This window comes from Phalacrocorax carbo, chromosome 21 (assembly GCF_963921805.1).
Source record: "Phalacrocorax carbo chromosome 21, bPhaCar2.1, whole genome shotgun sequence".
Taxonomy (NCBI): Eukaryota; Metazoa; Chordata; class Aves; order Suliformes; family Phalacrocoracidae; genus Phalacrocorax; species Phalacrocorax carbo.
In genome coordinates, this window is record NC_087533.1 from 4186908 (window position 1) to 4448164 (window position 261257).

The 261257-nt window shown below is 43.7% G+C and overlaps 4 protein-coding genes and 2 long non-coding RNA genes across 13 annotated transcripts; 4 read left to right on the forward strand and 2 right to left on the reverse strand.

Moving 5' to 3' along the window:
* The first annotated feature begins 2271 nt into the window (after positions 1-2271).
* LOC135316688 (uncharacterized) lies at positions 2272-3967 on the forward strand. The gene is made up of 4 exons (XR_010375929.1): positions 2272-2418; positions 2595-2819; positions 3325-3451; positions 3785-3967. It is a non-coding gene; the product is annotated as an uncharacterized LOC135316688 (long non-coding RNA).
* Positions 3968-6926: 2959 nt separating this feature from the next.
* On the forward strand, positions 6927-15848 carry LOC135316686 (uncharacterized). Its single transcript, XM_064470935.1, has 12 exons — positions 6927-7046; positions 7380-7512; positions 7998-8150; positions 8543-8669; positions 9823-9985; positions 10368-10450; positions 11167-11378; positions 11557-11698; positions 12065-12252; positions 12349-12427; positions 12934-13065; positions 13860-15848. Exons 7-12 carry the CDS (start codon positions 11274-11276, stop codon positions 13901-13903), a joined length of 690 nt encoding a protein of 229 aa, XP_064327005.1. The 5' UTR covers positions 6927-7046; positions 7380-7512; positions 7998-8150; positions 8543-8669; positions 9823-9985; positions 10368-10450; positions 11167-11273; the 3' UTR covers positions 13904-15848.
* A 16798-nt stretch (positions 15849-32646) lies between these two features.
* Positions 32647-53364, reverse strand: ATP12A (ATPase H+/K+ transporting non-gastric alpha2 subunit). The gene is made up of 23 exons (XM_009507978.2): positions 53130-53364; positions 51033-51179; positions 49526-49585; positions 48430-48633; positions 47732-47845; positions 47440-47574; positions 46774-46891; positions 45853-46121; positions 44808-45006; positions 44204-44313; positions 43323-43457; positions 42852-43044; positions 42207-42382; positions 41024-41160; positions 40156-40306; positions 37951-38119; positions 37102-37256; positions 36370-36493; positions 35884-36029; positions 35101-35234; positions 34075-34176; positions 33354-33445; positions 32647-33172 (listed from the first exon to the last, which is right to left on the reverse strand). The coding sequence occupies exons 1-23, from the start codon at positions 53136-53138 to the stop codon at positions 33144-33146; spliced, it is 3108 nt and encodes a 1035-aa protein (XP_009506273.1). The 5' UTR covers positions 53139-53364; the 3' UTR covers positions 32647-33143.
* Positions 53365-70234: 16870 nt separating this feature from the next.
* SCN3B (sodium voltage-gated channel beta subunit 3) lies at positions 70235-88883 on the forward strand. Of its 4 annotated transcripts, none has more exons than XM_064470933.1 (8): positions 70235-70402; positions 72245-72406; positions 74569-74929; positions 82176-82339; positions 83915-84140; positions 85178-85316; positions 85920-86016; positions 86521-88883. In XM_064470933.1, exons 3-7 carry the CDS (start codon positions 74671-74673, stop codon positions 85981-85983), a joined length of 852 nt encoding a protein of 283 aa, XP_064327003.1. In that variant the 5' UTR covers positions 70235-70402; positions 72245-72406; positions 74569-74670; the 3' UTR covers positions 85984-86016; positions 86521-88883. The 4 variants fall into 4 exon arrangements, 3 of the variants coding, with proteins under 3 accessions (XP_064327003.1, XP_064327004.1, XP_009512663.1); XM_064470934.1 differs by having other exon boundaries at positions 70254-70309; XR_010375927.1 differs by lacking the exons at positions 70235-70402; positions 72245-72406; positions 74569-74929 and adding an exon at positions 79906-80601 and having other exon boundaries at positions 86521-87185; positions 87271-88883.
* A 7-nt stretch (positions 88884-88890) lies between these two features.
* GRAMD1B (GRAM domain containing 1B) lies at positions 88891-192486 on the reverse strand. 5 transcript variants are annotated; one of them, XM_064470931.1, is made up of 20 exons: positions 192110-192486; positions 179480-179557; positions 128430-128640; positions 121094-121114; positions 112642-112726; positions 111655-111758; positions 111404-111499; positions 110856-110936; positions 108603-108718; positions 107957-108113; positions 107069-107258; positions 106550-106693; positions 105762-105880; positions 104194-104336; positions 103448-103551; positions 102825-103028; positions 102508-102598; positions 99979-100086; positions 96808-96925; positions 88891-96108 (listed from the first exon to the last, which is right to left on the reverse strand). In XM_064470931.1, exons 1-20 carry the CDS (start codon positions 192469-192471, stop codon positions 96019-96021), a joined length of 2622 nt encoding a protein of 873 aa, XP_064327001.1. In that variant the 5' UTR covers positions 192472-192486; the 3' UTR covers positions 88891-96018. The 5 variants fall into 5 exon arrangements, with proteins under 5 accessions (XP_064327001.1, XP_064326997.1, XP_064327000.1 ...); XM_064470927.1 differs by lacking the exons at positions 179480-179557; positions 192110-192486 and adding an exon at positions 156073-156176; XM_064470930.1 differs by lacking the exons at positions 179480-179557; positions 192110-192486 and adding an exon at positions 137426-137578.
* Positions 95476-101971, forward strand: LOC135316687 (uncharacterized). The gene is made up of 4 exons (XR_010375928.1): positions 95476-95561; positions 96023-96150; positions 96564-96724; positions 101732-101971. It is a non-coding gene; the product is annotated as an uncharacterized LOC135316687 (long non-coding RNA).
* Positions 192487-261257: the final 68771 nt, after the last annotated feature.

Here is a 261257-nt window from a genome sequence, read left to right on the forward strand (position 1 = left end):
CCCTAGGCTTTGGTAATTCTGGGATTCACCCTTTATAGACCCTAAGTTTGCCACCATCTCCACGCAATCCTCTTCCTTCTCTGTCGTTGCCAGGGTCACTTCTGCCGGTCAGGAGCAGCCCACCCAACGCCATGCCCTGCTGGGGAGTACCAGCTGGCCAGGGGTTCCGCATCCTGCATTCCATGCCAGAGAGGATTCTACTGCCAGGAGCCGGTGGCAGGAGACCCCAAGCGCTGCCCACCACATTCTTACTGTCCTACAGGTACACCGGAACTTGCATACCAGCTATGGCAAGGATTCAAGTGTTGTGTGCTTCCCTGTGATCCCAGAGTTGTACAAACCTGATGCGTGTCTTCCTGTAGGCCGGGTGATGAGGAGGTGGCAATGAGCAAATGTAGCGTAGCTGCCGCCTTGCTTTCTGGGAGTAATTTGTTGTTCTCTGATATGGTTCTAGAGTCTCATCAGATCACAGCAGTCATCCTAGGGTTTTCTATTGCCTCTGCGGTCTCCCTTTCAGGCACACGGGTTCCTCTCACATGTCCTGAAGGCACCTTCACTCCTGCAAATATGACTGGCCTCTGGAATGAGAAGGAATGCCTGCCTTGTTTACCTGGTCACTACTGCAGGTTATGATTCATTTCAGTCTAGCATTTTTTCTCTTTATCTTAAGCAGTTTGGCATCCTTGTTTTGTGCTAAGTCGATGCTAAGTTCCTCCCAGCTTCTCCACCACATCTCTCTTATTCAAAGAAAAGAAATATAAGCTTAGATACAGCTTTCTGGTACAGAGGTGTCAGATCTGTGAGTTTTGGGAGGCATCTCAAAGCAGTCTGATGTCATTGTCATGACACAAAGAAGCATCTGAAAGAGATAGTAGGTAGCGTTTGTGAAAATGTGGAAATAATCCAGAAAGTCCAGCCTAGTGGAAAGCCATCCTCAATTTCATCTAAAGCAATTCGCCCATGTTCATGGACTTTGAACTCAAGGGTGCCTGGCTCACTCTAGTAATATGCATGTTTTTATAAGTGGAAAAAATGGGTCTATTTTCTCTCTCATATCAGTGTAAGAAGTTTGTATTATTTGTTTGCAGACTTTGCAGAGTTCATAGCACCAATACTTGCTCTGCTTCTGCACCAAATCGTTAGCAGTAGGCCATGTATAAATTCTTACTGTCCTCTCTGCTCCAGGCGTGGACAGCTGGAGGGGAAGTGTGCTGCTGGGTATTTCTGCCTTGCTGGGAGCTCTCAATCTACTCCTCAGGGCCACAGCTTTTCCTGGCGCTTGCTGTCTGGGTGTCACTGGGGCCAGGTGTGTGCAGGGTTGTGTCCTGCAGGTAAGTGAGAGAATCTTGGTAGTATTTAAAATACAGAACATTGACTTGCTTCTAACCAACTGGAGAGCATCTGTTATCTTGCATAATGTATTGTGATCCCTCCCCTGAAGTTGTCATTGCTCATTGGTTTCCTCTGTTTTTACATCTCTTGAACAAAGGTGTGCCTGACCAAAAAGTCTACCTTAAATTTATGGTGCTAGACTGCTAGTCCAGAAATAATTTGAAGGCTATTGGTTTGGCTCTCTATATGCACAGCAGCATCCTAAGAGCTGCATAGATGTTTACAGTAGGAGGCTCTTGCTGAGTCGTTTTTGCCATCAGAGGGATTTTCATATTTTACTTTCATCTCTTTCCCATTCATTTCTCTAGGTTTCTACTGCCTGGAGGGATCTGACGTACCTATACCATGTCCTGCCAATACTAATAGACACGTTCCAGGAGCTGCAAAGAGAGAAGACTGCCTGCCCTGTCCACCAGGCCACTGGTGCAAAGCAGGTTGGAACTCAGGGGTTAAACAGTGAGGGGAGGGAATAGGAGTTGCTTTTCAAGAGAGTTGCATGTATCCCTGAGTCTGGTGAGGCTAGCTTTGATACCAGATACTGCCTTGTGGAACAGTCCCTGCAGTAGGACAGGCTGTCTCTAGTGATGAGTTCCAGTGTCTGCAGAGGAGACATTTAACACTGTTCATATAATGTGCTGTTCCAGCAAACATTAGAAATGTAGGAGAGCCTGAGATCACAACGAGTCTCCAAACATCTCTGTGTGCCATCTGTTAGAAGAGGGGCTTGGATTGTGGAGGTGGATTGTACACATATATGCAGCAGTTTAGGAAGGGAGGACACAGAAGAAAGGTGTTCCAATCACACTGAAAAGATGACTCCTTAAAGCCCTGCTTTCTGCTTGTTAGGGGATTCAGAGGCCCATCCATGTCCATCAGGACACTATTGCTTGGGAGGCAATGGCAGCGACCACAGCAGTCTCCTGGCACCTCAGAAATGCCCTCCGCAAACTTACCGCAAGCACCCAGGAGCTCAGAGCCTGACAGATTGCCAGCCATGTCCTCCGGGCTACCACTGCCCTTTGTCAGGTAAGTGCCAGGTGAAAGCCAGCATATTCCCACCTCTAGAGACAATTACAAAACTCCCTAAGATGAGATAGGGAAAGGGAGAGGTAATTCATGTTCACAGTGAGCTAAGACCCCTTCTCTAAAACCCCTCCTGGCCATTCAGCCTCCCTTTCTTCATTCCTTTCTCTTCCTAACAGGTCTGACCACGTTTGAGGATTATCCGTGCCCTCCTGGATACTGGTGTCCTGGTAAAGGGGATGCTTTCCTTTGTCCAGCTGGCACTTCCAGGATCCAGCCTGCTGCAAAATCTCTGGAAGATTGTGATCCCTGCTCACCTGGATACTATTGCCCAGATCCAGCACAGACAGGGCTGCCTAACACCCAAGGAGTACCTTGTAAACCTGGCTATGAATGTCCAGCAGGTGACACGACCGTGCTCCTTTGTTTTCTTTATTTCCAGCCATTTCTGAGTCTAGATGGCTGAACAGAGCACAGCAGGCGCAGCCATAGCATTTAGCAGTCCCATTCTTGCAGCAGCCCTCCTAGGAGGGACTGGCTTTAGAAGTGCATTTATTACCCTGAAGCCTTTTCCTGGCTTTTGGCGTTTGAATTCCTGTCTGCTGTTTCCCTGTCCTCCCTTCCTGTTCTGGTGTAGCCAAGATTCCTCAAGGAAGTGGTTTGGGCCTAGAAAAGGAGCAGATATCCTTCATCATCCAGGGCTGGGCATTCAGGCATTGACATTTCATCCTAAATAGCAAACTGGTTCCCAACAAATCTGTGCCCTTTTGTGAGCAATAGTAAAAGTGCAGTGTTTATGGACAGCGACATGTGATAAAGCCCCCTTGCTCACTGTTTCCCCAACACAGGCTCTCCTGTTCTCGGAATGTCATACAATCAATCACCATTTCCTGTTTTTTTTTCCATCAGGCTCAGTAAATCCAAAGCCTTGCAGGGCTGGCTCGTACTGTGGCGCTCACACAGCCAAGCCTTCCGTGTGCCCTGCTGGGTATTACTGTCCCGAAGGATCGTCGACGTACAATGGCCCTGAGCAGCTGTGAGTACCTAGCGTGTTTGGTGCAGCCAGCTTTAAGTTTCTAAAAACTCTGAATATTGTGAAATGTGCCTGTGATAAAACCTGAGTTAATGCTTCAACCATGGTCTATGTGCATTGTGCAAAAGCAAAAGCGTCTTTGCAATTACAGTTATGGATTTGGTGACTGCTAAGACTGAAGAGGGTGTTTTATGATTTCTGCTAGTTAGCTTGAGTCTGGAATCAGATGAGAACCATTTTTAATTTTGCCCTCAGTTTGCACTGGTGGTTGAATCCAGAAATCGAAATATTTTCAGAGGCTTTTCTTCCCTCTTCCTGCCTTGTTTTGCCTTCCAGGTGTGTGTTCCCCTACTACTGTCCCCCAGGCAGTGCTCATCCGCTGCCTTGTGAAGGAGGATACATGGCACTCAGCTTGCCTGGTCCAAGGGGTTCATTTGAGAGATTCTGCAGCATCTGCGATGCAGGCACCTATCGTAGTGACTCGCTCATCGCGGCACCCTGTCAGCCCTGCCCAGCAGGCTTCATCTGCCCACAAGGTAAGTGGAGCTGCCATGGACAAGTGGGGCAAGAAAAATGGCTTTAATTGTAACTGGGAAGTTTTAAGTTCAGTGTGGATGAAGCTCTCCATCCTCTTCAGTTATAAATCCCTGCTGTGGGCTGTCATGTTAGTTTGTGGAACATGTGTTGTGGTAGGTTGTTATGAGAGTTTAGAGAAATGGGTCAAGAGCGGTTTGCATATTGATGTCCTGTCTCTCAGGGGATGACCTCTCAGGCCCTTGTGAGCCCTGTTTTCTCCAATTTTGTGCCTTGGCTGAGAGGCCCGGAGTTAACATATTACCAGAAGTAGAAGAGTGAACCTAGAGGTTCAAAGTTTGCTTGGAACCTGCTGGGTTAGGACGCGGAAGGAGTAGCTTTATGAGCATTTGAAAGGCTCTGATGGCTGGGATCCTAGGTTAAGTTCACTGATGTGTTAGCTCCTGCTGGATAGTGTGGAGATCATGCCTACCCACTCTTGCCCCCGAATTTGTGCAGTGAAATAGCTCGGACAAAGAAATAAAGATTTATATTTAAATATAAATACATTGGAAAATGTTGAATGTTGATTAACTTTATATATACTTACATGTGCATCTATATTTTTTTTTGTATTTATATACTTACATATAGGTGTGTGTATATGTATCACTGGAATAAATAGGTGATCTCTACCTATCTCTTAGCACTTGCTTGGGTCCTTAAGCAGTGTCTGTGTCTGAGATAGCTACCACTTTCTCTAGGCAGTGAGAGCTACCGCAAGAAGCCCTGCCCCAGTGGCCATTACTGCCCTCCCCTGGCATCTGCCCCTCTGCCCTGTCCCCCGGGGACCTACGGGAGCCGCAACTTTGCAAAGCGTATAGAGGATTGCCAGGCCTGTCCTGCTGGCACCTTCAATCACCTTCCTGCTCAGGCCGCCTGCTTCCCCTGTGGCAGCTCTTCTTCCTCTCAGGCTGGTGAGTTGCTGTTTCTGACTGAAACTTTCACCTCTGTTAAGAGAAAGACTAAAAAGGAAATCACCTAGAAATGTGATTCCCCCACATGGTTTCACAATGGACCATGAGCCCTGGGATCCTCATGATGTGCGTGTTACCAATGCCCAGCTGCTCTTCCTCTGTCCCTCCCAGAAGGATTCAATTTTCAAAGCTGTGCTAGTGAACTATATCCCCTACCCTGATTACCACTCTAAATCCAACCTCTTCTCTAAGGTGCTACCAGCTGTACCTGCCATGGGCTGAACCGGGCTTTCCAGCAGTCAGATGCCTCCTGTATCTGCCGGGCGGGCTATGTTTACTATGATGAGAGAGGCAAGAAAGACCCTGACAGCAACAGCGATCAGGACTGCCGGCCTCAGGTAAAATTTGGCTTCAGAATAAAGTTGTTGCGTGACATGCAGGAGAGGGAGGGTGATCCAGTGCTTTTGGCCCCATCTCAGGGGGCATGCGTGTGTGCAATCTGAGCTGGGTTCTCTGCGCTGCTGCAGAAACAAACAACTCCTTTAGCTGTTTTGTTTGAGACCCTTGACCCTTCCTTGTAGGATAATGGCACTTGTTGTCTTCACCAGAATCTGTGAGGCTAAATTCATAAGGGCTGGAGGCAGATGGATACTTCCATGCTATGGCAACGGGGAGCAGTGCAGTGTCTCAGATAGGTGACAGATGCAGGAATTTAAGCCTCTGTCCTGTTACTGTGGGGTTCTTCATCAGACCTTCTTGAGGAATTTGAATGGGAAGTGAAATTGTGATCTATCTTCTATGCTTTCCAAGTTGTCTTTTAACAGCCCTTGTTGGATTACCTTTATGTTGAATGTCAGCGGCGTGGGTGGGAGAGGATGAGAATTTTAGGGATGCTGCATCTCAGTTGAACTCCTAGAGCTTGTCTGGTTTTACACATTGGATGAGTGTTGTTCTTCCAGGTGGATGAGCTCTGTGGTCCTGGAGAGGTCCGTCTAGCAGCTACACGCCAGTGCGTTTTTCCTGAGCGATATGACTGCTCTCCTTCTTGTGGGCCTGCAGGTGGAGAGATTAATGCAGAGCTGGGCATGTAAGTCTCAGCCCAGCCTCTCATTAAGAAGCACTTCACAATTAGTTCTGACTGGCTGAGTTACTGATCTCATGAGGTCATTCCAGGGCAGGGCTGCGGGAGGTGTTTTTAGAAACTTTCCATTGCTGGAGTTCCTTTCTGTGGAGATACTTGGCCTTCAGTTGTCATTCACTGGCCTCATTCCTCTACCTGGAAAGTACGCCTGTGTTTTCAGCATTACCTAGTGATTTTGTGTGCCAGGGTGGAGACACCAGAATGAACGCTGAATGACAAGGTGAGGGTGGACAGAGCCCACATTTTCTGAGGTGTATCATTTCCACGTACCTCAAGTTGAGCCCCCCTAAAGTGGAATCTGATAGATTTAGACCAGAGTTGAGGAAATTGATCCTCAACCCCCACTGCCTTTAATGCTAGCTAAAACACTGAAGCTAATTCTTGTCATATGTTACTGCGTTTTTTTCTTTTTGTGAATGAACTTCTGTGTTGCAAAATTGCCTCCTGACACAGATTGCCCAGAAATCTAGTGCGTTAAAATTATACTCTGTTGCTTTCAACCATTTTCTTAAAGCAGAAGTTTAGGGAGGGTTGCATAATGCTGTGTCACAGGACTGAAGTTGATATCAATTCAACTGAATATCAAATGAAGTTGAATCAAGAGGCCTGTTAAGAGAGTGGGGTACCATGTTTTGGCCTTGCACATGCACTGAATAGCAGACACGATACTGGATGAGATGGACTGGACTTTGCTCTGTCCTGTTTCCCATGGCTGTAGAGTGAGCCCACTCACTGGGTAGATTGTAAGATACTGGGGCTAGCCTGACCCCTCAGTATGTTGTAGCTGTTTGCTCAGGGACTGTAAGTAATCAAGACCTTTTGCCTGCTTTATAGATGTCACTGCAAGCAGTATGTCTCTGCCGAGGAGCTCTGTGACCAACTGTGTTTGCTGAGAGCCCCCCAGATCTCCTTGGGATTTGGCATCAATAGAGAGCTGCTTCTGAGGATGAATGAACGAGAAGTGAGGGTAAGTATGGAGTGGGGGACTGCTTTCTCAGCATACAGGACTGGAGAGAGCCCTGACACATTATTATTAGGTAAAGGGCCTCCTGAGGGTGAGGTTACAGAAGGGTATGAAGCTGTGAGCAGAGAGGAAGAGGAGAGGCTCGGTATGTCTCCCTACCCAAAGTACGGATCAGGCAGGAGGTTGGTGCAATACTGAGAAATGACGGTTCCTGAACAGTGGGGAAAAAGCCTCACTAGAGCAGTCTTGCGCAGCTGAGGGTCAGATTGACCACAAACCAGGGTCTGAGGCCAGGGTTGACTGTATCAGTGATCAGTGTCCTCTGCTTTTCAACAGGAAGTGGCAAATGTTCTGGGCCCGGATGAACATGTGCAGAAAAGCCAGCGGGTGCATTTTGTCCTGTTTAGTCCCGGCGGAGTGCTAGGTTTCATTGTCTCCAGCACAGATGTTCTGGATGCATTTCTCACAGGTAAGGCATGAGAGCCCCTGAGAGTGAACCTAAGCTCCTGCCGGACTAAGCCATTCATTTCTTTTCCAGTTGGCACAGCAACTGGATGGCAGGTTGGCACAGAGGGAATTTACTGTCAGGGGCTCCAAAATATTTACAATGTAGGGAGAGATCTCATTCTACCTGGGAGTAAACAATGGGGACCCGCACTGGCTGCACAGTGACCTCCCTGGGAACGGTTCAAATAAAGATTTTAGGATGATTTTGGCCTCCAAGGAATAGACGGAAACTCCATTTGGAGGCAAATCTGTTGGCAAGTGCACGCTGGTTCCCGATTCCAGTTGCTCCTTGTTTATGGTAATGTGACTGAAAACGGAATTTGGCCTCGTGAGCTGTAATTGCCCACAGGTACAAAATAAATTGATTTTCATTACTACGGGTTAGGTGTTTTCACATGCTCCTCGTTTCACAGAATTTATTCTGGCTTGTTCTGTTGCCCATGGCAGGAGATTTTATATTAGATCCGGTGCTGCAGAAAGGTCATCGAGTTCAGAGGACTTCCTCCAAAGATATCCACGCCTTGCCGCTTGTTCCTAACCCAGTTGCATGTTTGGAAGCAGGAGACACGATCCTTTTCCAGCTTAGCATCAATTCCCACAGTGAGTGTTGTTCGGGACTGTGTCCTCTTTGCAGATACGTGTCTAGACCCTTTTAGAGCAATGACTCCACATTTGGTAGTACTGCATGTGTGAGCACATTCCTTCACCTCCCTGTCTCTCTTGCCTTCAGGGGATTCCAGAACTTTAGGCTCTGCTAGTGACGTGCATGGTGGTTTTTACTTTTTGACTACATTCCTGTAGAATAGAGAGAAATTCATTCCTCTGTTAGAAAGCGTAAGTCTTTGTTGGGCAGTAATGCACACCTCAGTTAAATGAGTTGACACTGCGTGGCCTATAAAAGAAATGCAGTTACATAGTTCTTTGCCAGACCAGCGTCAGCTATCTGAACTGAAGTGGTCAGAGTTGCTGACACTCTGCTGAACTGTTCCCAGATCGTGTATCCAGCCATTACCCTGTTTATCAGAAGCAGCATCTATATAACAGCAACCCACGCTGGGATTTTGGACCCTTCCGAAGGCTAGACCACCTCATCCAGGAGACTCACCTCAACATCTCCTGGTAATATCTGGTGTGATTAATAGTGCATGCGTCATGTGCAGGACTTGAGAGCGAGTCCTTCATGGGATCAGTAGGTCCTTCGCAGTGAGCAGTATATAAAAACATCAGTTTAGGGTGTTGAAGTCTGTGTATTTAATCATCATCACAGCTGGAGCCTAAAGGCAGCTTGGATCAACCAGTGTCTTCCTTACTCCTCCCTTTTAGGTTTGCCCATGTTTTCCTAGAGTCTGGGACATATGTTTTCAGGGATAGGACCATTCAGGAACACTTCCTGATTGTGACTGTGAATGAAGCAAATGTGGGCTGTGACCCCAGAAATGTGTCCTTCCAGCCCTCTTCTCTGTTCCAGCTGGCCAGACATGGGGTTTTGAAGCAACAAGATCTGAACTTAGCTCCTAACTGGGCTGCTATTGCAGGTACAGCCAAAGCACTGCGATACGTACCTTGATGCATAGCCATGACCTTTCTTGTACCTCTTCAGGTGTGTTTAAACAAGCTCTTCTTTTCTTTTAATACCATCAAACCACTGGCTCTGTCAGCTTTAATCCCTTTCTCCTGTGCAGTTTCCCATCCCAAAGTTCACTGCTCTCTGGCCAAGAACCTGCCTGTATAGGAGCTGAAGTGGGGAGAGAGGGAAGGAGCAGTTGTGTTTCCCCCCACACCCTGCTTGAAGAATTCAAGTAATTGAGGGCTTTGTTTTCCTTGGCTTGAAAGCAGGAAGTGCCAGTGTATTTCTGTGATAAACTAAACTGAAATTAAATGCACCATTTAGAAGTTCACTAAAGGCTAAGGACAGAGCAGTTAAGGTCTTTCCGCAAAGCCATACCTCTGTGTAAGTGCTGTGCACATACCAGTCCCTTATCCATCAGTGAGAGAACAGTAAAGCAATAGAAATGAAAATGTGACTTGTAAGCATGATCCTTGGTTCTGTCACCTTCAGCTACCAGTGCTGGAAACATCTTGCCTCCTTGCCTGCATGCACCAGATCAGCAAGGGGAGAAGCAGAAGCCCGTGTAATGAACACGAAAGTTGCTAAATGTTGGCTTTGTGTGGGAGGGAGAGTATTTAGTAAAGTGTAAAGGAGCGACTGGGCTATTGATACACCCTGCTTCCTGCGTTTCTCACTCCTTGCCATCCCTCTTGGCTTCCCCAGCGGTCCTCTTTGTTCTGGGCTTCCTAATTGTGGTGCTGACAACCCTGGCTATAGTGCTTCAGCCTGCTGTCCCCATCATTAGTCCCCTGAAGAGCTGGAAGCCACGATGGAGGAGCCTGGGTGAGCCACACATCCCACCAGAGTACATTCTCCTTAAAGACAGGTAAACCCCCTTTGCATGGTAGTTATCAGGAGCTCAGACCTTGATAGTATAAAAGCATGTCCTGTGCAATTATGGAGTGTCTCACTCCCCAGTGCTGGACTTTTTGCTAGCTTTACGCTGAGTTTCCAGCTGCACAGGGAGTTTCTTGGTATTACCCAGGAGTTCCAGCTCTCTTCTAGGGTGGTGTATAACAGCTCTGTCCCGTCTTCTGCACAGAGTATTATTGCCTGAATTACCTGGCCTAGACTTCCCCTGCATGTTTTGGCTTCCAAGCTAGACAAGAAACCTATCCTTCTGCTTGAGCTAGGCTGGTGATACTGTAGTCTTTGATTTTACTGAGAAGAACGACATGCTCTTCACCCTCTTCTGTCATTCCCTCTAGCCTTCAGTTCTATCAGACAGTTGGTCCTCGTGGCTCTGGAGAAGACACTGGCTTTGGAGAGAAAGGAGCTGTGCATAATGCAGGTGAAGTGCTGTGCCAACCCCAGGTGTTCTCCCGTAGGCTCCTTCCCACTTACTCCCTGTTCGATTGTCTTCTGTTAACTGTCTGGTATTAATTTTGATACCTACTCGCCGAGAAGTTTGTGCGTACGCATGAGGTCACAAGGCACTTTGGTTGCTGTGAACTCCGAGGAGTGTAACCCCCTGTCATTGGAATGGGGTAGTGTTTTCTTTCTTAGGAGTTAGGAGGGTGAGTGGCCAGCTCTGAAAAGTCTTTGAAAACAACAGAAGGTTCAAATGACTAGTGAAGAATATTAAGACCTTTAAAAGTGTTTCCTTGGGTTATCCTGTTGGTCGTTTTATTCTCTGAAGGTGCATGACTCATGGGCCTTTTTTGCCTTCTGGGGATGAGCTCATCTTGGGAATTTCAGGATATTCAGAGGGTACAGCAAGGCCAGAGCCCAGCAGATGGCACCCTCTAGTGATGCTGAGAACAGCTTACAGAGAAGTAGCACCCTGACAGTTTACTGGGCAAGTTAGGAGTTAACAGTAACGCTCTGTCATCTTCCCCCTCACTAAGGAAGGAGACCACCTCTTGCATCTCTTGCCTCATCCATTTTCCTTGTTCACAGTACATAGAATGCTGTTGCCTCCTATGGACAGGCAGTGCCCCTTCTGGGAAATAAATTGGAACAGCCTTGCGGCTGTTGATTAAGTGTGAGACCTGCCTTGTGTTTCAGAAAATGGTTTTGCGCTGAGGGTTCTGGAGGATTTCAGTGTTCGCACCCTGTATGATAAGCTGGAAGATCAGAATTTGCACCTGGCATCTCAGCTGGCAAAGCACAGGATGGATGTGTTGGTGTTTTACAACGGAATCAGCCAGCAGATACAAAGTCTCATGGTCAGTGTGAAGGAACAATTGAGGGAAGGGAGTCTTGGAACGGTGAAATTTGTAAGATAAATGGTTCCCCTGAAGCGGCAGTTTACGGAGGGATAGGTCTTACGCCTTTTGGTACCTTATTTTGGCATAAAATAGTTACACCAATCTCCGTCTTGATATGAGAGGCAGAATGTGGAATGGGTGGATTGTGACACTTGCAGAATATAATAGTGCTGCTTTCTGTTAACAGGACATGGCACAAGCGCTGGACTCCGAGGGCCTGAAAGTCTTTGCCAGGCAAGGGATTTGTGGGCATAGACCTGCAGAGAGCGGCTGGGCAGCAGTGGGGGTTGAACAATGTGATGAGCACTGTAGCAACAACTTCGAAGCAGGTGAGAGAACCAGAGTGCAGAGCAAAAGAGAAGCAGAGTGTAAGGGTAGCATCAGTGGACCAGTTTAAAAAAAGGCATGGCTCATATATATGGGAAGAGAATCCCACAAGATCGTGTCTTCCAGTCTTGTGATTCTGTGAGAGATGACAGCCTGTCTTCATGTGAGTTCAATGAGAAGACAGGTCTGTCAGCTTAGGAATGGGTAAGCACAGAGTTATTTGGAAATGTTACAGCAGGAGGCATCTTGGAGCCATCTCGTGGGATTTCCAAAGCAAGGTTCCTGCTCTTGGTTTTGCTTTCAAAATAATTATAGTTCTTCATGCAGTTCTGTAGAAGTCCATTTAAATTGCTTGTTGGCTTCATTAGGTGCTCCATGGCAAGAGGCAACGGAGTTAATGAAAGCTCTGGAAATGTTGCTTGGGAACGCTCTGTACAAGAAAGTAGCTGTGAAGCGAGAGATGGAGCAGAAGGTCCGGGGACAGGATGCTGTGGCAGTTGTACCCTCACTGGAGAGCCTGGCCAGTGAAAGTAAATCAGAAATAGTTGAAGGGCAGGTGAGTTGCAGGTGTCTGTCGTTGGGCCATCTCATCTTTCTGCTAGTTTTTCTACTTGCCCATTTCTTTAACTCTTGGGCCCTTTTTATTCCACAGGATCATGAGCTGCCTCAGCAACGTGAGCTCTTCGGTAGGAAAGGTGCTTTTTTCAGCTTCCCTGGACGTGAAGAACATGGTAGGGGTAGTGATTTAGTTGTCACTTGGGTACTTTTGGCACATGGGTACTTTTCAGAGATCACAGAAGTCATCTGATTTAGTGAAGTTTAGTTTAAGAGAGGGTATGTATGTTTGCTAACAGAGCAAATATAGAATTACTTTTTCCCATTTATGCTATTTCTTACTTTCACATAGATTTTTTTTTTTCTGAGGTGGACAACTGAAATTTCTCCGGTTTGGCAGAGCCACTTCTGCCTCCTTAATTCCTTTATGAGATGGAAATCAAGGAACTTCCATCCTCACAGACCCTTTTCACCTATGTGACCACAAGAGACTGGGTGTCATTATACTAATTAAATGCTAATATGGGGAGGTCAGGAAAATTCTATACCCTCACAGCCTCTGGGTAGGCATTCTCTGTGCTCAATACAGTATTTCCTTGCGCCGACGTGTCTGTTGCAGTCATCCAGCCATGAAGAGCCTCTTCGTCCTTTAGGCTTAAAAGTGTCCTCTTGTTTTCTTCAGGTTTAGATCTCCAGTTGGATTATCTGACTGAGCTGGAGGACCTGATAGCAGCTTCCCCCCTTGCTAAGACTCCATGTGAGATGAAGCAAGCTTTGGTGAACCTGCAGCAACATTCAGACCTTGTTAATCCAGGTAACAAATCTTAGCCTGTATTGCAGTTTCTGCTTCTCTATAGTGGCTAGGATAGAAGATTACAGAATGGGGAGAGAAAAGTTGTCTCTCATCCTTAGTGCCTTAATAAACGCACACACAACTGTCTGCTGTTGAGCTCGCAGGTCATTAAAAAGAAGTCACCGGAAGGTCAATAAGCAGACCAAAATGCTTGACTAATTCACATATGTAGACTTGTTTCCTTCTTTATCTCAGCAGGTACTTACACAAACAGGATTTCTGTTTCTTTTGAATTAATTTGTTAGAGATTTTCTGTTCACCATAAAAGATTTCTGGGGAAAATGTTATAACACAGCCAAGATCCGTGATCTTAGGGAACAATTTACCAGCAAGAGAATGAGGCGGCTGGTTCTCTTCATGTACACTGGTTTGTAGCAGTAAATAAACAAAGAGTTAAAATAAGCAGGAAGTCTTCTGAACGGAATGTTTTCCTCAAGCTGTTGCTGAATCTTTAGACTGTAATGCTTAGAGTTTGAAATAATTAATGGTGTGGTTTTGGTGTAATTAGGGGTGGATCATTTGCATTATTTTGAAATTCATAATACTGTGAGCTTTGTAAAGGCCTGAATATGCCATCAGTGTGCACTGTGCAGCTTGCCACATACTCTAGAGTCACTGAGTCAGTGAATAGTGCTGGCAGTAGATCCCGTCCTGGTTTTTTGCCCATTGGACTAGGCTGCCTCAGTGGTGGCATAGCAGGCCCTCGATGCTGTCCACTGAACTTGCACTCTGCTTGTTTTGAATTTCTGTAACAGACAACAAACATCAAACAAGTGTGGGGAGCTCAGCCCTCTTCTGAGCTGCTGGGCCACAACGAGGGATGAAGTTCTGCTGCTGGAAATAAAGAGGAACTGCATTGCTCAGAGGATTTAAGACTGAACTATTTCATCTTCTTCGAAGTAAAATAGCTACCAGCTCATTTCCTTGAGAAACCCGGCTTATCCTTGGCAATGGCTGAAGGCGGATTATGGGAGAGTGTCTGCAGACAGAGCTGCAGTACCTGAAGTATCAGGATAGATATGTATTTAGTTAGAGGTGAACTTGGTCAAACACGTGATGAATAATCTATGTCCTGTTTGCTTAACCTGGTTGAAATACTTTCACACTTGCCTTGGATTATCAATAATTTGTAGGCTTGAAAAGGAAGCTGAGGTTCTTAACATTGCTCAGTAATTTTATAGTTTTCATTAAGTCAATAAAGCAGAAAATGTGTGAGGCCACAGGTGGCGGAAGAGCCCCTACTTATCAATGCATTCTGTATAGCTTTTACGATCTCTGATATGAAGGATATTTGTGAGGGTTTTTCAAGTATAGTTTAGAGCCCTACTTCTAACCCTTGCCCAGCATCTCTACATTGCCTGTGCATGTTCTCAGTATAGTTATGTTGATCTCAGTAAGGTCTGCTGGCGGACACCTTGAAGGTCTCCAGAGATGGGATATTTTTTTTTTTAGCAAAGAGCACACTTAAACTGGTCCTTGTGGTGGTGACTGTAGGGATCGCTGTAGCTGCTGGTGTTCAGTGGTCTGGGAGCCTTATATTAAACTGAAAATATCCTTCCTATCATTCTTATTCTTTTGGCCTGCCTGTGTGATGCCAAGAGAGCCCGGCTGTGAAGTGGGCTTTGCTTCCATGGAACAGGAGCAGAATCAGAACACCTGCCCCATCTCTTTCTGTGCAATATTCCTTAGCTCCAGGTGAAGTACAGCAGTGTAAAATTTCTTGACTGTGAGGCCACACAGTACCTTGGCAACCCCCACAGGTAGGCTTCAGCCAACTGTTTCCGACAGCAAAGCCTATTTTCTTCTCATTGCAATATTTACTGAATTGCTTATGTGTGAAGATGTTTTTGAAGCCACTCCTTCCTGCTTCCTAGACACAAATCTGTGTTTACCTCTGCCTTTGCATAACCATAGCGGGTAGTAGAGAGGGCAAGACTTCAGTGCGCAGGAGCCAAGACAGAAATTCTCAGTGTTGCTTCCGCTAACTGGTGTCTCCGGTGGATCCAGAGGAACTGCAAGGTCTTTTGCCCTCATCTACTCATTTTGGTGCTTCCACATTTTCTGAGCTTGCTTCCAAAACCAAAAGGTCTGTTTTGGTTTCTTTGCAACCGCAACCTGGGAGAATTTCGGTACTTACTGATGCTTTGAAGGGACCTCCAGAAAATGGGAAGATTTTAGGAAGCAGCACAGACCCACAGGCAAACACTACAAAACACCTGTAGCTCACTCTCTGTGATTGCCTGTTCTAGAATACAGTAGTGAAAAAACTGTCATTGCTCTCCTTATTGCTTTCTTCTTTAGGTTATCAGCAGATATGTTTATAACAGTACTGCATAGAGGTAAGCATCTTCAGTGATTGCTGCCTCTAATATCCACAGGGAAACATAGTACCCAGACAGGTGATAAAGTTATCTCAATGACTTACGGTTCCAGGTTATATTTGTAAAAGACAGGGTGGGAAGGCAGTAGTAAATAAAAGTTGTTACGTTTTTCATTGTAAAAATTATCCAGTGAAAACAATTTTTTGTTTTATATCAAAACAAAGATACGCATATGGAATTTTGCTAGAAGTTTTGTTTTCCCCACAGTGGTTTTCTTAACAAGTACTCTTCAGTTATAGGTAAACATTTCTGAGTTTCAAAATGTTTTGGATCTTTTTTTCCCCCGCAAAACCAAAGCATATCAATGAAAAGACCAGAGTTTCACACAGTATTTCTTTTCCTGCTCTGTTAATGGTTCCTTGGAAAGGAAAGAACAAATAAAAAGAGGAGTGGTGCAACCATAGGTTTTGTTCTACTTCTGAAGTATTTACTGTTGATAGCTCTTTTTCTAGTGGTCTCTGGAATCTTCTGGAAGCCCAGCGGTGCCATTTCTCCCGAGACTGCTGATAAGAGTGATCGAGTGCACGGTCACTTAATTTGGAGAAGGGTCACAGGGCTGGTTTTTTGGTTTTTTTTCTTTGGTTTCTTTGACCTATGCCTCTCTTAACAGAAAACAAAAGGGCCCTTTTCAACATTCAGTGTAAAGTTCAGCTTCTCTTGGAGAGCATCAAATGCTGCTGTGGCTGTGAGAAGGAAGGTATGGTTGAGTTCCCTGAAAAGGAACCTCTTTGGTTTACGTCTGTGTGTGGCTCCAAGTTCTGAAATGAGCTGGGTGGCTTCTGCTGTTGTCAAGCCTCCTGGTACAAAGCCAGATAATGTTTCTGACGGTGTTTGTTGCCATTACTGAGGCTGCCCTTGGCTGTGCTCATTATCAGGTTAATCCTTGCCTCTTATACATACACAGCTAGATACAGTGCTTTTAAATGCTGTTAGAAGAAAAGGTCCAATGAGGATTTCATTACTATGCCAACACAACGAAATGTGCTAACGACCCAGATGTACTGGCAGATTCTTTGCAGATTTTCACACTCAGTCCTTGAATACAGTCATGTTTATTAAGCCTGTCAAGTTGCCACTGATGAACATAACCATAACGGCTATCCGCTGAGTTCTCCTAGACCGTAGCAAGTGCAGTCTGTTATGAGCCAGCTTATCCCACAGCAAAAGAGGTTTGTACCACGTTGTGCGACCCATTTTTTGCCTTGACTAAAAGCATATGCACCAATGTAACTTGGCTGACTGTTCGCTAGGAAGAGTGGCGGATAATTATTTTGAGATAGTCCTGAATCATAGCACTCAACTAAAATGCGCCCAGACTTTGGGCTGTTCTTCAGATGTGCATTACCTTTGCATAGCTGAGACGTGCCTTGAGTTTAATTGCCATAGCTCTTAGCAGCTTCCTGCCCTTGAACCCTACCTTAGACTTCTGTGTGTTGCAGGTGAAGTTGAATTGGTAGATGCGAATGGCCAGGTGAAGAATTTGCTCGAGACCACCAAGCATTGCAGCTTCTGAGTGAGAGGGAGTTTTGTGTACTGCTCAGTCACACGTATGTAAATTTGTAAATCTCGGTATTAGAGATGCTTGTATTTTCCTTTGTAGCTAAATAAATACCCACACAGAGGTGAAAGTTGAAAGTTAGAGGATTTTTGTTCTGGATTCCCAGCCTGAGCCCCTGAGCATCCTTAGCTCTGCTCAGAGGTTATAGGATCTAATGATGTTGAACACTTAATGAAGAGAGAGCTAAGATACCAGAAATTAGACAATGAAATTAAGGCTGCTTTTGAAAATGGTCTAGTGGAAGTCAGGATTGCCCTCATTTAAGACAGAGGTGTCTGCCTGATAGTCCCGGTTCTACCTCCAGGAAATGTTCCTTTGAAAGTTTCTGGTTTTAATTCCGTGCTTTTATCCCTCACAGGACGTGAAGGTTCCCAAGAAGCTGTCTTTACACCACTGCTGAAAGATCACAGCATTGTCACTCCAAATTTCCTGGGTAGGTAGCCTGAAGTAGATATTTCTATAATCTTGTTCTCAAACATGAGAGGAGAGAATATCGTATTAGTTGTGCTCCTAGGGGAGGAATAAAAGCCTGAAGTAAAGAAGGTTTTTAAGTTGCAGTCAAAATGGGAAATCTTTATTTCCAGGACTAAAAAACTTTAACCAAAGAAGAAAATGCTTGTAATATCTTCCTATTGTGCGTGAAGTACTGGGTTAGTTGTAGATGACATGGTGTGCACCGCGGAAGTGCAAGAATTACATTTGATCTTCTCTTATTGGCTACGTGTTCTCCTCTCTGCAGCTAAACTGATGAAGTGGGAAGATTTGAAAGTGTCACCCACCAGAGTGAAATCCAGAAGATACAGCAAATAAGCAGTCTTTCTTTTGGAAGTTCCAGACACAGGAGGTGAGCCCCTGGCGTGTATGAAGTTAGTACTCACAGTTTATTTGTGTCCCGAGCACCTATCTGTGAGTGTGTTGTGTTTCTACAGCAGGTAAAAGGAGTCATTCACCACAGGGCAACAAGAATAAAAATGTGGCTTCCTGTTCCAAAGGGACTGGGAAACTGTAATAATGGCAAGTCAAAAGGGTTTCTTGGTACTGAGTTCTGGATGCTTCTTGCTTGTAGGTTTATTCCTTGATGAAACACTTAATTTGTTGGGTTGTTTCCAGAAGCCTGAAATAGTAAATGCCTCATTTCTGTGAGAAAAGAATAGTCTCACTGAGCTAGCTCATCAGTGAATCAGTCTGAAGCCAGGTGCGTGCTTAATAACTTCTGCCAAATGAAGCCTTGATCCTCACAGACATTGGGCTTGTTTGGTGAATCACAGAAATTGGCATAAGGACAAGCTGCAGCCCCCGGCTGGTTTGTCTTTAACTCAGTGGTTAAACTAAAGACTCAGTTTCTGGAATTGCTGAAGTATTCAATTAACAAGTCCACAGTACTTTTATCTCAACTTTTACCTGACCAGCTTCTAGAAATAACTTTATAACTCCTCAGGTGGGTCATAGCTCCATGGGATGGACCCTGTCCCATCTTTCACATACCTGTTGAATCAGCAATCCTGCTGATTTGCTGTGCTGAGTACTTGTATATGTGCAGCACAACAAGAAACATATTAAAACCGCATATAAAAATTTAGATAATCTTGTAAAAGCTATAGACGAACCTTTCTTTTTCAAGGTTCCTCTTAAAAGGAAAAAAAAAAAGGTTGTAAAACCTAATCAGTGAGAACATACCTTTTCTCTGTACAACACCCAGTGGTACATTGATCTCGGATAAATTCACGAACAATTTTCAAGTTGCAACACTTGGTTTTATGCAACACTTCTGTTGCTGAAAATATTTCAAATTAAACAAAAAGATCTCCAAAATGTATTTTTTAACACCAGCCCCCAAATAAGAAAAGGGCTTTTGGGAGTCTCCAGTAAGATCCCCTACATGGTGGTGATCACACAGTGAAACTCACCTGTGTTTGTTTACCTCAGAACTATATGACAAGTCAGACTATATTCAAGTCTTCATGTCATGGGAAGGGAGTATCCATATTTACTACAAGGAACCGATGCTGCTCAGAGGAGGGTCTCACAAGTCACCCAGCAATTGAAATTCCTACTCCTGGCTTTGGAAGTAAAAACAGCAGCTGATTTCTATTAAATTCAAGGAGGAAATCTGTGGTTATGGAGACACGGTATTCCTCTGCTTCAAGTCCATTCAGTATAAAACCTGTTCTCTGTGTGTCATTTGTTCTGACATACTTTAATACATACTCGGAATCCAGCAGGTACATCTTTTTTCAGTGGGATTTGTGGATGTACTATGACATGTAATACTTGATACACGATGATACAGGAACAGTCACTATTGATCGTGGTACTGACTCACTGCGTTGTGGATTGCAGTTGCAAAAGGGGTGAAGCAATGGAGCTGCAAAATGAGATTGTGCTGATACTAGGGAATTGCAAAAGTGGTGTCTGCTTTGGGTTTGTGGAGATCTAAAATTTGTTGGGACGCAGCATGTTTGTAAAGATAGCATCAGAAATAACAGTTACTTCAGTGGGAAGTTAGTTTTCTCTTGAGCTTACGGAATTCAGTCTAGCAAGAAGCCTGAGAAAATGAAAGTCGGATGAAGGGAATAGTTACCCCTGTTAGCTTTTCCTAGGAGAGAAAACAATAACCCTGAAAGAGTAGCAGATAGACAAGATGACTTCAAATATTAAGCAGGACAAACTCTTGACTTAAAGTAAGTCAGGTATACGATCCGGTCATTAGAAGAACTGGAAGAAACTTGAACTGAGGAAGAGGAAACTTGGTTTTCCTTGCTACCTTTTACTGACTGACAGTATCGGACCCTGAAAAAGAGAGACTGGGAAAATTCACTTACATCTACCAAAAGCAATAGGCATTGATTCCCAATCTCCCCCTCACCCATCTGTCAGCCAGTGTAAGTTCTCAGAAATCAAAGCCCAAAATAGCAGAAAGTATGCACTTTCCTCAGAGAAATCTGCTGCAGCCCATCGCTCCTACACCTTCAAGCAACAAAGCAAATGAATCTGTATTTTGTAGTTCCAAACTCCTACCAAGCGTACACCTGTGGTATTCCCATTGGGAGAAAAGCTGTTATTAACCCTATTTCTTAAGGCAAATTTGCCAAGCCAAACAGAGATAAAGTGACAAATGTGGCATTGAAAAAGCTGGTGGTTTCCAGGTGCCCAGCTCTTAATAAATTCTACTGGAGAGCCATTGTGCTAGGTCTGACAGGTTGGCCTTTGTAAATGGTGCCATGGGAGGTGGTAGCTGATAACTGGGTTATGTTCAACAAGGAAGTCAACACGCCGTATAGGTCAAAGGTCTCTTCCAATGCTGGATGTTGAGGCCTGTCACTTTTTGGCCGGTGTGAGAAATGGTGTTTTTAAGAATAGCTTGCCTGGAGCACCAAGCTCTTTAGGATCCACAGGCTGAGCAATACTGCAGTGTTGGAAGGCAGGAAGGGTGAATTACCAGAGTCCTATGTGTAGATCCTGGGCTAACAGCTCTTTGGAAAAGGGCCAGGTAATGGATACACTCACAAATGATACCAAGGGAGAGATCAGAGGAAAAGTGGATATTCATGGTTTGGATTTACATTACAATGCTGTCGCAGAAGTTAGAAATTGGAAGTATAAAAGGACACGGTCGTCTGTTATTACATGCTGCTGTGAAGTTGGATTTACCCCACTTAATGTGAAATTTCAATATATTATGCGGTCAGGACTTGGAAGGGGTGGGGGAGGTTGGTCTTGTCAGGGAAGCCAGAGTTAATTTTTTCTCTCCTAGCAAAAGTAGTGTTCTACACAAAGTGAACAGTCCTTGAACTCTCTCCTGGAGAAATAAATTTAAGATGTAAATGTTATTTGATCCATAGTAAGTCCATCAGCAAATGTCCCTCATCAATGATTTACCACCCTAAGGACTTTCCCTGCAGTGTATTTACCTGTGCTTTGTAGGTCAGCAGTGACTAAGAACGACAAAGACTTTGTAGTGTTATAAATCCTTCGCTTACCTTGGCTTCTCCACCCTCTCTCAGCAAACTGTAGTTCCAAAACTCTCAGCTAACCTCAGAAAGGAAGTATTTGCGCAGCAGATACACTCCTCTTGGGTTTTATTTTTTTTGTGGGGGTTTTTCTTCCTGCCACATTCACCTTCTGGACTGGGAGGAAATTTGAGACTGGGTTGTGTAGGTCCTGGACTCAAGGAGAAACTCACCTTGTAGAAGAGTTTAATCTCAGCAACAAGCAAGCTGGATCCAGCTGTGATCTGAACATGAGGCTGTGCAGCCAAGCGGCTCCTTCCCCTTCGAGTTACTGTTCGTACTTTGTTCGGTAGTGCCGAGGGGGAGCGGGGGGCAGCTCTCTTGCACCCCAGTTGACCTGCCCTGGTGGGTGCCCTGTAAAGAAAGCTCAGTTACAGCTGGAAACTGGGAGGAGATTTGTCTTGGGAACATTCTGTCTGTTCAGGATGTAATGACCTTTCCTCCAAAGTAGCTCATACCTGGCTATTCCAGACGGAAATATGGAGTAGTACAAGCCTAATGTAGCACAGCTGACTTGAGCTCCCTGGGAATTTAAAGTAAAATTCATTTCAGCCACAATGAAGAGAAGAGATTGGTTCTAGCCAGGGCTGTGCTGAACCCAGCATGGCAAAGGAGCGGAGAGAGTTAAGAGTGAGAAAGCCCTACATGTTTCCCAGAATGACTGACCCGGGCGCATGAAATTAAATAGCAATACAACAGCATTGTGCTCCTGACCTCACATGAGGACTTGCATACGTAAATAGGGAACTTGCTACAAGTAGCTGCTTTCTCCTGTTCTGCTGGTAAATGATCTGGGGTAAATCTGTTAATGTTTGTTCTTTGGGAGTCTTGAACCTTGGTGGAAAATGGGGAGCTGTGGTTGGTTGGACTATTAGCATAGGTTTATGCCCTCCTTTCTCCAGAACTGTTTTTTACGTAAATGGAGTCAGCTGACAGCATTACATCAGGTTGCTTCTCCAAATCTTGGAGGAATTCAGGCCTCTGATTCTAGAAAGCATGTGGACCTCCTTAGATGAAAGGCCTAGTGCAGAGGAGTACTATAAATTAGCAGTCTTCCTATCAGCACATCCAATGAATATTTCTTTGTGTGACAGTACGTTAACTTTCAAAACTAATAAAAAAGCTGGTTTTGAGCCCTTTCAGATCACAGGCATCTTATTTATGTACCGGGAAGAAACAGATCAATTTTCCTGGGATAAAAATCCCTGCCTGGACTTCAGTTATTGTCTGTTACAATCCCATAGCAAATTACATTTGAAATGTACTTTGCCCTTAAGTCATTCTTCGGGAGTGACTTTATTTTGGGGGAGGAACAACACCCAAAACAAACTCTGCAAGGGGAAAATAGAACATCTTTGTAGATAGGAGTTTTGGTTTATTAGGGACAGTGAAGATGGTCAAAGTGATCAAATTAGATCCAAGGGAAGTTACTAAATTGCTGCAATGGTGGAACTGGCACCTTGAGACCAGAATAATCTGAGAGAATGTCCCTGCACTGTCTTTTTCTGGGCTGTCTCAGTATTCTGTTGTTTAAAGTAATAACCTGACCTTCCTGCTAGCACTTTTTTTGACCAAGTGAGTTTGCAAAAGCTTTCGCTGTCTCCAAGTTGTTTCCTGCAAGGTTTGTTGTGAGCTTTGTGATCTATTGCTGTGTACCTCTCGGCCTAGTTCTGCATGGCTGCTTCTTCCTCCCAGGAAGGTAGCAGGACCAATCTCAAAATCAAACAGGTGCAAAGCACTGCAGGCTTTGACAACTGTGAGTGGTCTCTGAACTTTAAATCTCCCCCTTCCCCGACTCTCTGGCACCACGTTTGCCCCCAGGAGAAGTAAAAGTAGTTTTGTCAGGCTATTGGGTTTTCTGCTTTGGGGGAATTCCCTACACTTTGTCTTCTGGATGTTATCTACTCTTTTACTGAACATACTCTGATTTTTTATTTGTGCAGAACTACTGATACACGGCTGAGCTGTTTCACATAGTCCATCCATTCAGCACACCTTTGCTTTCCTCCCTCTGTCCATCCTTCTCCCCGTCCTTATTGTTGCTGTGACTCTAAGTGCATTTCCAACGTTGTTTAGGATTCATAGATCAGGACTATTCCTATTTAAGTGCATGCTCATTGATTTGCAGACCACTCAGACTGCCAGGCAAGTCACCAAGATTTTGACTTAATGCCTGGAAAACTGGCCTAGAGTCCAGGTGAGATATGCCAGGAATTCTACCAGAAGTAAGTTTACTCACGTGATAAATTATACTGTTCATGGGATTTTCATCAGCAGTGAACCCTTCAGAGAAATTACAGAAGGATAACTCAGTTTTTTCCTTTCTTTCATTTTCTTCCATCTCCCCATGGTTCACATCACTTACCACGTGTTCATGTCTCCCTTCTTTGTTCTATGTTTTCCTAATTCAGTTCTGCTTTTCATCTTCTTCTTGTAGTTATCTTAATTTCTGAGGGATTCTTTCTGGCATTTAAAATCTGTGAATCATTAGCGTCAGTTCGGTGTGATAAAACTGATGTTCCATATTCTCTCCCAAAGCCTCTGACTTAACAGAGGAGGCAGACAGTTAAGTGTCACAGGCTTACCTGAGACATTTTGCTTTGTTTACTTCCCCGCTTAGTGCGCAAAGTCTTCATCTTCATGTCCGCCAGCTTCTGTGAAGGATTTTTCTGTGCTGCTGGAACCTCTGCTGACTCAGCCTGTGTGGCAGGAGGGACCAGAGAGATGTCGTTGCCTGGGGCAGCAATGGTACATGGAGGTGAGAGGATCTGCTGGTACCAGCAGAGAAGAGAGAGCGCAATCTATTTGTGCATGCAGTCTCTCCTCCTTTCCTGCTGGTACCAGTGCATTCTCCTTGCGCAGGTTCAGGCTGGTGCCAGCATTTTCACTTCTTTCTTGTTTTGCACAAAATATTTTGGTTTTCTACATAGTTAAAACAAAGGTCAGGCCAGTTCTTACAGCTGAGAGACACCTGTTATTGGGAGCCTTTTCAAAGGCGTGGCTTTGAGCTGGGTCCCCTTTCTGCCCCTGTTGCAGGGGAGCCTTTCAGTATGCTGTTGACCAGTGTATTATCAAGACCAGCCTCACATAATGCAGACTTACCAGAAGGCCAATGTATCTAGGGAAAAGAGGAGCTAAGTGAGAGGTTCCTGAGGAAGAGTGAGAAGTTTCTTATCTAGAAAATTAATTCTTGTTTGGAAGTGTATTTTCCTTTCAGCCAGGGACTACCTAGGTGTTCAGATCTTTTCACAAAGATAGATATGGTGTATTTTCTTCCTGTGCAATCACTTGTGTAGCAGCCTGATACTGTAAACCATTTGTTCAAGACAGACAAGCAGGTATTGTGCTCATGCAAGATTTTCAAAACTCTGATGTGCAATTTTTTTTTGCCACCAAACTGCAGGTCTGTGGTAGACCTTGACAGTTTTCAGGTGTCTTCTTGAGTTCAAAGAACAGCATATGGCGATGCTTCGTGCAAGGCCAAACAGAGATTCCAGAGGGAAGTGGCCTAGAAAGTGTTAGTGCTGCCTATGAAAGAAAGTTGGAATAGTTTCTGAGTACATAAAGCAAACTGTTGTACTGGTCTAAATAAGGCCAGCAGCAGAGGTTACTGCAGCAGTGTAGGAAGCAATGTGTGTGGGTATCAGCTGCTCCACTGGAAAGCCAGGGCTAGAATAGTGAAGCGCAGTCTTACAGGGCTTCAGACCTGACAAACTGACAGCGTAGGAATTTCTGCATAAAAGGCGAGGCTTGTACAGAACAATGTGGTTTTTCTTGTAGTTTCTTAGTTGTATAGCCCAAAAAGTTGTCCGTTTTCTAGTTTTATGAGAGCGGTGGCTGGAGAAGTATGGAGACTATGTAGGGCTGGAACAGTGGGACAGAACAGAAAGGCTGAATGGCTGAAGAATGCATAGGTTGGAGAAGTAAATGATGCAATCACTTCCAATATTTTTATTGTCGAGATAGTTTCAGGTTAGGGCATTTCTTGCCAGCTGACAGTAGGTGACTGATAAAATACCTTTTGCTTTTCCCATTGAGATTGGAACGAGCTTGGACCAAATGGTTATTAATCTAACAGTGAGGTTCCACTACAATGTACAAAAGGGCCAGTAACAGACTCTTTTTTTGGAGGTGAAATTTGCAGGAACAGAGGCTTAGCAATAGTAGAGTTGCATTTGAAGCTTCAAAGCTGTGCTATTTCTATCATAGTTGTTATAAAATCACTCTTTTTCTTCATGTTTAAAAAAGCATAGATTCAACCAATCAAAAAGATCTGTTAAGTTGAACATACTTCAGGTACCATGGCAGCACCTGGGTTTATTGACTTCCAGGGGAGAGATTTCATAGTCGTCAAACCCACTTCATTTGGCAGAGAAATATGTTCCCATTTTTACAGTTTTTTATCTTTTCTGCCTGTCCTACACCTAAGTGCATGTTTCTTGTCCTGAAGAATATTTATCACATTCATTTTACAAGCTCTTGGGAACAGAGAAAAGCAGCTACTTCACGGCTCTAAGTCTTACTGGTGCACATACTCTGGTTTTGTGCTTGCGGGGCTGTTTGCCTGCAGGGAGTTAAACACATCTCTCCCCTCCCCCAGAACTGGAGGCTGCATTTGCTTATTGCCTATTTCTTCAGCATTTGCACATCTTGCTGCCTTCTTACTGCTGATTGGGAACGGGCTTTGGTGTATCTTTGTGCTGGATATCGTGCTTCGGTTAATAACCTAGACATCGTAAAACATAAATTTCAGTGTTTATACTCCTAAAAAGTGTATTTATTCAGCAAAACGCACCGCTGAGAAACGTGCCCGCGCCGGGGGGTGCGCGGGAGTGCAGAGGTGGTACACGCAGGTGCCTCCCAGGCTGCGGTGGCCCTGGGCGGGCAGGGCAGCCCACCCTCAGGAGCGGCTGTGCGCCCTCTCGCTGGCGGGCACTGCGCGGGGCTGGGGTCCAGGCACGTGCAGCGCCCCTGGATGGATTCGCTTGCGCTGTGCGTCTGAGTAGGAAAGGGATGTTGGGTCGTGCTGCTGAAGGTGCGCCTTTTGGGCTGAGGTGGTGGTAAGTCAGGCAGCACTTGGGGGGCTTGGGGAGGACCAGTGGCAGAGCCTCCCTGTGGTGAGCTGAGGCTGCACCTCACCTCAGGGAGGGCTCGGTGAGGCCGGCTGCGCCTGTGGTCCCTGTGAGCTTTGGGGCCCTTCTTTCGCCGCCTGCCCGTGACCACAGGGAGAAGTGGAGCACGAGTTGTCTCACCCATGACTAACGACAGCCGTGGGCAGCCACCAGCCAGCTGTACCTGCAGTGATGCTGGAGTCAGGATATTTTCTTTGGAAGAGCTGTTGCTTTGCCAGGCTCCCCGAGGCACAAGTAGCCTCAAGCGCAGCTCCTGGAGGTAGGGTACCTTGCTGTCTTTAAACCTTTAGCAGTTATGCTTTCAAGCTCGCTCTCACAGAGGTCTTGCTATCATTCTGTTTTTCAAGAAATAGAACAATGCTTTCTCTCATTTGTTTCAGGTCTTCGCTTGAAATTTCTATGAAACAGGACAGAAGGAATTAGTCTTCTAGTCTTTTCAGATAGAAACATTGCTTGTTGCAATTAATTTTCCAATTAAAGTGGCACTAGTTGAAAACATAGCGGTGTTTCAGAGTATGATGTTAAATAAAATACATAGTTCTAGACTTTTGGGGGGGTTTGCTGCTTTGCTACACGGGTCTGCCAGAAAATTTGTGTTTGTTCTTAAATCCAGCACACTGTGTTGCTCTGACTGGGCTAGCGGGCTTTCTGCTTGAAATTCCTAGCAGCACCAAACCAGCTAAAGTTGATTCCAGTTGAGCTTTGTTTCCTAAATAGCATGCTTTGTAATGTGAGCATTTAAATGATGCCAAATGAGCTTTGAAGATAGCATCTCACAGCTAACAAATGGTAGCTCATGTTGCTGTGGTGATTATGGTTAGTCTGGAGAATCTGCTGTGTAGATCTAGCATTTCTGTATTTATTGGGTTTTTGTTTATGGCCTCAAATTTCGCACCTTTAAATTAAAACTCTTCTTTCAGCTTAAAAATAAACTTCACAATGTGGAGTAGAAGAAAACTCAATTATAGTCTGAGCAAGAAATTGAGTGTCATTAAGAATGCAAACTACATTGTGCTTTCTGGTGCTGTTACCTGGAATTAGATGGATTGAGTGATTATGGGGTGTGCAGTGCTGCCAGAAAATGACTGTTCCCAGGGGGTCTTTCACACAGGTGGGTCTGGACTAGTTTTTCAGCCATTGTAAAATAATGTTTTGGAAAAAGTTCATGAACTGACCTGGTTAAAGCAGGTGTAATAAGGCATGACTTGGGAGAAGGTGTTTTTCATCTGTGAAAATCTCTCGTATCATAAGAGATCAGTGCAGCCACCTTCACAGTGCCTGAGAGTTTTTGTGAGAGGATGGGGTTGGAACAAATCATTGGGGTCTCTGTAAGTCAGGATGCCCTAGGCTGTGTAACACTAATGAAATTTCTGAGACTCTGTCAAGGCCCGAGAGCGGCACCACAAGCATGCTCTTAAGTGCAGCGTTGCCTCTCTCCTTATGGCTTACATGTGTGTTTACGTGAATGTACTTTGCCACATCACAGAGCTACAGTAAGGCCCTGGAGAACTTGTTAACCTCATGAGCAGCCAGCCCGGAGTTCTTTGTGTGGTGGTGCACCAGCGTGGTGTCTTGCATTACAAGAATAAATGGACTGTGGGTTGGGTGTGTTTTTCTAGCATTGTTGTGATCATTTCTATTTTCACTAAGCGATGACGCTGTAGTGAGAACAGTAGTGGGCTGCAGATATTGGCAGAAGATTAACTTCTGTGTTTTCTTTTCTCTTCTAGTGGAGATACACCTGGGCCAGCAGTGTCATGCTGCCTGCTGAAGAGGTTCCTTGCACTAGAGGCGGTGCCGCCAGAGAAGGTAATGAAAACAATTTTCACTGTATAATTTGGCTACAGTTTTTGTTTCAAAATGTGAACCCTGCCTATGAGTTGGACCCCACCTTACAGGAATACACGTCTTCACGGTATCCCTCCAGTCTTCACTGAAATCTCAACATCGCAAGTTGAAATTCCAAACAGTTCTTCAGCTCTTGCATCATATTATGTGGTTAAAAAAGTAATACTGAGAATTCCCAGTTGTTAATGATTTTAAGAGGGGATGAGTTCCCTACACAAGGTCTGCAGAACTGATTTACAGGGCGGGGAATGTGCTCTACAAGTAGTCATCACTGAAAAGTCTATGTACTACACTTAAACACTACATGTGTCTTCTGCTACTGCCAAAATCAGTTTTGTATTTGAGTATAAAGGAAAATTCAGACCTGCCACACACAAAAACTTTAGCTCTTATGCAGTTATGTTATCAGGTAGGTATTATCATTCGTTACTGTCTTGAAGCTTGACTAATTGCTCGTAACTCTGAATTGTTCAAAATCTGCGTGTTAGGAAGTATAATATAAAATCCCACCATCTAACTCTAATATGAAGTCCTGTATGAATGAATTTTTAAGCCACATACTAACAGGGCCAAGAGACAGAGAAACTAGTGCAGTTTGCCTGAGTACATCGCTTTTAACATACTGTGTTGCACTGCAGCTTTTGCCATGCTTGAACTCTCCCTTTCTGCTTTACTGCAGAGGAGCACTTTGCCTTAAGCCAGCCCTCCCTTCCCATCGTGCTTACCTCTTGACCAGAATGCAGGAACTGTGTAGTAACGTAGCAGGTGAAAGGGGAAAGGTGGTGGGGTTTTTTGGAGGTGGGAGGGGGAGATAGTGAGAGCTAGTTTAAACTAGAGAGGACTGTGCAAAGAAGCTGTTGTTAAAAGGAAGCAGAAGGAGGTAAAGGAAAGCTGTGAAGTTCAGCGTAATCGCTAGGGACATCTGACCTGTCTAGTCTGGCTGAGGCTGGAGCAAGAAAGCAGAGTTTTGTGTTAAAGAAATATTTCTCAGTTTATGAGCTAAGAAAATTAACTCTTGGCATACAAGCAACAAAGCTGTAGGCAGAAAAGAAACAGACTGCTTGAAGGTATATTAGCAGTTCAAAACCTGCTTTTCCCCATTGCGTATCTTTGAGTTGTTGATGCTCACTTGGCTGAGGGAGAGCAATGTTTATTCCTTTTCAGGCTGCAGAACTGACTAAAGGGATTTACAAGTAAGAAGTGTGTGGAGGAATTGCATTTTCTTTTTGTTTTAGTATTTAGCACAGGAGTATTTCTCATGGTCCATAGCTTTGGTTCCTACATGTTTTCTCACCCCTGAAATGATAATAGTAGTAATGATGGTATGCATGGAGTAGTAAGAAACCTATGCAAGGTTGAAGGTTCCTTGTGGTAAAGACCATGCAAGGCTAAATGAAATAGTCCTGACCAGGAAAGTAAATTACCTTCCTTCCCAGCTATAATATAAAGATCCTGCCAGCTCAGTTTTTAAAATTCTGGATTAGAGTATGAGTATCCTGTCAAGATTTGGAATTTAACTGTATGTCTGTAACATTTTTGATTTGGGAGGTACTAGAACGTGATGACATCATGCCATGCTATAGTGAAGATCTTTAACCTGCTTACAAATGGGATACTAACCAGATTAAATGGAATAAATGATGCAGGAGTAAGTATAAGAATTGATGTGTGATATTGCCACTGAAAAACCCATTATGAGATTGGAGGGAGGAGGCCTCCGTGTGTGCTTGAGTTGCTTAAGTTCGCAACTGGGTTGTACCAGCCTCTTTGCACTTTTCCTTGTGAGTAGTCTCTAACGCTGATGGGTACAGCAACGTGCTCTGAGTTTACTGGGTTAAAAGAGGCCTGTGTTTGAGGACAGTTCCACATTCGCTTGCATCAGATACCATAACCTCATGCCTTAGATGTCAGCAGAGGATGTTATACTGGACTGGGAGGTCCTACCTGCTGTTTCCCTGCACATGCTGTTAGGCAATGACCTGTCTTTTTTCATGTAGTAATTCCCAGCCTTTCTTCTAACAAACATTATGCATGCCAGTGAGCGAATGTGGGATTCATTCTTTCCACGCCTATGGCTTCTTTGTGCATTTTGCCTCAATGTTTTCGAGATCTTTTGTAATACTGGAAAGTCTCTTAGATTTAGAAATAGTTAATCTGTCTTTAGGCGTTCATGGGCTTTGCCCTTCTTGGAAATGTTAATCTTCTGATTTCTTAACTTGTCTTTTCAGTTGCTTTGCAAACCTGATTTGGACTTTCTGCTCAGGCATTGATACAGTAAAACAGATTGCAGAGTGTACATCTCGTCCTGTCAGCCAAAATGTTGGTGTGACGGAGTCACAGGCAGCCAAGCTATGGAGCTGTTAGGTTGCATACTACTCTTAACTTCTGAAGAGGGCTTTGAACTAAAGCAGCATATGAAATGCACAGGAGCATTTGTTGGGAACTCTTGTTAAAAGCAAAACAGACCCTACAGGTACAAGAGCTGGTTTTGAGTTTTTTTCTCCAGACTATCAGCTACATCTTTTTTTATTTGCTGCTACTGATCATCTAGGTGGATTTTTTTCCCTAAAATTATTGTACATACAGGAAATCTGATGCCGCAATTCCTCCCCACTCAATTTTGCAGAGGGGACATGGAGACATACGTTTGCTGGTTTCCCAGATATTCCTATGACAGAATTCTTTTGCTCTTCTCTCAGGAGCATATGTTGATGCTAAAATGGATGCATTACATCCATCTTTTAAGTTTTCCTCTCAAAACTTTTTATTTTTTCCCCTCTGCTGTTGAGTTTTTTCCAGCTTATATTACTTTGTTTCCTCCTGATTTCTCTGTTTGACTCTTCTTCGGGCCAAGGATACCCATGTGTCAAAGTTATCTCCGATACTGGGGATGATGCATTTGTCAGACAAACACTAAATGGTTTGTGATGTGGCAACAGAAGAATGTTCCTGGAAAAATAACGAAGAAGCCAGATTAGCTTCCAGTGTTATGGTTGTAACACTGTCATTTGGCCTTGAAACCCTGGAAAACTCATTTTCTGTAGCTCGGTGGTTTTGTCAGTCTCTTGCTTTATTGGGAGATTCTGAGATTCTGTGTATACAATTTAATGAGTTTATTTTTGTTTTGCATTAGCAGCAAAATCAAGTGTCGACTGTGAATGTAGTCAGAGGTGCTGAGGCACTCCAAGTAACAGAGGCCAGAAACAAGCCTGTAGTCCAGGCAGGCAGTGTTTGGAGCTAGTACTCTCCTATTCTTTCAGAGTGATGTGTTTATGAGGTGAATAACTATCAGGAATTAAAGCACAACAAGAGAAATTTCTTCTTGTAAGAATTCGCTGTAGGTTTGGTCTTCAGCCAGCGGAATGAAACAGATTCTTTACTCTTAGGTGGTTTTGCAGAGCAACCACTGTATTTCTCAGTGCTTTTCTGTATTCTATGAGTGAACAACCTGTCCGGTTTTCTTTCCCACAAGTTTTGTCAAGAAGATATATTTTGTTGCTGAAGTAAAACAAACATAGCTATATTCTTGCCTGGTTCTGTGCAGTAACTGCCCCCACATAGTGCAAAAACTGCTCTCCCCCCTCGTTCTTTCCTCTTCCCGTCTATATTTGAACATGTCATTTTCACTAAGTGCTGCGAGTCTATAGATGGTGGAAAGCGGGTTATGTTGCTCACCCATATAGCTTCCTCATATTTTTCCTGCCTTTTAAGCAGAAGACAAAACATATCAGTCCTGACTGCTGAGAATGATAAGGTGTTGAAATGAGTCAGCTTGGCACCTCACAAACTTGTTGTTGGTGTGTTACTGGGCTGCGTTCCCAAGTGATAAGCAGCGTGTGTATATCTGGAATTTGGACTCACCATTGTTCATATGTTTATTTTTTGTCGCTCTTCCTTTATAATTCCCCCTCTTCACGTCTATGTGTGAAAAGCACTGATATCCAGTATAACTGATACTCAGCGTAATACCCAGCCAGGTGTTGAGAGGAGCTTTGAGAAGGGAGGCTTACAAAATGCAAAGTAGCTTCTAGCACATAAGGGTGAGGACTTTTGGGAACAGGCAGGCTTTAGCCTGGAAAACACTCTTTTTTCCCTTCCCTTCTTCTCTTTGTTTCTTTCACATTGGTTTCTCTTGATGTTTGCTGCAATAGGAGCTCTCTTCCTGACCCAGTTTCTTCTCTAAAGCTTGTGTAGACTTGTATTTAAATGTGAGATATCAACATGTATTATTTATTGTTTGCTTTAAAACTGGTAAAGCCTTTGTCTAAACAAGATGTGGTACCTACTGGTTCTTGCTAAGATGAACATATTAAAGATCTGAATTTCAGCTGTACCTCTCTAATGCCTACTAACGTCTATTTTGCCGTAGAGTTTGCAGCCTTTGGAAAATAAGTATTGAATTTAGTACCTCAAAGTGTTCAAATCGACTGGTTGTGCCTTGGCTTTCATAATGCGTTTATCAAAACCAAACAGGTATTTGAAGTATGTTAATGGGGGCAAAAAAAGCAGGTGTGCGCTTCTTTCCTCTTTGACCTGGCAGAGGTTAGGTCTTTTCCTGTTCCTCTCGGTTTCTCTTAGTCTTTATAAGAAAATAAGATGGAGAAGTGTTTTCTGGAAAAAAGTTTTATTATCAAATTATTCCTATACATCATTTTTACCCTTGGTAAGGTAACACGGACATATGTATACATTCGCTTGGAATTCAGTTCCACCAAAAAAAGAAAATCAGCAAACAACACCTTTAGTGCAAATTAATGCCTTAGATCATATGGAATTTCTGTCTTGGGTTTTTTTTGCCCCCCTTTATGCATGTTTTCCTCTTGGAATGCTCTCCGAGCTCATCTTTGAATGAGGGAAAGTTGTGCTTGTTCCAAAAATAGGTAGCATTTCGATTTCTAGACAAGTGTCACCTTTTTACAGTACAGTGGGAGGTAATTTATCAACCTCTAAAGTCCTTGTTTCTTCATGAAATTCATGAAATTTCTTCACCCCTTCATGGGGCGAACCCATGCTTGATATTGCACAGACAGGACATTAAAGCAGCAGAGGCTGTGTCAGGTGAGGAAGAAGCTCTCCACAAGGAGGAAGACGACCAGTGATAAGGACTGTTTCAATAATACATGTTCTTGTCCCACCAGCCTGCAGTAGGAGAAGAGAGGTGGGAAAAAAAACGTTATTTTTTCCTCAGAAAAGGAAAGTAATCATTGGGAACAAATGGTCCCTTTATAAGCAGTCCACCTGTCAGTGGCAGCTAAGGTAGGTGTATGAGAGGGGAGGAGACACCTTACATTAAAATACTGAACCAGAAACATCTACTTACTTCCTGGGTACCTCCTGATAAACAGTTTGCGGACTTCATCGTAGACCCATATCAAAATGGCAAACGGTACAGCCACAAACCAGTACTGAAACCTGGCAGTGGGAGAAGACGTTCTCGTTCAGAAACATCTAAACACTCAGCTGAATTTCTGGGGTCCCTGTCTATGCTTATTTGATGTCACTGAAAGAGAATCTGGCCTTTTTGGCTTTTTTTTTAAATTTATTTTAATTTAAACACTCAAAACAGTTAGGAATAAGATGATGTGCACGTAAGCCTCCCAGTTTGAAGCAGTTACTGAATTAATTGATTCCAGATACTATTCAGAAGGAAGTGTTACCTGGTGGTATTGCAGTCTCTGAAGATGGCAGAGAAATGGAACATTTCTGACAGCAGTACATTTAAAATAAAAGTTGCTTGCCCAAAACTAAGTAAAAATTTGGGGATCCTGGAAAAATTGTTAGAATGTTTGTTCTACAGAAGTAGGTTTCTAGATACTCAGTAGTAAATCTAGTAGTAAAAATAGTGCTTTTTTTTGTGGAAAATATGAAAATAATGCCCTTTTAGGTCAAGAAATTGTCTGCCCTGTTCTTCATAATGAATATTCTTAAATATTTATCCTTAAATTGTGCTGCATGGGCATTGTGCTCCCATTTGTCTGTTTCTGGCAGAAGGTCTGTTCATATGCAGTGGGCAAGGGAAGTACGCTAGCATCAAAACTCACCTCAGCGGTGTGAAGTTCAGGGCTGTAACATGTCCAAGTCCATAGGTAAGAATCAGAGCGATTCCTATCTGGGAAAATATACCTACCCAGATGACCTTGTTCCTACAAGAAATCCAAAGAGGAAGGGTTACGTGCCTCTGACCATGCATAAAACCCTGATGCACAGCATAATGCAAAGGCTGTGCCTCTTCCAGAGTTGTCGTGCTCTGGTAGCTGGCTTGAATGATCTGCATTAGACAATGAGCGCTGCAGACACAGCAGCAAGCGACAAGGGGTAGATTCTGTAGCACTACATACACCCCTTTCTTTCTGGCAGCATTCGTGACCTACCTAGATTAAAGCAAGCTTTAGGTAGACATGATTAGTCATGTCTTCTGCTTGCACTATGAATGTGTGCATTGTGATTCAAATGTAAGTCTAAGAAGGAAATATACTTAGGTGTAGGCTCTGCACCTGCAGATAAAGAAAGGAAAACAATTTGCTTTCCTATCAGAAATACCCTGACTAAATGCCAGGTTTAAAGCCCCCGTCCTAATAGATATTGTCAACTCCCTGGCTTCCAAGGGATTGAAGGGTGCAGAGTATTTTGCAGAGGGCAGCCAGCGCTATCTTAGGGAGTTTTGATCAGCTGGTGTCTCCTCAGAGGCTAAAGTTATCTTGGAAAAGTCCCATTGTGCTATCTATTGATAACTACATAAAGAATGTAAGAAAATAATCTGGAGAGGAAACTCACTTTTTTAGTAGTAAACATTTTAATGAATGGAGAGCTAGTTTTAAACTGATGCATTTTCAGAGTAACAGTACGTTGTCTGTCTTTAAAGAAAACCTCTACTGTGAAGTAGGAAAGAGGGGGAGGGAGGTGCAATAAAATGTTTGTCTGAGATTTGTGATTGCTTGGAGTCAGATTTAGTCTTCATTCGAAGACTGAATGTGAGTGGACTAAATCACTGAGCTAACCTTCTTCTCAGATTAGCAATGGGCTAATTTATCCTCTTACGTGTCAGCTAAAGAATCTGCAAAACTTACCTGAAAAGACCCTGCTGGAAAATGGAATTTCTTCGTGTTTTCCTGATGATCAAATCAGCAACTTGCTGAATTGTGATGCTGACAAAAAAGGCAGTATAGCCAGTCCACTGTAGGTACGTCCTCTGGTATTTAGTCTGCAAAGCGAAGGGAAAATCAAGTAGCGTTAGATCAGACACTCCTATTCTGTGCGAGCAACTTGCAAACCTTGACAGTAGGACTTCAGCTACTAAGGTGTAAATGCAGAGTTATTCCAGGCTTAGACACACAATGATCAGATTTTGGCCAGTTGTTCTAGTCCGCTATTTACTGTGAATGAGTCATGAGGCTGAAGCACGAGCTTGGTGTAAGGAGGTATTTACATTGTTTTATTAATGGCTTCTGTGTCTTATGATTTCTGCAGAGTGAGTGAGGGGGAGTGAAGAGTGAAAGGGGGAGAGAGAGTCTGCAAAGTATTTTACAGTAGTGCTGTTCAGAAGCAGGGCTGAGAGATTATGTATTGGTCTAAACATAAAGCCCAGAGAAGAAGGCGCATCTCCAGAGGCTTTGAATCAGAAGGAGGCAAACTGTACAAGAAGGGATGAAAGAATGGAGCTTGAATGAAAGAGCTGGGTGGCAGGAAGCTCTAAAGAGCCTATCTTGAGGGACCATTAGGTGACAACTAATTATTTTTGCATTTAATTCTCTCTCTCTCTTCCCCATACCCTTTATTTTGGAGGAGAGTACAGAATTTTTAAGAAACTTTTGAGTGAGAGACAGTGCAACGTTGTTTTAGTGCTTCTTTACCCATTCCTGTCCATATGAATCCTCAAAGTCATTAATGGCGTTGTTTTCCCAGTTGACTCGCACGCCAAGCAGCGTGGAAGGGAGGAAACCTTGTTCAGCATACACAGTGAAGTAGGTTACAAAGGCTCCCACTGACTGCATGATACCTGCAAAATCAAAGTGGTAGAAATGAGGAAGAAGCAAAACTTAGGAACACTGGGGAACGCGCTAGACAATATCAGTGTTGATCTACCTCCAATGGCATGAAACTTGCAACGAGTTTGAAGGTGGTTTTAGAGCTCTGAGTACTCTAAGATTCTTGACCTCTGTAGGTAAAAAGCTGTTGCATTGTTGAATAATGAATAACAGAAGGGAGTTAGTAAGTTTGCCTAGGAAGGCAGAGGAAGGAGTTGAGTTTCAGCTCCCCCTTTTCTAAAAAATGAAGCAACTTGACTCTTGTCTTGGTTTGCTGATACAAGACAGAGTTTCACAGAAAGGTCAACCTACCAATCTGCAGATAGGAGTATACGGCGAGCTGCTCATTCACCAGCCTGTCTTTCTTTTTGTTACGAGGTCTCCTGTTCATAATATCGCTTTCAGCTTTTTCGTAGGCTAATGCAACAGAGGGGATCTACAACAGAAATAAACAGTCAGAGTCTTGGTGGCAACATCTGTCTCTTTCTCAGGTGCTTATCAGAAAAGTTTAGTTCTCAAGTGGTTCTGTTGGCATACCCTGCCTTTTCGGTATGCACAGAGCAAATGAAAGAAGGATCTGCGTAGCATCCTCTTGACACGTCTAGAGGATTTCAGGAAAGTCTGAAACTGTTTCATAGGTCTGATATGACAGTACAAAGGGCTAGAGGATACTGAAAACATTAAAGGGTCTTTCAGATCCCTTGGGCTGGGCTCTGTGATGAAATGTCTGGTATTTATCTGCTGTAGTAACTCCAGCAATCTGTACGATCTCTTGATTGAAACACTTTGCACACTGCTGAGTTTTGCTTGTCAGCATGAATCAGAAGTCTTTCCTTTCTGCCCTCCCTCTGCAGGTTTTTCTTCTGCTCTTCGTTCTCTATACCTGGCTGCTCTTAATCTAGCCTTCTACTTTTTCACTAGCTTGTTATTCAGCTGCAGGGCAAGGCACTAAATCTTTCAGCGTTCTGCGGATCCCTTCACACCCAACCCCTCTCACTTGTCATGATATTTCAGCAGAAAATAACTTAAAAGACCCCAACTTACAATGTCTGTGCCCAGGTCAATGAATAGGATGGTGATAGTGCCAATGGGCATTGGAATGCTGGCAATAATGTAGATGAGAAAGGGACAGAGCTCAGCAATATTCTTAGTCAGGGTGTAGGCAATTGTTTTCTTTAGGTTGTCAAAGATCAGGCGGCCTGGTGGAAAAGGAAACACTTCTGTAAAAGCTAATTGTCAACAGTGTTTTCCAGAAAAACATTCAATTTTTAACTAAATTAAGTTACTGCTTACGTCTACTTTCCTCATATGTTTCCTCATGCATTTTGTGGTTTGTTTTATTTTTAAACTATGAACCTACCTTCCCTTAGAGCCTTCTGAAAATTCAAGTGAAAATAAAGTATGTCTTTCAATGAGAAAGAATGAGGGAAAAGTCCCGTTCAACAATATGCTGTCGTTTTACTGGAAACCACAAGCTCTTTACGGTGAAAGAAGGGTGGAATGTGTGTTACTGACATAGGTGGAGCACAGTGAAGGTGATGTGTGAGCAAGTAATAGAGTGAAATGTAGAGAAAATTTGTATCTTCATAAGGCTCAGAACTGCATGGGAACAAGGTGGGAAGTGCTTTTGTCTGGAGCTTGAACAAACAGCGATAGCAGACTGATGCTGTGAGTGAGAGGGGGATGATTTCCTTGTCGTCTGTTTGCCATGTGTCTATAAATGGAACTAATTCCCAGGTTTTCCAAATACCAAAATCACCTTTCCAAATCCAGAAAGAAAAAGGGGTTGGGGGTGGCTGTGAGTGTGGGAGGGAAGGATCAAGAAGACCTGCCTGTGCTGTGTGGCTGTCAGCAGCTTTCAGCTAAGAAAGTGGATAGCAATGTTGTTTTTACCTTCCTCCACTCCTGTGACAATAGAGGCAAAGTTATCATCCAGCAGTACCATATCAGCCGCGTTTTTAGCTGCATCGGAACCAGCAATACCCATAGCAATTCCAATATCTGCTTTTTTAAGAGCAGGGGAGTCATTGACTCCATCTCCAGTCACGGCAACAACTGCTCCCTGAAACACACAAAAGGATCCAGATGTGGCTTTCTTTGAGGCGATGGTGCTCTCTCTAGGGCATAAGGGTGCTGCTATCCCTAAGGACTGTCTGCTTTCAGCACACTCCCTTTCTTCAAACCTCTAGAAGAAAGATGCCGATAGGAAGTTCTGAATCCTCTTCGTACCCACATAAAACATGTGATCGAAAAGACAATAGGTAGGATTAATAGAGCAACCTCAGACGTTTGTGTGACAGATGTCTGTATCTGAGTTTGTCATCTCGACTCCCTTCATAGTAGAGAGAAGCGGGAAATTCAGGGATATGTTTTACTACATCCTAAAGAGTACACATCTAAATCAGATGCACTTAAAATGCAACTAATCCGGTAATTTCTTTTTGTGGAAAATAAGAGGACTTAAAAATTTGGATCTCTCTCTCTATATATATGGTCTATCCCTCTCTGAGTTAGGCCCAGGCTCATCTCGTGGCATCTGTGGAAGATTCACTTGGCACATGTTCTGTCCTTGTGCTTTTTTTTTAAGTGCTTATAGAATCAGTTTTCATCTTAATTGTAAATTATGTGACTGTTTAGTGAGAGACCATTCTCATCGTGTCCTAACAGCTTCTGGTTATTGGCCATCTATGCTAGAATTGCTCTTATAATCCAAAAGATGGAAAATTGATTATTCAACTGAGCTTCTTTGTTATCTTCCAATGAAACTATCTACTGCAGCTAAAGGTCCTGTTCTCGTGGATGCAAAAGTTCCTGGCTTGATAGCAGCACAGAGTGTTCCGAGTGGGGGAGAAGCCTGACAAACTGATTAATACAAATACTGAATGTCCTGTCCCTGTGAGGATTTAGCACAGTGTCACTACCTATAAATAATGCCGTGTACAGAAGGGCTTATAAGCTCTAAGTACTAAACATAGCCTGTAGACTGGCTAGCTTGAGTTGAGGGGGGGAAGGGTGTTCCTTTTCATCCTTTAGAGAGCCAAATCTACTGGGAGTGCGGGTCTCTAAGCAGTGCAGAAGACTTTTACCCCCCTGTCTGCCAAAGGCCATTCAAAAAGAAAATAAAAGAGATTAAACTGAAATATTGCATACTTTTGTGGGTTTGGTTTGGTGTTTTACTCTCCTGAAAGCAGTTCAGGCTTACGCCCAAAGAGCTGATAATGCTGATTGGAAAGCTTATGTCTGGCATAATTACAAAAATAAACTAACGTCTTGTGCCACATCTCCTTCTGTGCAAAGTTCAGGCACAGCAGCAGTGTGGCTTTCAATTCACAGCAACTACTTGGAAGATGTCATATCTGAGGGGAGGATCTTTTGATGACAATTTGCATCATTTATAGAGCTCTGTACATGTCACTTGTTTTCCTTCTGGCTCTTGTGCCCGGCTGCACTCCATGCTCCTTTGTGTAGTATTGCCTATGGATGGGACAAACTCTCCTGAAATCCTGCTTTCTCTGGGTTGTTTTACAGTCTTTGAAAGTAACATAGATAAGGCTTGGTCCTACATAAATCATGCTACGACATTTTGCAGGATTCATACCTTATTTCACTTCTAAACGTTCCTGTGGGCGGGAAGTACATAGGTCTAAATGGCCACAAGAGATAAGATGGGAGGATGTGGTAACAAGTCACTTTCATCCGGGTTTAAAGAATTTGTGAGGGAAGGCTCCTTCCCAAACAGTGTACAGACTCTGCCCAGGAGGCTTTATGTGCAGCACAGCAGCAGCTTCTCAGAATTATATGCAAAAGAGAGACCCTCCATACAGCTCCAAGCTAATCAAACTTAGGAAGAGCTCATCCTGTGAACAGGAGTTCGGAGCTTGTAACAGGAATTTGAGTAGCTTGGATCCTGTCCAGCCAGTGTTTGTGGCAGTCTGTTAGAGAATGTTCTTCTACAGTGAAAAGAGTATAAACGGAGCTGAGAGAGCATTGGAAATTGGCTTCCACCCTCTCACCTCAGGGACGGTATCTGTGGAGAGCTACTGCCTCATGAATGCCCTATAGCATACCTGTGTATAACCTTTTGCACCTCTTACTCACCTGCCTTTGGCAGCCTTCAACTATAACCAGTTTCTGTTGGGGTGACGTCCGAGCAAAGACTATCTCTGAGTGGTTACACAAGATGTCATCCAGCTGCTGCAAGGTCATATCCTTCAGCTCCATCCCATTAACTACTGCTGCTGTGGCTTCTCTGTAAGAGGCATGGGAAAGCTGGGTACGTTTTCAAATCAAAAGGCTTAGATAAAAATAGTGCACTTATAGAATGTATGAGGCTTGATAGTATGGAAAGCAGCAAAGTGAGTTAATTTCAGAAGCATTAGTTGTTAATCAGCAGGTGTTGAATGAAAGCCTCTGCAGAAATGCAGAGTGAATTGCACTTACCTAGATACAGAGGGGGGTAATTGAAGCTTCCTCCTGAGCAGCCACAACAGCAGAAAATGCATTTTAAAGAGGGCTCTGAGTGGGAGGGTGGGACAGTGGAGGAGGAAGACATCCTTTTCGTAAAGAGCTTTTATCTTTGTCTTACAATTTTTTTTTCCACATTTAATGGGTGAAAGAGGAATTTGGACTGATGGTCCTTAGGTTGTATGATTCTGAATTTTGCTTTTCATATGTGTGTGTTTTGTCAAAGGGGCAGTGACAGCAAAGTTCAACGTGATCGGCAGAGTATAACTTGCTAGGTTTTTTTTCAAGGGCCAGTGAAGATGAAAGCCACTGACCCAGACACACAGTTATTTAGGTAGAGGTGACACGTTGGATGGACACAATGGCTGGGAGCGTGTCAGGAAACAGAAAAACAAGAAGCAGCCGCGATGGAGAAATAGGCTACAGAAACATTATGGAGGGAGAAGGCGTACCTTTCAGAAAATGAGCCCATAGGTATTCCTTGTTCTCTGTTTGCTCTTACCGTCTATCAACTTGCTCAACAGGAATGTTGAGGCGCTTAGCGATATCTTCCACAGTCTCGCTGGTGGCTGAAATGATGCCTACGCTCTTGGCAATGGCCTTAGCCGTGATCGGATGATCGCCAGTGACCATGATAACCTGAGGAAGGGACAAACACTCAGCGTGAGTGACAAATGTGTGTGCAATGGCTGGATGAGATAAGGTGAAATATCTATTGTTGTAAGATCAGGAAGCAGTTTAGAATCGGAACTTGGAAAGCTGTGCTATGTACATAACACCGACAGAATGCGAGTGTTACTTAATTAGCTCTGAACTGGCATCAGGTCCCTGCCTCTTGTTATTGGTGCTATTTTATCAGGGCTGTAAAGGAAGAACTTGTCACAAGTAGCAAGGTTAGAATAATACAGAATAAAGAAGCCTTTTATATAAGACTTCATATTAGGTATACTCAAAGGTAAAAGTTCGTTAGAATGTTGCATCTTAAAATGGATCCTTGTGACTGAGGTGTCCTGACAGGCAAGACACAGGTTGTTTTCTTGGTTTTCTTGAAGAAAAGTTGCTAGTTGCCGGATCTGTCTTCAGGCTACAGAAAATTTCATCAGGGCTGGGACTTGGGATTCATCTCATCTGAGATCAGTAATTCTAAATAGTGATTTTCCTTTCTTTAGCTGGTTTGCCTCTCTGCCTTGAGCTGCAACTTTACTTGTGGGTCCCCGGGAGTGAAATTAGGAGAATTATTGCTCCAGGTTCAGCATGAAGAGTTTGGAAATTAGCAATTCCTATGCATAAAAGTTCATAACAGGTGTAGCCCTGTGTCCTAATGCCTTCTCAAGAATTGTTTCTATTACCTTAGGCTGTAATTCTAGCAAGTAATTCTAGCTGGTGTGGTTCCTGTGTTGTAGAAATGGATCTGATGAGACAGTATCTGAGCTTTGCCAGATTAGGATTTCCAGTTTGGGGGTTCTGTGCACTTCCTATAGTCTGATTCCCACAAAAAACTATTTTGCCTCTTGGGGCTCTCAAATAGTTTCTCTAAGTTACAATTGTAGAATGGTATTAATGAGCATTTAGACTTTTGGTAGTTGTTGCTAGAAAGATACTTAATGTGGTGGAAGATCTTAAAAGTTATATTATCATGAGTCTTTCTGTAGAATCACTGTATTTTTCCATTGTAAAATCCCTACCTTGATCCCAGCACTGCGGCATTTTGAGACAGCATCTGGCACTGTGGAACGAGGTGGGTCAATCATAGATAAGAGCCCAACAAAGCACAGGTTGGAGGTTGGGAAATTCATGGAATCTGTGTCGAATGGGTAGGTGTCTGGAAACTCGTTTTCAGGCAGGTACAAATGACAGAAACCTGAAAAGAAACTTAATTTGATGTAACATACAGGAAATAGGACAGCTGGTTATATAGCATCAGGCTTTGTTCTTGTCCTCAGAACTCCAGTGCGTTTAACCATTAACTTTTCACAGAGGATTTTTTAGCCTTTGCATCCAAGTTCATATAGAATCAGTGTTTCACGTGGCAAAGGTAGTGATACTGCCAGCGGGGAAGAGTGTTTTCCTTTATGGGTTTTATGGGATGACTTACAGGTTTTTTTGGCTGTGGGGTGCGGCAGATCAAGAGCAGTGCAGAGATGCCCTCATCCCTGCCACAGAGACCTTACAGCACACCAGTGTGGTTTTAACACTGCTTAGGAGGCTGTACACTCCCCTTTTTGCCCTCCACTGCAAGAGGCATGAAGTCCATACACACAGGATTATACCAAGATTTAAAACCCCGTTTTACACCACCGTCCTCCGATAGTCCCTCTGGTTGGACTCACCCAGCACTCTCTCTCCCATGCCCCCCAGCTCCATGTATGCTGTTTGGAAAGCTTCTGCCTTTTCGCTGTCCAGTGGTTCTTCTTTGCCGTTGATCATGATGGTGCTACATCTCTCCAAAATCCTTTCCGGGGCACCTTTCATCACCAGGAGAAAGCGTTTGTCGTCGGTATCATCAGTCTCATGAATGGAGAGCTGTGGGCCACAAATATGAAATGATTTGAAAGAGCATACGTGATTGTCTTTCGTTTCTGGTTTCGATCACTTTGCATGGAAGTAATGTTTCTTCTTTTCCATAAGGATATCATATATTCTATCAAATGGAGCGAACTACATTTATTATAGCTCACATTTCCTCTGGCACTGAGTTACCTCATTAAGACTTTGAGGTCACAAATAGTTGCGTTAGACCCAGTGATAGAAACGGTTGAATTTGGAAACAGGCTGGCATAATTTCCACAAATGAAACACACCTGGAATTTGTTGGTAGAGTTGAAAGGAATTTCAGCCACTTTCTTGTTCCGTGCTCTAATATTCATGACGTCACCCAAAATTACTTCTGCAAATTTTAGCAGAGCTGTTTCAGAGGCATCACCTACCACAACTCTCTGTGTGCACAAAAGAAGAGACAGTTCATAGCACACATACTTCTGTGCTTCCATCAGGAGTGCTAGCACGCTTTTGTAACGTGTTGTATGCTTCAGCAGCAATGAATCTACATTGCCACATCCAGGTTGTCCAGGAAAATTATTACAGTAAAAATCTGGGACATCTGTTTTGCACTTGCTGCTATAACTGAGCTACAGCAAAGAGATGAAATTAGCATTTGATTCTGTGAAAGCGCAAGATTTGCGATCACTTTCAGGTTTGCGTGGAAGCTTTGCAATGCAGTTCCAGGGTAGGAGCAGGCATTTATGGGGGAGCTAACTGATGCACAAAATCAAGTGACCTTGGGGAAGGCATTCATGGAGTATACAGTAGGAATCGGGAATTTCTTCTGGCAGTCTAGTCACCAGAATTTAATTCCTTCAGCAGTCATCTGTAAAGATGTTAATTAAGGCATATTTATCTTTTCTGTCTTGCTATATTAAAGTAATAGTGTAGTAATTACTAGTGTAGAGATTCTTGGTACCTGAATTGTCTTTTTCCTTATAGGGACAGTTGCTCTTGGCTTTGTGGGTTTTTTGCCCTGTCTTAAACTTTTTGCGAGTGTATAACAGCAGTGCTACTGTAAATAGTAACTTAGAAGATTGCCGTGGCAAAATGAATGAGATTACTAAAGCCAAACAAAAAACCCTTATATGTATTGTTCTTTCAGAGGAAGAGAAATAAGCTGATGTGACGTAGGCAGTACCTTCATTATTGGGAGATTTTCCTGTCCCGGTCTGAATTCTGCCCGGTTGCAGAGTGTTACAATTTTTGATAATGCTGTCCATGTCGGAGAACTTTGATCAAAAGGCTGGGCTGAGAGGAAGCAAAATAAATATTGCATCACTTAGCATATTACGTGATGGTACTAGAAGCTTAAGTTTGAAACCACAGGACTGAATTATTTGCAGAAGGAAACTCCTCTTTTGAGAGGTTCTGCTACAGAAACACATCTTGACACAAACCGTTACATCTCTCAGTTAGCAGTTCTGGCAAAGTTGCTTAGATGATCTTTGGCTGTGTATTTCCCTACTAAGTTTACTGTCGGCCAAAGGATCTGGATTAGAACATCCTCCAGGCTTACTTTCTGTGAGCAGAGTTCAAATATGAATTCTTTTTTTCACATCTGTACGTGGCTAAGAAGGGACTCCCCTGTGGCACATGACACTTCTATGTGGAAGCAAAACATGTCTGTCTTACCTATCAAAAGATATTCCCATCGACATCAGTCTGACAGCTGGTAGGTGTGAAACACCACCAGCTTGATCCAAATAGTTGCCCCTTCCCGCATCCCCCATGGCCATATTTACTTGTTTGATCTTCACTGGTGTCAGCTGAGTAGATCTGATTATCAAACCAGAGGTGAGCAACAGTCATCCTGTTTTGGGTGAGGGTCCCTGTCTTGTCGGAACAGATGATGGAGGTGGAACCGAGCGTTTCTACAGCTTCCAAGTTCTTCACCAAACAGTTCTTCTTCGCCATCCGCTTGGCTGTCAGAGACAGACTTACCTGGCAGAAGTAACAAAGTTCAGCTCGCCGTTAGTGAGGTACAGTTACAGAATGATGCAATGAGGTTACATATTTCTGCTAGGCTTTTTGTGTTTATTTTTTCAAGGGTGAGAACATTTAAAAAAATTTATCTTTTGACCGCAGTCCATTTTTTTTTCTAATAGCATCGTTAAGATGAGAGTTTTGGCTGTAACTAGCACAAGTACATTTGCTGCTGAGAGGACCCTGCTTTCCTGCTGATAGAAAGAAGAATGTCATATCAGTTAAGAGGCTGTTTGAGATAGAAGAACCTACAATGGGCGGGGGAGCTCCTAATCACCACCTTAATGAATCCCAAAATGATTCTCTTAATTATTGCAGTACTGCTGGTTGTTCATTGTTGGTGTACTTTAGGGCTAAGAGTGCATAGCAGGTATGCTGCTTCGCAGCCAGGGGTTTTAGTGATGTTTTATATGTGTTAGTTAAATGGCATTTTCATGCGACTTTTAGGGTACAATATCCTCATTTCCAAATAGGAACAGGTTGTGGGGAAATGACTTACATCATTCTACTGGTTAGCAACTGAGGGAGAGCGGTACTTGAAGAACTTTATTTCAAACTAGATTTGTGCTGAAGCTTTTAAGAATAATGGCTCGGTTATGCCAGAATTCCTAAATGAAATGTTTGTCCTTTCAGTTTCATGGAAAAAACCCCACCCCTATTTCAAACTCAGCTCAGCCAAGTCACTTAATGGATAATCTGTTCTTCACTGGTTAGTGTTGCACTGTAATGAATTTGATGAGTGATGGATTGTGGTAATGACTGAAGAACTACCGTGGCAGGCAGTGAATCCAAGCGTAGACTCACCGTTACTGTGGCTAGCAGTCCCTCTGGCACATTTGCCACAATGATGCCAATGAGAAAGATGATGGAGTCGAGAATCTTGTATCGCAAAGAAACAGAGATAATGAAGAAGAGAACGCCGATGGAAATGGCCACTCCTGCCACCAGGTAGACAAAATGTTCTATCTCAATAGCAATGGGTGTTTTCTCGTTGCCTACTCCAGATGCAAGAGAGGCAATCCGCCCGATGACAGTGCGATCCCCAGTGTTGATTACGATGCCAGTAGCAGTGCCTGAAAAGAAATATAAGACTGTCAGCTCCAGAAGAGGCTAATCCTGTCTTCTGTACCCAGTACTGATTGACAAAGACCCTTCTCAGCCTTAATGTGACCAAGATTTCACCCCAGAATTACATTCTTCCCCTTAGAAATCTTACAGCTCTGTCAGCAGAGAGAAAGAAAGATGTAAGCTATTTTCATTAAATAGTCTTTTTTGATTGCATTGCAGTAGGAATGTAATACTATCCTGGGCACTGTACAGTCTCGGAGCAGATATTCTGTTAGGTATGACACACCTTGAGAATAGGAGCAACACCTTTATGTGTGCAAAGCCCTTAAACAGAATCATCCACAAAGCACTTAGAGGCATCTGCAACTTGACATTCCTAATGATGGTGATGGGAAGGCCACAAGGAAACTGCAATTGATTGATTGTTGCACCCGTAACCAAGCTGGGTATTAAAACAAGTGTCTCACTGGTTGATACTAAGTATGACCAGCCCAGTGCTTAAGGCTTTATTTTGGCGTGCTTGGGACAATAGTTTCTTGTGAGCAACTAAACCTTTCTGAAATGCCTTGAAGCAGAATCATTTAAAATGAGTTAGCAGTATTACGTAGCACCCTGTCAGGTGGCACTTTTGGAGCCCTCCTCTCTGTCTGTACACACCTTCCACACAGGTGGTGGAGTAGAATGCAATGTTCCTCGTCTCCAAGGGGTTCTCATGGGTAAAGTCACAGGAACGGGACTGTGGTTCTGATTCCCCTGTGAGTGAGGAATTGTCCACCTTCAATGAAACGGAGACATGCCCATATTAAAGTTAGTAACATGCAGTTATGCCTAGCCCAGAAGGTGAGGTGGCAGCACATTTAATAATTGGTGACAGGGCCATAATCTCTCAGTGCCTTTTCCCCGAGAGAGTTGCCATTGTCACTGAGAGAATCTATTTCTGTGGGAATTCAGTTCAGTCGATGTTGTGTGTCTGTCAGTGCGATTTTCAGGAGCAGCCTGAACGAAAGGATGGTTTGAAGATCTGCCTCAGGGTCTATGGAAACTCCTAATACTGTATTGGTATTTCTGTCCCTGTCCTGGAAAAGAGCATTGCTAGAACACAGGGTGGACCTAATGGCTTCTTTTAACATTCAGGGAGTGGAGATGTTAGTCCTAGGTGAGCTGAGAATCACACTATGGCTTCTGTACCCTATGATTTAATTAAGTTATGTCGAATTAAAGCTCTAATAACTCATATTGGGTATGCAGAAATTCTTTATATGTAGTAGAAGTCTCTAAACCATGCTTGTCTGTTTTCCCTGTGTTCTGCAAAGTACTGTTTACCTTACAACCCTGAGTAAAGATCAGACGAATGTCCGCTGGGATCCTATCTCCGCCCTTTATTTCCACAATGTCTCCAACCACCAGCTGGTCTGCCGGCAGTTCCTTCTTTTCTGCATCTCTGATGACAAGAGCATGCTGAAAGGCAGAAGCGTGACAAAAATTAGCCTTGTACCATGTTCTAAACCTCCTACCAAGAGGTAAATTCAAATTGGGCTTATTGTGTTTCTGTCATTTTGAGGTGCATTATTAGAAAGAACTTCCATCTCAAATGAAGTGCCTTGGTTACTCTCACCTGTGGAATCATTTTACTGAAGCTTGCCATGATGTTTGTGCTTTTAGCTTCTTGATAGTAAGCGAAGATCCCAGTGAGGATGACCACGAGTGCTAGGACTACTCCAAGGTAGAGCTAATCAATAAAAGGCATAATCCAGTTAAATTAAGACAACTGTTCAGCAATTCCTCTGCTAGAACAAATCGTAGTTCCATATTGTTTCAGGGGACTTAAAATGGGGTATTGGGTAGGTTAAAAGACAGTTTAAGAAAAGAACTTTCAAGTTTTGCCCTGCTAATGGTCAAGTAAAGCTTTCTGAGTATGAAAAGGGCTTTTAATACCAAGTTCCCATCTGTCTAAAAGCCTTCTCTGAATTAACCTGACACAAACCCAAACAAATCATATTCCTAGCACAGGGTAACTCATGGGGAATCAGAGTCAAAGACTCCGGAGTACTTTGTGAACTTCAGGATTGCACTTATGAGTACTCAAGGATTACGATTGTGAGTAGTGATTATAAAACCTTTGGATAGGCGCTCTTAGACAGAAGTGGTATGTCAGGTATTTGAGCATTTATCAGAAATGTTTAGTAGCAGAGGGAGAGTCCTGAAAGAATAAAAGGCCTCCTCGTAGTTACTGAATAACTGTGAAGTAATATTTAAATTACTTTAGATTGTCAAAGGGTCAAATACTCACTTTGTGGTTATCCAAATACTTACATTGTCAAAGGGTGATTCAGCTCCCTGAGCAAGCTGAATGCCAAATGAAATCCAGGAGAAGACAGCTCCTATCCATAAGAGGATAGAAAACCCTCCTACCATCTGCTTGAGTAACTTAACGATTTCAGGAGTGGCTTTGGGAGGAGTGAGTGAGTTGGGGCCATCCCGAGCCAGTATCTCTGCTGCTCTGGAACTAGAGAGACCCTGCAAAAGCAAATGATGTGTTTAAAATGAAGTCACAGAAAACAGATTTTTGTCTCTACTCAGAACAAGATTCGCATGCTGTTTTCTCCTTGAACGTTGTTTGTGTCCCAGTAGCCTGCATCTTTGATTTCCAAACTTTCTGATTTCAGGTCAGCTGCTATTAGTTATCTGCTCTGAAGAAACAGGTATTTCTTTACTGGAGCACTGAATGTGGGGCTCTGTCTTTAGGAGATTTCATTCTGTTGGTTATCTGTCAGGTACATCTGCACTCAGTGTTTGGAAAGTTGGGGAAAAACAGACATCAGTTCTTTTGCTGCTGTTTCTGCATTTCCACTAAGATGTTTTGTAGTTCATGGGTTCCTTGAAATTCTTGGCTGTACTCTGGCCATGTTGCAGTGCTTTGATGTTCAAATGTTAGGTGTCAAAGGGGAACTTAGGTGCATCGTTTCTCAAATACAGTATTTCCTTCAAGGTAAATTAATTTCCAGTGCGCACTCTTGCTATAAATTGTTACAGACACTGCCAGTGAAAAATGAATTGTAGCGAAATTGAAATATCAGATTAAAACTTTGGAAAAGCTGAGGTCCTGGTGCAGACTTTAAGCTCACATTTTATGTAGGGATTTTGCTTTCAAAACCATAGATCAGACTTCTTCAGACTTGAGAGAAACTCCAGTCTAAATCCAGGTCAATGCTGCATGTTGACTTGCTGGTTTAAGCTTTATTGGGAGTTTAGTGCATGAAACTCATGCATGCGTGCATCCACATGTACATCTATATGTGAGTCTGTTGATTTGAATGTTTCCTACCGCTCCTGGGAATCTTTGGGTAAGTCAGAGGCAAAGTAAGGCAACTGATTCAGGCAGTTTCTTAATGGTGCCCTATAGACTTACTTTATCGATGCTTGTACCATACTTTTCCTCCAATTCCGAAGTGCTGAGTTTGTGGTCATCCTGGATTCCAAAAGAAAGAGAAAATAATAGAGAGCAGAATGTCAGACCATTGAAATTTTCATTCCAGGATCTGGAGAATGCTGAAACAGCCTGGATCTGGGACCATGGATGCAGTTGCTAATATGACATCCCACTTTCATGAACAGACAATATACAATTTGCATATTGATAGGCAAAATATCTTCCAATGGAAGATGGTATTTTCTTTTGATTTTGAGAGTACTTTTGTAAATAGCTCCCTCCCCCAGCAAATCTGTCGTAACAACAGAATGGTGTTTTCATGTTAATACTGCTTGCCACAAATACCTGTTCTTCTTTTAGATAAATAGTTCCTCTTTACATGCTACAGGACTCAAGCATTCAGTACCATAGGCAATTTGTTGATAGAAGAAAGGGTGTGGTGTGACAGCAGTTTTGGCACTTGATTGACAAAGTAGGGTATGTGAAATAATTCACCGTCGTCTTGTAGAAAGAAGCAGCAGGATCTAACCACAGTTAAACAGGGTGTGGGAGAGGGAAATCTCAAAGCTCTTCTTTCCCTGCAGTGACACCTCTGTGGTATCATTGACCTAATTATATCTTGTGCCAAACTGAGATTTAGAAGCCAAGAATTTGAGAGATCTCACAATTGTTTTCTCAGAATGATTCATTAGTACTTGGATGAGTCAATTAACTTGTCTGTGCTTTGGTTTCTCTTTAGAAACATGAGAGTAATGTTACATCCTCTGGTGGCAAAGATAAGATACATCGAGAATTTTTTTAGCTGGTACTGAATAGATCTTGGAAACATGAGGGGTAAACTTGATGGCCCATTTTGGGGTTTCCTTACCTTTGAAATACCATCTAGCCCATAAAGAGCCTCTCCTTTGAGTTGCTCTCAAAGCAATTCAGAAAAGAGGTCAGTGTAATTACCTTCATTTTTCAGATTGGGAAACTGAAACCTATAGAGAGGCAGCAGCTTTTCCAAGATCAGCCAGGAGGTCAGTTGCAAGCCAGAAGTAAAATGCAGGTTTCTTGAGCTTAGTGAGCTGTCCTTGAAGCACAGTGCAGTTAGTTTGGGGAGGGGGGAGTGGGAGTGGGTGTGTGGAAGGAACTGTGCTTAAAACTGAGGCATGCATTTAGATCTACTAGAAATCTCTGGAACAAAATGCTGTGCTTCTACCTTTCCCTCTATTTTCTGGCTAACTCTGCAAGTGGAGTTCAGAGGAAATATCGATTGCAGCTATTCCATCTGGGGAATAACTCCTCTTTGGGGAGATAACGTTCTGTACCATTGGTGTCTTAATTAAGCTAGAATCATTCTTTCATTATAGGTGTTAATCCTGCAAAACCTTTTTTTCTGGCACACTTCAGGAGCCAGTGAGGAAGCGAATCCTTCCTTCACTAGACTTCACTCAGTGGGTAGAGGCTGTCCTGCCAGCTGTAATGCGAGCTTAGCAACACTCACCAGCTCCAGTTCTTTCTTAAGGTCTTCTGACTTCTGTTTTTTCTTGTTGCCTTTCAAGTCTTTGTACTTCTCCCCTTCATCTCCAATATCTGTTTTCTCTAGATCTTTTGTCCCATAGATCTCAACCGAGTAAACATCTGACTTTTTCTGTAAAAAAAATAAGGTTTTGTCATTGTTGTGAACATGTGCTGGGACTTGAAGGAAGCAGTAAAAAAAAAACCACAAACAAGTCAAACTCTGACAAATCTACTTTTTTTAGACAAGCTACAGATTGCTACTGTCTCTTTCTCCTGGCAACTGAGAGTGCTAATTCCTGTCTTGTCCTGAGGTCAGAACATGTTAGAGTAATCATGGTCAGGTCTCCACTAGGTGTAAATTACAGTGATTCTTTGAGATGTGCAGCAGTTGTAGTAGTTTATGGTCTAACACAAAGTGCAGGAATACTGCCTAGCATCTCAGCGTGGCTACTGAAAACCACTGAGTCATTTATCAGCTCCAAGAAGAGATCAGTGTAAAAGCAAAAGATTTTTAAAAGGAAAGGGGAGGGGAAAAATATTAATTGAGAACTTGCCTGTTCCTGGAGCTTTTTAGATACATGACTTCAAGATTTACTTTTCTTTCTTAATTAAAATAAACATTTATACAATTATATTAACAGATTTACACTCCATCATGTAGGGAGAAATGCAGGCAAACACCATACTGGTAACCAAGGAGAAGCAAGTCTGTCTTTTCACCTAGAGCTCGGCACTGACAGGGAGATAGCAAACTCTTCACTCATTTTTGCCGATCTAGAATCAGGTACTGGGAAGATGCTGAACCTCTGACAATGTTTTGCTTTTATTAATAACCTGGGGGTTGTGCTGTTTCCTAACTTGAAGTTAATACTGTAGTCTGAAGGGCAAACTTCCTGTGTTGCTAATTTACCAGCTTCTATAATCATAATTTTCCATATCCTAATTATTTGTAAACTACATGCCATGCCTTGGAAGAACTATTGGTTGACCCCATTTCAGAGGCTTCCTTGCAGATTAACCATCAGAGCTTCATGAGAGTCATACCAGATCTTATCTGATGGTGCGCTTTACTAGTGGGAGAGATGAGCTTGTAGGCTGCAGCTGCTCTTGTCTGTCTAATGAATGCATACACACTCTGCAGGGCATGTGTCAGTGTTTGGACTCCTGCAGAGGTGATATTTCAGATGTGTTGAGGGTAGACATCTTAATTACTTACAGAGAGAGCTCAAGTAATGGAAACAACAAGAAAAAAAAAAAGGATTGGGACATCTTATGACTTAATACTCTCTGGAACCGAGAAGTGGCATCTTATCCTCAGATGCCCTTTAATTAGAGGAATGTTGAAGTCTTGACATTTTATCTTGAGGAAGGGAAAAGCTAAGAGCTGGTGAGTAGCTTGTGGACTGAAAAGTCTGAAATCCTTTTCCCAAAGCACTTGAATTTGCTTGGTGATATGTATCCCAGATAAAGGACTTGTCTGTTACAAGAAGTTCTATTTTTTCTACCTTGCCAAAGATTCACAATCTGATTCATCTATTGGGATTTTTCCGTCACCTTCCTCCTCCTCCTCTCTTTAGCTATCCCACCCAAAAATCTGTTCAGCTTTTCAAATCCCCTTAAAGTAGAGAGACCAGGAGGGAAAGAAAACGGCTATCTATTGTGAGAGTTCAGCAGATGAAGGAGAATAATAAAGAAAACTAATGAAGTTAGTAAAATCTATTGATCGCTTCTATGCATGATCTATGTTTAACCTTTAATCTGCAAATTTTCATAAAATCTCAAATTTTGGCATTTTCAAAAGGGATAATGTTCATGCAACTGTTGATTGTCAAACTAGCCAGTCCTAGAATTCTTCCCTATCCAATCTGATCTGTTTCCTTTTTAGAATTAGAGGTGCATACCTGTCTACAGTGAAAATTTTAGTCATTACACTGGATGCCCAGCAACACCTAGTATTAGTTCAGTTTTTCACTTAGCTTGTATTTATAATATACATATGTATATTAAAACTTAAATTAATGCTTGTTCTTAAGAAGAAACACATATGCAGTAGTGTCAATTCTGTGAACAGTGTACTCACCTTTACCATCTTGGTGAGTTTATTCCTTTCCTGATGGAGAGAAACAGCCAAGCTAAAGTCTCTGGATGAAAAGCAAAAGCCCAACTGGAGAATGAAGTGGCTCAGAGCAGTTTTGGCTATTGGAGTGCAAAAGCTCACAGAGGTTGTAGTTCCCTCTCAGCTGGCAAGCAGATGTTAGCTGGAATCCTGCTTGCACTTTGGCATCCTTCAGGCAGGACGAGTTTGTTGTCCAAAGCCTGTGGAGAAGGAGTGCTGTTTGCTAGTGCTTTATAAATCAGCATCTTGTGCTGCCACTCCACCCCTCCCCTTCCAGGTCCAGCCCATCTTCTGTTTCACCTGTAGTAGGTGGAAAAATACCACAGTAATGGGCATGTGGGTTTCAGGTCAGATAGTTTCTAATTATTCCTTTGTACTGTTTGCTCACCACTAGGGAACAGGAGTATTATTCAGCTTGCTAGAAGCAAAGAGTTTCCTTCTTGGACTTTCCAGCACTGGACTCCCCTTATGATTTCCAGCTGTCATGGCAACATATGGTGCGTTGGGATGCACAGATTAAGTCTGCGTGTGTTTTGTCTTGCTTGTTTGCCTGCCTGGGTCCCTAAAAGTCAGATCCCTGCCCTGTTTAGGTACTAATAGGACTTTAGTGGAGCAGTGCTCCTTCAAGCCTCTTAGCTTGGACTTCACTCTTAATTCTTGCATTAAATTTGTTGTGGTTTTAACCTTCATGCTTAGCTGAAAAAAGCACTTCCCAGTGCATTTTCAGCAAGAGCATTTACCTGAACAGCTTATTTAAATTGTTTGTCTTGCACCAATTACCAGCTTCCGTACAGGAGTGATAATGAAATGTATGACACTTTTGATACCTGGCATATCTCATCGCTTAGAAGTAAAGTTAACTTTTCTTCACCTCTGAAATTTAACTGAGAAAAACTAAGTCAAATATGGTGAAAGATTTTTCTGTAATTTAACATTATTTGGGGGAAGACGGTCTTTCATCTGACTGACTGAACTGGTCCCACTGAACAACATAGCGTTTCAGCTGTTGGTCTTTGACATTATATAATTCATGAGCTTCAAATTGCATCATCTGAGATGCTGTGAGGTACCACAGTCGCTAGCAGATGACTCAAACTGTGGTGAGAGATACAACATGCTAATGGAGATAACTAACCTTGACCGTTTAAAGCCATCTGTATGAGCTTTAGTGTAGAGAAGACAATCAAAAAACATCCTTTACTACTTCAACAGCATGAAAAAATTTGTGTTGAAATCACGGACAGGTGATTCGAGTATCATACCTCATTACACATTGCTTATAATAAAAAGTGAAGCTGTTTCCATTTCTCAGTTTATGTATATTGGTCTTTTTCCGTGGCATTCTTTAATCCTAGAATGTTACGCAAGATACAGAAATTATCCTGAAGGGTTTCACGTTTAGTTTGTGCTGTTTGTTGTATTGAGGACTGGATTGTGTCCTGGGGCTTGAATATAAAACCTTTTCATATGTGTATAAGTATTGGCGATTTCCCAATAACTGTAATACCCAAGAGCAGTAATATATTGACTGTATCCAGTGAATGTCTTACTCATTACAGAGATTGATCTCTCTATTGCTGGAGAAGATACTAGAGCAAGAAGATGAAGAGGTGCAGTGAGCATATTTGATGTCAAACTGGGGCTGGAAGTGGTGGGATATGTCAAAGGAAACACGGACTTGGAAGCAGGGAATGGCCTTCCAGGAATGCAGCTGTGTTATCCATCAGGTCTGTCGGTAAAGACGGTGGGCTGAAAAGTGTGAAAGCAGGGCTAGCGTACTTTGTCTTGTTCATTTACAATTTTTAACTGGGAACTACGATTTCTGATCCAGTGGCGAGGAATAGCTGGTAGATGGAAAACCAGAATGCGTATCATTATATACTGCTATTCACAGATCCGTAAAAAAGCCTGCCCTGTACTTTTCAGTAATGGTTTGTGATTTAGAATGTTATCTGGGTCACTTGGGCAGTTTTTCCATTTGTCTTCTATAAATCATGAATACTTTTGCCTGGGGACAAACGTTAGAAATGCAAATTAGAAAAGTGTTTGGCAGCGAAGTACCCCATACACCCCGGCCAACATGCAATATTTACACTGACGTATCTGTCATCTTAAGTGTATGCTTTGTGGCAAATTAATTAAACTGGGAATGCCCTGTAGATAGTACCATAGCTTAACAATATCTACAAAGTATTGAGCCAGGTTTGCTGCTGACAAACGATCTGTATTGAGCTGCCAAGTTCAAAGAGCAAAATCGATGGTTTAAAAGTTCTGTGGTGGAAATTTCATTAATTTTGTCCACTGAAGGGATTGTTTTCCTGGGAGTCACAAAGTAAAGGTGAGAAGCACTGTAAAAATTCAAATCTCTTGTTCCCCATGAACCAACATACTGTGGTTGGACAGCATAATATCCTGCTGCTGGGAGGAGTTACCCTTGTTAACAGTAGTTGCTTGCCACTGATCTTGTGTTTTGTCATTTGGCCCTGCGGAAAGAGTAGCCGGAATAGAGCCCATGTGAGAACCCGGGCCGTGGTTCTGGCCAAGTGCTTGTGCACAACTGAATCCTGCCAGGGGAGCACTTGTGCCTTGGTTTGGCAAGACGTGGCATATATAGAGAGGAATATACTTGGGTCTGTGCCAGAGAGCTGTCACATGGTTCTAGTGTGTCTCAACATCTGTAGCTGAGCCCTGTTTGGAAGGTAAAATGAGTGAATGTTGTTCCAATTTCTAAATGTCAGTCAGAAAAATAATGTGCCCCTCCTGAATTATTATGTCTATTGCACTTCTTCACCAGAATTAAAGACACATTTTGATCCTATTCTAAGTTCCTATGTCTGTATGCAAGTCCTGTAAAAAGACAGCCAGGAAAAGGCTTTGCTGTTATTTAACGCACAGAGACCCCATCTCTTAACCTGTAGTGCAAGAAGACTGCAGGGTGCTGATACCTGTGCTCAGTTTCTCAAAGTCGTTCAGGTTGTGAAGCAAAGGCGTACATGTTTGTAAGGCTTTTGGAGCAAGGAGAATGGAATGCATTCGCCTGCGTTATTTATATGCCTCCTATCTTGTATGAAGTGGGACCTGCATTAGCAAAAGTGGCAGCATGAGCTTTAGAAATACCTGAAGACGCAGGAGTGGGTGGTAGATCTATACTTGAATTTGCTTTTACAAAGCGTGGTGCAGGCTTGCTGTTTTTCCTCAGGGAGAGCCAGCAGAGGGAGCACAGCAGCCTCTGTGCTTGGCGCTTTCCTTGTTCATTCATTGCTTTCGCACCAGCAAAAATAAGGTTTGAGAGAGCAGAATGTGTGTCTGTCCTGGTGTCCTAGCACAGGCCTATCCCAGTGATAAAGTGTAGTGGTTTGGTTTTCTTCCTTTGAGGCCAAGCGTAAAACAAAACCTGAACTTGGCGTGATAGTTTTGTGGTGCTGAAATCATCTTTCAAAGGTGGGGTGGCACTGCAGTTGAGCTAGGCCTGCGCTGGCAGTATGTACACGAGCTGTATGATTTCCTTGTGCTTCTTTATCTCTGCTGGCATCACCAGCAGAGATAAAGAAGTCATTATCCTGCTCTACTCAGCGCTTGTCAGGCCACACCTGGAGTACTGTGTGCAGTTCTGGTCCCCGCTATACAAAAAGGATGTGGCCAGGCTGGAAGGGGTCCAGAGAAAGGCCACCAAGATGATCACAGGACTGGGAAGCTGCCATGAGAGGATAGGCTGGGAGAGCTGGGTTTGTTCAGCCTTGAGAAAAGGAGGCTCAGAGGGGATCTCATCACCGTGTACCAGTACTTAAGGGGTAGCTACAAAGAAGATGGAGACTCCCTTTTTACACGGAGTCCCATGGAGAGGACATGGGGGGATGGACACAAGTTGCTCTTGGGGAGATTCTGATTAGACGCCAGAGGGAAATTTTTCACAGTGAGGACAGTCACCACTCGAATAATCTCCCCAGGGAAGGGGTTGGCTCGGCCACGTTGGACACCTTCAAGAGTCGGCTGGACAGGGTGCTGGGCCATCTTGTCTAGGCTGTGCTCTTCCCAGAAAGGTTGGACTAGATGATCCCTGAGGTCCCTTCCAGCCTGGGATTCTGGGATTCTGTGGGATTCTGTGATTCAAATAGCCTTTAAAACACGGCTTTGCAGCCAGCTGTCTCCAGTAGCAGCCAACCTGTTAGTGAAGGTAAGTAGAAGGGGCTGAGAATGTTTTCTGGGTCCATCCCTTAGCAAAAGTGGGAAGTCTTGAGGATTCCTTGTTTCCTTCATCAGCGGAGAGGAGAAAATCTCCTCCCTGCAAAAGAGGGAAAAGCTATTGCTAAACCTTACCTGTTTTTTCTTCTAAATGTAGCCCAAAGATGTTAAACCGTAGTTCACAGACCACAAGTGATGAACCAAGCACTTGGGTAGAGCTCTCAGGAGCCAAATTAAAACAAAAGCTTAGGCGGTATTTTGACACGGGTAATTTAGGCATTGGTTGTAAACCACTCCTTGTCTGAGTGCCTACAGCATTCACCGTTCCGTGATCGGGGAATTGCACGTTCTGGTTTACGTATTACTGTACAGAGTTCATGGGAAGCTATATTTCTGTGCTTTTTTCTTGTTAACCAGAGGTAAGTAGGAAATTATGAAGAGGGATAGGCTTAATTCCCAGCTTTTAAGGTGGCATTTTAAATTGTGAACTATAGCGTGCCTCACTAAAAGTACCACGCTGACTTGATATCCGTAGGCACTTGGCAGCGTCAGTGGAGCTGTAGTCTGTTTCAGTGGAACTTTTATCTTGATTTTACAAAAGAATTTGGCCTATATACTGTCAAGGTGACTTTTGTGTATCCACAAGGAGATAACATGGGTGAAATATATCATTTCATACATATATATTTTAATATATCATTTATTTCTTAACATTAGCTGAAGACGAGCTAGTTAAGCATAGGGGAAGTGACTGGTCTTTTCATCTGTAGTCCTTGTTTACAGAGCTTCTACTTAGATTTCTGCAATAATACAGTCACTTGTATTCTGTCATTTTCTGATGTGGAGAACTGCTCATTCAAACCATTTTCATATGGGTATTCAAGAGGCCGTGACTGTCTCTAATATATCTAAAGTAATCCTGGGTTACTGGAAATAGTGAGATAGAGAGGTGTGTCTGTCAGGGCATACTATCAACTGCTGAGCTAGCTGCTCCCTGCCTAAAGGCAGTTCAATAAGATAAGAAGTAAAACTTGCACGTTTTGGGGGGGTGGGGGAGTGGGGAGGAATATTACTTAGAAGCCATCTTTTGATGACATTTTCTGTCTCTGAGGAAGAAAACAGAAGCCACGAGCAAGACACAGTATCTAGGACTATTCTTCTTGGTATTTCATCCTCCTCCTTCATAGTGCTATTACTATGAACCATTACTGAATTCATATTGAACGTGGTATAAAAACAGTACAGAAAATTGATCTTCTTCCTCTTTGCAACTTCCTGGGGCTGTGCAAAGCTACAGGCAGGACTGGAAGTTGGTATGATAACACAGCATAACTTCTTTAAATGTGGTGATATTTCCAGCATTTCATTCGCAATCATAAATGATTTATAGGAATTTGTAAATTTTAGCCGTTCTTTCAAGCAGCTGCTGTCTTGATGCTTTCATTGTTCCCAGGCAAAACAGTACATTTTTCCTTTTAAAATGTTATCTGATGTGCTGGTTAATGTGCCAAACCAGTGCACCTAGAACTTGCAGAGCCAACCTGTAGTTCGCAGTCTGAATCTGCTCCTCTGGAGCAACATACCCAACCTCATTCCTGACAGACATCACAGCCTGTCAGGTGTCAGAGGCAAGCTAACTCTTCAGGATGGAGACAGGATGAAAAGAGCACAGTTAAGAGGGATGCGAGTATGGGCTTATGTGTAGCTAAAGCTGGACACATGGGAAGAGAAAATGGTAGTAGTGCAGAGGTACATTTACCCCAAACCACCTATGCAAATCTAGGGGAGGAGGCTTTGGGGTAGGCTTGCTTGTAAAATACACGGCATGTGTGCTATATGTTTGTAAGTAATGCTGTCTAGAAACAGCAGCCTGTGGTCAGCAAAGGTTTCCACAGGCAGCCCTGGAAGGGTGTTGTCCATTAATTGTCAAAACTCACTTTGAATGGGCAAGAATTATTCCCTAATTTCACATGGAAACAATAGAAGCGTTATTTGGCAAAGATGCTCTTTGATTAGAAAATTTTGGTCCTGTAGCTTTTGGGGTTTTTTGTGATGAAAAGCAGGTCATTGCGCTAATGCGGCTGCACAAGTAATTGGCAACAGATGCAGTGGGACTAGATGTTGACTAGCAAGGTAATTCTTGCTGGAAGATGGCTGAGGTGCCACAGCCAGATGTTTGCTGTCTGGGTGACCTCTATTGGAAACTGATTAAAAATGAGTCAGTTGAATGTGGGTCGTTCAAACAGATTATCCTTTTTTTACCCTGTGATGTCCTTGCATTGCTGCCATGTCACCCAAGAGTTCTGCTAACTGAAAATGACAGTTCGTGAGCGTAGAAGTGGTGAGTGTTTCAGCTGAGAATGCCAAGATGCTGGCTCACAGCTTGCAACAGCTGCTAGCAGAGCAAGTCAGGATCTTTAGTCACAGCTTGCAAAGCCGAAGGCTGAGACTGACAAAGTGATGGCTCATGGTTTACAGGAGCTGACAGCCAGCGACCACTGCTCTGGTACAGATTGACCTCTCTGTTTGGTATTCCCATCTAAAACAGTACTAGCAGATTTGCAGGCAGGAAGCAAAGTTTAAATGGGCAATAGTTGAAAAGGATATTGAACACTGTGGGCTTCAGTGGCTTAGTGGAAGAAAAGCCATGATTAAAAATGACTGGTTTTAAACTATTTTTTCATTTTGCCTTTGCGCTTTTGCATTCCCAGAAAAGTGGGTGGATTTTATAGAGCTGATACCAGAACAGGCAAGGTGGTAAGCGTCTGTTGAAGCATTTAATAGAGAACGCTGTGTCCCTTTCTTCTTTCTTTTTTCCTTTTTTTTTTTTTAATTTACATGCAATACCATTGCAGTGGAATTCTGTTGGCTGCTTTAAAAGGTGGGGAGGAAGGGACAGCATTCTCTATTTATTTCTCATACCTTTTGAGATGTTTCAGAGAATCTGTATGTATTTAATATTCATTTGTATTTCCTTCTGAAACTGTTCTCTAGCAACAGTTGTCGTATTTCTGTCCTTGAGTAAAATTCAGGGCAGGCTTCTGGGGTGAGAGAAAATGGCCTTGAAATAGTTCAGGGTATTACACAACTGGTATGTTTGAGCTGTGATATGAAGTTGCAAACAGCATTTTACCTGTGGAATTTGAAAATCATATGGGTTTGTACGCAGCCCAGAGCAGTGTACAGACCTTACATTCGGCTGTGTACAGAAAATACTTAGGGTCAAGAAAAACTTGTTTCGTATCTGTCAAAGCCACGTGAAGAGGCTTGGCCGAGGCTCCGTGCCCTCACCGCCAGTGCCTCTGCTTTGCTCTCACACCATCCTTTGTGCTTGTAACGCAGCATCTCACTTCGGAGTCACACAGGCAGTCTGAGATGTTGCAGGTGGAAGCTGAGCAATTTGAAAGGTAAATTGCAGAACGAGAGAAAGTGCCGGTGCCGTGACGTAGGGCCTTTGCATGATGAGCATAAGAAAACCAGGGCCGATTCTCACCAGTTTCTAAAAGCCCAGCTATTTTGGTTGTGTGCTGCTAACCTAAGTTACTTGCGCTTCTGCCATAATACAGAAACCACAATGAAAGGTTTACGTGCAGAGCAGCGGCCTTGAAGGGAGCAATGGCCATAAAGAGGAAGGAGCCTTTGCTCTCTCTTCAGCGCCTTCCACGAAGCTGGCGTGAGTTGTGGCTCTGCCTCTGCCTGCACCATTGCCATCGCCTCCCCGTAGGCCAGCGCTGAGTGTGTCCCTGTGTGTGGGCAGGGTTTCACCTTGTGCTTGCAGTCTTGGGCAGTGAATGCTGTAGGAGAATCCAGCCCTACCTTTCACCTCTTTACCTCTGGGGAAAATGCCCTTGACTTTGATTTACATTGGACATTGTTTGACTGCTGCTGAGAACCAGTCCAACCGCTCGTTTGATGCAGATTAGAATAAAGTCAGTTAAGTAAGAAATATAGAAAGTTATAGGATTGGGGCTTGGCTAGCAACGAATGCATTAGTTCTCACAGTCTGTTTGACTTTGGAAATGGCTCGGGATAGCACAGTTAATGGTTTGAAAAGCCATTCTATCCACAAATAATGCGAAGTTCTGTTAGATGCAAGATGTACTTAAGTGGTTTGTAGCCTTGTTTTAGTGAAGTGTATGTATCTAACAGTTCTGAAACATTATCTTAAACAGAAAATGTTAGTCAAGCCTAGTATTTTCCCTGTAGTTCTTCTCCTTTTATAAGTCATGTCTGTGGTATCTGTTTTTATTGTGCTCAGTTTGAGGAGGTCACGGAAGCAGGCCCTTTTAGTATCATACTTAAAGGCATTTGTAAAATGCCCCTAGTTAGTGAGTAGAAACACCTCTGTGTTAGGGTTGGGGTTTTTCCATCAGTAGATCTAATAATAATTGGCAGAGGAGGTCAGGAGCATCATCTCCACTTTACAGCTGGGGAAATTGAGTCACGATGAGGCAGTGACTCGTACAAGATCAACCAGTACATCTGGGGTCCTAGCTGAGTATCGCGTCAGCTTGGTACGGTGCCACAGCTCCCAACTAAGTGGTTTTGCCTATTCTGCTTTCTGACTGCCACCTCCAGCACTGATGGCATAGGGCGGACTCACAGCATTGTTGGGCAAGGTGGTGCAGAGAGGACCACTGTTTGCTGGGGGCGTCAGTCTGTTCCAGGGCTTTTACAGCTGGTGGTGCCCACAACCTGAGTGCTTCCGTAGTAAAATCAAAAGCAGCAGTAAGGTCCCAATGAAAGGATGAGACCTGCATTTTCTGCTTGCCTGATCTGTGTGTGTCCCTTCCCAATATAATTTGCTTGATAGCTGCAAAACATAATAAGATTTCCTAGTACAAAATTGCCTAGGATGGGATACAGCTCATCTAATTTAACTCTGAGGCTACACTAGTACTCGGGTTGTCTTTATAGCCAAAAGGAAGAAAGAAGCACCTCCAGACAGCAATTCGTCTCACTCGTGTTAGGCGTATACGAGATAATAATTACCCTGTAGAGGCATGCTGTTCTCTGCGTGAATAAAGGAGCAGCCTGGAAGAATGCTTCAGATTCAATACCTGGCTTTTAGGGAAGATGAATTGTGTCCTTGGGAAAAAATGCATTTAGATGAGTCCAGGTGACATGGTTTAAATATTAAAACATTTCCCAAGCTTACACCGTTTGGGTTTGGCGTTTGTGTACACACAGGTCTGAACAAGTCACAGATATGAGCACGTGTAGTCCTTGGGCTTCCTTTTAGCACATTTTGCTAGGTGTTGAGCTTCAGTTGGTCCAACTGATTTGCCATGGAGAAATAACTTGCTGTTAATGCTAGTTTTCACCAAAAGAGGACCTTGCAAGTCCCGTCAAGTTTTGCTTCAGGAGTCAATTACTTTGAATGTGGCTGGGGTGAGGTGATTTGTGGAAAAGCTAACTATGCATCAAACCCATGGTCAGTGTGCAGAGTTATCTGAAGACTAGGTAGGTGGTGGCTGAGGTCTATCCTAAGTTACATCCAGGTAAGCACAATGTTAGTATAAGCAAGCAAAGGATCTGAAATAGCCGGGCAGTAGCCTGTGCTTTTGACAAGAGGGAAAACAGACTGAGTCCTTTTGGTAGTGGATCAGACACAAGTGGTTCCCAGGATGCAGGAGCGCTTCCTCTCCTGGGACAAATGCCATGGGCTCCATGCCTTCCTCTGGAAGAGGAATCAAAAGTGAACACAGGTATAGGAGGTGCTCTGAATTTAATAAGGCGAAGGACTCCGAGGTGCAACGTGCTCATGCTCTTGATAACCCTGTGAAAAGATGGACAAAGCAGGGGATAACTGGGATATCCTGTCAAATGAGCCTTATGACTTCTTCCTCGCTGGTGTGCAGCCTGCCTGCAGAGCTGTCCTTGCAGCACAAGCGTAGGGGGCAGGCGAAGTGTTGAACCTGAGCTTCGTGCTTTGGAAGTCTGTTTTGACATATTGTGATACTTGTATTCCAGACGCTTTTCAGGTCAGTGTGAGGGAGAGGGGGGTGTCGTAGCATAACCATACCCTGCAACAGCAGGCAGGCAGGGCAGAGGCTGCTGGACCACTGGCAAAATGAGCTGGCTCAGAGCTGGAAGCAGCATAATCACATCAGCACTCTGCTTGGGTTAATAAGCTCTGCTGCATCACGGCAGTAATTGGTATTTGCATAGCACTTTGCAAATATGAAAGCATTGCTTAAATGCAAATGATAAATAGGCTGGCTTCCAGCCTGCCTGCGTAGCTTGTCCTCTCAGCTAATGAGGCAGCAAGGCACTCGATATGAATGTAAAATAAAGGAATGAATCAAACATCTTTTTTTACAGTTTGGTTCTGACTAGATGGGCTTATTCCTCTTCAAATGTGTAGATGGGCTGTGAAACCAGTTGAGCTTAGAGAACCGTTAGTAAAGGAACGTGCAGCTTTTGGGGATCTGGATTCCATGAGGTGCCCCGAAAGCCATGGCAACAGACGGGCTCTGGCTTACTTAATGTGAGCCCTTGTGTGATGAGATTTGCAGTGCTTAGTGCCATAATGCTAACTTTACCTGACAAGTTTTCATCCTTCTTGGTGTCGATGGATTTAAATTTGCGAATGTGTGCAGCTTAGTTACCAGCTTGGGGTTTTACTGGACTCTAGCCATCTGCTTTTTAGTAATAGTAAACTCCGTCTTTGTCTTCTCATGTAATTGTTTTAAATTGTAGCGCAATTTGGGCAGGCAGCACAATATACGCGGACAATGCATTCGGGATGACTAGAAGAGTTCTGAAACGTATTATTCCTCTCTCCTGTGGAAACTGTAATCATGGCAAATTAAAATACATAAGTTAGTGTTTTCTTCCTTCGAAGTGAAGTTGGATACTTTGATATTTCACATACACATAATAATACTTTCTTTATAGCTATTTCAGAACCCTGAAAATGTACACTGCTTGTCAAAATGAGGCTTTGTATTCATAGCGTGTAGGAGTTTAGGCTACCGCGTCGTTTGGAAATAGGTTACTCTTTAACATCATGTATTTTGAGATTAATAATTTCAGAAGTTTCTGAGCATCCATTCAAGAGAGCAGGTCCTTGGAACAATGTCTGGTTTTATCGGGTTATTGCACAAAATCAGCATTGCATTCAAATATTACTGTCTTGCAGTATCATGCTAAAGTATATTATTCAGCTGCTGAAGTGATACTCCAAAATGAGTATAATTTTATTGCAGAGTGAACGCGTGCAAAACCAAACATCAGAAAGGAAGAATTATATGCTATGCTCGTAGGAAATGAAGACTAAAATACAATAGTGAAACGGTTTTGCAAAGGCCACCAAAGTTCAGAAAGGGAAAAGAGCATCATAAAGAAAATAATTCTTAATAAATTACCAGTCCTGTGGGAATTGTCTTGTACTCTGAAAAGTAGTCCTGTGTTTTTCATCTCACCAGAATGATTAATGGACTGATTCTGCCAAAGGTAGCATGTTTAAGCAAAAAGTAAGCACTAAAAATGAAAGCTTACTATTTTTGCAGCTGCCCGTCGTGAAATTGGGCGCTCTAAGGAAGAGGCCAAAATTAGAATACTTGCAAAGGAGGCTGGGCCAGTGAAATAAAGCCATTTATTTCTGATCCATTGGAGGAAACTGGGCGGACATCAGAAAGATATATTATCCCTGGATAAGTTCCTTGCTTATGCCCTCTCCCCCAAAATCATCTCAGCTACCTCAGTCACTTGACTGTGGAATGAAAATGCGGAGCCTAGCCACTGCAGGTTTTCCCTCTAAGCAGCGATCTGACCTACTGGCTTCAGTCTCCTGCTCCGAACTGCCCTGTAAGGTTTTGTCTTTCTCCATGGGCTCTGTGAAACCTACTACAGCAACAGGGTAAGTTCATCTCTCATGGTGGCTCAGAGTCAGTACCCATTTCTTCTGACAAAAATACTGTCTGTCTTTGGGCACATCCTTGTTCATTATCAGCTTCCTCGCATGCTTTTGTGATAACCTGCTGTATAATCATGCCCGTTGCAAAAAAGCCTTAATCTAATATAACATCGAGTTTGTCAGCTGGAAATAATTTGTCCTACCCAAACGTACTGTTTGCCAGTTTAAAATTCTGAAGGCCAATTCCCCTTTGGCATCTGTTGGCCCAGCACTGCTAAAATGTTCGCTGTAAGAGAGAGGAAAGCCAGGAGAGCGTCCAGAGCTTCTGGGTGAATCAACCCAATTCCCATTAGCTTTGCTGTAGGTAGAGCTTTTATGTCGCAGAGATGCTTTTCCGTGCTCCAGCAGGACATGTCAGTGATGGCCTTTTGATTTACACAAAACCTGCTACCCAGGAAGAAAAAGTTGTAAATCAGTACTTGAGAAGTATGAAAGGAACTTAATCCCTTTTCTGTTGAAGCAGGTGGCACATAAAGGTCCATCAGGTACACTTCTCAATCAACATATGATTTACATATGTTTGTCTTCCTCATGGAGATGAGTCAGAGGCTGAAGAGTTTCAGTCCGATGAGGAACCGAGATTCTACTTTAAGTTGCTATACATTCTTCATTTCTCCTGAGAGGGAGATAGCAGGAACTGAACATCTTGGCTGATATCAGTGATATCTCAAATGGTAATCTGTGGGATGGAGAATATCAGGAGAATAAAAATCTCAGACCTAGACTGCAGCAAGGAAACCAGATAATGGCTAAACATTGCCCAGTTGCGGGGGCAGAAGACTCCGCTTCCCCCGTGGCTGGTGCTGTTCCCATCCCTTTGGTGTTCACTGTATCGCACTTCTCAAGTTGTTTCTGTTTTTATAGTTGTAGCCAATTAAGCACTCTTTAGCTGGAGGTTTTGCTTTGTGAAGTGCTCTGTTCATGCAGCACGATCTATACTGGTCTGTCAGGGAGTTATCCACGATCTGGAGGTAGGTTCTGAACCTTTGAAGCTGCTCATCGTGTGATTTGATTGTCAAAACCATGGTAGTACTCCCTGTGTAAAACACGTTGCTTGCAATTGTACATGTGCCTTGGACGTGACAGTGCTGTGAGCATACAAAGTCTATTAGTCGGACAGAGATCCTTTTGCAGTCATGGTAAGTATGAAATCCATTTTTCCTGGATTCTTCCTTCAGCAAAAAACCTGGCTGTAATACTAACATATTGGGTAGGAGAGGGAGCCTTCACTTTTGGATGCCTCATCATCGGCCGTGATTAATTCCTTTGGTTTTGTGGGAATGTGGGGGGTTGTTGCATTAGAAAGCATGTTCGGGGAGATAATCCATTTATCAGGCCAAGAACACATTCTCTCTCTACTAGACAACAAATTAGTTCTTTCCTTACCGTGGCAGATAATAAAGAATATCCTAACCCAGAGGAACAGGGGAGGGCATGGTACAAAGCTGACAAGATCAGAAACAAAAGTAGAAGCAGGAGATGAAAAATACATTTATTGAAGAATGGCTGCAATATACAAGTGATCTACTGCAGCAACTCATTCATTAAGGGAATTTGGCCTTGCCTCTGTCTAATCTAAATTGAATCTAATTTAGATTCCAGGCAAGGGATGGGAATCCTTTCCTGAATCAAAACAAGCCTTGCCACCTCCTACCTTTTCATTACTCATTCGTTAATTTGTTTGGGTTTGTTATGTAGGACGCTCAGGAAGAATAGCTTAAAGCTGTATATGCCTGTGCTAAATCTGATGTTATAATCACTGCTTTGCTGTACATTGGGTTGATTTTTGATGCAGTTACAGCACCCAGAGCTGGTAACATGCCTCTGCCTGGGGCCCCCAGGAGCTTAGGCGTGAACACCTTTCTCTTCTTTCCTGAGCGCTGAATTGCTTGCACTGCTGTTTGACTTAGTCTGGGGGAGTACACTACAGCGTTGGCCAAGCTCAAGCAGTTTCTCTGTTTTTCCATTCTAAAAATCAGCTCTGCTTATGCCTACGTACATCGATCAAAACCATCCCGGAAGAAGGGACTGGAAGATAGTTTTCCTCATTTCTGAGATAACATGCTTGCTGACCTACTTTCTGTTCTTGCATTGTAAGTTGATAAACAGCAAAAATTGGCCTCCTAGTCTGTGCGTGTCTGGGGAAGACTAAATGGCATAATTCCTTCCCTGAGGCTTGTCAGGATTCTTAGCACCTGAACTGAGGTTCAGACTGCGCTCGGGGCCATGGCAGCAAACAGTCTTTATTCAGTACTCTGTTGCTGATTCCCTCTTAAAATGTGTGCCGTATTTTTTATGAGACTATTTCCTGACGAGTAAGAGGAGATGAGATTTGAGCATTGATTCCATAAAGATTTCTTTAACATGGGGCATGTCAGGACACTGCCTTGGAGTTGGAGCATGTCCCAAACCATCGTGCTACCTCATAATTTTCGAACTCCCTGCCTGATTCTTTGACATGTGCTCCTCGGCTCGCTCCTGGAAACCCATCCTAGCTCTGAGGTGTTTGCTTCCCCATGAATACTCTGCTGCCTTACAGAAATCTCCTGTGATTCTGTGGGAATGTGCTCTGGTCACTGTCTCAGTGCCATAAACCGTGTCATACCTACATATATAGTTCCTGTACAAATAATTTGTCCCTTGCTGATTCTGAACAGCATGCCTAGATCTGAACAAGGTGGTGGGTTGAGCAGGTTGTCACGCCCCAAGGGTAAAGAAGTTAGCTGCAAGTTTCAGGACATGGACAAAACCTGCCTGCAAGCAGTGAGAGAGGGAGCACCACTCTGGGGAATGGGAAAATTGGGTGGCTAAACAGGGATGGTAAGAGTAGCTTGGACGAATTTCAGAGGGAAAGGGAATCAAACGATGGAGTTGGGGGGCTATCAGGATACCTCTCGAGAATTTGCTGGAAGAAAAAGCAAATTATTAATTTCCCTGCAGAACTGAAGGTACGAAAAGGCTCAAACATTTACACCAGACCAGAACATATGCAGTTTGTATATTTGAAATGTTAACCGACAGTGAGTTTTCTGCCATCTCTGTCTTAATGCTCATCAGGACTGCACACCCTCTTTTAGTATTGTTTGCCAGTTTGTACTTGCCGGCCTCCTTATGGAAAGTATTCTCTAAGCCACGTGAGATAGGTCGGTGATAAAATGCTTAGTAGCAACCAGGCGGTAATGGGAGTATGGATTGCGGGAATGCTGCTTCCTTCCCACTTCTGAGACTGCACCAAAACACAAGAACCTCTATCACACGTGAACTGCACTCTAGACCGCTTCAGGCAAGGGCTGGGAAGCTTTGTTCTGGTTGCAGTAGGGAATTCCAGTCGAAACCAAGACTGGCTTGGCCCCATTAGAGCAGGACACAGGCAGCAAAACATCTCCTTTCCCAAGATTCCTTTCTTATTGCTGAGGTGAGTATTGGGGTCTGCCATTTAATGCATCCAGCCACTTTTTGTGGTCCAATATCTGTGCTATCTTCTACAACCTGCTTTAACGATGCCTTGTACTCTCTTCTGGTTTTTCTCTCTGAGGTTTTCTCTCAGCTGCTGCTCAGCCCTTTGGTGCAGTTTAACACGTACATATCTGATGATACTACCGTTTTATTACATTTGGAGCTGAAAAGAATTTGCAGTTTAGTGTTCAGGGAGATTTTTCAGCAATGTGGAGACACCCCGTGAAATAGTAGCTGGTGAAATCAGAAGTTGTGTTTTTCAAATTCTTAATAATTACATGGGGGAAGTCAGCATGGATTATTTTTAAACAAAGTGCTTTTTAAAATAATTTTAAAACAGCCAGAGATAAGAAACTTGCGACTGACAGTCTTAACATACAGCTGATGGGCTTTTCTCCCTGCTCAGTTAAATGGCAGCTAGTACTTTCTCTTGCTAAGCCTGAGTTCTGCTTGAGTGGACTGGGCCAGAGAAGGCTGCTGTCTGAGCGCTGTTTGCGTGGGCTCTTCGGAGTGTAAGCTCTTTCATCTTCTGTGAGAGTATTTCCATGTGACAAGGAAACGCTGCCACTGTTAACGTGAGTAGATCCCTTCGGTGACAACGCTAATACTCGGATCAAAACTAGAACATGTCAAGGAGACAGGTCCTTCACGCAGCAGGGTATTTGTTTGTGTTGTATTTTCCAAATGTAATCAGAAGACTTGAACCTTCCAAGCCAGCATTTTGGCTTTGAGACTAAAATAACACACAGGAAAATCTATACGTTGCTGGAAATACTCCTGGCTGCATTAGACCTTCCTTATCAATCTAAGCTTGGATTTGGAATTAAGCCGTGGATTCCCAGACTTGTGTTCAGTGTTGCTCCATTTCATGCTTGTTTTGAGTGTGAGGCACGGAATGTCTATCAAGCTGGTTGATGACTGTTTTCCCTGGAAAACAACAAATTAGCAGAACCATGGAGTCAGTTTATAGAGAACTGTAGCTATTTGCATATCTAATAATTTGCAAGTCATTAAATGCAAATTACTTAACACTCCAAGAAGGAAAAAAGTATGGGAAGAGGAGGAAAAAAAATGTGAAACATTTCATTCTGAGATACCGCCAAGAGGAAAGCTGATTTTATTAGAGGATTTCAGTCAGCCAAGGGCTCTCTGAAGTTAAAATGGAAACATTTGGTTTAGTCTAATTTACCAGCCCAGTGTTCATTTTGGTCTCCCCCATCCTCCTGCAGTAATCAGTTGTCGCGTGCAGACGAGCGTGCTGATGTCGCTAGCCCTTTCTATCAAAAGGGTAGGCGCTTGCACACCGTTCTCTTCTGTACCTGCCTTTCATGGTGGTCGTTACTACTTGTACAGAAGAACTGTGAGGGAAGAGGACCTTGTGCTGTGCTGCTGCAGTGTCTGTCCTGCAGCTGCTTGTGAAGTTATCTAGGTTAAGAGGTCGCTGCTGTCACCAGCAGACAAAGGCAAAGGCTTCAGAGTACTAAAGTGCTTCCTGTTTGCGTGTTGGCACCCATATGTTCCAAGAGCATGATCCAAGGTGGGGGAAAGAAGAGACTGCAAAGCTTTGCCTAGAAAGGGAAATGAGGTGAGAATGTTTTGCTGAGCAAGATGCATAAAGGAAGGAAAAAGACTGATACTGCTAAACAAGCCCGTGTGCGATCATGGGACAGCAATGAAGGTATGGGGGTCAGTGGTGGGGCGGAGGCTCCGTAACCTGGTCATTAAAACAGGAAGCAGGAAGTTAAGGGCCCTCACCTCAACCCCAGGTTTAATCTGTGGCCTTGAGCCAATCACTTCACCTTGATTTACCTGTGTTTCCTCATGGTAGGGAGGATTTGACGCCTCATGGGTTCAGATGATAGAAGACCTCGTTAGTTTGTGGATTAATATGTACGCAGTACCCACTGAAATCAGAAGTAGGTGCAGAATTGACACTACTCGTCTGTACTGTCTTTCAAATTCTATATTTATGGACCCCCCAGTAATTGGGGAAAGCAAATCATGCTTAATACTCTGTTACAGTTTAGGAGCACTCTGGCATATTAGAGAAAGCGCATTTCTTTCTAAATTGAAATAAGCTTCCAACTTTTGTCGAGGATGTGTGAAATTTCATTTCCTCCTCAGAAACAGCTTCATGCTTGTGCCTTCAGTATGTCGCACTGATGTGCTCTATTTCTTCATTTCTTAGAGAAACCACCAGTGTTAATATTTGTGTGTTGTTGCTCTTGTGCTAGGAAAGGGCGGTAATATCTGTGGTACATGAGAGAAAGACTATTTATAGAACAAACAGCTCCTTTGTTAGGAAGTGTCATTCCTTGTATGGTTTACATGAGGATGGGTGTAGGAGGAGGAAAGAGTGTTGTCAAAGCCTGGGGAGTTGCCCTCTGTAGCGAGCACTCCCAAGGCCACTGAGCACCTTGCACCGTGGCTGCCCAGAGCGTGGAGCAGCTGCACAGGGAGAGTGCAGAACATCCTCCTTCCTCATCTCGAACATAATCCTTGCCAGGCAAAAGGAGTACGTGTAAGGGCAGCTGACAGAAAACGTCTGTCAGGGCTCTGTTTCATAGTGCACAGCTTGGTTTTTAATGTCCTGAAATTTCTGGCATAAAGCTTATGTATTTTATAGAAAAAGTTAATCCTGTCTGTCCCCCAAAGGCTTTGTTCAAAGACACTTCTGACAAAAAGTGGACACCCCATCACCACACATGAGGGCTCGGGTGATCTCTGCTTCCCTCAGCCTCCCAGCTATCGTTCTGCTGATCCTGTCTGTAACAGGATTTTCTGGTTTTTTTCCTGATTTTCTGTTTTTTCTAATTTTCTGCAGGACAGGATCCAGTCTATGCAGCTTTTCTGTAAGAGCCTATAGACAGTCCTGATAACATAAAATGTCTTGCAGTTTTAGAATGAAAACTCTACTTCCAAAAACGTTTTCAATCGAGGATTGTTTACATTGCGTGACAAAAGCAGTAACTAGCTGTAGGTGTACTGTGACCATCCTGAGTGCAGAATTTAATAACCCACATACTGTTCATGGCTGGTGGCCACGTGTAGTGCCATTGGAATGGAAGTGATCGTGCCACTGCTTAGTGGGTCACACAAGTAGCCTTTCACCTCGTTCTTACTGGGCATTTGTGGCCATGTGGATGGCTTCCAACATAACCGCTTTTCTTTAAAGGTGTATATGTATATGTGTCTCTTTAAGTGGAGTATATGTGCATAGTGTTCTTTCGTATAGCGTTCTCGCTCTGATACGATCAGCATGACTCCTTATCAAAAACTTGTTGTTATCACTGGATAATTGTACCTGGACAAGGACCCTGTGATGCTGAGTCTATAGAAATACGAAAGAAAGAGAGATTATAGTCCAAGTGATTTCCTGTTGTGATTATACAAATGTATGCATAAGAATAACAATAAGGAAAATATTATGTAAATTGCAGATAACACTTAATTCTCTTTAGAACTGCAAGCTTCTCTCTCAAGCATGAGTAATAACAAGTACCCTTTTTTTTTTTAATAGGAAGCGGTACTTGTAATAACGGCCTCCTGGAAGCATTGTGCCGACGTTCTGTGTTTCTGCACGTGAGAGCGCGATCGGGGAGTGTGCACCAACGGTGTCCCTTGTTCCTGAGTTGGACAGCCCCATCTCCAGTGCTGGAAGGAAACTGTTTCTCTTTCCGAAGTAAGTGCCAAAAGTTGGGTTTGGTTTTGTTCAGTGCTGAGGGCGGGCAGGTAGTAATGGCATCTGACCATTAGGACCAAGAACACTCTTGAACTCGATTTATCCTCCATACATTGCTGGCAGTTGGCACTAATTTTTAGTCCTTGCCAAAACACAGACTTGAGCTGATGACCTAGTTTCAGCCGACCTTGAAATAAGCAAACTATGTGACCTTCGGGCAATTACATGACTCAGGTAGCTGGCTATCCTGGTGGCTGGCTGTGGAGCTAGGCGTGCTTTTGTTATGCTCTGTTCAAGGGCTGCTGGTGGAACTGAATTATTCCCTGTGCCTTCCAGCTTGCCTGATCTCACAGACATTGTTTGGTTTCTTATTATTTTATTTATCTTAAAGAACTGGCTGATACCTGTCAGGAGCACACTGAGATCTGTACCTGATATCAACAGTTACAGATTCATTCTCCTCAGAGCATTGGGGTTTTTAATTGTAGCTAAAGCCAGTGATTTATATAGTCTAGTTTCCTGTAAGAAGTGGTGACTCAATGTAAGTAGTTAGTGCGTGCCATACAGTCTGTTTTTGTGTAGTGTCCTCTCTGCTCAATGTAAACCACCTGATCTTGGGGGGCACCTTGAGCGACGAGCAAGAGCCATCAGCTGGGCAGTGAGAGGGGACGAGGGCAGGTAAGGCTTGCAGGTAACGGTAGGTGAGCTGGCAAGGCCCAGGCAAAGCAGAATGACAGAGGAAGTAAGGGTTGCCGTGGGAAGGGCAGCAGTCGGGCAGGGCAAAGAGCTGAAGCAGGAGGAGTGATGGAAGGGGGGAAGGCAAGGCAAGCACGTGGAGTGGAGCAGAGTTGGTACTGTGTTCCAGGGCTTAGTCTGGAGGGGAATTTCTGCATCCCTCTTGCTTTTATAGTCTCACAGAAATCTAATTCTGAAGCCCATACAAGATTGTGCATCACTTAAGTCCTTTGTGGCCAAATGCTTTTAGAATTTGACAGGCACCAATGCAAGAGCTATTCTGTTGCAGGGATTTCATGGTTTCGCGAAATCGAGAACTGCAGATCTTTGGGCTGAAAGGGGAATATTTGCACTTGCATGCAAAGTGATAAGTATTGCAGCTGATTCAGTTACCGTGGGTGACTTTAATGTAGATTTGCACCCCCAGTTTTTTTAAGAGAACTGATATACTTCTGTAGAGTTCCACAGTAACTGGGGAAAAGGTGTAAGTGATGTAGGCACATCATCTATTTGTGGATAAATTATAGACTTTTTGCAGATAAATTAGTTAGTCACCAGCTGGGACGCTGAAGAACTCACAGTCATTAAGTCATGGGACAGAAAGGCTGCACTGAGCTCTTTCTTAGTCTAGCATTTGTAACACGTCTTGTCTGTGATGGGGACTCTCTGGGGTGAGTAATTAACAGCAATAACATCAGAAGACAAGTGAATGTAACTTAGAAAGTCGAGGAGAACACAGAAACAGTGACACAGTTTCTCTAGCTCTAAGGTCTCTATTGCCTGAAAAATGTCTCAGTAGAGGAGCTTGGCTTTACCTCTGGAGACGCAGAGGGGACAGCGCTATCTGCTGGATCTGCAGACACAGTGCCAAGGTTTTCCAGGATTGCACAGCACCAGGCGTGTATTTTTACCTCCCGCCCACAACACACGCTTACATACACACGCACACACATGCGTGCACATACGTGTTCTCTCTCTCCCCTCCCCTGCCCAACCCGTCCCTTGGGATTTCTCCGTGTAATCTCTCCTTTCCCGTACAGTATTTGGCCTCTGGATGGAAACCTACAAGTGCTCTAAGTTTGTTTGGGTTTTTTTCTGTTTGTTGCTTTGTTTAAAGTTAATAAAACAACTACTAAAAGTAAGCAAACTGTTGCAGAATACCTAGTCAGGAGAAGGTCCCTGCTTAGATGGTGAAGTGCTAGCATTCCCTTTGAAAAATGGTGGGTTTGAAGCAGAAAGGGACATTTTACAGATTTAAAGCTCTGTGTAACTTTTATTTTATACAGCACCTTTCAATTTGACCAGGGAGATGTTCCTCACTGTCAGAAGATAAGACTTTTAAATTCTGTCACACTGAAGCTGGGAAAACTGTTTGTCCTTTCTCTTGTGTGATGTCTAATGTATTACGTATGTGTGTGTCGTTTTAGATGAAGGATGATGACAAGTGTGCTACTAGGAGGAGAAAGTTGGAAACCCGCAGGTGGAAGGTGTAGAACATAGCCAAGACCAAAGAAAGTTTCTCTTTCCCAATGGGAGACTTGATTCTGCAGGATAACAAATATACCCGACCAAACATCTCCAGTACAAAAAAAGTCTCTTGGAATCCTTCGTATTTCTTGGACTCCTATGAAGACAAACCACATTTGAGAAGCAGCCCAGAGCTTTCTTCTAGGGGACTTGGAAACAAACTTAAAGGTGTATGCCCGTGTTTATTGGCAGCTGGGAGGAGATTCAGCCACATTCAACGCTTAAGGAAAAAGCAGCAGCTAGCACTTCAATCCAGCCAAGGTAACACTTGCTGAACAGGCTTTTCTTTACAAAAATGCAGTCATTGCATGGTGCTAAAATAATTGATGCGCTGGTGTGTTTTACTAGCAGTAAGAATTCAGAAATTAAATGAGCGAATGTGAATGAATGCGTGGGGCAATCTGACACGCTAATGGATTTTCATCCACTGGTGAGGTTGAATGAGCTGAGGAGAGGCCTAAAAGCATATCTGTGAAAGTACCACCTCATTAGGCTCCAGATTGGTAAAATGGCACTTCAGTTACAGCACACAAAGGCTTGCCTATGTACATAAGCACTGCTTGATTTTATTGGCATGGATTCCCAGAAAACAGTACCCCAAAAGTACCTGGACCAACACCAGGGCTTAAAATTTCCAGGATGTCTACAATAACACACCTCTAAATATGGCCTGTATTAAAGGTCTGAAAAAGGGTGTTTATTTTGTTGCTGACCACAAAGCATTAGCAATGTGCAGGAATGTAGCTCCGTGCATTTCTTGGATACAGAGGGGAGAATTTTCAAGGCAGCCTTCGGAGCACACCTGCTGCTCAAAGGGATCCAAGTCCCCAGACCCTGCCAGTCCTCTGTGCATGGGCAGGCTTTGGCTTACGCGAGGCTGCATTTGAGGAAGCATTTCTCTGACAGGGAGCACCGCTACGAGCAAACAGCTCGGCAGTCTGCCTGCCGGGGCAGCTACTTCTTGCTCACGGGGGGAGGACACTCTAACGTCGAGTCCTTCTCATTCTCAGTCCTGAAAGGAAAACAATCCTTGGAGCCAAGGATAAATAGAGGCACGCTGAACAGCCTGTGTTTTCTCTGGGGGATAAAGATGGCAAAGGGACTGTGCTTTGTGGGTCCTCAGTGAAAGCAGAAAGGGAGAGCAGCTGGTGTTAACGGGTCAGAGTACTGCCAATCCAAAACAGAGGCCTTGGAAATCAGTTGGCCTCTTCTGCAGGCGTGAAGCAAGCTAAGCCCAGCTCCAGTAGCAGTAGTAAATCAGGAACATGCACAACCTGTGGAAAGGGGTTCTGCAGCATGTTTGTGACAGAAAACAGCGGTGGTTCAGTATGGAATCACAGGGCTATGTGCGTGGGGAAATAGATCTTGCCAAAAATTATACAATGCAAATGCAGGGAGGTATTTGTATAGAGAGAGCATGAAAGATAGCACAGTCACTCTGGGTACCTGCATCTGAAGAGCGTTAATGGAGACCTACTTTCTTGAACATGGGAGGTGGCGAGAAGGGCATGAAATGGGGGCTGGGTGCACCCCCAACGCTGCAGACCTCGTCCCCAGCACTGGGAACTGTGCATCAGCTGGAAATATAGGTCTATAGATGGAAAGATGTGTGAAGAGTGTAGCTGGAGTTGTCTGTAGTGTGTACGTCGGGGATCCAGATGTTGGCAGGTACACGGAGAATGCATTTTCAAACTTGAGTGTGAAAAAGAGAAAACTGAATGAGCTTTCATAACCCTCCAGGCACCCTGTAAAGGCAACTAGAGATGTCTTCCCTTGCTATAGATTTCTGTAGAATGGTTTTTGAAGTGCGTGGGAAGGATGCCTACAGCTATTAAATGCAATGTTTTTAAATTGGTTTACATTATTCTGTGTGACTTTCCTGCAAACCGTTACTGGTTTCACGCTGGCTAGAGGCTGCTCTGTCGGAGCAGCAGTAAGCAAGCGTAAAGGGTGCTCTCTTCCTTTCCGTCCCTTCCTTACGGCACTTGTGCATCGGGGAATGCACTGCTCTTCTGTGGTTGTTGCACAGCTCCGGTGGCCTCGAGGTCGGGGAGGCTGTCGATTCCAGCGGTGGGTATATGCTGGCTCCTGGCAGTCAGGAGGGGCTGTGCAAGGAACAAGCTTTGCTGACGCTCAGCTACACAGTAAAGGGGACATTTGCACTGAAGCGAGCTGATGTGATTGCGGACGGCAGAGGAGGCTGCCAAGATGGCTGTCACAGGGAGGCCAGACATGCAGGTTTTGTGTTCCCACTCCTGTAGCCTGGCTCAGGGACCACAAGAATGATGGATTGGTGGGGGCAGGGTGCTGACATTATTTTTATCTCCTTGCCTTGTTGTGCCTGTGCAAAAGTGCCAGCCTTTCTTCTCTTCTCCTTTTTTTTTTTTTTCCTGTGAAGCATTAACTGGGTGGGTTGCCATAGCAACCCCCACATGATAAGTTGGGCTGCTTCTAGCAGCATTCAAGATTTCTCTCTCTCAACATTCAGTTCCCCTCACCATTTCCCCCGGAGGGCCAAAATGGCCGAGAGATTTGTGGTGCTGAGCATCCTGCGCCCTCGGGGTTACGCCTGTCCTGCAGCCTCTTCACTGGAGGCATCCAGGCAGTGTCAGGGCAAGAAGGAGCAGCTGTGCATCCTTGCACTCGATGGGGTTTGGAAAAGCTGTGCCCTCCCTCTCTTTTGCAGCACACTAGGGCTGAAAATTGAAACAGGTTTCCAGCGTGGCATCCCGTTTATTTGTGAGCTTTCCTGAAGGGGGCCAGGCAGTGTTTGTTGCCTGTTCAAAACAGGCACATGGAGACATTGGAGTGGTTCCCAGCTAAGTCCAGATTGTAGCAAGAATGAAAGTGTCTTATCCTTCCATTCTAAAAAAACACAGTATCCCTGAATAAGTCCGGAGGAGTCTTTCTATGTGCGTGTGTGTTTTTAAAAACCCCAACGCAGGTTCTGGCAGTTTAATAAACTGGGCTGACTTACAGGTATTTATTTCAAATCACCGTTGGTTTTATCTGTAGTACATGAGGCATGCTCTGTGTGAAAAATAAACTCCTCCAGAGCTGGGAGAGAGGGTGAGACGTCTGTTTGCCTCCCTGGCCTGTGCCTTTTTGTGTTACAATCCACTCAAATCCAAGCTCAGTTTCACCAGAGATTTTCTTCACTTCTGGGCCCAATATCCTTTTTTTAAATAGCAGCTAGAACACCCATCTAGCATGAAGTGCTTGAGGGCTGTATATGAACGAGACTGAGGGAAAAATCATTACTGTTTTAGGATCTTTGTATTGTCACTGTAACTTAAATTGGTTGGTGGGTGAGGAAAAGGCTTCTGTTTCTACCTGGGGGAGCAGCAAGACACCTGATGGCAGGGCTGTGCTGTGAAAGGGGTAGGAAGGGCGAAGGGTCAGTCAGCATCTGCTGACCGAATCAGCCGTTTAGAGCTGCTGCTTCCTCTTAAGCACCTGAGACCCTCTCTCTCCTCCCTGGCAGGATTCACTGTAATAGATGGAATTAGAGCAGCCGTAGCACAGAGAGTACGGCTCTGCTGATCCGCGTTCTGTGTTCTCTGGCAGTGCACCTGGCTTCCTGAGAACAGATGTGATTTCCACTGTACTTCATGAAACAGGTGGTTGTCAAATGAGATAGCCAGGGACATTGTCCAGTAGTTCCTGTGTCTATAAAAAACCCGCTGTCAGCACTCATCCACCATGCACAGGCTGGATTGTTCCAGAAGAGTTAGGAGGAAATCCTGTGGCTTAGCCTGCCCTTCCCTTTGAGTTGTGAATATAGCAAGAGGAAATGGGAGAAAACCAAATGGCTTAAAGTAGGAGGCTATGTCCTTCCATCGCCTCTGGGTATCGTGGCTGCCATTTTGTCTTCCTGTGGAGGAAAGTCAGATTTTATGATTTGGATATCCATGATGGATGGCTTCTAAGCGGGGAATTGGGAGTGTGGTGCTAGCATCTGCAGGCCACTGACTCGCATGCTGTTGGTCTGCATAGTCACACCTGGCTCCTGTGGATACATTAAATAGGTGTTTTCTTTCATTAGCTTGCTGGTGGGAGCGCACGGTAACCCAAAGAAGCGTAGGAGCAGAGGGGGCAGCATGTAGGGACTGCTGTGGCTTTGGTCAGTCCCTGCTGTAATATTGCAGGGCTGCAACGGTTTCGGGGGTCAAAGCCAGATGTGGGTTGGAACAGGGCAGAGTAACCTGTCCAGTCAGTAAAACAAAGCAGAACAAGGAATTAGGAAGATGTCCTTAGCTAGGAATTACTTGAAGTTGTCACAGTAGGCTATGAAGGGTGATGTGGAGGCTGTTGCTTTGTACATAGTTATTGGCAGATGATGAATGCAGCTTGCCGATACAAACACGATTAGATGGTGTCTAGGAAAAGTGCTGGCTTTGTTCAGTGCCTGCTTTGCTTAAGCAGCATAGGGACCAGACTGTGTGGGCGCCCTTGGCACCAAGCCCCCGGCACTAGGCAGTGCTAGAAGGCCACGGGGCTGCGGTCGCGACCACCACCGGCAGCGTTGTGCCCGGCCGACAGTCCGCGTACAGCCGAAGGGCTCGGAGCTGATGCTTTCTGATGGCTGCAAATATCCCTGTTTGGGTGGGTCTCGCCATCCGCGCTCTGAGTTTTGGCACTGCGAGTTGCTCACGCATCGTTCTCTGATGGGATCGAGCAGGTTTAATTCAATTGATTGCGCTGTTTATTGAGCAGACATCAGAGCAGATGCTTAAAAAAGAGGGAGTGCATTTAACAAGCGCTTCATTTTTTTTCCTCTCTGTCCCCAGTGACCTTCAAAGTTGGAGGAAGCCCTTCAGGGCACAGTGGCCCCAGTCCAAGAGAAAGCCCAGCCTGCTTGCTGGCATCAAATGCCTGGGAATCAGGCTGGAACATGAGGAGAGAGGATTTCCCAGCATTTCCAGCTGTGACCTTCAGAGCTGTGCAAATGTTAGTATTAAACTCGTTAGAGGTGGAGGCCTTTCTGTGACCCGCGTGGATAACTCTTCCCCCACTCTCTCCCCCCTCGGATCTATTTTGGAGGCTGGCGGAACGATGCCGATCCCCCCTCTCTAGCCAAGCTGCCACCTCCCCCCAGCTCCAGCGGGGAAGGAGAGGAGGGTGCATGAGCGCTGACCCCTCGGGCGGCCGCGGGAGGGGCTGGGGAGCTCGGCTGGGCGCTTGCCCGGTGGGGACAGCCCTGCTCCAGCCTCCTTCTCGGCTCGCCGGCAGGGGCCGGGGGAGGGAGGCAGGCAGGCGGGCTGCCGCGCATGCCTGCCGCCGCCGTGCCCCCCGCCCGGGCCAGCCTGGCCCTCCGCCCGGGCCCTGCCGCGGCCGGGAAGCTGCTGCGCCCCCGCGCAGGGATGCGCGCTGCCCCCGGCCGCAGCGGAGAGCAAGGCGCCGCCGGTCGCCGCCCCCCAGCCCCGGGCTGAGCCGCTCCCCGCCGAGCCCCGCCGCTCCCACCTGCTGCTCCGCCGCCCCGGCACCTCCCTGCGCGGAGCCGAGGAGGAGGAGGAGGAGGGGGAGGAAGCAGCGCCCGCCGGCAGCCGCGGCGGGGAAGCGGAGCTGTCCGGGGCCGCGGCCCTGTCCGTGGTGCTGCCGCCCGCGCCGGTGGGAGCCCAGCCTAGCCCAGCCCAGCCCAGCCCAGCCTTCGCGTGGATTCCCGCGCCGCGGGGGAACGGAGCCCTCCGATCGCGCTCATCCCGCAGCTGCCGCCCACCCGCGGCTCCCTTCTCGCCGGCAGATCCGAACCGACGGGCGCTCAGCAGCCGGCAGCCCCGAAGCATCCTGTTGCGCTGGGTCTGCAGCGAGGAGCGGAGAAGCAGCGTCTTCCGAAAGAGCCTTTGCCCAGGTTGAGATTTGCTCCTGGCTCGGAACAATGGCTGCACTGCCAAGGCTGGTTTGCGTGTCTTCGGTCGTGTTGGTGGTCTGGGGTAGGTGCTTCCATTCCCTCTTGTCTTCAGCCAGGGTCTCCACCAAATCGGTGCTTGTGTCTTTGTAGGATGCTTCTTTAAAATGCTGCTTTTCCTAGCAAGGTTGGCTTAACGCTGTCACGAAGACCAGCCTTTGAGGTGGCTTTTTTGTTTACGAGAGGAGAAGGAAACAATATTTGTGCAGAGTTAGTATGAATGTAATGGAGTTAATATGAGCAGAGAAAACACGTTACTGCTAAGTAGACTTAGGGCACAAAGCGTGTGCTTTAATACGCATGCAAGTTCTTTACTGTTTCCTGTTCTCTGTTGCTTTGAAATTTGCAATGTAATTTAACATTTAGTTGCCTCAGGGAGGATGTGCAAACCGTTAAGCAGTGCATGTTAGTGCTGGCTTCCCATGCCGTCTATATAAACTGTTGTAAATCGTTTCAGTGCGATTACAGTTTTCCTTCTGCAACCAGGAAAAGGTTGGTTAGTTTTGCCAATACAGCTGCATCTGATGTGCACGTATACCTACAGCTCTGTGTGTGGGTGCGTATCTGTGTGTACGTATCTAATTTAACCAGAGTAAGGCACGATCCAGTAGCTGCTTATTTCTCCCAGAAAGCTGGTGCTTCCCGTGGAGCTGGTAGGACGGGAGAATGGGAATGTGGCTGTTTCCAGGATAGGTCCTGGGATAATGCACTGCTCGAAAGAGTGGATTAATGGTATCTCAGAGGCTGGGGAGGAGGCAGCAGCCAGCAAAGTCAGCATCTTCAGCGAGCTAAACTCTAGGCTTTGGAGACAGGTTTGGACAGACAGAACCCAGTATTGTTTAGCCCAGGGGACAAATGTCAGCAAGGATTTAGGCTGAGATGTCGTGCTGAAGCATTCCTTTTCCTATCAAGCGTGTAGCTTCCCAGACAATGATTTTTGTCTTGTTTGGGAGAGCAGTATTTTATAGTTGCCAGTGTTAGCACAGATCTGATTGGAAGCGTTTTGGAGCAGGAATGCGTGAAAAATCAATAACTCCTCCTGCTGCCAAATTTACTCGAGTCCAAGCCCCTTGGTTCCCAGTACTGCTTACGAAACCTAGAAACAGGAAGGGTGGTGAATCCTCCCAGTTTGTTTTGAACACATTGCCAGATGAAAGCATCCAGACCTCTTAACTTAGCACAAAGGGCGAGCTGTTCCTCCATGCTTGAATTCTGGGCTTTCTCTCATACCAGACTGTAATTGCTACTGTAACAGGAGCATGCTCAGCATGCATGGGAGGGAATGAGCAATGCCTCTAAGGTGCATTAATTACTATGGGAAAAATTAAAGTTGTGGCAAAGCAGGTGCTGGAGAGGTGAATCTGCATGAAGTGATCACCCTCTGTTTATTATTATGAATTATTGATATCTCAGAGAAGGAAGCTTGGTAAAATCTTACATTTGAGACTTGTCTGTTGTCAGAGGGTGCTAGTAATAAATCAAATGGTTTTCCATTGGGGATGATGTGATCATAAATGCCGATACGTGGCTACTGACATCTCTCTAATTCTGTCTTATGCTTCTCTGTCTCGCTTTTCCTCTGCTGCTCCTTCTTCCTAGCTGGTTTTTGTTCTGCAGTATGTGTTGAAGTTCCATCAGAGACAGAGGCTGTCCAAGGAACGCACATGAAGCTACTCTGCATCTCCTGCATGAAGAGGGAAGAGGTCACAGCCAGCACGGTGGTGGAATGGTTCTACAGGCCGGAGGGTGGAAAAGATGAACCTGTATGTATGTTTGGTAGCCGAGCTCTTGTTCTCGTAGGTCTTACTGTGAAACACAGCCCAGTGAGCTCATGTGGGAGATGCCAAAAGGTATTTATAAGATTCTCAAGGAAGGCTGTATATGGGAAGTAGAGACACCCAAAGATGAACAAAAGCTGTCTGCTGCATTCTTACTCAAAGTCTATAGAAACGCTCAGCAGGCTGCTTTCGTATCACAGAGGAGAGACGAGCTTGGAGTTCAGATCTAAGCTGTGGATCTTCACAATTTCTGCAGCATTTTCACCCAGAGGCTCCACAGCACCAATTTTGAGCAGTAACTAAAGTGCCTTTTCTTCACTTAGCTGATTTCCACACTTGGGCACAGCATGAACTCATGGCAGAAAAAGCTAGAATCTATTGTTGAGTTTAAACATCTGGGGTGGGGCATACATGAATATGAATTTCCAGTTCCATTTCTTGAATACAACAAGTCTAGCATGTAAGGAGATCAAGAAGGGAAACAGAAGTATGGAGTGACACCTGGTACCCTTGGCCAAGTCTCCCTTCTTAGGACGCTTCTGAATCCCAAAGCTGTTCTTTGGAGGTTAAATCAGGATCCGATAAATCTGCAGGACAGGATTTACTTCTTTTTGCCTCAATAAAAGTTCTGACATCCTGACTGTGGGAGGATGTTTGTGAGTTGTTTTGGACCCCTGTCAGGAAAAGGTAAAATTCCTTTTCAGAGTGAACCAAAATGGGAATGGTACAGACGAGGGGCAACTGGTATTCAAGGAAGGCTGGTAAAACAGAGAATAAGTTGAAGGCGAAGTACACGTGTTTCTTCCTATATCTGAGTATGAAGCATTAGATCAGCAGTTGCGTTTCATCGCGATTGAGCAGGGCTAGGCAAGATGACAAATATCCTCCTACTGTCTCAGAACTAAAGGGGCTGTGCTAAGGAATGAGATGGGAATTCACTTTCAGTGACCTGGGTGATATATTTGCCAGTGGCAGCCCAAAGAACACGAAGGGATGTGAGCTGGGGTGGGTGGTTTAACGATGGGGACTGTGGTCAGCCAAACACCTGCAAGAGGTTAGGCCTGCGAAAGCCACCTGAGCTCTGTTCTTCTGATGTACTGTGTTCATGCTGTCGTATTTGTCCTGCAACACTTCCATTTCAGCTGAATATCCCTGGGCTTACTGAAAATGACTGTTTGTCTTTGCTGTATTTATTCTGTGGTTCCTTCTTAAGACGATCTTACGTGCAGTGACCGACAGGCTGGGCACGAAGACTGCAGGATCCTAGTTTTTAGTTCCACTGCTGATCTTTTCATTGTTCACGTGTGTCTGTTTTTCTGTGCCATAGTTTTTTCTACCTCTGTGATGGAGATCATGCAATTTTCTGTCTTTTGTAAAGGAATCTGAGGTTCGAGGTAAAGGAAGATAGAATATGAATAGGTGCCGTTACTAAGGAAGCTGTAGCACAGAGCATAACGTGTGTGTAGCTAGAGGAGGATGGTGATCCTTGCATATGCTGTGGTGTTGTCTGAGATAACGAGTCAGTGATTAATCAGAATGCCCGGTCACATTTCCTCACAGATCTACGAGTACAGGAAAACGAACCATGAATTTCCAAGCCGCTTCAGTGGTCGGTTACAGTGGAACGGGAGTAAAGACATGCAGGATGTGTCCATCACTGTGTTAAATGTGACCTTGAACGATTCGGGTATCTACACGTGTAACATCACCCGGGAGTTTGAGTTCGAGATTCACCGACCTCTCTTCACAAGCTCCAGATTGATCCACCTCACCGTGGTGGAGGAGGGTATGAAGGATTGGCGGAAAGTGTGCTGTGCCTTAACTCGCCGTGGGTGTTGTCATCCAGGGATGTAGTTTGTCATTGCATTGCACGAGGGGGGAGACTGAGCTGCCAGATAATTCCGTCTCTGTGTGCCAGCAACAAGCACTATGCAGGGCTCAGGGGGAAAGACCTGCATTTTATTTGCCGGCTGCAGCCTCTTTCTAGGCTCGGAGTGGTTGTGTGTGAATGTGGGAAGGTATAATAAGCTTGGCAGGCTGGTGCGACAGCTGGGCAGGCACAGGGAGCAAGCAGAGGTTTCCAGTTTCTCCGCCCAGAACCCTCAATTCTCCCCTGGCGGCTCTGGGATGCTACAGCACAGCCTTTGCCAGGGTTCCCGCAGCTTCTGCTTCCTTGCTTCCGCCCCCTCCCTCTCAGAACGACTCATTCTCCATTTTGATATCAGTCTCTTCCTTCCACCCTCTCCCAGTCCCTCCTTCCCTTTGCAGCGCTCCTGAGCCTTTTTGTTCCTCTTGGTTTTGCTCAGTTCAGTGCTGAAATCCTGGCTTGTTAGAAATCCATGGGAATTCCGCTGTTCTCTTCAGAGAGGGACAAGAGCCTTTAGCCCTCATCTTTCTCTGCTGTGTCTTCCCTTCCCTTCTTCCCCGCAAGCATCTCCGTGTTTTGATCTTTCAAATCACTGGGGGCACAATACAGTCAAGTAGCACCAGCGAGTAGGACGCACAAAGGAAACAGAGTGTGAAGATGAGATAGGCTAACGGTGAGCAATCTGTATGGATGCGTGGGCGGCGGCGAACGCAAGACGCATGCAGGCCTGTGCATGTTCGATTCCGCTGGAAGCAGGCAGTGGGATCGCTACTGGCATATCCTGTTGGCAGCCTTGCCCGTTCCTTGTCTTCTGCCCCCTCATAGCGTAGTGGCACCCGGGTGTCTCTGGCAAGGTGGGCTAGGAAGGATGGCACGAGGGTGGAAGGCGTCAGTGGAGCAGCTGTGCTGTGCTGGCTGCATGTAACTGATCGCAGATTATTTAATTTTCTTAACAGCTGGAGAAGACTTCACCTCGGTCATCTCTGAAATTATGATGTATATTCTGCTGGTCTTCCTCACCTTGTGGCTACTGATAGAAATGGTCTATTGCTACAGGAAAGTCTCTAAGGCAGAGGAGGCTGCCCAGGAAAATGCGTAAGTGTGAAATCTCTCCAGATGCGAGCTGTTCTGCGAGGGTTCTTCAGATGTCTCGGTCCAGATCAGACTGCAAGAAGACTGAACTTTGCTATTGCACATTTTAGCTGATGTTTGCTATGTCTGGAATCATTGCAATGTTTAGGAGTACCAAAAGAGACCATGCGCTTGCACACTGCACCAGGTAGGGAGGGTGGCCACAGTGCACGTATTGCGAAGTGGCCCGGTTTGAACTGCGCAGAGACGCTCTCCTGGAAGGCCTGCTTTCAGAGATCTGACTCACAGATGCAGTTGACACAGCAGAGATGTTCTGATTTTCATACTGGTCCGTTCCCACCTTTCTACATACTTGGCTTGGATAAGGGTGTTCTTTTCACATGGTAGGAAGGCTGTATGCGTAGGATTTTACAGTAGGGAAGACTCGGTGTCTGCTCCTGACTATGCCGAGGAGAGTTTCCTACTGCAAGCGTCTTCTACAGGTGACATTTGTTACCTTAGAGGTATTTACAGGCACTCAATAACTCTGTAAGGGTGAATGGACCCAAACTGGTTTTTGCACTGCAGCACTCGAGGTTATGCTTTCCTCCTTCCCTCCAACTACAGGACAGACTATCTTGCGATTCCATCAGAGAACAAGGAAAACTGTGCCGTGCCTGTGGAGGAATAGCAGAGAGGCGTCAATGGAATGAATGCCACCAAGGTAGGCAATGAGGGAAGAGTCAATCACTGCTTCCGTCTGTCAGCGCTTCAGCCTTACTGCAGTGGGTTAGGCGTGCGTGGGGCTGGAGGTGACAGGAGACTCCTGGAGTCTGGGTGTGCTCCTCCTCTGGAGCTTCCCCAGTGACTGTAGAAGCAATATAGGTATCTGTAGATGCTGGGTGTACTAATAGTACTTTAAACCCCAACCAATATATATGTTCACCCTCAGGCCGTGGTATAATTAATTATTCCTCCTTTGCCCATTCCTGTGGAGTCGGGAATAGTCACTGTCCCGTGCAGATGGGGAGCTGTGCTCAGAAGGAACATAAGGGCGCTGACTCCAAAGGAAGCATCTGGGAGGAAGGACTTTGTGCACAAAAGACCAAAATCTAGGTCTTTTAAAGTCTTGTTCACGTCCTGTCAGTGATCATGCTAATTATATCGCGATCCTCACTTCAGTAAGGTCAAATGACTCGCACTCCAAGAGGAACTCTTTCAATTGCAGGGGCTCTGAAGACACAAGGACTGCGTCGTGCCAGCCAGGTTTGAGGGGGAGCTCTGCGGCATCGGGAGGAAATAACGGGGAAGTGTAAATTCTCTTCCATTTGCCTTGGACTCTGTACAGCCTTGACTTTGGCCTCGTGACTCCATTCTGAGCTGCCAGCCCATTTTCCAAAGGACTCTTCTTTTGAAGCATGCTAAACAAAAGGCAGAGGGGTGTGGGCAGCATGACGCCTTCCCAAGTTTCAGTCCCATCATCACGTTAATATCTTTGTAAAAGTTAAGTGTCATTTCTTAGCTGCTGTGACCACCACCTTTATTTGCTAAATATGCTAGATCTCCATTGCAGAGGTAAAGGGTATGTATGTCACGTTACGCTGACCTGCCGGACTGGGAACGAGGACATCTTTGGGTGATGTTCACCGTATGTTACCGCCTAAGCTGTGTTAAATAGAAAGAACTTATTTAATTAGTTGCTGCCTGGTAAGTCACTCTGGACTTTGGGCTACCCGTGTGCAGGCGGAGTAGGATGAGGGCTATGATGTATTAGAATTGTTGAAAATGTGTAGTAGGAAGGATGAGTGCCTGTGCCATGTTCACACTTGCTTCTGAAGGAGGGAACTGAGCACATAGATCCTGAAGCACTCCTACTTTGGGAGGCAATATGACGTAAGTATAAGAATCCCCTGTACCCCTTCCTTTCATTTAGCAAGTGTCAAAATTCTTAGTTCCTTCCATCTGCCTTGCATAGCAGGTTTACTCCTCAAGTATGCAGAGACACAGAGATAGGAATAACCTGCGGAGCCGTGTTCTGCAACAACAGGCAAGCCAGTAGGACAAGGTATGCCGTTCTCCTGTTCCTGGGGAAAGCCCTGAAAGGAAGGCAGCCTGATGCAAGCAGGCAAGCAAAGTAAATCGGATGTACAGCCCTCACAGGAAAAGGACGGACAGCTTTGTAAAATGGTAGTAGTTTTTGCGGCTGTGATATCGGTCTTCTCATGCTATAGTGTAGCACCACCTAGAGGAATAGATGGAAAATGCTTATTTTTTCCTAGTTAATCGTAATTTGAATAGCCAGCATTCATCATAAATGATCCACTGCTGCACAGGAATCGCGCTGTAAAGTCAATGTTTCCTATGCAAACTTAGCTTTTCAATCATAGTGGGTTAAGCAGGGTAAAATTTGTTTTCTGGCCTCAAATGTGGATCAGTTGAGCTCGACAACTAGGATTACGAGGAGGAGAAAAAAGGCAGGAACATTGGCCGGGGTGTAATTGTACCTGACGACAAAACGGGGGAAGGTTTGTTTTTTGCCTGTAGCAGATGTTGTTACATCCCTGCTGCAATGGAGCATATACTGCTTGCAAGAGTTGGCAAATTTTGCTACGCTGACCGCTTCTAAATAGTTACACAGTGCTTGTGAATCAAAGCATGCTCCCCACCTACGGAATTTCCTATGCTTTGTTCTGCTGCTTTCTATGTGTTGCTAAATATCACAGAAATTACTCCATGGCCAGATTTCTAACTGGCAGTTGTTCAAAATTCCTGTTTTTTAGAGTGGGTGTCAACGTCAGTAAAAATACTACTTCACAGTAGGGATCGCGCTCAAGCCCAGAGCAGAGTCTGGCAACCTGAGCGCATTTTCCAGAGGAAGCACGCTTGCAGTCTGGGCACCGGTTCCTTAAGACCTAATAGCCAAAAGGGGAGAAAGCAGCTGCTCTCCTAATTCAGCTGGATATTTTCATTTTCCCTAGGCCAACTTGCCTGGCCACAGGGCAATTTTCGGCGTAATCCTAACTCTAAACCCACAGCAAAATAGGAGGGACTAGAGTGTGACTCCACAGAGTTTCCATCACTGATGCCCATGGTGATTTTTAGGTAAGGTCATGTAACCTCTCTCCCACTTCAACTCTGCGCCTCAGTCCCTGTGAAGCATTGATAACTCTCTGGTGTCACAAAGTTAAGTGAAAAAAGGAGTGAGCCGAGAAATTCTTGAAAGCTACCTCAGGTGGTAAAGAAGGGCCGTCCTCTAGTCCTGCACCTTCCGGTATCTTACGTGCATCTTTTTTAGATGCATTTTTTGGGACAAATCTTTCACTTTTCCGGTTCCTGCAGAAAGGTATGACTACTGCCCTGTGTTGTTCTAGGCAGGAGAAAATGGTGTGTAAATTTTGCTCAAGATTCTCACAAGAACAAAACAAACTAACTAAAAAATTAGGGATTTTTTTTCAAGGGTCGTGTTAAAGGCAGGTTGTGTCCTGGAAGAGATGGTCCTGGATTGCCTCTGAAAAGACTCTCTCTGTATTTGGAAATGACAGAAGAGACTTTAGAATAGGCAGGATAATAAACACAACAAAGCACTCACGAGTTGCGCTGTTTGTTTGATAGATTTTTTTTAATTTATACTGTACTTCCATTGTACTAGCTACTTTACATTAAGTTTTGGCTGCATAGCCTTTACAATTCCTAGGTTCTAGCAGGTAAGTTTCATTATCGTTTTACCGCATTTTGCGCACAGCGCAAACTTTATGACAGTTAGACAACTCCTAAAACAAAACCACGGTTCCTCCCCCACCCCACCCTCGAGTTCGCGTTAGCGCTACAGGCGCATCGGCCCTGGCCAACAGCCCCCCCGCTTCCCGGGCTCTGGCGGTGAAATCCAGAAGGGAAGCGCACGCCCACGGGTGTGATTGTACAACCCTCTCCCATGCCTCGCTGTGAGGCCATCCGCGGTAATTTGCAGTTACGCACAGCAATCGGGGATGCAGGATCCAGGGCCTCGGGCAGGGAGAACACGCTCGGGGGTTTTTAGCAGCTTTATCCAGCCCTGGAGCAGGTGATGGGAGACGAACTTCCGCGAGAATGGTAACGTCGCAGAGGGGCCACGGCCACGCGATGCCAGTCCAGGGCGGTTGTAATGCTGCAAGGGCTCTGCTGCTCCTCCCTCCCTCCCGAGCTCGTCGGGCCGAGATCCAGGTTAGCGCTTCCGTATCTGCTCTGCCAAGTGCTATCACAAGGGAGGTGGGCTCGCGAAGACGGGGAACGACACGTGCGTGGCACAGGCTCCACCTCGTTGCTGGATAAAGCTGCCGTTTTGTAACGGCTGCTCTCCCAAATCCTAATGCTGCTGGGTACAGATCGGGCCAAAACTGAGCCACGACCAAATGGCTCTAGAACCTGAGCTGCACGTTGGTTTTATTCCCTAACTATTCTCGGAGTTTGGGCTGGGGAAGGTGGCCATTTAATGTTAGCAATGGAATTGGCCTAAATGAGTGAGGTAACAGAAACGGCCAGAGGAGGTACCTCCCTGAGCCATGTGCAAATATAATTCCTTCAGCAGAAGGAAGTCCTTTTACCTACTGAAAAAAAAATAAAACACATTCACTTAAAGAGCATACAGACTGTGGCAAGGAAGAGCAAGGCGGGACAGCACCAGGTCAGTCCATCTACGACACGGGGAATGATTGTCCAGCAGCAAAGGTGTGAGGGGAGAGGGAAAAGCCATAGCAAGCGCTGCAAAATGGGTGGGAGAGGAGGGCATGGCACGCCACGTATCCATGCTAAGAGTTAAGCCCATGCTGTCTGGCTAGGTCGGGAAATAATCTCAGTCGGCAGTTGATCAAGACAGGAAGAGATTATTTGGCCAGTGTGCACATCTAGAAAAAGAAAGGTATTATGGCACAGAGAGACTTGTGCTGTAGAGGCTGCAAAGCGGAGAGATCAGAGCATGCCAGGCAGGGGAATGGGCCAGAAAGTCAGCAGTCGCGTCTTGGAAACTATGCTGCCACAAATGTTTTGTGAGCCACTTGCCTCAGATGCTTTGGTTTGAGAGTCTCTGTTTTGAGTCTTGTTTTAAGCAAGCCCCCATCGGATCGTTTAACTAGTGCTGAGACTGAAAAGACTAAGCCAGAGTCCGCGTGACTGCGCCATGAAGCCTGTCGGTGGCAGCAAGCCTGGCAGAGATCCTGTCGGGAAGACCTCTTTGGCGTTCAGCAGGTAGCACAGAAATCACTGGTCTGTCAAAGAGCTGTGGGACGGCAGCAGCTGCCTTGACAAACATCACAGAACTGCCTCCCCTGAGCCAGGCACTGTTGCTTTAGAGTGTTTGTTACTGACTGTGCTTTTCTGCATCCTGTGGAACCAGAAAGTCCCACCTCTAAATTAGGATGTGGTTTGCTTCTATCCCTGTTGGGAAAAGCAGGTGCCGAGCGACAGAGCGCTACCTGGTTAAAATGGCTAGTTCAGTACACATCGCAGAAGCTCTGGAAGGCCGGTCCAGGGGGAAGTCCTCTCGGGAGCACAGCAGCTCCACGCTGAGGGCAGAGGCGTACTGCACGTTTGCCGCACACTATGACTGAGCCCACGGTGGACAGACTCTTCCTACAGCACTGCACTAGGCTAGAGACCGCGTACACCCAGCTACTAACCGTCACGGATTGTTTTTTCCATAGGCATTAACTCATATGCTGGCTTTATGCTAACTGTGCTCATGTAAATGAAGCCGAGAAAAGGAGGCGTCCCAAAAGTTTTCCCACTCCTAGTAGCATGGAAAGACCCATCTAACTAGCCGGGAGAGATTCACTCCCCAAAACAGCTGCCACGAACCTCTGTTTTGCAGGTCGTGCTGCACAAGCAGCGCTGGTCGTTTTAGGGTTGGCGACTATCTCCACCCCTCTGTCCTAGTGCTGGGCGGCGTGAAAGCTGCAGGCTGCCCTTTGTCTGTCTCCTCTATTTAGGTGCCTTAGGATAGCTGCAAGATGACGGACATACGCACCTGAGAAGGCAGAGCTGCCAGGAAAGGGCGAGGGATTAAGGCTGCATGACACACAAGTACTGTATTCACCAAAACCTGCACGTCTGCAGACCCTGCTGGCACGTCTGCCAGGTGGAAAACAAAATTCTACCTTCTTGTAAAAAGGTAGGGAAAAGCATATATGTACACTATGTGGTTTAGTGCTGAGGAGACTGTGTCCCCCTCTACACCCGGGTGAGCATCTGAAACTAACAGTGTCTGATAAGAGCACAGATTAATCATGCCAAGCTTTCTGAGGCTATGGTAATGCAGGCATCGTTATTTCAGAGGTGGTTTTGTGCCAGGGGCTGTAAAAGCGGCAAAGCATCGTGTCTTGAAACCTTGCCTCTTTCAAGGGTCACGTTTATAATAAAGGCATGCCTGTAGAGCTCTTAGGCTTCTCTTTGTTAGATCTAAAGCAGACAAGTGGGGTCGGGTGGTCAAATGGCAGGCTGCAAGTTGTGTGTAAATGCATACTCTCTGTCAGCAGCATAACTGAGATATGCTGGGGAGCTCAAAGCTGTGTGACTTCTTTCTCTTCTCCCAAAGGGAGCCAGGAAGGATTTGTGCAGAAGTTAGTATCGGTTAATATCAATTAATATGAAAGTTTTCTGACTGAAGTGTGCCTCGGCTTATGTAATGGTTAATTGCTGAGCACCCAAAAAGCATGGCTGTTCAGTTAATTCATAGCTCAGCTCCTATTCTTACCACTGCAGGTACCGTTCTCTCTTTTAAGTGGAATGTACAGAGCCAGCAATGCCCCTCTCTTGGGCACACGCTTCTGATCTTACCCCCTGAAATAACCTGTGCCTTTTGGTCCTTCGTACACTTTATGCGCAGGTGCTGCACTGGATATATTTGGTATCTACTTTACAGACGCATGATTGCATAGCAGTTATCCCGGTCTCAGGTTCACTTGAGCTCATCCCAGATGCCATAACCCAAGCACCTCTTCTAAGGTAAGCCTAGAAGGACTGTATTTATCAGAAGCAAGATTGTATCAAGCTAGGATTAGTGAGTATACTCCCGTATGAACACGTGAGATACACAAAACGGCAAATCAGATCCCTCCTCCCAGTACATAGCATCTTACTTGGCAAGAATTAGGCTACTGGCCATTGGCATTACTTTGCATGTTTGGCTGGAGAAATGCTTTCTTAAAAAACAAAACAAAAAAATCTCTCTTTCGTAGTTATTCAGACTCTGGAAATCAGAGCCCAGCTGCGCTCACCTGGCAGATTACCAGGGCCAGAAGGGTCAGAGGGAGGACTTGGCAGGGAAACGCGTCTGCGAGGTGCTGTAAAGAAACCTACCATGGTCGTGGGATTTCTGGCGCAGGTAAGCAAGTAAAGAAGCAAAACGCTGACAACGAAAGCCAAGCTACGACTTGGCTGTGACTGCTTAGGGAAGGCAGAAGTACCACCCCCTGTAACATCGTTCAGGTTGCTCGGCCTTGCTCCTAGAAAGCATTGCTCATTTCTCTAGGCAATGTGATCAGAAACTGGCGGGTCCAAAACTGTCTATGGCTGCAGAAGGAATTAATCTGTTGATTGGGACTCAACTGCAGTTGCAGGTGATTCCTATTGTAGCTCTCTAGAGGAAGGCATCTAGGTGCAAATGTGCTGAGGTTTTGTTTAAGCCCTCGCTTTTAGTGCCATTGTGGGGTTTGCCTTAAGAAGACGACCTTGCTTTTTTCTCTATCACTACTGTGATAAATTAAGAGGCAATAGAAGATCATTCATCCTATCAAACTCCACGCCAGACTTGCTGCCAAGCGGCAAAAAGAAATAACTAAGAATCTCAGAAAAAGAAACCTAAGGCTTCAGCAAGAAACCTTCCTCGGTTTGAAGGGCACTGCATGTACAAGGTTCTGTTTGGCGACCACTGCCCTTCTGCTCTTTATCATAGGATTTATCGTAGCTGTGTGTCAGGATTTATGTCAAACCCGGTAAACCCAGCTTAAAGTAATGTGCAGGCAGAACGAATATTAGTGCTTGAGATTGTTATAGCTGCCTCTGCGTGGCCTTGCATTAAACAGAGCTTGTGCAATTCTGCCTCTAGGGCTGAGCCCGAGGACGCCACGTCAGTGGGAACATCCCAAACCTAACGCTACAGCGATTTTGGAGAATGCTGCAGAAGAAGGAGGACGTACAGATGAGTGAATGGATTTCTTGCCTCCATAACTAGCAAGAGAACGTGAAATTGGTAAGAACCAAACTCTGATCACTAGCATTTATTTTCAACCCCCTCAGACAGGCGTGTTTCTCTGCCTCTTGATGGGTTACATCTAGCGATGTGCAAAACCCTCCTGGCCTGGTGGCAGAGAACCCCAGATTCCAAGCCCCTCTCTCAAGATGTGGTCGTCGTCTTTTCTGGCATGGGCAAGGTGGCAAGCACAGGGCTTCCTCTCTGTCTTCTTCCTTGGTGCTTGGAATTAAATTGGAAAAAGGGGAAGATGGGCAGCAGGGGATGTTTCTGTGCTTGGTAATTGTGGGAGTGACTAATGGGGAACCAGGACTCTTGGCCAGTGTGGCACGTGACAGTGGGGAGGTGGGGCCCTCCTGCCCTGAGATGAGCTGCAGAACGCCCTTCCCAGGCACTAGCACCTCAGTTTCAGTGTACAGTAGCCATTTCAGCAGCCTCCCTGGGACAAAGTGAGGGAGCAGTACAGTAGTCAGCAGCATTAAATTAAATAAATAGTTATAAATACACATTACTCTCTAGTTGCTGAGGCACATTTTTCCCAGTTGTACCTTGCTTTCACACTATTAAATGTCACCCCCCTTCAACTGCGAGTCTTTTTCTGTGGGACATGCGTTTAGCGCTTGGGAGAAATCAGCAGGTTACTTCTACATACCTTACCCTTCCCTAACTGGAATGCACGAACGGAGGCTTGGGAGGGTTTTCCTTAGACTCTATTTTGTCACCCAGCTGTGCAGATGAGCATTTCCGGGACAGGGATACGAAGATGAGTTGCTCACCCTTACGTCCCCTGCTCTTTCAGTGCCCGTTGGAGTGAGAGACAACAGACAAGCTAGAACTGCACCACTTGCACAAGGGGAATACGCAGCTGACTCCCTCCTGCTATTCAGAAGGTGGAAAAATCCTGTGTTGCACAAGGTGGAGACTGAGGGCCTCCCATGTCACCTAATCAACCTGACTGGGTAAGATGAGAAAGCATTCATTAACCATTCAAACAAGCACCCTCCCTCCCAACCAGTCACAGTGGCGTTTAGCAAACCGCACAGCGCAGCCTCTGCTGCCCCTCTTCCTCATTTGACTGCTAACAGGAGCCTGCAATTATCCCCCAGAACATGTGAAAAATGCATGTTGTCTTTTTAATGCAGCTCTACTACCCGACTTGCTTACAGAGCAAACGCTTTGCCATCCAGCTTATGAGATACCAGTCAGACTCCTCACGCTGCGGGCATCCCTCCAGATCCATCCTGCCACCCACTGACGGTCCCTTTTTTCTTTTCTTTTTTGGTCCCTATGACCCTTCCTAACCTCTCCTGGACTTTCAGAGGCCTCGTTGCTATATAAATGCAGTCAAGTAAATATCCCAGCAAAGGAAAGGAAGTTGTTCTTTTTCTCCCTAACATTTTCCCACAGAGTTTATAAGACAAGGTAAGGGCTAGGTGATATGAGCAAAATGGTCTCGCAGCCCAGGGGCAGGAGGGAAATCTGCTGAGCAGGGTAGCAGGAGTGGTTGCAAGTAGCTAGTAATTTTGGTTTTCTTTTTAAGTTGGGGTGCTCCCCCTATCATGGGAAGTCGCACAGGTAGTAGCCCTTTCAGCACCGATGTAGATCTTCAGCGCAGGAATGGCTTAATGGCAGGGGCCCAAGCACATAGAATGCAAAGAACTACAGAAAATGTAAAGGGGACACTGTCAAAGGGAATGGAAATGTGCTTTCTGTGGTGTAGCTCTCCTCCATCCGTGCACCTTGTAGGCAGATCCTCCCCATCATCTCCTTGGCTATTAATGCAGTATCACTAACGGGAGGCAGCAAAGTAGTGTTTGGAGAAACTATTTCAGCTCATTTACGTTCTGTGCTTTGCTCTCTGAACCAGGTGGGCCAGCATGACAGCAAATGGTATTTCTGCTCCAAGAAGTACAGGAGGTGATCGCCAGCAAGACCAGCTCTCTACAGCCCTACAGCAATTCCTCCAGAGGCCGCCTCTCCAAACGCCGAATAGTTTTGCAAGGGATTGATGCCGATTGCCAAAACCTCTCTGCCCTGAAGCCAGCAAGGTAAGAAAGTTGACAGTGTCCCCTTTATATGTATAGATAAATATAGTCAATGAAGGACCTTCATGCGTAGGGAGGGGTGGGGGGACACTCACTCTGATGCTTCCCTTTGAAACAACAAAAACAAAACGGACGGACAGACAAACAGCCAGGAATATTACAGAAGAGTGGTGCAAGGGCCCAGGGGAGCACACCTACGCGCACCCCTAAGCGCACCTCAGTGCCGGGAGAGCACAGCCCTCCCACACACGCACACACCACACTACCACCGAGACACTCCATTTCAGCCAGTGTTGGAGGTCAATCCTTCCTCTCGATACGTAGGCTTTTTTTTTTTCTCTTAAAATCTGTATATAATATATATATTTGTATTCTGTATATATATATATTTATATATATATTTATATATCCTATTTACACATATTGCACACCGTCCTCTGGCCTCCTGCATTCCTGCCTGTTAGTGGAAACGTTTCCGTTTCTCCTCTGGATCTGACCCGAAGTCCCGGGACCCGATGCCATTCTGAAGATTTATTAGTGAATCCTTCATCTGCAAGACAAGAAATTTCGCTGCTGTGATGCTACCCTAGAGGTGAGAGCGCTTCAGGATTTCCTTCCCCATCAGTGCCTCCCTCCTTCCACGTAAAGTATCGATTCATAATTACCTGGTTTTTGGGAGCGATGTGTCAGGGCTGGGATGTACAAATGGTGACTGAGAAGACGGGAGCCCACGAGAGACCGTCCCCAAAGACAATAGAAAAGGGGCGAGCAGCTCCTCTCCACGGGGGAGAGCTGCTTTCATTTATGAACTCTGTTCTAAGCAGCCCAGTGCACAAACAGCTCCTTAGGCAGCTTTGTGCTAGTAAGGGCCCATGCAGAGCACGTCTCCTTCATCCACGCAAGCTGCATACGAATCCTGGGCTGAGGTAAACAAGTTTGCTTTCCGAACTGGGATGCCAGAGACTAGATATAGGGTGTGCTAATATAAGATTTCTGGCCCTGCAGAATTCTCACCTCGACGTGCACGGACCCCTCTGAGGTGACAGAGAAGCTACAGTAACCTGCAAATAGCCCTTGGGACCCGCTGCCCACCACTACGTCAGCAGACGGATCTAAAGGGAGACTGTAGCGGAGGTGACGCACCAGGCGGACTACAGTGGAACCAGGTGAGGCTGAAGGATTGCGAGCGGGTGGCTGGGAGGACACAGTGGCCCGCTAGTCCCCGTGCTAACTGGCCGTGCGGTCTCACCTGGTCTAGAAGCATCACCGAGGATTTGATGATCTCACGCCATTTTTGTAGCTCTGAGTCATGATACTTCTGCTGAGATTCTAGTAACTGGGCCCATTCTGTCTGAGATTGGGGTAACCTGTCAGGCAGAATATGAGCGAGAGTGAATCTAGGGAAACTGAAGTCAAGGGGGAGCGAAGTGGATTGGGAAGGGGTGTAGATTTTATCCGTTTCTACCTAATCTTTTTACCCAAAAGGAGCAGGTTTTCTTGAGTGAAACTGCATTTAAACACGCTCAGTATTTCCCTAATTTGGATACCAATGTTACTCTGTCTTAGCTGTGGTACTTAATTAATGAATAGCAAAGATGTGCCTTTTGCAGAAGTTGCTGTAGCGTGGGTGGAACCAAAGGGCCACTTGCCAGCGGGGAGCGTGAGGACAGAAGGCAGGGTGCTGTCATTGCCTGGGAGGCGCGTATGCTGAAACACGGTACCATGGCTGTTGATGGGGAATAATGCAATGCCACGTCATGTTGTGGGACAGTAGCCCTGTACGGTTTCTGTGTTTTGGGGTTGTTTTGAGGTATGCTGTATCAGCCCTTTTTTTAACACAAGGCTTTCTGTTATGAATAGTAGCAGCACTAGCTCTCTCTTTAATGGCAGGTGAGCCTAGGTATCAAGCCCCTCCCTTCAGGCCCAATTAATCCTCCAGAACAGGGCTGGAGGCTGTTGAGCAGAGCAGAATCAGGACAGATGAAGCCACTTGATGGGAGGATCACTGGGACTGGCTGCCTGGAGCTGCTGCTCAGGGTCCCGGGCAGGAGGTAGAGCTCGGCTGGGCCAAGGCGAGGATAAATCTCAGTCGAGTTGAGCGAAGCGAGGAACGTAGCAACGAGGAGCAGAGTCCAGGTAGTTGGCATTGGCAGGAAGGCATGGCAGTAGCACCCCTCTCTGCCCATTTGTTCCAAGAGGTATGGCCCTTTACCTTTGCATGAGCCCAGTTATGCTAAGTTGTGCTACTTTCTAACGTAGCTAAAAGTCTTTCCTACTTTGTCTTCTGCTTACCTCTTGGGGCTTTGCTACTTGCTAACGTAGCCAAATCCCTCCTCTCAGGCTACAGTAGAGATTTTCGAGCCTCCTTTATGCAAGTCCCTGTGTTAGCGAGAGCTGATCTCCAGCTACAACTCACTTCTTGGGTAAGTTCCTCCTCTCTCCCTGGCAATGTAATGTAAAAGTCTAACTTGTACCCCTCTTACCTTAGCAAACGGGCAGAGTGGGGTGCTACTGCTGCACTAACTGCCATCGCTACGCTCCTCGCATCGCCCTGCTCAACTGAGATTTTTCCTCACCTTGGCCCAGCCAAGCTCCTCCTCCTGCCCAAAGCCCCTCACTGCAGCTCCAGGCAGCCAGTTGGGGTGATCCTCCCATCACTGCCCTGCTCAGCTCAGCTGGCTCCAGACCTGGAGATAAAACAAAGACATGTTAATTAAGCATGACAATAAAAAACGAACACAAGTAAAAGAATGGACCCACTCCCCACTGTCAGTAATCCTAGTCTCTCATCAGTAACACTCTACTACTAATAAAGACTGCTTTCCTTGTCTGAGGGGAGAGGCTACATACTTAGGATTGGCACGCTTAGTTTGGGGGACTGGGTAGGGGACTGCCCCTACCCAGAGCGCTTAAGTCTCAGTAGAACCAGATATGGAAGAAAATGTCTTTGGAGCTTCAAACTGAATGCTTCTGAGCACCCCCGGCCTTTGACCCAGCAGCTGGGTTCAGCTTACTTCCACAGCAATCACGGGTGCAATACAATGAAGTTACCTGCACAGGGGGATGGACGTACCTGTGTCATTCCAGTACATGCACATTACAAGAAGCATACAAACAGCACAGAAGTGCTATACTTACATGCTATATTATAGTGCTCCAAATAAAAACCAAGAGTGCCAGAGGAAGTTGAAGCAGGCAAAACCACTTAATGTATCTATTCACAGGAAAGTACCAGGGCTATTGTGGGGAAAATAACTCCCTCCCCTAATGAGAAGAAATGACAAAGCCCGTAACACGAGGTAAAACATGCAAAAAAGTCATCACGACAGTAGCACATGGCTACGGATGCTTAAAGTCAAACCCAGCTTAGCAAGGCAATAACTAACCAAACAAAAGTACTGCCAGAGAGCAGGCATAAGGGGACCAAAAACACCTTAGCAAAGTGGACCTGGGGTGTTCTCAACCTCTGAAAATAGGGAAGAGACTGTTCAGGCAGGCTACCTAGCACTTACGTACATAAAAAAACCAAAAACCCATTTGCCTAAAAACGCCAGAAGGAATTCAAAACACAAAATTGCTGGCTATCATTATAAACAGACAGGTCACCACTGTAAATGCCATCATCTCAGTGCTCTGGTGCGCATCCTGGGAGACGCAGAGTGGCAGGTCCGCCTTTGACCGTATGGGGGAGTCTATATAATAAAGACCAATCCCAACAATTAATTCAGTCTAGTTGGAGGCTTTCAGTGTGCCTTCTGCAAAAGGAAATGGAGAAGTGCTGCCGTGCAGCCTGGAGCTCTACACAGCTCAGCACACACCCCAAGCAGACACTATACTGAAACAGAGCGTTCAAAAAGCCTTGGACAAGGTTCCACGCTAAAGAAACTAAGTCCATCTGCAATCGCACTTCACTGCTTACCATCTAGTACCGCCAGAGAACGCTTAGGTGGTTAAGGAGCGCCCTGTGTCCTCCTGGTGCGCTCGCTGTCTCCCTCCCACGCTGATACCTGGACCCACACCTTTCAAAACATTTATCTAACAGTTGAGTGTGTGGCATAGGCCAAAATTCTCTCTGAGTACAAAGGGCTCTTTCTAAGACACTGCTTTTTATGTAGAGGGAAGTTTAGCCATCAAAGGAGGGGAGGTGACAACCTCGGCCCAAGATTGCAAAACATTTATTCGTACAGCATCCTCCATTACGTGGGATGCTGGGAAGAAGCAGAGGTTGCCTAAACGCGCTGTCTTATGCTGCAAGTCTTGAGCAGTTTCAGGTCTGGAAATGCTGATGGCCCCACAGCTTCACCTAACTCCCTGCTTCCTCTGTTTTACACAAAAAGGAAGCCACTGCATCCTGGGAAAGCCTCTGATCTCCATAGGAAACGTGCAAGAGGCAGCAAAGACAAAGCAGGTGTGGCAGTACCTTTCCTGTAGCCGCAAGCCCTGCCAGGCTGTGAGCGTCTGTGTAGTATATTCCAACATCCAGAGTTTGTAGAACAGCATCATATTGAGAATGACCAGCAGCACCAGACTGGAAATAAATCAAAACAGTCAGTTTAGCAGCAGCATTTCATAGCCCATTGCCTGCCAATCCCACCTGGGAAAACACTCAAGGCTTTAAGAAGGTGTCTGGGGCCCAAATGCATGCAGTTTTGTGAGTGGGAGTTTAATCTGAGTATGGGCCGGATGATCAGAACCCAAAACTTCACCTTGTGGGAGAAATGTGTGAGCAAGGAGGAGAGACAGAAAGACAGGGATGACGGATGAGACAGAATGGGTTGGATGAGTGGATGTGCTGAATGCAGAGAAAGGGAAGAAAATGGGAGAGTAAAGAGGTAAAAAAAGAGAGAGACGGTACCTGAAACAGATCCTAGTGGGAGCAGGGAAGAGAAAAGACGGAGTAGCTGCAGGTTAGGAACAGACTGACACAGAACAGGAGAAACGGGGCTGAGCGGAGGAGGCTCATAGAGAGTGCAGGAGATATATGGGGAGGAGGAGGGAAGAAAGGAACAGCGGGAAGAGAGGCAAGAAGGACAGACAGATAACCATGTACCTGCAATTAATGGTGACGTTCGCGCAGCAAAAGATGAGCTGCGTGTAGCTCCTGCGGCCAAGCCCAGAGCGCGCCCATGCAGGGCGCCGACACGTAAATGCACGTTGCAGCCTGCATGCATCCAGCCTTACCCACTCCTACCGCACCCGGCGATGGGAACAGCGCCCCAGGCTCCCCCGCAAACCCGTGCTTTGAACAGACACTGTACCACTCCTCTCGCGCCCCTGCCACCGCGCATGGGCAGTTCTGCTCCTCCCGTCAGCCGCGCTCAGGGAATAGATTCCAAAATAACACGCTCGTGCTTGTCTCTGAATAGTGCAGCTATTTTGCTGGAAGAATGGCCCACTATTGCCCAATTCAGTCAGGTGGATGGCAACTGGCCAGAAGAGTATTCTGAAAACATTACGGGGGGCTCTCTGATCACTCTAAGCTAAGCTAGTAGCCTGTCGGGAGAGACTGTCATAAGGCTTTTGTGCCTTCCTTCCCACAGTTTTAATTGCATCCTGCCTGCTTAGATGCAGAAGATGACAGCATGAGGCTAGCTTCTCGACATTTCATTGCCTTACTTATCATTACAGCAACTAGCTGGGTTGCTGCTGCAAACCTCTGCTGTCTTTACCCCACTGGGAAAAGGAAATGCAGAAAGGAGCTCAATTTGAAAAGTAACTTCAGTCTACAAATCTCTGCTTCTTCCCACCTCACTAAAAGGTGGGTGGAGCTTAAGAAAAGACTGAGCCCAAGTTCTGCTGTTCCTCTGGGGCTAACAGTATGCTTCCATTTCCCCAAGTGATAAAAAAAACCTGTGCCACATCTGGATTGCTCACTTAGACTATACCGCTTCACAGCACCTGCCCAGGAACCGCTGCAGCGCTGACACATGAAAGCTACTGTCAGCCCAAGAGGCAGAGAACCGCTCAATATGCCAGGGTTTAGGCATAAAGACTGAGCCACAGGGATTTGAGGGGCCCACAGCCATCACTTTAAGTGCACATGCAGTCAAGTCCAAGATCAGCAACTCTGCAGGGTGGTGGCAGAAAAGGGACCCAAAGGTAGTTCTTGCTGCTGAACTAGTGAAATCATGCCAACCTCTCTTGCTTCATGTGTTTCTACTCTTATTTTGCAGAAATAATCTCTCAACAGTCCAGCTTCTTTCTGCATTGGTATCCCTTGTCAAAATCACCACCCAGGACCAGACCCGAATAGATTTTGCCAGACCAGAGGAAAGAAGTAACAGACTCCTTACTCACACTGAGCCCTGTTGTGATAGCAGAGTAACTCCCAATGAGCTTTGCATGGTCGGTTTTTTTGTGATAACAGCTAGTTTGTTGACAGATTACATTAAATGACTTATTTTAAATTAGCACCACCCTCTCCCAGTTTCTAGTTGTCATTGAAAATCTCTGAGTCCCTGAAATAAAAAAGACTCTTTTCTACTTGCTGGATTTCTTCTCTTTTAAGTGTTGACTCCCCTCTCCTTGCCCTGCTTGCCACTATCAATGTTGCCTGTGTCCCAGACAGTATAGCTGACCTGCATTTAGGACTCCCAGAAACATGCAGGTCTGCAAAGCCCATGTTTGGTTAAAACAAGGTCAAAACCAAGGGCAAAGGAGAGACACTGATAAAATAAGACCCAGAACCTACAGATCCAGACCAGTGGCCAGCTAAGTACTAGCAAAAGCTGGGATCAAGCCAGACAAAACAGCTGATGGGGCATTTGGGGGAAATGTTATCTTTTCTGCCTGTTGTTGCTTTTCTGTCCTCTGTACTGCACAAAGTTTGGGACCAGAGAGGAATATGAGAGAGCAAATACCAGCACAGGGGAGCACAGAACACCAGAAACACAAAAGGACCAAAGTTGGTAATTGCTGACTGTGAAGGAAAACAAAAAAAATCACTTACACAAAACTGATGACAAGGAGCAGCTTGGAGACACTCTGCAGGTGGAAGCCGCTGGGGCTCTCCTCAGGGATGTGCCGTGTCTGAGTGGAACCTGAGGAGGTAGATGCGCTTAGGCTAGGAAATGCTGTCCAATGAGGAGGGCAACCCTTCTACCTCTACCCACCCCTCAGTCTCACTCAAACAATCATAATGCATCCTCCCTGCCCTGGAAAGCCCTGGCTCCTCTTTCCATTAACCCTCTGCGAGCAAAGCTCCGGTTTTTCTCCAGAGGTACCCAGCTCTCCATCCCTAGGCGTGAGGGGCCTGCAGTTCCTTACCTGCCACGTGCTTGATTCGATGCGCAACCTCCTCATCCGTGGGGGTGGTGACGGGACTCAGCACCTCCTCCAGGTGCGGCACCCGCAGATGGGCATGGGCCCGTTTCCTACGGCGCACGGTCGATTGCTTGCTCACCTTCTCTTTGGGGGATTGTCTGTGGACCTCAGCCAGGTACGTGCTCTCGGTTTTGGTCAGTTCACTCTCTGCAGAGACAGCAAGGGAAAGCGTGTAATAGAAGTGGCACTGGCCTTGCAGAGATACAGACTTAAGCCTGCTAATGGCACAGCTGCTGGGCCAGAGAAGTTGGCAGGGTCAAAGAGGCCCGTGCCAGAGGACACGCTACACATCCCTCACACTTGTTGCCGAACTCTGACCCCAGACTGCCCGCACTCCTGCCACAGAGCAGGATTTGGTGACGTGATTCATTCCAGCAAGTGCTACAAACACTGTGGTAGTAACTTTGGCTGGCCCATTCTATAAGCCACTCTGAGGTCTGATCCCCAGTAGGATGGCAGCAGGTATCACACTGTCACACTGCCCAGTTGCAGGGAGGCGTGCATAACTACAGAAGGTGCCACTGTTTGTGGGTCATTGTCGCCGCTCCAGTCATTGCCACTCTTACCCAAATGACGGAAATAATCTTCTAGGCCGCTCCAAAAGTTCTTCTCAATGAAGGATTTCACCAGCCCCCAAGGCTGTTTCCTGTAACGTAACTCTGTGGAAACCCTATGCAAAGAAAGGAAAGTCATTCGCCCAGTTTTGCTTCCTGGAAACGATGTCAATGTAAATATGAGAAATAATCATGCACAGTGTTATTTCTGGAATGGTCTCAGCCCTTCGTGTTTCTTGATGAGGAGCACTGCATGAAAAGTCCTTCCAAAGGCAGTGGTACGAAAAGCATCCCCTGAGAGGACCCCCAAAACCTTTGGCCATGTGGCAGGCAGATATTTAGATTACTTATCGAAGTCAAACAAAAAGCGTATTGCTTTGCCTGGTACCAAATTCCTCTGCCTGTCCCCCCCAAGGTGCGCCTCAGAGGCGCAGGGCCTGGAAGCACATCCTGTTGCTTATCACATGAAGTTGACCGTGTGCGACAACTGGCCCTGCAAACCAAGAAGGGGGCAAGAAAAGCCTGTAAGCCCCCTCCCTGGCCCGCTGTCAGCTCTCTCCGTCGGGTCTATTGTTTGCTCAACGTCACCACAGTAGGCAGCTGCCCCTGCAGTAACTCTTCATGATAGTGCTCTGACAATGGGACAAAGAAATGTGGCTAAGTTCTCCCCATCCCTTCTGACACACCAAAGAGCAGAACTCCCACCCAAAGGTGACTTCCGGTCATCAGTAAAGCTCTTTATCCCACAAGAAGTGTACCTGAGTCGGCTTTTGTTTCTGGCAACACGAGTCAACGTGTAGCGGTTAATGGTGTAGAAATAATCATGGTAGGGGACGTCGTGAGTTAGCACCTCTGCATCTATGACATAGCACTCGCTTTCTTGGCTGGCTTTGTACATTGTCTGCGTAAAAGACAGCATGCAAGGCAACTATTAGTCTGGTTAGGACATGGCTTTGATAGATTGGCACCTTCACCAGCACTTTACAAAAACAGCTCTACCACAAAGAGGAGATCACACCCATGCCCAAGCCCCATCTCTGCAATTTTAACGTGAACAGCTCACCTTTCAGGGAAGGCGTGCTCAAGGGAAACCAAGTGTTTCACTCATGTTTCCCAAGGGCATATTTCAAAAGGGGCATTCAGTTCCAGCAGCTCAACCATTTTGTATCAGAGACATAGTTATGTACACTGCCACGTGAGGACCGGTTCTTGGGGACCTTTGCAAGCATTACCTCTTCCCATTAAACTGATGTCTGACTTGTCAGGGAGCAACCTGATCTAAAATAGGAAGTGGCCCTGCTTTGAGCAGAGGTCCTTTCTAGCACAAATTGTTCTGCGATTGTCCACAAAAACATGTTAATTACTTCTTTTAAGCGCTTCTGATCTGCTTCTTTCTTCACCCCAGAACAAACCTCACAAAGGGGACAGGCACAGTTAACTGCAGATCCACGTGCAAAAGTATGGCTTTTCTTACAGACTATTTCCACTTACCGCTGCAGCGAGGACACAGCAAAGGGTGCCTCAGTGCTTGACCCCAAACTCAGAATAAAGCAGGCCACGTCCTTGCTTGCCTGAAAGTGTACTGTTCCCTCTGCCCACCACTTTGCTCTCCCCTTTTCTTTCTCTTATCTTCCCTGCACAGAGTTTTTGCTTCTGAACAGCACACTTCATTCCATCCTTACAAAGTACATCCTACTGCTGGGATTCTCCTCTCCCTGAAAGGCAATGCTCAGGCACCCCATCTTTTCTTGGCTCCCTCTTAATATTCCCTTAGGCTAAGTCTCAGTATTTACCTTTGGCTGCTTGAACCTCTCTGCCTAGCTGCAGCCCCTACTAGATACAGCTAGCCTGGCTCTTCCCAGGACATTGCAGATGCTCCCGTTTTACCTTTTTAAACAGGCCATCTAATTGTTCTCACCAGTAACAAAAAAGCCTCAACATTCCTAAATAGAGCTGTGCGAAGGACTGGCCAGTGTCTGACTTTCTTGTGCCCTGCTCATGAATAACATCTGCTGGACTGACCGCAGCTCAGAAACCAGCAGTATGGGTGACAGACACAGTTGTTAGAATGTGCTGGCTGGTTCACAAACTCATCTGCTTTTGCTGGAAAATTTATGGTCCTTTCCTTGCAATGCAATCCAGTGTGAGTGTAAGATTAGCTATTCACATTTGCAGCGATACTGGGTGGCAAGTTAATACAAGAAAAATGTGTAAAGGAGAATGGATAGGGAGAACAAAAACGTGCGAAGCAGCATGCCCAAGACAAGAAAATAAACCACAGATCTGTTTCTACAGAGCATTACACCCCTGCTCCCCTTTCACATACCTGCGTCTCGGTGACAGTGGCCGTTTTGGGGGCCAGAGGGTTGGTGAGGGTAATGGTATACAAGATCACTCGGGTCTGATTGCCATTTTCTTCCTTCTTCCAGGGATGAAAGATAATATCTGAGAGGACAAAATAATTTTTACTCAAGTAATTGGAGAGGGTCAGTTCCCTAGGGAAAGGCATAACCCTATAACCAAGCTCAGGACAGTATTTCCTTCCCGTTGGAGAGCTTGGCTGCAGAAGTACTGGAGCTCAACTGAGCATGAAAGGTCTCCTGGACTAAATGTGAATACTTTCCCCTCTTTCAAGTGCGGGGACAGGGTGAGAGGCTGGGGACATATCTCCTCCAGCAAACCTACGGTTACAGGGAAAGGGGGACTACAGCACGCCAAGGGGCACTCTCTTTGCGTCGTCAACGGCACGGTCCATGCCAGTGTCTGGTGTGGAGCTAGAAGAGCTTTTTCCTCACACTGTTACGCCTTGAACACAGGAGCAGGCCTTAGCTGATGTTACAAAATAAAAGAGTCTGCTTCTTCCATAAACTTAGATCCAGCTCTTAGAAAATAAAACTTGATAGCCAAACAAAGCTGGTTCTACCTGCTTCTGATTACTGCGAGTACAGACTACGGCTGTCCCAAGATCTGCTCAGAATATTACCCATTCCCTCTACCATCAGGCAAAGCTACACCTCCACGGCACGCGCCAAGACATCCCTTCTATACAGCCCCCTGTACCTCACAGGGGACTCAGCGTCCGTCAGCGAGCGGGCTTTGCCGCCAGCAGCTTACCAGAGAACCGGCGCTGTTCCATGAAGTCCCTCTGGAACTGGGAGTCCGTGAAAAGCAAGTCGTACAGTTTGTCCACGCTGAAGTTGAACACCTCATTCACATACTGACGGCCATTCAGGTCCTCGTAAAAGGCTTGGACTTCCCCTGTGGGGAAACAGGCCCGCAAGCCCCAGACATGATCCTCCATGCCAATATCTGTGCTTTCACAGTACCAGCACCGTCCCATTTAACTTTGTGAAGAAGGAACCCAAAGAAGGTACTTCTAACCATTTTCCTCCACCGATCCCAGGACAATAGTTGGAACGTCAGAAGGTGTAATTAACTACCTGGGTTATTTTAGGGACATCCTCCCAGTTACCCTACACATTAGCCTTCTGCAGCCCAGGATGGGAATTCTTTGCATCTTCTGAACTCTGAGGGTCCAGAAAAGGAATTCAATATTTGCCACTCCAGCCCCGTGCTGGAAAGGACGGGATAAGGCTGAAAGCAACACCGACGGAACGGCCCTTCCCCACATACCTTCATCATGGGTCTCTGACGAGTCACTGAGCTCAGTGGGAATGTCTTCGTTGTCATTGAAGTCTAGGGAAGGGGAGCTCACGGGGCCGATGATCTCTATCTTCTCTCCCATGATATTTGCAATGCCAAGGTCTTTTTCCACAGGACTCTCCGCCACTGCCTCCTCCTCTTCTGGTAACACTCCATCAAACTGCAGCAAGGAGAGAGCCCAATGAGGGCAAGATCAGCACCTGGAAACTGGGAGTTATTTCTGAAACTTTACATCTGTGGGCCAATTTTCATACCTTTGAACATTTGGCCTTGACATGTCTGGAAATTAAATAATATAGAGAGGAGGAAGGTTACTATACAGTGTTTGTAAAACACACAGACATATTGGATCACCTCCTCTCAAATAACCACACACCGTTCAAGCTTGGGACACAGACCAGGTTTTCTGTTTGTTCAGTCAAGCACCCAAACAGTACTGGTTTTGCCCCCATACAAGTCCTGTACAGCCAGGAAAATACAAAGTTATATCTAAACAAGGTCTGCTCTGCTGTAATACTGTGAGGGCATGCAATGTTTCCTAGGGAATAACTGAAGGCAGAAAAGAAATTATAAACCTTGTATCTCCAACACTCCATTTCTTTTCATCTGAAACCATAGTAAGGAAAATACCCTTGCTGCCACGAGCCCCAGTTTACTGGCTTTTAGGACAGGCACGCTTTGCTCACTTTTTCTTGGCCAAATGCCACTCTCACAGATATCACTGGCTCGAGGGCTGTGGTCAGCTGCAGTGGAAAAGGAGCTGCGGGGTAAACTGTTACCTCATACATTCAAGGACTACCAGCTGGATCCCAGAGAAAAGGATTACTGCTCCCACTGCAACAGAGGAGAAACACCTACCGAGGCTGGCGCTTCACTGCTTCCCGTAGATGTCAATGTGCTGGCAGTGACAGATTTCTTTGGCAGCTGAGGGCTAGCTTCTGGCTTGGCCTCCATGCTGCTTTTTGAGGAGCTGTCGTTGACTTCATTCTCTTCCACAGGGATTTCTTCACAGTAGCTGAGACGCCACAGAGAACACAGGTTTTTATGTTTACCCTTCTCAGTACAGCTACAACTGGACACACAGAGCAAGTAAGAATACTTCTATGAAGTTTCCAGTCTGACCGGAAGCAGAAATGGCTCAGTGCAGGGAAGATCAAGCCCAAACTTTTCAAGTGTTTATACACAGACTGACAAGCATCAGCAATTTCTGGCCATGTAACATGCTGACAGGCCTTGTGAGTGGGATGCTTTGGCATTTACAGAATTGCTCATCTAGCTCAGCAAGTCGAGAGGCAGGCATTTCAGTCCCTACTGACATCCATGAGGAAATGGTACGCTTTCAGCTTTTTAGACATTACACATTTAAGGGCAAACACTTGGCCAGAACCCAGAATCTCTCACTGGGGACAGAATGCAGTTTGAGGTATGCAATATATCAGGACTTCTACTCTCCCCAAGGCCATCTTTTCTTCATCACAGGCAGATTTTATCCCTCCTCACTCACCCCATTGTGTTGAAGTCGTCATCAGGAGGCACGTAGTCTTCATCATCACTGGTCAGACCCAGCTCATTCCCATAACACTGGTGGACAAAATGCCAGAGCTCCTTTGGACAGAGAGGCTAAAAGAGGGAACAAAGAGCAGCATACATTTTCACCTGAGAATACTAAAATAGAACGTAGTTTTGGAACTACCATTGTCAGGACTATTACATTCCTTGCCCTGAAAGGAGAATTAAGATTCCGACACAGCCCCCGATGGGAGGTGAGAGCCTTCTGACGGCCTCACCTCTTCTGAATTCCAGTGATGCTGTAAGGTGGATTGTGTGTTGCCGGCAGGCTGGCCCAGCTCCAGGCTGGCACATGTATCCTTATATTGTTAGGCCAAGCTGGCTTAGAGATTGTCCCCACCAAGTCGTAAGAGGCCCTTTTGCCAAGTAAACCTTCACTGTCAGCCTAGGTTCTGCCCTAAAATCTGACTTTGTTATCTTTCCATGCCAGAATCTCACGTTACTTAAGACTATCAGAAAGCCAACACGAGGCTACACCCAGAGCAGCACACAAAAGGAGATCTCCCACTACTACAATGCTGTGCATGTAATAATAAAATAATGTAAGCTGTAAACCTGCATTTCCTTTCACAGGTGCTTTCCCCACCTCTTCTGCTGTGCCTCCATTGAATGTCTCCTACTATACTGAACCCCAACGCCTTATGAGGTTTTTTTCCTTCTGAATCTGTTTAAATAAAAGCTGCCTAAAGAATGACAGCTGGGGGAAAATGATCTAAAACAGCAACAAAGAAAACCATTTCCTGTTGCAGTTTAAAAATCAAGAAGAGTTTGTCTCACCAGATACCATTGTGAAAAGCTTGTGTATACATCCACTTAAAAAAAGAAAATGAATTAGCAAGACCATTCACAACAGCCAGCTTTTTAGGGATGCAGATCAGTTGATCACCATATGACTGCGTTCTGAAGTGCTTAAGAAATAGGGCAGGAGAACTTGTGATTTAAATGTGGTACAGGGATCAAAGGGGATGGATTATTACCCATGAGAAATTAATGACCAATGACAAAAATTTCTTGGTAATGAGGGGGAACAAATCTAGTGAACTTTTTCCTAAGTTGCTGGCTTGAACTTCTTCCCAGAGTTACTGCCTGGGGTAAGGCAGGAAATTTTTAAGCTAGCTCCCAAGAACAGCAATCAAAAGCATGGCAAAAACCCCTCTAATGATAAACTTTTATCCAGAAAAACGTCTTAACTCCGTTTCACCTGTCTCCCACATGCACTCTAATTCACATGTATGAGGAGGAAAAATGGACTCGGTTCTTTCTCCCTCTCTCCTGCCAGGCGTGGATCCTACACTTGGAAAAAGAGCTCTGGAAATGTTTCCTGTCTTTATCACTCCATGTCTCAGTTCCCGTTTGCTTTGACCTTGAAAGCAAGGGCACTGGATTTTGCTAGGAACTTCAAAAGGCTGATCAAATTACAGCATATGGTAGCAACACAAGCTGCCCAATGCAAAGCGATCCTTTTGCATACTAAATACTATCCCGATTTTCAGGACAGGGTATTCTGGGTGCTTGATTACTTAAGCCTTCCAGTATGGTATGAACTCAAGCAGAACATCTCGAAATGCTGGTAGCTCTGTAACACCAGTTCGTGAGTCTTACTCCCGCAGCGAGGCCAGAAATACTCAATGGGCTGTGGAACAAATACACAGATCAAATATAGGATATATGGGGCCCCCGGCATAGCAGGTGCACATCCCTGCTTTATTTTACAACGCAACCCACTGAGCCCTTACCCAGTGCACCCCGCTCCCACCGCTGTTCTCACTTGGGTTTCGGATGCCCTGAACACAAGCTCTTTTTCTGTCCTACCTTGAACTCTTACACATGTGAAGCACAGACTTACTAAGAGCTTCGCCTGTGCAGTGAGCTATTTCTGTTGCATTTTGAACTATTTTCTTCTGGGCTGTTTCACTTGAATTACGGACCTCAAAAAAACCCCCTTCCTCAGACGCATGCTTCCACACGTCAGCGGAGGCAAAGTGGCATCTACTGTGTGTGCAAGACATGTCTGTACATAGACAGAATTCCATGAGAAAAGATAATTGCACCTGCTCTGCCTAAACTCATGTGCTTACTGTCCCTACATCTTTGTATGCATATATATTAGTCACAGGTATTATGCTTCTTCATATATCCATCACCTCCCTTTCATCCCACCGCAACATTGAGGTGCTGGTCTCTGTACCTTGTCAAGGAGAGCATTCTGCCAGAGTCTGAACATCATCATGTACGTCCTGTCTCGAGCCCCAAAGGAAGTAAAAAAGTGCTGAATGGGAAGAGACGGAGAGAAAAATCAGTTCAGAAAAGGCCCCAAAAAGGGAGAAAGAAGAGACAAGCCTGTCTGGATCGCTGTCCATCTGCAGTTCGGAGAAGGACTGAGCAAGCCATACAGCACAGTTGCTCAGCTCTTGGGCACTGACTGAAGCTCACAGAGGCCTCCCAGAAAGACTGAGTGCCTTTCACCCAGTGGAGCGAGTCTGAGCACAGAAACAGTTGTTAGAGATGTGCTACTATATAACCCGGATCTTCTACCTGGCCCCACACCCCACACTCGATCTACGTGTGTTCCAGACTCAGCCCAAGCTCTGCACCCAGCCCTTTTCCCTTGGTGCTTCCTCCCAGGCCCCAGGTAGCACAAAGCAGTCAGTTTGGAAAAATCCCGCAACACACATATTCCCCTGCCCCTGACAGCTCTAAGGGGTGGCCCCAGAGGTGGAGGCTTCAAGGATGTACCTTTTCAGTGTCAGTGCAAACTTGGATGGCATTAGGAATGAGCCGTGCTGTTTTTTCCTTGGTCATCGAGCAGATATCCTTCAAGCGAACTGTCAGCTACAATCAGAGCCATGCAGAAAGGGGAAGGCAGAAAAAGAACACAGGTAGAGAGACACGGATGAGAAAGACAATGGAAAGAATGCTTTTAAAGCAATGTCAGCAAACATGCTGACACAAAACACATGCTCAGTGCGGAAGTGTGACAGCCTTACCAGTGTCTCCCAACGGAATATGTTGCTGTAAAAGCAGATCCAGTTTTCAGAGAGGTAGAGGCGGCCCTGCAGGAGAATGTCTCTTTGTAGCGCACATGAGTAATCTGTGGGTGGACAACAGATGATAATTTAGCAGGACCAAAACCAGAAGACAGGACAGCCTAAAGGTGAGGATAAGCAGCAGCATCAAGAGAAGAAGCTACTTGACACCATCCTGCAGAAAGGTAAAGGGAGAGCCAGAAGGAACAGGGCCACAGCTGCTGCTCTGTCCACTAGGTTATGATTCCTCCCAGGGGCATGCCGCAGACAGTCTCTCTCACTGACTGATGACCTTCCTTATTAGCTGGTTATTCTGTAGCATTCTGTGTACAATTTCCAGGTTTTAATCTGTCTTTTCCTTTTCACCTTCTAGTGCCATTTTTCATTTCTCTCCCAGTTTAAGCATCCTAAACAATTTCTGTTCCTCTGCTAGGATGTGCATCTTTCAACAGTACGAGATATGGTATGAGATCTCCAGTTACGTAAGATAAAAGAACAGATGCAATGCACTAGGCAGTCACTAATGAGCTGCAAGGCCAAAGTCCAAGTGGGTATGGGAAGGCAGCCATGCGTGAGTAAGGAGCATCGGGGATGTTAGAAAAAAGGGAAGCTCAGTGGTATGCATGTTGAGACACGACCGAATGAGGAAAGAGCTCAATCACCAACACACTGTCAGGTTTGGGGGAGCGCTGTGGAAGAAAACACGCTCCTCAAATCATGAGGGAATGGAGCTGTAGCTGATATGAATCAGCATTGCTCTCCTTGAAGCAAAACGAATGAAACCCATTAGAATTGGCGAGGAGGGGTTCTGCTTGTGCACAGGAAAGACACAATGGGCTTGTTCCTTGGTGGCAATGTCTTTGATGAAGAAAAAGCTGCAGGCACGTACGTGTGCTGGATTTCCTCCCCAAACCATGGGCCAGCGCTGCACCAAGGGGCTGACCTTACCTACGATGAGGCGCTCCGTGTCAGGAAGCTGTTTGAAGAGTTTCCTGAAATCTTCATTCCGTTGTTTGTACGTTGGACTCAACACCTGCAAATAACAGAGTGCCTGTTAAAGAGAGGGGCAGGCATGAGTACAGAGGAACGGAGTGGGAGAACAGGAACACCTCGGTAAGGAGAAGGGGGATCAGATGCACTTACAAAGCATGAGGCTAGGAGCTCCCATCACAGCAGACACACAGACGGGAGGATTTGGGATTTAGTGCATTAAGTGAGAAGAAGAGGAGAACCTGACTTGGAAGAGCAAGTACAGAGTAGAAGGGCCATACCCGTATCTGCTAGATAGCAAAACGGAATTGCATGGAAGCTGTGGCTGCAGGAGAAATCTCTTTTCCTGCAAGCCTAGACTGTACAAGGTATGACACATGCTGTGTTTGCAACACATTAGTTAGCTGCCAATCCCCAGCTCTCCCAGGAACTGCATGACAACCCCAGAAAATAGGTGCTTTAGTACAGCTGCAGCCCTGCCAGAGGAACTTGAATGAGCAATGTCATCAAGACCTCAGGAATAATGCAGTCATCCCATTCCTCTCCCCATCAAGCATTCCACCTGGCAGTCAGTGAACACACAGTTATCTGCTGGTATAGTGAGAACACTTTTGTGGGGCTCAGAAGAGGCTTTCACAGGGACTCAACCATGTTTTGCGCTTATTCTGCAGACACTTGGCTTCATGGAAGGCCTCAGAGTGACATTGCTTGAGGGAGACCAGGAGCTGGCATCTCTCGGGTGTTTACTAAACTCTAACGTGACTCTGTCCACGTTAGGCCACCTCCTACACACCATGCCTGTGCTGACAGCTGCTCGTAATAGCCAGAACATCTTTTGAGGGCAGAGTTGACCAAAAGAGAGGCAGGTACAAATTAAGGAGGCCCATATCTCCCATCAAATCTATCATGTTCTTTCTCCCACAAATGTAGGGAAAGCGAAGCAACTTGGGGTACAACCTCTTCCTTCCCCATCTCCATCTCCTCTCAGTCACCCTCTCCTGCCTCTGCCAGCTATGCAATACCGATCTCCCAAAGCAGAAAGGTGGACACACATCAGAGCCTCCCAGCAAGGGCCCCCAAAATCAAAGTGATTATAGAAGGTAGCTTCTGTATGAGAATGGTTTTGGTGGGGTCGCAGGGGTGAGGGGAATATGAAGTTTATTTAGCATTAGCCTTACAAAATTGTCAAATTCTGTCAAATCAAAGAAGGAAACACAGACAATCCCCCACACCCCAAAAGCATTCCTTCTTCCTCACACCACTCCAACAAACTAGAAACAATACTTTTTAACATCCACTCAGCACTTCAGATATTTGCTCCAGTCCTGTGGGCCCAAAGGGAAGTATCTTTCTTCTGAATAAAATCTGCTAACCAGCAGATGACAGAAATATGAATTTTACTTACCAAACTTCTAGCCTGAACATCTGGAAAAGATCTTGGTCAGAGATGGGCTCCAGCAAGAGCCCAAGCCCAAGATTTCCTGGGACAAGCAGGCAGGATGGGAAAGGAGAGGGGAATAGAGATTACAGTCAGCTCTGAGCTGTGGGCTCAATGCATTACAGCGGCCCAACTTAGCAGTATGGTCTCCATGTGGAGGGGCGCTCCCCTCCCTTCCCCGCAGTAAGGGATGTTCTGACCTGTCTAAATGGTACTACCACAGCCGCTTCTGCTTAGCGCCAGAACTTCTGTTAGAGTGACAAACAGTTTGGTTTAGAGACACTCACAGCTGGAATGCCATCTGATCCACGGCTGACATTTTCTTGCAATAAGTCGACAAGCCCCTCCAGGTCCCACAGCAGACATGGCAGTTCTTGATCCAGCCCAAGATCCCAGAGAGCCCCACACTCCAGCAAAGAATCCATAGCGTTCCCTCAGCACTCGCACAGCTCTCCGTGTTCTCAGTCAAACTCTGCTTTTCCTGTTCCTGCTGTCACCGCTTCTTGTTTAGATTCAAAGTCGAAAGAGATGCAGCAGCTTGGCAGGAGTTTAGATGCCTTCCCCTATTTTCCTGCTTGCATTCAGGTCGTCTGCCCTAGCGGCCTCTGTAAATCTGAGAGAGGATTTGCCCTCCAGTGGACTTTGAAGAAGTGGCTCATTAGGATAAGCGTGCTGGTGGGCAACCTTTGCACTCTTCTGCTCCAGTCTCACCAGCTTCTTGCTGTGGGCATCCCTTAAAGCACTGCAAAAGCGCCGACACCCTTAGCAGCCCCAGGCAGGTCTAAGGCATCTGCCACTCCCGACCAAGGCGGATGCCAGAGCTAGCAACTGAAAGAGCTCCGACCACCAGGACCCAAACGGACTAGCTGTAGTTCACAGATCTACTTGCGGTTTCCAGGGCTGAACAGCATGGTAAACAGCTTGGAGACTTCAGCTGCTTTCTCCCGCCACCTCTTTGAAACCAGAAAAGCAGTTATTCTTGTTCCTTCAGTGCCTGCCTCAGGCTCTCCTCTCTAGTCCCCCTCTGCTCTGAAAGGCAGCTTCAGTCTTTGTGTTTCTCATGGAAGGAGCGGGTGGGGAAGATACCAAATTGACTTGCACATGCTTTCAGTTACTGTAGCTGGGTAATTCTGTCGGCCAATGCCCTGCAGTAACCCAGGCTCAGCCCTGCCTCCCAGCAGATGTTTCCTGTAATGGAAAGTTGCTGGACAGAGTGTGCTGGGGGAGGCGCGAGGGGAGTAAGGAGCCCAGTCTAAAGTATATAGCTATGAGAAATCAGCTGTACGAGACCCACGCAGTCAGAACTCTTACGGGCTCCACTGCTCTTACATGTATCTCTGAGCCACTCCAAAAAGCACAGGTCTTTCTAGGTTTCATTCATTAGTCAGGTCAAGGGCAAGGGCTTCCTTCAGACTCTAGCAAACAAACTCCTTGCAGGTCCCAGGAAGATTGCTTGGAGCGCTGGAGGTCCCTGTATCACTCTGCCCTTAGACCCCTGCCTCTCAGTGGAGTCTCTCTGCTCAAGTGTAGGAATGGACAGGTAAACGTCCACACCGTGACACCAGTGCTGCTCAGCCGTGACACTGAGTGTGTGGAAACAAGTAGACCAAAGTAAAATCCTCATTCTTCCTACCGAAGTGGGCACACAGATCTCAGAAAAACAAAACCAAAAAAAAACCGAACACCCCAAGAAAGCAACGAACCAGCCCTCTGCAAAGCCACTGTTTCCCTCCAGGGCCAGTGACTGCACTTTGCTCACTGACAGGAAGAGCTGGCAAGTGCTCTGTCTGCTCAGATGCACCGCAAAAGCGTTGCTGGTGCCAGACAGCACGCAGGTCTCTCTGTTTAGTTCTGTTTGAAGGAAGCAGTACATCCCTCTGCCACCCCAAGACGAGGGGACAATAAATAAAATTTCTGTAGTCTGGGACAGACAAAGAATTAGGATTATGGACATCTGCGAGGTGCCTGCATTGCTTTACTGAATGGCCATCTTTGCTGGAAACTGCTTATGGGATTACTTCCAAATTAAAAAAAACCTGCCAGGATGCTTCTGTCTACACACCCACCCACCTCCCTTTGCAGAGATGAAAGGCACAAGCGATCGGACTAGCTAACCCGGAGGTGGAGACAGCAAACATTAACCCTACTGCAAACAGAGAGAGGTGGAACAGGATGGCACTGCGAAGGGTGGAGAGGCTCTGTGGGGGAAATGGGGAGAAAGGGGTGACTCCCCAGGAAGGATCTCCCTGTTAATACACAAATAAATCCTCTGACAGGGAATTTAAAGGAACTGTTGCTGGGGGATGGGACGGGACAGGGAAGTCTGACAGCACAAGAACTGAGCAAGGTATAGTCTTGTACAGCACACGGCACAGAAAACAGGTGAGGAGGAGAGATGGCAATGGCAAGAGGCAGAGAGAAAAGGGGCAAGGAAAATCATATCCAGTTTGCATGACTGATGGACTTGCTCTTAACTCTTTAGGGAAGATTTACATTGCATCTGGACAGAACAGGAAAACTGGAATAGAACAGAATACATTCTCTGCTTGTGTGGGAGAGTTTAGACCCCACTGACAGCAGGACTGCTATGCTGATTAATGCCAGCAAAGAAACTGGCCACCTGTCCCACAGCATTTCTTCCAAACCCAGTCTGGCGTCTTGGGTTTTTTTCCTTTTAAAAGTGAATGAAGAGCAGAGGAAGAAGCTTCAAAGTAATCACTGGCCGTTTGGGGTAGAAAGTGGATTGGAATTCATCGTCACATGAGCTTGCACCAAAAGTTCACTTCTAATTTAGTGCCTTGACACTGTGCCAGGCCTGGTAATCCATACCCCCAAAATCATGGAAAATCTGAAGGGAATTACCCTATGAAAAATACCTGAAAGACAATGACTGAATATTGCTCCAGAAATAGTTTGACAAAATGGTTACTGGAACTTAAAAGATGATTGCACTGATTTACAGAGAAAAAGGCTGTTTGTTCAACACCTTGCTAGCTCATCGTTGGGTCTGGATTTTCACAATAAACCCCATTTACATGATTGCTGTTGCTGAGTCAGACTCAGGCTGACAGCCATTGGAAAGCTGTTTCTGATGTTTTCCCTAAAATTATGCATAATTTATCTCTCCTTGTCTTTGCAGGGAATATTTTATTCTTTCCAGCAACTGGGTTTCCCCCTCTGCTCTGGTATCTACAAGGTCTCCAAGAGGGTACACTCCAAGGAAAAAAAAAAAAAGGCAGCACACCATACCAGCAAAGGCTGATGCCATATGGTGTTCAGTCTTGTGATCGCTTGACGTTGTTCTTGAGAAGCTGCGGGTGCTGCTCAAAGGTCTCCACAAAGAAAGGCCCTTCACAGCATCACAGTCCACCACAGATTCTCAGCCATCTCCTAACTCCTAGTGCACAGGCTTTTGCCATAGTTCTCCCAAAGGAAAACCTAGGCTCTCTCCTTTACACGGCTACCTGCTTGCATTCGACTGGATTTATTTTTTGAGACTTTCACCTCTCACAAGCCAGGCTGAAAGTTGCCTGTGTGCACAGCATTTGTTTGCAGAACTGGAGGTGCAGGGCTCCTGTCCCACCCCGTGCAATCCTCAGTGCAGACTTTGCTCTCCCAAAGACAACTGGGTAGAACTGTGTTCCTGTTGATCTTTTCAGGTTTACTAGGACAGCAAACAGTTCTAGTAGCATTTAAGAACACCTGAAAGAGACAATTAGTGTCTTTTCACTGTAATTTTTTTTCCCCACTAACCACTCTGGGGCTATCCTGCACATAGATGAAGAGGAGGGCGTGGTTCAGGTCAGTTACAGGAAGAAACTGTAAGAAGAAAAAATTTCAGGCATGGTTGCAAAAGAGAAGGGAGGTGAAAGGAACATGTGTAGACAAACACAAAAGAAAGGAGTACGAAAGTAAAGCAGACCTTGGAATCTAAATAGTAAACTGAAAACTTCATGGACAGATATAAATCTCACCTCTTCACTGGTGTCAACTGTGTTAGCCCTAACTTTTCAAGATCATCTTATTCTGATTTCCGGGAGTGTGCTCTGCAGATTCTCCTGATGCCTGGTGTCTACCAGCACAGGGACTAGAGGAGGCAATTTACAGAGCAAGATTACAGCCTTGCTACAGAGTGGCAGCTGGAAATGCTGCCAAAAATTGGAGACATACAGTCTAATTTAGGAACAGTCAGGGAAGCAGAAGGATCAACAGTCCAACTGAGAGAGAAGTAGGCAGAAAAAAAACCCATGGCAGACTTGCTAGGCTCAGTGCCTCAACTGTACACTGACCTCAAGACCCAAAAACAGAGCTCCTCCATGCTAGGAAATGGGGCCCTTCATCCAAAGCCCAGAGAGGAGGAGAACAAAGGAGATATTTTGCTGCCAAGGGTGAAAGCTATCTCCAGTTTATCTCTAATTTTAATGACATCTGCTGGGTAATAAATTCCTTCTACCAACATGTGGAGCTCCTGCCACCCCCGCAGCCAGTGCGGCTTTGTCCTTCATGTCATCAGGGAAGTGAAACACAAATTTCCCACCTCTCTATGCACATCAGGTCTACAGAGTAAGTCGCATCTCTGTTTCAGTAAACAAAATTAGAGAAAACTTGGTTTTGAGGTTTACTTTTTTTAAAACTAAAATTTTTAAAATAATAAATCAATTAACATTAATTCAACATGCAGACACACAAAGCCAAAGCAGACACAGGCAAACTGTATCCTGATGGCTAAGCATAGACGGATGGGGCTTAAAACACAGCTGACCAACAAACTGAGCTTCAGCCCATAAGAATAGCAGTTCTTCCAAACCAGTCTCCATGTCTGCAGTTCCTTTCCTAAAGGCATGAGAAACATCTCGGGGAACTTTTCTTTCTGCTGCTAGTGAACTCAGCTAGCCCAGTGATGGTCTGCTCTTCCACCATGAGGACAAGAATATAAAGCAAACCCCATAAGGTTGAATATATTTATTCTCAAACTGGTGTTCTTTTCTAAATCCCACAGTGCACCTGGACCAGTTTGCATTTGTCCTCTGGAAAGCAGAGAAAGCACACCAAAACCAAGAAAGGGCAGGTCTGCCAAACCAATCCATGACCATGGTTCACCCCTTTTCTCCAACTTCTAAATCTGGTAGGGATGTCACTCCCAAAAAGCACTGGTAGGATCAAAGGGAGAACGCACAAGGCGAGAGAAGTTGGTAGCATCTGAAGGAAAAAGTAGAGAATAAGGAATCCAGGAGAGGGAGAAGGAAGGGTTCCAACTGGCAAAGAGGGATACAGCACTACAAGGACAAAAAGACCAGTTAAAAGCAGCAAAAACTGAAGTAATCTTAGAAAACCGGCATTCTGACCACCAACGCTCTGGGGTTCTTTGAGGACCGTGTGCTCTTTGAGGCAAGGGCTACAGTTTTGGTTTGTGTTTGCACAGTGCCTGGCAGCCAGGCCGGTTGAATTGGCACAAAGAACAAAGTGGAAGGTGGTTGCTCCAACCATAGTGAAGTTTACATAAAATAAAAGCAGGGGAAAATGAGTAAAGGAAATTGTAAGGCTTTGTGAAGGGGTAGCCTCCACAAATACATATCTAGAGCTGCTCTCAGTAGGGAAAGGAATAGAAGAATCAGAATGGTCCAAATGCCAGAAAAAGCCTGCCTGGAAAGAATTGGCAAAGAAGGGAAACTATACCAAGGAGATGCATTAGCAAATTTTTAATGTTCATAATACTACCACGTAGGATTGACTGCCTTCCTGGAGACTGCGACCCATCCGTATTTCCACATTGCTGCTTTTATCTGGCCTGAATGTCTCTACTAACTAGAACCTGGTTTGGTTTGGTTTTGTTTTCTAAAGGAAAATAACTGGAGGTGGGGGGAAACCACAAAAAATGCAGCCAGTGCTTACTCTCCGGATGTACTGTCTCTCATGCTGAAAATATATGGAGGAAAAACAAGAGAACAGAAAAATAAGATAGAGGACATGAAAACACAAGAGACCCACAGAAGCAGACCACAGCAAAGCATTGCGCAGTCGGGTATGGATCTCAGCAGCTACAGTCAGAAGCAGCTTTCACGTCATTGCACAAGTCACCTTTAGCCGTGGCCACAGATTCACACTTTTGCAGCAGCCTGGTTGGGCCCGTGCATCTGCCCAAGCTGCCTCACTCACTCCGCATTCCTTTATCTGCCACTTCACCAGTTTGACCTAGCGTGGTTTATACTTCGTTCTTAATGCCATTGCCTCTATGCTTCTCTCTGCTTCCAAGATCATGTCTTTTCCTGTCCTTGCTACTATCCTGGTGCTGATTATATACAGCAAGTAAATAAGCCCGCTTCTCATGCCTCTATCAAATCTGACCGCACTGCATCAGCCAAAAATCACTGGTTCTAATGCCTCAGGCTGTAGGAAGGTAGGAACTGTTGCTCAACATGGAATGGCTGCTGCATTTGCCTACAAAATCACGGTACTGCTGGTACTTCAGGGCGCTCAAGGGGTGGGGGTTCAACTGTGCAAAAGTGACACCGATTGTGGAAATTTGCACACCACCCGCTTTGTACCAAAAACACTGCCACTTGCAATTGCAGGACGAAAATAAGATCAGGGCAGAAGGAAAAGATGGTTTGTGTTTCTGTGAGGTCAACAGAAAATAACTCCTCTCTCGCCCCACGCCACCCTGAGAGATGCAAAGGGTTTGCACGGCGGCACCTCTGTCACCACATCAAGACCAACTCTGCTGGGAAACCGGAAGGTACAGGATGTGGAGATCATCAGAAGAGTGACTCGAACGACAAAACTTTTGCTATCTCTGGCACCCTTTCCCTCAGGATTTCAGTCCTCCTTTGCCAGTTCTGAGCCATTTCCATCTGCTCCTTTTGGAAATGGTCAGTGTGCCCCAGTGCCACTGCAAAGCCCCTTTGCACCTTCCCCCCGACCCAGAAACCCAGCCCATATTCACCCAGGGACAAGAGAAACTGGAGTACTTACATTATACCAACTCTGGCTTTTCTGTAAGGACAAAATAAAAGAGAAGCATTAGTTAGCACAGAGATCTTGGGATCAAAAAGAAAGATGGACAGAGAAACTAGGCCCAATCTGGTTTGTATGATTAGTGAAGTGAAAGTGGGATTAAACAGAAGTTTTTCAATGGATTTCACAGTGTGGTCTAACACAGTTATTTCCAGTTACAGGAACAAAGAACAAATCCAGAAGCACGATTCCATAACAGGAAACAATTCGGGCTAACGTGTGCATGTCCACATGCACACACACACTCTCACGCACGCATGCTGTAATCGTTTTTGCAGAACAGCAGCGCCCACTAGCAACACAGGAGCTAATCATAATCACTGCCAGCCATTTCTTTTAGAGGCTTCATTCTTCCATGTCTGCTGGCTAGGTTGCAAAAATCACATTGCGTTGAACGCACCCTGTGCAAATAAGCCCTTGAAGAACTACCAGGAGGAGGGACACAATTTTACTCACAAAAGCCATCGGGCAAAACTTTCAATTGCATTTTCAATTTTAAATGGGAGACACATACAGAACCAGGAGAATTGCTGAAAAAAAAATCACTAGGAAAGCAAAGCAAAAAAAAAAGCCTTTTTTTTTTTTCCAGAATTTCAGTGCACAGTGTTTTGCATCATCTGCACATGTGATTTTTTTTTTATTTTTTTTTTGTCCTCATCATGGCATTTCAGATGGTTTGAGAGGAGAGGCCACACATCACACTGGAGCATATGAAAAAGCTAGCTCAGCTTGGAAAGTCACACTTGGCAATTTTCAGCTGAGGTAAGATTCATCTGTACAGGGAGAGGAAGAAATAAACTTCACACTCCCACACGAGTCAGGCCAGCTTTCCAGTGGCAAGACAGCCCCCATTTTAGGGTGGATTTGCCTCAGGTCACTGAAGCCTGGGGGCACTGTAGCCTTTCACCACTCATGGTGGTCAGCTACAGTGCATATTGCCAGGCACGCTGTGTATCAGCAGCCACACAGCTGTGCCCGTCCCCCTCTCCCAAGCAGCAATGGCACATCTACATTGTACCTGGGGGAGCAATGTCAAAGACAGAAGCAACGTTTCCCTGCATTTCTTTCTTTGAAGTTATCTTGCTTCTGACCTTGGACTGGGAGTATTTTTCACAGCTTTATACCCAGTCTGGAATATGAAGGAAAACATACTGTTCTCCACCTGGTAAGACAGCCTGTGGAAGTTTCACTCAGAGAGTTAAGTTTGTATTCTCAGGAACACAGAAACTACCTGCACTGGGATCACCCACAGCAGGACCAATGAAATATAGGATGCTTACCATAGGAAAGTACACGCCAAGTGTTAACGAGATCAGATTGGACCAGAGATTTCTATGAAGACATGGGGTTGCTTACACTGTTTTTTCCCTACACCTCCCAGCTTTCAGTTTCCTATGCTCCCCATATGCCACTCCAGGAGACAACCTTACTGGCATCTAGATCTCATTCACGGAGCCAACATTTCTGAAGGATCCCTTGCAACCTCGGGCATTTCTGCCAGTTCCACTGCACTGGTCTCTAACGAAAAACCCCACAGTGACATAGGATATGCCACAGGCCAAAACACAACCGTTTGACTTTAAAAAGAGCAACACCCCTAAGGCCCTTCCCCGAATCCTGGGGAAAGGATATGAACTGAAGGTCTAAATACACAAAATGGCTCATCAACTAACCAGGTAATTTCCTCCTACTTCCTACACTTTTCCATACTCAGCCATACTCTCCGTTCATAAAGGACCTGGTTGAAATCATCCTTCTCTGCAAGTAGGACATGGAAAAAGGCCTTACGCAATTCAGCTATACGAACAAGATATCAGGGGAATTAATCTTAATCCATGTACACATCACCTTGCCCCGAGGAGCACAGGGTCTAAGATGGAGCGATTTTTCTGCAAATTTTTTTTGCCATCTGTCTGCCTTAATGAGCAAAAGGCATAACTCAGAAATTCCTGGGGAAAAAAAAATTCATAATCAAACTATAATTGGCATAGAGAAAACAGAGACACTGCTGTCCCTGTGTCTTCTAAATCAGGGTGCACATGTTGTGGTGTCAGCACACTGCAACAGGATTTCATTCCTCTCTGCTACATTAATTGCAGTAACTATTTTTTCCCCCCTCACATTTGAATTTCCCCAAACCGCAGCTCCTCTGTAAAGGAGCTCTGCAGACCCTCCTTTCTTAAGCTCTTCCAAACCATTATACTGTCGGCCAAGCCCTCCACCCAGTGTTCTGAAGATGAGGAGGTTCCATCCCCCGGCCCCTGTATTTTGCAGGTAGAACAGACTACAGGAAGTCCAAAGAGAAGGAAGCCTATCTGAGCCCTTAAATCTATCTTCAATGTTATTTACCTTTGTATTTTAAGTCACTGAGAGTCAGAATATAGGAGGATGCAAACTATGAAAATCAAGAGACAGTATAATGGAAGGGAAAAAGAAAGAAAAAGGAAAAACATATCCTTACTTTGAGCAGGTTAAGTCTGTCATACTGGAAAAAGAAACCATAAGCATTAGAACTGAAAAGAGAAAATAAATAAGTAACAGAGGAATGGAGCTGCACACAGAAGTGGAAAAGATGTCACTGATTTGCAGAGGCGATGCTACAGGAGCAGGTACCAGAGTTCATAGTTACGTGGTGGCTGTAACCAGGAAGAACTTAGGAGAACTTGAGGAAGGTGAAAAATAGGGTATTTTCTCTGAGCCTTTAACTAATATAGTGTTGCCCCTAAGTCTTCACGGGGTAATGATCTCATATTTGCATATACTGCTATGGGCAGATGGGAAGCAGCAGATCACGCATATGAAGTTCAGCCTGCTAATTTGATGCCAACAGAAGTTTCCACCTTTTAGCATTACTGGGAGCGGGATCACAACTCACTCCTACATCCTGCTGCTTCCAGGGGAACAGAAACCTTTTACCAAGTGAATAGAGCTCTTGAAGTATCCCTAAGTCCATTTTAAAACTGGGGAAACAGCGGCACAGAACCAGAGTGAGGGACAAATTCCCGAGCCGTTTCTCCTGACCTGTGTACTTCCAAAAGCTATGCCATTCACCTGGCTTCTAAATGCCCATGGCCAAAGAAATTGATGAAATTTATTCCCAAATCCCTCACCCCAGTCTAAAACGACCAGAATTTCTTGACCTACTACCTAAAGGGGGATTATACCACCCAGTGGGAGGGATAAGGGAGAAGACGCAGGCAAACTTTTCTCATAATTGCACACTGAAAGGACATGGTGCAACAGTCATAAGCTGCAGTAAGGGAAATTCTATTCAGATAGAAGGAAAAAGCTCGTTCACAACAAGAGTGGTTAAGCACTGGAGCAGGGGCCCGACAAGGCTGTGGGATCTCCAGTCTTGGAGGTTTGCAAAATGTGCCTGGTCAAGACTTCAGACTGACCTGATCTAAGCACTTCAGCTCTGCTTTGAGCAGGAGCTTAGACTAGACACTTTCTGAGATCCCTTCCAACCTAAACTGTTCTACGATCTCCAGGGCCTACATAAAAATTAATGTTTTCCCCTGACCTGATAGTTATCCTTAGCATAATTAGTAGCTATGGACAGTGGGAAGAACCTGAAGGATTTGCAATGGCAAGGAAACCACTTTTATTCTTGGGTAAGATTAAAACAGTTTAAAATAGGTATTTCATTGTTGGCTGCTAGAAAAAGGTTGTGTTTTTTTTTTCCTGAGTTCAGAAAGCTGTTCCAGAAGCAGCGGTGTTTGCCAGTAAAAGCCTAAAGGCTGACGCAGGCCTATAGGTGGTTTGGTCCATATCATGCAGGTAGACAGCATGGAAAAGCAAGCTCCAGAAAAGATTTCCTCCAGATGTAATCCAGTGCTTAAAAACTCCTGGTGAAGCGCTCCCTCTGACGGCAACACTGCAGCACAACAATTAACACAACAGACAAAAGAGGGCACGGGACTTCAAGCAGATCTGTCAGCAATTGTATAAATACAGCATCAAACTCATGGGCTCAAGCTGTTTCATTTCATTAGCAAGACAGGTTGGAAAATCAGACCATTCTTCTCACAGAAGAGGGGTGAGGAGAGGAGAAGAGGCTGAGAAGGAGACTCTAAAATCTTTGTCCCTGTCTTGAACAGATACCATCGTCATCATCTGTGTGGGGAGAATCAGGGGGTTTATTACGCCTGGGATTCCTCACTGGTACCAGAGAAACCAGCTTGCGCACCACAGAAAAGAGATTCAGCCCTCACACTGCTTTAGGCTCACCCTGGGCACAGACCACGGGTGAGCAGGGCAGGAGGCTCTGACGCAGGCTGGCGTAGGTCAGGCCAGGATCCCCTTCCCTCTGTGCATCAGCTTGCCTGCACTGGAACTCAGCTGATTCCCCCTTCCCTCTTGTTTCTCTAATTGTCTTAAAGTTGTTGGGTTTTATCTCTCGAAAAAGCAGGGGCTGGCTGCAAGCACATCACAGTACCACTACACACACCTTTTATGCGTACATCGCTCTCTACCAATGTTCTTCCCACCAGTCCCTCTCCTAACAAACCTCTCCATAGCTTAGGCAAAGTGCCTTCAGCCTACCATAGCCTAGCCATGACCTGTTCTGACCCGCACACCTCTACTCACCAGCAACCCTTTCGGGACTCTGCTACTCCAGACCTGCATTTTCCATACAACTTCTTTCACACCTCACTTGAGACACCAGTTCCACAGTCCTCCTTTATAGTTATCCAAGCTACAGTTACCAAGCACAAAATCTGTCTAAACGAAGACACGAAGAAGCTTCCAGCAGACACCAGCAAACATGCAAGGTCAGGCTGGTTACAAAAGGCATTGTGACCAAGGAAAAACAGTAAGCCAGCACTGTAGACTTCACTGCTCCCTGAGAACTTGCCTAGAATGAAGTCTAAGGCATCAACTGGGGAAAGGCCAAGGCATTGATTTCTTGGATTATGAAGCCATCCAAGCCTTTCTGGTTTTAACTTTACTCGTATACATGTGGAAATGCCAACATTCTGTCCAATAAGCATCCCATCTGCATTTCGCATTTTTACACTCTGCTGAGGGTAGCATAGAGATGTGAGATCCAATCTCAAATGAGCTTATCTCCAATCCAAGCACCCACAGAGGGATCTTCTACTTATTACCTTTCAGAGCGAGCCCATGAATTCTCACAATTCATTTGGGACAGGTCTGTTCTAACAGGTTTAAGCTGGGTTCATCTGAAATCACTGATCTTTAATATTTACATCACACAGGAAAGCATGGAAGGGCAGTAAGGTGATATCACTGGCCACAAAGCTACTACTCATCATAAAAAGCAGACAAGAAGTTATGGAGATCAACTCTTGCTTCTGAAAGGCATAAAGTAAGAGAGAAAAGAGAAGGGATCATGATACTGTTCAGCCTACCAAAGCCAGCAGATTTCTCCCTGGCAAAGACAGCAGCTCACTTCAAGGGAGAGGGGAAGCAACCTTAAAACAAAGGCTAAAAGTAGTTGGAAATTAATGAAGGAATGTGATGAACAGGCCAGTTCTCACACCGTGTGAGCAAATATTAACGAGATCCCAGTGATATAAGTGAAACCAGCTTCTCAGCTACAGGCATCGGGCTGAGCTCTTGCTGACATTCTCACAGCTGCACCAGGAGAATGCCTTACTGGGGTCACCGCTCAGTACCACAGGGAGGGTTTCTGAATGATGAGACAATTCTACAGTGGGGGACAGGAGAGAAAAAAGAAGGCTTACTTTGGAGAGGCGCTTGTGTGACTTAATCGGAGAGAAAGCATGCAGGAATGAAAAGAGAGAAATTAAGGAAAGAAGAAAAATTACCTCGCAAATCAAGAGAAGGAAAACCCACAAACCCAACAGAAAGCATTATATCCCCCCTTTTGCTTGTGAAAAGCACCATGAATTAAAGCCAAACTTTAGTAGTTACTGTGTTGGTAAAAATTGCACTCCCAAGGCCTTAAATTGCAGCACTTTATGGGCCAGGACAATGCAACTCATCTCTGCAATTCCCCCTTACCAGGGACGCCATTTCCTTGGCAGAGCATCCCCCAGTGTGGCTGTAAACATAGCGTGCCCTGCATCCTGCCTGCCTCCCATCTGCATGGCTGTCTTTTGGGGATGGACTGCTGGCACCAGAATGCGTTAGAGTTTCATCCGGTCCTGCTGCCCTGGGACAGTGTTTGTAGGTTGCTTTTGGCACAGGAAGCAAGTCTGACCTCAAGGGCAGCCTCAGAACTGACGGGTCTCAAATGATTCATCTTGAAAAAACCCTTCACTCCCTCTTTTTAACTCACATACTCCCCTCCCTTAGTGGCAAGAGGTCGGTTCAGCCCACTGAATGTGGGCCAGTGAATTCTGTTTCCTCTGCTGACAGTGACCACAAAGTGGGCTAGATGAAGGCTTCTTGTGTGCGTGACACAATCCAGCGACAAACTGGGCAAAGATCTAACAACTCATTTCACAGAAGCCATCAGTGTTATGCCTGTGACACCATGAAGTTTCTCAGGCTGAAATATTTCACTTCAAAAATCTGGAAAAACACAAGTGCTCCTGACAGCTAACCATCTTACAATACGCCACAGACATTAGGGTTATAATCAAAGGTTATGTCTGGCTCCCAAGGCCCTTGTCTGTGTTTCACCAGGTCCTGCTGCTCACAGAAAATCAAGCGTCACCAAACCTGAAACCCTCTTCCTCAGTACAGCAAAGACAAGGCTGCTTCCAATATGGTCAAAAGACACAATACCTTTCTAAGAAAAATATCATCTGCCCTGGCCAAGCCAGTCACAATACTGCACTGACAGGAGGCAATGTGCAGAGGGCTGGCAAACTGATTCTGTGTAACCTGAACCTCATCTCAACACAGGGCTTAGACAGGACTGGAGAAGTGCATGGGCCCTTCACAGGCTGTCTGCAGAGGAACTGTTATCTGTTCCATGACGCTTCATGATCCAGATGATAAAATGTAATTGCAACAACTGATTTTCAAGGCCTTTCTCAAAACCACAGAGCCTCTCAAGGAAACAGGACCTTGACTGCAAAAAGGTTAGCCTACATAAACCGTTATGGAACTGCAACTCAGTTATGGGATCAGCAACTCATGGGCTCAGGTCGCTGAAAGGATGAGAGCGCTGTGCTGAAGCCTGACCAAGGCAAATGGCTCCCGGTTAGGAGAATTTTCAGAAGTACGATGGGGGAAGAAGGAGGAAAGTTAGCCAGAGGAAAAAAAAGGCACAGGACAAAGTCAGTGTACTGCATTAGAGAGTTTAGAACCAGGGACATGTGCATATCTTGGCCAGAGTCATTTGCTCACTCCTCACCTTGGAGTTCTTGGCCCCACTGCGGCCTGACTGAGAGGAACAGCTACGCTGTACACCCTGCTCCGGCGTGGAAGGGGATTTGTCTGACGAGTGATCTGAGCCTTTTTCCACCATGGCGTCTCCTTGGGAGTCCTGCGGTGTCGGGGACCGGGAGCGTTTGCGCAGGATCGGGGAGCAGGCAGGCGTGCTGCGGTTTGAGTTACTGGCAGTACTGCAGAAAGAAAGAAAGAACAGGGTTAATAATCTTCAGCTCAAACAGAAAGCAACTGCACCCATGCCCTGAGGTGGAATATTACCACAGATTTCTCTACTAGCACAGCGGACAAATCTGGCTTCCTGAAGCAATGCACCCAATGCCACACTTAGGACTTATGTCCCCAGTAAAATGAGGCTGTAGACAGTTATTTACCAGCGGCAGAGGGAACTACAATGGCCTGCCAGTGTCTTTCTCCACCCACGCTTCAATTCATCTGACAACAGATGAATACCTATGAGAATGAACTAATTCTCTCCTGTCAGCTCTAAGAGTTTAAAATTATGATCTGAGCTTAGAAAACCTAAACCTGCGCTCAAGAATGAGGGAGATGTCAGTGTGTTCTTGATACAGTCTCACTCTGTCCCTCCTTTATTTCGTTTCAGCAAGCATAACTATTCTCAACAGGATGCACAAAAATGGAATAATCTTTTAGAAAACACTCCAATAAAGATCATCAAAAATAATGGGGCACTGGGAGGGGAGTCATGATGACAGACAATGCAGTCATGATTTCCTGTATCAAATCATCCTTTCCCACACCAGTTAGAGTTGGGCATGAAAATGTTTTGCTATAACATAAAAGCTTTCATGATTCAAAAAAGAAGTTCCCCTTTCGTAATGGGGACAAGCAAGACCTTTCAGAGTTTTATAGAAATAATGAAACATTTAGGAGAATAGAATCTCTCATCCCGTATCTCCAGCAAATACCCTAACACCTAAATCAGTTACATACAAGTATACACAAAACAGGAAAACTCATATTTCCCTCACTGTTCCTTCTCTTTTGATGCCTCTTCTTCCTGCCAGACTCTTCAAAATACCACAGGCTACATCCATTTTTCCCTGTGTAACTCATTTCCTTCAGCAGTCAAATCTATTTATGACCAGCTCGAACATCTCTGAGGCCTTTCCAGCTGGTACTGTTCAACTCTGCAAGCTGCAGGTTACAGTGGAACCTGGGCTGATCCAAGGATGAACTTTGTGCTAACTCTGCCATGCTGAGTTGTTACGGTACCCTGTTATCTTCTGAGCATTAGAAAGCAAGCCATATCTGAGTGACATAAGAGCAGGCAATAGAAAAAAGATGAGGGAATTACAACTGTAAGGGGCTGAATTAAAGAAGCTAGTGTGCCAAAACTCTTAAGGGCTATAATTTAAGCTCAATTATATACAGCAAACTCAAGTTTGCTTCTCACAATGGGATGTACAGTGAGGTAGTTTAAAATGGATCACTTCCTTTCTGAAAATCCAGAAAAGTTGAATACATGCCTGAGGTTTCATTAATTCTCAGATAAAAATCATATCCACCTCTTTACTCTGAAGATGCCAAAAACATTTTACAAATATTAGTTAGCAGATACGGGTAGATAATGTAATACACTCCTCCAGTAGTTATCAGGTTTAGTTTGGTTTAGACCTGCACAAATTATCCTCTGTTTGCTAGCTGCTTGTGTTAACGCGCAAGTGATGAAACTTTCCTTAAACAATTCGCAGAAAGCCTACAACAAAGTCGCTTATGCAAACAATAACAGAAACAAATTTCACACTCACACGTGCAACAAGCTTGCAATTGGCAAGAACAGTAGCATGGCACTTTGCAGAAAACCCTTAGAAGACATTTTCAAGAATATGAAGTGTGGAAGTTCATATGGATAATAAACAGGCTAGAGAAACTGGGTTTGCATAATGCTTTGTAAGCAGGGAGAAAGATGGATTAAAGTACAGGCTCCACTCTGTTACCTATCTCTACTTAACAGACTGACAATCATATACATATAGAATAATAAAAAGCTGCTTGTTCAAATGCAACCTAAACCCCAAGTTAGCTCCAGTGCGAAGACTGGCAGAGTAATTCCCACCCTTAGCTTGTTTCTTTACAGTTCACACCGAACAATGGCACACCTCATGGGTGAAATATGCCAACAGCATACCGCATCCTCCCTTTCGCTGGTCAGGACACAGGAATACTGAATACTAACTACATGTGCAGCACAACTGTAGCAATATTCAAGCTTTAATCCCTCCAAATCATATTTGAAACAAAACAAGAGACTGAACAACAGGTGATCTGGACCATTCTCCCAGCAGCACTGCCTGCAACGGTTTAAGTATATCGTGAAGCAAAATTATCAGGGTTTTTTTAGCTTACTGAAATGTTCAAAAGCATCAGGTTTCTTCACAGCCTTTCAGCTGATCCTGTTAAAATGGGTATTTCACCTTTTCTGTCCTCCTGCTGCTGCTTCTCCTGGCTAAACTCAAGATGTACACACTTTTTTAACAACCCAGCATAGCTGCATCCAGTGTACCAACCGCAATCAGCAACTACGTGCATGTGCAGAAGGTGCTGTGCGAATGGTACTAAGACTTGAAGTCCATCAGCAAGGCTTCCAGAAATGGAAATGGTTTTTAATTGCCATTCCTACTGTTAAGGACTCTAAATTCTGAGGCCATACTGCTCCTGCTTGCGCTGTGTTATTGCTTATCTGGCATTACATCACATTTCCCAAATCGTGCCCCCCCAGCATGCTTGATTCAACATAAACCGGTTTACCTGAGAGGTCCGCAGAAACAGAAGGCACAAATTTGAAGCCAATGTTCCTGAGTCACATATCACTGCACTAAATTTGTTTTAACAGACATACTCGTTTTTCCTCTACAGCTCTACGAAACCTGAATTATCATGCATAACCTCCCTCTCATTTTCAGTTCCTATGAGTCCATACTCACAAGTTTCGCTTTGAGTTTCAGCTTCAAGAAAGACCAAGTCAAATTCCATCAAGGTTTCGCTTGCTTTCAGGTTATGGTTATGAAAGAGCACTGAGTTTTTACCGCTTCTAAAGTAAAGCACAGAATAACCTGTTCAAAACCCAGGGTACAGCTGCACGACATGCATGTGAAACTTGGATGAAACTTGCTAAAAGGTTCGCTACTGTTTTACTCAAATTTTAATCAAATGAGAAATGAGACAAATATTGCCTTTTGTGAGCTGCGATAAATACATGAATACTAGCTCCAATACATGCTCACCCACACACAGGCATGGAAGATACATTCTCAGTTTTCACACACATGCTCAAATCTGGCCATACACACCTAGCACAGATACCGCTAAGCAGTGTGTAGCTACGGAGGCCAATTCAAGCTCATCACCCAAGGCTTTGCAAAGCTCCTCAGGTGGGTTTTTCAGTCACAGCTGAAGGCACAGCAGGCACAGCCTGCGCTACTGCAGCTACACAGGAGCAGCATCAGCACTAACTAGTTCAAAGCTGGCATGTATATGTTTGTCCAGGCTCGTTTCACACTACCGTAGCCATATGTTTTGGTGCCAGCTCTGCCAAGCACAACCTCAGGCAGGCTCCTGCCTCCAGGTTAGTTTTCCAGTCACTTAGCATCTCTGGCATGCTTTAAAAAACTAAATCCATACACACATATTTTGTTAGGTATGTATGGATTATCACCTTTGCAGAGATAGAGGAAAAAAGACAGCTTCAAGGGTGCCTTCTCAGGCTCTCCCTTAAGTCAGTGGCAGAGAGCTGATCAAACTCGGGATCTGAATCCAGCTCATACTGTCTGATGACTGGGCAATGATGAATATTTCTCACACGAAGGACTCCATGGGCGTGCACACAATGAGGAATACGAAGAGTCTGCTAATTCAGCTACTCATCTCTCCAACAGCGAGGACAGGCACAAAAATCACAAGCCTGCAGCTCCGTCCCACTCACCTCCCCTGCCCTGAGCCCCTCAAAACTCTCACTGCTCCTGCTCAGTCCCTGAAGTTTGAATCCCACCCAAGGCACAGCCATGACGAACGCCTTCTGCAGTTGCCATAGTGACCAAGGCCTGCAACTGAACCAGGAATCAACGCCTGAAATGCCAAAACGGCTTGACCCACTTTGAAAAAAAATAATAGTAATAAATAATGCTTTACAGACCTAATGGACCAGAGCGCATTCAGGGCCTCACACACCCCTGCAGCGTGGCCTTTAGTAGATGGAACAGATGAAGTCAGGGACAGAACACAAACAAGCCCACCTAAGCAGCAGCCCCTTGCTCCTAGGTGAAACCCCTGCATGAAGTATATGAAAGCACAGAAGGCAGAGTATGTCTTCTTGGCTTATGTTCATACTGTGCCTAAGAGAAACACCTCGTCTTATGATCGGAGCTGCAGTAAAAATAACATGCGCAAGTGTGACGCGTCTAGAGAGAGGCCAAACTCTGTTCAGTCACACGGAGGACAAGCCTCGATACCTGGAGCTGCATAGTGAAGAACCGAGCTTTGCTTTAGGTGGCGGAAAAAGAACGAACATTTAGCAATGCCTGGACAAGCTACCTGGTCACACCCTACTCTGAACACTCCACAAAGCAAGGATGCAAAGCAAGACGCAAAAAGGCCAAACTTCCTCTTCCAACAGAATATTTCCTGTAAAAATTTGGACCAGCTGGTGAACAGAGACTTCAAGAAGCAGTAGCTTTTGGGAAAGGCTACAGTCTGTATTCCACAAGCTAAGCCTGAGACTTGTATAGCTATAAAGGAACCCTGAGGGCTCTCTGCAGCGCTCTATCAGAGAACTCAACAATAAACCTGACTTTGTTCGAGACTGTTAAATAAATTCTGCATGAATGACATTCAAGCCGTCTTGAATTGACATGAATGTCTGTCCATCCTACCAGATATTCTGAAATAATCATTCTGCCTGCCACTTCAACACAGCCATCCGGGCTTAAGACAGGCACCCTGCAACAGTTCTTTCCCAAACCACATGTGCCCCAATAGCCAGCAGCCATCCTCCAGACTCAGCTTGCAGAAGAGCAGCATCACAGTACCTGTGCCTACACTGTACAGCAGTGGCTTGTTGCTCTCCTCTCAGGTAGGGGTACGCACAGATTAAGACAACACACAGCAAATCCATTTGAATCTGCCAGTTGCAGGATGTGAGTTAGAATCTAGCCACACGTAATCACCATGTTACCAAGAGTACCAAAGGTTTTGTAACAAGGGCGGCTCATCAGAACATGTGGCAGCTTCAGGCACCCTGTGCTCCCTACCTTCATTGTGATCACCAGCTTCTCAGATGGCAGCAGCAGATCAGTAATACCATTTCCTGCAGTATATTTCTAAACCCCTTGGACTTCCTAAAGAAAGTCCTGATCTGGAAAGCTAATCGGCAGCCTCCAAGTCCACCCCAGTTCTCAAAAGAACTTGCTTTACAGAAGTAAGTCTGCTGAAGTTGCTCACATCTCCCTGCAGCCCACAGCACCTACCTGATACTAAGCTCTTCAAGGCCCAAAACTGGGCTTACTGTTGGGCTTAATTCTAGAAAGTGCAGGGCACTATTTCCCCAAACAAGCAGAGAACTTAAGCACATATTTAACTCTGTACGTAGACCCACTGAAGTCTATGGGCTGTGCAAACAAAGTCAAGCCTGTGCTTACATGCTTCCCCTAAACGAGAATGAAGGAGATTCTCAAGCATAAAACAGAACTCTACTGATAAAGCCTTGAAAAGAGCAGAAGAAGCTACAAGGTCAAGAAGGCACCTCAAGCCTGGCTGTAGTACAAAAGGAGTTAATTCTCCTCAGAAACAGCTAGTAAGAGGGTTAATTACGCCTACAAAGATACTTTTCTGTGATACAGTCTGACATCAGTGGAAAAAGATGAGATTCAGAAACTCATTATGCAGTCTACCAAGCAGCAAGCAGATGGTAACAACTTTTGGTCATCACCAACCTACACTCACTTCAAATTGATAATCCAAGAATGAAAACCTCCATATATCCTCAAGCAATTCCCTGGGCTTGCCATTGCTCTGCAAGCAATAACAAAATGCTCACTTAACTTACATCTCCTAGTAAAAAAGACATTCAATTAAAAAGCAATGACACCTGTAGGGCTGTACAGAAACTGAGCAGTGTTTCATGACAATTGCTTTAAAAAGAATAATAAGAATAGTATACTTTACACATGTTTTAACAGAAAAGTCCATCCTTGTCAAAGATCTACTCTGATTATTTTGATGTTTCACAGAATGGTGTCCCTCCTCCTAGGACATTCAATAGCATGTTTACATATTCATGAGAGGAAAAATTAATGCAATTATTATGCTTCAGGGGATTAGAAAATCACTGCAAGCATCAGGAAGAAATTTGCCTTCTGCCCTGCACTGCAAGGTTGATCAAATGTATTATTAACGATGCCATTGTCTTTCTCTGAATCATCTGATACTGGTTACCACTAGAGACAAGACTATCAACTCTGATGGACAAACGGTCTGGTACCTTACAGAAACTCCCACTGTGCTGTGTTTGAAACAATCCTTCCGCTGCTCCCTTCCTACTTGGAGTTATTGCAAAAATCCCAAGAAAAAGTTGGAAAATGCTTTCAAAATAGAACAAGACAAATCTTAATAACTGTCAAGTAACACAACAGTCATAATTTAGAAAGCATGATTAATGTCCAGAGAACCAACACATGTTATAAATCACACACCATCACCCCTCCATCACACACACATTAATATTATTCCACTTGTTCCAAAGGAAAACAAACCACATGGAACAAAGTATGATGGATAATACAATGAAATCAGGGAAGCAATAAAGGGGAATTAATGCAAAATAGGAACTTCACATCCCTCTGAAGCTGATGGCATGCCTGTCTCAGACACAGCCCCAACATGGTCACCTGCACGTCACTCAGTCTACGGCTGTACATCCAAAGGAGGAACAGATACGGGCTTTGTTTCCTCTCCTCCCCACTGCAATGCCAATGGCTCTTGTAATTAACAGCAAGAATTACAATATCTGGTGCTGTCTTCAAAATCTTAGAGCCTAGAGATTTCTGCCCATCTCCTGGTATAACTTCATCAAGGCTACGTGCATCCCAGGACCTTATCCCGAGCACAGGTAGCGTCCCCCTGAACACATTGCAATCTTGTGGCAGAGGTTTTATAAACCACAGATTCAATGTCTAATGAAGCCTCACACCACATATTATCAGCGACAAAGCGGGGGTGGACAGGGATATTGTGTATCTCAGGAGAAGAAGACAAAGCTAGAGCTTTACGTCCTCCCACTCACCCCTGCTGCTCATCAGCATCAGCTTTCCTAAGTTAATGGTAGATGCTGTGATCTTCAAAGCTGGGATCAAATCGATTTCTTTTGCTCATGCCTTGATGTTTCACCCCTTTACCATTCTGAAAACAACAATGCATCAATTTTATGTTCCCTCACCCTGAGATCCTCCATGCAATCTCTCTCCTTTGCTCCTACCATGCAGCAGCACTGTCCAGCTGAAAGTTAAAAATAGAGAGGACCAAGGGCTGCAGCCGATACTGGGAAGAGCCAGACACCCTGAGTGCAAGAGTCACAGAGTCCTTTGTCCTGAGGACCTGGTTCAGGCCTGTCCCCCCACATGGCATACGCTCCCTTGCTTTGTCCAGCTTTCTGGTTTTCAGTGGCATGGCAGTTGCGGGCTTCCCATGGCAGAATCTTAGGCATCAGAAATTACAGCACCGATGTAAAATATATCTCTGAGATTCAGCTTGAAGTTTCCTTCTATCCTACTGAGCCAAAATCACAAGCTCCATCCTAAATCTACCAGCTTCAACAGGAATAGATCCTCTTTACTGAATCAGTGCCATGATGGATAGGACAATGCTAGCTGCCAGTAATCTAAGAAAAAGCAATTTTGTAGTGAATGGGGATTCATCAGATTCTCACTGCCTATAAAGACACACAGTGCAATGAGCCCTCATTTCCTACCGCGCTCGACTGCCCCCCCAAAAAAAAAAATCCCACACCAAAAAAAAGCCACCTGTATAGACTCTGGAGGACAGCCTGAAAGAGTGCAAATAAAACAAATTCTGTCCCTCCCCATCACTGTAAATATATAAACACAGAGAGCAAAGCAGAACCAAGACATCAGTGTGCATGCTCGGAGCCCTTTTAAGTGCAAGGGAGCACATGGGCAAACAAATACACCATATTTCTGCAGCAGCTCCAGCTGCCCTCCTGTGACGCATGGCCAGTTCATCCAACTTCAACCCCCGTCTGCCTCCCTCCATATACCCAGATGTGAAGAGAGTAATAACTGCCCCTTTGGGGATGGGGGATGGGGGAGACAGTAGGCGTAAAGGGAAAAGGAGGAGGGGTGAGGGGAATGAAAGCAGAAAAAAAAAAAAAAAAACAATCCGATTTGCTCATCGGTTGTTTCAAACAATCGAAAAGGCTGCTTTAGCAATTCCGCTGCAGGAGAGGTAGGGCGCGTGCATGGGGGAGAACAAGGGAAAAAGGAATCGGCCTGTGGAAAAGAAACGAAGCATCTCTGCAACATGATGTCACGCTGTCTGCTTTCAAGTCCCCCAAACAGAAAGGAGCAGCAGCAGCAGCAACCAACATGGACTCCAGAGTTAATCTGCCTTGAAAGCGTATGTCTCAGAGGGTAGATCTGCTCGGCAGACCTGTGCTGAGCGCAGCACGTACAGCCCTTTGACTCCGTCTCACGCACATACATGCATACATGCACGCGTGTGCACACACGTTCGGAGACGGCAGACAGCACACGGACACAGGGAGAGGAAGAGAGGCATCAGCAGAAGGAACAGGAGAGTAACACTAACCTGGTAGCCATTAGGGACCGTAGTGCAGCGCAGAGCAGCTAGGAATTCATTCATTCATGCACTTGCGTGTGGTGGGGGGAGAGCGAGGGTGGGCCAGCGGTGAGGTAGGAGGGTACTCACCTCCTGCACCATCTCCGAGCCCTTCTCAAAGGGAAGAGGGAGTAGGGGGTGCCAGGGGCTCCTCACGGGCACCCAGAGCCCCCTCTCTCAGCTGCCTTGCATGCTGCTCGGGCTCCTGCCATGGCTCAGCCTCCCTTCCTCCCCCCCACCCCGCTCTGCGTGGTTATGATTGATTGTGCGGCTCGACTGAGGTCTGCGCGCCTCTCCCCTGCGCTGCCAGCGCTTTCACGCACACTCCTGCACGCGCGCACACACACACACGCGTGCGCGCGCAGGCACGCAGCCTGCGGGCTGCGCTTTACATAAGGGGGTTGCATTAATGCCCTCGGTACTCATGTCCGCCAGAGGAAAAGGGGAGAGCGCTCCTGCCATTTTTCCCAAGGTCCTCTGATTATACCTGCCACTTTTAGATGCTGTTCGTAAAGTCTGGCCAAGCCTACAAGTTAAGATCCTACAGGTTGAAAAAAATCATATTCCTCCTCCCTGTGTACACACTAGACCATTCACACATGTTAGAGAAAGTTTTGAAACCTGTAAGCGTGTCAATGCAAGAACAGTCAGGAAAATTAAACCCTAATTAACTGGTAAAGTGGATTACCTAAACTGAATTAAACACCGCAAGGACACACTTGTTCAGAATTAAGGTGACCTCAACTCAATTTAGCTTGCTTCTTCTAGGAAGCTAATTCGGTTTCATTTTTTATGTCCATCCATGTGTAACCAGGCCTGGGATTTTTAAAGAAACATTATCAAGCAGGGTTTACGACAGCAGTATTAGTACACAGCCTTTCTTTGGGGGCCATACACACCACTGTATCCCTACACACCCGCTCATGTTTGTGTCAGAATAAGGAGAAGGGTTTCAGACCCTCTCTCAAGGGTTCTCACAGTACAATATAAATTATGTAGCCTGAAGGATGAAAAAGAAGAGAGCAAAACAATCAGCTAGCTTGCACTTTTCCTTTCAGTACATGACACCAGACCTCGTCTGTGCATGGAAATAGTGTAGAAGTGATCTGGAACAGATTCCTGTACCAACACCCTTGATTTGAAGCACAAGCGTCCACACATGGAAGCATTCTGGGTTCCTCTAGGGCTTTAAATGTGAAATAACTTTCCAGCATAGACAAGCCTTGAAAAGCACCCAGAGAAGCTCCTGCACCAGTGTGGCTACAGTAGTTTAAGATTTTACACCTTCTATTCCTCAGCAGCCTCTTCAGTATACTTTCTCATCACCCACCTCGGATGTTTATTTTCAGAGTTCCCTGTGGTATCAACTGAGCCAGGCAGGCAACTCTGGAGTATGATTCAGAACACTTAAGTCAGGAGTCTGACTGCAGCCAGATGTAAATGCTGCGAATGACCCCTTCAGGGACTTACTGCTCCCCACTGATAACAGAATGAGCTGTGCCTTAAGTGATGTAAATACTCACCACTTTGCCCTTTGCTTTCTTTTGTTTCATTTTACCCTTTCCATACACAGAGTTGACCATTTTCTCTTCTCTTTGGAATCAGTCACAGCTTTCAGTGCTAATGTCCCAACAGAGCATCTTTCCAAAAGGTTGATTATCCATCATTTCGCTATAATCAAAATCAGCGGGAGCAGGAGGGGCTCTGCTCTTAAGAATCAATGCTCTGCACAGCAGACTCATGCCACTATGCAATTCAAATGCTGCACGATTTTAAATTGAAAATGTTATCACCATACCCCTTTTTATCAGGATAGTACAACAGTACAATCATCTTTTTCATATTACTCGAAGAATACACGTGGGTTCACTGTGTATATAGCACTGTTTTAATAAATGCATTGCCCCATTAAGAGATCCATCAGCTTGACGTCAATTTTGTGACATCCCTCCTGTGAGCAAGCTTCTTCACCTTCTCTGTTTACAGTGCTGCCAATCACAAGCATTTAAAACACATCAACTTTCACCCCAAGCATGCAGCTGGCACACAAAATCTAATTTCGTAAAAGCAAAACTGGGTTTTATTCCTCTGTCTTAGCACACATTTGTTCAGGTTGCGTTCTCAAGGTCTTCTCTGCGGTCATGGGAGAAACTTCTGTTAAAATGAGAGTTTCCCATATAATTACATATCTACAAGTGTTGGAGATTTACAAAGAGTACGAAACACATTGAATCCATAACACAATCACAAGAGCTGATAACAATACTTGTCGCTTCACCCAGTAACATCTGACTTCAGGCTTTAAATCTGCAAGTTCCCATAAGGATGGAGCTTTCTACCTATGTGGAAACGCACCGCCTCTAACTGGAGAAGTTGTAAAGCTCGGTAACAACTGACAATGAAGAGTTAGGGCCAAATCCCACACCATCTTGTCCTCACACACACTGGTCTTCTGCTAACAAAGAACTCTATTAATTTTGCAATGCCCCCTTCTCAAGACTTTAATCTCCAATTCATTGGACCATGTGTCAGTGTTTATGGGTAAACCTGGTGTGTTTTGCAAATGGAGAATTCCACATTTGGTGAGGTCTTGTGGTCCTCACCAAAAACATGGAAGTATTTCTCCAATACAAACCTACGGACGAACAAGCGTACAGCAAAATCTCATTATCCAGTCAGAAAAACCAAGGTGATCAGCAGAGCCACTCTAACTTGCACCTTGACTTTTCATTTTCATATGTGACCATTTCAAGTGCTTAGAAAAGTTTGTGAACTGGTGAATTTACAAACATGTTTAAAGAAAATGGCATGTAACATACAAGCTTTCCTATTCCCTGTGTCCGATGCAATGGTACCTCCATGTCCAGGGATGGTGATGATTCCCACTGAAACACTACATCTAGGACTGTATCCAGTTTCCATGCGTGAACAGTACAGATAAACTGGACAGGGTTCAGAGAAGAGCAACGAGCAATAAAGGTAGTAGCACTAAATCCATTCAACGCAAACTGGAGGTCAAGGAATGACAAGCTTTACATGATCATCAATTGTTAATGATTGTCAAGTGTGATAACACCGGGTAACAGATGAAAATGCAACAGTACCAAGTGCTGAAAGCTGAAGCCAGACAAATTCTGACTAGAGGAGAGAAACGCTTTTTTGAAGTAAACAAAACTTACCACTGTAACTAATTCAGGGCTAAGTTATTCATCTGTGGCAAAAAATATTACGCTAGGTTTTGTGTTTTGCTGAATACCGTTCTTTACCACAACCAGAATCAATTCAGGCAAGTTTTATACCTTGCATTCAACAGGACTTAGAAGAGAGATCTGAATGGTCCCATTTCATTTTACAGTCTATGAATCTTTCAGTGTTTTTTTTTTCTTATGACTTTCAAAGATGTATGAAAATAGTTGGAAGTGTGATTCTCAGCCTCTACATATTTTTGTATGTTTTGTCTGAATGACTACTAAGGTTTGAACAAGATAGTATTTTTCAATAGTCACACGAGAGCTACACTGACCCAAAGGCTCTGATGAAATTCAGTATAATGGCTACTTCAGATGTGGAACCATGGAGAACACGCAAAGGCTTAAAAGCATGAAGTGGTGATGAAGTGGTAGGATAGATTCAATACATGAGTTTAAGACCTACCCACTCTTCAGACTGTCAGGAGAGAAGATGAATCAAAAGGAAAGTTCTGCTTCCAAAAACACTGTAAGAGCAGTAGTAAAAATGCACGACTGAGAAAAGCTTCTTCGGCTTATCTGGGGTGGTGTGCAAAAGGCAAAGTTATGGGTAACGTGAAAAATCACGCAACACCTCAAATGTTTTACAAACTTTATCAGATCTGCAAAATTCAACCCAGAACTCTCGGCAGGGCAAAAACTCTTGTTACATTTCTGGGTCTTTGCAGCACCATTCATGTCACTATGAAGGCAGCTTGCTTCATGGTGATAATTCTTTGATAATACTGCACCAAGAAGAGGTGCAGTATTCAGGGGCGTTTAAGGAAGCTCTTCCAAACTTAAGCTACCAGTTCCTGTTTTGTTCAAGAGCTGCAGAACACATTTTATGTCAACTGGGTTTACTTGCACATGTGTCTCTCAGCCCTTGCCCTGGTACCGGTGTTAAAGAATCAAGACAAGCACTAGGGCATTATTTCATGTATGAAGGACAGCTTTAGGAGGGCTTGAGTGCTGAGCTATTCACGGCACAACATGGTCACACACTGCAGCCCCAGATACTACAGGACTACCAAGCCCTGCAGGAAAGTGAAGAGTCATACATCACGAGCACTCCCTCCAAAGATGCTCTAATTCAGAGCACGCCTATCTGTGGCAGGCTCTTCAGTGTTTGTGCTGACAGCACGAGCTGTGTCTTTACTGCCTGCGGGGCTGGTTTTTCTATTCTACTGTCTCAGACCCAGCTATAACACAAGCATACTTATACATATTGCATCTCTCAGGTGAGAGGAAATGATGCGCTGTCCAAGTAATTAAAGCCCGGAGCTGACAATAGACACACACGAGACAGTCCAGCACCTGAATGTCCAGGCCTACAGAGCAACAAGTGGGTTTGAGATAAACTCTATATCCAGCTAAAGCAGCCCTACCCTCCCTGTAAGCCACGCCAGGGACACAGAAACAAACAGCAGTCATTAAAAGTCTGCCTGCGAAATGGCTAGGAACAACAAGCACCTGGATTTCAAAACACATTAAGGTTTCTCATTTCCCCTTTCCCAATAATTCTTTGTCCACTTCTAACACCATCTATTCTGAAAACTTAAAGCCATTGAGACAGATATTCCCCAACACCTCTCCTTTTCAGCTGACTTCAGAACAGAATCGGGGAACACTTACACTTTCATAGCACTTCTGGCCTTCTGTTCAAAGAGACATAAGTAATGTCAAGAAAGCGTGTCTTCAGGGAGTACTCAATGTAGTACTACAACCTCAAAATCTGCAAGTAGGATTAGCAGTAGCGGGTAACTGACATATCTGAATGGTAATTAATATTTTCCACAGGTTTAATTTTTTTTGCTTGTACCACTGTTGGAGCACAGAATCTGCTTTTCTCCTAGACACCATCTTTAACTAAGAACCTTTTTTTAAATATGTTTTTGGATATCAAAATTCAAGATATATTGATATTTGCTTTTGAATGCACAGCACTGTACAGGCTGAGTTGTCCATCTGGGACATGTGGTTCTGTTTGCTAGCTCCTGCTCAGACCATGGAATGTCCTTCCAGCCTCCAGCATACAAAATGGGTGCTACTCTTCAAACCCCCCAGTATTCTCACCCTATTAAGCAATAAGAAGCATTGTCAAAACTCTTCCTTCGCCCTTACAGAAAATAGGCTCCTAAACAGGTACCAGATCAAGCAAAAATCTTTTTAGAATGCTCTGAACTGACAATGGCATTTTCATGGAGCAAGATACAGTGGCTGCTAAGAGAGTGTGGATTCCTACAGTAGTGGGGGATGGAGGAGGCAGGCAATCATGTGCTCAAAGGCATGGGGAGGAAGAGGGGGAGGAGGAGAACAAGGAGAGAGAGAACAAAGTGTCAACATCTTAACTGGGACACACAAAGAGCCAGTTCTTAGTAAGAACTTAATCCAGGATTAACAAGAGGTCAGCTACCTCTGCAAGGAGACTGCACTAAAAGGAGCTAATTAGCTCTCCTTAATTGCACAAAAGAAACCACACAGAATTAAAGACATTCACAAGTAGCAGATCCCACCTCACCCAGGAAACAGAGCCCTACCTGTTGTCCTCAACACCATGCTCAAACAATCAGCACGTGGAAAGCCAAAAGCAGGAAAGGTGAAAAGATATTAGGAGAGGCTGTGGAGAGCTAGGCTCAGCATCCCCAAGTGAAGTGTTCGAGCAAGAGCGGGAGCCTACATCACACTGGACATGCACTTCAGCATAGCCAGTATCTTTCTAGACAGTTTCTTCAGCAACCACTACCATCACATGTGGAACTGCCCAAGATCCCTATGGTAACGAGCTATCACTTTCATAAAGAGTATTATCCATGAGGATATTTAATGCCATTTAGCCCTCTAATTCAATGCAACCTCTGAAAATGAGGAGGAAGGACAGCACAAGGGGAACCAGTCAGTTTTGCTCTGTAGGCCCAACTCTGCCCTACAGCTTGAGACCAGAGTCACATCCCAACATGGGTAGGCACTGCATCCTGGTCAGGGTAAGCAGAGAGCACACAGCAAATGCATCATGAATCATGGGCAGGTAACAGCTCCTGGCCTGGAAATCACTAGTTCAGGATGATGCAGTGGAAAAGGCTGGCTGAGCTGACCTCCCACAAATTCTCTGTCTTGAATTTCTAATCATATATTACAAAGATATTTACATATCCTTAAGTCCCTGCCAACTTCGACTTGATACTAAATCCATCTCTTTTTAACTCTGAAATCATTATATGCTCTGTTCTAGTGCACAGACGATAAGCTGGTGCATATTTTACCCCAGAAGCACTTGTGCTGCACTGACAGATAATGTATACATCAGCCCGTGTACTTGAAAATGAAGATTAACAAGCACATCAATAACACTAACAGACGTCTCTGAGATCAAGCACTAATAAAAGCAGCTCCCATACGTATTTGTTTTACAGCACCATGCTGAAGGCTGGGCAGCTTGCAGACAGACAGGGCCCTCACCCTGAGGAGCTTACTTAGGCCTTACTTAAGCAAGACTTCATGCGTACAGTGAAAGGCTGGAAGACGAGAGGCCGCATTGATTTCAAACCCTACTGCAGTGAAGGGAGCCACCTGTGACCACCAGGGTCTGAGTGCACCCCAGATGCAAGAGCAGTGCCTAGTTTAAGAGAGGATGAAGAGAAAAGCAAAACAACAGATTGACCAGGGAAAGACTATCATACGCACAAAGAAAAATCACAACCGAAGCAGGACATCACCCACTAATTACAGGTCCCTACGGTATCGTTATAGTACTGCCTCCTATGTATCCTTTCGGGATGGAGTTAAATATCATGCCGTTGTACTTTCAGTTACACTGCAAAGGTAGCCACCAGGGGTCAAGCCACAGCAAAATTTCATCCCAAACCCAACACAAACAAATTACGTTCTTTGGATACCACTCTGAATACAAAAAAGCCACATCCCTCTCATATGCTGTTCCTGTGCAAGCTCAGCACAAAGACAGAATTCCCTGACATCTGGATAAAGCTTCAATAGCTGCCATTGGAGAGAGCAAAATGCACATCGGCTGTTCTGTACCAGGGGCTGGACTACACCCGGTCTCCTGGTACAGACAATGCCCCACTCCTTCAATCCCCTCCGCTTTCTATTCCATGCTGCGCTGGGCTGGAACAGCTCACACCCATCAGTAGATTTAGGAACAGAAGGAAGAGGAAAAGGGCACTAAAAGGGTCTGATCTCTTTCTTTAGCACGGGCTGGAGCAGTGTGCGCTTCTACGTCATATAACAGTTACAGTTATGCCAGCTGCTTCATTCCTCCAGACTGTTCCAATCTCTTTATTCCAACCAAAATCAGCCTTCTAAAAGCTTTCCCCCAAAGCACTACCCATGACGACCTTCAGGTTCCTCCTGAGCTACTTCTGATTTGCAGTCCCAAAACCCATTCACACACATTAGATTCACTCTTGCTTGACCCTTTCTTCCAGGATGGGCTCAGATTCCTGTAATCTGGGATCACACAGAATCTGGGCTCAACCCAGGAACTCACTAACACCACTAAACTGCTACTCAGTCCAGCCCCTACTCCCATGAAGACAAGACATTGCTCCATAAGAGCCTTGCTCAGCTTCTCCCCACACACCCCTATCCCTTCCACCCCACTTAGATTTCTCCGTCAAACCCTCTGTACCTCCGGCCCAGCCCTGCACTGCATCAGGGCATCCTTTTTCCTGAGGAACTGCCTGAACTCACGATGCATGCACAAACACAAAGGAACCTGCATCCACTCGAAGGAGTCCTCCTGCCTGCCCGGGAGACAAAAAAGGAAGGGCTAAATGATTGCATCGCCACCTGTTACCACATCGCATCTCCCGGGGCGCAGCTGCGTGTCTTCCCTGCTCCTCTGCTCTCCGATTCTGAAACCACCATTTAAACTGCAGACAGAAGCAATTTTGCTGGGGGAGAGATCATTAAACCATTCAAGAATCTTACTGCTCCGATGCATTTTATGGTCTCAAAAGTAGTTGACAAAAAGATTCCCCGTTCTGATAACAGCTTGGCATGGCTGAAACAAAGCCTTCTTTGCGACTTGCTACCCAGCTCTGGCATCTGAACTGGCTGCTGCCCACTAGAAAGAAAAGCACCCACTGTCTCTTTAAGAATGCCCTGCAGCCCACATCAGTAGAGCTCCGTTAACCCTGGCAGCTCCACACTCCATTCACTGATGACAGCCATGAAATTTCAGGATGACTTCTCTTCTCCTGCTTTTACCTACCTGTTCTACTGCCCTGGTACAGCTTCTCCATGCTGTTGCATGTCCCTGGCATCCCAAACATTTTTGCAGGGGCACTTGAGCGCAGCTTTATTAAATATTCCTGTACTCCCCGCTATAAAAACCACCAGGAAGTATTTCTGTGATGACAAAGGAGCAGAGCAGTCAGCGTGGACCCAAGTATCCCAGTTACTTCTAAATTCAACTTCTTTACCCCCACACAAAGCAGTCTGACTACTTAGTCATTTCTACAGACATACTAACTCTTCATCTTGGTGAGCTAGAGGGACTACACACCCTTCTCTAAATCTTACCAGACACTACACAACCATCTACTTCCCTGATACAACAGCAGGTAGCACAGCTAGCAACAGGAGAAATATTTGCCTTCAACACATGGGTATTTTTAAATATAAACTCTTTGAAAGGCCCTCTTCTACAGGGAGGTTATAAAACGCAGAAGGTAATAATGTGACTCATATTGAGAGTGTATATAAACACACATACAAAAACCTGCCTCACAAGAAAAATAAACGGAGACTGTGACTGTTTCTCTTCTGGGCAAAGCATGAAGAATGCTACCCTACCGCTGTCCTTGATTTTGCACCTACTCCAAACAGGCATAATGGATGAAACAGAAAGTCATGCCCACCAACTCCAAGAATTGAGAAAGCAAGAAAGCAGCACAGCTCGACGGTGTGCAGGGTAAGAGCGCAAAGCAAGTTAGACATTCTTGCAACGTGGTGCAGGAAAGACTAACATGATTCAGAGCTGCATAGTCTGAGCAATCCTATCTCATGGAAGGTGATAAAATATTTGCTCTCTATGATCAGTTAATCTCTACAAGGAACTTTATTATAAGGGTGCTACATAGCCAGAGGGATATTCTTATGGAGCAATAAGTTCAAAGAAAAGAAAAACATCACAGAATTCCTGAGGCTCGTTTATAAAACAAAACTTGAAGGGAAGTGAAGCGGTCAACAAATATTTGAAGAATGTAAATACCAAAAAGAAAGAGAAGCTGTATTAAAAGGTTTTATAGCAATGAGTAATGCGATTATGCTAAATTGAGGGAAAAAACTACACTGATGTCAAGTCCTTGCAGTCAAGAGCATGAGAGAAGTGGTATAAACCCATTCACTTGCCACATTTATAAACAGCATTAGGTAACCACTGATGAAGACAGAACAGGGAACTGGCCCACATTGGCAGGACCACGTATCAATTCCATCAAGTTTTTTGCTGCCTCTAGTTCTGCTTTCCACAATTTTCCAGCCGGCAGCAGCCCAGTCCCACAACTCCTTGGTTACTGCTGTTTGCTAGCCATGCAAGACTCTAAGGTTTGCATTTGGGTGGTGTTACAGCTGTTGGAGCACTACAGTTTAGAGAATTGCTTTCACTTGCCATATTTTTGTTCCCAAAACCTCCATGTGAAATGTATCCATACAGTTTTGAGCTTCATGAGGGAAATCTTGCAAAGCAACATCTAAATCATCGGAAGTTCTTAATCTGGGCTGTGATCCTTGAAAGAACAAATGTCCTTATGACAATTATGTTCTTTCCAAATATGAGCAAGACAGGTTGCTTTGAGGCAATTATATGGATCCAGCCTGCAACTTTGGACAAATCATCTATGAGAATTGCAGGGATATGGCTGGCCAGTTTGCATTTCTGATGCTAGCTAGACTATACTAGCATCAGTATAGTTTGCTCTATCCAAAGAACTGTTTTAAGCTATAACAATTTTTGCTCACCTAGGCTAAACTTCTAGTAGGCAAGTTTTCTAGCACACCTCCATTAATAATCATGGTAAAGTTACCAATGCTTTTAATCTCCTTGTTTCTCATCTGCAAACCAAGGCTAATCATAGAATGGTTTGAGTTGGAAGTTGGACCTTCAAAGATCATCTAGTCAAACCCCCCTGCCATGGGCAGGAACATCTTCCACTAGATCAGGTTGCTCAAAGCCCCATCCAGCCTGGCCTTGAACACTTCCAGGGATGGTGCACCCACAGCTTCTCTGGGCAACCTCTTCCAGTGTCTCACCACCCGCACTGTAATACATTTCTTCCTGTGTCTAATCTAAACTTACCATCTTTCAGTTTAGAACTGTTGCCCCTTGTCCTTTCTTCTATCTTTTGTTCATCTTGCATGTTTAGGATGTAAGCTCTTCAGAACAGCCTCTGGAGGTGTGCATGAAAATCTCCTAGCACAGCAGTGCCCTTCTTTTAAGAGCCTCTCTCACTGTAAAACAATGCAATCTTATAAACAGATCCATTTCCAAAATCGGTTGTGCTATTACCTGTCTTTGAAACAGAAACTCTGAAAAATCAATAGGGAACTTATTCTTTCTGTTGGAAACATAATATAAGAGGCATTTGAAGCAATGATGTAGTTTTACTGCCTTGAACCAGCTGCTGAATATTGCTCAGATTCTCTAAGCTCCAACCCCTAGACACATACCTTCTTTCATGGCCTAAACTAAGCAACAGTTTGCCTCCCAAACTTCATTCCTAAAATGTACATCAGGTTGAAGGCCACCACACAAGTACACCATTTCTTAACAGCTGACAGCTCTAAAAAAAATAAATTCCAGTTTAGAGGGCTGCACAGCCACAACCCAATCTCCTCATGAGCAGAGGGCACTGCTTTCGGACCTCTATGGCTGCTTTATTTCTATTCCTCCAAGGTCAGAAATACACCAAAATTACAGCTCTTTCTACCGGCTTTCTAAAACGCTTCTGTCTCCAGTGGCAACCTTTTAATTCACAGCACTTGATATGTCATCACTACACAAGTAAGGGATGAGACCTTGCAAACGATTTCTCTGGAATCCTCAGACCCTGCCATCTCTTCCTCCTGTCATTTAAACACAGGCTTGTTTGCTTAGTATTTCATTAAAGGAACGATTCTAGTTAGAGAGAGCTGTTCTTACACTAAAAATAAACAAGTCGCCCTTCCTCCTCCCCTCACAGCTAATTTGGTGCCTTAAATTAGATGCATATACAGACATTTTTTTCTGTTATCCAACCTTTGCTACTCCTGAATATATACCACCTTCTTCCTCCCCAGCTCTTCTTCATTCAACTAATTTTCTCCTCCATTTTCCTTCTTTCAGTTCCAAGGCCTGAAATTAGGTACAGTCAAGCCACATTCTTCCAAAGCTGGTATTCCAAGTGGTTTGAAAATTTTTCAAAATATACACACCAAATAGATATCTCCCCCTCCCACCAAATAAAACCCCAAATCCCTCCTTCACTGGTCCTTTGCCATATGCACAGAGCAGCTGCAACGCTGCCAAATGAGGATGGCAGCATTTTACATCTTGTGTTAGTTGTAAAAAGCAGAGCGTCTACCCCCAGGTCACTTGGCTGTGACCACAGAGAGCATTCTGTGCAGGGAAAATAGTTATGGAGAATAAACCACTGGAAAATGTAAAGTATAATCAACAGCACAGACCTAAAACTGGCCAAATGGAAAAATTTAGTAAAGGAGAAGCTCAGATAACATTCCACCATCTTGTATTCAGCATGTGGCTCTACAAGAGCATACAGGAGTTACAGAAGGAAGAGAAGAGCTACTGATTTATGTACAGCACTTGTTTTGGTCCCTTCATTTCCTAAACTTAGCTATTTTATACTTAGATACTAGTACTGCTACTGTATCTCAATTTATATAATTTACTTTCACCAGACTCAAAATACTGAAATGAACAGTTACCGTTTATATGAAGTATCAATTATAATAATGATGGTATTCTGCCATTAAGATGCACTTTCTAACCAGGACTGAAATCAGATGCATGCAAGGGAAGATCCAAGGATAAACACAGCAGCTGCTTAATCAACCAAAGGCATATCACTAACTAGTTTAGAATAGAGAGCAAAGAAGAGTCCTGCTCCCAAGGGGAATTTCAGTTGGCAAATGTGATTAAGCAAAAGGGATCTTGACCATGACACAGCAATTCTTGCATAACATGCCACAAAAGCTCGGATGAGAACATTTGGCTCTTTCAGACCTCGACCATACCCACTTGCTGAGCAGAATAGCCCTGATCTAGCAGAAATTTTACGTATGTGAGTGTTTCCTAACTATTAACAGAAGCGGGGTGAATCACGTGCTTACAAATTGCGGAACGCTTTTCTACATACCCCTTTTAGCACTTGTCACATGTGAATATCAAACTGCTTCAGTGAGAGGGAGCATACGGGGAGAAGGAAGGGAGGAACGGTACATCCCATTTTGCAGACACGGAAACTGGGGCAGAGGCAAGTTCATGATACAACCAGTCATTGACAGATCCAGGCATATAACTGGCTTCTTGTGACTTCCAGCTCCGATAGCCAGGACCTCGCTTCTCATCTGAAGGGACCAAGCAGTTAAATAGCACACTCAGTCTCAGCTCCACACTTAGGCTGAGAGAGAGGAAAAAAAAGCATCTGCTAAATGTTTTCTACAGCCTCTTCTTGACTGAATTTGCCTCTTTCCATGCTTTTTCCTCCTGCACACATGAGGAGAAGAATCTCTAGAAAAGCCTCACTGCAGCCTCAGTCATCTCAACTTAAGGCCCTGAGCAAGCAATGGCTGCAGGATTCCAGAACAGTTCCAAGCAGTTTGCCCTTCACTTGACATTTGTGAGGCTGCTGAAGGACTAGAGGGAGCGCGAGGCGATTTCACCATCTGATAAGCAGAAAAGGCAATTTTAGAGCAAAACAAATGATTAGGATTCAATTAGCCAAAATAATCTGCAGCCCAAGGAGAAACCTGAAGGAGATATTCTGAGTGTCGGGAGCAAGCTCTGCAAAGCACAGCATCTTCATGGCGTACGTCAAAAAACTCTTCTCTCTAGTTGCCCTCAGAGAGGTTTCAGTAAGCACATATATATATTTGGGAACAAAATGACGCATGTTTATCCAATTTTAAATCAAAAATTGATGTCAAAAGCATACCACATAACAAATAAACAAAAAAAACCTGAAAGGGGTACTTCTGCCAGTCTATCGTCACACAGAGCTACAGCAAACCAAATCTCAGATCAAGGGCTTCATAATGACTCAGGCAGTTTATCTTCAAATAGTCTCCTTCCTCCGTAATTTTGTATTCTTTACTCGTACCATATTACCACTGGAAGTATTAATTCAGTGTAGCAGTGTGCAGTCCAGGACAAAAATTGCTAACAAGCTGACCTCGGTTCTCTTTCTGGCTCAGTTAGTGACTACGAGTACAGTCTGGCCAAGTAAATTGCAGGCCAGATTTTCCCTTGACATTAGTGCACTTGGATTAGGCTTCTAACTGCTTACTATCACTCCCCGCTACTGAAAAGCCCAGATAAATTCGCACAAAACCTGCTGCTAACCACTTCAATGAAACCATTGACAAAATACATCTTCCAATACTGCTCAAAGTTGTTCTTCGGGTCGCTTTGCACGACATCGTAATGTTTCCTCCTGTTGAGAGAGAAAGGATAGAAACTGTACTTTATGGACAGAGGTTCAGTCAAATTGTTCAGAATATTCTGGATGCAGGGAGAGACGAGCGACCTATTAATACAGTTTCCTTTTCCTACCGCACCGACAGCAAACGGAAACGTTCTGAATCCTAAGATCCATTTGCAGAATTTATAAGGAGTGAAAGCCTCTTCTTTCCAAAAATGCTAGAGCCATATTTATATGTATATGGGTCACCTTTGATGGTTCTTAGTGCAGGATTAGCAGCACCTATTTCTTCCTTGTGAATAAAAAGCACAAAGAAGAAAGATGTAGATGCAGAAGACCTGACGAAGACAGAGGAAATAAGAACACTGAAACACAACATTTTAACCTGTAACGTGAGGGTCAAACAGCACAATTATGTAACCCCACTGGAACTGTTTTGCTAGCCTTCTCCAAAAAACTGAGGAAGAATTGATTTGAAAATTCATCTTTCATTTGCACGCAATAGAACAAAGTTAATTTTCATTGCACACAGTAGCTTTTTAAGTCTGCAGTATCGATATGAAATTGAAAGTTATTTAAATGACATCATCATTTCACTGTGCAATTAAAGAGGCAAGGATCCCAAACACCCACGTTTGTCACTCTTCTGTATCACAGCAAGTACAAATTCTGTATAACCGAGGGCAGAATGCGTTCCTTGTGCCTCTTTTTTGCTAACCTGTTATTTTAGACTTCAAAGAAGTCGCACGACTAGACTGTAAGGACAGAACTATGTAGGACTAGCGCGATAGCTGATGAACCTTGTCCCTCCCCTCTTACGTACTCATGGCTCCGAGACACTGACAGAACCAATTGAAAGGGCAGGTATCGTTAGCCTGGTCTAGACACAAAGAACTCCTGAAGTTGCAGCCTTACAGCGTACATAACTGAAAATGCCTAACGTTAACCTTCACTGCTTCCTGACATCAAACAACTGCTAATTTTAGCTTTGCTGTTCTGTAACCCTACCTAGTTCCAATCCCACCCCCACAACTATATAATAGATCCTTCCTTCAGATAAGTAGGGTGTTGGAACATTGAGAGGTTTTTTTCTCACCCACAGGCACTAGCAGAAAAATGAATTACAGATTTATTTTTAGATAGAGCCTTTGGCCCTTGTTTTCTCTGTAGGTTCCATATAGCGGGTTCTGTGGCTCAGGAATATTCCCATCAACAAATCAGCACAGGCGATGCAGAAGGAACCATAAAAGCAGGAAAATCAGATGAGCACGGTTTTGTTCAGTATCCCGTTTTGTCCCTGCAAGACTCTTCGGTCATTTGATTCTCACTTTTCATAAAAGATCCTAAATAGTATCTGTCCGTGCTGGATTATGAGCTCCCCAAAGCTCCTAACAAGGGAGAATGCTAATGGCAAGAAACACTGTCTGAGCTTTGAGGGGAGGGAAAGCCTGCCTGCCCTGCTGTTGTACTTTCTGGCTTTCTGAAATTTAAAGCTCAGGGCCTGGCCCATTATAGCCCCTAAGGATCTGTGAGATAATGGTGATGTAAGACCAGAAGCAAAAGTTCTCTCTCACAACACCATGTCACAACATAAAGACATATGCAACAGTGTTCAAATACTACACTGTGGCATAAAGATGACCTATTTAACCAGGATACGAGGCCCTGACAACACAAACTGTTGTCATATGATGACAACCTACGAGCGGACTGCAGTCTCGTTTCTGATACCTGGATGTTGTACCATAACAGCGTGATGCTGCACTGGTACATCAGGATCTCGTATCATGATACAATACAGTCACATTTTGATGTCATAAAGATACAATGGTTATACATCAGGATTCTGCTGTACCGCAGTGTACTGTGACCACCTAATGACTCCCTGGTATGCAGCTATGCTGTGATATGATACCAGATGGTGATGAGATCATTTTGGGCAGAATTAGGTGGCGTACTGCAAAAACGCATGACATCGTATTACAGATCAGCACATTGTCTTTTGCCAAAACAAGCTTACACTAAGACTCGGAGATGGCCAGAGGTTCCCTAATAAATTACACTATGTTATCTTGTGCAATCTAACAGCACGAAATGAACGGGTGGTCTAAAAACAGGCAAGAGCAAGTCCTCTTCCTAACGGTCAGAGAGGGCTGCTCCTGCTGACAGCATTCTGTCCCTGTACTACTGCCCTTCCTGGTACAGAAAGAAATCATGTGTCTTTCTGAGAACTGCTCCATAAGGAAATCTGCGTTAACCCCAGCAGTGCCATCTAGAACTGGAATCACCACTTCTACAGCAAGGACTGAAAGATCTGTTCGTATGCCACACATTTGACGTGGTTTTTTATTTTCGACAAATACTAATCCTGTAAAGCCATTTCACTGCAAATATTGAAGGCTGTACAACACACATTAAGGCACGCTAACCAAGGTTGACAAAGAATTTGCGGGGAACTCTGTATTCTACTTTTAGATCCATGCTCCTCTAGAGCCATGCCAGTCAGTCCAGTAGTGACATACACATGTGCTTAGGTAAAACAGGACTTGAAAAAATATCCTTAACTCACCCTTCTGCACCTGGGTATTACTACGTAATCAAATAAAAATGTCTGTAAACATCCTAGAGAAGGAACAGCGTAACTGCTGCGAAGATCCAAAACGCTGTACGTTTTTATTAAATAAGGCAGGCAATCAGAATCTTTTACTTGGTGCTCTTTGGCATTCAGAGGAAGATGAAGGGGGTGATGCTGACGGGGCAGCCCAAGCAGGGCTTGGTTAGTACACTTCAAGCATTTCCAGGAGAGCCAGGGAAACTGCTGAAGACCTTTACTGCACCCAGGACAGCACAGTGCCCCAGGACCCTGGCAGGAGCCCGAGACGGACAAAACTCAGAGGGAAGAGCGTCACCTACTGAAACACCGCCAGCATTTCATCCAGCACATGAGTAATCTTCTTATGCCTCCCATCCAGCTCCTGAACCTACCAGCCTGGCTTGCTCGGCTCTGAGGTCTGACAAAATTAACAGACTGGCTTCAACCTTAGCTGTTATAAATGCCGTGATAGAACCGAGTATGCAAAAGCGCTCCAGTTACGCGATTAACAGAAACGGCCAGTGTTGCTCACAGACAGGTACAGAAATGAATGCAGTGGGGTGCCATGTTATTGCAGATACACATGATCACAGCATGAACACATGCTTTGCTCCCTGGTAGTACACTAAGCTATTATGCAACTTGTCAGCCCAACTGCATAGCATGTAAAGCAGTAAATCAGTGCAAGAGCTAGGCTTTTATTTAAAAAAAAAAAAAAAAAAAAAAAGAAAACAATTGTTTAAGACTTTAAAATGCTAATGGCTATATACAGTTTATGTTACACATGGCCGTGTACACATTGGAAAATTTCAAAGGCTCTCAGTGTAATGAAATAAAAGACAAAATTACAGAAATAAGGAAAAGAGATGACCTATTGAGTCATCCCTGGCTCTAGTCTGTCCCCTGGGGCCCAGTACAAGATGCTTCCTAGTGCTGTGCTGTAGTGCTTTTATTTTTTTTTTACACAGGAAAAAAAAATAAAATAGCAGCAGTAAATAAAACAACACATGAAAAATAACTTCACTGTTTTCTCACACTTTACAGGCAAGGATCTCAAAGCACTAAATTCATACTGGTGCAAAGCAGCACACTTAAGAGGGAGGCTGTTGTTTTCTATGATTGCTTCCTTTTTTATTACAAAGAAAAAGGAATGAGAAAAAGAAACAGGCCTTCACGTTGCTCTTATCATCCACTTTACAATTTCAATTCAAATTAAAAAGTCACATTCCACTACTAACTATGGAACTGTTCCGTCTAATAAAGTTCTGGTTAAATCAATTTCTTTGCAATAATTCAATGACTATTTATTCCAACTAAGTACATTGAACATACCAGAGATTTAGAAGAGTTTTAATATACTCAAGATTTTATATAAATCTTTGTTGGCCAAGTTTATATTAAATATATTATATATATGCATAATTGCATCTATATATATTACCTAGATATATATTTACCCACCCATCTAAATTACAAACTTGACCGACAAAAATATCTACGCGCCAACTTTTTAGATACACACGCAGCTTTGTTGATCGACTTTCACCCACACAACGTTTTCTTTCACTGCCCACTTGTCCAAACCTGGAGAGTTTTCCCCCAAAACACCCAGGAACGATCAGAGGAGTAATGAGCACTTCAGTACCTTCCAGGAAGCCGTTAGTTCCCTCGACTCCCAACTCTCATAGATTATTATAGGAACGCGCCAATAAGGTGCATCCCAACAGCAGCTATTTAAAGGACAAGCGGAGCAGGAGCCATTCCACGCCCGCAGGATTCAAAACGTTTTCTCCAGGTCAAAAAACAAACCTGCACACGCTGATTTTCTCCGCACCCCCGTCGACGCCGCGTCCAGACGCTCAGGTGTGCGGGTGTTACGTGCACGCACACACAGATGCAAATTCATGCACAACCATAGCGAAAGCCGGGAAGAGGAAGAGAAGGGGTGGCGGCGGCGGCGGCGGGGAGGAAGATACAGCCCGACCAGAGGAAGGCTCACGGCATCGCGGTCCTGATGCGGAGATGCCCGGAGAGGAGCGGCCCGCGGCTGCAGCCATTGCCGGCGGCTCCCCCCGCCGCAGCCCGCCCGGACGGCTGCAGCGGCCCGGCTTTGCGGCGCAGCACCGGCCCGTTCGGCGGGGCGCATCCCCTCTCCCCCGCCGCCCCCCCGCTCCCAGCGCTGCGGCGGGGAAGGAGGAAGATTTCGGGAAAGGGGGGGTGACCGCATCGCCCCCCCCGCACCCCCCTGCTTACCAGGCGAGCTTGAACCCTTTCATTAGTACAGTCACGATAACCCGATGCCCGTGTCCTTGTCTGCCCACTGACAGCTCCAGAGGTCCCAGGACATATTGGAGGAGACCCGGCCGGCGAGCGTCCCCCGGGGAGCGCCGAGCCGCATGCACCGAGCCCCCCGCGGCGGGGCAGGGCCGCCTCCCGCCCCCGGCGCCCCCCCCGACCCCCGCCGAGAGGCAGCGGGCTCCCCGCACCAGCGGCGCCGCGGGCTGAGCCGCCCCGCTCGCTGCTGAGCATGTGCGGCGCCGGCAGGACAGCGCGCCGCGCAGCATGCCATGGCATCCCTGCCCCCCCCCCCGCGCCGCCCCCCGGCCGGGCCCCCCCGCCGCCGCAGCGCGGCTCCGGCAGCCCCCCGCCTCAAGGGGCCCGAACGTGGGCAACGCGCCTTCCTCCCCTCCCGTCCCATGCCTCCCGGCAGCCCTAGACTCTGCCTCTAGGTCTTTGGGGGAAGATTAAGTAATCTGCCGTAGAACGGGAGCAGGCTGAATTACGACTGCTACAGAAAGCGAAGGACGCGCTTAATTGCCACTGAAATGGTCAGACAAGTTCCTGCACCGGTAACCGAAGTAGGAGGTGAGTATCTTGTTCTCACGACCCTCGCTGCCAGCGTTTGCACAAATAGAAGAGTCAGGGCTGTAGCATTATTTATCATATTGGAGTCAAGACCTCTTTCCCTCACATCATGTAATAAAGATATTTCGCAGCACAGCACGCAGAGGGCAGGCACAAGGACAGAGCAAAAGGGAGAACTGCCAGTTATTGCATCCCCATTTCCTGCAATACACTACACCTTTCCTGGGAATTCTCCTATTTCTCTCACAGGATCTAAACTTGCTCCTACTGAAATATACTGCCACGTTCCCTAGGAAAATAAGCTCTAATTTAACTATTTCTTAGGAAAGGATCATTCTAAAGTACTTGAAAAAGCAAAGCCTGGGAGTGTCCAAAGGCAAAAACTCTCACTGCATACAGAGAGCTCTGAACATGTTTGGCCTTGGGACAGAAACAGTCTTGCTTGTGAACCCGACAGGAATTCAGCAATTTCAGTGGTGGTAGAGGAAAGACACCAGTCAGGTATGTGCAAATGAAGAGATTCTACTATCTTGAAGGGGATTTATTAATGTTTTGTCATTCTTTTGCACCCAAGGTCAAGGTCCACACAGACGTACACCCCCCCCATCCTCATGATGGGCAGTTGATGTCTCCACCTGGAATGATACAAAAATCTTGACCTCTAAAATTGCCACCTCCATTCTGTTCAGAAACTGTGCAAGTAACACTGAAATGTTGTTCTGGAGAGTTGAGTGGCAAAGGAAAAATGCCAGCTCAGTACTAACTCCCTCCAGACAGCTTCCCAAGCACTTGACATGTTGCACTCGCTGCTCTATTATTCAATACCATCATGCTTAGGTGCCTGCAGCAGAAGGAAACCACCAGTGTGAAACTGCCTCCTGTGTAGAACTGTCTTCTACTCTGTGAGGGAAAGTGATGGACAGTACCCTGCAGGAGAGCCCCATGCAAGGCAGAGAGATTTGAAACACCTGCTTTGAGAACAGTTTCCAACATGAACTTTGCAACATGCCTTTTTGTTTATTTGCAGACAAAAAGCATTCATTAGCCATAAAGTTTGGGCCCTGCATTTCCACATGACAAACAGTATGGGGAAAAACACATTCAAATCTCACCCCACATAATTCCAGATTCAGCCCTCATTAGGTCCAACCTATACTGGATGTCTGGCTTGAACTTAACTTTTCTCCATGAGATGCTTTGCATCCGTGGCCTGCAGGTTGTCAAGGAGGGAAGCAAATCACAACGCTGTAAAATGGGTCAGGAGACCTGCAAGCTTGCCAAATCTGGGACAGACTAATGCTGCAGAGTCACATGTTTCGAAATCAAAGCTCAGGCAAGAAAGGTATTGAGATAAGCAGTCATGTTTTTTTTTTTTTAATAACACAAAGGTTAGGAAATTATCAAAGTAGATCAACCCCTTATTAGAATAAAGTGTCTCTTTAAGCATCCGGCTGGTAGGCACGGCCACTTCTGCCACAATACAGCTGGGATCTGCTCTCTGAAATTCTTGCAGCAGGGGCCTTGGCGAAGGGACTCTGGGTCACCCACCATCTTCAGCGAATCCCAAGCAGGCAACCCCACCGTCACTGCTATTTACAGTCCCAGTTCCATATTCACTGGACTAGTCCATCTGCGTCAGCTAATGCTGCATGGGCAATCCCTTTCCTTTTTCTCTGCACATAACCACTCCAGGGGAAAAATATGAAAAATTAAATAAGGTAACAAAAGAGCATATGTAGATATCAAGAAAGATAGGCTGCGCACAGCCACCCTGTCCACCTCCGCAGTGCTAAAAATATTTAGAAGTCACATGCAAGTTAAATTCCTGATAAATTATCTACCTACTCCATCCCAAGCATCCATCCCACAAAACAGGAAAATGGGAAAACAGGAAAAAAAGCACAGTCGGAACTGTAGCTTGAGATCTCCAAACCCATTTCTGGCTCTGCTGCAGGCCTCTGTGTTGAAACTGGGTAAGCCTTCTAATCCATGCCTTTTCACTCACCTGTGGAACTACATATTGTAAGGAGACATTCATTATATGGTTGTAATAAGCATCAATGAAAGATTGTTTTGGATTATATAAATGTGACAAATGATCTTTGATGATCATGTTTGCATGCAAAAGAGCTTTCCCGAGGCATTGTTATTTCGGTAAAAATTATTTTTCCATACAAATAATAAAAAAGCAAAAATAGTAAAAATAAACATTGGTTTTCCTTTTAGTTTGTTTCCATGTTTGATGAAAACAAGCATAATAGTTGAAAACAGTGAAAGATTTGAGAGCAGGTGTCTTTTTGGCCAACATTAGCAATCACAATGTGTTGGAAACACCACGAGATTGTCTCCTTCATGTCTCACCTACCATGGCTTCCCCTCTCTTACCTAACCAGAGTCTCCAAATTCAACAGCAACTACTTGAAACATATGGAGGCGCCCTTCACTTCTGCTGAGAAAGGCACTAGTCTCCAAAGTATAAATGCTTAGAGCACCAGTATCAGCCAGTTAGGAGTGCCTACAACTTCTGTAACCCACCTCTCATCAGCCAGTCCTTCCTCCCTCCCTCACCCACATACCTCTCCATACAAGTTGCTGCAGCTGCGGCTCTCACAGCCCTCTGTTGACTGCCACTTCTGTGCCCATATCAAAACTGCATCTTTTGCTTCTTCCTAAACAACAGGCTTCTCTCCACACCTGCTCTTACTTCCTTCTCCTCTCATTTCCTTATTATATCCCTCTATCAGCTGTTTCATCACATTTTCGTTGACTGCCTTCACTTCCTTTCAGTGTTGTGTTCTGTTCTCAGCTCCCTTTCATATCTCAGTCATCAGATCACCTTTCCCCAGCACCCCAGCTTTTTTTCATAATTCCTTCCTGTATCCATCTCCTTTCTTTGTACGCGTTTGTATTTGACCTACTTAGAGCCATATGTATATTTTCGCTAACGACCACCCTTCATACAGGATGTTCTATGAGATGTTCATAATTTTCCCTACTAGCCATAAAATCTGTAAGTTAAAGTATTTGCTTATTGCAATAGAATTTTGATCGCTTGGGAAAGGGGTCTCCTTTTTTATTGTAAAATATTAGGTACATAGTTTGCTAAGCATAAACAATAAGTAACAGTAAGACAAGTTTACATGGTGTCTGCTGTCCTGCCTCATCCCCTATCCCTTCTCCCAGACAAAATTCTCAAACTTCAAAAAGGATTAAAACAAGATAATTTGGATCCTGGCCTACTGCCAGTAATATTTTCAGTACTCCTGGTCCAGAGCAAGAATACCGTGAATACAACCTCCCTTGTGGCTTCTGGTTGCTTCCACTGCCACTCAGGATGAGGAAGTCAAACATCAAACACTAAAAACAGCAACAAAATAAAAACCATGCAGAACTTTCTCAAACTGAAGAAAGAATTGGAGACTGAGTAGCAGAAAAAAGAAGTCAGGAAAAAAAAGGCCAGATGTTTTCCTGACCTGTAGCTATAAACTCTCAAGGCCACATGAATTAAAACAAAGTTAGGGCTGTAATACACAAAACCAGAGGTTTTTTTTTTCCTGACTTCCACCTTGGATGAAAGAAGTACTAAATGGTACTCTCCACATGGGACATTGCTTTACATGCCCTCTGCACAGCCAAGAACATCTATACAAAGTGACAAACAGTAATGAGTTAGGTCTTCGTGTTCCCTTCCAGTCTGGTCAGATGGCAAGAAACAGGCAGTTCATAAGCAGCATTTTGCCACTTCCTTTGTTTGCACCTGAACAAAAGCTGGAAGCACAGAGGCAACTACAGAAATTAAGAGTCATAAAACAGTATTTAATATTTAGCACTGTTTTATTCACATACCAGCTATTTTGCATTACCCTGTTGTCCTTTTCTCCTTACACATACTTCTCCAATCAAACCCAGCCCGGGCAAGTGCTGTCTAATAAAAGCCAAGGAAATAATCTCTAAGCAAAAACTCTGCACTACTGTAAACAGCCATCTTCTCTGGCTTCACTCATCATTCCCATTACAGCTCGTAAGAGGAACACATTTCCTTCAAGATGGAATAAGTAAATCAGGTGCTTAAATATCTCCACCACCACCCCCCTAAAATGTCCAAGGACTTTCCATGTACGCACTTGCAGTACAGAGAACAAGAACCTTTCAGTGTCAGTGGAATGAAAGGCAGCTCACTGATTTATGGTCCTCATTTCCGCTAGTTGATTACCTGGAAAGTGATTCATGCTTTCCCAGGAAGCATTCTAGCTTCACACTGGCCTGATTTTTTTCCCCCCCAACAGGTTAACTACTTCTCCCCTTGGCACTCAGCAAGGAACAGGCACAAAACTGTCAGGGTTCCTACTTTTAGCAAGGCATCATGTAAGCAAAGCTGCCAGGTGACACGGCACCTTGTCACGATCCCAAAGCAAGGTGCCGCAGAGCATACGAGGGAGAAATGGTTTTCTGGTTCCACCAAGAGTTCTGAAAAGCCTCAGGATAAGGATGAATGATTGATTACCCTAGGATTAAAACCATTGGCTACGAAACAATAAAAGCTGCACCCCTCTATTTTCAATGCACTAAGTATGGGACCATTCTTTGGCATGTCAGGAAATGCCAGTTCTTGAGATACCCTGAAAGGTGCCCCAGCAGAAAAGGAAGCAACAGCGCAACACAATGGAGAGCAGCTGTGGAAGTAACATCCTGACATTACACCCCATGGACACTTTTGGCATCATCTCAAGCTGAGACAATAAATCTGTTAAGCCTTCTCAGAATTTCTTTGCCAGCCTAGGCTAACCTCAGCAGAATTTAAGCAAAATTAACAGCATCCCCTTGGAGGCTCCAAATCACCTGTAACAGGAGTAACTGACCCAACCCCCGAAAAGAAAATAGGCCGTGGAGAACATTTGGCTTCAACAAAGAACAGGGGACTAAACATCAGCACTTGCCATGGTGTTAGCCCAAATCAACCTGTATATATTCCAATAATATTTACATCATAACTAGTTTCCAAGATGTATCTGTTTTAGAAGATTCAAACTAGACTCAATTTTTCACTCAAGATATTTTCCTGAAAAGATAATTAGGTTTTCAGTACATTCACACCAAGATAGTGCTTTAACACCATAGCTCATGTTTTTCTTTAATTAAAAACAGGAACCTATGAAAACAGGTACAGACAAAAAGAATTTTCACGTGACTTCGATGGTTTTGTCTTTGAAAAGTGTCTGGTTTTCAGCACAGAAAAGCTGGAGTCCCCCAAACTGCCACAACAGCTATAATGGAAGTGGAGAGTGTCATTTACAATTGGCTCCAATGCCACTGGCCCTTCAGCATTCTCGGGGTAATTTTTTTCAAGCACTACAGCTGTAAGTGGGTTTGCAGCAACAGGCAGTTGAAGCTTGAGCAAACACAATAGCGAGGATGATTTCACCTTTATAAAGCAACATTTATCCAGAAGTACTTCACACGATTGACAGGCACTAAAACCTCAAAATCTGCGCAGACACGCAACACAGTCCCTGGGCAAAACAGGGCCACTGTTCATCAGTGTCACCCAGGCTTCTGGTAAGTGGGATTGAAAAGTATAGAGTATTCAGTAGAAACAAATGTGAAAAGGGAAAACTCAAACTCAACTTGAATTTTAGCTGAGACATAAGAATAAGCCCTACAATCTCTTAACAGCACCAACAGGTTTTTTTTTTAACCATGGGCTTCTATCCCCAGTAGGACAGCTGTCCTCCTGCAACACAGCATGCCATATCACCATGCTACAGCACCCAGTCCAGCGCAAGCTCAAAAGCAAGAGTTTTATTACTAATGCCATTTCCCACCTTCCAAGCTACAGCTTTTTTCAGCCATGCTTCATTTCAGACCCTGCCAAGATAACAGCGCAAGATACATTTTGCAGACACATTCCCCGCGCATTAACCTCGTTCTGATGCCAAGGGAAGTCACACTGGTGGCAGGCTCATGCCAGAAAACAAACCTTTTGCTAGGAAGACAACATCAGCGGTCCCTGCCATGAGATACAACTATTCAATGGTGAGACAGTCTTGTGCTTCCCAGGTGTCTCTGAACCCTGCTGAAGCCATGCATGATGTACATCTCCCACTTCTACCTCACAATCCCATCATCTCGATCCATCCAGCTCCATGCCTGCAGATTTCCAGCCTGCCAGCCCACAGGAAAGCAGAACCTACAACCTGGTAAAAACAAGCAGCACAGGCAACAGAGAAGCCTCACAGAAAAGGGCGGATGCATCTAAAAGCTCGAATTACTTTCTCACTCAGCACGCCCTCGAGATCCTTTCCAAAAAAAAACCCGAAATAAGGCTGCCAAAAGGCATTTCTACTCACACAACAGTCCCGGGAGTGGGAAACCTGCCCCTAAAGCACCCTCTAGCGTCCCTTTCTCATACAGCAGCAAAGCAGGCTTCTGCCAGCATCCCAGCTGCCTCCTCGGCTTCACGGACAAACTGCCACGGACATTAACACAGGCTGCCCTGTTTCTCTCCCACCCACCCCTGGCCTTCGCCTAGAGCATCAATATTTCAAGATTTTTGCAAATCTTACATGAAAAGCAACATATAGAGACTGCAGCCACGATGTTACTTCCTCCCCAAACCTGAATCCCATCATCAATCCCAGCACAAGTACCAACTCCCAGCATTAGGGAAAAGGGTCAGGAGAAAGTAAAAAGGGCAAGAGACAAATAAGAAGTTGCCAAGCGAAACCACTTACGCACAGTGAGGCCGGCAGCATTTCCATCCTACCTTTGCTGTCGCCATATCAGACGTCTCCATGTTTTCTGCTTGGCCTATCAGTAAACAAGAGCATTGAGGGAGAAGGGAGGGGAGAGAAAGGGAAAGTCAAAAGAGGATGAAGAAGAGAGGACAAACAACTTGAGAGGAGGATGAGAACACGAAGAAAGTCACTTAAGAGCTAGTCCCAAGTTTTGCCTCCTGCCCCCAGAGATGGACAGAAAAAGCATCTCAAGCACATGTTCCCAATTTAGATACTTGACTGGACTCCGGCACAAGACTTGAGTCATTGCCATCCCCCCTGCTCCTCCCTCCTGCCAGCACCCAAAAGTCTAGTAGGATGCTAAGAAACAGAGAGGACCCTCTTTCCCAGCTTCCTTTTGAAGTCTGAGCTTCTGCAGGGAGCAGGCAAGCAACCCGTCTTCTGGGCATGCTGCTCTTTCTCCCTCTCGCTCTATGGGAAGGGAGAGTGACACAACCAACCCCCCAAAAGGGTACTTTAGGAATCAGGAGAAAGCAAGAAAGCAAGTGAGTTTTGGGCAGTGCACAGGTAAAGGAGGAGGGATCAGACATGAGGAGGGGGAAGTGGGGAAGGAAGAGGCAGCTTCTGAAAGAAAAGAGAGAAAGCGGTCAGCCAGACAAGTAGAGAAGCAATGGTGCAAAACAAGCATTCCAGAGACAGACCATTCAAAGAGAGGGATTTATATGTGCAGAGAAAAATGCAAGGTGGAGGCTAGTCATCTGCACCCTACTGAGAACACTCACCTCAGAGTAACACTCAGAAATGATTGGGCCTACACTAGGAACTCTTTGGTGCACACTCTCAGCTCAGACTGAAAATACCAAATCATCATCTAAGGCAAAATTTATCCCAGCATCAAGAGGCATCCGTAGCTGCCGCGGCCCTGCCTGGCTGCGGCCGGCCCTGATTGGCGGCGCAGAGTGACTTCATGCCGCCCCATTCATCACCCAGCGTCTCCCTCCCCAGTCCTGCAGGCTCCTCCTGGCCTACTTTACTACATACAGCAAATCAGTCTGGAGCCTATTAGCTAGCCAGCCTAGGAACCGTTGTATGTAACTCCTCAGAGCACTCTGGCACTGGCAAACCAGACAGACATGAGCAATCCTGGCTGGGAAGGGAGGTAGAAAAAACGCTGCAGAGCTCAGTCAAATTAAGAGCCTCTGAGGGCTCGAAACATCATTGCTTGAAAGTGCTTATTCATACAACAGTGCAGCACGCTGTGCTCAGGCACACAGCAGGCACCGCAGCAGAGTGCACAAAGACCAGGCGCACTAGCAAATAATTTACAACACGCTAAACAGTTTACACACGTTGAAGGGCAGCTGTGCAATCCCTGCAAAACCATACCGCTACTATTCCCTTGTGCACAGGCATACGCACACCCTGCCCATAGATCAGACCCACTGGGTTTTATTACCTTAAAAGTATTTCGCAGTCCTGTCATTAGTATGTGCTGGGATATATGTTAACAGATGTCACTACCATGCAGATGTGCAATGTAAACAGTAAAGAGGGCTCAGCAGTCTGGAGACAGACAATACTTTGCCCTCAGACCACCTCTAAAAAGGGCCATCAGTATACAATGTACACAGAGACCCCCCTCCCCAAGTCCTGTCTCAGCATATAGGAACTGTATATCTCCATTATGTTTCTCTGTTGTGATGCATTCATACAGTCCCCTGCTTATAGAAATCAAGGCTGCCACGTTTCACCTTTTTACTCAGCATATTCAAACACAGCACCCTCACGCTTATCAGAGACATAAAGCCCATCTTATGAACTCATGTAGATCACAAGCCATGGGATGCCATTGTATAATTTTGACTCTCCATCCCAAGCATTGCTGTGGATATAATGGGGCTTCAACATACCCAGTCTGATGCCACCTAGCAAAAAATATCACCACACCACCCAAATTAGTTACACTTGTGAGGATAAGGATTGTCATCCTTGCTGCACACTAGATGGATTTCCAAACACCTCCTGTACTAAACACTGATGACAGTAGTGCAAAAAGTAACCCTAACACATCCAGTGCAGAGATAAGTACACACACAGAGCAAACACACACACTGTGAACCACCTACTCCCCAATCCCTCTTTTATGGAGCCGCTGAAGTCCCTTAATAGCAGTCTACTCACTTGGGTGCATTTTGCTACAAGTATTCACAGCAGCATTGCGGGGAGAGGGGGGAAACCAAAACACCACACCACCACAGCAGCCTCATGAAGGACCTTCAGCAAATCCTAAGCTAGAGAACCAGTAAAGCCTGACTTTGCAGTTCAGAAAAAAATTGAATTTCCATGTTGCAGTCCCTTTACAGCAGAGGCTATCTGTAGTTCCAGCAGGGTGCAATTGCTTGTGAACTTAACAGCAAACAGGAAACATGTCCTGAGGAAGTCTACTTTCTAGAAGGGAACAGCCCACTATGACACACTTGAGGTCTGGGTAAAAATTTGAAGCTCTATAAATAGGTACAGCAATAGTCATGTTAGCTCAGGGTTTGAGCTTTTAATTGCCTCAAGAAAAGACACCTTACAAATTAGAAGACACTGCTTGTTATAAGCACTACCTGCAAGTGTCACTGCCCTTTCAAATAGTCACAGTCACAACTCACTGCCATTAGGGCATCCTCTGTATAGATACATCATTGTGGCTTTACTACTGCCCATCATTACAGTTCTAGCTTCACAGTGACTAGAGCAGACTCACCTCAAAAGATTCATGGCAACTGAAAAGATTTACTTATTCAAGGAAATTCAGTGGAAACAAGGGGCTTAGAAGGCTCAAATAAGTTCACTAAAAAAGGTGCGTGACCTGCAGGCACAGAATGCACCACACTAATGCTTCAGCTGCAGTTTGTTTCTCCCATACGGCAAGAAAAGAAAGTCTACAGGAGCTGGGGGAGCTGTAAAACACCCCGTTGCCTCTATGAAATATGCATGCAAAACAAAACCTGTTAGTAACAAAACTAGCGAGAGGGAAGATGAAGAACATCAGGAAACATTATGGGGAGAAAGAACTGCTGCAAGAACGCCAAAATGTAAGGAAGAGACAGTTTAACTGTTATGCACCTTAGTGTACAGGTGTACAGATCCCCAGGAAAATGTGCCAGATGGATAACCTCTTGAATCCTTCCCGAAGTCAGTGTTCTGCAGTTCTACATCCTCTGCTGTCAGAGAAAATCCTATGCAATCACCGCATCTGCAAGCTAGGGCACACCTCCATTTCCCCGGGTGTGTGTGTGGGGGGGTAACCACTCAGAAGGGACTCTGTCTTTGCTGCAGCAGCTGGGAAGTCACGTGAGACTTGATTTCCAGAAATAAAATATGCATTTCACACTCTTGGCATCATGGGAGCTGTAGTCAGACTGTATACAGAACAGAAAGTGCCTATAAGCCATTTCTTTCTAAGCTATGTGAATGCACTGTTTGTCACGGCATGCAAGTTCGAACTTACAATCTTGGAAGGGAGAGCAAGGTAGAACAGCATCACAGCAGAAGAGCAGTAGCTTCAGCTATCGTGGAAGAAGAGAATAGAGAGAAGCTCCCCTCCATCATAAAGGTGAAGAAAGGTAATTCCCTGTAGAGATTTTGGAGGATGAAGAATACTGTTGTGTCAGGAGAAAGAGGGTCAGCATCAGGAGGATGTAGAAACTGGGATGATTCAGACTGCTACTGCTTCTTTCTTGAGCAATATTATAACAAGAGAGGGCTGCTGCTTTCAGAGTCTGTTGGCTCTTTTTCCTCTCATTGTCTTGCATGTTTGAACTCTTAACCTTCCATTTGCTGGATATGGTGCAATAACCTCTCCCACCCCTGAAAAGACTCATTCACAATGGAAAGGGGCAGGCTAACAACAGAAAACCTCATGACTCACTGCATGCTTCAGAAATTCCTCCTTGATTTGAATTCATCAGGAAATTAAACGCCATCTTCTAATTTTTACCTTCCTTTGCAAGTAGCTCGCAGCCACCAGCGAAAAAGCAGTAAGACTTCATTGGGCAGAAATATTATGGCCTGATCATCTCCCTTTTCATTTAGTTCAAGATATTCTGAAATAACTCATGGCATTAAGTAAGTCAAATCACATCATAGCACAATACCTTAACAGAGCACGATTTTCACTCAGGATAATGCTGAGCATCTGGTCTCTCAAATCAGAGTAGTTAAGTGCCTAATAGCCAAGTCACTTTGGATCCTTTTTAACTTAAGTCTTTCAGCACATTGAGCTAAATCTTTACAGACTCCAACCACCTTCAGTCATTGAGCTGGCACTGCCTGAGGGATAATTCGTAGAGACACAAAGGTAGTACACCAGAGAAAAAGTCATCTGGACTCATGGGGTGACTAATGCAGCATCATATCCTGGGTAAAAAACCTAACCTTGTATGTTTCAGATAAATGGGTGAAAACATTGTAGCAAGAACACACACCACAATATTTTGGCTTTAAATTAAAAACCCTAGAGGAATGACTGCAAATTCACGAGAGTAAGAGAAAGGTCCCGGATCCTTTGTTTCTGAAACATGAAACAGAAGTAGCTAAAGCAGGGGCTCAAGACCCAGGTCTTAAACACAAGCAGACAGAGGGGCGTTTGAGACCAGCAGTGAAAGCTCCCACAGCCCAAGTCACCCAATCTCTCTTGCATGTTCAAGGGGCCTTCCAGTAGCAGTGGCATCAGCAGCAGGGTAGAACAAAGGATGGCAGGCTGCAAATACAGACGAAGCCTATTGTCCCACAGCATCACATACCACAGATCTAAACATCATTGGGGAACCCAGAATAAAGATTCCTAGTTTCTAAGGGGACTGATGCATAGCAGGTGCTTCACAAAACAATCTCCTCCTCAAGCTCACATGAAGTCTGAGCACTTACATGTCTAAGCCTGAAGCAAAGATTCTTTTCCAGAGTAGGTAAATAATGAAATCTTAGTGCTGGAAACTTTGTTACACCCATATCCCTCAAGCAGGCCCACATCACATATGGCCTGCCATTAAAACAAGAGGAAGGAGTTAGGGAGTGAGCACAGCACAACCAAAGATTTGGGACAGGGTCCTTAAGAGGGATGGGAAAACAAGCAGCAGAGAAGGCTTAAGGAGAAATGTTAGGTCAAACTTGCAGAAGAACAGGAAAAAAGCAGAGGGTCTCAAGGACAGACCTTGGCTTAGTACCATTACAATGCCTGACCTTGTTACGATGCATGGTGCGGCGGGGAGATGCATGCTGCCATCTTATCACCAAAATGCACAACAAATACTCTGCAAAGGCCAAGAAACAAATGGATGGGACGAAAAACAAGGAAAGAGGAGAAGGCAAAGAAGAAATGCAGAGGTCAGTAAGCACTCACAGAGTTATAGTCATCTGCAGAAATGGGGAAGTCTGTCCAAGTGCCAATGTGCTCCCCAGCAATCTGATGAAGAGTAACTTCAGCAGCAAGGGAGCAAAACACTCTTGAATTGGAAGAGGATAGAATCCCAGCTTGTTTGCACACGCACAGTAGTTTTGGGGAAGAAAGCGACACAGAGCGATGACCTCAGAATCCACCATGGAAAGATGTAACGCCACCACTGAGACAGTTCTAGGATGGCTTTTATTGATATTGTAGTCACTGCAGTGTGGCCCCAGAGGGAAGGAGCAGTGACTGGGCTGATGAGAAGGCAGAGCTATGGAGGGATCTCCAAAGAGCTTGATCTGCGCAGGAGGCAGTGGTCTCCCTTCTCTGCTCTCAGATTTCTTCCATCACAGGCAATTCAATTTTAAAGGCACAGTTGCCTTTAAGTCTCTGCCAGATATGCTGCTGCTGCAGGATAAGATGCAGAAACCCAAGAGAATTAAGACTTCTCTATTTAAAAAAAAAAAAAAGAAGTTGAGGTTAGTTGCCAGAATGAAATTGTCAAGGCTAGAATTAACTAAATACCATTTCTCAAACTAGACTGTCCATTACAAGGTGGAAGCTAACACAGCTTTTCCCCAAGTCTCCTGAAACGGGGAGAAAAACTGGTTTGAGCATCAACATCACTACCAGTTTTCCTCATGGTGAAAAGCATGGGTGTTTAGCTCATAAGGAAGCCAGAATATGCCTTGCAGAGGTAGTGCCCATAAAAGGATGCTCGAAGCCCAGCTGATCCTTTACAAGGAACTTTTCCTGCTCTTTTCCTTTTCTGCCAGGACACTCTGATCCGCTGGGAAATGGACCAGCCCAGTCTGGGCTATGAGGTCACCACAGGGGACCCTGTAACATTTTTCTGCTTGATGATTAAGGTTCCCCCACCTTCTCCCACCAAACCAGCACCCATTAATACTTCTTCCCAGGGACACAGATGGGCTCCTCTGTGTCCAATGCTCTGCTAAACAGAGTTAGAACCTCAGGGTGGAGAGGAAATATGTAAGAAGAGGCAGGTAAAACAAAGTTACCGGGATCTCTTTGTAAGGTACATAACATTTAACTACCTCTTAAATTAAGTAGCTATTCTTTGTGCACTGCATTTCCGGAAAGCACCTTATTTCCTGTGGTCATAGAACGCAGCAAGAATACATACTTACCATCACCACATAATTCCCCTCCTCCCCACCCTGTATTGTTTCTGTTTCTTTTTATATTACAACTCATTTTGAATGCTTGGTATTTCCCTGTTTAGATAGCCAACTACAAAGTGTAAAGATGCATGTATTTTCCAAGGTAACCATTGCAAATACTTGCATACACCAAAGATATATAGCAGTAAAAGCATGGAAGAGGCCATGATAAAGTGTTTATGCACTGACTGTAAAGTTAGAAAAAAGCCGATTTTTCAGGAACTCACATTGAGAGCAATCTGTGCAGCAGATAGCAGCTATCTTGTACGAGGAGGTGGATGTTTCAGCAAGCAAATCCAAAATAACCTGAATTCCCAGTTCTAAGGGGCATCCTTAGGTTTTGGGGAAATTTTTCTATCCCTCCAAGAAAGTAAGAAGAAATACCCTGCACTGAGCATATGGGTTTCAGAAACAGCTGATGACTACACTGTAAAAGAGGGCCTGTAAAGGTGCCTCTAAGGGCAGAAGCACATGCATTCAAGCTGGAAAAAAGCTATCCCCAGATTCCATTCCAACATTCATATAACCTGCCAGTGTCAGAGGAAGCCAAGGCAGCAGCTACATGGGTCAACAGCACTTTCTCTCCTCCAGCTGCAGCCTGAAGCTTTGGCAGAATGATCAGCCTCCCCCCATGCATTCAGCGTCCTTAGGCAATCAGCTAGAAAGCCAGGGCTGTGAACAGCCATGCCAGCTCTGATTTAGGCATATACTATGATCCCAGATTCCCAAAAAACTGAGGTGGAAGAACTGAAAATTTGTTAAAAAACCCTTCAGTTTCTGCCCTTCAACATATGTCAGTCCTGTCTGCCAATTTATTGGCTCAACAAGTGAGTTTTAATTTGCTTCTCTCTCCAACACTTCTCCCCACCTAGTCACTTGAGCATTTATCTTCTATGGCCAATACATGTCAAACAAGTCACTAAAAATTAGATTTTGCTCCATCTCATCACCAGGATTGTTAAGCAAAGCTTGAAAGCTTTAAGTGCTTATTAGACTTGAGGCAGATTAAAGCTGTAGCAACTCATGTGGCTACTACCTTGAGACACCCTTCTCACTCCACTGCCTGGAATTAAACCCCTGTACTAACAATGGCAAGAGACGCTCTGTACTCCTTACAGACACCACAATTAGCAGCTCGGTGTGCTGTCTTGAATAGTCAACAGTAGCACAAGCTGAGACACTGCATGGTCCCCTCTTCAGCTGGGATCTGTTTGGCTTCACATTTTAGTCTTTTATTATTAAGTAAATATACAAGCCTCATTTCCACCTCCCAGGCAGTATTCTGAAGAGGGAAATGCCTCTTTCAAACGGGGGCTTTTTGACTCCAAAGGCCACAGAGGAGCTGAAGGACAAGTTTCCATTACCTGTATTTTCCTGTACTGTCTTTATCAACTGACTGTTGGCTTAGATTTACAGTTTGAGTCCTGGGGCCACTAAGATCATCTTTTGTTTCCACTTAATAGCACACCAAGCCCCAGACTATGACCAGAGATCCTAGGCATTGCTGTATACAAATAATATTAACAAAAGATTTCAAGTTACACACGACAAACTAGATTTACAGCTATTCTATTGGGGGGGTGGTGGGGAGGAAGAGACCTGGTTAAAGACTGAAGTAACACAGGGCTCCAGAACGACATTTTGAGATGTACTTTTTCTGCTGTTTCCCCAGTTGTCTCCCCAAACAGCCCCTTCCCTTAACAAGGAAAAGGGATTAGAAAAAGGGAACTGAAGAGCTGTACACCATCCCATCGTGTTTTATTTTAACACAACCTTTGTTTTACTGCACCATATTAATCAGTCACACCACGTAAGATGGAAGCAAATAACATACTTTCAGAGCTTTTCTTTGCAGCGGGAGTGCCAGGCACATTCACAACATGACTCATAGGTACATCTTGGTTTCTGATGACATCTCAGTTAAAATGTTCCCAGCATGAAGAAAGGTGGGTTTCTCTGACAGGGAGACAAAGAGGTATTGCCTACACAGTGCTCTTTTTGAGGAAACCCTGCACTGATTTCTAGCATCAGTTCATTTCTACAAGTGTTATCAAGAAGAGGGGAGATCACCAGTACAGTTAAAATTCCCAGACCCTTCAAGTTTGTGCACAAGCAATAAAATTGGAAGGACAGTTATAGCCCCTAGATGTGTCCCAGGCCACACCCCAGCTCAAAAAGGCATCCCCATCCAAAGGGATGTGTTCTACACCTTGGGAAACTCTGGCCTAGAGATTGAAAGTAAAAGTCCACAAGACAGGTTCTGTAACAGTCGCCTCCTGCATCACTGCATAAACCTGGCCACACTCTAACAGAACTAAGCAACAGGGTCCCCAGAAAAACCTTCACTTCTTTGTATCAAACCCACTAGCTCAAGCTCTGAGAGGTTGAAATCAGTTCAGTTCTGACACTTTCTTAAGGCTAAATTTATAGCAGGATTGAAGTTTTAGTGCTGCAACAGAAACCCACAATGGCCTTGCCTTTCTTTGGTGCACAGCTGGACCATTTTCAGACAACCTCAGGAGGCTCTGAAACAGGCTTAATGCCAACACTTTCCATCTCAAAATGCATTCCCTCCCTACATTTGGTACCAAACGGAAAGAGGTGCAAGCAGAACAAACCTAAATTAGTCTTCTGGACAACCAGCCTTACTCTCAACAACCAATTGGCATCTCGCAGCAATGACTACTTGAAAAAATACCTAGGTAGAACATGCGAGCAGGAAAACAAAACGGGAAGTGTGAGATATTCTGCACCACAGCCACTGCCCACTGCAGTACTTGTTGGTAGAGGTGAGTTAGCAAAACCTGGCTACTTCTATGCAGGTTAGTTAGACCAGGAAACCCTGTCCAAGGAGCACAGGAAAATGTATCTTTGATCAGCTCACACCAAGCTATAAAAACCAGCATTATCTTCAGCATCCTGTTGGTAGCCTCACTCCCTCAGACTTGCTGTTAGCACCACAGGGAAGGCTCCGAGGCACAGTGAACACTTTGTTGCAAGGTGAAACCATGCAAACAGCTCAGCAGCTGGCAGCATACTGCACAAAAAAGTCTGCTGACAAGAGGCTTACATACAGAACTGGAGACCTATGAAAGGGGATGGTTAATTATAATGCATCCCAGCCTCCTACCCCCTTCTCTGCCACTTTTCCACATGCCTCAGTATAGCTGCCATAATATTCTGAGAATCAGAGTGCTCCCAAAGGATACAGAGCTGATAGGGTGACCATTACTTAATGTCTGCAAGTGAGGCACAGTTACACAACTGAAGCTTCAGCTTTTTGGAACAGGAAGGAAGGGTAAAGAGTCTGCCCAGTGTCTCAGATACGGAAAAAGGAGGACATTAAAAACGCCTCTTCACCTCCTACTCATGTTCCTGATCATCACGAGCTAGTGACGCAGCCATGTGAGGTCTGTCAGACCTCCTCTGCATTCAGTGATATGAAGGCACATTGGGATTTATCTAATCTTAACTAACACTAGCCCAGCAGAGAGAGAAGTGATCAGAAAACAGAGAAACAATATCCAAGTCCTGATTTGCCCTTCTGCTTCACCTAGCGTAAGACTATGGCTTTTCTTGTGAAGTTACATTACTGATCTGTATGTCGGTTCTCACACTGCAAGCTCTGTCTCGGAAGTAACTGTTTTTAGAAGTGAAATAGACAAGTATCATTTTGCCATGACAGCTTGGAACAGAGGGTCAAGTTTTAAGATTTTTTTAGTGATGGTGGATTCACAGAATCTATTTTACTTACTGTCTGCACAAAAATTATCCATGTTATCAATGAAACTGCCTCATGACTGGCAATCACGTAATGACCAGAGGCATGATATTTGACTACATGACTATAGATAGCATGAAATTACCCTGCTCTCAAGTTTGCTCTGAAGTCTTCAAAGCTCCAGGCTCCCACGCACTGAACAACCAAGTACAGGAAAGGGCACAAGGAAACCAATTAATCCTGCAGGGTCTCACCTTTGACTCTGGCCCCAGTAAGACAAATGCAGGAGAGATCTGTCCTTCCATACCCAGATTCATGGAAGAAGGAACGATAGGAACTATTCACTTTGCTTCAAGTCAAAGCGCTCTCAATTCAGTTGTCTTAAGATTAAAGGAGAACAAGAATGGAAAAGATTGCAAGCGGAGCACAATTTTGATTAATCAAATCCAACACTGAGTTTCCACGAAGAGAACAGCCTTACCTCCACTGACAGCAGAACACAGGCATACTCTGCGATTAACAACAGCCCATCTTCAAAAGAAAAAACAACGTTGGCATATGAGAAACAGAAAGCAGGTGGTATTTCCATTCACAGTACCCCTGCTGACAATCGCCAATCTGGCAATCCATGCGGAAGAGAGCTGGTCTTAAACTGCTCTCTTGTCTTGCACAGCAGAGAATCAATGCTGGGGCTCAGGAAGCAGCAGCAACCACAAGGCAAGAGGGGGAAAAGGATACCAGCTCTGAATCTAAATATTAACCATCTTTCCTATGTGACAAAGATGACTTGTGCTGTTCTGGTTAAACTTGCTATTTAATATTAAGTCCAACTAACTTGGAGTTTGGAGCTAGATCCAAATCCAAACTCACCCTACAGTTACTGCAAGAGTATCAGGGTTCTGGTCTGGGACCCTCTGAGAGCTCATTAGTCTCCAAGTCTTCTCCACACCAAGGTCTTTAGCACCACTTTTAAAAACCTTCCTAAAGATGATGCATCAGGCATCCATCCATGATAGATAAAAGCTACTCAGGGATTTGACTAGTATTACGACCCTTCCTACCAAGGACTCACAATGAAGGCATCCCTTAGAGCAAACACTGTTGGAAAAAACAGTGAACTAGTCTCCCCAGATTTTACACTCATACTAGAAACCAGCAACTAGATTCTACTTAATCATCACCTTTAAAACATCATCCACTCCCCTTTACTACAGCAAGATTTTCTCCTTAATAATGCAGGAGGCCTGCACCATGCTGCGTGGGTTGGCATAGCTCAAGCGACAGAGTTACTGCCCTCCGTTCCTTGCAGAATCATCACATCCAGACATGCAAATGAGGGTCCCTGGGCTCTGTCAGCCCCTACCCTCCCCTTTCAAGAACAGACCCAGCATGCATGGCCACATTTTGATCTCAGTTCTCACCTATCTTCAGCTGCCCCAAGTAACAGAAAACACCTTCCACTCTCCCTCAAGCTGCAGAGGTAGCAGTCTTTGCTGTGCCTCTGCTTGCAGGCGAACAGGGGCACACTACGTTAGCACCAACTTTATTGTATCAAGGGGAAAAGGACACAGGCTAGGAAGATGCAGCATAAGCAAGCCTTGGGTACATAAATAAAATATGGAATTTATCCTGACCTCTTACTCCCCAAGGATATAATTTTGATATGTTTTCAAAGTTTGACCTCTTTTCTGATCTTCACACAACTTCCTGGGAATCCAAGCAGTGGGCAGAATTTCTTAAACTTGTCTGTCTTAAGCTGTTCCCTAATCTCTTTGCAAGCTCTTCTGTGACTTTTGATCCTTTATTTGAAAAACCCTTATTAGCTTACGCAAAGGAAAAACAAGCCCTGCAGCTAGCAGAATAAGGAGCTACGTAAGCTGCAGCCAAGTGTAGGGCACATCAGTCAAATTGAGATATCTTAAAACTAACTGCTCTTCCCCATTTCCTCCATTTTGATATGATCTCTAATGTAAATCAAAATTATTTACATTTAATTTTCAATGTAAATCATTTTTATATGATCTCTCTGTAAACTACCACTCACTTTTCCATTTCCCTGTAGGCTATTACTTTCCATCCTTGTACTCAGTCTGAGGGGGAGACAAACCATTGAAGATAAGAGAGCATGCAAAGTCCAAGTCTAAGGACTGATTTTTCTCTCTGGTTCATCCGTAGATTAACTTTTACTCTTAATTAAAACATTGTCTGCATCCTAAGCCAGATGGGTGCCTCAGGGTCATGGCAAAGAATAAGTCCTTGGATCAAGCAAAAGCAGGCTCATGAACTTGGAGTTAATCTAGATGAAAGCTCAAGGTAATTCATACATAACCTTGTCTCATTACAGTGATTACAAGTCTGCTGCGTGCACACATCTCACCCAAGTCTCCAGCTGCCTCCATCCCAACCTTGCACACCCTTCGAATTACTTTAAGTCACACTGCTATTGCAAGCACAATTATTTGGACACTCAGTAACTCAGCTCTGCCTGTCTTTGTACTTATACAGTTGTGCGGTTTCAGCATCTGAGCAACTCAGACTTAATTCACCGCCTGTATTTTCCTCTGAGGCAATAAAGGAATTCTCCTTATTTCATAAAGAGCAACATGAAACAACTCACCCAGACAATCAGAGAGCAAAGAACTGAGCCCTTTCATACAAAACCTGACTCTTTCTAGCCTGTCCCACTAACTTCTCCCTTCCGTGGCTCTAAAAATACCCATAAAGCACATAGTTACCCCCAAGACAAAACAAAGTCTGTATAGGCTCCCTCTCAGCCTAAGCCAAGCATGATAGACACATGACAACTTACAGGACTTTGCAGAAGGAATGTTTTCTCCTCAGAGAAGATACACACAGATGGCAGACCTGCTTCACTGCTGTGCTGCAGGATGCCTTTTCAGGGAATGGTTCTGGACCATGGCATTACTTCACAGTGCACGAGCCAACAGCAGTGCTCACACCTCAAGAAAAAGACTTGCTAGAGAGCAACAAGTTCACCTGCCAGCAGCAGGACAAAGTTCTCAGTCTTCTCTGAAAAGACTTGAGGGTTGGAGCACGGTGCTTGGAAATCCATCGCCAAGAGTTAACTCCACTAGCAATGTGCCCTGGTACCACCTTTTACAGTAAGAGCAGGCAGCCATTTAAGATCTTGGCTATGCCTAGTCCAGATTTCAGCCATCCTCAGCTATATATTCCTCTCCTTTTTTTATCCCAGAGTCAACTTGGGAACTCTGCATCCCTTTATTTTTGGCTGGGGTAGCTTCTTTCAGCAGTTTCCCAGATGTACTGAAGTTGGTGCAGATCCCCACTTGCTCTCTGCTCTAATCTTCCAAGTGCAGCACAGGCTCCTTCTGCCTGTGATATCAGAGGCAGCATGCCAAGAGAAGGTGCACCTCTCAGTACATACCACATGGTTTCTTGCTCTCCCCTCTTCTGCCCTACTCTGCACAGCTTTTGTCACAACTCACAGGACTGCTGCAACCCTGAGAGGTTGAGGTTTTGGTTGGGTTCTTTTTAAGTGCTGCTGTACAATAGTCAATAGATCGAGTGAACAGAACTGCCTGTAGGTCTTTGTAACAGACACAGAAAGCTCTAAACCTGTGGGTGGACAACCTTTTGTTAGTGGTAAAAAATAATAGAAGAGCAGCAAGAAAGACCCTCCTCATTCAATTTTCAAGAGTCTAGCAGATTCAAGATGCCTCAAACAACCTTCAACTTTCCTAAAAGGAATAGTAAATTCCAAGGTATCAAAGGTTTTGTCAGCCTTCCGAGAAATTAATGTCCAGCTTCTCACCTTATATGAAACTCAAAAATGAGTTATTTTTTGGTTAAGTCTCATGAGCATGAGCCACCAGTATCCAAAGGATGACTCTACCTGTGGAGCCTGACATGATTACATTGGCAAATGAGGGGAAAAAAAGCAAAGTGGCAAAGGCAATTTACTAGCCCTCATCTGTATCATTTTAGGATCAGTATCCTCCCTGAAAACAAAGGTACTTGTAATTAAACATAGGTAGCAGGAATACTGCAGGTCCCAAATAAGACAGGTCAGGAAGCTCAACATCACCCTGGCTCTGCATGAATAGGTCTGTGATCTGATTGCGCTGCACTTAAAACATGTCCCTTCTGGCCAGAAATATTCTGAGCACCAGTCTAAAGGCTCCAGTTTAGCCTACGTCTGAAACAGGCAGCACTTCCAAATGATCCCTTTCTTGCTATGCCCAGAAATCCCCCTTCTGAGTATTAATGAAGCCGAACCCTGTTTAACCTATGAAAACCCAGATCAAATGTTGTAACAGCATGCATTACACAAAGGAAGCCCAGGTATGACCTAAGTACCCATCTGCTTTGCTGTCAGATTCTTTGTTTCCTGGTTGCAAACACTGCTCCCCGCTAGTCAATTATGCCAGGCTCCACAGCACCAGAGAGACTAATAATTGAAGTGAAACATATGGAGGAAAAGGTTAGCTACAACTACCAAGTGCTAATTCTGAGCCAAACTCTGTTGGGATATTAATTAGCTCTTCAGGGTCAGAATGTTCTCTCAAGTGAGTCAATTCCTCAGATGCCTACTCAGCTGCTACTCAGTTCTTGCTCAATCCATTGGCCTTTGACACCATAGTAGGGAATCTCAGTTAAGTAAGCATTTGCCTGACCACACAGTTAGTAAGAAAGACCTCTGGCCTCAGAGACAGCTTATGCAGAACTGAGTAACAGACCTGAAACAACACTTTTCTGAGGGGCCATGCCTGGATACAAGTGTGCAGAGTGGAAGACGCCACATTCAGATGCTTCTTGTAAATCACTGCACAGCAGCGCAAAGGAAGCAGTTCCCAGACCTCAGCATATGCCCTCCTGCACACTCACTAAAACCCAGCCACAAGGTCAGCTAAGTAAAATGCCACATAACTCCGCCGTGCAACACAGTTACAAAATAATGGGAATTTGAGAAACCAAAGGCTGGATGTAATGCTGGACCCAAGGATGTCAGTAGGGAAACAGGCCTGCAGGTGCTGGCCCAGGCTAAAAAGGTGGTAGTAGCTCAGGGCTCATAGTTCACACACAAGAGAGGAAAGTGAAGCAGATTCAGGGTCACAAGAACTGCAAGATACAGCAAAACTCTTAACCACATGGCTCTGAGCAAAGCAACAATAATAAATCATGCATAAAAATAAGCATTCATTTTTCAACAGCTTTTGTGTCAACGCTGCAGTTTGAACCAGACATTAATCAACCCAAAGTACAAGAAACTTAAGTTTCTTCTAGAACTTCATAGCAGTTCTAGAAGCTGCTACATGAGCTCTAGATACCCCAGGACTGCCACAACACATCAGAAGTGAAACACAACAGCGAAGCTAACTATTGTCTTCGCTGAGGACAAGAACCACATGAAATTTCATTTGTGTGTTTTTAGGGTCAGAACTGCTCATGCTCAATACACAGCGAGTTTGATGAAGCTGTCTACACCAGCTACAGTTTCAGGGAATGAGCCTCAAAGGAAAATGCAGGCTATTTCAGGAGCTGGATGCATTTATCCCTCAAGTTCTACTTTTAAGTTCATGAAAAATGCATCTTTTTAGACATTGATAAGACCAATGTAAATCACACTTGTTAAACAAGTCTGAGCAACACAGGAAAAATACGGACCTCAACCAGTCCAGCCCACGTAAACTCACAGAGTGGTTTCCAGGCATTCCCGCAATTCAGCCGTGAGCAGACGTACCTGTCGTCACGCATATGAGGGCTCAAGAACCGGGACGAGTCATCATCATGGCTGCTTTGCTGGCTGCTCTGCTGACTGCTGCAGTACAAGACAGGAAAATAGAAGCAATTAGGCAGATGTGTATAATTCCCTATGAAACACCCTGGTTTAAAGCCAGAAAAAGAAAAACGCAAGGTTCATACTTCACATTTGGGGGTGCAAAGAGAAAACAACTGAAGACAGTAAATTCCTATCTGATTTACAATAGACATGACTGATTTGAAGCCTCAACCTGACTTCATGACACTCCCCTAAGAACTTTCCAAAATACAGCTTTGACCTTGCGCATTGCCTATACATAGTGTTTCATCAGGCCAACCCAGAACACTTGTACACAGCTTAACACTTAAATACCGAACTGCTGCATGTTCATATACTCCCCATTTCTAGGCAGCAGGACAAAACAGCAGCTAAAATGAACTCTTACTAAGGACAGTGGCCAACACTTTCTGGTGGAGAGTTGCATGCCGAGCCCACAAGATGTCACTCTCCTTCTTCAAATGGGTGTTGTGGTGATTTTTTTTTTCACCCCCTGCACATCTATTGTACGGAGTTAACCTTATTCCCTTCTAGCAGCCTCCACCTGCTCCAGGGACTCATTAGGGTTCCTGCTTCTCATTTCTATAGCTACGTTTCTTTGCAAGAGATTTCCCTCTGAGCAGTAGATAGATCTGATTCTGCCTTCAGGTAACAGACTGCAGTGCTAAGAGCAGATGTTCCTGGGCTAGCTTTAATCTACTTTGCCTGGGTACCACTGGCTGTGGAGTCATGGCAACACAGCTTTAGCACAAACTACACAGACCCACCTGGGACACTGGGTAACTTGCCTGAACACACAAGGCTGCACTAAAATGCTGTGGCTTCACTGTTGGTAGGACCCAAACTATTCCAATAAAACTAGTTCAGGTATAGATAGGCATGCTTGCGACCACAGCTTCTGTACACAGATCTGCACATAACATTGCCCAAAGGCACAGAAATCCAAATATATCAAAAAGGACTAAATTGCATCTTTTCATTCTAAAATGCAATAATTCTCATGCAGTAACACCTGTTCTGGGGGGAAAACATAGTACCAAAACACTGCAATAGGATTTTTCCATGAAGTCTACTTGTTTGGTTTGGGTTTTTTTACCCAGCCTTGAATTTAACCACTCTAAGGAGGATCTTATCTCTTGGAAGGAAACACTTGCTTCTGCTTGGCAAGAAGCATTCTCTAATTTCTCTTTGATTTCAGCAACACTCTTCCTCCCTCTTTGAGTTAATTTCTCAGAAAAGAAGAAAACGTGAACAGAATTTTTTTTCCCCTTAGCTAAATGTATGCTGTGCTACCATAAAGAAATTACAGCTATTCTTACCTACACCAAATCATGCTGTGAGCATATCAATCCTTTTTGCTTTTTTATTCTTAATAAAAGAAAAAAGAGGGAAGAAGTGGAGGGACTTTCTCTTCCCCCATGAGATTAGAGTTTTTGCCAGTGAGGTCTGCAGTTTCCTCTGAAAAAAAGCCAGTCTTATTTAATATTTTCAACAACCACCTTGACTGTGACCAACTTCTCTGAAGTCTTCAAGGACTCCATGAACATGACCTTTCTGAAAAAGGCAATAGCTGTCTTGGGGACCCACTTAGCAGTGGAGAGACATCACGCACACCTGGCACTGCCCACTTTTTCTGCCTGTTCAAAGCAACAGGCAGAAAAAACTGTTCTTTACTGTTAAGGTAGGAAGGAGAGCAGGCTTAAACTTTCAGAACAAAATAATTTGCGATCAGTATTTATAAAATCCTTAAGTAATAAGGAAGTTAGCCTTTAAGGTTGAACATACAAAACCACAAGATGCATGCAGTATTTATGACTTTCAGCTACAGATTTAAAGTACGTGCAGTGCGTGGAAGTTGTAGGCATGTCATGTGGGCACAATCCCACAGAGAATACTTCACTTGTTTCCCAATTGCACAGTATATAGTTTTACTGTGAGAGCCAAGACAGGTAAACATTTTTGCAAAAGCCTCTCAGCAAGGGGACAGATTTAATTTTCAGCTCCCACACCCACATACTTAATCATTCTTATTTTCTTAAATGTCTCACTGTAGAAAGGAAAATCAGACAATAAGAAGTCTGTATTGGCTTTAAACTATAAATCAACAGCCAGGCAAGAAAAATATATCCCAAAAAGCAATGAAACATCATTCCTGTACTTCTGAGCTTAACTATGTCCCAGTGAACTGGATTGAAAAAAGTGCAAAAGGAATCACACTTCCCCTCCTGTTTCAAAGGAATTATCACCCTTTTGATATGAGAAAGCACAGTAGGGACTGTTTCTATAACTACTTGTTTCTTCATAAAAACACTCGCACAAAACTTCACCGTTTTAATTCAGATCAAGGAGATAAAACTTACCAAAAGAGAATTCCCAATATATCACAGCCCAACAACAGCACCTACAATGCTGGGATTCCCACGTGAAAGTTTACCTTTGGACAGTTATACAAGATGAACCTTAGACCTTTTTGCACTCACCCACCCGTCATTAAATTTCTCATTCTTAAAGTCTTCCAAGTCAGAGTATAAAGTTTAATGGCATCCAGATACTGCAACACATCACCTTACCCCCTTCACTAGTGAACACAATATTACAAGCAATGAAACAAACTCAGACCGGGGAGAGAAATTAGTTTTTACCTACCTATTTGACAGTATTCAACATGAGCCATGTTTCACTACAAGAGTGTTGCATGGAAGCTTTGCAAAAGTTTGAGCTCTTCAAAGTAAATAATTGTGACATTCTGAATGTTAGACAGTGCAGCTGTGAAATTCCCTAAAATGTACAGTGCAGCTGAAATGTAGAGCCTATTGTTTTATTATGCTTTTCAGTCTATTTTAAGTTGACCTGCTTTTAAGATGACCATGTTCCTTTGAGATGGCATAACAACCAATTACTATTGTTACACTGGGGAAAATATAAGGGAGAGAAGAAAGCTATGATTTGTACTGTAAAGTAATTTTGGGGAAGCTTTTTAGATATAGTCGTGTCAGTTTTGTATCTACAGAGAAGACCAAAAGCTGGTTAAAAATATCAGGAAATCAGCAAAACAAGATTATCTCATTCCAAAGCTCAGTAATGTTAAACTGATTTGGACATGGCTTACATCTTTGGGTACACAAGCCCAGTGGGTCCTTTCTTTTATAATTTCAGGGACACTAAGCATTACTTTAGGTTCAGAACTTTTGATTCTTCCTCAATTCTCATGCAAGTATTCATACTCATAACATTACTTACTACTTTAGAAACTGATGAAGAGTTTTAAATACAGATTAACTATGCCTTTTAACGATTAAACCTTTGAAGAGTCTGCTTCCACCGCTCCTCCATCTCACCGCTCCCAATTTACCCAGGTAGCTCAAGTACAAAAGAAACATTTTTCTACTGACAAAAACAGGTGTTCTGGTCACACACACACCACTTTTTTTGAGTCTGGAGATAAAAAAATCAATTTTGCACTATTTGCAAAATAGTGCATATCATTGCAAAACTATTTGTAGACTGAAGAAAAGTAAGAGTTTTGCAGTGGAAGCAGCTCTATGTTGTTCCAATAACAGCATATCTTCAGAGGTGTATAAAGGAAAACAGATCCTCAAACATCTTCAAAATTGAATTTGTATTCAATGTTCTATTTCTTATTTTCTTAATATCAGCTTAGTTGCCTGTTCATCTTTCCATCACATCACTGTAGTAACCCAGCCACTACTGTTCTACAGAACTACGTTCATGAGAACACTTGTTCTGTTACCTTTCTTTTCTACCATCTGTAATTTGTTAGAAGTCTAAGTTGTTTGACTTCATGACCCATGAACATCCACATATATTTAATGTGTGACTGTCTCATGCATGTAGAAAAGAACAATCTTTTCCAAATCTTGTGAAAAGCAAACATGAACAGTCTGCAGGTACATGGTCTTGGGAAACTGAGCTACAAGCTAGATATTGTACTATTCTTATCATTCACCTTTTTATTTTAATATCTCATTTTATTTTGATATTTCAGACTCTGAATAAGGCAGAGCCAAGATATCTTATAATTTCATGCACGAATAAGCTTTTAAAGGTAAGCAGGTCTTCTACTAGAAGATATTTCTCCAGATGTCAAAGTTCAGACACACAGGTCAATGTTTGCACACTAGGAGCTGTCTGGGACTCCTATACCCTCCAGATGTGGGTGATAAGCCCACCATACTTTTACATTTGCAGATAAATTTGGCAGATTTTTATTCAGAAGAAATTTTTTCAACAGTAATGGATGAACAGGTCTAGCAAAGAAATGGCTGTATCCTGGAAGATAGAATTAGTTAATGAGTTTGAAGAATTATTAATAAGAATCTGTGCCCTTCAGAATGCTATTGTTATCCACAGGTATTAGCAAAATTTTCAGGTCTGAACCCAGATGAATATTCTTCTATTCATTTTGCTTAATTAACCCTTGTATTCATAAGGCTTAGGGTTCAGTATATAGCATTTCAAAAAGGAGTATAATAGACAATTGACAACCGGGTATACGTACATTATTGAACTGCTTTCAGCAAGTGTGGCAACAGTTTTTGGAACTAAAAGCTACTATTGATGAAATCTTACAATACATTAATATTTTTATGAACACAGATTTGGGAACTAAAAGGTATGCAGGTTATAATCAACAACATTGAACTTGCATCAAGGTTTCTGCGTAAATTTACAAAGCTTTTTGGCTATTTGAGCAACTAAAGGGGTTTTTTCATCCTCACAGCTGCAAGCAAAGACTCAGTTCTACCTGTCATTAAATATATCACAAAATTATTAGGATGTCTGAAGAACTGCCACCAGAAAAAGTTTAGCAGTACCAATATCTGGTGTGAGTTATGGTTACCTCTGAGCTGACAAAGAAATTAAATACATCATGCCTTGTAACTGGTATTTTTATATTGTCAAAATCCATATTTTTTAGCCAAAACTCCCAAGTCTAAAAGTTTTACAATAAAAATGATATGTTTTAGGCAGTAAATCCCATGATGTGCCAGTAGTCTTTGAAACCTCTTCTGGTAAGTGTTCTTGCCCATCTTCCCTTGGCAACATAAACACAGGATAATAAAACTAGACTGAACTTTGAGCCTCAGGTGTGTCAGAAAAGGTCCCACCAAGTGTTTTCCCACAGGAGGCTTTAGGAGCTTGTTGAAGACAAAACAATTTTATCTTTCCAATTTCATCCTCCTGCTCTGCTCATCATTCCCAGAATGTAGCCCCTCTCCTATTTCTCACAAAACAGCAGAAGTAGACTTCCCAGTCCCAGCTGCCTAACAGTACCTCATTGTCCTTGGCAAATTAAATTTCTGTCATCAAAAGCAACGTGTTACTATGGTTGCGTGGATACGTAAATGACTGTGCCATTGCAAATGTCAAGGAACTGTCAGGTGGGGGGGGAAGGATAAAAAAGGATAAGGAACATGAATTGGAAAAATCACTGTCTTAAGTTCCAAGGGATAAGTGTCCCTCATCCAGAAGGGCTGTCCTTTGATAGACCCAAAGCTTTCAGTCTGTGAATTAAGAGCCAAAGCACCTTCAGTGATACAGCTTTCCCACAGGTGCTGCAAGTTCCCACCCCCAGCATACAAGTGTAAAATTATCAGAGGAAACATCCTTAACACTGAAGGCAGCAAGATAACATCAGGCTTTAATAAAGAAGTTAAACAAGATTCACATTCAGCAAACTGTAGCTGCCGAACTGATACCAAACCCTATGGGAGGCAGGTACCACGTTTCTAAGGATCACTGTACCCCTTCTGTTTACCTAACCCTGCCCCATCTAAGGGCTGACTCTGAAGGAGTTTCTTCAAAGAAATAGGTGGCACGCACCCTCTTTCTGTGCACATTTCACTGGAGTTGAAGTGGGGATACACAAAGGCAAAAGGAAACTTTGTACCCAAGCTCATGCACCGAATCAGTGCAACAAGTGGAAGGCAGAGCTGAAAGGTGAAATTTCAAATGCCTTTTCTGACCTTAAGAGCATGCATTACCTGCAGCGTAACATATTGCCAGCATTCCCGACAACTAAAGGGGCACTTCCTACTCCAAACCTTCATATCTTTTTATTAACTCAATTTCACAGATGGGGGTATAAAGCAATGTTTACAGTCTAAACCCACTAGTAATAGTGAAAAAAAGATAAGGGAGAATCACAGATACCATATAGACCATGGTCATAATTAGTACTAATTGTATCCTTTGCAGTCACCTTCAGAGTGGAGAGCCAGAGTCTGCATCTGTAGTAGAGTCATCATCTCTCCTTGCTGGAAAGGGTTACACGGGGCATGATGGGCAAGTTTTCTCCTCTCACAGCATTCATTTCACCAATGAAAACAACATCAACCTTTGCAGCTGTCAAAGCAAGCCCTTTCATCAACATTATATTCAACAATGAACAACAGACATCTTGAATTTCAAAACACAATCCAGTGGAAAACAACTGTGGTAATGAACATGATGATTAATTGTTAAATACCATTGACAGGCACAGTGCTGCGTAAGACAAAATTCAGATGGTCCAATGTTAAATATTTGCTGACTAGATAAGATCAACAGCAGTTAAGATGCAGGCTGTTTGTAAATTAGGCAATTTTGATACTCTTGTGTGACTGGTCATCCTAAACCACACAAACACTGAAAGGCAAATATTTAAAAGGAAAACAACAGACTACTACACAAAGGCAGTAAGATGCAGACAAAGAAAGAAAAAGAGCTGGTGAGATTCACAAGCAGTCACACACGTTATCATAAACAAATGACAAAAACCCGCAGTCACAGCAAACAGTACATCAGTACTTTGCAGAAGATATGCATGAATCAATTTAAAGAAAAAATGGCTTCACTGGAAGCACAAATTAGGTCTCATTTGAACTTAGGTTCAAAAAGGAAAGAGATTACATTAGTAGGCAAGTTGCTACTAAGCTATCATTCATGCACTCTCACATTTCAGATTAAAAGAGATAGCACATGAACAGAAGTTCATGCTTATGGACTTCCCAAAGCTACAAAAATCAGAGAAGATGGGCTGCTCACTACAGAGGTCTGTGTGAAAAAAATAAAAACTTACCCATTTTCGCTTGGATAATGCAAAAGAGTACGGTTACCAGCTAAATATCCAATTATATATTCAAGTCCCAAATTCTATTCATAGAATATTCACAGACTCACATTGCTTCAATTGTCTCCAGAAGTCAATATTTTAAATAGAGTTTAACACATTAACAAGGAGAGACACTTTCCAAAAACTTGGGACAGTATTAGAATGTGTAACAATCATTTCTGCCAACACCTCTCTACACTTCACAACACACTACATCTGACATTTGTCCTCCCAAAAACCTCATAAACTCCAGCTACAAGCAGAACATGAAAAAAAATGCAACTGGTTTGCCTCTTCCATTATGAAATCCCTACAGAGCTATCAGTCTCTCAACACAAATGAGATTTCAACAAGAATTTCATCAGTAGTCAAAAAAGCGAAAATGCACTGGCAATCCCAGTATGCACACATCTACTACTGCCTGCTGTATTTCTAATAAAGGAGAAGCCCCACTTCCTCTCCTCTGACCTTAAACTGAAACATGGAAGTTCATGAAATCCAGAGGAACCAAGAACTGCAAAATTTACAGCATTACTCATTTTGTAGCTTCTTGGAATTGTATGGCATGAGGAGAACAAAACCTTAGTCCACCAAGCCTTTCTAGTCCTCTCTTTAATCACGAGCAGCACAGGGCTTTAATGGTTTTCTCTTCATCAAGTACTTTTTCCAAGGTTAGTAAATACCGCCACTAATATTATCTAAAGAAAGTAGTCTTCTTGGATTACATTTCCATAATGTGAGATGTTCTATAGCCTTTACTCTTGTACGTTTTGGGGTTTTATTTTGCATATTTAGCAGTTACTTAGGGGAGAAAAATCACATCACTCACAGGCTTTCACAAGAGATTTTTCCTCTAGAAAACAATATTTTTCTAGATGTGGAAGAAGGAAAAAGTGAGTGAATAATTTATTCCCAAAAGCATTCAGAATTAATTCCAATTTTGTTAAGGAAAGCAAAAGCATTACAAAATACTTGAAATTAAGGATCCATTTATTTTTACAAGGAAATTCAAAATATCTAACACACTTTTTTGTAAACAATATTTGTAGTACAAGTTTCAACAAATCAGCAGTTCACTTAACTGATGTACCCCACTAGGGTGGCCAAGAGACTTGAAAAGTGAGCTTAAAGGAAAAAAATTTCCCTCTTTCTCTCACAGAACACAAACAGTAGCAGCCACAGAGCACATTGCTGAACAGTGCTAAAGAGTGTCCTAACATGTCATTTGATTCTTACTATCAGATAAACCACAAAGATTTCATCTGTAAAACCTCTATGGTTGTGTGTCTAGCAGCTCAAGAAACCTCAGTACATACCTTCTTTTTAAGCAAGACAAGACAAAATGCTTCCAATAATATACTCCATTTGTAACATCTTATGTTAGAGGCATTTTAGGACATAAGCAAGTCTTTCCCTTTAGCTGAACCTGACATTTAGGACTTCAGTGTCAGTTTCCAGCAGAAGACCAAACTGAGTACATTCATCTCAGAAATGTCAAGAGCTACAGCACAATGTGCTCCCCACTGATCCAACAAAATCAACGAGTTTCACATTCTTTGGAGCACCAACATTTTGCATGGCATTATTAACTAGCCTGGATGCTGTGACTGACCAACAAATTTGTCTTTTAGACAATAGAAGACAAACGAGGTGATCTTGGAGAGCTCAAGGGAAAGGGAGCTCTGGGAAGGGACTGCAGGTATCAGGACACAACTGCTCTTGCAGAAGGTCCTTGAAGCTAAAACAGTACAGAACAACAAGTAAAAGATGAATCAAACCTTTCACCGTCCTTGGCATTCTGGCTTATTTCTTCCCTCCAGTACAATCTTTGCCCAGCATGAATACCTCACAGGAAACTGTTCGAGAACGGAAGATTTACCATACCTCAACCATTATGTATGTAGTCTTGTTGAGCATTCACACAGGAGCTTAAGACAAGCAATGATAGTACAGAGCCCGCCTATTGACTCTCAGCTTCCACCAGCGGAAGTGTGGAAGTACAGGATCTCATTGCAATACTGATCTTGGGCCAAAAGGAGAACAGTCCTTTAAGCCCAAGGGCTCTACCTTCTCAGCAGGTCTTGCCTTAAATATCAAGAATCACATGCAGCTCCAGATACTATTAGCAAGGGTGGCTTTAAGAAGAAATAATAAATTAAAGCGGATGCCTCACTGACATGGGGACGTGAGTGTAAGTTCATTACACACATAGCAAAATGCTGACAGATTGCACCTACCAGCCTGTGAGGAAAGAAACATCATCATGCCTTAATAAAAGATTTGTGCACTTGTGTGCAGATTTCATCCTTTATAAAGCTGTATACAGGTAAATAACGTCTATTATTACCTGAGTAGCAAATGATGGTTGAGGAGTATAGGTAAGAAGCTGTCTGCATCCCTTATAAAATTCATCCTATTTATCATCTGTATAGGCCCCCCAGAGCATGAAACTTGTGGTTTGGATCGTCATGCTTTTGTACAAGGATAAGTTACAGGAAAACTCCTACCCCCAAGAAATGCCTTCTTCCTGCTCTTTCACCTGGAACAAAACTGCATCATAGGCAAGCAAGGCTCTTACATGCCACCTCTGCTGTTTAATGAAAAGAAACAGCCTCTGTTCTGCTCTCGCTATCAGCCACCTAACATCTTTTAGAAAACCAGCAGGTAAACAAACCTTAAAATTATCCAGGCTGTTAAAAACTAACCAATGGTCTAGAACATTTTGTAGGCTGGAGTTTCTGGATGAAAAAGCAGCCAGCCTTCACGAGACCTGGAGCAGTTAGAGACAGCATTTTGAGTCCTAAAAGCATTTGTTTATTCACTTGGATGCTTACTGTGTGCTAATGGTCACAGAGCTATCGCTCTTGCTCAGGGGCATGTGAGCAACACACGCATCACTGGAATAAATCAGCTGGTGCACAGTTTGCTCTCAACTACCAGCCTTCCTGGGAAAACCCTACCATATGAACAGGCAGACATCTGGCCACATAACAGGGTAAAGGTTACCAGACTCCAAAATTCAAACTGCTTGACAATTTACCTAGAAAGAAGGAATGACTGGAAGCAAACTGCATTCATTTCTCTGGTGGGAACTGCATGCTGATGGCTGCCCACTTTCCCAGGTGGAATTTGGGAACCTTAGTACTTAATAGTGTATCCGAGCTCCTAGCACATGTGTGGCACACCAATCACATTGGGAATCCCATTAGTGTTGTTACAGTTAACCAGCTGGATAGTTCCAGCATCGTAACTGTAGCTCAACCCCAAGACAGGGCTTGGTGATAAAACTGCTGGATGAAATGCTTCAGCCTTTACTCCAGTACCATAGTCCCTGTTGCCCTTAAGTGAATAGTACAGTAAATGTCATTACTAGCATCTGTTACAAACAGCAACATCATAACAGCAGCAAGAAAGAACCAGTGGTCTAGATAACTAAGTCTGAAGTAGGGGAAGGTAGGCAGGCAGTATCTGCTTTACAGAAAGCCAGCTTCCCACCCTACTATTTTAGAACAGGGTTTCACATGCAATAGCCTCAGGACACACTAATGTTTACCCCACGATGCCAACTTCCCACAGATTCTGCTTTCTCTGTGTTGTTTCCACACCTGCTCAGTTTTGAAAGCCCAGTGATGATCTTTGCATTCTGCAGTCCCACATGCTCATCACTAAGTGACGAGCAAACCCATTTTCCTGTCCCCAATTTGGACTAGAAAGGGGAAAGTTCCATTTGAAAACATCATGTTTCCCATTGCAGAAGGGACAGATTTGGAACCTGCTACATATGAAGAAAGGAGGTACCATGCTGGCTTTGCTATGCTAATGCCACCTAATCCATCAACCACTTTAGCTTTTTTGCAGTCACTGCTTTAAAAACAGCCAGGGTTAAGGCAGCAATGTCTTAATGATGAATAAGCAGAAAGCTGTCAGCATAGACACTGACATATCAAATGTGCCTGAACTCAATTTTATGCATTCACACCAAAAGTGTGTGAATATGTTTAGGACAGGCCAAGACAATCAGTAAGTCCAAATCAAATCCTTCAGCTGAAAAGCCATCTTCTGTTGAACTTCAGACCTGAACTTCGTGATTCTGACATTTCAGCATATGCCCCATGCATTACCCTTCCCATTCTCTGTGCTATAACTGAATCACTGCTTATATCGACCCAAAGTGGAAAAATAATATTTCTCAACCAAGATATGTTTTTCAATGTTAGCTTTTTAAAAGAGGTTTTATCAAATCCTTGATGACATGCATTTATTGATGAAAATTCCCCAAAACTTAATAAAATGACAGACTGACCTTGCTAAAGAGACCTTATGCAAGGAGAGTTACCACATAGCTCTCTGGATATTAGGAGAAGAAAAGGCTCTGTCCTATAAACACTCAAGCAACACAGCAGTGAGTCACCCTAGTATGTTGGGTGCAGAAACAGTAAGAGACAAGTTTCTTCTTTTAATGGAAGTGCGGTACATACTTTCAGGCATAAACCCACACATAGGCTGCACGGGAGTTGCAAAGCAACAAAAGCAAAATTGGCCCACACTAAGGTAGTATAAGGATTTATACTGCGCTAATGTCTCAGAGAAGCCTTTAAGGTGTCTTGTATATTTTAGGCCTTCAGGAAGGGTAGATCATTCCCCTCTACAGAGTGAGCCATACTGCATGTTGTAGACTTTGATTGCACCTGCAGAGGGTTACAAAAGGTACAGCTTTTTCTTGATATGGCCACACAACATCTTGGACATCTTAATTTTCCTGTGTTGGCAAGCTCTTGGAGGTCTTTATGAATTATTTGTCCCCTTTGAAGCCAAAGGGCTGATTGACTTTCAAGTCTGGAAAGCAGCCAAGAACTGAACCCAAGACATCTTGACAAGCAGACCCACCTACTAGCCACAAGGCTACTTTGTTCTTGTCCTCACATCCTCCCAATGTCAGCAACTGAACAGAGGGTTTCAGATAATGTCTCAGCAGTAAGAACGAACATCACCAAAAAACACTGACAAGTTTGGCTTGGCATCACCACTCCCTGCCCAGGCAATCCCAGCAGAGGGTCACCTCCTCTCTCTAGGGTCTCTTGAGGACACCTTAATGAAGTTAAGTCTCATCACCTATTCTTTCAGGACAGTCTCCCTCACTCAGAAGCAAGTTCTTTTCACTGGCTTTTTTACCTGTAGAAGGTATGCCAAGGACCATGAAGAGGGACAGATCCTAACACTGCTGCTTCTAACATGCCTACTGCTTGCACATAAGGATTGGGCCATTTGGTCTGGCATCAGCAAGTCCAACCATCTATGTTACCCATTCCAGCCAGCAGGTGAGGACAAAGTCCCAGGGGGAAGCACACCAAGATTTCTAATGGAAAAACAGACACTACCCATCTACTGCGGACAAGCTCTTCTTAGAAGCAGGGAAGCGAAAGCAGCCAAAAACATACCTGCTCTCACTGTATTCCTTCTTCTCTCTCACACGCAGCCACTTCCGAAGGAGGAAGCGCTTGCGCCGCGGGGAGGCACTGGGTGTGGAGCAGTTGGACCACGGAGTGTCCTCATCACTGGAGGGAGTGATTTCAATGGATGGGAGCTGCAGGTATTCCTTGCTGGAGGAAGGAGAGTCCTGATACCTGCTGGCCTCCAGGCTCTGCTCCTGCACATTCTTCATCCGCCTCATCTTGAAGCGCTTCCTGCGCAGGGTTGGGGTGGACGAACTGGACCAGGCACGGCCACTCTCCACCACCTGCTGCTCGGGGACTTGCAGTGCTGGGAGCTGCAGGGTTTCTGTCATATTGGCAGCTGGCATCAGATGCACTTTCTCTTTCTGCTCCCACCCCCAGGCACACTAGCTCTGATCTCTGTGTAAACCACACCACAAAACCACAACTTGCCTTTCTCCTCCCTCACCCAGTCCAGTACTGCCCTCCTCTCAAGAAGGAAACCTCATGTTCTGCAGGTGCTTTCATTTACCAAACAGCAGGGTGGGGAGGGGGATGTTCAGGAGACAGACATGCCACAAGGGAAGCCAGTTTCAAGTTTCTTTTCTATTTCTCCTCTCTACAAAACAAGGTCCCTCCCCTGCCTGATCTCTCTCAAAGCAGTAGGTTTAGCACGAGACAAGGGTTGCCAGCAACAGCTTGGCTCACTTTTGGCTTCCCCCTCTCACCCAGCCCCCCCTCGCCCTTTTGCCTTCTGTCCTCTTTGCCTAATGTTGGTTCAGGAAATAAAGTGTCCTGAGGCTGTGCTAGGAAACTCAGCTGTGGTCTTCTCAAGAGACGAAGAAAGTATGGAGTGGAGCGGCGTGGAGCTGTGAGGAGGTCAGAAAGAGAAACAAAGAGAGGGAGGGAAGCAACAATACTAGATAAAATCGGGAGAAAGTAGGAGGAGCAGCATGTTCTTTTTCTGTAGCCGGTAAGACATACGCAGGCAGCTGTTGCAAGCATAACTGCACTCTTAATCCCAAGAGACAGGGTTTATATTACCAAATACGCTGCTGCTACAAATCAACCAGATGAAAAAAAGGTAAGAAGGGATAAAAGCCTGCTGCCGAAGCCAATTGGACAGGCTTTCCCCTTGTCCCACCTTCCTGCTCAGACAGCCCACCCCGCAGAGGGAGGGTGCAAGCAAACTTGGGCTTTCAGCCTTCTTTCACAACTGGGGGTGGTTTTGTCCCCATTGACTGCTCACAGAGGAGGAGAGGGATTGGGGAATATCTAAAAAGGCAGTAGCAGCAGGTGGCACCAGAACTGGGAGGCTGGTTGTTTTTTAGCTCAGATTCATGAGTGAGAGCTGATAAAAGAGTTCTTGGAGGGCAATGCTGCTTCCAAAATGACAGTGGGTGATGGACAGTCTTAGGTCCAGGTACCAAAGACACCACATAAAGACAATTAGACATGCAGAACAGATTTCAGACCAGGAGAAAGACACATACTACATGGAAGATTCCCAAGCATTGAGTACACTAAGGAAGCTCTACCAAGGGTCAAACACTGGGAGGAATAGCAGCCTCAGAACAAGCCTTACAGAATTCTGGAAGTGAAAACCAAATCAGGGGAAACAATGTGACTGATTTTCCATCAAGATCCCCTGAGTTTCACTTAATGCACCTGAAAGCAGCTGTATTTTCAGGTGCAAACACGACATCAGAACTTCAATTCTCTAAGGGAGTGATTAGAATTCAGCTGTGTGAATTTCAAGTGCAGAGTCAGGAAAAAAATCTAAATCAACCTGACACAGCTTTAGTTTTCATTGTTCAACAGCCTGAACCTTTAAAAATATTAGTTTCAGGTTAGAAAATATTTGTCAGTGCAAATCAAAATAGTCTTGCATGGATTGCCTCAGTTTTGTTTGAAAGTGACCTTCAAACACTTTGAACATCAAAACCTGCCATCTAGGACACAAATAATTAAACATGTCAAAAAAGGAAGATTTATAACAGCAGGAACAAGGGAAAGGAAACAAAATTTCAGTAATATGTTTCTGGGTTTGGTTGGGTGTTTTTTGAATACTCAATTGCTATATTCCACTTCGTTGTACTGCCCTTTTTGCTCTGCTCATCCTCTAAGTTTCTGAAGCTCCTGTCACCTTGGTGTCTATGCATCAGGTGCACATACACACAACCAGGATGCCGTCTACAAACACCCACTTAAATGAAAAAGTAAACCAGTTTTTTCAAGTCCAAGAAACAAAAATCTACAGATTAGACAAAACACCAATATTCCACATTTGAAGACTCGCATGAGTTGCTGTACATCATCCTCTGCCTCTCAAGGTCTGATACCTTTTGTTCCTCCTCTGCAATATGGAGAAACCTGAGTACTTCAGCCACCCGCTGCCACGATTTCTATCATGCCACCACACATTCAGAAGCCACCTGTACACAATATTGCTGGCTACCTGTTAGCACAGAAAATGAACCTTCGTCTTCTTCCTATAGCATCGGGGAATCAAAATTCCACAACACCACTCGTAAATTTTAACCAAGAGTGAATATGCGCAACTTTGGGGGAAAGGATTAAGAACCCTTTGGAGGCTGTCTAAAAGACATTTTGCTTCATGTATTATTGAGCTTTACCTCCTGTCAAATATTTTATTAACTACTTAAGAGTCTCATTTAATTGCAGAAATAAGAAGGGTCAAAGTTTGAAGTTCTGTATGCTTTCTTTAGTAATAAATTGCACAGCAGACATTGCAAACCCTCAAAATCCCCACATATGTTATCTAATTAATCAACAAGAGACTCATACTACATTGCTCTTGGCAATAGCAGCCTTTCGTAATCCGTTTCTTTGTCAAGGAAGAGCTGGCCTTTTTACCAGTCTGATTTTTGTCGCCATAACCATGCCAGTATTATTTCTTCTTCACCCTCAGCTTTACTGAAAACTGGTGGAATTCACTTCAGTAAGACAGGGGAGCTTCCTCCCACCCCCTTCACATGCAAAACTGAAAATAATCCCCTCAGGCTGTGCCATGAGGATCCTTCCACTTAGGACAGGGTACACATACACGGGGACTATCCCTTTAATTCCAAGTACTTCACTGATTCATAAGCAACACTTATTTGCACTCCAACATTCTCAGCACATTTTTATTTTGGAGAGAGGATGCTGACCACCTGTCTGATGCTTTCAGGAAAAAAAAAGAAGCTATGTAACAGGAGAGACAGCTCAAACACCTGACCCACAAAGTCAAAAATACCAACCATGATCAAGCACTATTTCTGTACAAATCATAACATCACCGTTCAATTGCTTCCATGAAAGCCTGTGTGTTGCTAGATCCTTGTTTAGTGACTACTCCTGTACTTTAATGATCCATCTAATGATAGATTCATTAGAGCAGCAAATAGTTATCAATGCTTCATGTTGATCAACAATCTCTGCCTTTCTCCCACTCAAACATTCTGGGTTTTCTAGTGTCCTCAGAAGAGGACTTATGAATTAAGCAAAGAAGAAAGAAAAATAATCTGAAAAACTAAAAATCCCTTCCCTGAATGAATAACATTAACATGTGACCAGATTCTCTGGCAGTCCTTTCCATAATAGCTTTCCCATGCATTTAAGGGGCAGTACAGTGTCATCCTGGTTGGTGAATACAGAGTAGGATCTAGCCCTGAGAGTACACTGTAAGAAAACAATTAACGCCTGTTATTTTTAAATACAGGTAATATATACAACTCATTCAAAAGACCAGCAAGGTCACTCAGATGCACAATATCTGGCAACAGCAGCTCTGTCAGGTCAGTCAGGGAGATGACTCCACTTACAGACTTGGAAAAACTCAAGGCATATCTTACCAAAACTTCCCTTTTCCTACAGTTCAATGGGATGTTTAACAACTTGTCCTTTCTTTGCACACAGTTGGAAGTGGCAGCTTCTGCATGAGAAGCCTGCCATGCCTACAGCAACAGAGTAACCCCTGCTAGATCAAAACTCTGATTTTTCCATCTCCAAAATTTGCATGTCTCTCCTGTTTAAACTCTGGAGTAGTTTTGTGAGTTTAAATGGAAAACTAAACTATTGATCTGCATTTACTTTTGCACTGCAACAGTTTTCTGCAAGAACAGTCATGGTATCGTTGGAACTGGAACACTTCCTTACACTAGGACTTTGGCCATCCTTTGGTCTTTGCATATTAAATTAGAGTGAGGCCTGTTACAATTTGACATATGACAACTTGTGAATACATGGAAGCAGCATATATTGGCTAACCATTCTTGCTTTACTTCACTGCCCTACAGATCTGCCCCTTTAAATCAAGCACTACCAAGTAGCAGTTGCTATCATTTGAACATACACAGTCAATTTTATTTTAGATATGTGATACTGGATACCTGCATGTGTTGTTCTCTGAAACCCAAGGACTATGTTACAAGACAGATGACAAATTTCACAGGCTGCAGGGTGAGAAATACCAGCTACAGGCTGATACCTCAGTGTATTACAAAGCAAGATGGAGGCAGTCCTGTGGCCCATTTTCTTCCCTGGTCAGTACAGAATTTACTCAGGACTTGCCACGGTCTCTTCCACAAGCAGCCCAGTTCTGAAAGCAGTCTTACACATTGTTTAATGACCTCAAATCCTGATTACCTGGGTTAAACACTGTCTCAGTACCTCTTCCCTCACCTCCCAAAAAACACGGTGTAAAGGAACATGAATGCATTTTTACCCCAAAGGACTCAGGATGTCCTTTCCATGCCACCTGACCAAAGAACAGAACAGTTCTCATTGTAGTTTGACCAAAAGTAATAGAAGTGTTTTCAATCAAGTCTCCAGTGAGTGAGAAATCAGCTTTTGGGTAAATTGCATAAACTGCACCAGCCTCTGCCATAAGACTAACTCATCTGTCATTTTGATCAATAATAATTGGCCTCCTAATTACAATACCATGTATACATACTTGTATTTGCAGTGCAAAGCACAGCCTACACGTGTGCTAAGTGCATTACAGAGTGTTACTTGATCCAGAAGCAGTAACTCTCAGCTCCTACCAAAAATCCCATCACTGTCAAACACAACAGCACAGGGAACAACACAGGACAGAAAGGGGTTGCAATAGGCTTAGCCACATCATACCCAACCTATCCTACCAGGACCAAACAGATTGTGGAATCGATGTATTAGATATCAGTTGCTGTCCATTTTGACAATACCTGAAGAGGCTGAGAAGAAGGCCAGTTCCAACAGGGCCATCTGCTCAGAGGTTAACCTGTATCTGTTTGTGCCTTCCCTTCCAAAAGAACTCATTCTCATGTCAGCAATAACCGTTAAAGATCTCAATATGTGAATTCTTGCTAAGAGTACAACGCATAACTAGGCATTTAAATTTTGGCCTCATACACAATAGCAAACCACAGATTCTTCAGGTATCATCCCAAAATCCAGAACTTGTCAAACATGATTCAAATAGCATAGCACGTTACTTTTTTTTCAGCGTTAGGGAAATACTTTCACAGATAATTTCTTCAGGTAGCACTCTTCCTCCAAATTAAAGGGGACAGCAGAGCCAAAGATGGCAAGCAAAACAAATTAAATCAACACTATGACTTTGCAATAATAATTCATCAGAAGGTGGCATAAGGGCAAAGGGACCTTTTTCTCAGTTTGTGTTTTCTTTGCAAATTAGAACTCAAGCGAATTATTTGGTACTGCTTATTTACACTGCTGAAGACCTCTCACTTGAGCATCCGAAAGGGAAGCTCATTTCTTCTGATAAATTTAATGGAGAGGATCAGTTATATTTAGTCCCTCACAAAACACAGGGCAACCTATTAGAACACATTTCCATAGGAGCTTGGCATTCATATATGAAGGAAGCAAAGGAGCCTTGTCCAAATTCCTTGGAATTCTTCTACCTGTACAGCACTTAATGGGTCACGGCTCACAGCACACACCATTAACCACAGGAGAACAAGCCTAAGTACAAAAGGTCTCTGAACAGTACATTCTTCCCTACCCAGCAAAAATACCTGCTTCACTAGCTTAGGTCAGTCACGTTTGCTGTATTTAACCCAGACCTGCACACAGAAACATACACACCAGCTCGAGGACCCCAAGCACACTGAAAAACTTCAAATATTTCAGAAGACAAAACCCATTGCCTACACAGATGTGAAACTCTCACAGTTCTCATTAAATATTTGAATATGCCTAAAATTTTATTTGCCCTGAGAGCAACAAAATTAAGATTAAAATAAATCCATGCTTCCCTCTGCTAACCACAGGCAAGAAGCGCCTGGGAGCTAGATTCCAAATCACACCCTAAGAACTGTTCAGCATAGCAGTAATTAGGCCTCATAGCATTTGTGAGCAGCCCAGCCAATACTCAAACACAAGCAACAGAAGTTAGACTCTCAGCTGAAAGCAGGGTGAACAAACACATACAGCTAAGCAGCATACTGCATTGCTCACCACAGGATAAGTGTTCTCCCAGGTTTACAAATACACATTCTCCTGGATATTGCAGTGTAAACACCTGCCTCCTAAAAATCCAAACATTTTGCTTTATTGTGATATCTTCCCAGAACAGTTTCTGTAAGAACTTAACTCTTTCCCCTCTTCAGTTTAGCCACCAGAAATTAAGTGGCTGAAATCCCAGCAGGAAGCTCCTGGAATTTTTAACTACTTGTGGGTTTTGGACAAATAACAAACAGCCCCTTTCCTCCAGCACTGAAAATCAGCACCCAGCAGAGAGTTCAAAGAAACACACAATATCTACATGGAAGCATAAACAAACTTCCACAGGTAAAAAGCCTTTTGACTGAGCAAGCGCAGACCTTGAATTACAAGGTGCTACTAGTTGAAAGGAGGAAAAAAAAAAATCAGTGTTGATAAGAAATAGGACAAGCCGAAGTACAAGAGCAGCAAGGTTTTGGTATTTGCTTCCATTCTGCACCTGGACAAAACTTTCAAACAAAACTAAAAAAAGAGGGAACGATGTTTTGTTGCCGAATACCCTACAGTCCAGTGACTGAGACCAACAAGATCAGTCATTTTTCTTCCCATTCAAGGAAGGTGCAACTAATGACTTCTACAAAAAGCAGTCTGGAAAAGGACAGGTTTACCTAATCAGAACTCAGACTTGATTCTCAAACTCCTACAATACATGCAGTGCCCTTCCTGTAAGTAGAGGTTATGTAGATCTGCTTCCCACCTGGGCCTTTGTTTTAGCTCAGAAAGAAAAACACCAAACGCTTTAGCAAGTACTGTATTGTCCTTTCTAGGATGGCCTGACTCCAATTAAAATTTATATCTGGCTAAGAGCAGTGGTTCCCAGCTCATGACTTACACGCTATTCGCATGACTGATACAGGAAATATAGGAATCTAAAACTGAATCTAAAGAGCATAAATGAAAATGTTACCTGTAGATTATTTTTTTTTGTACCAACAGCATGGTTGGAGGTGGAAGAGTCTTGAGTACTTCTGGCTTTCTGTCTTACATTTAGGAAAACTAAAACCAAACCCAAAACTGTCACTTCCCTCCTTTTTTTCTTTATGGAATAGGAAGAGGCAGAAGAGCTTTGGCCTACAAAGATACCATGGAAAGCAATGCCTGTTATTAAAGATTTTTCTCAAATGTTATTCTGCACAAGGCCAAAGAGAAGCCATCAAAACTAGCTCTGAACTCCAAAGAGCCAGTGAAATGACAGAAGGACAGAAAAGGTTCTTTCCTATAGTCAGTAATTTTATAATAAGCATAAAGAAATTGCTTTATAAATACCATTCCTGCCCATCACCAATTACCCACAACTGCTGCAGCAAGGCTGGTAGAGACCATGCCTTCAATTAGACAAATGCCTGAGGACAACTGTCATTTTTCTTCATGATGTCTGAAGGAAACCTATTTGTAAAATACTTCATGGACAGTTGAAAAATGTCTCCTCCAGCTGGCTTTGCCATTCACACTTACAATCCTGCACTTGCTGTTACGGAAATGAAGCCAGCCAAGTGTGTTTCTTCCCCCCAGCACATACTCAGTGTACACATATGTGTTGCAGACACAAACCTCTATTAGCGTGTATTACATGCCATAAATGCATTTGATGCATGAAATATGCACAGACTATAAAACCCATAGCCACGTTTCTTGTTTGCATAAGAGCACATACAGACAGTACTTGTACCACACCTCCAGCATCAGTAGGTAGAGACTACAGTAAATGAGTGTGGAAGTTCTACACATTTAGATCACAAAGCATAGTCACGAGTGTCACAAAGTAGATGCCACATTTATTGGGTATAAGCAGAATGCATTGAATATGTCCCTCAGGCAGAAGTTTTACCCGAGTATGCACATATAGGTGTGAAACAACTGATAAATGCCTCGGCAATACATGAAGGAATGTAGAAGATCCTTGGAAAGAGTCATTATAGCTATTGCCCAAGTGTGACAGACACCACCCTCCTAGTTACATCTTCCCAGCAGCAATTTGTTACTGCATTTTAATTTGCTAAGAGTGGTGATGCCTTTGCTGCAGCAGAGCACGTTACACTGCTGATATAGGTTGTAAATAAGCTAAATATACACTCACAATTTCAAGTGCCACAGAGACTCTCACCGACCTGGTTCCAAACAGTTGCTGAGGATCATCAGTCTAATGGTCATCTTTTAATGAAATAGCTTAGAACTGTCAGATTATGTCCCAATCACCAGAAGTCTGCTTCCCATATTTTCGCTCTGAATCATCATTATTATGCTCTTGTGAGGCACTTGGGGAAAAGCAAGGTCAAACTCTGCAGAGGCACTCAATCAAGGTCAGAGTCAAATGCTTTGGAGGGAAGCTTATACTAACAATGCCCAGACTGTGCTCTATCTATTTCATCTATCCCCAGAGCTACAAATACCAGTAGTGACCATAACCTAAAAGAAGTTACATTAAAAAGCAAATAAAGGAAAGAAAAAAGTAGCAACAGAAACAAACGGGTGACACTTCAGCAGTTTGGGTTTTGAAGTAATGGTGAACATAATTTCTATTTTTAAATACCAAGATTTTTACTCAGCAAGCATGTTAGATTTCAGTAGCACTAAGAAGAGGTTTTGTCTGTGATGGGAGGGAAGGGTTTGCACCACACATCACCCTTTCTACCCTGTAAATAGTCTTTCAGCAATTCTCACAGGACTGCAACCAGTGTAAGCCTTCTGTAAGCAGAACTAAAAAGGCTATTTTTCCTTAAAGCCAGGGAGATGAGGCATGAGCTAGTTAAATTGCTGCTGAGACTAGATGCCAGGGTTCCTGGGATACAGTCCTACTTCTCCTTTGTCCTTCAGAGAAAGCCATTTCACATTTTTCCCAATTTTCTTGCAGATAAAATTGAGATTAAAATAGCTGCCTGATGTGTTAGAACTGTGTAAGCTTAATTTAAGCAAGTACACAAGTCACATGGCCATCTTCAAAAGATGGTCAAAATGTACAGTCCAGGAGACTTGAAGAGGTTATCTGAGCTACAAGAGCTGAGCTACCTGTCACCAACAAGAGCAGTTGCAGTACAAAACAAATCCATTTCAAGGTGGTGAATAGAAAAATAGGTAGGTAGTTACTATTTCTCTTCTCTGATCGGAAGTAAAGCATACACTGGAATTCGACTGTGTGAACTAGAAAAATCTGTTTTGCTGAAGATGAGTAATATGCAAGTATGACAATCTTAGTGTCCTACATTTTTCTTTATGGAATTTGTGCAGGGGGTGCCACCCCTCTATGCTGAGCTTTAATTCTCCGTTAACATCTCCAGTTATATACCATCTCTGAACTATAACTCAGAAAACTCAGAAGTTGTGAATGACAGGAAAATATTCTCAAATTAAACATAACACTGATTACTTGAACATACCGTCTGCTGCGTGTCTTTCTGTTTACAGCTCCTACCAAATTTGATAACAACTGCTGCATGCTTACTATAATCTCCAGTCACATGTGAGTTCCAAAATGCAAGGACACAAATTTATGTTCAAAGTCCTTCTTAAAGCAAGAGCCATGATGACTGCAATGTGATACTACCGCATGCAGTTCCGTCTACATGAAGAGATAAAAAACAGCCTAAAAAAATATCGAAGCTAGCTACACATAACAGCACCAGAAGACACAAGGTACAGGGGCTAGGCACTTTCTCCTTAATCCAACTAAATAGGGCTTTTATGTCACTTAAATTTTAGAAAAACGTAACATCTTAAATTCGCATTACAAGTCTGTCTCACCATCTGAACCGTGATTTAGGTGACGCACCCACGACAGATCAGCTGTCCAGCCTGAGGTTTTTGGATGTGTCATGAATCCCTACAACAAAATGCACTTTACACTTGGTCCGGGCTCCTGTTCCTGCCTTCCGAAGTCCACAGCCCTACAGATTCTCTGAAGACCGAGTACAGCAGAAACAAAACAGCTGCGAGGGAAGCCTCTACCAACGGGACCCTGCTGCTCTCTAGAGGCTGAGAAGCTGCAGGCAGTTTAACAGCCTAGCTTGTGCTACAGTCGGCTGGACTTCGCTTTTAAAATGGTTCCTTGCCTTTAAGATACTGTTTAATACAAGTACACAGGAATTACTTTTAACAGAACATTGTAACTGTTTTAAGTCATTAGCTGCCACTAAATCTTGCCAGGCATTTTCACGCCTAACAGCGTGATTTGCTTGCGAAGATCCCATAAATTCATAAGCTGTTCACAAAAACATCTTTAGCCCCAAGAAATCTGTCAACCAGTTCATTGGATAACTGCAGAAAGCCCTGGGGTGCAGCAGTGTCTTAGGGCGAGCCAGGCACCTCACCCATAAGCCACAGTGTCTTATTTTCCAAGAGCTGGGAACTCTGAGTACCTCTTGATCCTATTCACCCAATTTGGGAGCTGCATTCGAGCTCCTTGGCACCAGTTTCTTCATGAGCTAGAAGGTTTTACTTCAACATTCTAGTTGCTCATCTTATGCCATTACATATCAGCAGTCTTCGATGCTCATACAGAAACTAAGGCTTTTCACGTTTCTTGCCTCAGAATACAATATGTTCTGAAATGATGCCAGATGCACTTACAAAGGAGAAAAGGTTATGAGCATGCACTGGCAGACCAAGGACTGAACTGGCATGGGAGGAGGAGATACAATTAGCCAAGTACCCCAGCTTGAGCTGGGACATTTGTTTTTCTTTCTAGTTCAGAGGGTTTTTCTGAGAAAATCTTTAGGGGAAGAAAAAGCCTCTTCCTGGGCAGACATTCTAAATCAAAGCTGAAGGACCTAGCTGGGTACAGATAGGTTTTGCTAGCCAGGTGTGCAAGACATGATGCATAGCATTTGCTGAGGAACAAATTAATCCGTGATATAAATCAATGGAGTCTAAGAAATTACACCAGGAAAGACTCAGTTTCAGATTTTATCCTCTTCCCCCACTCCCATTTACAGAGGTAAAACTATTTCTTCATTTTCCCCAAGATTGAGTTCTACAGAGATCAAACAATAGGCTTGATGATACTTTTTCCCCTCAGTAAGCTTCAAAAAGTAGAAGCAAAGAAAAACCAAAAAGCATACCAGTTTTAACCCAAAAATGGGAGGGGTGTCTTTTTGAGAAAAAGTTGCTCCTTCTTTCATAGCTCTGCTAAGTAAGAAAAGGTGTGTTGTAAAATGTGAGAACAATTACTAAAATACAGGAGAGCACATCAGGACTTTGGCCTTTAGCTTCAGGATCTGCTATAGACTAGCTAAATAACCTTTGGTTAAGTACTTTAAAAGAACCAGATCTTTCAAAAGCATCTGCGTCTCCCATTTTGCCCAGTCTATTGAATTTAGAAATCAAGGCTCCTCTCTCAGAGCAGACTGTTCCTGGATGTTAAAATATTAAGCACTGCTAATTTTAGAAGCGTGTATAAGGTAGGAGGGATAGAGGACACGGAGTATGTGTGGAAAGAGTGTCATTCTGAGGCATTTCTATTTTGGACTATTTGTCTTTCTCTAAAAGTTTTTTTTTGTTTGGTTTTGGGGTTTTTTTTCAATTTCTACATAGGGCTATGCTGTACTTTAAAGACTGAACTAATAATTTACAAGCAGAACACCAACTTATTTTCAGGGTCGAATTCCAGCTGCAGTGAGGGGTGGGGAGGAAAAGCCTATTCTAGCAAACAATGTCACTACATTTGGAACAGAATCATAACACAGAGATGAAATCTTTGAACCATGCATTTAGTTTCCAAAGTTCTGACTCTTAATTACAAAATTATTCAGCCCAGACTCAGCATCTGAGTCAATAACCTCTGCAGGAATGAATACTTAGTTCCTCACAGAATCTTTTCATTAGTTATAAATATATCTGCCATTCATTCTTGCCTGCATGCAATTTACTCCCACTTCTTCCCAGCCAACCAGTATTAGATATGAGCAAACAATGACACTTATTAGATTATTTTTTGAAGTTATATTTCTGGGCCTCTCAGTTTGCCTAGGGCTAAACTGCACAATGACACCTTTATGAAGTTGTAATAAAAAAGCCCAGATTAAATGGGAGAAGAAAAAGCCCCGGTAAGCGGAAGCTCAGTGAGGCATGAGATAAATGTCTTTAATACACTGGAATCTGGCAATTACCTACTTTGGATGAATCAGTGTCCCTGATGTGAATAACATCTAGTAATTAAATGTAAGGCACAGAGCTTAAGTGGTTGATTTGGATCTAAAATAACCAATGGGCTGTATAATTAGGCATACTTGAAAAGGTACTGATAGCAGTAGGACAACTGCCAATTGCCCAATGCAATTCCTGAAGAGTTCTGAGTAAAACTTTTTATTTAAATACTAAGCATGTACCAGGAAAGCATCAAACTTCCTTCCATCTTCTTGGGACAGAGCCTGGGGACCTGTTGGTCCTCCTCTTCCACTACAACTTAGTCTGCCTCCAAAGAGAATTATCATAAGTTTCATCCCTGACCTAAGAGATGGGACCTGTTGCATCTTTGATGTCCAAAGATGTGAAATTGTCTCCAAAGTCATATCAGTGTGTTTTTAAGCTATCCCTTCATTTAAGCATGTTGGAAAGCAGCTCACAAGCTTCAAGCTTTGCTTAGACCAAACAAAATTACCATTAGAATCCCAGTAAAAGTTTGCAGATAGCGAATTAAGCTTTCATCTCCAGTACACCACAGGTAATTAATACCTTTACTAGCTTTTACTTAATAAAACTAAGGCATGGAGGGGAAGTGATTTGTCTGTATTCAAACTGTGTGTACTCATACCACACAATCAAAGTTCAATAGGATTTTTCAGATAACCCTTGAATGTTACAAAATTAGCTTTCGCCAACTTTCATTGAGATTTGTACTCCCGTACCAAGCAGGGTTTTAGGATAAGAATAATTGCTAATGCACCTTTTAAAAGGTACTTCTCCTCAGTGGAATGAAGTGCTGTGCAAGGGATGTTATTCCATTTTTCCAAACTTAGGCAGACAGACAAATCGGGTATACAAATACCTGCAAAGAGCTGTATATGCCTGAGACAAAAATACATCTGCTAACAGCTCAGATCAAGATGATCAGCCCACTTAGTCCGAAATATAGAGCACTTAATGAGGCAGAAGCCCAGACAGATGGATGAGCATGCTGAGTCTCTCCCCCTCAAGAAGTAAGGATTCAACAGCATCTGCTCAAGACATCCAGAAGGTTTCTGTCACACAAATAAAAATAATCATCATCTGTCAGTCTCAAATCACTTAAGCAAACATGTATGAAGAATTAAGGTTCTCAGCTCTAGGAAAACCAGTCCTTTTTCGAAGGCAGTTGCACCAAACTTCTGAACATAAGTCAACAGTGCCCTGGGAATAAGGAATCTACATCTCATGTCACTGCTGGCTCATGTTTCCCACTTAAAACTCAAGGCAACTTCAGGAATTATTTAATTCCTGAAGTGACCGTGGTAGGAACGCACTTTCTCAGCAGGTTCTTATACAAGTCATTTTCTCAAATGAACACATTTTTTAAGAACAAAATGAGGGAACACCACAAATGACTTGTCTCAGAGAACTTATTTTAAAAAACACTCCTTTAGGAAGGGAATCGAGAGAAAGGGGAACCAAATGAAGATGCAAAATTAGAGCACAACATTGCAGCGTTCCCTTTCAGCCTGGAACAGAATGGCCAGAGGTAGCCTTGCAGCTGTTTATAGGCTAACACAAGCTGAGTCAGTGTATCTCAGCCTCCTTCCCACTACCACAGCTGACCTCAGTGTTGTGAAGAGGCCTGGAAGCAGCACAAGCTCCATTTCAAATGGAGTTATAATTGCGACAGCAGTGGATGTGACACTAACCTCTCATTTACCATGCAGAATTTGAACACCACAAATTCAAGTTTGTTATTGAAGCATGATGCTCAGGGCTGCCAGTACAAATTGCAGGAAAACTGTGGAGGTCCAACACTGGCTGCAGCAGAGGGATCAGCAGTAAAACCTAATGTGTCAAGTGTTCCTGGCTGCACTCCAGGGAAGATCTGAGCATTTCCTCTCAAAGTTACATGCAAGTGTTCCACAGTGTCCTAAAACTGTTAAGAATCAGGTAAGAAAGTGATTTCTCTTTAGCCACCATCCTATTAACAAACATGTGATGATTCTTGTTTGAAAAGCGTACGACAGTTCCATTTGGCTAAATATTCTTTGGTCCCCACTTCCTTCAAAAACACCATGCAACAGAAACCAGAACACATTGAGCTACATGTTTTCAACGTGTTTTACCATAAGCTTCTCCAAGATACAAAACCCCCTTTTTTGGTGCTTTAGCCATGTAAAGTTAGCCAACTTTCATCAGAGAATTTAAAGAAATTCATTTACTGGAGTTTGAACATGTTCATCCATCTCAGATATTGCAAAGTTATCAAGTAGAACAGTTCAAGGAATCAGAAATAACACATTTCCAACAAACATCAACTGTTGAGACCAAATATGAAATTTAAGCAGTTACCCAGCCCTCTAGGAATCTGCCAACAATTGCATTTTATATTTTTAACACTGTGAAGACTAAGTCAGCTGTCCACATAATATATAGAAAACAAAGATAATAGGAATTATTCATTTAGTGTTGCTCATGTACAAGTCAGATAAATTATTTAGGAACACTGAACATACACCTGCTATATTGCTGTAAGGGAACTCCACATCCATATGTAACACGATCGTATATTAAACTGAAAACAGCATCCAAGGGAGTTAGATTTTATAACCACACAGTAGTGTTTTCTTCAGTGGTTATTTTACCATTCATTTGAACTACTGCAGCCCACAACAACTACTTAGGTGCCAGATTTACATCCATACAAATCCTTGAAATCTGTTGAATACTGTTCTCAAAGATCTCATTTCTACCTCAGCACCTCTTCCGCGGTCTCAGCTTTGTAAAGGAGCTGAATCAAGGGTGGGGTTTTTTCATCCAAAAATTGTACAAAGCCAATTCTGCAAGGCTCTGCAAGGAAAAGCAATGAAGACTCAGTACATGGTTGTCTTCTGCATCACTAAGCACAAGCCTCACAACATGCGCTTAAGGTTCTGCGCTGCTTGCAGATGCTTACATCCAAAGCACTATTTCACACTTAAAACCATCTCAAAACAATCCTTAAAGCAAAACCCAGTTTGGCTTTGGTGCAGCTGAAGCAGTAAATACCTAATCATTTTTCTTGCCCAGGCTAGAACCATACGTACAACTAAGCAATGACAGTTTGTGGCTGGTGATTCCCATTTTGGGCTTTCCACACAAGTCTTGCCAGTGTTAAACATGTCAGCACAGGTATATTATCTTCTGTCCACCCAGTATGCTCATCCTTACTCTGTCCTAAGCTTTCACACAAAATATTTTGGTGCTGTTGCATTGTTCTAGAACAGCTCAAATCTTAACAATAACAGGATATTCCTACCCTCAACTCTGCCCCTTTCTGATTCCCCCATAGTCCAATATTCATCCAGTTAAACCTTTCAATAACAAGTACTGACAAAATACATAACCACTATCAAATTTAGCCTTTTTTTTAAAGCTGGTCCCAAGTATAAGTATTACCATCATCATCTACAATTTTTTTTTGTCTAAAACTTTTTATGAAGTTTGTCTCTGGGCCAGACATTTGAAATGAGTCTTTTCAACCCTTGGATTTAAGCAGCTCCTGTCAAGGGAGCTCAGATTCAGATACTAAGCAGTGAAGCACAGTTCATTACTCAACCTGCAAAAAGGGTAGACCTCAAAAGGTGAAAGCAGAATTGATCCCTAGATTAGCTTGATACTGCTTATTCTCTGCAGTGCCTTGACAACTCAGTTTTCCTAACAGACAACTCATTTATATTGCAGTTTGACAAATACATGAAGCACTCTGTGGTGTATTTGTCCTTTGCATACATGATAGATTTCAACCAAGGCTGATCAATTCAGCTAGGACAAAGTGACAACTGAAATCATAGTCCTCCAAAGACTGCCACACCAAAACCACTTCTGATACTTGCCACACTCATACACTTACAATCAATGTGATCCTCTTATTAGGGGCCAAACTACCGAAAGCATAGATTTTATGCACAGCTCTGCTTACAGTATATCCCTGGTCAAACCTTTGCCATAGGTCTCTACACAATATAGAAAATGATACTTGCCTCCCAGGAAAATAACGTCAAAGATCCAGAATAAAACTAAACCTAAACCAGAAATAGTAGAAAGGAGACCAAGATCCATTATTTCAGTCAAACAAGCCACTGATGAACTAGAAGATGTGAACATAAATTTAAGTAGCAACCAAGTGCTTGCATGTACTCACATTCTTGAGATCCCTTCACACTTTTCTGACCAATTCCATCTGTCCCAAGAAGTACTCGCCACTTACCTTATTTTTGAGGACAACAGAGCACCTAACACAAATCAAATCCTACCATAAATAGTTATTCAATATATATTAGTCTAAGTCACTTCACTGGTCAAGAATAACTTTTACAAAATTGACCTACATATCATCATAATGCTTTTTCTCTATAGCACTTTGACACTCCAAGTCCACTAGCAAACTCTTCCACATTTATTGCTGTTTCCTTCACAAATACATCAAAGGAAGGTGCTATTGTTCCATACAGCCTAATATGAGAAAAAACATAAGCTACAATCAACAAGCCTGTTTAATACCTACTGTTGCACACCCTCTATTCACACTTTTCTCCTCTCTAGCAGCAAATACTTTTTCAAACTAAAATTGCTTAAGTTTAAGTAGTTTAATGCTCAGTAGAGTATAAATTTCAAATAGCCAGTAGGAAATGCACGTGGTAGCGCAGCACTTACAGTGTTAAACAAACAGCAGAGAGCATAGGCAGTCTTCTGTAGCTATCTTCATCAGGGAAACCTCTAAAACACAGCACTGGATTCATTTCATCACCTTTGGGAACTGCAGTGGTGTTAGAGGGAAGGCACTCTCTGTATGGATTTGTTTGTGGACAGAAAAGAGGGAGGGGGGAAGTGGAGTAGGGAGGATCATAGGAAATCCTGCTGAATAAAGTATGAGAATCAGGCAGGATCTTCCACAGCTCTCTTCCCCTCCCTTCCTACCCCTGCCCTAAGGGCAGCTTGAATGCCAGAAGCTGCAAACAAGACTATGACTAAACAAAGTTCACATTTGTAACACTGGCCCTAATCTGTCTGAAACTGCAGTAAATTAACAGCTTGGTCTGGCATTTCAGCAAGCACAGAAAGCAACTGCAAGCAGCAACTGCTACTACAGCAGCTGCCACAAGGACCAGAAGGAAACTGAGCAGCTGTCAGGTGGGTCTCAGGCCTGCGGGCATATACGGAACATGAGATTCTGTCCCTCATATGGTGCTTCCTCCAAGAAGCAGCTTTTCTGCAGTATCTGCTTTTAGGACAGAAGGCAGCAAGTGATGTGAAAGGAAATAGGGAACATTTGAGACAGCTTTTCAGGAGTGACTAGTAATTCCACACACCCTTTTTTACTCCAGAAGGGGTCAGTGGTCTGACTGGTTGCGTAAAAACTGGGATATGCCTGAAGGGGTCTCTTCCCCCTCCCAAGAATTATCAGTTGGACTGCAGCAGGAGTTTGACTTATGTGCAAGTTTCTTCTTTCTCAGGTGCTGCTTATGTCAATACACAGAAAACAGGGACAAAAAAAGGAACTGAAGCTTACCACGTGAAAAAACAGCCATCAGTAATCCAAGTAGCAAACAAGTATGAACATTGAACTGATCCCTTACACCAGGCACTTTCAAGAAAAGGCAAGTGACAAAAATACAGAGAGCTACAGTTTTCTAACAGAAGACTCAAGGCCCCCATTTTCCAAGGTTCACATCATTTTTCTTCAGGCATTTATTTTGTGAAATAGTTGATATTCCACCTCTACACTCACAGCACTTCAGCCAAACTCACAAAACTTACCACAGTCTACCCCCTCTTTATGAGTCATTAACAGAGCCTTCCCATCTTCCTCTCAGTTAATACCACTGAAATACAATTCTGAGTCACTGGCCTGACATACGTACCAGGGGCTAAGTTTCTTAGAAGAGTTTTTGGCACCTTGTCCTTCTCTAGGATTCTCTAAAGGATCTTTCAAGATTAAAGTCACAGGATGTGATGCACAAATCACTACAAGCAACAAAACCTCCCATCAACTCGATTAGAGCAAGGCAAACATCTCTAGAAGCACAGTGAACACAGGCATATGAAGGACACGCCTCTTGCCTATTTGTCTTAAGTGACAAAAATAAGAGATTAGTAGTTTTTGTTAAATATACTATGTTCTTCCTTTTGAGCAGTTCAAACTGAAGTTCCAATAGCTGGCTGGGGAGCAGAGGTGCTGTAGGACAGAATGTGGTGAAACTCTGTTTCAGGTAGCTTATGACCTGCCTTCACGTTTTCCCCAAAAATTGCCTGGTATCTTTTTCTAACCAGCTCATCTAGATTTTTTATATCAACCTCACCATACACAGAGCCTCAGATGAGGCTCTGCTATTTCAGCGACAGTCATTTCCTGATCTCTACTCAGCTTCCAACACAAATGAACTCCACTTCCTGATTCTCTTTAAATTACACAATGCTGTTGGTGTTGGCCTTCACATAATTTATAGTGAATGTTTTACTTCCTTCCTCCCCCAATATTGGATGTATAAAGAAAAAACTTTTTTCCTCTAGATAGTCAATTTAATTATTTTAAAATAATTTTTAATATTTTACAACTTCTTTAAACATTAGCAAAAGCTTTTGTATTTACAGAATTTATTACTATTCTTCTAGAAGACTAACATTAAATGAAGTTACATTACACCACTTATTTTTTATGTCAAATGTCTTTACAGATGTACACAGCATGGCACAGTTAAGTACAGTTCAAAAAGAAAAAAATTTTGCACAGAAACTTTCAGAGTTTGAGCTTTATTAAGTCAGGCAGAGCCTCAGGCTTTTTTCCACGATACTGGACATAAGTTAGAATAACTAATAAGACAGCGAACACTGCCATCATGTGTGTTACGAGCATGCAATCATACATGTGGCTTACCAAGAATCAGTTCTTACTTGCTTAACATATCACGGGCTTTCCCTCCTCGCACATTGCCATAGAAACCTCAAATTATGTCTATAGGGGAACAGAAAAAAGGTTTCAAGGTATGGATGAAATAGCTCCATGGCAACAAGCCTTGACAGTCAGAGGAGATAAAGGGAGGGGGGTTTGTGTGGGAAGGCACCAAGATGATATTCATCTAAATATGTAAAACAAGAGCCATGCAAACGAGGCAAGCTGTCATTCAAGCATCTGCCTACTTCATGACTGGCATTGAGTACTAACAGCATAACAACTGCTCGCATACTTGAGATCAGGTGTTGGCCGGTGATTCTAGGGCCCACAGGCAATGGACATGTACGAATACATCAATATGGTTACAGTAGACCATACCACTACTAAACCCAGGAGCCAACCCAGTGCAACCTGACATAATTAAATATGATCCACACTTAAGAAAGGTTAGGAGAGGTCCTTAAATTCACACACACCCATCCCCAACTACTCTCAACCTTAAGTCTTCAGGCCTGCTCTGAAAGAAAAATATGGAGAGATTTCTGGTGAGTTTTCATCCTGGTTGTCTACAAATATCACCAGATGACCCTCTTTTGAAAAAGATGGTATCCATTCTTTGAGGCAATGTTGGAAGTGCAGACTCTGGAACAGGCGCTATCTGATGCAAGAAACAGCAATAAACCTTCTGGAAATACCTAAGACTAAACCACAGCAATGCATACTATTGTCGGATTGTGCTCTAGGCACTGAGGCTAAGAGTCAGCTACCCTCAACATCTAAGTAATGCAGTTAGCCTGAGATCCATCCATAGTACTGCAAGGTAAACATAATCCGTTACACCTCAGTGGTGAAGTAAACACTTAAATAAATCAGAAGCGTAGAGCAAATAAGTAAAATCTGATCCTTATTCAGCACATGCTTGTCCACTAACCTCAAATTATCTAATGCTGTTTATTTGAAACAGTCGGAGCAGCTGGTTGTTTGCACCTCCATTCCCTAACTGCAACACAGGAACATTATCTCAGCCAATACCCAATGCATTCATTAAGCATTGATGAGGTTAAAGAAAGCATAGGAAATATTCAAACAGATATGTCAGCATCTCAAACTCTTCCAGGGGGAGAAAAAAAATTAAAAATCAGAGCTTCTCTAGCATCTGGCTGCTTTGTCACTGATTTGAGAAGAAACATTTTGTGCAGACTTAAAAAAAAAGATATAGAGGTAGAGATACAGAGTTATACTCTCAGCCTTTTTCTTATTTTCCATGCTCTCTCTCAGCTTATATTTACCTGAAAAGAACTTTGTATTCAAACACTGCTTTGTAAAGTCACATTAATCCATCCAGCTGTACTTCAGAGCCCCTAGCTTGTGAAATATTGTCAAGCCACACACAATCGCAGCTCATGGCCAGGCAGGCTACATACCCAGCACTCACAGAATCTACTCCTGGTTTTCATGAAGTTAATGCAAGGCAAGATTTTTCTCTAAGGTGACCAGAATTCAAAGGTACACACAATATCTTGCCCTGCCCCCAAGCTTTCCAAAACCCTGCTATTTCATCTTCTTGCAACCTTACACCACAACTCTCAAACTTCTTCCTGCCCTGCTTGATTTCACATTCAGCCACGTTGCCTGCCAAAACCTAACTCGCATAACACATTACTTATAAAATCCTGCTCTCTTTGAGGCTCAGGAATAGCCTTACTCATCTACCTTTCAGCAAATCTAGTTTTCTAAACCATCTCTGGACCTTGTAACAGATCTGCTATTTACAGCTGGAAAATTCCACTTCCTCCATTGCAGAATGTTAAATCCAACCTATGGGAAAAAGGCATCGCAAACTGAAAAGGCAAATTTCAGTTCACTGGAACGGAGCCATCAAAACTCCAGCATGATGTGAGGTGGGTCTCTTTGGAGCTTATATGGTTTTTCACCATATGCTTACGACGAGAAGCGAAGCTGAGCTTTGGGCTGAAGGCTAGCATTATTACGGCAAGAACTAGACTCAAAGTAAGTTTAACAATTTGAAGTCATTAATTTCTGGAGCACTTGGTTTCATTCCAACAGTTTTAATACAGAGTTGGTGAAACAAACAGGAACAAATACAGAAGTCAAGAAAATCAGTTTTAAGTAAACACCTTCCAAATCAAACTGTGCTATGTGCAGCTTCAATAGACACCTGTACTCCTCTAATAACCACTCTTTCACATCTCAAAAGCACAAACAAGTCTTGCTTATCTTGGACTGGCAATCACACAGCTACATAGATTGTATGAATAGGCATAAGGGATATCAGTGTTGTACAGACTGAAGCTGAAAAACAGTCTCAGTTCTTGGGCTATTGTGCTTTTCCCCTTGCCACAATTCACATAAGTTCAAGAAACATTTTCTACTACTGAAGTTGTGAGCATCTTCCAAATTCACCTCAGAGCTAGTTTATTTCAGCACAAGCGGCAGCATGCAAGGTCTAAGTCAGGAACACTAGGGGGGAAATGCAACTTGTTAATTTGTTTACCTAACAGTTCTCTTTCTAGCAAGATATTGAGGTGCATCAAAATATTAGAGCTGACATTTTTACACCTAAACCAACTGCATATCCAGTCATGAAAATTAACAGGTTGACTAATATCTGAAGTAACCGTTTCCCCCAGCATCATTAACAAGATACGTGCCATACAAATTTATTTTTTGGAGGAAGGAATCCTACTTTGAACCAACCTAATCTGTTGAATAGATGCTTATCTGCAACTGTACTGGCTCACATAATAGTTTGAAAACAAAGATAGCTTGGTTTTATAAGGGTGTGCACTTTAGTTTTTGTCCGGAACACAGAAGAGTCACATGTCTGGAAATAAGCTGACAAGCATGGAAGACAAGAGCTTCTGTGTCACACACATTTCTGGTGGGGAAGTAGGACAGCAAAAGCGCCAGAAAAGTGAGGGCATGGCATAAACAGCCTGCCTGAAAACCAGGTGTATTACAAGAAATGGAAGAGTGAGGTAACTTTGTTTTTGTAAAGACAACATCAGAAGATTAACTTCTAGCTAAATTTAAGGTTTTGGAACATGACTTACAGGGTCAGCAAGTGTTGAACAGAAAAATGCTACAGCTGTGACTGCACCAATGGGTCTTCACAAGTGATCCTTTCCAGTGCCTATCACCACTAGTACTTCTCAGAGTTTTGCCTTTACAGCAGCCTTTTTATTCCTTTATCAGAGAAGGCCTTAAGAACACCAGCACACATCTGATAATTGTTGTTTTAATGGGTATGTTTGCAATAAGACTTGGGTCTGACTTCATGGAATACAAGCTTCCTCTCAGTTCCAAGCAAAGTTCATGCAAGCCTACATGTTTTCTTTGGATCACAAACTAAATGGTTTTCTCCTATGAAAATGTTTTTCTTCCCTTAATGGAAAAATGTAGTAAACTAATCAGTGAGACACCAGCAAAAGGACAAGACAGGTACATACCTGCAGAAAAACCTCAGACTAGATTGCCCAGGTTATTTCACCAGCTGCATCCACACTAGCAAGCAGCACAGGAGAAGAGAGCTCTAAAAGTTGGTACTGAGGACCTGACAACATTCCAGATAGCTTTTTTTTTTCTTTAAATCTGGTCTTGTGGGCTGAATGCTCTTCAATAGTTAGGGGTATATGTTACAATTTATCTTCATCTGAAAGCAATCCAGTCTATGTAAATAGCAAGCTGTGTGATGCACATTGAGTCAGACTGGATGTTTTGATTCAGAAATATATTCCTGATCCACACTAAAACGCTCATGTAGAAGCACCCATTTAGTGGAGTGCAGGGATCCAGCAATAAGTAGATTGGGATATCTGCCTGTGTGCTGCTTTAATTGAGAAGCAAGCCACCCTCATGAACGGTGTGGTCAAAATATACCAAGTAACAATGAGTAAAAATACGAGGAGGATCTTACAGGAGTGTTTCATTTTGTTGTCTTTTGAATTTGGTTTGTATTAAAGACCTCAATGCAACTGTCTAGCCACTGTCATAAAGCTAATGCTCTGTTTTATTCACAAGAAGGGAGGGATAAGGTTTAACACATGTCACAGCCTCAGCTACACATGAGAAAAAATGCATACAAACCTGTAGGCCTAAAATTATGGGGACTTTACATTGCAGAGCTCCCTAGTGAAATGTTTCAGGTTCTTCAGCTTGTCTAAACTTCACTCACCACTTCCTTTCCAATTTTCCCAGAACTTACAAAACTCAAGCCATAAGTGTCTTCAAACAGCCAAGAAATTAAGGCAACAGCTAAAGTACTGCTTTACTGTCCAACCCTCAGCATAGAGTATTCCTCTCCCAAGTATTTATGCTGACCCAGTTCTGAAAATTTAAAGTATTAAAGAATGCTTATCTCCTGTCTACATAAATGTAAATCATCACAAAAGTAAAATTCAGTATATAGTGCAACACTTGGGGGCTATGCACTGGAGGGGGCCTCAGGCAATACGCTCTCTTCAGATAACCTACCAATATTTTCTCTGGGAAGAAATGCAGAAATGCATACAGAAAATTTTCCCTCCCAGTCTCAAAAGTACAGACTGTGTATCCCATAATTGCATCTTCCAGCCAAAATTATGACAGCTGAGACCCACCCAAGTGCCTGATTCCCTACTTTCTTCCAAATTCAGAGTTTTGTTACCCATATTCCTTGCTAGCATTGCAATTCAAGTATTCCCATAATGGGACAACTTCACTTTATAGCCTGTTTGTAGCATCTTGATTGCAGATTTATATGCTATTATCACCATGAAGACGGGAGTTTTAGAACTACAAGCAGTGGGACATCGTCCACAGGTTTGCAGTAATTTAATTGCAATTGAAACCAACACAGAAGTAATCTTTCAGGGGTGTATTGCTCACAGATTTACCACCACTTAACAGAATTACCTTGACAGACTGCTCAAGTGTTTGTTTGCTCTACTCTTAAGCAACCTTCTTCAAACTGCCTACACTGTGTTCTCTTCCTCTTTCTCTCAAATCACTTCATTACTCCGATTTCTGATACTGATGCAGTAACTTGCATCTTTCGCTGCTCAGCATATAGAAGCTGAGCTGTCCCCCTTTTAGTGGGTGCTTTTTACTTTATTTTTAAAATAGAATCACTCCTTAATCCAAAACACTCAAGTAGGTGTAAGAGTTCCTGACTTCATTTCCTCCTCAGATAAGAGTTCCAGTAAAGCAGAATAATCAGCTGAATTAAACCCATAAGAAAAATTATCTCAGGAATTCTGCTTACAATCCAAGGGTGCTAAAGGAAGCAACAACATACAGTAATGATTAGCAAGTTATTCAGAGCTTTACTAGAAAACACACAGATGGCACACAGACAGTCAAATGCTACACATACATTTTTATGACATTTTGGAAGCAGCACATTTGGATTTGAATATGCCAAGCTGTTACGCAGAGCAGCTTACTTGCTATCAACAAAACTCTACCCCATTTATTTTCATATTTCAACACATATGCAGCACATATCTTTGAGCATGCTCATAGTAAAACTATTAACATGGATTTGCTATGTTGCTGTGATTAGTTTTCTTTTCCCTCTTGAGTCTGGAGGGAATCAGTAGCCAATGGAAAAAGGAAAACAATATGTAAACTCATGAAAAGGATACCTAAAGGAACAGGCTCCTTCCAAAACTTTTCTTACTCCCAGATCATGGAAGTGGTTATTGAAGTGACCTTTAGATGCCTCTGCCAACTTGTCAAAGTTCTTATGGAAGCAAGGTCAAGAGTCTTGTACTTTCTCAATCCTCCACCGAGGTTAAAGATGAGATGTTCTTCGGCATTTTCATGCCTTTCAACCCACGTAGCAGACAGTGATGCCAAATTCCCATTTTTTTAAAACAGATTCAAATGTCTTGACAGTTTTGCAGTCACCTACACTACTTTAGCAGAATCCTGCTCCATTGCACCAATACGCCATAAAATTCACAAGCACCCTTACAGAAGATACTAAAATATGCTTATTAAGTGAAAGCCATTTCACAGGTTTTATAAGTAGTGGGGTGGTTTTTTTTACACAACTGAGGAAGCAGAGCTGGTAGCCTCGCAGTTGCTACAGCAGCAAGAGATAGAACAGACATGAATTTGTGAATTTTCACAATCTTGTGTTGCAAAAAACCCCAGAAGCATCTGCTTAACCCCATAGTGCAGAATTATCCAGCCAGTCACCAATGCCCACCTTCAGAAGGGGCATAACCCAGGAGATGCAGACTCTCAGGTTGCAGTTATAAACCCTAGACTACACTGAGATAACCTCAGCCCTCTTCCAGGGTTATGCCAGAGATCAGAAAGACTCAATTGCTCATACACTCCCCTAATAGTCCCTTTAATCAGAAATTACATACTCTATATAAAGTTTCATCACATTGCAAAGAGGTCAAGGAAAAAACGCTGCCTTGCAGACAGGGCTTACAGTTTTTGGCCTCAAGCAATCTCATACCAATTTCTGTTCACCCTTCAGGATGAAGAGATGTTTCCAGAGAGTGAAGGGCACTAGTAAGCAGATCAGTTTAGCAATAATTACACTTGACATTTAAATTATAGCCTACAATAATTTAATTTAGGTCTTCACTGAGTACCAGGAAAAAAAAAAAATCAATAAACATTAAAGAACACCAGGCTAACATCAGAGCAGTGTTAAACTCCTTAGATTCCTACACTTTGTAAGAGACTCATGAGTGAGGGGAAAGGGTAGCTACAAACCAAGCCCAAAACCCCTGCTTGAAGAACACAATTGCCTCTTAAAAATAAGAAGAATAAACCAGCCACTGCAGGATCTCATAGTAACAAGCATGTAAAAACTAAGTAGCATTTAGAAATTAACAGAGCAACAGTCACTGTGCCCCATTTGGATTAGGAGTGGTTTTCAAGAGCCTGGAATTTGAGCCACAGTACTTAATGACATCAGCTTCAGTAAAAGGGTCTTCACAATATGTTTTAAACATCCAAAAGATCTCTTGTTGCTCATATAGTGCTGAGATGCAGGCCACTCTAAACACTTCTACTCCCTAGGGTTTAAGCTGAGAGCACTCAATAGTGTTTAAACAGAGAGATCAAGCCACCTTCCCTTTTCACATCCAGATTTGAGCAGCTTTGGTATTAATTGACATTTCAACAAGTCACATCAAAGGAGATCAACTCGGGAACATCCCTAGACCTGTTTAAACAAGATTTTTGCCTTCAATGGCAATGCCTGCAGAAAGCAAAACAAAATCACTTACTCCTTCTCTGGAAGCCTCTTACATGCATTTTGCTCTTCACACCCAGTGAAATACTGTCAGTAATGCCACCTGGCCCGCTCTGTTCAGTCTCAGTTTCCACAGTTACCAGCCAAAGGAGACAGTGAATAAAAACGTGGCCACAGAAAAGCACAGACTTGCAGCAACATGGACAGCCCTGCGGGACCACATAAAAAAGCAAATCACTCCAGGCAGAAGTTCTTAGCTGGCATAAAGTAGAGCAGCTCCATTGATTTCAGTAGAGCTGCATCAGCTAGTATTGAGCAGTAGGGAGCTTGGCTTTATGTCCCCCAGCTGCAATCCATATGATCTGTGCTCTGGCACCAAGCATACTCCACTGGAAAAGACAGCAGTTTGGCATATAAACCACTACTGAGATTAAAAAACTAATTTTTATTTCCTGCTCCAGTTAAATTTCCTGTTCCCCAGAAAATACCTCATTTCCATCTCCCCATCACATACACAGGGATAACAACTGCACAAGAAAAATCCTATTATTTGTACAGCATTAGAGCCAAGGAACTCCTGTAGATGCTAGGGGCCCGTGTCTTCAAACTACTTGAAGACAGGCCCTTCCTCAAAGATACATTAAGAGATAAAAGGCTTACCTACACAAATAGTAAACACACAGCTGGCCTGATCTGCTTACCCCAGCCGTAAGATCACAAGGGCTTAGAAAGGGAGCACAAACATTCCTGAGCTCTAAGGGCTTCTTAGCTCAGGGCAGCACTTGGTGCAGATGGAAATAGATTATTTCCAGATCTGAGACACCCATGTAGCACTGCACAGACAGCTCAAAAAAATAACCAAAACACATGAGTACCAAATGATCCCTAGCAGGGCAGAGGCTGAGACATTCCCAGTCCAGAGGAGCAGACTGCCTTGCACAAGTTCAAAGTAAAAGCTTTAGGGACGCTGCCCTATTTTGCTCTGTTCCAGCTTTGCTAAGTAACAGATCAGATACAGTTGCCTTTGTGCCCCAAGGTCTCATTAAAATGAAACGACGAGCTTCTCTCCAACTGCCAAGGTAGCCCAGGGCCTCTCTACACACAAGTCACACTTATTTTTATCTTTTTCTCCCTTGTGAACAGAGGGGAATTTTTTCAACAGTTAGACTGCTCTAATACTAATAATTAGATTTCCGCCCCTTCTAGCCTAGATCCCCAAAGCTTTCTCTGGCAGACACAAGGAAGGGCAGATGTTCAGTTCGGATTAAAGACAAATGTTGCATATTGGTTACCCCATCCTCTAAAAGAAAGGGTAAAGATTAAAATGAAGGCCAAGGAAAAAGATCTCAGATTTAGTAGCCAATTATGTGGTTAAAAAAAAAATCACAAGAAATTAGTCAACTTTGCCACCAAGTGGAAAACGTGGTAGAACCAAGTAATTTGGCAACAAAAATTCCCTAGGCTTGAGGACCTTGTGTCTCCAAGTCTGCTGATTTTATCTTGCCAACTACTCGTAAGACTTCAAAACCAAAGTGTGAAATACTAGTTAATTATTGGGTACCCCAGACCCAGGAAAAACTGAATATTAGAAGGGAAAATAAAACTGGTAAAAGAAAAATCAGGAAGAGTAGAGGAAAAATTGATCAATTAAGCTAGAATAAAAAGTTTATATAGTTTATATCTATACATCGTGGCTAGATGACAGCTGCAGTGACTCACACAGTAAAACATCACACAGCCAACAGTTGTTTAAAGAGGTTTCCAGAGTGTGAAGCAAGGAATAACAGGATAAAAATGAACCAAGGCAATTATGTGGATGTTTCTTTCAGTCATAACACAGCTGAACTTGAGGGCGAAAAGGTAGGCAAGGGGTGTGGGTTGAGGCACAAACAAGGATTAAGGCCATTTGTAAAACTTTTATCTAGATAGAGTTCACTATTTCCAGCCTGGTGATCAGAAACAGATTATTCTGTAACCATTTCCCAGCACAAAGGGTGGAACTGATTACGGAAAGAAGCTATCTTTCCCATGCCTTTCATTAGGGCTGGACTAGTCATAACCATAGAACACATCACAATCACACAGGCATAATGAACAAGCTGATTTTCTCCAGCCTGCTGACCACTTTTCCAGGTATCCTGTTTCAAAAGCATTTCCTAGCACAGGGTCTCTAAGTCCTAAGCATGATCACTGACCTGGCATTGTCAGTAAACCAAGTCTTAAAACCTTCTTTACAGCAAGACTGTTGGTAATCCTGCCTGGGTTATCTTTTGCTTTTTGAGCACACTACTGTCACCAAGCTATCCATTTTTATCTCTACTAACCCAGTTAACCTCTTGCTCTTTAGTCAAGAATTAGGCCCTTCCAGTATTTATGCTCTGAAGACTCAGGATGGTGTTACAGCAAGTCCAAGTCCTGTTCCCACTTTACTGAAATTTCTGAATTCACAATAAGGCAGGTAAAAATTACTGAAGTGACTTTTTTGTGTACATGTCACCGCAAGTTTATGAAAACCACCCATAGGCATTAGTATTTTAAACACTTCTTAAGAAACCTACAAGGGAAGTAACCCAAGAGAGTCCACAAACAAAAGTGCACATACTGCATAAAGAACATAGATCTAGAGGCTTTAATGTGAAACTACAAGAAGTTACAAGTCATTTACAAGCAATGGCCACAAAGCTCCATCAAAAAAAGGAGAGTCCCCAACTTGTTTTCATAACATGACCTTTAAACATGCCTGACATTACACAAGTGACTTGCACCTCTCTACACACCAGTTTCCTCACCTGTAGAGGAGGGAAAGCATAAAAAGCATTGAGGCCAGAAGATACAAAAAAGTGTTAGGGGAACAGCATCACCACTGAAAGGCAATAGCTAATCCAGGCCAAGCCTAACAGAGCTCTCATTTCTCTCCCTGGAATCGAAGGTTGCAAGACTAAAACTAGTAACACAAAATGTGTTTGCATCTAGCAGGCAAATACAGACCAAACAAATTAAAAGTGTGAGAAAAGGTGTGCTTGACTTCAAAGAAAAGGACAGCTGGAAGGACAGAAACTAAAGCTCAGCAAAGGCAGCAGACAGACAGGGGCCAAGTGATAAAAATAGCTTTGGCTAGTTTCTCATTCTGTTTGCCATAAATACATTACTTAAGTCCCTCAGCACAGGAGGAGGAAATCTGCATGAGGCTTGCCTTCCCTGGATGAATGTGTCAGTGTTTCTTATTCCATTAGAGTTGTGTTCAACAAAAAAGTTCAGAGCAACTTAGGCCTCAAGCCTGATTGTTTCTCTGCTTGCAGTAATTACTTATCATGCACAGAGCTCCTATTTTTAGGATCACAGATACCCTGTGCATCTCAGCACACCAACTCCACAGTGCTAGGTCTTAGCCTGCCTAAGGCCTCCTGAAAAAACACTACCATGCTTTCAGGTGTCTCAGTCGCTGCTCCAAGGCCACAATCCCTGAAGCACACCTTCATCACATGTAGCCCAGGCATTGCAAGTTGTATCACAAAACACTACCTGGATGCATCTTTTCCAGACTCTCTATATAGAAAGTCACTCAAACTGCGGGTGCAAGGCACTGGTGTTCAAAGAATGCATGCAGTATGTCCTTAATAGTATCATGCAAGTGAAGTGGATTGTGCTCTTTCATACATACATGACAATACCAGACTTGATCAAGCTGTTTTCATAGCCAGACAACATTTACTCAGTGGTGCAACCACAGGTGCTATAGGAGCAGTACTCTGAGTGCAAATGCAAGTCCTTGAAATGCAAATCCTCTTTTAGAGCTTGAAAACACTTGACCAACAAATCTGCATCTGTAGGTTACAACATAGTAATACCTGTATCCTGATCAGCAACCTGAAAGCTCAAATGATAATTCAGATTGAGAAGGTGAATTTAAAACAGAAGATCATCACGTCTAACTCTCCACAGGAACTTTTTTAAATTCAGGATATAAATCATGTCTTGTTCCACGCGTGACTGGTCCCTTATGTAAAGCCAGTTCTCCATTTTATGGCAGTGGCATGTTTTAAGGAAATCTGCTATACCACAGACATAACAGCAGTTAGCAGACATTTCAAACAGGAACTGTTTTCAGGACACAATACATGTCCCTACAATTTAAAAAGCTTATGACAAGTACATGCATATTTGCACATGATGCTTTGAGCTACCTTTGAAGGCAATCTTCCCAGCCCTTTGTCATGCTGGATGCTGTTACATGGGCTGTTTTGTGCGTAGTCTAGAATAAGCCACCTTTTAGCAAAGTCATTTATCTGACCTTGCACACTCTCGTAATAGTTTACTGTGGTTGTTTCTAGAAACTGCAGTCCAAGGTCACAGTTGGATGCCTTGCATATAGATAATTGTGGGTATAGAAATAACTGCTCTGAGGAACTTAAGTATACTTTGCCCACGTCCCTTCTTTTCTAGTAGTTACAGATACTCTGCCAGCAAATACTGCAAGCTGAAAAATCATGAATCATTTAGGTAAAAAAAGAATATTAACCCAACAGTGCTCTCTCCTGGGACTCAGGCCTCAGCCAACTAATAAGCCATTAGCTGGGCTCTGCAGTTTTACCTCAGTCACAGCAGCGCACCAGAGCTGCTCCTTGATTAATCTTTTGTTTAAACACAGATTATCTGTTAATGTTTGAGGTTGCCTTCTTTCCCTGCCACAGAATTAAGTAGATACGAAAGAGTAACACAGTTCCCAGGAGTGAGTTTTTCCTCTGGTATCAAACAAAATATATACGCTGGGTCCTACACGCAGGCCGATTCTGTTCTTCCTGACCATTCCCCACTGCAGATTTTCACGAGAGCTGCTTAATACCTTATTTATTAAGTAAGAATTGGAATAGAGAACACATGTGGCTCTACTGCCGTCATCAGGCCAGGCCTGCCACCTATGCATGGTTACTGTAAATGACCTAGTTAGAAATGGGAATGTGTGAGAAAGCTGCAGAAATCTCACACTCAATCAGCACTACAGCCTACACCAGCACACCAAGCCTTTAGTTTCATTTCCCTACCCAGCTGTGCTCTGTCCCACCAAAAGCAAAGATGCCCCCAAACAGCACAGTTTCGGGTTCTGAGCCACCTGGGTAGTTTAGCATTAGACAAGCAAGGCACAGGGGAAAACGCATCTTCCTTGCCTGTATATGCTCTGTTCCATATTTTATACAATTAACTTGAAAGCCAAGCCTGTCAGATCAGGTAAACTGTTCCCTTTGGATGGGTTCCCTCCTTGCTTAAGGGAGCAAGAGGGCAGCAAGGTTCTACAGCTTGCGGGCCTCTGCCCTTTCTACTGCATTATGTGCCACAGCGATGAGTGTCACACCACAGGCAGAGACAACAGCTTGTTCTTTTACATTAGCTTCTCTTAGACAACATAAGGGCTGAAGACGGTAATTATCTCCGGATAGCATTTCCAATCCTTCTTCCTTCCAATGTAGGAAGCATAGGGCAGAAGTAACACTATACAACCCATTTGTCTCATGGAAGAGGAAGTGGAAAAAATACCAGGCACCTGTTCAGAATTTGGGTGTACATCAGAAAAACCTAAAACCACAGCACAAAACATGGCAGCTACAAAGCTAGAACATAGCACAGTCTTATCTATTACTCCTTCCTCATCTGTGATTAAAGCAAGATGTTCTACAGTCATATCTGAAACACTTCCATCCCCAAATTTTCATTGTCGTCAGCAAATATAGATACGTGGCCAGAAGCATGACTTTTCAGTCCCTTACAGAAGTCACTCCATTTTAAGCTGTTTTCAGAAGCCAAGCATCATCCTTAAAAGCCCAATTTCTTGGCATCCATCTTTCCAAACATCCACGGGAGGAGGGGAGGGTAGAAGAAGGATGCATAAAGATGTGGGCATGTGTGAAAAGTGCTGGAAATAGCATAAAGCTGATAACAAAAATAAAACTGTGGATCAACAGAAACTAGATAGACTGCAGAAGAGCACAGCTGAAAAACATGACACCCATTCTTGATTTACAGAGAAGAGACACTACACAGGGCACCAAACAGAATCTTGTAGGGGTAGAATGCCACATTTTGGTTATAGAGCATACATCTTCAGCAGCTCAAGACACCCACAGCAACATCAGTTTAGCACCCCACAGAAGTAGGGAAATATGTACAAACCTGCAGCACTGCTGTGCAAGGCTGACAAGCAGCAAACAATAACAGAATAATTCTCTGAAATGGAGCAGCAGCAGCAAGGACTGCCACAGGCAACAGGGCTACCACTTTGTTTCACATTAAGCTTTAAACCAAATCCCATCACCAGACATGGGAATGATGTGGCAGTCTCAAAGTATTCAAAGCTGAGTAAAAGGGTCTAGGACATGCAAGGTCTTGGAGGCAGTCACTAGTACAGCTACCTCAAGCAAGAGAAGCAGCTGTCTCCTAAAGAAGCAAATCTAAGCAGTCTGGAGGAAATCAAATAAAACTGTAGCGCTAGTCTAGAAGCAATGATAACTCCAGTCTATCAGTTAAGATGTTCATCTGGTTCCCATTACAACTATAGAGCATTCCTGTATTTGTTCTGTATTTATCATTACAACATCCTCTCAGATGATGCTAGTAGGATACTAGCCAGAGGCTGAGGGCCAGCACAGCTCACACTCAATTCAACAGTATTTAGACACTCAGATACCACCAAAATTAATGCCAGCATACCCATAAAATGGCTGGCCTTAAATGACCTACTTACTGGCTCTCCAGAAGTCTACAGCAGAGCAGGGACCAAACTCAAGTCTTCACGTGTCCTACGCTAGCTCTCTAACCAACCCGTTATTATATATTTAAATAGAAGTTTAAAATATAGATCTAACTGTTCATCTGTCATCCAAGAACAGCAGGCTTGATCCTGCCTTTCATGAATAGCTAGACAGTAGCCAAACCCAAGGCCTTCAAGATCAAGGACATAGCTAGGTTCACACTTGTTAATTTGCACAGATGAAAAGCATTGAAATTCACTGTATGTACCCAGTAAGTTGCTGACTGCACACCTGATCCGGCTGCACTTGCATATTGGCTGACTTGATCTCCTACAAGAAAGTAGCTTATTTCAGAGATTCCAGGACTGAAATGAAGTCTTTAACTTTGCCCTGCACCTGTCTCCGAAGTAAAGACTGATCAGAGCATGGAAACACAGGAGTGACTGATTTGCATTTCATTACCATAGAAACTCATGGCAGTATGCAGCTCTGTTCTGAGACCCAAGATCTCTATATTGCCCAAGTAGATTACTAAGAAACTTGTGTACCACAACCCCTTGCATTAAGTAGCTTGGCACAGACATGAAGTGCATAGGGCAAGCATCAATATGTAGTATCAGGAATATATATACTTGGGTGAGAAGTTCACCTGACAAATATGACAATGGGGGACAGTGGGGTGGCATCTTGCTCTGCAACATATGAGAGCAATGCTTATAGAATGATATATTAAGCATGATGCACTAAAAGAATATGCCAACTACAGACATGCCGGAGAAGCACATGTTGCCAAAGGTACGGTGTTATAATCAGCAATGTTATTTTCTGGATCAATAAATAAAATATGCCATGAAAGCTCATGAAAATATGATTGCATTCCTCAGGTCAGGTAAGACCATGCTTTGTCCCTCCTTTTCTCCTGCAGTGCTTTTTACTACTGCTGTTTCACACTGCTGCTCATCCCCAAATCCATTTAAGATTTTTCCTTAACCAAAAGCCTTGAACTCCAGCACCTCATTCTTTACGGTATAAATAAAATTTTATTCTAGAGGAAAGCTTGGCTTTAGAAGTCTGTTTGCAAAAAAAAACCCCAAAGCAATACTGTGAATAGTCACAGTTATGTTAAGACATAAGTCATTCATGTAACTAAAGAGCAACAGATGCTTTAGAAATAGTAAACAGTAGCTCTGTGTAGAATTGAAGTAGTTCTCAAGCTCACTGCTTAAATTCACCTCTGATATAGGCACATTACAGTCTAGCTACAAGCATAGTGTTTCCCAGACAGTCAACTATAAATTCTGTCTTTTGTAAATGAACATTCATAGAAACTTTAGCCAGACATCCAATAAGATTATTCCCTGCCAGGTCTTGCACTTCATTTTCTTCCTGGGGATGTCTCCTTCAAGATTCAGATATTTTTCAAGATGCCAGGTAATCACAATTGTGTGTTTTCTGCCCTTCAGCAGCACGCACAGCCTTTCCATAAATATCTCTTCACTCTAGAAATCACTTGTTAGTTATATGTGGTATGTATTCTAGCTTGTACTAATCTAGGTCAAAATACACCCCTGCTTCTCAACTGAATAAACATAATCCCCTTTTTTATAATGTCACAGACACTAAGCCAAGAGTAAGGCATGGTGTTTGAACATGTGTACAGGTGTGTGACTTAAAGCTCATACAGTCCCAAAAGATTGACCATTTTCAACCTCTCCAAGGTTGTTCTCCCCGCCGCTGCCACATCGGCATATTTTATGCCATTGCACAGGCCTCCCATTTCCTCTCAGCCCAATGTTTTACACCACCATCTCTCCCAGGACTCCACTGGCACTCAGTTTGGTAGCTGGGACACAACAGGCTAGGTCCGATGACAGATGCAATTGACTTGTGTCCCCAGCAGAACAGTGCTGATGTCTACCACGGGGATTCTTCATTTTCCATAGCAAGGGCCATCTCAGAAATGGAGAAACTGCAGAAGACATTTCTTCAGCCTGTGTGGGCTATTCCAAGGTAGCCAGAGAATGTTAACTACAACAATATTTTGTACTCAAATAGTGCACTTTCAGTTGTTGGTCAGTAAATGAAAGCCAGGAACTCCTGTTTTAATAGACACTCCAGCAACACAGTGTTACCTGAAGTGTTAGATTTTTTTTTGCACACATCCTCTGAGGAACCTTAACAGCATGACTTCTTGGCACACAGAACCCTCAAGATAGTGCTCTAATTGTACTCCCTCCTAACATTCTTTTGTTGAGGAGTCCTAGATCTGACTTACTAGTAAGGAGTTGATAAATTGCCAGATTAATTTTAATGATCAATACCTGCATTCACAAAAGAAAATTGGTGCTCTGAAATATTAAGAGACCATGTTCTTCCCGGGATAGGCCAAAGATAGAAGTATTCGCTGCCCTGCTTCCATGCTTAGGGAGGAAAAAGGCAACAGGAGCTTCAAGCCCTAAACTTTTGGTTTTCCAAGACCTGAGGTCCAGTCTTGTCATTAGTATTCACTGAAAACAGTTTGCAAAGGGAAACAAGAACCAGAGGTCATCTAATCCAGATAAAGATCCAAATCATGGTCAATATTTAACACATGAGAACTCATAATTCTGTAACAAGTCTCTTATTTAACATTTACCCAATTGTTTCATGCTTCTTATATGGGAAAAGTCAAAAGCAGACAACGGTAACAGCACCTGATCTCTCCATATTGACCTTAAATTCCTTTTCCCCCTATTTGCTTCAGCATGCTAATGTTTTCATGATATTTGCCACAGGCACAATGGATTATGATTCGCATAACACAACATTTTGTTATTTGATAAAGAGGAGCAGATCAGCTCTGGTCACAAATTATAGTATTCTTTATTCTGGTTTACATGCTTGCAATTGCTATAAACAACAGGACACTAAGTAGCTGTGGAAAAGACTAAGTAAAAAAAAATAGAGGGAATCCTTCCTAGACCTTAGGTCAAGATTTCAACTGCTTTTTCCTTTCAGAATTTGACATTTTGATGAGAATTCCACTGGCTTATGAAGTTTGCCTTTTCTGCATTCACTCTATCTATGCAAGCATACAAGGCTAATATTTTATGTTCTCTGCCAAACATTCAGAGAATAACAACCAGCTAACAACCGGAATTAACAGTGTCATCTTTTACTGAAAGCCTAATGCCTGCGTCAGAGAAGGATCACTATGAATATGATCAGGTAGGCATACATTTTGAGCCAAGTGCATTCACAGAATAATCAATGTGTGGTCAAAATCCCCGTCTAGCTCACCCTGTACTCCAGCCAAGCATTTTTGCCAACTCCATTTACTGCTCTAAGTAACATCTCCTGTCATACATATATGTGAATATGTATGAATTATGTAAGCTATTCAGGAGCCTTACTGAGGTTCATTCTAAAAGCACATAGACAACTAGCTATGAAAAGTGTGGTCAGACCGTTATTCATTTGTTGCAATAGCTTTTCTGACAACTCAAATGAGAAGGCTAGACTAGCCTACTGTATTCAGTAGCCTGCTAACTCACATTTAGCATGCTATTTCCAAGGCAATCACTTAAATGTGCAAGCTAGGAATATCTGTTGACAGAGGTAAAAGCTTTTTTAAAAAAACAAACACACAAAGAAATTAGAGGGGAAAACACACAGAATTAAGAGATATGAGAAGAGAGAAAAAAGCTTGTTTTCAAAATTGAAGCAGTATCTGCAGAAGTGTTTTGCAATATCCAGGAGATCCACAAAACACTGATATTAAGTATACAGTTACTTAAACATACCATCCTTCCTGTGGGAAAAGACACACGCCTTCTATTCTTACATGGTGTGTAGTATTTTAATACTGTGACTCTCAAAGGCATTTAAATCTTCTGAAATCTAACAAGTCAAAAGTAGCAGAATTTCTTATCCCTCCACGAGTACAACTCGATCTTTCCCATCACAGCCTTTTCAACAGTCCATGTTAATAGCTTTACTATTGACTTGCGGTAACTTCAGTGCTTCAAATAAGTAACAGAGCTGGTAAGAATGCGAGTCCTCTCCGACACGTCCGGAGGGGACAGCGTAAGTGTCCCCAGAGACCTGTACTTTTCATTCCATGCCAAGAGACCAGCACCGTCATGTATCTGCCTGGCTACCCGCGGAGCGTGAAATCCCAGTGCCTACGGTACCGCCACCGACTCCCGGCTGGAACGGGAGCAGGAGCAAGGCTGTCTTACCTGCCTCTGCTTGGAGGAGCGCTCATTCATCAGCCAGCGCCTCACAGCAGCGCGCCCGGGTCAGACGCCACCATGCGAGGAGGGGAAGAGCCCATTCCGGAGAGGCGGGATGCGGGGCTGGGAGGCGGGGACCCTTCGGTGCGAGGCGGCCACCAGCTCCAGAGACGCAGGGTCAGCCTGACAGCTGGCAACCCGCGCAGAGAGCTGCTCCGCTCCCCTCGTACTGTAGCACATCTCTCACTGCCCAGTGCACACACTGCCTGCACAGGAGCTGTGTGCCTTGTTAACCCTCTTCTGGCTGTAGGGCAGGAAGAGGAGCTCTCTTAAGGGATCTTCCTTTCCCTGTGCTTTCCAATCCATCCTCCCAGAGCCACTCCTGGAGAAACCCCTCTTCCACATCAGGTTGGATTTTACAACGTAATCTGAAAGAGAGATTTAAAGGAATGACAAGAGGCTGCCAAACCAACAAAAAGCCCAAAGACAGCTGCAGATGCAGAAGGTACAAACAGAACCTCTTACCAGCTGAACAAGGGTCTGCTATAGAAAGAGGGTGCCTAGACTATCTGAATCCCACATTGTTATCAAACACAGAGGACTGCAGGTGGAAAGAAGGTGGCTTGAATCTTACAGTGGATTGGTCTGAATATTTATACTTCCTCTATTTACAGAGGGATCTAGAGAGGGTCAGAGGTTTTGTGCATCTGGCCCCACCATCTGCATCAAGAATGTAGCTCTTCAGGGGTTTAAGTATTTATTTGTTCCAAGAATTAGAGAGATTAGGGCACTAGGATTATATCTACCTGACAAAAATTACATCCAGAGGACACAGATACTGAGCTAGACCAGGTTAATGGGTAATCAGGTTTGTTCTAGCATTAAGCCACTTCTGAGTAGAGCACACCGTTACTCTCTGCCAAAACAAGCTCACAGCTTTGATGTGATCCTCTTTTCCTGATCATGATTACTTTGCTTTTGCACATTGTCTTAATTCAGTGACCATAGACCAAGTTTCCCTTCCTTAAAAACATGCCCTAGGGATTTGGACACCAAGTTCTCATTAAGTGTAATCAAGTCAAAATCCATTGTGTAGCCTGAGACTGATATCTGGGCCTACTTTTTACCGCAGTTCAGTACAGCACCTAAGGGCTCCAGTTCCAACAAACACTAGGTCCCATCTGTGGTTGATAAGTCTCAGGGGGCAGACTTGACTTGTACAATGCATGTCAGAGAAAGCTGGCAGACTGTTCAGGTAGGTTGATTTGCCCCATCCTAGTCAGAGAAAGGAAATATTAAAACAACAAGAAGCACTTTTCCTTAAAGGCTCAGAATCATACACATACCAGAAGTGGACCATGGGCAGAGACATGGTGTAGCTTCGAGCATGTGATGTAGACAGCAGATTACCAAAAAACCTCGCCATCTCCAACACCCTTTCCCCAGGCAGACTAATTCAGGGATGCTTTTACACTGTTTTTTCTCAAAGCAAACCTCAGCCTTCCTATCATAGCTTTAAGTCAGACATTGGTAAACTCTGGTGTTTGTTCTTTAATACCTGCGAGGCCACGTGACTCGGCGCAATTACATTTTGCAAGGATGTGAACAGACTCTAGCCAGAGAACAAGTAGTCTTTCAGAGAACAACCTTATCTAGCATAAGGGAGTATTACAGTAGCCAGACAAAACTGTAGTCAGGGAATAAAGGTTTGTCTACACTGTAGTACAGATACTCAGGATATCTCGGGTAGCAGATGCAACCTAAATGGAGACAACAGAGCAGCAGGGTGCATTAGCAGACCCAGCATGACCAGCACTGTGCTGCTAGACTACTTGACTCACGTGCACAGTAGCATTTATAGAGCAAGTAAAAGGAAAAACTGACATATCCTAATTCCTTCAAGTGGAAAAGACAGTCCCCCTAACTCACAGTATTAACATGCCCCTTCAGAGAGTACAATTTATACATTGTTCTGATTTAATACAGAACAGCAGCATTACACATGCTAAGATGCACCACTGCTGTGATTACCACTGGGTTGTAACAACATTTACACACAAGGTAGCAGCTAACAAGCAACACAGCCACCTCCCAACAACTTCAGTTAACTGCTTTTCTCTAGATGTTAAGCAAGAAAATTTGCTCAGAGAACTCAAAGGAATTGCTCTTCAGCTAACTGGGTATACCTGACTAAAGCAGTGTTCACTCCATTCTGTGGCCTGACAGCACAAGGGAAATGAGCACTGGTCTGTCTGCAAGGGACCATCCAGACATACTGCAAACTTCACGTTGTAATCAGGGTCTCAGGTTGGTCTAGCCAGACTTGAAAATAAATTCTGTGCTCAGAAGCCAAAATTTTTCAGGGATACAGCTGTTAATCAAATACAGCCCTTTATTCAAACGAGTTTGTTATGTTATCTTCATCTCTCATTTTGAGTGCTCATCTATAAAAAGCAAAGCCGACTCTTTCCAGAAGCCTACTCCTTCATGCATCACCTGATGGCTCAGAAAAGCATCCTTGAAGACAAAGCTGTCAATGCACAGCTTAAAATATTCTTAGGATGACAACATTACACAGGGATTTCCATAGGAGTTGAGATGGTGACTTTTTAAGGTTGATTCCTGTGCTTACAGCAATTATGCAACTGGACATCAGATTTTCACCTGCCTATTTGCAGACCTAAATCTGCTCCCTTGGGAAGAGGAAGTATTTGTGCCCCTATAGCCAACTCTACCTCCCACAGGCTCTAATCTCCCTTCTGCAAGCAGGGAGTGAGCATAAAGCTAATCCAGTGCTTCTGAGAATGGAATTTGACCTCGAAGACTTATGTGGATACTGATAAACTGGGAAAGAATGCAGTTTTACAAACAAGAAAACACATTTAAAATAGCCCACCAAGACATGGTATTAAGTCTGATTGCACAACAGGTTCTTATTCCCCAAATATGAAGTTTTCTGCTGAGACTTGACTCAAAGGTAAAATCAGTATTTCATTTTTGCCAAACATTCATTTTCTGACACAAAAATCCGTGAAATGCTGCTTTATTGCTACACAGAGCATTTTTTCTCTGAGCAGGCACAAACAGCACCCCTCTCCCCCCTAGAAAAATAAACCACAGACCTAGGCTTTGCATTTACATCATCACCCCGCTTTCAAAATATTACAGTAGTATCCCTTCAAGGCAGAAGTACTCCACCCCATAAAGAAAAAGATCAGCAGAGATAGGAATAAAACTTAGGAGAAAAACCCTATCCCCATTAGAGAACTCTTTCAGTTATCCTATTGCTTTGGTGTTTGCAGACATTAGTTTGGGACCACATGTTTGTTTCTTTCCTGAACCAAGTAGGGAAAGCAGCTGGAAGCTCAGCACTGCAAGTACAACTCCTAAATCATTCACAGCTCCAATTGGCTCCATTCAGCTAGGAACTGCTGTGACCGGTTTTCACTTTTTCAGCTGCCAATTAGAAAAAAGCCAAAATACCTCATTCTTCATTTGGAAGTCCTTAGGGGAGACCTGAAAGAAGTGAAATTTGGCCCTTCCATTCTAACAGAAAATAGAGCAGTGGAATTTATTCCCCCTCTCACCACTCAAATTTGAATGCAAACTAGTTACCAGTGAACTGGATCAGGGAGAAAGAAAAGCAGACTACTTAAAGACAGGAAAATCAAGAAAAATTTTAGCAACTTCTGGTGGATCCCATGTTCCAGCTGCCCTATGAAACGAGTAACTTAATATGATTTAAGAGCTCACTAGACATCAGTTCAGTCCCCTTGGGCATTCTGCAGGATTGTTCCCCGCTGGAGATTGATAGAACATGTAACCCAGTGTTTGGGAGAGTCTAATGTGAAATGACACAATGAAAGATGGTTTCACATTCTCTCTTGGGAAACAAGCGTGTGCTAGGATACCACTCTTCAAAAAATATTTTGGCAAAAAGCCTACTGTTTGCTAGCCCATATTATGTAAGCTGAAAGTATTCAAACACCCTTACCAGAAAAAATATGGTCAGCTGATCACAAGGTTGAACTTACATTTTGTCAGCTAGTAAATACTACACAAGCATGAAAGGAGTTCCTTCAGGAAGTGGGTTCTTTTTCTGAGAAACGGAGATTCTATCACAGAAGCAGGTCCTGGGTTTTGACATAATTTCTTTCCTTTTTCTCCATATAACCAAATCTAGTTTCAGATAAAGGCATCAAGTACTTCAGAAGATAAAAGCCATCTTAGTACCTGAAGCAGAGAAATTAAAGCACATTTAGACTGCAGAGAACTTGAAAATAGAAATATTAAGTCACTCTCTGAACCATTTCCATGAAGAGTTCTTGGTCTACAAGCCATTTATACCAAAAGAACTAAACATTCCTCAAGCTATGGAGGTCAGGCCAGATTTGAAATAACAGATATATCTTTTCATCAGTTGAATACTCTTGGTAGAAATGCTCAACAGGAGATGCTGAATTTCATCAGTGATCCATTGCATCCCACTCTTAACTCATGTTTACCTCAGACTACCCACTTTAACAAAAAAGCACAGATGAGTAATTGAATCCAAAAAAAGTAGTCTCAAAAGCCTTAGCACCCTAACAACAGGGGTGGGCAAGAGAGACCTGGCAGCAAAGAACATGATAGCTTTGAGCTTCCTTTTCTCAGGAAATAAAGCTATTATCTAAGCCTTGCATGCTGTAAAGTGATTCTGTATCTTTTATTTGGCAGAATTCTAGTAGAACTGCACACCAGTGAAACTTTCCAACTATCAGTTCGTCTTGCAATCCATAACACTTTGTTAAGGAGAAGAAACAAAGATACTAAGACAAACAAGCTGTCTTTGTTACAGGCTGCCTGACTTGGTCCTTTTTGAAATTGTTAGATGGTTAACTTAACCATTTTCAGCCTCTGATACCATTCTTGAACAGTGAAAAACATGAAATCGCTTTAAGTTTCATTTAGGTATGGTGATTCCATAGATTTTAGGTACACCTGTGAGCAGTCTTAGCTCACTGGAATTATCAAACCAAATACCTTTTATCAACATTAACATGCTTCTGAAAAGGTAATTTTTTCCTAATTACATTAATACGGTTCGATTTTTTTTAAATGAATTCATGCATTACTTCATACACTCTTGAGGAACCTTTCCACTCTCTCCCAGTTCCTGAGATACTAAACTATGCTAGAGTTGAAGACCAAGCACAGAGTGTAACATGGCCAGTGCCTTGAAACACCTACAGCCGTAAAAAAACTTGCAACTAAAACACCTTGTGGAAAAAGGCACCATGTCCCAGAAGGTTAAGCAATCCAGAGTTTATCCAAGCAGATGAGAAAAGCCTATCCCTCTAACACCACCACTTTCAAACACTCATTAGAGCTTTGGCAGGTTTAGAATTCCAACCTTGCAACTTCAAATTTTACTTTTTGTAAAACAGCAAATCCATACCAAATTCTGCACAAATTAAAGACTTATGCAAGTTCATCTATAAATTTGGTGCTCAAACTCAGAGCAAAAACTTCGTTGTACTTATAAAGCCCATTATGCATTGGGAGAAGCATATATATACCATCTGGTAACCTTAAGGCAGAGTTAGGAGCTGTGCCCTCTTGGGTTAGAATCCAAGCCATTTGCCAGAGTAACAGCCACAAATAGAGATCTTGGTTTTAAAGGCCAGAATCCAGGCACAGAAGAGAGTCATGATATTTTCACTATACTCCTTTCCCCTCCCACTCAAGTGGTTATTGCCATCAAGGCCAAGACAAGCATAAAGCTGATAGATTGCATGAGAGACAGACAGGCAGTAGCAGACAATAAATACCAGAGATAAGAGTTTGAGGAACACTCTGGCCTCAAGGCTTCTTTCAAGGACAGGGTGTTTAATAATAAATGCAAGATTAATACAGCTCTCAACCACCGAGGCAGGCCTTCAGGGAAAAAGACAGGGCTTGAGCCTGTTTTATTAGAGTCATTTAGCATATTCACAATGTTTGCTCCATACCAAAAACACTCCACACAAACAGATACATTTTCCAAATTTAGCTCCTCAATTTCCCTTCCTTTCTAGCATTTCCACACAAAAAATGTTATTCAGAAGTATCTTTAAAGCAGCAAAGAGAACAACAAAACCAGTGAAGAACCAATATATCAAGGGCATTATTCCTGCTGAACAGTAAAACAGTTCCTCTTTAAAATAATCTAATGACAAAGCTTCCAATGTGGTACTGGAAAAGAAATTGCATTGAGCATATGGGGAGAGTATCTGCCTTCAAAGCTCAAACTTTCCTTGTCTTTCTGAAAGGTAACTAACTACTGCCCCAAGCCTGATGTTGGGAGCCCAGACTACTATTGACTGACACTGTTTTACAGAGATGCCGAACCCCAAGCCACCACACACGCTCTCATTATGCCTTGAACTCCACGGCATGTGTTTAGGCAGCAAGAACAATCATGTGCCTGGAACTTCAGCATGACCACTCCAAAAACTGGGCTTTTGTTATCTACACAAACCAAGGCAGTTTCTTAACCAGACACAGAAGGCACTAGACTTTCATTTCACACAGTGAAGTTGAAAGAATGCAGCAGTGAATTCACAGCTGCTCCTACCTCTAATCAAGGCACCAAAACAGCTGATTACAATATTTTTCAACCCTTGTGGTCTCTGCTATGGGGTTAGTTAAGCATGCCTACTCCAGATAGATATTCACAAATGTAACTTAAAAATTTTTGCACCTTAAAATAGCTAGGGAGAAAAAAGCTCTTTGGATTTGTTGACTTTGGCATCTATTTTTATCACCCAAATTATAAACCAAGAACACCAACCAAGGTATTATAACTGGGATCCTGACAAAGTCTCCAGAAGAATTACTTTAGCACCAGTTACATTTGAGGATTTGCAGTGTTATAGCAGTGATTCATCACTTCTATGTCCCTCTACTATATTGTTTCAGTAAAAAACTTAAAAACGCAGGTTATGTACAGAGCACATGATAAAGAAATCCTTTCTTTCAAGACAAATCCATTCTTTCTTCATGAGAACTTGTTTAAGTCCCATACTGCAAGTACTTGCCTTTATCTGCCCAGAAGGAACCCTGCAGCTGTTCCAGAGATTAACAATGCAGCCCAGTTATTGCTATTAAATGCATTAATAACCAGAAGATTAAAGGAGAAAAATCATGTAACAAACTAATACAGTCCAAAACCTGGAATATTTAGCTCAAAGACTATGACATTTGTAACCACAACACTTAAAACTCCAATTCACAGCATCTGCCCTAGGTTCTGTATCAGCAGCTAGTCAGTTTCCAGAAACCTAGGCAAAAAAGGAGTCCACCTGAAACATGAGGGTTGAGAATAAAACTCCCCTTAAACACTACTAGTCAAGACTAACCCTCACCCATAAGACATAATCACAGGCAAGTCCTTCACCCCAGTCTCCTCTCCCCACTAGAGACTCATGACCATATACATCACCAAGCCTCAGGCGAAGGAAACAACAGATACCTCAGACATTCGAACAATTCTCATTTTTCAAGGGCCTACCCCTTCTCACAACCCTACAGGTACTACTTCACTTCACAGGCCCAGTTTTTTTTTGAACAGGAAAAAGCCAGCCACCAATAACAGATACTGTTTATAGCAGAGACAATTGGGAGGTCACTAGGACACTAAGGAAGTAAGAATTGTAGCAGAAATATTTTTTACTGGTCAGAACCAGTAGAACTGAAGGCTTGAACTCAGGCCTCCTGACCCCCAGAAGCAAGGGTTGAGGGGCTGCTCCCCCAGAGGGCCGCCAGCCGCCCCAGCCCTGTCCACCTTGGTCCTATAAAATTGTGTAAAGTTACCTCTTTCTGTAGAGGTACCCATTTTCCAGAGAGGCTTCTTCCTGGAGAAGAGAGGGAGCACTGGCCTGCAGGACCCACAGAGCCTTAATCACCTCAGCAAGGCAAGGCTGCACAGGTGAGTCAGCTCATCACAGGAGCAAATTCCCCACAGCTGGGCCCAGGCTCCCTGCTCAGGGCAGGGCAGGCTTCAGAACCACCCCCATCCCAGCCTTTCGGGAGCCCACACCATGCCCCACAGAGATTTTTGTTCGGGTAGCATCACTGCCTCACACACAGGTCAGAGCAGCCGACCATTGCAGTCCTGCAACCCTCTGCTTCAGCATCACTGGCAGGCCGTGCTCTTGCCAGGGTGGGCACCCACAACCCTTGTCTTGCCATCTTACAGGAAAACCCTCCTGACTCTTCATATGGGGAACATTGTGGGAGGTTTCTAGCAGGTGCTAATGCCTTTTCTCAAACACTCTGATGGTATTTTTCAGTAGCAAAATTTCTTTTGGATTCCCCATTACACTAGATGAATATTTACCAAAGAACCACCTTCCCTGGGTTGTTTTGTTTGTTTTTTCCCCCTTTGCTGCCACACTGCACGCCTAAACCTCCCATAAGTACCAACCTAGCCTGCCTAAGATACAGGTTTGTCAAGAGGCTTGCTTTATACCAGTTTCCTTCCAAGCCTGCAGTTCCATAAGGGCCTTTCCAAAGCCCTCAGAGCACCTGCAGAAGACACCGGTAGCTTTGCAAGGTTAGCAAACAAGTATTCATACAGACCTATTTCTTAAGTCAGCACTGCCATTGCCACTGGAAAGGGTCCAGAGAGGAATTATTTTTAGGGAAAAGTTAGTGCAAGCTAGGTGTACATTAGGTGACTTGCTGTGTGCCACCTGGGGAGCCTTGTCAGGGTCAGAAACAGTTCAGTTGAATTCCTAATAACTTCCTTTAACTTCTTGATCATGTTGCCATAAGCTTTTAACTTCTCACAATTCATCTAAGTAGTAATAGATCTGTGTCCAGCCAGGGACTAGAGCAGAGCTAATACACCACTGTTCCTTTTTCTTTCCCTTTGGAAGAAGGGTAGGGAAGAGTTCCTGCTTAAAAAAAGATGGCAAAGTTCCCTCTCTGACTTCCCCCCATTGACACAGAGAGAATTAAGAATGTCCAGCTTTCTGTTCTCTGGTTTAAAGAGAGGTGATTTTAGTCATGGATCCCAAATCCTTATCAAGCACCTGCCAATTATCAAGGACTTCAGGGTGCAGGCAATAAATTGTCTCATATGTCTGGTATGCAAGTGCACTCAGCTAGAACACCACACAGCATATATTCATTTTATCCTGGCAGGAGACAACCCTGTAATACCTTTCCTGTCACCCCATGTTGTTGTGGGGACAGTACAAGCTTTTTAATTATTTCAGTCGACTCAAATCAACAGTAAAACACAGCCTGCTTCCACTAGGCAAGGGCAATTTCTTCTTTCACAGCTAGATGCAGATTCAGGATGCCCCTGTTAGGAAGCAGCCACCAGTCTCATTCATGTTTCTCAGTAGTATCAGTTGAGTTTAAGCAAGCTGAAACACGGGATTACATATTCCTTTCTGCCCCTTATTTCCTTATGGCTTGGCTTTTTCCTTTCTTTTCTGGTAAGGGGCCCTTGCTGGGGTAAAGCAAATAGTATTTCACTACAGATCCTTGGGGCCTCAGCTGTAAATCTCACATGGAACATAGTTTGTAAAACTGCCCTTAGATTACAAGGGGAACACTGTGAATGACAACTATTGAATAAGCTTTCCTGTCTCTCAGTTCTGCTTTGTGTAGTCTTACACATGAGCTGCCCTGGCAGAAAATTTTATACCCATTGTCAAATGAGTGAACCTGTTGCTGCTTTTGCAAACCTGAACATCCCTGTGAGTCATGCTACAGAAAAGAGAAATCACTCTTCTTTGAACTTTTAAACTTACAAACTGAAAAGTGAGGGAGGCATGCTAGCCTTAGTTCTATGGAAAGCCAAAAAGGTCTAAGTAATTTTTTTTAACACGATACACCAGGAACAAATAGTCCAGTGTAGCAGCAAATTTACCTCTTCTAGAAGTAAAGATTATTTCAGTAACAGAGAGCATTTGATGTGAAATCTGGGGATTCTACTAGTCAGATAAAGGAGAAAAGTCCTTACATGCCGGAATTGATAGAGGGAAACCTCTTGCCTGTCTGAATACAAGAGCTGGAAAAGTCTGACAGACATACATTTCCCTCCAGTCACTCCAGGAAGATGTGTGGAATTTGAATTTTAAGCTTTGCAACAGCAAAAAATTGCATGTAAATTCATTCTTCCATTATCTAGATCCAGATTATCTGAACACCTCTGACCCAAGGCTTAGATTATTTACTCAGTGTTCACCAAACGGAAAGCATTAATATTTCGTAGTTTCCTGGGGTAATGTACCTTAGCCTGTTGAACAGCAAAGTAAAATATTCATAGCAATCATTCTGTGCAAGATCTGTTAGCAAACAGCATAGTGGGAAGAAAAAAAGATGTGGTGGCATTTGTCAATATTCCCCTTCAGTGCAAATTCCTTCAGCAGAAACAGAACCTAAACCAAAACACACAAGATATGCTAGCAACTTTTTATTTACACCCTACTTCAATTGTCATTTTAGGCCCCATTAATAGTACTTGTATGTACTCTTGGGTCACATTGATCTTTTACCAAGACCATTGTCTAAGGTGAAATGCTCTCAAGAACCCAAGTGTGGGCTGTCTGTAGAGACAGAGATTAAAGACAGAGTCCCTCTCTATGACTTCTTGCTGTGAATCACTTTTTATAGCACGTCCTTCCGTTGGGATTTGTGTTTTGCAAGATACACAACAGCTTCCTGGCTGACAACAGGTTGGGTAGTGATAAGCATAAAAATGTATCCCTTAGAATTGAAAAGTAGATGCCTTCCACCAGTCTCCAGTATGTAGAAGGGAAACTAGGAGATTATGAGCCTTCAGGGTCAGAATATGTGACAGGCAAGGCCAGCAGCATATTACTTGTTTTGACTGCTGAGACGTTATGGCAGTAGCAGGTCTGCCAGACTGGAACAATCAGAATTACTTCCAGTACTATGGCAAATTATGGATCTTCATATGAAGATTTCATGACAAACCATTTTTTCATAGCTACAGGGTTTGTATCAAATATAGAAAGATGAATTCTTTTTTGCTGGTATTATCCAGCCTTGTGTTCCTGCTGCAGTCTTTCCCTGCTAGGCTTTATTACACAACCACATCCAGTGCATTCTCAGAGACTAAATTTCCCATTTTATGTAAGGTAGTGGCAAGATGCATTCCCCAATCTGAGTGGGGGAAGAACTGCTATCGCATCCTGTGAAGTGAGAATATGCATTACCTTGACAGTTTTCTGTCATAGGCTTCAGCCCTTCTAGCCTCCTTTACTAAATCCATGCCTGGTATAATTTTATTTACCTAGACTGGAAAAAGCATGAACTTTGCTACAGAAGTCACAATATTGCACTGTGCAAAACTGGGAGGCAAGAGAGTCATTCTCTGACCTGTCAGGTGGCATAGCCACGCTGCATCCAGAAGGTGCCAGCCAGAGGTGGCTGTCACTGCTTGGGTTTCAAGATGCTTCTTCAAAGTATTTTGGGATTGCATTCAGGTGGCAAGGTGTTCAGTTGCCAGCTGAGGCTGAACCACAACACAAGGTCAGCATACAACCAAGTTTATCATCACTTCATCTACAAATCCCTCTTGTTTTCAGATCACCTGGCCATGTCATACCTTACTCATGGTCAAGAAAAGCTTCTCTGTAAAGGATCTATCTTTCCTCAAACTTCACTTCAGCTGAGGGGTGCTCCAATTCATCTCTATTGTGCTCCAGTCTATGGTTTTCCAGCCTGAAGAGTGTTTTCTCACGTCCTGAGCTGCAGAAATTTGTGTGCCTTTTCACACTAACTTTACAAACCACCTAATTTCAGAGCAAGCCTTTGACTTCATTATTTCCATCAGGAATATATGCTGCCTTCCTTGTTCAATCAACATTTTCAAAGTGCAGCTTGAATTGCTAACCACTTGAAAGGCAGACTGATTGCTACTGAGAACACTGATTACTGCAAATCATCTGCTCTCTAGGGATGCCAGCAGGACACCGCTGACAACTGGGAAGTCAGATTTCAAGACTGTATACCAGAAGCTAGCAGAACAGAAAAAGGAGTATTAAAGAACAGAGGCAGTGTACCACTTAACACAAGAGCACAATTCTATAAATACATACCATGATGCAGCCATACTCGTGTTCCTGCATGAAATATTTTCTTAACAGCTTAACTCACACTAGTTAGACCATCTTGATAAGCGAATACCAGTGCTCAAGTAAAGATGTCAAAGCCCTTTACAAGTGTTGGCTTTAGTTGACAAATCTCCATCTTTCATCCATAGAGGAAAAGAGACCAGCACTGTAAGCTTGGTCCCTTCACTACGGAGTATTCCAGCACACCCTGGTTTTTCAGTAGGCTGACCACCTTTCCCACAGGTCCTCAGGGAAGATTTAAAAGCGCTGATGGGAAGCATAATTGTACTCCTTTATACAGGAACAGAAACTTTCCCTTTTGAGAAAAAAGCATTGTCCTCAAAAAAGGCACTCCAGCACTCCTTCCCTAGCCTTCTGTGTCTTTCAGCCTGGAGAAGCTGCTCAGATGTCAACCACAAAACTCCAGCGAACAGGATGTGGTAGGGCCTAGCCTCTCTGCAGCATGCCAGCAATTGCTAGAGTTATTCTAAGCTTTCCATAATTGACTTAATTTTCATGCAGTATAGTCTGTAGGGCAGGAACTATATTTTGTTCGGTGTTTATACAGCACCTAGCAAAACAGCCTCCTTGTCCATGCTTAAGGCTTCTACATGCTAAACGTTAATAGGAATAGATTTATGTGCCCTACTGTTGAACTATTTCTGGCTTGGGGGTTAATACGGTACCTCAGGAGCAGGTAGAAGTGAGGTCTTTCAAGGTATTCTGAGTGACATGAGTCAGACACCATTTACCCTTGAAAGACCTTTCTTGAGGTCAAGTGGAAAATTGTAATGATAGCGGCCAGACAGGGCTTCTGTTCATCTGTTTCAGTGATGCAAAGCCTTTTGCTGACTACCACTTTTATGAAGCTGACATTCTGGCACTTTTGACGGTGAGGAAATTGCAAACTCAGGCAGCCCTATTTCATACAAAACCCCTGCCAAAGCTTCTTTAACAGTGTCACTCTTACCCCAGCACCTTGTACCATCAGTTTACTCTCTACCACATCCCTCATTTTAGACATCCCTGCTCTAATTAAAGCTCAACTCCTTAAGTGTGCTTCTGTCATACAGGAGAAGCCACAGTCCTTATATGCCCTTTTACAGCTTCTTATGTAGTCTAGAGCACAAAAAACATGCCTCCTGAATCCTTTTCTGAGTTAAGCAATTCAGAAGACATATTTGAATACATTCACTTGCATTAAATCCCTTTCCATAGTAAAACATCCTTTCCCCACCAGCAACACACAACACATCCAAACTAGTTCTTAATTAGCATTGCCTAATAAGCACCTTCCAGCTTGAATTTGCTTTCCTCTTATGCTAAATAGCAGCCTTCCCAGCCAGTCTTATACAAAGGACTTTCATCTAAAAGCAAAAGACCGCATGAAATCTTGTTAATCACACAAGTCCCGGCTCCTCATTTTTGCCTTTAGGGTATTTTGTTAGCATCGAGTAACAGATAAGAGCTTACACAGATATTTGCAAACATTGCTAGGACATTGCTGTGACATCTGCGAACAGCTGAAGCAGCCATCTGTTTCTATACCATCTGGTTTCCTATATTCCTCTTAGTGACCACCAAAACCTGCATGGACAGGAGCTAGCCATTCTATGAGCAGACATGACTGCAGACCATCCTGGTTTTGCCAGTGTACATGACCCAGTAATTTGCTTCAGACTGCAAACCCTGACATTTGGCACCAAAATAACATTTGTTTCCTGGAGCATTTATCACGCAATGAAGAACACATTTTACATATATGTCACTCCTAACAAGAAGCGTTTTAAGCAGCAGTGGAAATCAGCCACCAGTACAGGTCACTGAAACACTGTAGAACTGTAAGAGTGATCAGGCAATATTTCCTTCTGATGGAAGAACCAAGATGACAAGACACTATCTGCTTTGAAATAAAGCCAAAAATAACTTCAGACAAGTACCACATGCTATTTAATAGTAGTAAGCATATGCCATCAGAATCTCGCTCTTTCACACCACAAATGCATCTCATGTCATCCATTGTCCAAAGTAATGTGGAAGAAATCCAGCATGCATAAAATTTTATGAATTTTATTTAAAACTCTTTATTCAAATGTTAACATATGCTAACCTTGCTTAGCTTCCAATGCCAGATAAAAAATCATGAGCTAGAAAAAAATTTACTGTGGAAAGCAGCAAAAGAGCTTGTTTATAATTTAAGTACAAGGAAAAGAGATAAAAGCTTTGGGAGAAGGCATGAAGTTCCTTCAAAGGCCTGGGGAGAAACATATTTAAGCTTTCATGTGGTATGACATGAGTAGACTTAATAAACAGTTGTTAGACCCTGATCCAGCCTACTGCTTCCTCTTCCCTAAATTCCTAGCAAGAATGAGGCACTAGGCTCTGGCCAAAACTGTTTCAGTTTTTTCAACCTGTTAAGTGCAATGGCAACTGCGGCAATTTCTTTTATCTCTTGTCCTGTGTAGCAATTGCTTTATCTTCTGGATAAGGTCGTGCAAAGAAATAAGCTTCAACTGTTTCTCTTTCCTCCTTACCCTACTAACCCCTGCCTTGCAACTGTTTCCGGACTTTCTGCTTACCAGGGTCTGTTTAGCAGATGCAGCAGTAAACAAAAACGGAAAGGCTCAGCAAGGGCTCCATCTGCTGGGACACAGGGCAGGCCTCAGGCTCTGGTGGCACGTCAGCCCAATACAGGGATGAAGAGCTGGCAGGCAGGTCTGGTGCCTCAGAGTTACAGCATTGATGCATAACGCTATGTTCATACCCCTGCAAATCCAAGAGGCAGACACCTGGATAAGACAAAAACTAGGTGTCCTGTAGTTATTCAGGCTCCGAGCTCTACTGAAACTCATTTTTCATTGTTTTGTCTACTGGACTGAAGTGATCTGTGCTTCCCATAGCATTCATGAGCAAGAGCTAAGAACAAAAGGAAAGATGTTTCACAAAGCAGTCAAGTGTGGCTTCCAGTCCCCGCTGAGAAGGGCTACATTTGAGCAGAGGTGTCAGGTCTAAACTAGAGCAACACCTCCCTGCCAACTAGCCACCTCTGTTTTCTTACTTCATACCTTCACATTCCCTTAGCATTCCTAGTTTCTGTACTAAGTATGTTTTCTGATGGACCCAAACCCTTATCAGGCGGCGCTTATTCTGTGTATCAAGATAATAATTGCTAACATGTAAAAACTGTTGGCAGTCTCCCCCAGGAACGCTTGTTATGAAATGGAAACAGAAGGGATGTTTCTGGTTTGCAGGCAAGCCATGAGCTCATTTCACACACACTTGTTTCTTGTGACAGAGAAATCTAGTATTTCAATGGCAGCATGAACTAATAAGCTGCACTTCCATTTTTTCCTCCCAACCCTCTGTATTGAAGGGGATTCTTCATGAGATTCTGCAAGCACTTAGTTAAAAATGCAATGTTTTAGCATCTGTTTTCATTTTCAGACCAGATTGTTATTTCTACAGTGAAACAATGAAAAATACACAATTATAAAGCAATATCAAAATAGTGGAACATGAAGACAAATTTTCCAGGCCACTAACTCTTTTTATTATCTTTTACAGCAAGAACATAGCACAAAGAAATTAACAGGTTTCTACTGACATTCTTCAGGAGAACCACATAGATGCAGCTTGCAAAAACTGTGTAAGTACATCACATACCCAGCACACAAGAGGCTCACCCCCAGTGAGGTAGATTCCTAGCAAACCAAAGATAAGGAGCAGAGATGGAAACATGAAGTGTTGCCTATACTTCCACCACAGTATTGAAGCTTTATCAGTGAAATAAGGGGCTTTGGGCAGATGAGTGACTCGCTGACTGAAGTGTAAGAAGTTGCCATGTGTCAGCTGCCACACAGCAGCTGGGTGGTGGGAGACAGGCATGTAGCCCACTCCAGTTCAGGATTAGGTGTGAATGACCAGGTTAGGGCTCAAGTCTGTGTGCCTGTTAGCCAAAGCCTCTTGGCTAACCCCCCTTTCCTAATCACTTCCCTTGCAAGTAACAAAAATACATGTTCCTTTCATGGATGGGATCCACCAGTTTTAAGCCATTACACATTAACTCCGACATGAGACTTGTGGCTTGAGCCCAAATAGTAGAGTTCTACCAGCGTGCAAAACACTGGCAGTCTAGCTTTAGCAAGACAGCCATTTTATGAAGTTAAGATGATTTTTCAACTTTGATTTCTTCACAAAAATTAAAGAGACCTAGTCATAGTGGGGAGAAGGATTCTTTTTCTCCTCCTGCAAATGAGAGCACATGCATGCAACCACCCTGTGCTTTGCTCTTAACAGAATCTTTTTCTTCTGTCCATCACTGTCACAGATATCACAGCATGTAATAACATCTATTTTTGTTGATGCTACAGGCCAAAGAGTCCAAGTGTTCTCTCTACTACCCATGCCTTTGAACACATGCCAGATGTTGTCACTGGAAGGAAGAAAGGTATATCAACTCTGCACAAAAGGAGTTTAGGACTTTAAGACAGCAGAGAAAATCAAGCGATCTCATTCTTCAAAGGCATCTCATCAATATTGGTAAGTGGAAGGGTTACAGGACAGCCCCAGATGTTACAAATATCAAGAATTTTCAAGAAGCTACTTGGTCCATGCCTCAGTCTCAGATGGATATGGGATTTAACTACATCAGCTAACCTGTGAGCTAAGCCCTTGGAAATCTTGAGTAGAGGAACAGCATTTGGGAAGTACAAGTTACTAAAATTTCCAGTAAATGAGCTATTTTTGGCACTATATTTCTTTGATATATATTTGATCGAGGTGTCCAGAAATTCAAAGTTACTACCCACTGCTTTTAAAACTGCAAATTAAAATCCACCAAATAGGCCTTCTCAATACAGGAACAAGAAGTTGGAAGTAACCATATAGCAACTGAATAACTAAGCGTAAAAAGTAGTTGTTAACAAGAATTAGTTGCTAGGTGAGGCTGTATAATGGTAAGGGATATAAGAACAACATTGGCAAAGGCAAGTACTTCCAGCTTTTCCAAAGCACTGGGAACCCACTCTTGTTTCCAGCCTCATCCAGTCCAACTGGCCCATTTCACACAGCCCACCGTCCTTTCTACCGATCAAACCCACTAGGTGGCATCGTTACTAAAAGAATAAGAGCCTAAAAATTCATTATTTCACAACCCATTAACCAATTGTCAAATACAAACCCCCAAACTTTTACTGAAGTTGGAAACCACATTCTTATGAAACACAGGGGCTTTTTAATGCCAAGTTTTCTCTTAGCCGAACACAGAAAGAAATAAGGCAGAGACAGTATCAGTTCTGCATTTGTAGAGCACCTAATGTCAACACACACAGCTCTGAGTGAGGCTCAATACTACTCAAACTCAAATAACATTCAGCTGCCCCCTCCAAGGGACAGGATGAGACATGGAAGCTTGCTTCAGTATAATTTTGTTTTACCAACAGCTACTGTCTGGACTCTAGCTTTAATAAACCAGTGTCTGTCATGCCCCAGAGCTTTCATCCTGTTGGGCATCTCTTCTCCAATCATAATTTTCATATCATCAACAGAAACAAGCTCATCAGTTTCATTCGTTTTGACATATGCCTCAATATTTAATGATTGGAATAGACCACTGTCTTCCATCTCCATCTCCCTTGTCTCATTTCAAGTTACAAGTCTAAGATTTTTTCCTATTCCACCTTCAAATAAAACAAATATGCTCTGATTTTCTGTTAAATGCTGTGGCCAGCAATTGCCGAGAAATGCATTTCTGTTGCATTTTTAGCTCGATGGTACATGTATACTTCTCCTTAACAAAAAAGCAATTTTATCCTTTCTCATGGTAGCAGTTTAAAAAATGCTCCTAAGAATGTCAATACCCACACACAACATACTGCAGGTATCTAATGTAAGCAAACACTGTACCCACTACAAACCACTAGATAAGGATCAAAGTTAGGAAGAAGCCTAGAGTCAAGATGTAGGCTATAGAATGAAGTAGCACATCTAGTTATGGTGGAAGATCCACAGGAAGACACATCCCATGTTACCCTGTTTTAATTTCAGAACTCAGTCTAGCCACAACAGTGCCACCTTTGAATCAATTCACATCTTCAAAACCGTCAGGTGGTACAAAGCTGAAATCAAAGCTTGTTAAAATCAGTCCCTATCTTTACCCATCTTGTCTGAGCACAGGGTGCAAGTGGCACCCACTTAGATTTCCTCATCAATACTTCAATAAAGGCACAAAACAGGAAAAGAGAATCTATCCCTAATTAAAAAAAAAAATCTTACTGCTAGATAAGTAGGAACAAGAAATAGTTTTATATTTCCAACTCTATTCGATATTGATATCTAGGCTGAACAGTTTCTAGTGTTTCCTGCAGAGCATGAAAGCTGCAAGAATCATGGGTTTCTGCTGCTAAAGATCATTCTGTCCTTCTCTAAGGCCATTGTAATCAATGTGACAGAATCTGAAAAAAGTGACATTTTCTACTTCACTGTGCAAAACACAAAGTAGGAGTAGGTTGCATTCCCAAACTACCACCAGTCTCAAGCATCTTACCAACTGAAGGAAAACAATTTACAGACCAATACCACAGGCTGTATGGTGTGTGTGCACACACATGAATGGCAGAAGCCCTCTGAAAGATGGTGGATGTGCCTTCCTGCCAGAGGAATGACAAATAACAGGCCCAAATTTTCTTCTGATTTTTCCCCACACAAGTCAATTTTCTATTCTTCAAACACTAAAACCACAAAACACATGAAAACCTTCCCTCATCTCACATCCTCCCCCTGAAAGGAAGGTAGGCTACAAACACCTCAAGTGCATTGTTCTCATTTCTCCTCTCCATTGTTTTCCAGTTTAGGAGTGGCTTTTCCCTGAGTTCTTGTGTAAAACAGTCCCTGGACAGGCCAAAACTCTGTTCTAAGAGGGGACTACCCCATGTACCCATTATGAATTGTCTGCTCTGTAAACACTTATGGGGCAAGAAGCATCATAGTCCTCATTTCCCAGATGGGCAACCTAGGCATTGAGAGATCAAGCAGACAGCTCCACATTACCCACAGCTTCTGTAGTACAGCCAGGAAACGAGCACTGATTGCAGGAGTCCCGAGACTACTGCCCTTCTCCCAAGAATTACCTGTCCTTTCTCAGCAGGTACCTAGATACACGCTTATGGCAAAAGCGAGCTAATGCCAAGACACAGATACACCTGGATAACAACAGCTTCTAGTTCTGTTATCATACCAAACCAAGCAAACGTAGGGCAGTAAAACCAAATGGGAGAAAACCTTTCCTTCTGGCCTAAGTTAGGGAGGATTAACTTGTACAAACTGGGAATTCTAATTAAAACAAGGAACAGAGCTTACCAATATTTCAGGTGATACTGGTCAGCATGGAATTTATGCCACATTAATAGGTGCATTCACCTATCACTGCAATTCTCAAATTCATACCTGTTTGACAACGCAGTTCTGGAAGAGAACACAATTTCAGCATTTACCTTTCACTATAACCACCCAGCTCCTTTACAAAATGAGGGTGGAGGTGTTTGGTTACAACAAGGCATCCTCATTGTTCTTGTAATTTGTTCTTCCATCTGACCGTACCACTTATAAAAATTAACATCCAGTAACCCAGATTCCAACACAAGCTACAGAAAACCAGTCATGTTGATAGGCATCTGACCAGTTAGAGGCACGAATCCTAACAGAGCATCTGTGAATTATTCATTAAGCAACATTTTTTCAATGTCTAACCACAGAAAGGGAAGAAAAACCACAGTATCTGTAACATTATCTGTAACAACTTGCATATCTGCCTGAAACATATTTTCCCTTTTAACAGGCTTCTAGTTATGTTCAGTAAAGTGTGGAACTTCTGCATTCAGACATCAGGGGACAGCTTCCAAAAGCTGGGTCCATGTAGCCCTGTCAGAAGCACACAGGCCCAAAACACTCGGCAAGCATCATGGAATCCAATTCTTGAGGTGCACATCCAGTCTTAAGTTCACATCACAAAACTGACATCATACTTTTTATCAGCAGATCTTTATCTCTCTTCCTTCTCTGTTACATAACTGCTTCAACCCCATTTCTTCCCTTCAAACATCCAGTCATTCCACTGTCGTGAGGTCACGTCAAATCCACTGCCAAACGATCCTGAGAAATGGATAAACAGAGAGCTGCAGAGCTGTCAGTCTAGAACTTTGAATGAACGTCCACTTTCAAGACAGAGCATGAGTCAACAGAACAGTCACTTGACCTTGATAGTGCAGAGAATAGTCTACATTTTTAGCTAGTTTCTGATTCTCAAAAACTAGGAATATTTGCTGCTCCCTCCACATCAACCTGTTATTCAGTAAAGTGATCAAAGTCCTGCTGCCAAACAAAAGGTGGTGGTGCAGGAAGAGCTAAGAGTCAAAACAGCCAACTACAAGATAGAAAAGTTGGTGCCTTTTGTCTGTAAGGCCAAGGACACTTCTGTTTAAACTCCAGGCTAATATCAGGCAAGGGTTAGAACATGGGCTGTTCCATCTTTTAGCAAAACCAGAAATACCCCTCTTCAAGTAACTATAGCAATACCAGTGATCAAGCGTCCCCTTTTCCCAGAAAGTGAACTTTTTGGTGAGTTAGCTCACTCTTTCTTCTCACTATGAAGAACAGGATACAGCATGAGAGAAAAGCTACATCTGCATGCTTTACAATGCCAGAACTTGCTTCCCCCCAAGTGACAGACCACCCAGCATCCCCCTGCTCAGAGACAGCAGGGCACAAGTTCCTGCAGTTTATGTCCTGAAAAGCTTTTTGCTTTATCTTCTCCCAGACATATTTTGTCTTCAGTTCCAAACAGACACACAATGTACTTAGGAAACATATTTACATTTTGAAAGCATTTCCATTAACTGGGTTCTTTTTTTCCTTGCTTTTTGAAGGTCAGTCATAAATAATTCAGAGCTACATACTGAAAGAACATGCAAAGCTCAACTTTTTACATACACTAAAGTTAAAGGACCAATTTCCCATTAATAGAGAATCATAGACATAGTAATCTGTGTGCTATTACATACAGTATGTAAATCTAAGCACAGGGACAATGAAGGATCAAGTACAAAAGCACACGAGGTAATTGAGTTGTAGCAACGCACAAGCATACTTTACCCTGCAATACAAGCAGATGGTGATAGGTCATCTTATCTAAATACATAATTAAACACATAATGATGCTTACAGTGACTCACATTAAAGCCTCAGTCTGTTTATGCTTTCTGAAATTTCACAGAAGCAACAACATGGGATGCTGGATAAAACATTGAGCCATATACTTGTATGAAACAGTACTGAGTCATGAATAGACTAGGTGAAAACAGTAGGTTTTATCTTCTTCCAATTTCCCCAGCTCCATGGAGTTAAAATAGTTTATTTTTTCAAGCAAACATTGGGAGCAAGTTACAGCCTCTGGCTCAAGGGATCTCCAAATCACTCCTTGTAAAACGTCAGGGTGATGCAAAGGAGAAGGTCATACTATGCTTGCCTGCTTCTTATACTCACCCGCTAAACTCTTGCCTCCAACTGGCAGAGAATACTGCCATTTCTGGACTCCTGCTCTGATCAGGTACAGTTGGTCTGTTCTTTAGATTTTTACCTTCCACTAGGCAGAAAATTCTTGTACATGACCACAACCACAACCAAGACAGGACACATAAGTAACCTTGCAGTCGTGGAATAGGATATGATACAATGATGAAAGTGCTGCTGTGTGCATGCATCCCCACTTGGACACATGCACACAGTCTTCACCTGAAGGTGAGCTAGTTTGAGCTCTCAACTAACAGCTATCCTCTTAGGCTGAGGGGTGTATACACCCCACCTGGATGGGTGCATAATTTAAAACCATTTATGTTTAGGCCACTGTCAAAGAAACAGCACATCTCACATTGCTATCACTGTACAACCTGTTTATGGAGACTCCTGTTAATTTTCATAGCAACACATTGTGACAACTTGTTTAAAAGGTCGCTAAAAAAAATTTATGACAAAGGCAACCAAAAACAGCGTTTCAAGAGGAAAGAACTAGATTTTTTTCTTTCCCAATTCTAACTTCTTATCCTCAGGTTACCAAACTTAGAGAAAATAATTATAATCTAAAGGAACAAGAACAGTAACACATGAGAACTGGGTCATGGGCAAGAAGCCAAACCTCAAGTCTAACGTTTTCAGAACAGCAATATTACCTAGGAATTCTAACTGAACACCCTCTGCATGCAGTTTCTAGCCAGAGAAGGGGAGTGAAAGCTCATGCAGCTAGCTGCAATGTCTGACGAAACTATTCCTTTGGAAGAGGGCAATATCACTGAAATGTGAAGGTTTCGCAGGAACATTAGAAGTGTCAGTTACTTAATTCATCTCTACCAACAAGATGTGACAGACAGAGGGGTAGAAACAGAAATAGCTGAGCATTTAATTCCAGAAGTCAAGTTATTTTCTTCTCACTTTTTCCAATTTTTTACTTCAAACCATAATAGTGACTTTAAGTAGCAAAATGTCAAAGCAATATCACTAAACATTATTGTAAGAAAATTTTTAATTCAGCTTTCAGTTTGCACAGGTTATTAGCTGCTTGTTCCTAAGTAGAATTTTTTTCTTTTAAACATGGCTGTTGATCATGGAATGGGAGTTCTAATTCTAGGCTAAGAATACCTCATTAAGAAAATCCACCTGCATAGCCAGCTGAAATTAAAAGCTGAAGCAGAAAAAAGTTTATTTAATGAATTAATACAAATTTAGTTTTGAACCAATATAAATCGAAGCAAAGAAGCATAGCAGGTTATCTGATAGCTCACTTATTAATCTGTTTCATGTACTCTTATTATCAGTTAATAAAGCAAAGCTTTGCCTACACTCTTGTATGATTCTACCCCATCACATACCTGGAAAAACTGCCCAATGAAATAAACCAGGAACAGTTTGACATTCTGTGAATGCAATATATTCCTATATTTATTAGCACAAGTTCTTCATTCAGAGGTCTAATTGAGCTTCATTTCATTTTCACTTCAAACATTCTTCTGTGTCAGTATTCCAAAGCTGAAAGCATCTGAAAGCAAATTGCTCCATCTAGTTCCTGTCCAGGTGCAAGCAAGCAAATATCTCCTGAAGTGTTGTAGACAGATTAATTCCCCTAGCTGTAAACTTAACTGGTTATTGTGCAAAGCAGTTTCCTCCAAGCAATCAATGCACAGTAGCCTTCCTGTCTACAGACCCCAGACAGATTCTAGATTGCATGTCTCAGGCTAACTTACCTCTTAAGTCAACGGCTTAATATTAGGTTTTACTTTATTCTTCTAAGAAAGCACTAGTGGGAGGTGGGGAGGAAAGAGCACTCTCTCCCAGGTGTGAGTTTACACACTACTTCAAAGTGGCTCTCTGAAAGCTGACATTAAGCATGACCTCATTTGAACACCAGCTTAATACAGACGTTCCTAATCACCACAGCCTAAGCAAAGACTGTCTCCCATCACAATCTAAACTGAGCTGCATAACCTTGCGATCATAGTGGCTTAAGAGTATGAATAACTATGACTGTGCAACAGACACCACAGTAACTGGTTAAAGCACATTATATTCACATATTCACCACATGCCTCAAGTCCTAAGACTGCATCTTATCCAAGTCAGTCTGCAGGGTTGATTAATTCCATTAAACTTATTGCTATGACAAAAGACACAAGTGTTGCCCAAGACAGATCTGTCACGTATCTGTCAGAAGCAGGAAATGAGTCACCTAAATTTGGGTTCTACTTTCTTGTAGCATCTGTTCCTCATCTGATGGCAGACTACTAAATAGCATGATACTGAGAATTAGCTTACATCCAGGATACACATATTTGAATCTAATACACACAAGAAGGTACTGCTAGTAACCCAGGAGGAGCTAGCCAAGGACCTGACTGGTGAGCAGTTCTCTCCATATGCACTCGAATGAAAAGAGAAGGAAAATCCTGTGCGAAGTACAGTGTTTCTGGCAAAGGCACAGCATTCTGAATGACTAAACCAGCATGCAAGTGAACATCTTCAGCTGACTAGCAGTATAAAAATGAGATTTCTCCCACACACAGCTTCTCCAAGCTGAAGAACTTCCATTTCTACCTTTAACATCTCTGTCCTTCCCACTCCCCTCCACCTTTTAAAAATATTTTCTATTTTAAGTTAGTTGCAGAAATTTAGTTTGGAGCTTTTCCAGGTTGGAGCCTTCAAGTCCCTGTCAGCAGAAGCCTGCGAGTTAAGAGAAAGAAATTTGCAAAAGTCTGACACCTGCCACTTTCCATTGAGCTTTGGGTGGAAAATGTCCCTGGCCTCTTCCATTTTTAATGTCAGACTCAGCCTGGCGGAAAAGATTACCTCCAGGTAAAGTCATTCGGAACAGGGGTTTGTCTGCCAAGCCCCTCCTCTTTCACTGCTCCACTGATGTACCAGAACAGCCATGTGTACTTAGGCTGAGCATCACTTTCAGTAGCAACCTTCTACAGGGAAGGGGTATGCAGCCTGCACAGAGAGGATTGCTGCCTCTCAGATTGTATTTGTGAGGCTAGGGCTCTACTGATATCCTGAAGAGATTCTCCTCTGCGGGAATGGAGCAGGCTGTCCCCTTTGCAATTCTGTCACAATAATAACCAGCTCATTTCAGGAGCTGGAAGAGATGCCAGAAGTTAGCAATGTGGGAACCTCCAGCTTCCCAGATATTTAACAGCCCTCAGATGCCCTTATTAGTCTTCAAGTGGAGAATCTCAGCTGGAAAAAGTCAGGTTTTTTGCAAAACCTACAGGATTCTGCATTTTAGCTCATCCCAGCCCAGGCTACATCTATAAGTGAAAAGCCTGCTCCTGTGCTAAATATCTGCACTTCCAGAGCATTTCTGTGCTACAAACGGTAAAGAAACAAACACATAAAGAGTTACAAGAGTTTACTTGAGCCAGAAAACTATTGGGCATATTCAACATTTGTATGGAGGTTGGTCAGGTTTAGGTTCAAATACATTTGAATTAGAATCCAATCACATCAAAACACTTGGATTCTCCCCTGCTCTCATCATGTCCCCCCTCCCCCACAGTTCCCTCTCAGAGATCAAGATCTCTAGGCCAGCAGAGGAGATACTGCATGGAAGAACTGACCAGCATTCCTCTTTAGAAGGGGACTACATAGTGTGGAATGAATAAGGTGGTACCACCAATCTACAGCAGTACAGCTCCTCATACAAAAAAAGCAGACAATTCCAAATAAAAGTAATACTGCTTTTCAGGTGATGCTTTTCAGATTTAGAATCAAGCAATAGCCTGTAAGCTGCCTAAATCTTAAGTAAATAGCCAATAAGCAGATCACTTGAACAGGGAAATGTGGAAGGGGCAAGGAATTCTTGAAGGAAACTCAGTTACAGAATAGTCTAAAATGGTTCCCTCATCTATATAAGGGAACAGTTGTGAGATGAGAGCAAGATTTTACCAGATACTAGATAGGGCTCATCTCTTAATTATTACTGGACCTTGGTTAAAAAGCCTTGATCCTTTTGAACAAATAGGACTGAAGTTCTGCTACAGTTACCATCCCTGACAGTATAACAAAAATCCACCAGCTTGCTTGGCTTCCTTCCCTACATAAGCTTATTGGGGAACCTGCATTCCTGATATTCCTGCAGGACCTCTCCAGCCCGAGGACAGGGCATTCAAACCAGCTACCTCAGACACTGAGGTGCCCATGGAGAGGGCTTAGGGTAGTCTACACAGCTGCTCATCCCTCACTGAGGTAATGGATTCCTTTAGTGTAACACAAAATGTTTTTATCAAATCCCCAGAAACTTGCTTCAAGTGTCATTGAGCTGAATATTATAACCTGAATGTTCTAAAATAGAAGGAAATAAAAGCAAAAGAGTTGTCGTTCTTTCCTCACTAATATCATAAGATACTGATGCTCTTTATTTATTGAGTGCTCTCACTCCAGCCTAGCAATCTCAACATCTTCATGAATATTTCTATGCATACAGGATGAATATCCTTCTGCTGCTCTCCTTACTGCTGGACAATGAAAATTCATTTCCTTCGAGATGCTAGGCTATTGTAATTTGGCTGTCAAGAAACCTGAGCAAATCCATCTTGTCTATCTGCTCTCCTTAACTAGAACTCCTTGCAATCAACAAAAATCCAGTTTCCAGTAGCCAGGAATACCTTTGAGAAAGATTACTTATTTAATAACATGATTAATTCACAACACAGTACGTGTGTGTGGTAAGCCTTTTCCAAATACTTAAACCCATGCCATCTCCCAAGAATAGACACAGTAGGTGGAAGAAAGCAAAGAATAGACCAGTAACTGCTAAGTGAAGTTTATTAGACCCACATTAAGAAGCAAAGGGAGAATAAGATTCCTTCAGAACTTGATCAGTCCCAGATGGAGTCAGTCCAACATATCGGTCTTAACATCTATACAGAAAATTCCAACAGGAACCACGCTATAATCCTTCAGAGAAGATGAAAAGAGAAATAGATGTCAGAATAGCTGTTCTTGTTAAATAACAGGAGACAGGAGCCTTACTTCACTTGAGCAAGCTAAGGCAGGGGTCAAGAGAGTCATCATCTACTGAGGTACTGCCTCCTGCAAGACAGCTGGCTTGTACAGAAAGCAATTCCTCCCTAACGTCCTGGCCTGAGCAGTTATCAAATTACTCCTGTTAACCATGGTCTTGATTCTGCCAGGCTGCCCACTGACACCCAAACAATTTGACTATCACTCAGACAACCAGACAAGAACATGGGACCATGAGGAAAGAGTCAAGGGATTTCCTGCACTAGCCTGAAGCATTCACTGCCTTTTTTTGTTTCACTGCTTGAGCCGTTCTGAAAAATGGTGTGGATTTCACCCAGTCCCAACTGGATAACAAAGGCAGAGCTCCAAAGGGACTTTTACGAACATTGCCCGCATTGGCATCATATGTTCCCATGGCCTGCGTCCCTTCTTTGTGTTCACGATTTCCTATCACTTCTCAAGAGTCCTTTGAGCCTTTGGGTTTAAATGGCTTTGATTGGTGCAACTGGGACTGTCAGAAAAGGTTTAGCAACTGAGCAGTAAACCTTTCTGAGTGTCTTTTAGCCACACAGAGACCATGTCATAGCCTCAGTGACCGTGCTGGCATTTTAATAGGAGCTGAAAGAACAGGTCTTGGAACCTTCACTCCTTACAGCTCACATTAAATTAGTAATATACATTAAATGATTATCTTAGATGGCATTATTTAAACATAACCTCCGAGGACATTTGCCTCAAGCAAACTGCAACAGAAAAGCTGAGAGATTATGTAGCTTATATGCATGAGTGTACAACAACATGTTTGCACATATAAGTGTGCCCGGGCAAGTTCACAAGCTTCCATGTTTTTCTGAAGCATATGGACACAGGGCACAAACCCAAACCCATTAGGAGCCCATACTGAAAAGCCAGCATTTTGTAATTGGTACAGTCATTTTGAACAGACTGGAGGCCTCCCATTTTCAGGTAATAAGCACATGACTATTCTTAAAAATCAGAACCATCAGTCTTCGTGGGTCAGGCACCCAAAAGTCTCAGGGATTTCGTTTAATCTTGAGAAGTGCCTCAGTTTACCTACACAGAGGTTTGCCTTGATTTATTAGTGCAACAGTACACTAAAATTTAATTGTTCCGAACTACGGTTAACAGTTACATATTAGTGTTAAGCAGCATGATGCAATGCAGTCTACAGCAGGAACTTGCACAAGTCATCTATATTAGCAACTGGTGCAATAAAGCTGTCATCAAATAAAGCAATCCTTGTACATAGGATCACATACAGAATTTAGCAACAGAGAAAGTACCCACAACAGCCTCAGATGCAAGAAGACCAAGTCCACTAAAACAAGCCCAGAGAGAACTTTCTGCATAGAAAGGCAGCAAATAAAATCATGTTCAGACACTTTCAGACATTCTTTTGGAGTAATGTGGTCATTACTTAACTGTCCTGGAAACTGGATTAAGCCTTAACCATCTGTAAGTAGGAAGGGCACATCAAATTCGAGACACCAAGATAAAAGCAGGCTGAGAAATTAACTGACAGCACATTTTCTACTAGCCAGTAGCAAGTTGGCCCAATTCACTACTGCAGCATGCAGTTAATGCTACAGTCTGATAATACTTGTATTAGATTATTTAAACACCAGGACAGCAAGTCCAGAGATCAAGCTTCATGACCAGAAGTTGGTACTCATTAAACATGGGAAGCCACCTCTAACTCAAGGACAAAATTAATTTTGATTCAAAAGGACAGTTTCAGGTTTAGAATCTCTTCAGCATCTGGACCTCTGTCCATTTTTAGTGGACTGTCATATACATTACACTTAAAGCCACAGGTATCAACAAACAGAGGTTGCACAAGGGCTTCTTTGAAGGCAGGATTCAGATAAACATAGGTCTAGAAATTGTAGGGTTCATTTTCCCTTAGAACCATGAAATTGTAGAATTTAGCCATGTTCTGTCTCTTCTGGCCAGTGTGGCTCCTATTGAAAACACAGATAAACAAATAAGCAGCTTGAACTTATCACTGGGTTGGGTTACACATGTGGAACTTATCACATGGTAGTTAATATGGTTGCAGTCAATGTTTGAAGAAATATAGTTAGTTAATGTCCTGCTAGACTAGTCATCCACTGACACACTAAGACACACACCACATTTACAAGTATTTTCCTGAATTTTTTTTTCCCCATTTTGTACCCAGATCTAGCTGGATTAACTCCTGTAAAAGCAGCAATGGATTAATAACAGGAGCTGCCTACTTTAAGTGCCCAATCAATGAATAACATGTGGCTATCTAAGCAGAAGAAACATACCTGGTGGTACTCATACTGTAGGCAAAGGGTAGCATTTTAATGCCAGCTATGATGTCTCAGACATGCAAGCACAGACATGAAATATCTTGAATTTTAGGTCACCTTAAAACACACTCCACACATTTGAGCCTGTCAGCACAGTTGCACATGGGACAATATTGGTACAATAGCTGAACAGCGACAAACAAAATATTTCAACAATGGGTTCAAGTAACTCCAACCAAGAGAGGAAGATATACCAATAGGATACCAAGACACCCATGAACAGTCATTAAATCTAGATATTGAGCAACTTCAATGAAAACATGCATACTTCAGTATTCATATTATTGTTGAGGGTTCCTAAAACTGACCCTGAGGAACTATATGCTCAGCATGGCATTGGCAAACAAGGAATTTATTATCCTAACGGCTTTGTAAATGTTTCTTGCAACACTGGATACCTAATGAAATCATATAGTCATTCTATCCACTACGGTTAGAAAATCTGATTGCTAAGAAATAAAATACCACTCAAGTGAATCAATTGTAAAGCAAAAGAAGAAACAGATCCCATCTAACCAAGCTACTTATAACCTACAAACAGGCAGCCTTGATCTTACAATGTCAGAGTGCTTAAAAACATGCCTAAACAGCTCAGAAAAACCTTTTCCAGTGTATTTATGGAGATGTATTTATGGAGACTGAGGCACAACCTAACAGCTTGTTGTATCTCAGAGAGCAGGCTAAAGAGGCAGAAGAGAACAGAACCCAGGACCATAGGTGCTCAAATGCCACACAGTCATCTCCTAGCAGTCGATCATGCCATTCCAGCTAATGCTTTATATTGGCTACCCTTGATTAAATAGGCTCTTCAGTTATTCCACAAACTTTAAGTGAACTCTGTATTAGCGCAGACTAAAACAAATCTCCAGGGACAAAGTTTCTGCCTGGCCCCTTCTCGCAACAGACTGGCTGCCATTCAAAACCACATTGTCATTTTCACTTCTAGAAAAAAATGTTTAAGAATGAGCCCACAAGTCTCTACTAATCATTTTGACTTCAGCCTCCCCCCGCATCCTGTGCTGGGCCACTGTAACTGTGTGTGGGGTTAGTACACTCACTAAGCAGTTGGGTGAAGTTTCAAATTCATTTCCTATGGCTCTGTAAACAACCACTGCACATCAAAAACTCCCAAGCCGAACTGGGTGGTAGTCGACAGATTGGTTTTATGCATGCCATTGTCCCTAATGACAAGGTTAATAGATGAGAGACATTTCTAAGATACAAGCTCTTTCTTTTAATTCTCTGGTTTGATACAAGTCTTTCCTTTTTCTTAGGGTCACAGAAGATCTTAACCAGTTGTTAAACACTACTGCTAACAAACTGGTGACTGCCACAAGACAGCAGAACTCAAGATAGCAGGGATGGGGAAATAATACATAGTGACTATTTCCACATGGAAATGACCTGCTGGTTCCTCCTCTCCCCTTCCTTAAGGCTGAATAAATGAGAAGTACATGAAAACCAGACTGTGGCTTGGGACTGGCAGTTTCAGTCTCACCATAGGTAATGCTGGATTGCCCAGCATACTATATACAGCAACTCCAAGTTCACTGCTAAGCATTCATAAGCTTATTTGTAGGAAAACTCAAAGCATTTCTTCCTTCCCCATGACTTTTTAAAAGATACTTCTTTTCTAAGTCAGCACTTCTAAATCTCTACTATTGAGAAGAAAATCTTCTTTGCTAACCAAAACCTGTTACCTTCTGTTAATCAAGCCAAAGGACTTTTCTACATGCAGCTGGCAATACTGTGTCATACAAACTGCATCCTATGATGGAAATGGTCAAGAACATAAGCTTCAGTCTAGTTGTTTATTAGCAGAAGAGATATTGAAATGACAGCAGTACTTGGACAGAAATTACCTGAAAGCAGTTCAGATGCACATCATGGCTTGCTATTCGTGAGCATATTATCACAAATTTGTTCAAAATCAGTGCTGATCTTTATATTGGAAGTATCAAAATGTTTGTTTAAAGCCAAGAACAACAACAAAGTCAAATGTGAAGTTCACCTTTTACCTTCAACAGTTTCATTTAAAAAGGTTTAAACCTTTGTTCTTGGAGTAAAAAGTCTCCTTTGTTTTTCTGCAGGTCAGACTTCATCTCTACCAACCTTTATTGCGTCCTTTGAAGAAGGAAATTTCTAGAGTCAAGACAGTGCTCATAATGAGCCTTCTTATCTCTTGAATAAAGACAGACACTCAAACATGACGAACAGCTGCAAGGAGTTTTTGAAGTCTATTAATCAGTACTATAGGACTATATTTTAAAGTTAATTAAAAAACTCTGTCCTCCAGTATTGACATTTATCTGTTCAATTATAGTAAAAAACATTTTTGCTTTATTTGGCTTCTAGGTATCTGAGCTAATTTCCATTTCATCT

Coding starts and splice junctions, on each gene's coding strand:
- GRAMD1B (XM_064470931.1), bottom strand. CDS start 192,471: ATGCCAGCTGCCAATATGACAGAAACCCTGCAGCTCCCAGCACTGCAA. Junction 128,641..179,479: donor CCTCATATGCGTGACGACAG/GTACGTCTGCTC, acceptor TTCTTTCTGCAG/TACTGCCAGTAACTCAAACC. Junction 107,259..107,956: donor GCAGTGAAGCGCCAGCCTCG/GTAGGTGTTTCT, acceptor TCCTTGCTGCAG/TTTGATGGAGTGTTACCAGA.
- LOC135316686 (XM_064470935.1), top strand. CDS start 11,274: ATGGATGTGTTGGTGTTTTACAACGGAATCAGCCAGCAGATACAAAGT. Junction 11,379..11,556: donor GTCTTGGAACGGTGAAATTT/GTAAGATAAATG, acceptor TTCTGTTAACAG/GACATGGCACAAGCGCTGGA. Junction 12,253..12,348: donor CAGAAATAGTTGAAGGGCAG/GTGAGTTGCAGG, acceptor TTTATTCCACAG/GATCATGAGCTGCCTCAGCA.
- SCN3B (XM_064470933.1), top strand. CDS start 74,671: ATGGGAGACTTGATTCTGCAGGATAACAAATATACCCGACCAAACATC. Junction 74,930..82,175: donor AGCACTTCAATCCAGCCAAG/GTAACACTTGCT, acceptor CCTTCTTCCTAG/CTGGTTTTTGTTCTGCAGTA. Junction 85,317..85,919: donor GAGGCTGCCCAGGAAAATGC/GTAAGTGTGAAA, acceptor CTCCAACTACAG/GACAGACTATCTTGCGATTC.
- ATP12A (XM_009507978.2), bottom strand. Junction 49,586..51,032: donor TTAAGAAAGAACTGGAGCTG/GTGAGTGTTGCT, acceptor TTTGGAATCCAG/GATGACCACAAACTCAGCAC. Junction 34,177..35,100: donor TTCCAGCAGGGTCTTTTCAG/GTAAGTTTTGCA, acceptor GATTTCTTGTAG/GAACAAGGTCATCTGGGTAG.